Source organism: Xenopus laevis, chromosome 3S, assembly GCF_017654675.1.
Source record: "Xenopus laevis strain J_2021 chromosome 3S, Xenopus_laevis_v10.1, whole genome shotgun sequence".
NCBI lineage: Eukaryota > Metazoa > Chordata > Amphibia > Anura > Pipidae > Xenopus > Xenopus laevis.
In genome coordinates, this window is record NC_054376.1 from 79,167,594 (window position 1) to 79,455,951 (window position 288,358).

Below are 288,358 nucleotides of genomic sequence, written 5' to 3' on the forward strand. Positions count from 1 at the left end.
TTATCTTTATTAATAGTGGTATACTTAAATATATAACAGAAGTGCCCTGCCTGTCTTGAGAGTAGGCCTTTTAATAGCAGAAATCAATATAAGCCAGCGACCATCTGGACATATTTTGTACAATTTTTAGAAGGTGTTATTAATGTGTTGCCTTTTATAAAATTAGCACTTGATTGGGTTAATAAGTTTTGGAACCTCATAGGACTCTTCTTGGCTGTCACTTCCTCCTTAAAGGAATTGTTCAGTGTAAAAATAAAAACTGGGTAAATAGATAGGCAGTGAAAAATAAAAAGTGTTTCTAATATAGTTAGTTAGCCAAAAATGTAATGTATAAAGGCTGGAGTGATTTGATGTATAACAGGTCAGTCACAACTCTACTTCCTGCTTTTCAGCTCTCTTGGTTTACACTGACTGGTTACCCTGGCTACCAGGCAGTAACCAATCAGAGACTTGAAGGGGGGCCACATGGGTCATATCTGTTGCTTTTGAATCTGAGTTGAATGCTGAGGATCAATTACAAACTCACTGAACAGAAATGTACCATGTGGCCCCCCTTCAAGTCGCTGACTAACTCAGAATTATAGAGCTGAAAAGCAGGAAGTTGGATTCTGGCTGATTTATTAGACATCTGTTCACTCCAGCCTTTATATATTACATTTTTGGCTATCTAACTATATTAGAAACATTTTTTATTTTGCACAGCCTATCTATTTACACAGTTTTTATTTTCATACTGAACTGTTCCTTTAAGAAGAGTTCAAAAATGGTTACACTGGAACCAAATGTAGATCCAATATAAATTTTTCATTTTATCTATATACCATATAAATCTGAGAACAAGGAGAAAATAGATGCAAGTCATAAGAATTCACACAATCTCCTATTCTGCTTTTTGCTTGGTTGAGTCTACGCTTTTTATCCGTTCTTTGCTCTTTTTTCAATATTTAGAAACAGTCTGAATCTATTTCACAGTTGTTGGAAATGTGAATTCTGACCTGCACTACAAAACAATACAGATGGAGGAAACATTTTTACAAGCATCCAGGACAAAAAAAAAACAGTCATTCCTCATGCATATTCAAATGACGCACAAAAAAAGAGACTCAAAGTGGAAATCTTTCATTTTCAAATGTCATTAAGCTAATATAGCTGTCATCTTTGCTCAAAGTGATTTTCCTCCTTTAATGAACACAAACAAAAAGAAAACCATGCCCTCACCAAAAGTAAATAGATCGGCCAATCGTTGTAAGTGTTGAAAAGCACTTATCTATTATCAACGTTGAATACATTTTAGGATTTATGATGTTGCAAACGTACAATTCATTATTGCAGTTGTTACCGAAACAACAACAGAAAAATAATGAATCTGTATTCCTGTACGGCGGCTATCTCCATGGTAATGTGTAAATAAATACTGTTCCATTCCCAAAACAGTTTTGTTTGTTTTTGTTTAGCTACTGTAAACATTTTTCATCCTTTGTGAGTGCGCTGAAAGGGTCTTTTCATGAAAACCAGTGTTTGGTGGAAACAGCTTCAATTATCTTAGATCTCTGCTCCGAAGGATGTTTGCATGCATTACAGATGTCATTTAAATAAGTACAAATAGGTTTGCTGTGCATGTATTTTATACACATTACTTTATGCAAAGTTCAATGTTCCCTCTGGGGAAAAAATGTTATCAAAATGCTTCCATTTCTGTAATGCTTTTTTTTCCTTCTCCCTAATACTCTCAGCGAGGGTGTTATGGTTTAGTTTTTCCATATAAAAATGTTGCATCTGAGAAAAAGCATCAATGGGGAACATTCATTGTGCTTATGTACTTAGTCACAGAGTTGTGGGTGCAATGGGAGATCATTGTTCCTGGTTTTTTTTTATTTATTTTTTTACAATTATGCAAATCAACTGCTATTTGAAAAATCTCAGAGGTTTAAATGTATTCTTCCTTTTTTTCCTTTTGAGCGGATTGTGGGGCTTGTGTTGCATTTAATACAAAATCCTTCTGGTATGAAGTTTATAGAGCAGACACCCTTACAATGTTCCTTTGTGAGTAATCAGGGGATTCTGATCTGCCATCTTCTTCTGGTGTAGTCATTGGTGGTGTCAGGATGCTTATTACTGCTGTAGTCACATACGGCTGCTCACAGTTTAACTTAACATTTCCTTCCACTTTTGCATTCAAGCTGGATCGACTGGTACAACAAGATAAGAGCATACAAACGTTAGACCCTACTGCTCTGGATACTGCTAGACATTTAGTTTAATATTGTGCCAATAAATAAATCTATTAAACATCCTTTCCTTCATATATATGTAATGGGTATTGTAATAATATCCTATTATATATATTGTAATAATAAAATACTAACTATATATATAGAGAGACCTTATTTGTGTCCTTTAACTGTGTAGCAGATAGGAGGGTATACCTTTTATGCAACATTTAAATCCATATTAGCTTTTTACCCATGACTTGGATGTGGATATTTTCTTCTTCAGCTACCACAGAATTATAGAACATATACAAGATAAGGTGTAAAAACAAAGTCATTGCTTAAGGTTCAGTATTACCCTATGTTAAAGGAGCTACATGCTGCTGCGTGTACAAGTCATTGGCATAGGCTTGTGCTGAAATGGCAGGGGGATTTGAAACACAGCATCTAAGATACCTTAAAGGAGAATGTAAGGCTTCGTACACTTGGGCGTGCCAAATGTTAGGCACCCCAAGTGATTGTATTGATTTAACTAAAACCCTGGGCCAGTGCTCCTATCAACAGTTATACCAATGAGCACCACGGAGCGATCCTCTTCCATCTTCCTTTTTCCTTTGTGCGACTGCGCATGCGCAGTAGAACGAAAAGCCAAACTTTAACTTAAAATTCGTCTATTTCTGTCAACTGTGCATGCGTTTGACCCGGGAAATGTGAAGAAAGAAGACGCCTGGAAGAGGGTCGCTCCATGGTGCTCACTGGTATAATTCTGGGCTGGTGCAGTATTCTGCTGATTGGAGCACCAGCCCGGGGTTTCAGATAAGTCAATACAATCACTTGGGGGTGCCTAACATTTGTGTACAAAGCCTTTCCTTCTCCTTTAAATTATGCCAGTGTGCATGATATAGGAGTCTCATTTTTTTTGCATGTCATGCATGATTCATTGTTCTGCAATGACAAAACAAGAGTATACACTTAACCCTACATCATAACAAAATTAGAGCATAGCCGGACACAAACATGAAAATTGCTGCACAATTCATTATATCTGAACAGAATACCTGTTGGACAAAGGTGCCCTTTCCATACATTGGATCTGTATAGCACTTAGTTCCTGAAGGCTGCAAGTTGGAGCATTAGCATTTGGAATCCGTACATTTTTCTTATTTCTTCGAGAGCAGCAAAAACTGTTGTTTTGTGATGAGAGTGAGGGCCTGTGTTTTGCTGGTTTATTAATTGTAGAGACCTCCATACAGTTGTCTTCAAAGGTTTGCTCGTCAACAAACTCATGGTTCTAGGCCACAAAAGTGAAAAAATTGTGTTACATTTTATAATTCCTTTATAATAGCGCTGAAATGGAGAGACATCTAAATGTACAGTGAGGAAACACAATTTCCATGTTTCTATAATATCCTTAAACAGGGGTGTCTAAAGCTTTTTAGACCGAGAAGGGCGAAAAACTTGGTGTATCAAGGAAACATGACCAAAGGTAAATGCTTAGGTTAGAAATGACATATCTATTCTTCTGTGGTAGACCCCAGTTGCTTTCATCTTTAAAATCAGAAATATAAAACCCTGGGTTCCATGCCTGTGGGGGATGCGTATTCTGCTATGTTAAGCATATCGTACCCTCCCACCGACAGTAAGATTTTATATTTATTTGTTTGATGTTCTTGGTTTTCATATGGTTACGATCACTTGTGTATTAAAACATACATAATGACGCATATGTGTGTAAGAAAATAGCTGTGCATGGTGTATAAATATGAAAATGTACTTTTTTCCATATATTTGATGGATATGCAGAATTAAAAACTTAAAATGTTTGCCAAGGGTTTCATAAAGTCCTTTTGCTTATTAGCTGTACCATGCAACTGTTAAATCAAAAGCTGTCAACACTATTTTTTTTACAAAGCTTTTCCACAGTTAAAGGAGAAGGACAGCATATGCAAACTGAGTTGTCCCTGTTCAATGCTAGCTGTTACAGTTTTAATCTTTTTTTCTTGGCTATTTTGTTGCCATATTGTTTTATTTTTTCTCTTAGATATTCACCTCTATATTTCATCACTTCCAGCACTACATGAAGTCAAAATAAAGGACTAACATTTATGGACTTTAATGGATCTTATATTATGCTCTTTTTTATGGGAATTTTTGATAAAAATATTTTCACAAAATTTTTGTACTAAACAGTTTTTTACTGCAATAATTTTTAACATTGTCCTTTTTAACTGTATTTTTCACTACGAACCTTTTAGCATTGTATTGTTAATTGGTACTTGGATGCATATTTTTTCACCTTAACATTGCATTTTAAATGGCATTTTGATACGAAAAAATCTTTTTCAATGCAAAAAAATTTTTTCACTGCAAAGCTTGTTGAATATGCTAATTTGTTAATTGAACACCCTTTAAATTATGTCTGCACATGTCCACACTATGCTTGACAAAGGGGCGTGACCCCGAAACGTTGCACTACTGCATAATAAAATTGCAAGGGCTTGCCCTGCTACTGCAACTCCTGTGTGCCAGTGAAATTCTTCTTACCCTGTTCAATGTCCTAGTATGTTAGTTGTCCATTAATCCATTCCAATTTCTGCACACAACACACCATCTATTATTTTAAGCTCCAAACTGTTAAAACCCAGGTGTTATCATTATCTGTATTGGTTAAGCCATGATTGGTTGCACACCTGTACAGCTAATATGAGGCATTTTGCATCATTTATTTTTTATTTATTTAGGTGGGATTGGAAGAGAGATGCACAGGGTAGGGGCTAGACAAATAAGGAAGAACCTTTAATTGTGCTGTGAGCTGCTTTTCCCTTATTCAAAGAGATTGTGTATGGCTGAAATATGATATTGCCACAGGAACAGGCCTAAGTTGATGCTAATCATAATAACATAAATATATCTACTTTCATATATATATATATATATATATATATATATATATATATATATATATATATATATATATATATACACACACAACATAACCTTAAATTAACCGGTGTCTTTACAGTAGTTATTTAACATAGGCCTGTACATGTGTGTTCTTCTCTGAAGACTTGGTACTTTGGAGCCTATTGATGAGAAACCTTATAAGGGGACTCTTTCGTTGTTATGATTTGTAGCTCTACTATCCCATTTCCTAATACATTTCATAAACAATTTTCCTATGAACAGATACATTTTCTGGACAATAACCCTTCTTCAGATTATGTACCTGGCAGGTAGCAAATGCCCAATGAAAATGTAGCTATACTGCTATCTGCAAGGCAGAACAAGGAGGACCTCAGGGCAAATGATCTAAAACTGCAGAATAAGTGATTAGTTCCAAACAACACGGCACCATTTAATAAACACGCATATGCTAATACTGCATATAATGTATTATACTGCAGTGTACTTTTAAACATGTCTCCCTTTGGGGGTGCCTTCTTCCAATAGCCCTGCTCCTGTCCTGTTTTGACATCCCCAATACAGTGGCTATACTGTACCTGCTTCTTACATGTAGTGATGGGCGAATTTGCGCTTCGCCGGAAAATTTGCGAATTTCGCGTGAAATTCGCGAAACGGCGCTTTTTACGCCAGCGCCCGTTTTTTCGAAAAAAACATTTTGACGCCGGCGAATTTTTTCCACGATTATTCGCTGGCGGCGAAGCGCGCAAATTCGCCGCGAATTCGCGCCTGCCGAATAAATTCTCCCATCACTAATTACATGCTTTTCTTCACTTGAGTCTTTCCCTTCTGCTTCTTACCTGTGGAACTCTTTCATAACCAGTGGGATAACTAGATGTTACTGGGCCCTGGATTTCCCCAAAATTCCAGACAATTACTTGTTTTACCAAAACATATTGAAGTTGCTAATTAAGTCCTCCCCTGTTACACCCCTGCTTCTAACCAAGATATTTTGACCCTCCCTGACAGTAAGATAAGAGCCCACTTATACTTCTGTCTGGGACATTTTTAATATGAAAATCATAGTTTGAGAAATATAATAGATTTTCTCTCTCTTGCCACTGGCATTCTGCCATGCTCCATGCCTATTTCTCCCTTGCTTTTTATGTCCCAATTCATTCACCACTCAATATCCGTTAAACACAAAAGGTATAAAAGGGGTTGGAGTGGTAGTTTATTGACAACTGTAGAGCAGCAAGCAGAATAGACTCTGTGAATTTACATAAATACTTCTGAAATCAAAATAATCTGGGCATGAGGACAAATGTTTTTACATATTAAAACTACAACTACAATATATTTAGCCAGTTTAACATAATATTGTGTGTAGCTGTGCAGGGTTTATAGCATGCTTTTAGGTTTTAGGTGGCCATAACATTTTAAAAGGTACATTACTTGGGGGTGGGCATAAGCACTGAGGATAAACTAAAAGCAAGTACATTTACTGCTAAGTACATAGGCAATTTCAAATGTGCATGGATTTTTTTTCAAGTGTAAAATTATTTTGATTTTGTGTTTTATTCAAAGCCACGCAACAGATGGATATTCACTGTGTTTCTGACTAAAGGCAATATACAAGACTTGTACAGATTACTATCCATCTTTATGCTATTTTTTCATTCATTCAAAGGTGTACATAAATAAATGTATTCCTTTTGCATAGCTCCTATGAAAATATCAAAAAGTGAATAGATAATTATATTCATTTTGCATAGCTTCTAACCTACTACCTTCTCTTGGCCAAAGCCTTTCAGCCTGGCGATTCCCTTTAATGGGCCTGTCCTATCAGCAAAAGTGCCATGATTCAAAAGAAGCGCATTGACACTGCTGCAAGTAGTTGGGAGCACTAATGGGCACAAGGATACCTTTGTAAATTGCACCATTGCATGTTTAATTTTATTTTAGCACCTTGCACTTATGCTTGTAATCCTAACAGGGCTAAGTGAGTGTGGGTGCACCTCTTTGCACCACCAATGACAACACAGACCAAAAAAACACCTCCCACCAACTACAATATGCAGTACCTCATACTCATACCACATACTCTGATTCACAGTTTCACTATAAAAAAAGTTTACTATATGTACTTCATACTGGTGGTGGAACTGTTTTTTCATGAGATGATTGCTAGACAAATGCAAGATTTAAAACTAGACATAGATGTGGAGGGAAGAATGACAAACACGGTGGAAGACACGCCAGAAAAATAACATGGCAATAATAGGGGAAAATTGGGCTTCATAGGTAGATGGGATTACCCCAAATTATAGGAATGATTAGAAATTTAAAGATAAAAATGCAGGATTGACATATGCAAGTGGGCCAGTACTACATGTCCAACCACTAATGCAAGAAACTTCACTGGCAGATTGTGTAAGTTTGGGTAAAGCTGGCCAGACAGGGGTCCATAAGATGCCAAGTCAAAGTCAGCATCTTATCAGCCCATGTATGGGATGCTCAGTACTGCCTGTGTGACCTATATGTGGCTGGAAATTGGGTACTTTATCAGCCAGGTTTGAAAATCTCTTCAGCCAAGGACTGCATTGGTGCAATGATGCACTGTTTTACTTTTTCCCCAGGGCAGGTACATTTTTTCCTAAAAGGAGAACCAGCTGCTTTTTCATCCTCAACTAAGTATGTACAGCTGATATATGGACACAAGTTAAACAGAGGTAGTCATCGGGAGTCATGATAAAGGGGAAAAATAGAGTTCCACATAGGGAGTCAAAAGAAAAAAAAGAGAATTGCATAAGGGTAGGCAGCATGAAGAAAATAAGAATTGCACAAGGAGGAGAGAGCAGGGAATGGAGAATGATACACAGGCAAACATAAGTAAGAGATAAACTAGCTAAAAAGGGGATAGAGGGATTAGCGTAAGAATTGCACTTTGCTGGCACTTGGGGCACTTTGGTAATTTAAGGGACAGTAAAAGTACCAAGAGAATCTCATATGGGGAGAATTGCACACAGTAATTAAGTAGATGATAATGTACAAATGTAACTCTTTTGACACAATCACTGATAATTTGTTTGGAGAAAAAATAGAAGCAGCATTTAATGAAAAAACACCTTGCCAACTGGTAAACATGGGGTGGATCCATTATGCTTTGGGGCTGTGTAGGTGACACAGGAAGATTTTACATGTAGATAGAAGATGGATTCTGCCTAATTCTGGATGCCCCTGCAAAGCAGCCTGCCAAGAAGCTGAAGCAGAAAAGGGCATGGCTCCTACAAAGAGACAATGATCCTAAACATACAACTAAAAGTTACTTGAAGAGAACAAGCTGACAGTTTTGGAATGGACATTCCATGGCCAGCCCCTTATTTAAATATTATTGAACATCTGTGTGATGATGTAAACATGTACGATGGTCAAGGAGATCTCGGAATCAGAAGCAAACTGCAAGGAGGAGTGGGCAAAAATTCCTATAACAAGAGCTGGAAGACTTTTCTATTGTTACAAAAGGCATTAACAATCTGTGATCTGTGATGAGCAGGTTGTTACTAAATAACGATTTAATAGGGTGTCCAAACTTTTAAACATGCCACAATTACTGTTTTCTTTGTTCCTATGTTTTAAATTGAATGTAACTGTGCTAATATGTTTTGAACAACACACTATTTCCAGCAGTAGATGTTTCCTTCTTTTTTTAACCAAATATGTAATTTGGACAGGGGTATCTTTTCCTTTCACCTGTAAACTACAGTACATGTAACAGGTCCAAGATTGGCACATGCGTAGAATAAAAAGCTTATCCAAGACATTTAAATATTAATGGAACTTTTTCAGATGTAAAGTTTTTGTGCCAACTGATATAGCCCAGCAGTCCTTGGGTTAAACTGATATACTAAAGCATTACAGGAAACAATAATCAATCAGGCACAGGAGAGCAACACTTGAGAATTGCTTTCTAGGGAAAATATATTCAATAGAACTACTCAATCTGCATCTCTATAGCTCATGTCATACTTTTGATTATAATATTCATTCCTCATTGTATGATCATGGCAACTGGTTACAAACTAATTTCCTCAATTACAAAGCAGCTCTGGAAAATACAGCTAAACTACTTTGAAAATTAGTTTATAATCCCATTTCCAGCTCAAACCAGGGAAGCAGGCGAATGTTCTTTGAAAATATTAACATTATTATTGAGAGCGTAATTTTTAAAGAATGCTGTGTTGTGGTGACTGCTGTTCCAGGGTTAAGTGTAATTGTGAGAGAGAACAGAATGTCACACTGACATTAGAATCCTTTATAACAAAAACTGACACATTGTGCATTTCATGTCAAGGCAAAGATATGAATCAAGTTTCAGAAGTATTTTGAGAAATGTATCACTCTTCACATAAGTCATATAAAGCAAATAAAGACACAGAGTATTAACAAGAGAATATATATATATATATATATATATATATATATATATATATATATATATATATATATATAGACCAGTAAATCATTTTAACTTATGCTCTTAAAAGAGAACTTAACCGAAAAATAAATATGGCTAAAATGCCATATTTTATATACTGAACTTATTGCACCAGCCTAAAGTTTCAGCCTCTCTATAGCAGCAATGATCCAGGACTTCAAACTTGTCACAGGGGGTCACCATCTTGGAAAGTATCTGCAACACTCACATGCTCAGTGGGCTCTGAACAGCTGTCGAGAAGCTTAGGGGTTGTCGCAAATTATCAAGCAGAAAATGAGATTGGCCTGTAATATAAAATGATGCTACAAGACTGATTATTAAATTCTGATGCTAGTTGCACTGGTTTCTGTGCTGCCATGTAGTAATTATCTATATTAATTACTAATCAGCCTTAAATTGTGACATTTATATTCTATGTGTATTGTATATTGTGAGTGGGTCCCTAAGCTTAGTAAGTGACAGCAGCACAGAGCATGTGCAGTGAATCAACAGAAAAGAAGATGAGGAGCTACTGGGGCATTTTAGAGGCACAGATCTTTACTGCTAAAGGGCTGTGGTTGCCTTGGGCTCATACATAAACCCAAAACATAATGTACAACATTTCTACCTACTTCTTTAGTTAAGCATTTATTTAGACAGGGGAACTATTTATCTTGCAGATTTTTGCTAATTAATAGTATTAGATAAACAAGCAATATACAATATTTTAATATTTTTGTGCTGATAAACATGGGTAGCAAATGTTACTTATACAGGTATGGGATACATTATCCTGAAATGTGTTATCCAGAAAGCTCAGAATTAAGGAAAGGCTACCACTTTATCCGAATTTTTTTTTTAAATTATCCTTTTTTTTCTGCAGTAATAATACAGTACTTTGTACTTGATCCAAACTAAAATATAATTACTCCTTATTGGAAGCAGAACCAGCCTATTGGGGTTCTTTAATGTTTACATGATTTTCTAATACACTTAAAGGGCACCTATCACAGCCAAAATCAAACACATATTAACAATCTGACCAGTACAAGCTAAACACGTTTAATCAAACTACATATATAGTTTTTTGAAAAAACTGCAGGTTTTAAAAAAATCTCTTACTTTGTCAAATGGGTTCTTTCACTGAGGAAGGCCATACTGTGACTATAACAGAGACTATAATATGCAAATTTCAGGAGCATGCTCAGATTGTAGCACTGCTTTGAGTATTCTACCCAGAATGCCTTGTTTAAGTAAACTCCTCCACTAGAAGTATCAGGAGATTTCCCTATCTTGTCCCCTGCTGGTGATGTCATTATGCAAATGAAGGGCACACACTAACTTCCAGCAGGTGGCAGCACTACTGAACAGCAGCTAACACACAGGTTTGGCTACTTTGAAAATAGCTTAGAAGGGTTGATAAGCAACAAGGAATTTCAACTGAGCATGTGCGAGATTTCAGAGCTGCAGTTGGCTGGGAAGATATAGGTAGGAGGAGCCAGTAAAATCCAAGATGGCTGCCTCAGCTAGAACTGCAGGGGAAATAGGGGATATCTTGCAGAAGGAATAGTGAGCTGATCATTTACATTATACAAACAATTCTAACTGTTTTAAAAATCGGATTTCTTGAACTTTCACATAGTGTATTTACTTAGTAAATGATTTTGCCCATGATTAGTGCCCTTTAAGGTATAACAATCCAAATTACTGAAAGATCTGTTATGTGGAAAGCCCCAGGTCCCAAGCATTCTGGATAACAGGTCCCATACCTGTACCTCTCTGTATGCATATGCACAATGAAAAATAACAATAGCATGAATATAATTAAGTAGTAACTTTGTATACACTATACATAAATGCTTTCTATTGTAATGAGCTTGAATAAAGAACAGGTTTCATCTGAACCCATTAAACCCAAACACCTCTTTTGTTTGTTATTTCAGCAGCAAAGAAGTAACAGTATACAGCAACAACAAACAGATAAAAACAGAGATCTGCAAACTGTGCATTGGTTCCCATTGTCCAACACCAACCAAAGTATCTACTGGGATAGTATAATGATAAATAAAGCAGCAGCCGGATCACTGGTTGCAGATCCCTATACTAGAAATGTCAGATAGGCCAACATTTTTATAGACATCTGCGGTAGCCAATGCACAGCGGGAAAATAACACATTTAAAGCAAACCGGACTTAAAGGGTATTATAGTAAAGTAAATTTTGAGCACAATAAGTTTCACACAACATAAGAAGGAACTGTGTTTATAAATAGTGCTATATAAATAAAAAAAAAACATGGAAACACACAATATTGCAACAGTCACACATATAACTTCTGATTTTTTAGATGCTGAACACTCTGCACTGTTTGGAGCAGCAACGATTATATGGGAATGTGTGTGTGTTTATTTTGTTTTATGCTGGTAAATGTGTGCATGTAAAGTGTAACAAATCCACTCTAAAGTTACAAGTTGTAATCTAACAAGTGGCAAACATGTTTTTTATTCCCTACTGTGGGGACAGATAGTACACAAAAAATGTAACAATGAAATTGCTACAGTGGAGAGTCAAAGGTTTAGGGGGAGATTCTGTTTAATTTTATACTATGTGTGTATCATCTAGCCAAAGAAGTAACACAGTAACACCAATGGAAGTACATTAATGTGGTTTACCACTTCCTCTTATTTGAAAGAGTTTGTTGCATGTCAACACTACTGATATTATTGAATGCCATTCATGGCAAATTATGCGTTTCATTTTCAGTGATATGTGTTCCATGGCACATTGATCCAAAAGGTTTAAAATATACTCTTTCAAGACAAGAACAACTTGATTGATTTGTTGCTGCTCTTTTAAAGATTTGTTCCATTTCTTCTGGTAACGGGAAAGGCACAAACAGTGCAGAGTTGTACTTAGCAAAGGCGAAGTCACATCTTGAAAAAACAGAAGCAAAACTGATATGGTACCTTCGTGATTGATGTACAGCTTATTGGTAAGATGGAATCATCCAAAACATGAGATAAACCCTACATGGCAATGTGATGACAGAAAACATAAGGGAAATATAGATTAGATGACAGAGACAGTGATTAAATCAAAGACCAGACAGAGTCGTTTCCTAACATTTGATAGTGAAAGTATCACTGAAAAACCACACATGGGAAATGTATAACAGACTGCATTGAATTATAAGTTAAGCATCCATAAGTAGTTAAACACTGCAGCCCCAGGCAAACTGTAAAGCCCCCATTAAAATGCTTTTCTTTTTAATAGCACGATAGTGTCCCATGTAAGAAATACATTGGGACAATGATTTATTAAGTGTTAACACTAGCATTTTACAAAACAAAGATACACACACTATGCCCTCTTATTAAAGTGGAAAAATGATTCCATGTACTTTGGTATTTGTTCATACAACTAAAAGGTCATTTACATTTATAGGTACCCTTCAATCAGTAACAGGCACAATATTTCAGTTGCTACAACATGCTGTACAGTACCTGTCCTCTCTTTTGCTTTAAGGCACGAGTGATTCATTGCAGCACATTTTGGGCATAGGTGATTCATACACCTACATTGTGTTTGAGCTTTTTATGGCACTACGGCCCTACGTTACGATTTGACATGGAAAGCTGCACATTAGTTTGTCACAGACCAGAGTGATCCCATTATTGCGGCCAAGTGCCTAGTGTTAGTCACAGTCGTAGGTAATCTCAATTGATAAATGAAGGGCATGCTGTCCTTAATGAAACCTCATTAAGTAGATTTCAGTTTTTCATCGCTTCATAAAACTTTGACAGAATGAATTAGAAATGTTTTTGGTGCATGCATATTATAAATAACTTCCAGAATAGAAACTCTGCTGCTTAGAAATATGGAACGAAAATGATGATTCTGTGAAACAAAGAAGCAGTAAAAAGAAAGACTTTAGATGGAGAGATAAAACTGACAAACGTTTCCACGGTCACTACGGATCAGTACAATGTAAAACTCCCCTAATACAAGACAAATAGAAATGAAATTTTATGGCACCTTTCATGAAATGAAATTGTCTCAGCTTCCTTACCGTGGTTCTTTCCAGACAGTGTAGCAAGTGGTGATGCTGGGTTGCAAATGTAGAGCCAGATTTCCTAACAAGTGGTTGTTCCTCTTCACTGGAACCCTACGGATCAAACAAATACATTATTGCTATCTAGAATTTCGATGTACAACATATTAGCCGAATGAAACAAATGACATTAGGGCAGATCTGCATGAACAGTACTTTTTCATTTCAAAGTAACAAAATCCCACGCTGCCAGTCATCACAGGGAATTCAAATCTTTATTTATCAGGTGGGGCAGCTGTAATAATAGAAACCATATTTTACTAGTTTTAAGGTAGGCAGCTTGAATATATTCTTTAAGGATATTCAGTAACTAATGATCTTGTCACTAAAATAATGGGAAATGTCTTTGGCAGACACTGGTGGTGATTGTTCAGGTACAATGAATCATTCCCAAGGCATGGAGGATGATGGGAATTGAAGTTTTGCACAAGTAGCAAAGGTTTACAGTTCCTGGGATAGAAAATTCTCTTTATAAACACTCAGGGTCATTTATGAACACTGGACAAATTTAGACCTGTGCAGTAACACTTGGTAAGCGATTAGATGGTTTCTTACAGTGTTCAATCTGCAGCTGGGTGAATAGGGAAATGTCCCTATGGCTTCAAATTCCTACACTTCCTTATCCCCCTAGTTGCTTGGCTGATGCCCATGTATCTAGTTACTTAATTTACATATTTCTGTTATTGGCCTGCTGGCCTATAACCACTTCCTGCCACACGTTAACATAGGGGTTTATTTATCAAAGTATGATTTTATCTCATCATTTTCTACTACAAACTCCAATCAAATCCACTCAGGTTATTATGCTTATTTATTATTAAATTTTCCCAAAAATTTGCTCAGATTTTCATGATTTTTTTTTGATTTTTCATCCGAAAACTTCGATTTCTTATGCTTTTTTCCCAAAAAGTCCGAAATCTTCGGGGTATTGCACAAAGCACAGCGCACAACAAAAAATAATTGGGACTTCTCCCATTGATTTATATGCAACCTCGACAGGTCTGAGATGCGGATTTTCTGATTCAGACTTTTCCATTCTCTGGGTATAATAAATTTTGAAAAATTTGTGATTTTTTAAAAATCCAATTTTATACTAAAAAATCAAACATTTTTGCTTGTAGAGTTTAGTAAATAACCTCCATAGTGTCTGTTTAGGAGTGAATCTTTTTCTTTGGCCTTTGGTTACTGACCCAACTGCATCTGTTCCATTGAGCCTGGGATCAACATGGCCCAGTAAAGCTGTTCTGCCCTAGAGGAAACTGTACCTCTAGTACTCTCTAGAAGAGCAAGATAGAGAGGTTAAATAGAATGAGCAGCCTGAGCTCCTACAAGGATTGCAGTAGGGAGTAGCTCTCCCCTAGGCTCTGAGTCTTCCTAAAGTGAAGGGACCACAGCTGGAAAGGGAATCAGGCTTAGATTATTCTCCCTGATCATTCCATTCCAGACCACAATGGGGCATCCCAACCTAGAGGTGCACCTTAAACTTCCCTAGATGCATCCAAATAAAGTTTTGCCTGAACTGACCTGGCATATTTAACATCTGCTAATACCTTGCTTCGGTGGATCTATGAGTTTGTCTTGGACAAATACATTTTGATCTGTTTTGTTGCTGCAAGAACCTCCTGTCCTTATTTTATTTTTATGCACAGTGACCTATGTGAGTTGTAGATCAAGTGTAACCCTTGCTCTACTGATTAGCTGGACATTAACCTCATAGGTCTAATATAGCCTAAAATAGCTATACAGTTGCTATAGTTTACTGTCCAGGTGCAGGTTTGCCAAGTGTTTAAAAATAGCCCCACTGTTAACTGGGTAAAGATGCAGACACTAATGCAGCAAAATGCCCTGTATACCATAAGTTTTAATACATTAGAAAATTGGATTTTTTTTATTACCTGAAATGTCTCATTTAGCAAACCGTTGCGTTTACTCTGTAAATAAGCATTAGCACTTCCACTCTTTGCAATGCGAATCCTGGCAAGCCTTGTTTTCTGTGAAATAATAACAAAATATTTTAAGGTAAATAAATAACGCAAATGAATCGAACAGAATTGGTCACCATATGGATTTGCTAATTGTCATCACGGAAGAAAAAAAATCTCTCATGTTCTCCAATTACAACAATACTGCTGATGAAATGTGAAATTCTCACCTTTCTGGCATTTTCTGTAACAAAACTGATTTGGGATTTTTTTTCAAGTATTGTTTTGGAAGCTCAACCCGTCTTTTTCTTGGCTTAACCTATTTTTATTCATTAAAAATCAAAGCTCCATTGCTACCAGTCTGGCATCTGTTAGCAAGAAAAGCAAATTGCTCAGTTTAGAAACGACTCCCTAGTTGATAGTGCAGCTGATGCATTAGTTTAGCACTTGAGGTGCTACTTAAAAGTGAATAATAATTCTAATAATTCTTTGTGATTATTGATACAGCATATCCCCCCCCCCCCAAGCACTGGTGCTCTGCTGATCTTCTGTGACCTCAACAAATTAAAATATTAATATATGTATGACCCGAAAAGCCAATGCAATGAATTATGCCTGACGTTTATTAGAGATTACATTTTCTGCTAAACCATATAAAGTCTATTAATTAAAATGAACAAAAAACATTTCGTTTATTTCTATAATATCTGGCAAGGATCTATATAATATCTGGCAAGTATAATTATGAAACAGTTAAAGATTGTTTCCACATTTTGCATTGAATGAAGATCAATGTTACATATTAACCTTTTGCGCTTTGCGTTTGTCTGCCCGCTGATTCTGATGGTAAATCCTACTGAAATTGGAGACAATTACTGGGACTGGCAAGGCAATGACCAACACACCACTCAGGGAACAAATGGAGCCAAATATCTTCCCTACAATAGTCTTTGGAACCATATCACCATACCTGTAAAAAAAAAAAAGACAGAAAAATAAAATTTTTACAAATTTGAATTATTTGAATAAAATGGAGTTTAAGGGAGAAGGTCTTTGTAATTTGGAGCTTTCAAGATAACTAGCTTCCTCACCCTATCCCACCTTGTCCCTATGATGGAAAAGTGCTGTTTGCTGGTTTAGGAAGAAAAACACAATCGCACACAGACACACAGACACCAACATGCGCATTATTTGGATCCAGTTAAGATAACAGTAAGGTTGAAACTATGGGAGGAAACCACAGCACACAAAGAAAATGATACATTTATTGACAGTGGTTTAGCAATAAAATATGAATCTGGCACTTTCTAAAGAATGCAATGATTTCTATACCCAGTTTAGTAATTTTATACATGTGGACTGTCCACCAGATGGCATGATGTCCTTTTGCTCTGTAAATGCTCATTGAACTACAAGTTATGTGCAGATTATCATTATGTATTAATGGTTACATTTGCTTTTAGAGATATTGGTTTGATTATAAATAATTTAATGTACAGTATAAAATAAGTTATGTTCAATGGTAAGTTGTAACTAAGTATATTCCAATTTCAGCGATTCATTTTTTAACGTTTCACAATGATGAACATCTTGGAATGCAAATCGAACTTTATTGAAGATATATATATATATATATATATATATATATATATATATATATATATATATATATATATATATAGTACTGTACATGTGCATTTACTGCTATATGTGCACCACACACACATATATATATATTTATTTATTTATTTTTCTCTAAATGCTGCTTTGCATAAAATGTCATTCAGAAGATTATTACTATATATATATATATATGTATATATATATATATATATATACACACATATAGTAATAATCTTCTGAATGACATTTTATGCAAAGCAGCCTTTAGAGAATGTACAACAAACACTGCTGTCAGGAGATCAAAATCACAATAGCAATTTATTAAAGGAAAAAGTCCAAAGAAGAACAGGCTGAAAAGGCTCTCTTTTTTGCACCTCACCCTATTGTTATTACAAGGCCTAGGCAAAGTTTTGAGTTAGCGCTTAGATCTGCTATGGTGCTTGTGTTACAGGTAATGTCTCATGTGCAAACCCAATATCCAGAAAGCTCGCAATTACTGCAAAGTCACAAATCCATTTAAATCAAATAGTCCTAATTTTTGAAAGTTATTTTTTCTTTTTTTTCTGCCTAATAATAACACTGTATCTAAAAGGGTAGTTCACTTTAAAATTATTTTTTAGTAAGATGTAAACAGTTTAAGGCAATTTTAATTTTTTGTGGTTTTTCAGTTATTTAGCTTTTTGTTCAGTTTAGTATTTTAGCAGCTATCTTGTTGCTAGGGCCTTATTTATCCAAGCATTGAGGATAATAGATCCCATACCTGTACTGCAAGTTGACTAGTCTGCAAATTTTAGGAGGGCTGCATAGGATTATTTTAAATATCCATTATTTATACACAGCCGACATAGTCAGCAGTACTTTACCAGTATGTCATTGCAATAAAAATTAACTTAATTCTAGTCTTTAGTGTCTCTTTAATAAATTGTGTTTGTTTTTATCTGTGACAGGGGAACAAATTATTTCAAATAGGAACAGATCAAGGAAAATTGTTGGAATGTGCTTAATGAGAATGCTAAACAATGTTGACTTAATCCCTGTGCTTTAATACCTTCATAAAACTATACTATACTTTACGGTGCAATTAAAAAGCCTCTTTTTCCCCAGCTGTACTTATTTTTTACAAGGAAGACAGAGACAGCTAGAAAAAGGGGTACAACAATTAGATTAAAATGATCACAATCCATACTGAGCCAAGAATCTATTTTCATTATTTAGATTACACACATTAGCACTTAGATTTTCCAAGGTGACACTGCAGAGGCCTTCAAATCCACACCAATTAGAACACGTACGAATTCAATACATGCAAAAATGTTCTCTGTCTGCTTTTAACTCATAGGGAATAAAAGGCAATAAAAGAGTATCTGACAGACTCATTATGATAGCAATAAGGCAAATTAGATATTATTTGCAGATATTTAATATTTCACCCCTGCAAGTGGAATGTGCAATCGTTTATTTTGCATGTTAATCACCACAATTTTATTTCGCTAATTTTGTCAACAAATGAATTTTGCCAAAGGATATGTGAAATAATTGTACATCTGGAAATTTACTGCAATTACCATGCATATGAAAGCTGCTAAACCCTACCACAGCACTGTGCAATGTGCACATAAAAATATACTTAAAGCATAATACATAGAATGGCAAATAGCTGGCGGCAGTATGTTCCATATTTCAGACTTCGTAAAATGTCAGCTTCTGTTCTTGTATGTTAACGAATGAATTTTTATGTGTATTTTCATTTAAAATGTGCAGTACACATATTGGGACAGGATTCATGGAATATATTTTTTCTTTTTATTACTGAACTATATTTCATATAGCATTTCTGCAAAGTGTAACAATAAATATGAATGGTTTTTACACTGTCAGACCAGTTTCATACCACAACTAGACAAAAAGGAACACCAAGAGCCCCAATAGTGTAATATGTTTTTACAAGGAGTAATGGTAGAGTAAACAAGTTAATACTCACAAACCAGGGTTACCGATAGGCAACCACTGTATAGGCAGGTGGGGAGATTATCCTGACCCCACTCAGGAATAAAACGTCGCTCTCTGTAGAAGAAGAAAACGGGGATGATACCCCTCCACTCGGGGTGGACTCAATATGGTAGTAAGACAAAACAGAGGCGCCAAAAAGGATAAAAATAGCTAAAAGCTAGCAGACACCAACGAAAGTGGTAATTTTCAATAATAGTTTATTCACAAAACAGTATTGCAACGCGTTTCGCAGGCATTTCCTGCTTCATCAGGCAATATGGAACGGGAACAAAAACAACAGTGTCTTTGTATAAACACGCCAGGCGCCTCTATCTTCATACCACAACTAGGAGCATTTATATCAAATACCTCAAAATACAAATACAATTAAAACAATTGCAATTTAGGGTAAGTACGTAGACAATAGACACGTACTGGCACATAGTGATGCCCCGCTCTCACATACTTTTTTAGGGCTGAAGGTGTCAACAGACGTACTGAAGTGCCAGTACAGTAAACTACATGCCATTACGAGTCTATTGCTAACACCTTCAGCACACAGGCAGCAGTATAGACCAAGTGGCAGATCATTTCACTAATGTGCCCAAATATTACTGCTACGAGATTCCTTGTTTAAATTAGTTAAATAATGTTAATGGTTCAAAGAATGTCAGGCTGAATGGTTGGCCCCCATACATTTTCACCTCACCAAATCTGGCCCACATTGCAAAAAGTTTGGACACCCCTGATCTACAACACTTATGTGGACTTTGAATAATACTATATAAAGTATGTATAACTTTATTTATAAAGCTCTATTAGGATATTACCTTGGACAGACAATAATCCTACATTTTAAAGGGCAGGGTTATATACAGATATGGGATGCAGTAAGCTCCAAATTACAGGAGGCCCATCTGCAGTAGAGTTCATTTTAACCAAATGATTTTAATTTTTAAATATTCGATTTTTTTTTCTCTTTAACAATATGATATCACCTTGTACTTGATGGTTACTAAACAACACTAATCTATATTGGTGGCAAAACAATACTATTGTGTTTATTTCACACCTCACAAATTTGAATTTTGATAAATAGGCCTCCCCATAATATTCTGTAAGTTGTGTATGGCATTGTACAAAGAAATTGTCCAATGCCTGATGTGTTGAAGCAAGAAACAGTTGTATTGTGTGCAAGATTTCTGCAAAACACCCACTTTCAGCTGAGATAGTCACCCACCAACTTTACCTACCTTCTCTTGTATGACATATTATCACATTTAGACCTTACAGCCTCATAACTATTATGCACACAGCGAGTATCAGAGAGTCTACTGGATTCCAACAGATGAGATTAACTGAGATGAGAACAGATGCAAGTGACTCTACAAGCATTCTTGAAGGAGGTGTGCCCTATGTATGAAGAAAACAATTTAAAAATACACCTGTAGGATACTATGTATGCAGATACAAATGGACATGATTATTTATATTTAAATATTTGTAAATTTGATACAAAGGATTTGGGCCTATCATTATTAACTAATAATGTTGGTGTTTAATATTAAGAAAAGACAGCCATTTTGCAGAGTTTAGCATTCATACAATCAGGCAGTATAAAAGAAACTGGTGTTAAAACTCTATATGGTATGAAGGTTTTTTTTTTTAGGAATTGTCGAAATTGTGTGTTTGCATGCCCCCTATTTTATATTTAATTTTGTGTCAAAATGAAAAAAAGGGCTCATGGCATTGATATCAGTGAAAAAGTAGAATAGAAGGAAAATCCCTTGGTCTTCATGAAAACGATTATGCATAATATGACTCGTTTCTCCAATGCTTTGTAAAAAAGGCATTTGGACAATAAATGGATTTTGTTGCTGAAGTAGAAAAAGCCTTAAACCAGCTTCATCTGCTAATGAGTCCGTCCTTTCAACAGCACAGCAAAATATTAGCAACAAGAGATTTATTTTTCTAGGCAGTTAAACAAAACGTAAATTATTCACAAAATAAAGATAAACATTGCAAGGAATTCTTTCCAGGCCATTGTCTGCTTTGCATTAAAAGTTAAAAATTAATAATTCCATGCTCTCAGATAGAAAAAAACTATTTTACAATATATTTGGAATTGATATTTAATGAATATAAACAAAATATCGATATTGAGGGGCAGATTTATCAGAGGACAAGGTGAATTTTCGAATTAAAAAAATTCAAATTTCAAGCTATTTTTATGTACCTCGACTAGGAAATTGTCCAAATTTAGAATATCAAAATTAATCATGTACTGTCTCTTTAAAAATTCAACTTCGACCATTCGCCATCTAAAACCTGTCGAGTTTTAGCCTATGGGGGACCTACGCTATTACTTCGATTCGTATAATTCAAATTCGGGCAAATTCTGAACTATTCGATCGAAAAAAGCTTCAACTTAATTTCGGAAGTTTTTCAAATTCGAAATTCGACCCTTGATATGTCAAGTCAAAACTAGTAAATTACAAGTCTACTTTATCAGTTTATGTATAACGGCATTCATTTGCTTATTAAACAATAAATAATATCATATGGAGACCATTTTAGCATTTGGAATTAGAAAAATTTCATAATGCTTATGTACATATGGAACAGTATGTATTTACAAACTGTGTTCCTTTGGAAGAATTAAAGAAACATTAAATAATTTTACTTTGATGTATTTTTTTTAAAGCAACAAACTATTGTTATGTATGGGGTATCCCCTGAAGATGTTCTTAATGTAACAGAATTATTTCTGTGGTAGAGTACGCAAAGTGAAGTCTGAACCAATGGAAATCTTGTGCTTAAATATTTGAGCAAACTGGATCTCATTAAAAAAATTGGTTGTCCATGAAGTACGTATTAAAATCTATGTAGCCAGTATCTGGTGCATTAGGGAATTATGTTACCCTGAATCCCAATGCTGTCATCTTTTGATTATAAAAGAAACATGTAAACTATGTTGTACAGTATATTATGCACTGTTTGTCTACTGCTTTTCAATTCATTGTTCATGCTCTATGTCCTACTACTCATATCAATTATGTTCCATTTGCCTCTGCAATTCAACAGTGCATCCTATGTTCTCATATCACATTAAGCTACTACAAACTTGCTTTGTATATATTTTCCAGCTGCACTGATTTCTTCCATTTATTTATCACATGCAATTTCAGCTTAATATCCTTCACTCTCTTTCCCAGAATACCACTGACTGCTTTTTATATTTCAATGGATTTTTCTTGCCAAGGTTTGGTGTAGTAATTTCATGTTCATATTATGACAAATTATAAAAGCACTTGGTTTTCAGATGTAGGACCTTGCTTGATATGTTGCATTCAGTGTTATAGAAGCAATAAAAATAGAGGCGTATGGATGTATGAAGAAACCTTTATGTCCTACAGCCACCAAAACTGCTGGTTTAAGTTCTAACAGCTAATGTCATGCATTTTCTATTATTATCTATTATTATTATGAAGCATTTAATATTCTTTAATATCATCCTTTTAAATTATTGGCAATACATGAATATTATACATTATTGTGTGGTATTTTTGGTGTTCATGCAATATTCTGTAATAGTTAATTATACATAGGGTACTCAACAATGCATTTCCTTTTGTTTTTTTATATTCTTCTATCTATCTATCTATCTATCTATCTATCTATCTATCTATCTATCTATCTATCTATCTATCTATCTATCTAGATATATAGATATATAGATATATATATATATTGATATAGATATATAGATATATGATATGTCATTGATGCCCATATCCTGGTAAAATTATTTAAACTTTGTTTGCTTTTTGACTTACAATTCATCTTTGCTGACCTATAATATTAATTGAGTAGGCCTTTTAAAATAATTTTATTTGACTGGTATTCTAATTCTATTCACACTAATTCAGGTATAGAATCTATTATCCAGAATGCTTTGGACCTGGTGTTTTCTAAAAAAGAGTATCTATCCATTATTTGGATCACCATACCTTAAGTCTACTAAAAATAATTTAAATATTAAATCAGATTGCCACCAATATGGATTCATGCAGCTTAGTAAGGATTAAAGGTATTTAGGATAAGGTATTATTTTATTATTACTGGAAAACGGGAAATCTTTACAATTATTTGCTTAAAATGGAGTCTATGGCAGATGGACTTCCCATAATTTCAAGCTTTTGGATAATGGATTTTGTGATAATGGATCCCATACCTATACAGGCTAAATTAGTAAAATGTAAACTTATAATAGCTAAATGAATAATTAGAATTTGGTTAGCAACAAGGCATATAAATAAATGCATAGGATGGTACACAAGTAATCAGGTAAATAACAATAATTTTGTACAGTATCGTTGTCGTTTAACACTATACTAGACTTTTCATGTTTTTAGCAGATTGTAATAGCATAGACCTCTTACCATTGAAATAGAATCACATTAATATTTTTTACTGATATCACTTCCAGTTATTATACTTTGATGGCTTGGCTTCTGGTTGTGGATATTGGTGTATGTCTGCCAGTTGTTGGGTTCTTTATCTGTTTTCTAACCTAACAGCATACTGTATAACATAAATTAACTCCAGATATTAGCATATAACCCTTTTAATACATATTTAATTATGTTTGAGAAGCCTCTAAACTGCATAGAATATCATCTAGACATGCATACACAACTTAAGGATGACACATTTTTTATAGGCGACATGTTGTACTGTGTATATTCAATCATTTATATTCTATTACTTTTTTCTATTTAAAATAACTATATTTCTATTAAAAAAGCAAAATAAAGATATCTTTTGGATGCACATATACTATATTTCAGTGTATAGAATTGACTGTTCTACAGTTTAGTCTGTCCTTCGACTCTAAACAAGGTTAATAGAATATTAATATTGTAACTACATATATCAGTAGTTGCACATTTATTGCACCATATATTTTTACTTGGAATTTTTCAAATACTGCTCCTTTCATACAATTAGGGGGTTATTTACTACAATTATTTTCTTAAAACCACTTCAATCAAACACCCCTCCACCGTTTTATCATATTTATCAATAAATTAACTTAACAAAAATCTGGTTCAGGAAAAGATTTATTAAAATAAATCCGATTCGTACATTTTTTTGGATTATCACCCAAAAACAACATTTTGATTTGACTCAAGTTCAGTTCTTTAAGAAACTTACAAAGTCACTTGGATTTTGTTGGTTTTTATGAAAATATATAAGCACTGCGTATCTTGACAGCGCTATATAAATAAATGATGATGATGATGATGATGATAATTATACGAATAAACACGCAAAGGCTTGCCCCTGCTTGCATTTGCCACTTGTGCCAGTGAACTTTCTGCATTATTGACTCGAAGGGTGCCGATCCTTCCATCATTGAGCACTGGGCTCTCAATCATTTGAAGGCCAGGGTGTGCGAGTTTACAGCAGAACTATAACAAGGACTAAGCCTTACACAATATCTGTCATACAGTCATAACCTATTCAATATTTATGATGTATGACACACAGGTCACAAATAAACATAATGACAGAGTGGCTGAGGCTAAAAAAGCCAAATCTATCAAGTCTGTAACTGTTTCTTATGTTAGCCTTTATTTTGTTCCTACGGTTGACACACCTGGCTTGTATTGTTTGGGGATCTATGTTTTTATGTAAATATTGTTTAAAATAATCAAATTAAATCATATTTGGTGTGTGAGTGTATCTTTATGCCGTACCATAGGCACCTAAGTAAATATTACAGAGTAGCCTTCTTTGACAGGATAAATGTCCTGGAGGAATCACTCAGTCCTAGTGCAGAAGTGAAGTTGCTTAGTATGTGAATCGATAAGTGAATACTGACAGATCCACTTATGTTGCTGACTGATCACCGGCATTGCTCTGAGAATACTCTGAAAACAAGCAATGTTTGAAAGACCAGAGGACAAGTGAGGGAATCTTTTTCCTACATTGGGTTGACAACATAAATAACACAGTGTTTTACAATCACAGCAGACAGGCAGATGCCATTTTGAAGATGCTGTTATTAAGGCAGGCTCTGCGTATCCCAAAATCTTGTTTATGTGCAAGCTTGGGGCACCTGATACCCATGTCTATGCACTGGATACACAATTAGATGGTTAGGAGGGCGAGGGAATGTGGGGAGTGCAGTGACATCTTGTAAGTGCTGAATGGAAAGTGAAAGTAATTGCCTGCCCCGCCCTAGTCAGGGATTTTTTTGCAACTAAGGTACATAACATGCATAAATTTATAATTTGGCAGTAAGTGCAATGGGCATTCTGGGGAAAAACAATGCATAATGGACCTACAGAGATTAAGGGCAGATTTATGAAGGGTTGAATTGTAAATTTCAATTTTAGATTTTTTTTTGGGTCAAAACTGTCAAATTCGACTAGGGAATTATCCAAAATCAATTTAGATTTTCGAGATTTATCATACTATAGCCCTTAAAGAATTCAAATTTGACTATTCGCAACCTAAAACCTGCCAAATTGCGGTATAAGTCAATGGGAGGGTCCAGTGAGCAATTTGGAGATGTTTGCAGCCTTCCTGACATTCAAGTTTTTTTCTGAGAAAAAAACTCAGATAAAGTTTGATCGAATTTGATTCAAATTCGATTTGAGTTTTTGATTCTGTAAAATTCATCTGAGTTTAAGATATACGATTTTTATAATAAATAATCGAATATTCGAGTAAAATCAAATTCATGTGAGCTAAAAAAAACTCACATGAATCCAAGATTTGAATATTGATAAATGTTCCTCTAAATAATAGATCAAAACAGTGACAGAGATCATTTTTTAAAAGAAAAGACGAAATTAACCTTTAAACTACTGTTGTTTACGAGGTGTCCATGCAACACATTTTATAGCCTGCCCAAGGGAGTACAGACTTTTTAATGACATCATCCATTTACTGTTATTCAGCCCTTGAACACACGTCACATTGTATAATTATTGCAGTTAAAAAGATAGACAACATGCCTTTGGGCAAGCATGAGACATACAGTCTGTTAATGACTGCTGTTTTTTTTTTTGTCCTGGATATTTTGAGCAGTCTGCATTTTGTATGTCACAAAGTTAATGATGCTTTTAGAATAATTAGTTATCCTTGAATGTTTATGTTCAGCTGATTACATGGAGTTAAAGGGCTGGTAAACCGAAATATAAACATAATTCATAATTTCATTTTAAGTAACTCTCTAATATGCATTAATAAAAAAAAATCAATGATTGTTACGATATTTATAAATCAAATTGCTACTGGATAAAGTATCTATCTGCCCCAGATTTTTGTTTCTTCTTATGGAAACATATCAAGAACCATATAGCAAACTCAGCTATAAGCTGGAAATTGAGAACATCACATACTGTATACACCACAAAAAATGTGGATCAGATGCTTTCTATGAAATAAATTTATAATTTGGACTAACAATTAGGGTCCAGTATACAAATAATCAATCATTTTTTATGGAGTGGTCATGATAGTTATCTCATGCTCTAAAAAACAAACAGATTAAATTATTTCCTTTCCTTGCTAGAACGATTTGTTCTAATGCGGATGTAAGGCCAACCTCTATGGTTCTGATTGCTGCATGTTCCATCCAATGATACACATGTCAGCACACACTCCAATGAATTGAGATGTGTTAGAAATCATCACTGCCGTTAGAACCTCATAGAGCAAAATTGTGTTCAACTGCCCAAAGCACTTGTACTTTGATAAACACTGTATGTCCGTTTATTAATAACTTTTCTAACTGCCAGCAGAAGTCATGTATAATTGTACTAATATTCAATTTGCTAGGAAACCATTTGGTTTCCTCAGAGCAAATTCTATTCATTCTACCCCTTATATTCTGTTTAATCATGAGAGACTAGATAAGTCACATGCAACTGAAAAACAGAGAAAAAGATGTTGATGACAGGTAACGCTGCATAACAAGAAATGTGAACTAATGAGAATAGTGGAAAATTATCAAAATATGGGTTAATGAACTTCCATACCATTTCATAACATCAAAATTGAGATATTTGGTACAATTCTATAAATAATTGCACTGTATAGGATCTATTATCCAAAATGCTTAAGACCTGGAGTTTTCCAGATGAGGGATCGTTCCATAATTTGGGTCACCATACCTTATGTCTGATTAAAGTAATTTAAACAATAAGACTTGCCTTGCCACCAATATGGATTTATGCAGCTTAGTTAGGATCAAGTATAAGGTACTGATTTATTATTTACATCACCCTCTGTTATGTCCCCAGGAGCTGTAAGGGTTATTCTAGGTTGTCAGTTAATTAAACAAAATTATACAAAAAGAAAATTAGCTAGATATGCATTTAACAAGTCAAAAAATATGTATCAGTAAAAATACTGCTTTTAATTCTCCAATGGGAACTTGTAGCTATCAGCATAATACATAGCGCACAAGTGTGTGCTCAGCAAAATGTTCACTTCAAGTACATTTATTCCCAAAGAAATCTTTTTGATATTTTGATAAGCCCCCAGAGTTGATAAGCAGGAATCTGCCAAAAATTCTGTATTCAAAAAAACTATAGAAAGTTCTAAGTGTTAGTTATAATAATGTTAAGCGTACTTCTATTTGGGTGAAATTTGTATTATGTGTAAAATAAATATTAAAAAATAGAAATAAATACACATTATATTTGATAATATAGATTTCAAAGAATAATTGAAAACAAATTATGTAGATCAGAGGTATTTGTTTATTAAGGGGCAGATTTATTATTAAATTTGACTATGATCATATTTATGAATAAGGTCGAACTGGGTGAATTCAATCGAAAAGGATTTATTCTTATTCAAATCAAGTTTTTTGCCGCACCGCTTATAGAGGGGTATTTGAGTTTACAGTTGCCCCACATTTAAAATTAACTTCCTTTTTGCCATTTTTTTTACACAGGAAGTCCTCCAGCAGCCATTTTAGTTGCATTTTTGCTCTGTTTCATCACTATTATTTGGATAGCAGGAATCAAAGGGGCATATTGCTCTGGTGCTGTTGCTGCTCCTCCTCCTCTAACTGTTGCTGCCTTTCCTCCCCAGCGATAATTGCTATGGCAAACAAAGGTGGAAGATTATAATTTCTTTGCCAAGCCATTTTAACTCCAAACAATCACTTTCAAACTAAAATATCATCAGGTGAGGGGCTTTATTGGTATCCCAGTGTTTCCCAGCATTCCATGCAGCCTTTAACCATAAGGATAGATAGCCTAAATTGAGATTTTGAATTTTTAAAATTTGATTATTCAAATTATCGTAGTCTCTCTGGGAACTCGGCAGGTCAAAACAGGCAAAATAAAAGGATTGCTAAAAAGATTTTATATACATTTGAAAAATCTCGAATTTGAATTAAAACGTTGAGTTTCGGTTTACATATTCGAATTCTATTAATTGCATTGGCGAGTTCTATTTAAAAAAAATTCAAAAATACAAATGACAACTCGAACATCTTGAAAAAAACTCTTTTGAACTTTTATAAATCTACCCTAAATGTTGGTTTGGAATGTGGAATGAAAAAAAAACAAAACTGTAATAGACATAAAATGTATATCTTGAATTAAAATATATCTCTAGCAAAAGCACATATCAACTGAACTGAGAATCCAACAGGTGTTACACTTTATATGGTATTTACAAGTTATGTCCATAGTTATTGTGTTCTTAGAACAGGGCATTTCCATGGCAAAATGAGATTGGTATTTGAAAACTAAAGGCAATAGGTTCACACTGGAACCTTTGTCAATGGGCAGTGACATTTGCCACAGTGTCCTGTCTAGACCAACAGTAGGTCATTTGGGTCTGATGCTTTTTATCTGTAATAATACGAGAGTACCATGCGTAAAATATTAATTAAGATAGCAAGTTTGATGGCTAACATCTCTGCTAGATGTTTTAAACCTTTAAATGTTTTAGTAGCATTGAGACATACAGAAGTGCTCTACATTATAGAATGGTTCTCTTATCTAGAACCTTCTCTTATCTTTGACAACAATATTTACATTATAAGGTAACCTAACATATATTAGTATATGAGAAACAAGTGTTACACAGGCATTGTGTATAACACATAGCAAATTTTGAACTATAGATTTACAATATCCTCTCTGTTAGCGGTGAAGAGTGGATGTCAGAGCTGTACATGTATAGAAAGCCAGTCCTAATGCCAGGGCCAGAACTAGTTGTAGGCAAAAGAGGCATGTACCTAGGTTGCAACAACTGGGGGCTTATAACTTTTCTGTCTGCCAGCCCTAAGTTACAGTTCTGTCCCTAGTTTATGCTCCCCCCCTTGCGCTCATTTTCTAGTGCAGATTTAGGGAAGTCAGATAAATTTATTGAGCGATGTTGGTGGGCATGGTCGACTAGTTGGGGGAGGCCTGGTTTTCTGGGTCCGGCCTGTCTTGGTCCTGACAATAACTAATGGAGGATTGTATTAAAGTTAATGGATACATATACATAATGTGAAAAATTATTATTTGTGTGAACAATGTAACCTTTGTGACTGGTGTACGGTGTATGGAATAAAACTTCTTACTGAAGAACCCCTTATTTTTGCCTAAAAATAGGTCACCTTTAAGCAGGCCTTCAACATGTGATATGTGCAATTTACATTTTCAGTGTAGTATCTTATCTAATAAAGAATATTTAATTACAATCAGCATTTTTTTTACTTTATGGCTTTCTTACATTTCTTTCTAAGATTCTCACTCCTGGAATTAAATGTTTGCAAATATTTTATTATGCTATTACATGGCAGGACTGCAACTGAAATTTAGCTGCAGCATAACTGTTTAATAGTGAAGGTAAATAGAAGGTGCATGACATAACAGTGAAGATAAGCTGATGCAGAGCAAAAACCTTAGTTCTGTATGTTGCCTAGCAACCTGCAAAGTCCTTGTCTGCAGTATATTTAGATGTAATGTAGTTTAAACCCTTTCTGCACTGGACAATAATGTTCAAGTCTGGCATTTCCATCAAGGTATACCTAAGGGAGAACTAGTAGTGTGCGGGCATTTTCTGATGGGAATATCTAAATCCTCTATTTAACTAGGGTTGTGCTAAAACCCAATCCAAGCTGTTACTTTAAATGAGAGTGAACAGACTCTTATATTAGCAGTGACATCATAAATTTCCTGCAGAAAAGGGGGGGGGATCCTAATCCAAGCTGTTTTTTTATGAATCCGCTCAACGTGGCTAGGTTACGCATGTGCAATATACAATTCACTCTTGGGATATATAACCATTAACTATGCTTCATGCATAATTCACACATGGGACACATCCGCTCAGCAATTCCCTTCACTGGAATGGCAACTACTTAACACAGTAGCAGGTCGGATCAACACTTAGAACTAGATTTGCGGCAGGCTTGATGCTCCAGAATGTGGAAGCATGATGAATAATGATTTAGGGAAATTGGAGGAACGGACAAGCGTTTTGGATCATAAATTTTATGCTCTCAGCAGCTAGAGGAAAAGAACCCAGCAGTCATAAGTTTAGATGACTTAAATGTAGGAAGGCAATTTAGCAAGCAGTCGGAAAGGAAAATACAGTACAAAGTTGCACAGGAAGAGATATTAGCTTACTAGCAGAAAAGGCTGAGAACCTGACAGGCATTTTTTAGTGTGAGAAGTATATGGGAAAAACCAAAAAGACAAATGGAGTCTACAACAAGAATCCAAAATCCAGTACAGGTATAGAATCTATTATCCAAAATGTTTTGGACCTGGGAATTTCCCAATATTTGGTCCCCTCTAAAAATCATGTAAACATAAATAAACAATAGAATTGTTTTACCATCAATATTGTTTAATACAGCTTAGTTAAGATCAAATACAAGGTACGGATTTATTATTGCAGAGAAAAAGGAAATCATTTTAAAAAGTAGAATAATTTGAATACAATGGAGTCAGCATTTATGATAGTCTTTTCAATATTTGCATCTTTCCAGATAAAAGGCTTCTGGATAAGGGATCCCATATCATATAAGGCATGTAAAAAGATAGGATATGCATGACAGATGCGAAAGGAGAGGTAAAAGAGCAGCACAAAGGAACGAAAGGTACACAAGCAGGTGCAGAGTTTAAAAAAGTATGGTGGTTAAGAGGAACCACTAAAATGCTCAAGATGGGTGGAAAAAGATAAGCAAATAAATATACATAGCAATTTGGTATTTTAGGGTAACAGAATGTCTGAAATTGCCATTCTGAAGCAATGAGATTATGTACACAGAGAAAGGGAGCTCACACTCAACCTTTAATAGCTTACTGTTTATGAGCAAAGTATACCCATGAAATTATTGTTGGCATTAAGGATTGTGTGTCTTCTCCAATGTTTTCTCCGTGGCATGATCAATTTATATTTACACCATCAAGTTTACACCTCCTCTTTTATAACCAGTAATTACTACTATAAAATTCTACAGTACTGTAATATTTTAGGTTGAAGATAATAATATACCTTTCCATGAAAAATGAAGTCTAATTTGATTAATTTTATAGATATTTCATGTAACCTTATTATTTCAATTTACTGGTTTTGTCTGTGTATGCTATAGCAGTCATTATCCTCACAGTTATGTCAAACTACTAGCTCAGGATATCTCAGACGGTTATCTCTGCAGCCTTTACTAAGCTGCCTTCCTAGTGCATTACTATGTGAAAGATATCCTGAACTTCTTCTGAGATAATGGGCTGCATCTATACATGGTCAGAAACAAACATCAGCTTGCTGTACAGTACACATTGCTAACCTCAGTTTTAATCTGATGGGATGCCCCATGCTTTTTAGAAAGCAGGTCTCTAGTCTTTAGATTTTGTTTTTGATATTATGTAGATTAAAATAGGAAGATAGAAATAAAATGCAAGACATTTGTCTTGTTAAAAAGCATTATTATTATAGAGTAACTCTTACTAATGAGGCCACAAATTACAAGTTTATGTTAGAGAAGTCATTTTAAAAGATATTTAAGGTTTTTGTTTAAGACACATAATGCTGTGGATAATAAGATTAGATTCTCCAGGATCAATCAGTGACCAGGTTCAGTATTATTTATATACTTCATTTTTTGTGCTTTACATCATTCACATCAGTTCCAGCTCCAGTGGAGCTTGCAATCTATTGTCTCTATACATTAACATACACAAGGATCAAGTTTATTATGAGCTAGAGATAACTTTCCTGCATGTTTTTGAAGTGTGCATGGAAAACAGGGTAAAGCCATGCAGACACAGGGAGCTCCATCTGATAGCGGAGCACATTGTCGGAGGTAGCATCTGAAACTCAGTTCATGTTAATAAATATCCCTACATGACATAACATTGGGATTCTCCTGTCTCATATGCTCTCCTCTACAAAAACTTGTTCTACATTGTATAATCAATGTTATTCTCTGTCTGAGTAAAATCATGTATAAAAGATGAAAAAATGTGCTGGGGAGACCGCAGTTTTTGCACCCAGGCCCATGGTCCCCTAGTTACACCACTTACACCTTTTGCCTTCAGTCTAAGGTTTTTGCTTAAAGAAAAAACAAAGAGAATTGTTTTCCTCCAGGTGAAAAAAAAAACAGATCTAAAGAAAACTTTAAAGTAATTATATCATGAGATATTTAGGGGCAGATTTATCAATAGTCAAATTTTGAAGTAATGGGAGTTCTTTTGAACTTCAAATTCGAATAAATAGAAATTCGAATAAAAAAAAAACAACCGAAATCTATTTTAAAAATCTAAGTTTTTTTTGCGGGTGAATCGAAAAGATCGAATTCGATTCAAAGTATTTAAAAAAAAATGTTGATTTTTCAAAGTCCACCAATTGACACCAATTGAGTCTAAAACAGCAATTTCAATGGCGAATGGTCGAAGTTAAAGTTTTAAAGAGACAGTACATGATAAATTTCAAATTTTCTACTTTTTTTAAAATTCGAATCGAATTTGGACTATTCCCTAGTGGAAGTACATAAAAATAGCTAGAAATTTGATTTTTATTTCGAATTTTCAATTAGACCTTTGATAAATCTGCCCCTAAGCAATTCAGATAGAATACAGTAGTGAAGAAAAGGTATTAGGGCTTCTTAACCAATGGCACAGTGCTTAGGTCTTATACAGTACATGTTCAACATGCATCTGTACTTGGCACTGCATAAAGAATTTGGCACAGTGTATGGGCCCTCTGGTGATCACTAGGTTTATTCTGAAAACAATACAAGCGATGGGTGTCTGGCCAAGGGGCTAAGTTTGATTGCATGTGTATAAAAGGAAACTGTGAATAATATAATTCACCCAAAATGGATCAATAGCTTTCTGCAAAATGCTGACTCCAGCTGGGACAAGCCAGTTAGAGGAATGAAATCTGTCAAGGTATTACAGTATGAAACACATGAGAAATGAAACGAATACAGCAATCACAGTAGGTAGTCAAAATATTTTGCAGTTCATTTATGACAGCTTTGCATTGATAAGGAAATCAGTAATACTTATGGTAGACACTCCTAAACAGTCTCAAATGCCAGTTAGGATTGGTTCATTAATCAGACAAATCTTGTTTGGATGATTTTATAATTGGCCAAATCCAAAAATGATATATTCTGTCCATCTTTTAGATTGTAAGCTTGTTTGGGCAGGGCCCTCTTGTATTGATTATTGGTTATTTTTGTATGTACATCTGGGTAAGGTCAATGTATGTACACATTTATTGTACAGCACTGTGGAATATGTTAGTGCTTTAAATATACATATAACAATAAAACAATAATCCCTAGTACTTCTTGAAGTAAGTATGAAGTCGAGGTGCACAATCCAAGCCCAACAGCCATGCGGGTGGATACACAATAAAGTAAAAATGCCTCCAGTAAAGATGCTAGCTTTTTTTTTTGTTAATTTTCTTAGGAACAGTTGTTCCAATAAAAAGTAAAAAAGAAAGTACATATAAAATAAATTGGTTATGTTTTAGAGCTCTTTAACGGTCTGCTATTTCTGCATGCTTTATTTAAAATTAAAGCAGATCTCTAAGTTGGTTTACTAGTCCCAATACTATAGATAAGCCTATTTTGTCTTGTTTTTTGTTTTTGATTCCCCTGCCTTTCTCTTCAATTTACTTTGCCTCAATCTAAAAGCAATCTTACCCTCCAACCAACCAATCCTGATATTTATATACCTTTGTATGCACCACAATACCATTTGCTAATACTACTCATTTTCTGTTTTAGTAAAGGTAGTTGCTACCCATTTTTATTGTCGTGATTCTCCTTGAAAAGATCTAGCAGATGAATGCATCCCATGTGGTGCTGCTTATACTGTACCCATGGAATAAAAAATAGGTTTAGTTGCTAAACCACTAACAACTGAGCTAAAACTACACTTTTCTTTGGTGAATGGAACAAAAAGAGATGTCTTATTTTAACGATGTTGTGTAGCTGTAAAAAAGAGACAGGAACTCATACAAAGACTATAGTTATGTTCTTACATCCTATTATTATGTTGCTTAAAAAAAAGAGGAAAAAGGCTCCATGAAATGAGAATTATACAGTACCTCTATAAATGCCTTAAAAACAGATAATAGATTTCAAAGTGCATTTATATTTAACCACTCTAGAAACATGAATTTCTTTCTTTAAGTGTATACTGAGTGTCAGCTCCCAGGTTATTTAAAAGCCATGTACTTCAAACTGGATTGAATCTATTAATAATCTTCAGCAACCATTTTTTTCTTATTTTTTTATATTTCAAAACTCCTTAACAGGGGAAATGGATTAAAAGACATGACATTAGACTAAGAGCAGCTGTGGTTTGTTGCCATTGAATAGTGATGCATTTCTCATTCATCACATGAACAACTGTCAAGTGTACAACTGCAAGGATCCCAGTGAAAGAGCTGGCAAGGGAAAAGGCACAATAGCTATTCATTTCTAGTTCTTCAGCACACTAACTGCATTTGGTACTCTAAATTTACAGTGGTACATATGAAATAAATACACAGTAAATATAATATTTATTATGAATTGTATTATTAAATATTTCTGCTTTTATCCTATCAAGAATACTGTACTGTTTTGTTTATACCTCATTCATGGCTTTCAAGCACATTAATAACTCAATGAATGCATTTGCTATAAATTGGCACTAATATCACACATGCCTAGTCTATATAAAATCTTGCAAACACCTTAAATTTTGCATTTAGTCCTGGGACAAAAGTTTCACTGGATTCTGTCGGAACAGAAACTAGTACTAACTTACAGAACTGCTCTCATTGCCATGAAAAAATATGAGACGGTTTCCCAGAGAGTAAATTGTTTTATTACATTATTTCCAGTTCCACTAACAGGTTTCCTGCTGTTTAGAAATGATAATGCCCTGTACATAACTAAATGAAGTATAGTTTGTTAGGAATCATATTTAATCATATTTAAATTATTTTTAAACCTTTACTTTAAAAATAAATTAAGCAGTGTAGTAAAAATACTTATACAACTAGCACACACTGTTGACGTCAATATCCTCTAAGTATTCTGATAACAAAATGTGCATTATATATTTATAAGATGTGAAAATTAAGTAAATAGCTGTTACAGACTTGAACCCCTAAATTAAAAGTGGACTTGTTTTTCCAGGCAAGCTTAGATATCAATTATAAGCCTGAAGCATTATTTGGGCAGTAGCACGGCATGGAGTTAACTTGTGGCCAGTGGGTATTTTAGCAAGGAACTGTGCCAGCACTCCTTCACATGATTCTCCTTCACAGTCCCACCACGCAGATTGATGGAGGCTTCATCTTTGCCTTGCACAGGTTCTGAGGTTCTAATCAGGCAGTTGGGGAGTGTAGTCAGGGCAATATGAATAGAACTTACTGGTTGCTGGTTAATTGTAAGTGAGCTCCAACGTGAAACAGGGGGTAAAAGGGGACTGCAATGGAATTGAGCACTGATGCAAAACGGCAGCATTATCATGAGAATATCCAGGAACTGGTTGGTGCATCATACAGTGCTGTTTCGCACATGGGGAACACTATGAGGCCCAACCACAATAGAATTTGACAGAGATGCCCATGTGGCCCACCAGGACTTGTCCTAGTTCCTGGTAGGCCAGTCTCACCCTGACATAAGCCATTACTCTTGTCACTTCCTTCTCACTGTGATCACTGGTACTTGCACATATATAGTACAGTACTCTGTCAGTCACATACACAATCTAAAGCAATAAGTGATTGGTACAGGACTGTATACAGGGCAGATTAATTGGAATTGACCATTTACCAGAAGAACCATGGCAAAATATACACCTGGTTAGTATTTTAAGCCTCTTTATTTCACAAAAATCCGGGAAAACATTTATTAAAATCAGGGAAATTGAATTGCATTATAAATCAGTGGAACCAATCCAGGATTTGGCCTTTTTCAATAGGATTTGGAATCAAAGTGCCTGGCCAAACTGAATCCAAATCATTAAAAGCATGTGACTTTTTTTCACACAAACAAGTGTAGGGACCCATAAGTGTAATGGCCTTTATGTCTTCATCCCCTTGCCATTGCCTCCTTTCCACTGTTGCTGGGTTAAACCCCATGTAACATATTATACATTATTTGCATACCCATTCCGATGGTTCTAGGTTGTGACCGCTTCCTGCAGTGCTGTAACAAAGTGCTTTGCAAGGTGGGTCACTTCCTCTTTGGCCTGCAGCAGTTGATCTGGGCAGTCGTTCCACTGAGCCTGGAGTCAATAAGGCCCCGGAAGTGTCAGGATACAGGGACCCCGTGAATGAGGTGAGTTAGTGTGCAGTGTAGCTCCTGTTATAGCACTCTATAGAGAGAGTGAGGCAGTGAGGCTAGTGAGAAAGAGCAGCTCAAGCTCCAACTAGGAGTATAGCAGGGAGTAGCTCTCCCCCAGGCTTTGCTTTGCCTGTAGTGAAGGGACCACAGTAGTAACGAGGGAATTAGGCTATGGTGTAACCCTGTTCCAAGTCTACTGTGAGGATCCAAGCCACATGAGGTACTGAAATCCTGGAAGGTGAACTCTCAACTCCTTTGGGCTATGCCTAGTGTGGTGTTTCAATATGCTGTCTCTGCTACTTCTGTGAATGTACTTGGAGATGTACTGTGGCTACCTCATGTGTGAGTATTACAATCCCTGTGGCGCTCTGTTTCAAATAAATCCTGTTCTACTGTTTTGCAAAGAACCCCTGGCGTCCAACTCTATTTCTGTGTATTTTTGGCAGTAGTGAGTTGTAGTTCAACACAATCAGCACGTGTGTTTCCATTTTTCAAAAGCCCATCCTGATGAAAGAGTGTCGTGTGTAGCCTATGCTCTATCACATTAGTTAGTATTTGTCTAAATACAGCCAAATAGGTGCTACACAAGGATGTAAGGAATTTTTTAAGTGCGTGGTTCTCTTTAACTCCTCGGATTTGGTTCAGTATTTGGTCAAATCTTTCACAAAAGATTCAGTGCATCCCTAATTTTAAATGTACCTGTGAATTCATACATATTTATACAGTTTATACATTGATTATTTGATTTGCAACACGGTCTTATTAATACATTAATTTAGTTTTTTTTGTTTTGATTCAAACAAACCAAAAAATATAGAAATATGTGTTTAAACTATCTGCCCATGCAAAATAAACCAAAGAACCTGAAACAGTGTAAAATATGTTTCATATTAAGCTTTCCTTTGCTTGCATGCAAAAGAAGCTAAATATTTTTTACATGGCTTTCCTCACAGAATACATTTAATTATATCAGTCACTGTAAAACATGAAAAACTCATGAGCAGATTTATAAACTGTTGGAAATGTTTAATGAGTGGTAACTACTCAGTAAAAAAAAAATCACAAAGCCCTCATTAAAATGCATTTTTTTTCATTTCTTGGGACATAATTTTTCGGGGCATTAAGGCTCAGCATTTAAAGCTGTCAAATACATTCTGACTAATTGACACATTCAACAGAAAAGTGTTAAAATAAAATTCCAACTTCTAGAAATCCTTTAGGATTCCTCAGTTTGAATTTCAGTGAATCTGCCTTACAGACTTCATAAATATAATATTAAGCAGAATTTTTGCTTTATGCTAAGCAAACCACTGTACAAATGTCATGGATCTAGAAGTAGTTTGAAAAATAATTTGAAAGCATAAATGTGACAGGCACAGCTGAACTAGTGTTCTTTGTCCCCTTTACACCAAAGTTGTTTGAGTTACTGTAGTGTATAAATAAAGAAAATGTCTTCATTCTTACTTGATATTCTTGACAGGGTTTGTTATCCAGATACCCATTATTCAGAAAGCCATCTTCTTTAGAGCTCATTGTAATCATAAAATTCACATTTTTGCATTGTATTTGATCACAAGTAAGATATAATTAATCCTTTTAGAGGCCGGCGTCCGTTTTTTTGGCGAAAATTTGCTAATTTAAATTCGCAAATTTATTCGCCGGCGGCGATTCGCGCCTGCCAAATAAATTCGCCCATCGCTAGTCCAGAGCATTCTAGATAACAGGTTCCATACCCATACTAGCAAGGCCATCAGAAAGCACATTATTACCTACATGTCCATACAGTTTACAGTAAATGGAATTACATCACAAATATCACAAAGGACTATTCATAGTGTTTGTAACCTATTTTTGGCCTACTTGGCCTTCTCCAACAGGTTAGGGAATAAAAAGACTGCTTGTCCATCACTAACACATAACATAGTGCTAACCAATAGTTTGTTTAAATTAATACTGCAATAGCTTGCAATAGCTTACAATCAAAATGGGTGGCCTGACTGACATTGTCCCTTGTGGCATTATCTTTATTTATTTGGGTCTCACAAGAATCTTGACCTGCATAAGGAACCCCTTTGGCATAAAATTCCTGTATTTGTTTTTAAGAGAAATGCTGCACATTTTAGATAATTAGAAACATGTTTTTTGTACAATTACCAGCACATTTTCTGCCTAATCCCCCCCCCAAAAAATGTCTGTTCTGCAATAAGTTAGAAAAAAAAGCAAAGCTTAACGAGTATTTGTGATGTACTTTGAGATGTTCTTTTTCTTTTAGTAGTGCAGCAGGACATGGCCCCTGGAAATTAGGGAATAAAACAGGTTGTTTTATAACAGGATTCCTGCTGCTACTGCCTCTATTGAACCCTGTGGGAGATGAGGCTTTGTGATGAGTGCTCTGTGTGTAGACATTAATGGTTCTGTGCTACAGCACCAGAGTTATTTCTTTTTGTTTACTCAAGCTGGTAATAAGAGATAAAATCTAAAGCTGTTGAATGGCTGACTTAAATAGTCTTTCTTCTCTGTTCTACAATATTCACTCACAGCTTTATCATAGTCTAAATCATAACAGTTTCTATCATTCAAACATTAGAATTATGTAAAAAAAAGATTTATCAAGAACTGTTTTTGTTGGTGTGTGGCAGAACTAAAAGTAAAAAGCACAAAAAAAACCTTCACAAAACACAATGTTTTTTGTACTTAATACCATCCCTTCAGGTATTTGCACCTACCACCCATAGATCTGACTCCAAAGCAGTTACCTATAGCAGCCAATCACTTTCACCCAGCTGCAGGTTTTACACTGAAAACAAGTTACTTCCCAGGTGCAAATTTGCCCAGTGTTTTTAAATGACCCCTTGTGTGTCTCAATTCCTTATCCTTTTAGATTGTAAGCTCTTTTGGTCCTCTTGACCTCTTGTATTGTTTATTGGTCACTATGTAATTCTGTTCATTGTATAAACCTATTTATTGTACAACACTGCATAATATGTTGACACTTTATAAATAAACGTTATTAATAATAATAATAATAATAATATTGATTAAAATAAAAGGGTTGTACACGTTTATGCATGTTTGCACAGGGGATACACAGTGGTGGATCAAGAGCTTCTCCTAGCATGCCTCTGCTTTGCATTTCATTAAAAGGCATGGTAACACCAAGTAGTTTTAAACAAAGAATGAATAGAAAACATAAATCATAATAATAATTTAATATACATGTAATGATCACAAATAATATGCAAATTGGTAATTGTGTAGTGTGTTCATGGTGGTTAGTTCCTAAAATCAGGCAAATTAAACATATTAAACAGAGTTCCCTTATTTTTTATCTTGGAAGCAGCACCAAAACAGAGCTAATTCCTGTATATTGATGTCTTTTCTATATTCGAAATGCAAAGGCACAATTTTTTATAATGCTACTATAGCATTATGTCAGTCAATAGAGGAGAGTCCATGCAAAACAACTGAGGCATACACAAATGCTTTTCCAACCTGGTTATCATCTGTGCCCTCTGTCTAAAACAGTGCCCGGTAGCAAAAAGAGATATGATTGATAAATATCACTATGGTGCATCTCTCTCAAAATGACCTGGGCATATGTTCTATCAAAGTGTTTGGTGCTCATTCAACACAATTTCAATATAAACACTTTACTGGGCTTATGACATGTGAAATGAAATAGCATGGATGTACATAAACTTCTGTTGCTGTTCCTGGGTATAGAACATGTATTTAACTCTAAATCCTTAATTAATTGGTGTAGTATAGGATTTAAGTATGTGTGTAGCCAGAATCAGCTTGCTAAGAAGTTTCCTATTCACTAGATAACACAGCCCAGCAGCCAAGCACAATGTCAGCCATAAATAACTGCAAGCTCATCCAAAACAAAAAAGCAGGGCAAGTAAACTAAAGAATAATGTCTTGGGCCAAGAAAATCTTGGGACTGTTGTGTGCAGTACTCCAGTGTGACTGTGTGTGTGTGACTAATGCCTCAATTAAGCACGTGTCATGTGCATATCCTTTAACTGCTTTTTCTGTCTTATCTGATTTTAATAATAAATCTATGAATCCAAGGATATTGAAAATTATACCACAAATTACTGAAGGTGCCTGTGTATTTTTTTTTAGTTGAGGTTAAACATACCAAACGTTTTTGTGTTAAGGCAGGCCAGATTTGTAAGTGATATTTGCATTACTCCATTTTGCATACATTTAAATATAATTATGTCTAAACTGAAGCAATTTGATAATGTTTCCCTAAATGCTTGAACTGTTAAAGTGTTAAAGCCTCGAGAACAGGAGTTCAAAAATGATGTTCTTAATTGCCATGAAAGTTAACAATTACAGAAACTTTAGTTAAATTGACCATAAATTGAGCCATGCAGCATATTTTTTATATATGGACTAAATAAAGATTTTGGTTTTTTAACAAACAAGTCCGGTGTGTGGAAACTCACTATCTCCTCCTCTAAATTGATCTTATGTTCATTAAGTTCAGGGAATTGTTGGTATAGAAATTCAATGTGAGAGGTGTTATAATTACATTGGATTAGGTTTATGGTATTGTTCCCCTGTTTCTCTTACCTTTAAACCCTTGTGCTATAAAACCCTAGTCAAAAAGTGTAGTATTTCCCTTTTTTGTGCCAATGTGTGTCCAACATGTGGCAAATTCCATGTGTCAAAGTCTTCTAACACTCTGGGGCACATTAACTAAGGGTTGAATATCAAGGGTTAATAAACACTCGAATTCGACCCTCGAAGCAAATACTAAGATCGATCGATCTAAATAAAAATCATTTGATCGAACAATGAAATCCTTCAAATCGAACGATTCAAAGGATTTTTCTTCGATCAAAAAAACCTTAGAAAACTGATGGGGAAGGTCCCCATAGGCTAACATTGTACCTCGGTAGGTTTAAAAATGCCGAAGTATGTAGTCAACGTTTTTTTTAAAGAGACAGTACTCTGACTCGAATGGTCGAATAGTCAAACGATTTTTAGTTTGAGTCGAAGTCGTAGTCGAAAGGTCGTAGTAGCTTTGAATCTTTCACTCGAGCTTAGTAAATGTGCCCCTGTGTGTTGTCTACCTATTTGTGAGTTGCTGCAATATTTTTAAAAGATCCTTTCATTTCTCAGTGGGCTGGGTACATGCTGATAAACTCAAAATGTCATAAGTAATAACCAAGTATAGGTATTGCCATCATCCATTGAATGAAATAATTCCTTTGGTCAACTTTGAGGAAATCTGTTGGTTGACATATTGGGGGAGCGGAGTTGCCGGTGCGTCAGAGTTTTGCAGGAGCAACTGGGATGGTTAGTATATGGAGGTGGAATAATTATCATACCATGCAATACTCTTCCTATACCCAGGTCTCAGTGGCCCTCTTGAGAACTTGTTAAGAAGGAAAGCAATTGGGAGGTTGGTGGATCCAGGATAAAGGAAAGTTAAAGATAGATTTGGTGTGAATGTCTATATGGTCTCTAATTTACTACTGAACATCTAATTTAGAGGATAATTGTGGCATGTGAACACTTTTCTGTCGCAGATATTTGTGGCTAAAACAGCAAAGGTTTACTATTATGTTATATCTATCAAATTGTTGTCTGTCAAAAGGAAGGCCTAACTTAATGTTGGACCTCAGAGTAGGAGTTTGAACTGGAAATTCTGACAACCACTGCTATAGTATAGCAAAACAAACACAATTTAAATGTGTATGCTACTCTGTCTGTTGTTATGCAGCTTAATTAATAGGAAACATTAATAATGATAATGTTTTCCATTGCAAGAATAAATATGTGTTCTCTAGAAATGCTGCGGGACAATGCTTCATTGGTTTGTTTCTGCTAGCATTGAGCAACCTCCGGGTAGAGACACACAAATAGACACAAATACTTTAGTTGAAAAACATAGACTCAAAAACACACACACTATGTCATAGCTTTGATATACAGTAACATTCTAATGTCTGATTTTCCACTTTTGTTCCAGGGAAATGATTTCCAATTCTGGAGGAGATTTCTGTTCACTCTCATAAAATTATATAAGGACATAAATGTGTGAGTAACGATGCATTTCCTGTTTCTTAACATGAACTAAAATGAAGCTTTGCAAGGTTCTATATTTTAGAAATGAAACATTCTCTTATTTCCTCTCACCTCAACAATTTTATTTTATTTTTTGTCTTAAATTACTTACTGGTACAGCATGCTGGCAATTTCATGCCACTGTTTGATTCCATACTGAATGTGGTTGCACAGATGCACATACTGTTATATGAAATTCATTTACTTTTAAAAATGTAGATTTACGGTATAATAAAACATATAAGATAGAAATCCTATTTTAAAAAGTCTTTATAAGGGTAATGACACAAGAGAATACTTTTCACCTGTAAAATCCAGATTACTGCACTGCCTTATTCAAAGAAAAATGTGGTAGAAGTTAAATGGATTGTGGCATACTATGTATTGACTTGGGTGTTTATATACTGTAAGTGGGGTTTCAAAGTATCAATTGAAATGACACTAGCACAACAATCAAAACCACAGCCATCTGGTATAAGTATATATATATAAATATATATTTTAAAAACATAATTTTATTTAAGCTAATTAAAAAGCAAGTCTATTTTTTATTTTTTAATTAACAAATAAAATTATGTTTTTAAAATAACCTATGGATAGATTCTCAGTGTGCACTCATTTATCTTGGACTTATATTGCTTACACTCTTTTGGAGTAGCACCTGATTAGCTTGCTGAATACAGTGGAGTGCGGATATCCAAGGACTTTTCTATATATATATATATATATATATATATATATATATATATATATATATATATATATATATATATATATATATATATATATATATATATATATATATATATATATATATATATATATATATATATAGTAAATGAACATATGGACAGCACCACCTTCTTAAACTGCCCCTGTGCACGGAGAAGCAGTGCATATGTAGAGAAAGAAGAAAAAAAGACCCCTTGTGCTGGTATTCATGGCTCATGTGTATTATAAAGATATTTTGCAGTATTCTAGATAATGTCTTTTTGAAATAGATTCCTTACTTCTGTAGTTAGAAAATAATGTTCTCCCTAAATGATCATCTCCATGTTTCAGGACCATTTAAATGGCTAGTGCTGCAGGCCAAATGCTTTTATACAGGTCATGGAATATAACTCTGGGGTGACATTTAGGGGCCGATTCACTAAGGGTCGAATTTCGAAGTTAAAAATACTTCGAAATTCGACCCTCGGATTGAAATCCTTCGACTTCGAATATCGAAGTCGAAGGATTTAGCGCTAATCCTGCGATCGATCGATCGAAGGATTTTCCGTTCGATCGAACGATTAAATCCTTCGAATCGAACGATTCGAAGGATTTTAATCCAACGATCGAAGGAAATCCTTCGATCAAAAAATCACAGGCAAGCCTATGGGGACCTTCCCCATAGGCTAACATTGACTTCGGTAGCTTTTAGCTGCCGAAGTAGGGGGTCGAAGTTTTTTTTAAAGGGGAAGTACTTCGACTATCGAATGGTCGAATAGTCGAACGATTTTTCGTTCGATTCGTTCGATTTCGTTCGAATTCGAACGAATTTAACCAATTCGATGGTCGAAGTACCCAAAAAATACTTCGAAATTCGAAGTATTTTTCATTCGAATCCTTCACTCGAGCTTAGTGAATCAGCCCCTAAATATGCTCATTTTTTTTTTTTATAATACATAAGTTTGTGAGTCATGTGACACAAGTAACATCACTAGACAAGTGCCCCATACATTTATAAAGCTGTGGTTACAACAACAACAAAGGAAAAAGTTGACACTGGCATCTTAAAGTTAATAAAGGCAGAATATAAATTTTGGATGAGTGTAATTGTTTCTGTATCTTTAAAGACTCCCTTTGATGTGTGTACCTGGGCACATTAGAGTATTATTCATATTAAGGAGAGGGCAGACCAGTTTCAGCAGCCTCTAAATGTAATAATTATTAATAAAAGGTTTAGTGGAGCTTGAAAAGATATGACAAATCATACAAAAAATATTTATAGTTATGAGCAAGCGGCTACTGACAAAGATATTATCATTAATTCTTACTAATCAAAATAATTGCTGGTGGAGTTATTGACCTTCACCAAAGACAACACAGTGAAGTCCTAGGTGATATCCTGCAGCTATGCTTAATTATTTATTGCAGGTTGCACTTATTTTGAAATTATTCCTAAAGGTATGTTCTGAATGTGCATTAGAGCATTATTCCTGTTATCATACTGTTCCTGGGCATGGTACATATTGCTTGCTAGGTGATAAGTCAATCGTTTAAATGATGGTTCATGAGATGAGACTTCAATATAGCGCCATAGTGCCTCAAAAAACTTTTACTGTGTTAGTGAATAAAAAGAAAAAACATCTAATTTTCGACAAAACCCAGGGGGTATTTATTATAACTTGAATTTTTTTCATTATTTTAAAAATAAAAATTTGACCCAACTCCCAACCATGATTTGACTTAATTTACAAAAAAAAATCTGAATGAAAATTGTATGTGCTGGAAAAGTCACAACCAAATCATGCAACAATTTAAATAGCACAGCTTTTCGAAATTGTCGCCCCCGAAAACCACTAGTTTTTTTTTTATTTTATCCAATTGTAAAAGGGACATGTGCTAATGACTTTTACATGATTTTGACAGGTTTTAGCTGTAGTATTTTTTCGGATTTGGATTTTTAGCATCTTTGGAGCATAATAAATCTAAAAAAAAAATGATTTTTCTTCCCTCTAAAATTCAGAATTTCCCCCTTGAAAACTCAACCAGAAAATGTTGAGGCTTAATATATATGGGCCCCAATAGTTTCATTTGATATTACTGAATGGCAAACAATGTAAATATTAGAAAGCAACCTTTCAAGACAAATTAGGAGTATGCTATTGACCCCCTAATGTAAGTGAAGAGGAGGAGCTAAGCTCCTGATGCAAATAGAAAAGGCTGCTAGTGTGTGGTAAAAATAATGATAATGGGTGATTTTAATTAACCAGATTGACTGGAGCAACAATACTGCCAGGACAGTTAATGGGAACATGTTTATAAACTTGTTACATGACAATTGTATGGCACAGGTTGTTGAGCCAACCAGAAACAATGCTATACTACATCTAGTGATCTCTAATTACCTAGAACGTATAGCAAATGTGCAAATGATTGAATACCTGGGTAATAGTGACCATAATGTGATCACATTTAGTGTTTGGTGTTAAAAAACAAATACACACTAGGGCAACAAATTCTGAATTTGAGAAAATCTAATTTTAGCTTCTTAAGGGCTGCACTTCAAAGCATAGATTGGGGCATAATGTTTCTGCTAAAAACACAGAACAGAATTGGCTGTCATTTTAAGTGGTATTAAATAATTACTGTTTTCAATTTATTCCCTTAAGAAGTACATGTAGAAGCACTAAGGACCACTCTAGGGTAAAGAAGTCAGTAGGAAAGAAGCGAAAGACTCTGGATATGGTTCATAAAGCTTTGCTAAAATGTAAACAGGGCTCCAGGGCCAGATGGAATCCACCCTTAGGTACTAAGGGAGCTTCGTTCCTTTTTAGATTGGCCTTGATTTCTGATTTTTTCAGACTCTCTTTCATCTGCTACGGTACCTATGGATTGGAGGAAAGCTGACATAATACCTATATTTATAAAATAGATTATGATCTCAGCCTTGCAATTATAGGCCAGTAAGTTTGACATCAGGGTTGGCATCCAGCCAGGGTGACCAGATTTTTCCTAATTTTGCAGGTGAGCCTCTACCAAGTCAATTTAATAAGCGGGAGTGTTTTATTAATTAACTCCTTCCACAAGGTAACCATGAGGGGATAGGGGCTTATCTACTTCATTATCACTAGTTTCTTACCGTAGTATAAAGTGGCACTCAGACTTCTAGTTTTATTTAGTGGTACCATCTCATCCACCACTCCCAGTAGGCACAATATTGGGGACTTAATTCCGGGCTTACTCAGGTTCTGATTCAGATATCCCACAACCTCACTCCAGTATTTTGAAATAACTTCACATTCCCAAATCATGTGTAAAAACCTGCATTGGGTAGTTTATATCTATGACATTGCCCTTCTTCTTATCTGCCCATCTGTTTTAATCTCTGAGGGGTAATATATAGCTGGTGGCATACCTTAAACTGTATCATCTTGTCTCTGGTGGAGATCAGAAACCCATAGATGCTGTCAGTGGCCTCTTCCCACTTCTTGGGTCTAATTCAGGGATGCATTGGGCCCATTTTGAATAAGCTTGAGCAAATGGCTTGGGTCCTGGATCTAACAAGGCTCTGTATAGGTCTGAGAGGAGTTTCTTTGGGTTAGGGTTCCAAAGTCTGATTTTTATCTTTGTGTTATCCCATACAATAGAGAGGGAGCCAAACTGGGCCCTAACTTCCTTGGATTAGGTCTGACATATGTCTAATTCCCACCATTGCCCAGTATTGGGGGTCTGGTAAACCATTTAGGTGTGGGAGATTGGAATTTTTCCAAAATGGAACCTTGGGGGATACCTGTGTGGGGGCTTGGTCCTTATTTTATTGAGTCTAGCAGAAGTTTTGATCGGGAGTGCCATAACCTCTGGGATGTATGGCAAATCATTGATACACCAATACGGAGCATTCCTGAGTGCTTTGGGTGGATGGCTTTTTAGCAAGTGAGGGATTACAGGGTTATGGAAGATATCTCATAGCACAAGTTGATCCAGGGACTGATCCAATTGCCATTTTGGAACCAGGAAGGATTTTTCCCCCTCTGAGGCAAACGGGTTATTTTGCCTTCCTCTGGATCAACTAGTAGTTAGGCAGGTAATATAAATATAAATATATATATATATATATATATATATATATATATATATATATATATATATATATATATATTGAAAAGGTTGAACTTGATGTAGCTGGATAAGAGTCGTGTATTTAGTGTGCAAATTTTCGCACTGCGGATGTCTATAAGACCTTTTTAAACATGGCAAAAATGTCAAATTGCGAATATTTATGTGCGCACTCTGTGTTTGAGTTATGACATGACTTTGGTGGAGGAAAAAATGTTTGCAAAACAGTTTTGCAAATTGCAAATTACTGTCAATGCTATTTTAATGCACAACAACCTCGCAAAGTGGGCTCACCCGTCTCATTTGCAAAAATGTGTATTAGCAAAAAGCTGAAAGATGGACACATCAAAAAACATGTGCAATACAACTTTATAAATGACCCCCAATATTTCAAGCCCCCACAGGTCCATTGCCAAAGTATGTTAATGCAAACAGAATCACAGCACGAACAGAGAATTTAACCCTCCCCCATACTAAATTAAAGTACTGGCAAAAGTGTTTCCATATAACAAGATCTAGCATCTTGTCAGTGGCACCTCAATAAGCACATACATATTAACAAAATATAAGGTGACCGTGGGTTAAATAAAAGGTAGTGTAAAGTGCACAGAACCAAAGCACAGCTAGTATAAAAGCTTCTGTCACCACACAATTTCCTCATATTATACACTCATATTATACACTCATTCCCCCTTGACCATATTTCAGGATCACACCTATTGGCCATTCCAAATGTTCACAGGGTAGTGGTGCAGGGTGGTGATGCAGCCAGCGGCCATTATGCTGCCCCTCCAATTTTTGCTGCCCTAGGGCTGAGCCTTTGTCACCTGCCCACAAATCTGAGCCTGACAGTTTTTTGAGACATCTGGGCATGTTATACATAAAGCAGAAATAAAGACAGAAACAACACCATACAGATTTGGCCAATCAGAAAAGGAACTTAAATAAGTGCCCCTCTGCTGTTCAAAGTGAAGGTGGCTTACTGTTATTGGAACTTCATGTGCAATCTTACTATTCACCACATGCCATATATATATATATATATATATATATATATATATATATATATATATATATATACATATATATATATATATATATATATGCAGTTTTTCAAAAGAAAGATAACTATAACTGTACATACTGACATTTGTGGCCCTAAGCATTCTATAAAACATGGTGGCACATACATTTTATGTAAGATCACTGCCGAAATGGCCATGAGCACTCCATTAACCCCAGACCTGTAAGATCACTATGTTAGTATAGATAGTCCCAGCCAGCTCCCACTCCTACACACCCAGTCAGAGTCACACAGACAGTCCTGTCATACAATTATTTTGTCATTATTCAGTCCCAGAGACCCTCTACAATTATTTGCACCCTGATAATTTTTCTTTTTTTTTTGCCAAATTCAGCTGTAGCCTTGGTTGGTCTGCAGCCTGCCTGGCTGCTCTCTTCCATCACTCCCTCCAGAGCCAGTCAGACAGCTCCACTACCACCACAGATCCATTACAATTATTTTGCACCCAGTGACCTGGATAAGAAGAGAATTAATTGTTTTCCTAATAGCAGGCACAAGCTGTGGAAAGGCCACAGGTAAAGCACAGACAGAAAGAGCACATTGCCCAAATAGGCGCTGCTAGATAAGCAGTAGTTTGTGCATGAATGATATGCTCCTACTAGTGCTCAGGCCTTTTATTTCCTCCATTTGTGATGTCACATGGTCACACTGGTGTGCTGCGTCATCATGTGTGCGCCATGGGCATCATCAGTGGGGGTAGACGGATCAGGTGGCACGAGCAGGATGCGGTGTGGTGGCCTGTGTGATAACATGGGGGATTCAGGACAGGTCACTAAAACTAAGGAGACCTAGGAGGTGTCTAGGGTACCTAGTGGGTAATTCTGCCCTGCAAAACAGCAAGAGAAGAAAGCAGTAGGACAACTTTGCAAAGTGCAACAAGCATTTCATAATGACAAAATTACACAATGAATTCCCCGTATTGTGTTATCATTTACACCAATGAGAGGACGGAATAAATTTTTAGCACCTAGAGCTTAGTTTTAGTAAAACATATACTTTTATGAGCATTTCCACATCCACCACCGAACAAAACTGTTTTGCATTATAAACAACACTGTAACTGCTTGTTAAAAAGCATAGTAACATAGTAAGTTAGGTTGAAAAAACACACTTGTCCATCAAGTTCAACCTTTTAAAGCATAACAAACTATACCATTTTCACTTGAGATATGGATTATATGACCTGTATAAAAGCAGCCTTCTGCCTTTATTTGGTCATGGAACAACCTGGTGTCTTCCAATATTCTTATATTTTGCAATACATGGGGTACATTACACCCTCTATACATCCAAAACTATTATGCACACATTGAGTTTAGATAACTTTGAACTTTTTATTCTGCCTCGAATATTTTATATTGTACTGCATGTGTGGATATATTGAATATGGCAAAAAGTGTCAGTCCTTCAATGGCTTCAGGGCACCTGCTAAGTATAACACATATAAATAAAAATAGATAAGTAAAAATGTTGTATCTGTAAGTTACATGCTCTGCCCCTGAGAGTTTGTAAGCAAAACCATGGCATGACAGTAAATAATATATCCATTTGCTCTATAATTTTATGCAATTAAACTTTACACACATAAAGAAAGTTTTCATAAACAGATCTGGGCACTTTCAGAAGCTTCTCTGAGTCTGTACCAACCTCATCTGCTTTTTACTAAAACACAGAGTGCCATGCAATGTCAGCAGTGATGGATTGTAAAAGCATGCCATAAAAAGCAGTGCACTGAATTGAGGACTGAAACCAGGAATAAATAATCTATATAGCACGTGTACCTCCAGAGTTGGTTATGATGTGTGTTTTCTTGGTTTCAGAAGTACTATGAACGTCTGAGAATCTAGCTTTATATCTTGCTTTCAATAAAAGGTAAAAACGGCCTTACTGATAAACCATAGATAGTACATGAGTGTTAAATCACTTTGAACTAAACAATAAAGGTGATGGAAGGCTGCACACCCCATGTTAGACACCAGAAAGAGAATCGAATGCATCAATAAAGTGTGTACAAAATAAAAAAGAAAATATCTGTGACAACAATTGAAATTTAGCTGGGAAAAATATTTCCAGAAAAGGTTTCTTGTTTTTTGGCTGTTTTATTTAGATCATCATTTATTGTGTGTTTGTAAGTTATGTCAAACATTGGTAATATATAACTAAATATGATTTCTTTGCATTAACAGGCAACTGCTTTCACTGTTACCAGTTTAGTTAGATATTGATTTGTTCTTGCACATAGCTACTTATTTTTTTTTTCATCTACGGCAGATTTCGCACATATTTAAAGAGAATAACAACCCTAATGAACATGCAGCAACATCTTTAAACAACTTAAAAGTGCCTTCAATGTTTATGAACCTAAATGTAAAAAGAGTATTTCTGTGTTTTTCAAATGGTAGAAACCTGTCTGTATATACTGTCATCTGGAAAAAGAGAAAAAAAAATAAATCTGTAAAAGAGCTTTTGAGACCAGTACAAAAAGATAGAATACCAAAGTGAGCCTGAGCAGTATCAGTCTATCACTGCCAGCATTTCCTGAGAATTATTTTCATTAAAGTCATAAAAGGAAATTAAGCCATTTTGATTATGATTATGAGTACTGTGGCAATTTCAATACCATAGGCCACTTTTATTTTTGGGGAAAAAGTGTGTGTCCCTTGCCTTGAATGGCTTATGACTAAGCACCGGAGTATGAAGTATGTAAGGCAGATTATCGGGTCTATATGTATATTACAGTTTTAATACGAATGTTTGAATATAATTTATATTTTTATGGAATGTTTTTGATTATGGGACACTCTTTTTTTTTGCTGTTTGGTAAGCCCTTGGTACTGCTATAGCCCATTAACTTTGGCCTTTTTTGACTGGTAACATGTATCCAATTTAGACGACTTCATGTAGTATTGACTCTTTTATTAATACTCCAGAGTACAAGTGAAAGATAGTTGTGTCTGTTTCTATGGCTGTGGACCTTATCTAGGGTGCTTCTGCCATGAGGCATGGTGAGAATCTTACCTCAGATGGCAGAGCCCTACAAGTTACCAGGGGTGGCAAAAAACGCTCCTGGTAACTTTAAGAACTGGATTTCAAATTATTATACTGGAAATGTGTCTCCTAGAGCATATGATGCAATTGTGCTCTCTGCATTAGCGATGTTCCTTTGCTGTAAGTGCAAGCGAGGGGATAACATCACAACAGGTAGCTTTGGGGCCAGAATCACCCCTGCACCTTATGCTTGATTATAAATCCATGCAAGGTGAATAGCGGTGTTGACAACAAAAAAAGCCATAGGTGATCATTAAAGGACAAGACAACCCCCATATAGATAGTGCCTACTTTTACTGAATTCAGAAGCATTCACAATTCAACTCAGTAATGCAAGCTTTTCCTGTAGCACTTTGATCCACCTGAAAATTTCAGAGGGTAGTCACTTTCCCATTAGTCTTCATGTTAGACCAAGACATTGTTTCTGCACACAAACACCAATTCCCACCCCACATTAAACTACAGACAAGCCACTACAGACAAGCCTCTCCAGTGTGACAACTGCAGGATCCATTAGGAGAATGCTGTAGGCATAATGAGGGATGCTGAACACACTTTTTAGTGAGGACTGCATTTCCAAGGGGTTGCCTTGTCCTTTAAGTATAGGGGTGTCTTTAATGACCCAGGGTGCTCTTAGACTGAATGATGTGATGGCTACAATGCATTCCAGGAGGCACCTACTGTATGTGTCACCTACCATCTTTGAATGCATCACTGCCAATGCATTAAGAGTAAGGTACATCTCTTTATGATCAATTCTAGGAGCACAAAGAGCTGTGCCTTAGGCCCAAGAAGCTGGGCCATGTGCAAAGTGCATCCATTTTTTGTACTTTACACATTGTCAAAGTTTCATAAATGAGCCCTTGTGTTTTCTTCAAGTACTTGCTTTAAATAAATCCACTTTGATTGTAAGCTATACAAGAAAGAAAGCTAATTCTTCCTATTGCCTTTTTTCAGTGACCCCTTAATATTTGTTACTAGGCATTTTTATTTACTGTACTACCTATATTACCTATGTACTACGATTGTATTTTAAAAATGTACAGTTTTGTGTATACAGTAGTTAATAAATAAATAAATAAAGATAAATACAAATAAGCTATTTTGGAGCAATGGAAGCAGCCATGCATGGTCCTTTGAGGCTGTAGTGCTGTGTTTGTATAATGGATATGAAAAACAATCATTGTATTCTGAATATCTTAAGTGGTGATAAACATGAGTCAAATAGCATTCATTGCTCTCTATACACCTATAAGATGAAAAAATTTAGAATAGAAATGTTGCTGTCAGTGCTTTACTGAATTTTAAGATCTGGGGAAATATGTTACATGCTTTCAGTTTTGTGTGTAACTGGCCCTGAAATTCCTCCAATGTCTGGATCAGAAATAATATAAAGCCAATAAATATTAATCATTTGCAATGTTGATCAATAGAAACACATAAAAAAAGATAAACGACCAGTGTGAACCAGGTGAGCCAAGAATTTGCTCATGTGTTTGGTCAGAGTTGATATTTGAATGATGTTAATATGGTGTTCACTAAATACATCAATGGCTCATAAACATGGGCCCCATTCAAATACATTTTTTCTTAATAGGCACACTTCCGCACATGTGAATTATCAAGTAAAAAGATAATTGTAAAATATCTATTCTTTGGATTTATTCACAATTGTTGTAGTGTAGTGTTGCTACCTACACAATGTGCACCTAAAAACACACAGACAACAGACAATATGGACTAAAGGAAAGCAGGAAACCAGGCCCTTGGGGTTAAAAGTCCTTAGAAATCTGACAACCATATTTGTACTTACCCAAGATTAGCAAATTTGCACCCATTAGCTTGTCCAACCACCAATGTCATGAGCATGTTAGTACTTCACCTAATAAGTTCAATCTGCCCCATTAGGACATCTGTTGACAAATATACCACTATATCAATATAGTTCTTTGTGAATAGACAGATACCCACTAAAGTTTACATACAAATGCCAGCTGTACAGAGACTTGATAATGTCTTAAAGGACAACTAAAGCTTAACTTAAGAAGTACTGTAGGCTAGAAATGCTGCACATAATATTTTGGGCTTTTCTACAAGCCCAAGGCAACCAAAACTTTTTGAACAGGGAAGATCTGTGTCTCTGAAGATACCCTGTAGCTCCTCATCTTCTTTTCTACTGATTCACTGCACATGCTCTGTGCTACTGTCACTTACTGAATTTAGGGACCAACTTAAAATTTAAAGTACACATAGGGGGTTATTTACTAAACTCTGAATGCATAACTCACGTAAAATGTGTGATTTAAAATCTGACTTTTAAAAAAATCACAAATTTTTCATAATTTATTAAACCCAGAGGATGGAAAAATCTGAATCTGAAAATCCTGCATCTCAGACCTGTCGAGGTTGCATATAAGTCAATGGGAGAAGTCCCAATGATTTTTTGATGTGCGCTGGGTTTTTGGCAATACCCCAAATTTTTCTGAGTTTTCGGGCAAAATTCTGAGTTTTCGGGTGAAAAATCCAAAAATATTGTGAAAATCGGATGAAAGATCCGAAAAAATCGTGAAAATCTGATTTTTCGCGATTTTTTGGGATTTTTTCACGCAAACAACATTTACGGGAACGTTTATTAAGAAATAAGCCCAAAAAACCCGTGCAGATTTGGTCTGAGTTTTTTTCAGAAAATACTGAGATAAATTCGGAATTTGATAAATAACCCCCATAGAATATAAATGTTACAATATAAGGCTGATTAGTAATTAATACAGATAATTACTAAATGGCAGCTCAGAAACCAGTGTAATTAGCATCATAATTTAATAATCAGCCCTGTAGCATCAGCTTATATTACAGGTCAACCTCATTTTCTACTTGGTAATTTGTGTAAAAATATGGGAAAAAACACAATACAGTATGGGATTTGTTATCCAGAATGTTCGAGACCTGGGGTTTTCCAAATAACGGATCTTTCTGTAATTTGGAACTTCATACCTACCAGAAAATCATGTTAACATTAAATAAACCAAATAGGCTGAGTTCCAATAAGGGTTCATTATATCTTAGTTTGGATCAAGTACAATGTACTGTTTTATTATCACAGAGAAAAAGGATATACATTTTTAAAAATCTGGATTATTTGGTTAAAATGGAGTCTATGGGGGGCGTGGGTCATGCGTGGCTGAGCAGACGTGTTGGCGGATAGCTCCCGGTCTGCACTTTGATTTCTAGCTTTTAGCAGCCAACCAACCGTGCACATGATGGGCAAAAGCACCAAGAAACAACCACCGACTACCCCAGCTAACATTCCACAAGGCCAAGGCGATCTGACGAGATTTTTAGACAAGAAGTCTAAGAAGGCGAGTACGTCGGACGATTCCAAGATGGCGGACGCCATGCGGCGTAGCCCCAGCCCGGCAGGCTCCACGGCTTCGGGCTACAGTACGGCCTCCTTGCCGCAGGACCTCCGATCGCTCTTTGCGAACTTGCCGACTAAGGCGGATCTCAATGCGGTTGCACAAACGATTCAGGAGGCGCATAAGGCTGATATTGCGGACCTCCGAAAAGATTTGCAGGCCATTGGTGACTCTCAGGCCCAACTTGAGGGGCGGCTGGAGAAGGCTGAAACCGCCTGCAACACAGTTATAGACCGGGTTAATGATCACCACAGATACTTATACCTCATTAAGAAGCACATGGAAGATCTTGATAACAGAGGTAGGAGAAATAATCTGCGAATACGGGGAATACCAGAATCGGTCCCACAAGCCGAACTGCGCACCACGGTATGTGCCATATTTAATACTATATTGGGGAAAGCCATTACTGAGCCCCTTGAATTGGACAGAGTCCATAGGACGCTGGGCCCCCAACGCATGAGAGCTGAGCAACCGAGGGACACTGTCTGCTGTGTACACCACTTTCTTGTCAAAGAGGACATTGTCCGCAAAGTGCGCAACCAGCAAACTATCCGTTATGATACTTATGATGTCGCTATATTTCCAGATTTGGCATGGCTGACGTTACAACAACGGCGTGCGCTGAAACCTCTCACTACGGCACTACGTGAGAAGGAAATAGCTTACCGCTGGAGCTTTCCCTTTGCCTTAATCGCATCCAAAAACAATAGACAGTTTTCTCTGAAGGAACCGGCTGAACTCGAATCTTTTTGCAAAGCTTTGGATTTGCCTGACATTAAGCTCACTGACTGGTCCGATCTGGCTTACAATGGGGATCTCTTGGATCAGCTACGTACAGATCACTGGGTCCCGGCTCATCAGAGGCCCTCCTGTGGCCCTAGAAGCCAAACAGCCACTCCTCGATCGACCTCTGAGTGAAGACCCACTTTTGGGCTGCAGATGCTGCAGTGTTGGACGGTAAACATATTGGTGGACGTTAAGTTTTCCGGATGGCATTTGCTTTATTCGGATCATTTCTCAGGATAGATTGGATGACGCTGCTAGTTAGACTTTCCATTAAGATGCTACAAGATTTGCTGCGCCTGACCATTCAGTTTCGTTGCTACACTTGACAATTCATTGTTTCTATTTTTCTTGTTGGCCCTAGGGGTCTGTTAAGTTATGTTCCCTTCTCTCCATTTCCCTCTCCCCCCCCCCTTTTTTTTTTTTTTTTTTCTCCCCTGGTGTGTAGGTGTGACGCAGGCTACGGGACTGAACTCACAAGTGCTCGGGGCGGCTGACCCGGCAGGCTCCAATTATTACGGTGGCACTGTTGTTTGGACTTTTCTTATTGTTTTGGATTATGCTGGTTATATTATGTATGGCATGTTTGGGCTATTTTCAGATTTTCTACAGTATTTGCTCCTAGTCTCCCAGTTTTGCGCATATCCTGTGCATGTTAGCATTTTCCTGCCTTTGACGATGTGGGGGGCCTCCTTAGGGGGTTGATTTTATTTTGGTTCTCCCTCATTCGTGATCGCCCCTTCCCCCCCCCCTTTTTTTTTTTTTTCCCACATACTTAACGGCCTATTTTATTTTACTGGCTGCTAAATGTTCTGCTCTGTTATTTTGTGTGTAGACCGGGATCCTGTCTTCCGTTGAGGCTACTCATTACCCTCACCCCCTATCTGAGGGGACCCGGTGGGATACAACCGTGGGGTTACGACCTCCCGGGAATTGGTTCTTGTTCTTTGACATTGTATTTGATTATGTCTTACTCTTTCTTATTCTATCTCTGCTTTTCTATCTCTTCTAGCACCTGTATTGTTGATCTCGAACCTTGCTTGGGTCGCCTGCTAGACGGAGGAGGCCGGCTCTCATCTCCACTACATCGTTATGGCTAAGGTGACGGTAGGTACTTTAAATGTTAAAGGTTTAAATATCCCTTTCAAGCGACATAGGCTGAATCAGGAAATGAAACGTTTGGGTGTTCAAATTATGCTTATACAGGAGACGCATTTTAAACTAGGTAGTATCCCGACATTACGATTCAAAGGGTTCTCCACGATCCATACTAGCAAGCCGTTCCACTCTAAACGGCGGGGTACGGCGGTGCTCATTGCAGATACCCTGGGCTTCTCCACTATCGATGTGAGAACCGACTCCTTGGGGCGATATAACTTGGTCAAGGGGACTATAAACAATTCCATGTTCACTATTGCCTCGGTGTATTTACCGCCGACTGAGCAGTTGGGTGCGCTAAAGGATTTTTTGCAAGATCTTGGTGACTTTGGTGACGGGACTTATATAGTGGGGGGTGACCTTAATACGGCTATTGACCCGAGACTGGATACCTCTTCCGGTTCCTCGAACCTTTCTCGTAAGACTCTTACTGCCATCAAGGATCTTTTGCGCACCAATATCTTAATTGACACGTGGAGATTGTTGAATCCAGCCACTAGAGACTATTCCTTCTTTTCGCACCCACATAATGTATACAGTCGATTGGACTATATTTTTGTTAAACATAGTGATATTGGGTTGCTGGAGACGGCCAAAATTGATGTGATCACCTGGTCGGATCATGCACCGGTCACATGCATACTTAGTGTTCCCTCTCTCACCAGATCACAGCCGACTTGGAGACTTAATGATTCCATCATTAGAGACCCGGTTTTCAAACTAGAATTAGTCACTCTTTTAAAAAAATTTTTTGCAGAAAATAAAACTGCGGAGATGGACCCATGGATGATTTGGCTTGCACATAAATGTGTCTTGAGAGGTGAACTTATTAAATTGGGAGCCAGAAAGAAAAGAGAAAAAATGGGTGCCATGAATAAATTGTTAGCTAAACTCCATAGTTTAGAGAGACAACATAAACAAACTGGGAGACCCTCTTATTTAGCGGAACTAACGCAGAATAGACAACAATTACGGGATCTATATACCTCTTACACTGAAAAAGCGATCGATTTCAATAGAAAGTTATTTTTTGAGCACGGGAACAAATGTGGGAGATTATTGGCGTCAGCCTTGCGGCAACGACAGACGCATAATCATATTTTGGCGCTTAAAGATAACAAGGGGCTTACAACGCATCGAACCTCTGAGATAGCCGAAATTTTCCGAGGGTACTATTCTAAATTATACCAACTTCCTAACTCTGATTTACAGCATTCCCAAACCACTCACAAATTGGATAGTATACGGGCATACCTAGCGGAGGCTGGTTTAAATAAAATCACGGATGAACATGTCCAGGCTTTGGACTTACCTCTTACTTCGGGAGAATTGCTGCGGGTTATCAAGGATGCTAAGACGGGGAAGGCGCCGGGCCCCGACGGGTTCACGGTTGCATATTATAAAGAGTTTGGTTCTCTCTTAATGCCACATTTGCTAGATGCGGTGAACTCAATCTCGTCCGAGAAACCCATACCCGGAGAAGCTTTAGAAGCTCATATTGCCCTTATACATAAGAAAGGTAAGGACCCCCAGGACCCGGGGAGTTACCGCCCCATCTCCCTTCTCAATGTGGATCTGAAATTATACTCTAAAGTTCTAGCTCAACGCCTCCAGAAATTGCTTCCGTCCCTCATTAATGAGGAACAAGTAGGCTTTGTTCAGGGTCGTGAGGCTAGAGATAATACTAATAAATTATTTTCCCTTATGCATTTTAGTCAGAAACAAGAGATCCCATTTATGATTCTCTCTACAGACGCCGAAAAAGCGTTTGATCGTGTGGACTGGTCCTTTCTGACTGAATCCCTACAGTCGGTTGGGATAGGTCCCCGAATGCTGTCATGGATTATGACACTATACACATCCCCATACGCTAGACTCAAAGTAAATGGCACCCTTTCCAACCCCTTTTTAATTCGTAATGGGACCCGTCAGGGATGTCCTCTTTCGCCCCTTTTGTTTGCTTTGTCGATTGAGGGATTCTTGAATCATATCAGGGCGAACCCCAATATCTCAGGGATAGTAGTGAAGGACACCACCCATAAAATTGCTGCGTATGCAGATGATCTTTTATTCTTTCTCCGCAATCCCCGTATATCTTTACCCAATTTATTGAGAGAATTTGACCGGTTTACTAAACTTAGCAATTTTAAAATAAACTTGACCAAATCAGAGGCGTTAAACATCTCTTTGCCCAAACAAGAATACTACGATCTTATGTCTAATTTCCCCTTTAAATACACCCAAACACATATTACTTACCTGGGGTTAGCCATATTCTCTTCTATTGCTCATACTGTGAAAACGAACTATGAGACTTTGTTAGAAAAGGTGAGATTGGATTTGAAAGCATGGGACAAGCCCCCTCTGTCCTGGTTTGGTAGGATAAATGTGACTAAAATGAACATATTGCCGAGATTTCTATACTTGTTTCAGACCATCCCTTACCCACCCCCCAAACACATTCTAAGGATATTGAAAAGTCTGATTATCAGCTATATCTGGAATCATAAAAATCCCAGGGTAGCTGCCTCTAAATTATCGGCTCTGAAGCGGAACGGAGGCGTTGGACTTCCAGATTGGGATGCTTATTTGAGGGCTGCACAAGTTAATAGGTGTTTTGATTGGGCTTTCCATCACACTAGTAAACTTTGGGTGGGTATAGAACAAGAATCTTCACTGACTCCACTGATGGCTCTACCTTGGTTGACGTCGACTGAGAGACGCATAACTGACAGAACTGACTATAAGCTACTTTATACCCTTCGAGTTTGGGATAGATTAGTTATGACAGGAAAGTGGACGCGTACACCCTCTAGATACACACCTATCTTCGGCAACCCTGCTTTCCCCCCGGGATTGAATCCGCGCCCATACGTCGGATGGACCTTGAGGAGACATATGGGGATTCAATCTTTTCTTTTCGGCAATACAGTCCCACAATGGGAGGTTCTGTTTCCTGATGTCCCCCCGACTCCTCTGGATGTATTCCGGCTGGAGCAGGTGAGACATTTTATATTTTCCCGACGCTTGCATTTACTGACTACTGAACCTCCTACGCAAGTAGAACTTCTTTGGGAATCTAAAGAGGCTCCTACTAGAACGATCTCCTATCTGTATCAATGCATTCTAAGTATCACAGAAACACCGAAGGGTATCTTTAAGCATAAATGGGAGGCTGAGTTGGGGGTTCGCCTGGAGGAGAGGGATTGGGATAAGATTGTTTGTTTAGCGCACTCAACTTCGACTTGCTGTAAAATTCAGGAACTCAATTATAAATTGTTGAGTCAATGGTATAGGACTCCGGCTAAATTGGCCAAGATATATCGCACACTCTCTCCTTCATGTTGGAGATGCGCTGGAGGAGATGGGACTCTGTCTCACATCTTCTGGGGATGCCCGGGTTTGACGAATTATTGGTCTCAGATTAGAGAGGTCGTTAAGGAACTCACAGATGTGGACGTTCCTAATGAACCCTTGGGGATACTTCTCCACCACACCTCCACTCCAATTAAGGCTTATCGCAAATCTCTGGTACCAATCTTGTTGGATATGGCTAAACTTCTTGTTCCCATGAACTGGAAACAACGAGCTCCCCCCAGGATACGGGATTGGTTACGGAAGATTTCTGAGATTGAAAGGTTCGAAGGGTATAAGGCATCCTCCACACAAGATATTGAGAAATACACTCAGAAATGGTTTTATTGGGTACAGTTTAAACATTCAGCTAAATACGAGCTGCTGCTGCAGACTTAGGTTGCCTTGACTTTGGTGTTGTATTTGGAAAGGGGATGTGTTTCCTGATTTGGCCTGTCGCTCCCTGGGTAGTGATAGCACTGGATCTTTTATCCAGCCTGCTTTTTCGAACATTAGCATACACACTGTAGGCTCTGCATGTGGATGTTGTCCGGTGGGAGCTGGCCTCTTCCGTTTGGTGGATCCCTATCTACTTCTCCTTATAACTGGGTAGGTGCATCATTGCTTTTGCTTACTTTATGTAGACATGACAGTTTATGTGAATAATAACATGCTAGTATTTAATTTCTAGATTCGAAGACTCCTATCTAGTTATGCCGCGCCCTGTGCGAGAGATATTCAGATTCGCTAGAAGATTTCCTTTTCTTTCTATCTTTCCCCCTTTTTCTTTTCTTTTTTCTCTTCCTTTTCTTGCCCTTCTTCTCTCCCCTATACGACAATTGTTTCATGTTGCTATCAGCGGTTCTTATTATACTCAGGGACGTCAGGTCGCTCCCTCGATATCATTGTGATTCTATGTGATGTTTGACTAAATGGATGCCTTCTCCTGTTTTTTTTTTGGCTTCCCTGTGTGTATTACCCCCTTTTCTTCTTTCTGTACCCTATTGAAAATTTTCAATAAATCAGAATTTAAAAAAAAAAAAATGGAGTCTATGGGAGACGGGCATTCCATTATTCGGCACTTTCTTGATAACGGGTTTCTAGATAACAGATCCCATACCTGTACTAATAACACAAAACCTCTGCAACACCACCTCTATAAAATGTGTGGCGTCTGGCATTGTAGTACAGATGAATATAATCTGTAGAAAAGCTAAAAATAAAAAAAAGAACAAAACAGAAAGTTACCTTGCTGAAACTTCCAGCCATATGTTACAATCTTATATTGATGTGTTTTGTGTCACTATAAAAGTTCACTCCTTGTTTTAATTTCTTTTTAAATTGCATTTCTTTGAGACTTATGTGAGTAAAATGTCATTTTTAAGTAGAAGGAAGAGGTTATAATTTTCTAAAACATTAATATGGTCATAAAAACCTAACTTGCCGTTCCATCATATATTACAAAGAATATGCTGATGGCAAGAACGTTTTGCGTGTTAACATACCACAAGATTAAAACATCATTTAAGAGCTGCAATATTGAGTTTGAAAAGCCGGCAATTTTTTTTTTTTTTAATTCTTGCAAGTTGTTCTGAAGTCATCATAACTCACACTTGTATGGTTTTTAACTTTAATGAAACAATTTTCAACTAGACTGGGATTAAAATAAATTCTATTTTGTAGAAACTTATAGAACAGCCCCTGCAAGAGCTATAAAAATGAAATGACTCCCATCTTTTTAATGTATGAATTCTTATACTGTGCAAATCAATACATCAATCAGATTCACACCATCATCTAGGTGCAGCCTCAGTTCTCTAAAGCTGGTTTATTTCTGTGATTTTATCTTTGAAAATTCCATTATTAAAAGTGCTTTATTTTAAAGGAACACTGCCATTAAATGTACTGGAGCCATTCTCATGCACTGGACAAATGTACTAAAAATATTTTGTTTTCATGTACACAGCTTGTTCACAAAAACAGAATTCTGCAGAACCTGATCTATATATATGCTTCAATATCTCATAAATTTTACTCCACATACTTCTATAACGTTTACATCTGATAAAGTATGAGATGTTTTTTTCACTGAATTGCCACTGAATCTGAATCTTTATATGACAGTAGTGGGGACATTGATTATTACATTACAAAAATGCATAAAGGCATAATACCTTAAACATTAAAGACACTAGAGTGATTAAGGCTAGATATGCTAAACATATGGATCATTAACTTACAACAGAAAAGCTGCTGGAGACATTATTTACGAAAATTAATTTTTTACCTGTAAAAAGCTCAACCTAACTCCCATCCATGAATTTGGACTATTTCAAATATTTCAGGTCAAAATAATCGGAATGAAAAAACTCAAATTTTTGAAGCTTGCAAACAAAGTAAATCATACAACTATATTGAATTGCCATTAGGAAAACTTAATTCTTTCTCTAAAAATTTTAGTTTTTTCCCTAAAAAAACTTGACTTGAAAAAAATTTTAATTTTCATAAATAACCCGCTATAAGTAACAATACAAAGCTAATTAGCAATTAATTCAGATTCATATTAAATGGCAGCCCATAAAAATACATGCAGATATGTAAATGTTTGCCTTAATATTAATATAACAGTACTCATTTTTAGTATGCACTATTTATTTCTTCCCTAATTAACATTCACATTGATACAGGGCATTAATAGATTATGAAATTGAATGAGTCTGCATACATTATGTGTGCACGCTCAATACAAGATAATTGGGAGTTTAATTTTAATATGGGTGACAAATTGCTCTCACTACAGAACAAAACTACTATATACATATAAGGTCAAAGTTAATTATTTTAAATTGTGTTAAGTAGTCATGTAGCATGAACTAAAGTAAATTGTTATTAAAAATGCATCACAGATAATTAGCAAACTTAAAATTCATAGATGCATGGGGCCATTTGTAAAATGAATATTAAAACAATAACATTATTGTTCCAGAGTAAGCATGCTAATTATCCTCCTAATATGCTGCTGCTAAGTACTCAGACTCTCCCCTTCCTATCCCAGGATCAGGTTTGTACCTCGGGTTCATTTCTAACGAATACACTATCTGTGTGCATCATATACTCTTCCTAAGTTTGCATTGATCTGGTTTCCTCTTTATATTTAACTGGCAGGGACAGAAATTTGAGTGAAAAGACTGCAGTGTCATGCAATCTTCATTTTAAAATATTTTCTTACAAAAGTTGCTGTGAGAAATGTATAGCTAATTCTCCTAGTGTACAATTACTCAGCTAATTTCATATGCATTATCCAAGTTTCTATTTTGATAGCATAATACATAGCACGGGTTTTCTTGAGCACCTAGTACTGAACAATATCTGTGAAAGCTGAAAATCCTTAGCATCAAGAAGTGAAGATATGAATTCACTGAATTGTTTTTCAGTGCATAATCACTTCATTTTATATATATTTTATATATGTATACCATGAACATAATACAATATTAACAAACTGTTGGGGTAAGATGTAGTTTAATTCAGAAACTGATGATTGTAATTGTAGAGGCCTGTTTATTAAAAGTCAAATTTAAGTGGTTTTAGAGGTTTTTGAAAGTATGATTAAACTCTATTCCTCTAAAGCTATGAATGCCATGGAATATATTAAAAGATCTGAAAAAATATGAATGGAAGCAAATGCTGAACAACGCACTAAAAAATACAAAAAACCCAAAGCCAAATCATTTAGGTTTAATATAAAGACATTGGGATGGGAATTGTCTTGGGGCTGGGACCTGCAAGGTGCTGGGCTGACCATAAGATTCTCTGATACTCTGAAAAATGAGTACTAGTACCCTATTTAGGTACTATGGGCTAACTCAGTTTAAGGAACAGTAACACCAACAAATTGAAGTATTTTATAGGAATGACAATATAATGTACTGTTGCCCTGCACTGGTAAAACAGGGGGGTTGGCTTCAGAAACACAACTATAGTTTATTTACAAAAGAAAAACGGCAGCTCAATCCCCTAAAGTCAATAATGCACAAATTGTGGCTCACCCGGTACAAAGTAGGACCCAGGTGTACAAACCCCGGGTCTATCGTATTCGGGTGTAGCCTTAACCAGTGTGTGGCATACAATACATTTTCACAGCAATCACATGAAATAGCTTCATCACAGATGATGTCAGGTGGCCCGGGTGCAGCACCCGAACCCGTAGCTGGGGGAGTAATATCAACAATTTGCAAAGAAGCATGCACTCCAGGAGCCAGCCGATGTCATTAAAAGCCTTTATTCAAAAACAACTAAAACAAACAATCCTTGCGCGTTTCTTTTTTAAAGAGACAGTACTTCGACTATCGAATGGTCGAATAGTCGAACGATTTTTACTTCAAATCGTTCCAGTCGTAGTCAAAGGTCAATTTGATGGTCGAAGTAGCCCAAAAAATCATTCGAAATTCCAACTTTTTTTTATTCTATTCCTTCACTTGAACTAAGTAAATGTGCCCCATGATGTCTTAGCTGAAGTGAAACAATCACTATCTTTTTTGTTAAACAATTAAATGCTGAAAAATTAACAGTAAAATTGTAAACAAAATTGTAAAAGAACAGAGAATGAAAATTTGAAATTAAATAGAATCATTCTAAATTAACAGTACAATATTGTTTCATAACATTTACACATCAACTGTTAATTTAGAATGATTTTATTTAATTTTAAATTAAAAGTTGAAAAGTTCCTGGGTGTACTTTATTATTATTCTGTTTTGATTCTGTACTTTGACCACTGCCTTAATCCTGACCACGATCCTCTGCCGCCTGCCTTATGAACTTCTGCCTGACTTTGCCTCGTGATTAACCCTTTGGCTACTGTAAACTGAACTCTTGGTCTAGTGCCTCCTCCTTGGTCCGGACTTACCGTTACTGGAGCCGCAAGGCCACTGACAACTCTGCAGTTAGCTTTGCTTTGGGTGGTGTGCCCAATCCATGGCTCTAACCTTTTTATACTATTGTATTAGGGAAAAATGGCTATATTCCTTATTCCCATCACTATCAAGTAATAACTACAGATATTACTATTGAGTTAGGTCCTACCTACTATTGAAAATTAACATAATATGTTTTAAATAAACAAATTAATATCATGTAAACAATGGATGTGTATTTCCTGGAAGAATGAAAACAGTTTTAGAGCTGACCTTCAGACATTTTAATTAGAATGAGCCAACTTATGATTTTGGCAAGCGTTATACACAAGAAGTTTAAATTCCAACCAGCAAAAAAAAATTATATTCCATTGATAGACGGCAGATGTTAATGATAAATGTCAGATAAAGATGAGATGTTGCAATGCAGTGAATTACAACCTTCAGAACAGTTGTGGGAAGGGGGGGAGAAGACAGTTAATGAAATTATAAGTCCCAATGAATTCCTTCTTACTGTATATTCAAACATGAAAAACAGGCTGCAGCTGTGGAAAGAGTGGTGTTGTTTAGACAGAGCTCAGAAGTTGTTGCCGATTACAATTGGGGAGGTATCTATTAAGGGTACAAAGAAAACAACATTAGTTAGTGTTTGTGGAGAACATCATTTTTGCCTTTTCTTTTGATTAGGAAATATGTACTGTATGGTTTTTGGTGTTTCTTGCACTAATTTGAAGTTGAAATCACAATCCACTTCAGGTTCAGCACAGTGAAAATTAATGATCAATTGACAGAGAAGTACTCTGTATAAACAAAACCCCTCTCTTCCCCAAGCTGAATGCTGTGTTAGACATCATGAGCAGCTTATTATATACTGGAATTCTCAGGGATAGTCCATGTCCAAAATGGTAGACTTATTATTTTGTTATGTAAGGTGGTGTTCCATTTACCATTGAATGAAACATTCAATCCACACTCATATGTCAGCTAGAGTTAGAAATGCATTGCAATAAAGTTTAGATTGCCATCTTATTTTAGCAGTTGGGCAAGGAATACTGTTTAATGCAATAAAGGTCAAAATAACACTACTGAAAATGATTATAGGGCATGGAGGCTAAGAAGTTAGCACTGCTGTATTTCAGATTGATCATGGTATTAATTCCAATTAGTGATGAGCAAATCTGTCCAGTAAAATTAGTGAAACACATTGAAGTCAATAGACGCCAACATTTTTCTGAATTGGACAATTTTTTTATGCTAGCGACAATTTTCTCTCACTCCAAACGCATTAAAATTAATGGGCATTTTTTTCTGCTGCAGTTTCAAGGAAAAATTTGATGATGGTGAAGTGCCGAATTTTTCTTCAAATCCATGCCTGGCAAAAAAAATTGCTCATCACTAATTCCAAACAGGTGCTTTCTGAAAGGAGTTTGTGTGCTCTTCTCCCCGCTTGTATTTGTTTCCTTTTAGGCTGCAAAAATATTCAGGTGTTTTGGCTCCTAATGAAATTCAGTCTAGTTTGTTTGGGAACTTTGATTTTAAGCAACACTAGGGCAGGGGCTCATGTGGATGATAAGAAAACTATACAAAGTGCCATGTAAAGTGTATGTTATTGCTATATATATATATATAGGATAAGTATTATCATGAACCAATATCGCAATGTATATTAAAATAAATGAGGGAAACAAATGAGGCCAACTGTGTAACCAAGTAGAAAATCCTAAAGACTCTATTCGGTTTAAGTTTCTACAACTACTGAGGTGACAACCGGAGTGAATTTCTTAAAAGGAAACCTTAAAGGGATCCTGTCATCGGGAAAACGTTTTTTTCAAAACGCATCAGTTAATAGTGCTACTCCAGCAGAATTCTGCACTGAAATCCACTTTGTAAGTGGAAATAATAAATTTCACTGGATGCAAACTAGGAGACTTTTGGTAATTGAACTTAGATGCAAAATCCCTATAATTGCATTATTATCCGTATTAATATTTGACAGTGGCCAAATGAAAGTTTACTGTAAGTATCTTGAATGAAGTATGCATCTTAATTGTTCCATCTTAATTGTAAAGAGTCATAGGAGACAAAAGTTTTTTAATGACACAAGCTTTAATTAATTAGTGCTTCAATATAGAACACGAACAGCACCTTCTTGATATAATAAAAAGGCCTTTATTCAAACATGGCACAGACCAATCGTAGCAACGTTTCGAGCCGTCTCTGGCTCTTTATCAAGCTAGATAAATTAATTAGTGCAGCAAAATTGCTTCTGATAATTGCAAAATAATAAATGCATGTCAAATGAAAATCAATTATTGAATTTCAGATTCTAAATTTATTTGAGCAAATAATTCATATTTTGCACCAACATTTCAAGAAACAGATTTTATGCTTGTAGTCTTCTGTCTTTTTTTTTGCACCTACTTCTAAGAATATCTTTTTTATATAACTACTTCAGCAGATGCATTTTCTTCACTCAGTATAGTTTCATGGTTTATCAAGTTATTTGTTGTTATAGTTTATGACAAATTGATTGGTTTAATATATCTTTGGACAGTTCTACATAAATGAACGCTGTTTGTAGAAAAAAAACTAGAATTTTTTGATATTTATTAAAACCATGATGGTGTTAAAAGTCAGAATAAAAAACCTGCTGAGTTCATGTAGAAGTCAACGACAGACATTTTGAGGGTATCCTGATCTGCTCTGGGTTTTTTTCAATAATCCAAAAATTTCAGATTGTAGTTTTCGCCAAGAAATCCGAAAAAATCATACAATTATAATTCTTCACGCACAAGAAATTTTTGTGAAAATTTAATGATAAATAGGGGGAGAAAGTCAGTGTGGATTTGGTCGGAGTGGCTTTTAGAAAATAGTGAGAAAACTTTGAATTTTGATAAATAACCCCCACAGTCTACAAAAATCCTTTAAATTTGAATTAAACCTAGTAAGATTGCTTTGCTTCCAATTAGGATTATTTTTATCTTAGTTGTGATCAAGTACAAGATACTGTTTTATTGTTACAGGTAAAAAGGAAAATGCTTTTAAAAATGGAAATTATTTGATTAAAATGGAGCCTGTGGGAGATGGACTTCCCATAATTCAGAGCTTACTGGATAATAGGTTTCTGGATAACGGATCCTATACATTTACTATATGAATAAGTGCAGTGTTAGCAAAACAAATATAAAAAATCCAGCAAATAATGTGCTTCGGTCCATCATTGGTATCCATTTCTGTTCAGCAGAGTCAGAAGTAGTAGAGTGGAGTTCAATCCCTGAACACTAAGGGGGTTATTTACTAAAATATGAATTTTTCTGATTAATTAATAAAAAAAATCAGACCAAACTGGAATCCATGATTTACCCATATTTATCATTTAAAAAAACCATGAAAAATCGTATTGATAAAAAAACGCCACTTTTTTGGACTGCCAGCTGAAAAACACAATTTTTTCACATTGTTGCATGAAATCCGCAACTTTTTCGGATTTGACACCCAAACACTCTGAATTTCTCATGAAATCGTCCGAAAAGCCCAAAATATTCAGATTATTGTACAAAACCCAGCGCAGTCAATAATATCTTTAAATTGCAAATACTGTAGGTCCTCTGCCATTGACTTCTATAGAACCTCGACAAGTTGAAGACTTTTCGGATTCTGACTTTTTGCACCCTCATGGTATAATAAATCTCGAAAAATTCAAGTTGTTTTTCACTAAAAATTCTGATTTTATTGTAAAAAAAAACTTTTTATATCTATATATAAAGATTTATAGCAGTCTGAATGTTAAACCTCCATATTATTCACCTATAATATTGTTTGAGCAAAGTTGAGCCCAAGAAATGTAGAACAAAAAAGGGTAATCCTCCAAAAAAACAGTCATTCCCTCATAGACCATTCATAGGCAAGTTCTTTTAATCGTTATTTCGGATAAAAATGGACAATTAAGGGAAATTATATTGCCACTTAGGAAAACTGAAAAATAATACATTATTATTGAAAGTCTGTTTTTTATATCTTGGGAAACAGGGTAGACATTTACTTTTTTACCTCGGTATATGGGATAAGATATATAAGAATAATACAATTGTGGATTTGCAAATCAAGTGATTTAGTAATACAAGGCCTGTGACCTTCATCTCCCAGATGCCAGTGTTAAAAAATAGGAATCCAGCACTTCAAAAATTAGAAATATTAAGACCTAAACTGTTATTGACTCAATTGCAAAAATAATACATGTGACCCATACAGGCAGCCTTACCAGAACTTCATCATAGGCAATGATGTAATGTGTCCACAATCAGCAAGTAGACAGCACCACACATGAAGCATTTTCTTTAAAAGGCCTTTATTAAAAAGGGCTTTTTTGGACAGATATATACATCAGCCTTTCCTCAAGCTAGGGGAAAGGATGATGTTAACCTGAAACGTCGCTGCTATATATCTGTCCAAAAAGCCCTTTTTAATAAAGGCCTTTTAAAGAAAATACTTCATGTGTGGTGCTGTCTACTTGCTGATTGTGTGTACAGAACAGGTGGAAGTGGCCACCATAGACTTGCACCTTCTTCTACTGAATATCGTGGGTGAGTGCTGACTTCAAATTTTTTACTAAATGACATAATGTGTCAGCAAATGTGAAATATAAGGCTATTAGTCACCAAGAAGTTGCATTGCCACAGAAAAGCCACAAGGTCACAGGTTGAGTGCTTTTATATAGCTCATGGAACTCTGAGGTGACCACTTTTAAAAATCAGTAACTCATATAATTTATTTTACAGGTGTTGTTTATGACTTGTGTATGCTAATAATTGAATTTTTCATTCAAATCATGATTGCTAACAATAATCCTCATATTACAACATACAGGGCATGCTGTGCCATATGATTTACTCTTTGATTTCTGAAATGATGATTGAATGCAGGTTGTTATTTTGTGTTACGGTGCTAATAAGATTATCAGTAAAGGCAAAGGAAGTTCAGGGGGAGTGCTGTGCTCTGTACATGAGAGGATAATGTTCAATTCAGAAAGTGACCTAAGGGTGACCTCCGATGTGCAGGCATAGTGCATCAATCATCCCACATGGCTAGAGTGCACTGAAGGCAGAAAGGGAACACACAGCTCTGCTCTAACACATGATATATTAAATACAAACACAGGCAACACACTAACAATGCTTTTTTATGACACATTACTATTTTGTTGTTAAGATTGTTACACAGATAATTGACTTCTGAATCTATTTAGAGTAAACAGCTATAATTCTCTTTTTAATATTATAATACATTTATATACTGCACCAATGTTGGACTGGGGGTGTCCGCTCCCATGGGAACTGTCACCTCAGGCCCCCTGGGTGCCTTAAACTGTCATTAAACTTGCTGCAAGCCTACACCCCTCGACCCTTCCAGTGCGCTGTGTACCTCAACTTGACAAACTTCTTTGTGACGGATCTGACCCACATCGTCACTTGTGTCACTGCACACAGGGCAATATGAAATGTGCGACTGCAGTAGGTAAAAGATGTTGGGTCAAAGAAGCACAATAATAACCTGTTCCTATTTTAGAAACTATCATCATAGGTTTTTGTTATTTTTTTTAGAATACGGCTATCTGTGTGCATGTTAGTATTAATAACAGTTGCCCTTTAAGCAAAAGTGTATCCCTAGCCTCTACATTATTTGTTATGTTATTTAGCCATCTATATGGAAGTGGGAGGGAGCTGGAATATGTGATATAGATACTGCATCTACAGTATATACCCAGTTGGAGTAAGACCATTTTGTCTTTAGGTGTGTAAGAATGTGAATTTTAAAATTGAAATAGTTAATTTTTTTAAAAAAGTTATGTTGAGGTACTTTCTATTTTATATCATTAGATGTATAATTTTCTATAGGCAAGATTTTAGAAGTAATGATACGGTTCAACCACCAGATGGAACAAATGAGTTAATAAAAACTCTGAAAAGAATTGTTGGGGTGTCCAGGGCTGCCACCTGGGACTTGAGACACCTGTCAGATGTGCATCATTGGAAAGTAAGATTTGCACTGGAAGTCAGCTTACATAGACAGAATTATGCCTACTTAGGACAGGTGTTGCTATGCAATACCACAATAAAACAGTGTGAGCTAGGGAGGACAGCTAGAACAAGCAGCTCTAACCCCACCAAGGAGTTAGTGGGAGTAGCTTCTGGCTGGTGACCCTTCCAGTTACAGAAGAAGTAAATTGGACAGTGTAGTATTAGTCATTAAGGTGCTTTAATAAGAAACCGGCTGTCATCACAGAGTGCCTGGCAAGTCTGGTGTCATGGCATCAGCCCTGTAGAATATAGAGATATGTTTTATTCACAGGGGGTTGAAGGCAAGAATGTGGAGATAAAAGACCAGAACCTGTGAGAAGCGTATGAGAAATTCTGAAACCTAGCTGTATTAAAATTGTTCCTGGAACTGATGAAAAGCTTAAAAGAAACTGCAAAAAAATAACTGTGGAAAATTGCTACTGTATGAACGCTGGCTTCCGGCTAGGAATAAAGTTATTGCTTAATCCTAACTACTAGAACCCAGTGATTATTTCTATTGATTTCGTGGAAAAGTACAAAAGTATTTTAACAGCATGGGACTGGTAATGGGAGAGTTCCCAAGTCAGCAAAATTTAAGTTAAAGTTAAATGGCTTCTATGAAATGTAAAGATTGTTTATACTATTACATTAAGTCAAAATGCATCCTAAATACACCACTGTGCAATGGGCAGATCCCTAGACATTATCATGACTAAACACATAATAATCATATGTGATTTTGCAATAATAGTGTAACTGATCATTTCCTCATTATCTAATTACAACAGTGCCTTTTTAGTCCCATCCTGAGCTATAAAAAAAACACAATTGGCAAATTACTAATGCAGTCTTTTGGTTTTCTTATAGAGGACATTTGTAGTATTATCCGAAATTAAAAAGCTAATGATGTTTGCAGGCTATTAGGAAATTACTACCATTCTTACAGTAGATCTTCTAAGCTTGCCGAAGTGGAGATGTTCCAGTTGAACAGAAATAGACAATTAAAAAGGAAAAACCATTCGCTTAGCAGTACAAACTTCGGATATACAGAATTAAAATGCTGCTGGAATTTTTCATTAAAAAGACACTGCATTTTGCTGCATCATCGTCATACAATAGAGATGAGAGTTAAATCTTAGTACTTATTTTTCTGATATCACAAGTATTCAAGAGAAAAAAAGAAAATTTCTGAAGGTTTACAAAATACATGGTACATGGGTGTTTGTGATCCCATCAATTCTCAAGTAGATACACAGCCAACAAAATACCAATCTCTGCAAACAGCTGCTTCATATTCAATTAAAGGGCATGCTTTATCTATTGTAGACAATGAATCTCAGGCTCAGGAACACTGACATCTGTGTTACCAAGTGATATTTGCCTGCCAGGATTGGGCTACATGTTGCCATAGTTAGCCAGAACCTTTTCTGCAGAGAGGGTTATTGCAATTTTTCCACTAGATAAGATAAATTTAATTTCTTAACATTACTAAAGCAGCTCTAAGTAACCTGCCACTTACTCCCCCAGATACAAGGTTCTCACATAACATTATAGCAGGATCAGCCCTAATCTGCCCTAGGCTGCATGGTCTCCATTATAGGGAAACATAAACAAAGACATAACAATCTTTTGATGTCATGTGGTTTACACTGGGCACTACAGCACAATAAGTCTCTGAATTAATTTCAAAGACACATTCAAAGAAGTAACTAGGTGGGACAAAATCATCATAGACAACTAACTAGATAAAGTTTACATACTCTAATTAATTTGAATATTAATTGCAGGAAACTGAATTTCCTGGAGTTTTTTATTAATAATAATAATAATAATAATATTTATATGATAATGGTAAAGGTGTAAATGGCAGAGAAAAACAAGACACTCTTTAAAACATTTAGAACCTGATGGACTGATGCACAATAAACTCTGAAACACATAGCACAAATGTTTACCTGGCAATTAATGTCTCTGGTGAACCAATGGCCAACTTAGAATCAATGACATAAATTTCCCTGTAGCTGCTAAAAAAGAATTATTTAGCACAAATGCACGAATGTTTTCCTACTGAGTCCATTATTTCCACAAAGAGATTGTGAGTGTCAATTAAAGATGAATGACTTTAACAAGAAACTGCATAAATATTTTTTTACAGTTTAATTATTTAGTAGCATGTTCTGGTTTATGTATATCTCTGCTTCATTTCCTTCAGTATCTGACATCAAATCTCTAAAACATACTGTACAAATGAATTAGGAAACAAACCAGCAGCTTTTGAAAATCTACAGTACATATTTAGGAGCCTGATCTAAATCACTAAGACCAAATCATCATGGAAAAAATTGTGCATGTAACAGTATCTGCATTGCATATTTGGATAGAAGGACATGGTTCAACTGCATTATATTTAGAGGGCAAGATCCTGACTGTGCAATGTAGCATTGTTAGATTTAATTACATATCTGTCAGCCTATCTACCCACCCATAACATTGTTGAGCTACACCTTTTATCTAACAAATATCAAGAAGAAAAATGTATTTTTGAATTTCCAGTCCTCCATAGTGATGGGCGAATTTGCGGCGTTTCACTTCACCATGCGAAATTCGCGAAACGGCAAAAAAAACGCAAAACGGTGCCGGCGTCTCGTTTTTGACGCCGGCACCCATTTTTGACACCGGCGCCCATTTTTGACGCCAGCGCCCATTTTTGACGCCGGCGTCCCTGAAAATTTTTTTTGACGCTGGCAAATTTTTTTTGGCGAATTTTCTCGGGTGTTTCGCAAATTTATTCGCTGGCTGCGAATCACGCAAATTCGCCGCAAATTCGCGCCTGGCGAATAAATTCGCCCATCACTAGTCCTCCATACAAAATAATAAGTCAGGGCCCATGCAGAGAATTCTTGTCTGGACAATAGCTGACTACATAAACGCCAAGAATGGGACCATAATTGATTGACATATGTTAATTTGAAACTTTCTACATGCATTAAATTTCTTCCTCAGATATTTTGTCATGCTCTAGTAAAATATACTGATGCAGTGCAAGGGATCTGGTGAGAATTTAGTGCATCTTTAGTGCATGTTTTCTTGATAGCCCAAAAAATTTTCATTGCCTGTTTCTTATGGACGTCAGCTTGGCATAAATCATCACTAAGGGAGGAACTCCATGATACAGCTGTGTTTTCATCCGTCAGTCAGGTAAATGTAGTTCTTAACTGCGATTTCTCCTTCATTTCCTGTTATCTTCAGAATATCTGACACATCGCATGCATTCCGACGCATGGCGATGTGTCTTCACCAGCCACATCGTGGAGTTCCTCCCTTAAGGGAAAGTAAAGTCTAAAATAGAATGAGGTTAGAAATGCTGTATTTTGCATATTAAACATAAACATGAACAACAAACTTTCTCCAACTCTGCAGAACCAGTGGCTGCAGCAAAATAATTCTCCAAATAGAATCCAAGTTTATCTGTTTAAATCTGGCTCCATGATCTTTGTACCTGCAGCTGGAGTTGGAAACAGTAAAGGGGATGTAAAGGCAAAAATCAAATCCAATACAAATCTCTACACAGTCGCCGACTGCTCTAAATGGAAACAAACATAGCTGTTTGAGTTCTGCATGGCTGGGAAGTCAGGATTGGGGCTCCCCCTGCTGTTCATAAGAATGATTGTATCCCTGCAAAGCAGTTAGGGACAGTCTGACAATTCCTATCCACAGCAGTAAATGAAGGGAGAAGGAAGACGTATATTGGAGATTTCATTAAAGAAAGTAAAAATTGGATTTTATTTTTTTGCCTTTACATCCCCTTTAAATTGAATGCAATAAAATAAGTGTTTCATGTATTTGTAAATAAAATGTGTTTATATCTTGCGTGTGCTTTGGTCAGTATCTCTAAAACCATTTATATGACATAGCTCCTTTGTAACAATGGAGGCAGTTATGCAGGGTCATCGGCCCACATTACATGATCAGTAACAGATAAGCTATTTAGGAGGTAAAGCATGCGCAAGTTCTAGTAACCAAAAGTAAATAATCAGCAGGTTTGAAAGTAAACACCTAATTGGTTTGCTATGGGTTACCAGACTGGGTACAAAAATATATCATTGATTGCTAGATATGTCTCAAACATATGGCTTTCATACAAAAGTCTATCAGTCACAAATTCTGAAGCACACACACATGTTTTAATCATTTCAATAAAGCATTTGAAAATTGTTTGCAAGGATATGATTAGAAGCATAGGATATCTGTCAGGCATGCCAGAATTATCTGGGTGCCAAAAATTCTACAATGTGGTGTTAAATATTAGCTTGGTTTGAACCAGAACAGCTTCTTAATGCTGCTTGTTTCTAATTAAGAATTTGACAACCCAGTACACAACAGGGAATAACTAAGTGTACTTGGAGAAAGAACAACCAACTTCTAATAGAAGCTGAAACAGTGCTCTTAATAATGAGCATTATTTTAAAAGAAGATCAATTCTTTGACCTCCATAGGGATCTTTTATTTCAGGAAAGTTTCTTTTTGCTTACTTTAAATAAAAACACCATGCATTATTGATTAAAGACACAGAATTCATTCTATATATGTCAGATTAGACCAGGAATTGACTAACTTGGAATGATAGAAGTTGTAGCCTAGTTTTCAAGTCAATATCTTTTCTAAAACTTTATTTTTATTGTGTTGGAAATATTTGTGCACTGTACGTACAACCTATAAGCATGTATACACACTTACACACAGACAGAGTATACTTCATCTGTACTTCTTGTTGTCTTAATCTATACTTCTTGTTGTCTTCAAAACAATGTTTATAGCTTTATTTATATGCATTAAAATATATGCTAGATTTCTAAGTTCACCATAGTTAACTTTTCCTTGGTAAAATGTAGTTGCAGAATTGCATTAATTGGTAGGGCACCTGTTGGAGATAAATGTAAAATCATTATTATATAAATCTAAATACAATGTAAATGGCATATAAATGAATTCAACTTGAGTTGTAAATTAGGTTGCTGCAGGGATTTAATAGTCAAAGCAATTAACATTCGAACGTTAGTACCTATAATAACATATGTATTTTCTAGGATTACTTGTTTATTATAATCTATGAAGGAGCTCTGCAAAAAATGACTTGGCTGATGCCCATTGTGAAGTTTTATATGCAGGTGCAAGTAGAAATGCAAAATGTTTATAAACTGTTATCAATTAATAATGTTTTGCCTGTATTGAAATGGGACACATTGTGTGGGAAACATATCTTTACGGGGCCTGTACTGCAGTCTAGGATGAATTGCTTGCCTTAGGCTTATTTGTGATTAGCTGCAACACTTTAATTTGAGTTCTAACATGATTTAAAATCAAATGTGATTAATAAATTTATTAATGTATCAATTCCTAGTAAAAAAATGCTAACATATAAAGCAAAGAAGTGCATCAAAGGGCCAGAGATCTACTGATTTATGTGAATAAAAGTGCTGCTTGTATTCTGAACCACTGTAGGGACCCCCAATAGGGGGCAGGGAGGGTTACATAGTTACATAGTTACACAGTTAAATTGGGTTGAAAAAAGACAAAGTCCATCAAGTTCAACCCCTCCAAATGAAAACCCAGCATCCATACATACACCCCTCTCTACTTTTAATTAAATTCTATATACCCATACCTATACTAACTATAGAGCTTAGTATCACAATAGCCTTTGATATTATGTCTGTCCATAAAATCATCCAAGCCATTCTTAAAGGCATTAACTGAATCAGCAATCACAACATCACCCGGCAGTGCATTCCACAACCTCACTGTCCTGACTGTGAAGAACCCTCTACGTTGCTTCAAATGAAAGTTGCACATAGTCATCCAAAATGGACTCCCTCTAGCCTGTTTGTGATTAAATTACTTAAACTGGGGATTGCTACTGAAAGAGCCTTTTTCATTACTAATAATTTCCATGCCAATCTCCCCATGTGCCACCAGCCTTAGGTCTAAACAACACAGGAAGATTTTGAATCAGATTTGTTTCTCAGATTTTATCATGGGGGGCGTGGCGTCATGCGTGGCTGAGCAGACGTGGTTGGCGGATAGCTCCCGGTCTGCACTTCGATTTCTAGCTTTTAGCAGCCAACCAACCGTGCACATGATGGGCAAAAGCACCAAGAAACAACCACCGACTACCCCAGCTAACATTTCACAAGGCCAAGGCGATCTGACGAGATTTTTAGACAAGAAGTCTAAGAAGCGAGTACGTCGGACGATTCCAAGATGGCGGACGCCATGCGGCGTAGCCCCAGCCCGGCAGGCTCCACGGCTTCGGGCTACAGTACGGCCTCCTTGCCGCAGGACCTCCGATCGCTCTTTGCGAACTTGCCGACTAAGGCGGATCTCAATGCGGTTGCACAAACGATTCAGGAGGCGCATAAGGCTGATATTGCGGACCTCCGAAAAGACTTGCAGGCCATTGGTGACTCTCAGGCCCAACTTGAGGGGCGGCTGGAGAAGGCCGAAACCGCCTGCAACACAGTTATAGACCGGGTTAATGATCACCACAGATACTTATACCTCATTAAGAAGCACATGGAAGATCTTGATAACAGAGGTAGGAGAAATAATCTGCGAATACGGGAATACCAGAATCGGTCCCACAAGCCGAACTGCGCACCACGGTGTGTGCCATATTTAATACTATATTGGGGAAAGCCGTTACTGAGCCCCTTGAATTGGACAGAGTCCATAGGACGCTGGGCCCCAACGCGTGAGAGCTGAGCAAACCGAGGGACACTGTCTGCTGTGTACACCACTTTCTTGTCAAAGAGGACATTGTCCGCAAAGTGCGCAACCAGCAAACTATCCGTTATGATACTTATGATGTTGCTATATTTCCAGATTTGGCATGGCTGACGTTACAACAACGGCGTGCGCTGAAACCTCTCACCACGGCACTACGTGAGAAGGAAATAGCTTACCGCTGGAGCTTTCCCTTTGCCTTAATCGCATCCAAAAACAATAGACAGTTTTCTCTGAAGGAACCGGCTGAACTCGAATCTTTTTGCAAAGCTTTGGATTTGCCTGACATTAAGCTCACTGACTGGTCCGATCTGGCTTACAATGGGGATCTCTTGGATCAGCTACGTACAGATCACTGGGTCCCGGCTCATCAGAGGCCCTCCTGTGGCCCTAGAAGCCAAACAGCCACCCCTCGATCGACCTCTGAGTGAAGACCCACTTTTGGGGCTGCAGATGCTGCAGTGATGGACGGTAAACGTATTGGTGGACGTTAAGTTTTCCGGATGGCATTTGCTTTATTCGGATCATTTCTCAGGATATATTGGACGACGCTGCTAGTTAGACTTTCCATTAAGATGCTACAAGATTTGCGGCGCCTGACCATTCAGTTTCGTTGCTACACTTGACAATTCATTGTTTCTATTTTTCTTGTTGGCCCTAGGGGTCTGTTAAGTTATGTTCCCTTCTCTCCATTTCCCTCTCCCCCCCCCCTTTTTTTTTTTTTTTTTTTTTTTTTTTTTTCTCCCCTGGTGTGTAGGTGTGACGCAGGCTATGGGACTGAACTCACAAGTGCTCGAGGCGGCTGACCCGGCAGGCTCCAATTATTACTTATAAGTTTGGCATTGTTGTTTGGACTTTTCTTATTGTTTTGGATTATGCTGGTTATATTATGTATGGCATGTCTGGGCTATTTTCAGATTTTCTACGGTATTTGCTCCTAGTCTCCCATTTTTTGCACATATCCTGAGCATGTTAGCATTTTCCTGCCTTTGACGATGTGGGGGGCCTCCTTAGGGGGTTGATTTTATTTTGGTTCTCCCTCATTCATGATCGCCCTTCCCCCTCCCCCCCCTTTTTTTTTTTTTTTTTTTTTTTCTCCCACATACTTAACGGCCTATTTTTTTTACTGGCTGCTACATGTTCCGCTCTGTTATTTTTGTGTGTAGACCGGGAGCCTGTCTTCCGTTGAGGCTACTCATTACCCTCACCCCCTATCTGAGGGGACCCGGTGGGATACGACCGTGGGTTACGACCTCCCGGGAATTGGTTCTTGTTCTTTGACATTGTATTTGATTATGTCTTACTCTTTCTTATTCTATCTCTGCTTTTCTATCTCTTCTAGCACCTGTATTGTTGATCTCGAACCTTGCTTGGGTCGCCTGCTGGACGGAGGAGGCCGGCTCTCATCTCCACTACATCGTTATGGCTAAGGTGACGGTAGGTACTTTAAATGTTAAAGGTTTAAATATCCCTTTCAAGCGACATAGGCTGAATCAGGAAATGAAACGTTTGGGTGTTCAAATTATGCTTATACAGGAGACGCATTTTAAACTAGGTAGTATCCCGAAATTACGATTCAAAGGGTTCTCCACGATCCATACTAGCAAGCCGTTCCACTCTAAACGGCGGGGTACGGCGGTGCTCATTGCAGATACCCTGGGCTTCTCCACTATAGATGTGAGAACCGACTCCTTGGGGCGATATAACTTGGTCAAGGGGACTATAAACAATTCCATGTTCACTATTGCCTCGGTGTATTTACCGCCGACTGAGCAGTTGGGTGCGCTAAAGGATTTTTTACAAGATCTTGGTGACTTTGGTGACGGGACTTATATAGTGGGGGTGACCTTAATACGGCTATTGACCCGAGACTGGATACCTCTTCCGGTTCCTCGAACCTTTCTCGTAAGACTCTTTCTGCCATCAAGGATCTTTTGCGCACCAATATCTTAATTGACACGTGGAGATTGTTGAATCCAGCCGCTAGAGACTATTCCTTCTTTTCGCACCCACATAATGTATACAGTCGATTGGACTATATTTTTGTCAAACATAGTGATATTGGGTTGCTGGAGACGGCCAAAATTGATGTGATCACCTGGTCGGATCATGCACCGGTCACATGCATACTTAGAGTTCCCTCTCTCACCAGATCACAGCCGACTTGGAGACTTAATGATTCCATCATTAGAGACCCGGTTTTCAAACTAGAATTAGTCACTCTTTAAAAAATTTTTTTGCAGAAAATAAAACTGCGGAGATGGACCCATGGATGATTTGGCTTGCACATAAATGTGTCTTGAGAGGTGAACTTATTAAATTGGGAGCCAGAAAGAAAAGAGAAAAAATGGGTGCCATGAATAAATTGTTAGCTAAACTCCATAGTTTAGAGAGACAACATAAACAAACTGGGAGACCCTCTTATTTAGCGGAACTAACGCAGAATAGACAACAATTACGGATCTATATACCTCTTACACTGAAAAAGCGATCGATTTCAATAGAAAGTTATTTTTGAGCACGGGAACAAAATGTGGGAGATTATTGGCGTCAGCCTTGCGGCAACGACAGACGCATAATCATATTTTGGCGCTTAAAGATAACAAGGGGCTTACAACGCATCGAACCTCTGAGATAGCCGAAATTTTCCGAGGGTACTATTCTAATTATACCAACTTCCTAACTCTGATTTACAGCATTCCCAAACCACTCACAAATTGGATAGTATACGGGCATACCTAGCGGAGCTGGTTTAAATAAAATCACGACGATGAACATGTCCAGGCTTTGGACTTACCTCTTACTTCGGGAGAATTGCTGCGGGTTATCAAGGATGCTAAGACGGGGAAGGCGCGGGCCCCGACGGGTTCACGGTTGCATATTATAAAGAGTTTGGTTCTCTCTTAATGCCACATTTGCTAGATGCGGTGTGAACTCAATCTCGTCCGAGAAACCCATACCCGGAGAAGCTTTAGAAGCTCATATTGCCCTTATACATAAGAAAGGTAAGGACCCCCAGGACCCGGGGAGTTACCGCCCCATCTCCCTTCTCAATGTGGATCTGAAATTATACTCTAAAGTTTCTAGCTCAACGCCGCCTCAGAAATTGCTTCCGTCCCTCATTAATGTGAGAACAAGTAGGCTTTGTTCAGGGTCGTGAGGCTAGAGAAATACTAATAAATTATTTTCCCTTATGCATTTTAGTCAGAAACAAGAGATCCCATTTATGATTCTCTCTACAGACGCCGAAAAAGCGTTTGATCGTGTGGACTGGTCCTTTCTGACTGAATCCCTACAGTCGGTTGGGATAGGTCCCCGAATGCTGTCATGGATTATGACACTATACACATCCCCATACGCTAGACTCAAAGTAAATGGCACCCTTTCCAACCCCTTTTTAATTCGTAATGGGACCCGTCAGGGATGTCCTCTTTCGCCCCTTTTGTTTGCTTTGTCGATTGAGGGATTCTTGAATCATATCAGGGCGAACCCCAATATCTCAGGGATAGTAGTGAAGGACACCACCCATAAAATTGCTGCGTATGCAGATGATCTTTTATTCTTTCTCCGCAATCCCCGTATATCTTTACCCAATTTATTGAGAGAATTTGACCGGTTTACTAAACTTAGCAATTTTAAAATAAACTTGACCAAATCAGAGGCGTTAAACATCTCTTTGCCCAAACAAGAATACTACGATCTTATGTCTAATTTCCCTTTAAATACACCCAAACACATATTACTTACCTGGGGTTAGCCATATTCTCTTCTATTGCTCATACTGTGAAAACGAACTATGAGACTTTGTTAGAAAAGGTGAGATTGGATTTGAAAGCATGGGACAAGCCCCCTCTGTCCTGGTTTGGTAGGATAAATGTGACTAAAATGAACATATTGCCGAGATTTCTATACTTGTTTCAGACCATCCCTTACCCACCCCCCAAACACATTCTAAGGATATTGAAAAGTCTGATTATCAGCTATATCTGGAATCATAAAAATCCCAGGGTAGCTGCCTCTAAATTATCGGCTCTGAAGCGGAACGGAGGCGTTGGACTTCCAGATTGGATGCTTATTTGAGGGCTGCACAAGTTAATAGGTGTTTTGATTGGGCTTTCCATCACACTAGTAAACTTTGGGTGGGTATAGAACAAGAATCTTCACTGACTCCACTGATGGCTCTACCTTGGTTGACGTCGACTGAGAGACGCATAACTGACAGAACTGACTATAAGCTACTTTATACCCTTCGAGTTTTGGATAGATTAGTTATGACAGGAAAGTGGACGCGTACACCCTCTAGATACACACCTATCTTCGGCAACCCTGCTTTCCCCCCGGGATTGAATCCGCGCCCATACGTCGGATGGACCTTGAGGAGACATATGGGGATTCAATCTTTTCTTTTCGGCAATACAGTCCCACAATGGGAGGTTCTGTTTCCTGATGTCCCCCCGACTCCTCTGGATGTATTCCGGCTGGAGCAGGTGAGACATTTTATATTTCCCGACGCTTGCATTTACTGACTACTGAACCTCCTACGCAAGTAGAACTTCTTTGGGAATCTAAAGAGGCTCCTACTAGAACGATCTCCTATCTGTATCAATGCATTCTAAGTATCACAGAAACACCGAAGGGTATCTTTAAGCATAAATGGGAGGCTGAGTTGGGGGTTCGCCTGGAGGAGAGGGATTGGGATAAGATTGTTTGTTTAGCGCACTCAACTTCGACTTGCTGTAAAATTCAGGAACTCAATTATAAATTGTTGAGTCAATGGTATAGGACTCCGGCTAAATTGGCCAAGATATATCGCACACTCTCTCCTTCATGTTGGAGATGCGCTGGAGGAGATGGGACTCTGTCTCACATCTTCTGGGGATGCCCGGGTTTGACGAATTATTGGTCTCAGATTAGAGAGGTCGTTAAGGAACTCACAGATGTGGACGTTCCTAATGAACCCTTGGGGATACTTCTCCACCACACCTCCACTCCAATTAAGGCTTATCGCAAATCTCTGGTACCAATCTTGTTGGATATGGCTAAACTTCTTGTTCCCATGAACTGGAAACAACGAGCTCCCCCCAGGATACGGGATTGGTTACGGAAGATTTCTGAGATTGAAAGGTTCGAAGGGTATAAGGCATCCTCCACACAAGATATTGAGAAATACACTCAGAAATGGTTTTATTGGGTACAGTTTAAACATTCAGCTAAATACGAGCTGCTGCTGCAGACTTAGGTTGCCTTGACTTTGGTGTTGTATTTGGAAAGGGGATGTGTTTCCTGATTTGGCCTGTCGCTCCCTGGGTAGTGATAGCACTGGATCTTTTATCCAGCCTGCTTTTTCGAACATTAGCATACACACTGTAGGCTCTGCATGTGGATGTTGTCCGGTGGGAGCTGGCCTCTTCCGTTTGGTGGATCCCTATCTACTTCTCCTTATAACTGGGTAGGTGCATCATTGCTTTTGCTTACTTTATGTAGACATGACAGTTTATGTGAATAATAACATGCTAGTATTTAATTTCTAGATTCGAAGACTCCTATCTAGTTATGCCGCGCCCTGTGCGAGAGATATTCAGATTCGCTAGAAGATTTCCTTTTCTTTCTATCTTTCCCCCTTTTTCTTTTCTTTTTTCTCTTCCTTTTCTTGCCCTTCTTCTCTCCCCTATACGACAATTGTTTCATGTTGCTATCAGCGGTTCTTATTATACTCAGGGACGTCAGGTCGCTCCCTCGATATCATTGTGATTCTATGTGATGTTTGACTAAATGGATGCCTTCTCCTGTTTTTTTTTTTGGCTTCCCTGTGTGTATTACCCCCTTTTCTTCTTTCTGTACCCTATTGAAAATTTTCAATAAATCAGAATTTAAAAAAAAAAAAATGGAGTCTATGGGAGACGGGCATTCCATTATTCGGCACTTTCTTGATAACGGGTTTCTAGATAACAGATCCCATACCTGTACTAATAACACAAAACCTCTGCAACACCACCTCTATAAAATGTGTGGCGTCTGGCATTGTAGTACAGATGAATATAATCTGTAGAAAAGCTAAAAATAAAAAAAAGAACAAAACAGAAAGTTACCTTGCTGAAACTTCCAGCCATATGTTACAATCTTATATTGATGTGTTTTGTGTCACTATAAAAGTTCACTCCTTGTTTTAATTTCTTTTTAAATTGCATTTCTTTGAGACTTATGTGAGTAAAATGTCATTTTTAAGTAGAAGGAAGAGGTTATAATTTTCTAAAACATTAATATGGTCATAAAAACCTAACTTGCCGTTCCATCATATATTACAAAGAATATGCTGATGGCAAGAACGTTTTGCGTGTTAACATACCACAAGATTAAAACATCATTTAAGAGCTGCAATATTGAGTTTGAAAAGCCGGCAATTTTTTTTTTTTTTAATTCTTGCAAGTTGTTCTGAAGTCATCATAACTCACACTTGTATGGTTTTTAACTTTAATGAAACAATTTTCAACTAGACTGGGATTAAAATAAATTCTATTTTGTAGAAACTTATAGAACAGCCCCTGCAAGAGCTATAAAAATGAAATGACTCCCATCTTTTTAATGTATGAATTCTTATACTGTGCAAATCAATACATCAATCAGATTCACACCATCATCTAGGTGCAGCCTCAGTTCTCTAAAGCTGGTTTATTTCCTGTGATGTTTATCTTTGAAAATTCCATTATTAAAAGTGCTTTATTTTAAAGGAACACTGCCATTAAAATGTACTGGAGCCTATTCTCATGCACTGGACAAATGTACTAAAAATATTTTGTTTTCATGTACACAGCTTGTTCACAAAAACAGAATTCTGCAGAACCTGATCTATATATATGCTTCAATATCTCATAAATTTTACTCCACATACTTCTATTAACGGTTTACATCTGATAAAGTATGAGATGTTTTTTTCCACTGAATTGCCACTCGAATCTGAATCTTTATATGACAGTAGTGGGGACATTGATTATTACATTACAAAATGCATAAAGGCATAATACCTTAAACATTAAAGACACTAGAGTGATTAAGGCTAGATATGCTAACATATGGATCATTAACTTACAACAGAAAAGCTGCTGGAGACATTATTTACGAAAATTAATTTTTACCTGTAAAAAGCTCAACCTAACTCCCATCCATTGAATTTTGGACTATTTCAAATATTTCAGGTCAAAATAATCGGAATGAAAAACTCAAATTTTTGAAGCTTGCAAACAAAGTAAATCATACAACTATATTGAAGTTGCCATTAGGAAAACTTAATTCTTTCTCTAAAAATTTTAGTTTTTCCCTAAAAAAACTTGACTTGAAAAAAATTTTAATTTTCATAAATAACCCGCTATAAGTAACAATACAAAGCTAATTAGCAATTAATTCAGATTCATATTAAATGGCAGCCCATAAAAATACATGCAGATATGTAAATGTTTGCCTTAATATTATTATAACAGTACTCATTTTTAGTAATGCACTATTTATTTCTTCCCTAATTAACATTCACATTGATACAGGGCATTAATAGATTATGAAATTGAATGAGTCTGCATACATTATGTGTGCACGCTCAATACAAGATAATTGGGAGTTTAATTTTAATATGGGTGACAAATTGCTCTCACTACAGAACAAAACTACTATATACATATAAGGTCAAAGTTAATTATTTTAAATTGTGTTAAGTAGTCATGTAGCATGAACTAAAGTAAATTGTTATTAAAAATGCATCACAGATAATTAGCAAACTTAAAATTCATAGATGCATGGGGCCATTTGTAAAATGAATATTAAAACAATAACATTATTGTTTCCAGAGTAAGCATGCTAATTATCCTCCTAATATGCTGCTGCTAAGTACTCAGACTCTCCCCTTCCTATCCCAGGATCAGGTTTGTAACCTCGGGTTCAATTTCTAACTGAATACACTATCTGTGTGGCATCATATACTCTTCCTAAGTTTGCATTGATCTGGTTTCCTCTTTATATTTAACTGGCAGGGACAGAAATTTGAGTGAAAGACTGGCAGTGTCATGCAATCTTCATTTTAAAATATTTCTTACAAAAGTTGCTGTGAGAAATGTATAGCTAATTCTCCTAGTGTACAATTACTCAGCTAATTTCATATGCATTATCCAAGTTTCCTATTTTGATAGCATAATACATAGCACGGGTTTTCTTGAGCACCTAGTACTGAAACAATATCTGGTGAAAGCTGAAAATCCTTAGCATCAAGAAGTGAAGATATGAATTCACTGAATTGTTTTTCAGTGCATAATCACTTCATTTTATATATATTTATATATGTATACCATGAACATAATACAATATTAACAAACTGTTGGGGTAAGATGTAGTTTAATTCAGAAACTGATGATTGTAATTGTAGAGGCCTGTTTATTAAAAGTCAAATTTAAGTGGTTTTAGAGGTTTTGAAAGTATGATTAAACTCTATTCCTCTAAAGCTTATGAATGCCATGGAATATATTAAAAGATCTGAAAAAATATGAATGGAAGCAAATGCTGAACAACGCACTAAAAAATACAAAAAACCCAAAGCCAAATCATTTAGGTTTAATATAAAGACATTGGGATGGGAATTGTCTTGGGGCTGGGACCTGCAAGGTGCTGGGCTGACCATAAGATTTCTCTGATACTCTGAAAAATGAGTACTAGTACCCTATTTAGGTACTATGGGCTAACTCAGTTTAAGGAACAGTAACACCAACAAATTGAAGTATTTTATAGGAATGACAATATAATGTACTGTTGCCCTGCACTGGTAAAACAGGGGGGTTGGCTTCAGAAACACAACTATAGTTTATTTACAAAAGAAAAACGGCAGCTCAATCCCCTAAAGTCAATAATGCACAAATTGTGGCTCACCCGGTACAAAGTAGGACCCAGGTGTACAAACCCCGGGTCTATCGTATTCGGGTGTAGCCTTAACCAGTGTGTGGCATACAATACATTTTCACAGCAATCACATGAATAGCTTCATCACAGATGATGTCAGGTGGCCCGGGTGCAGCACCCGAACCCGTAGCTGGGGGAGTAATATCAACAATTTGCAAAGAAGCATGCACTCCAGGAGCCAGCCGATGTCATTAAAAGCCTTTATTCAAAAACAACTAAAACAAACAATCCTTGCGCGTTTCTTTTTTAAAGAGACAGTACTTCGACTATCGAATGGTCGAATAGTCGAACGATTTTTACTTCAAATCGTTCCAGTCGTAGTCAAAGGTCAATTTGATGGTCGAAGTAGCCCAAAAAATCATTCGAAATTCCAACTTTTTTTATTCTATTCCTTCACTTGAACTAAGTAATGTGCCCCATGATGTCTTAGCTGAAGTGAAACAATCACTATCTTTTTTTGTTAAACAATTAAATGCTGAAAAATTAACAGTAAAATTGTAAACAAAATTGTAAAAAGAACAGAGAATGAAAATTTGAAATTAAATAGAATCATTCTAAATTAACAGTACAATATGTTTCATAACATTTACACATCAACTGTTAATTTAGAATGATTTTATTTAATTTTAAATTAAAAGTTGAAAAGTTCCTGGGTGTACTTTATTATTATTCTGTTTTGATTCTGTACTTTGACCACTGCCTTAATCCTGACCACGATCCTCTGCCGCCTGCCTTATGAACTTCTGCCTGACTTTGCCTCGTGATTAACCCTTTGGCTACTGTAAACTGAACTCTTGGTCTAGTGCCTCCTCCTTGGTCCGGACTTACCGTTACTGGAGCCGCAAGGCCACTGACAACTCTGCAGTTAGCTTTGCTTTGGGTGGTGTGCCCAATCCATGGCTCTAACCTTTTTATACTATTGTATTAGGGAAAAATGGCTATATTCCTTATTCCCATCACTATCAAGTAATAACTACAGATATTACTATTGAGTTAGGTCCTACCTACTATTGAAAATTAACATAATATGTTTTAAATAAACAAATTAATATCATGTAAACAATGGATGTGTATTTCCTGGAAGAATGAAAACAGTTTTAGAGCTGACCTTCAGACATTTTAATTAGAATGAGCCAACTTATGATTTTGGCAAGCGTTATACACAAGAAGTTTAAATTCCAACCAGCAAAAAAAAATTATATTCCATTGATAGACGGCAGATGTTAATGATAAATGTCAGATAAAGATGAGATGTTGCAATGCAGTGAATTACAACCTTCAGAACAGTTGTGGGAAGGGGGGGAGAAGACAGTTAATGAAATTATAAGTCCCAATGAATTCCTTCTTACTGTATATTCAAACATGAAAAACAGGCTGCAGCTGTGGAAAGAGTGGTGTTGTTTAGACAGAGCTCAGAAGTTGTTGCCGATTACAATTGGGGAGGTATCTATTAAGGGTACAAAGAAAACAACATTAGTTAGTGTTTGTGGAGAACATCATTTTTGCCTTTTCTTTTGATTAGGAAATATGTACTGTATGGTTTTTGGTGTTTCTTGCACTAATTTGAAGTTGAAATCACAATCCACTTCAGGTTCAGCACAGTGAAAATTAATGATCAATTGACAGAGAAGTACTCTGTATAAACAAAACCCCTCTCTTCCCCAAGCTGAATGCTGTGTTAGACATCATGAGCAGCTTATTATATACTGGAATTCTCAGGGATAGTCCATGTCCAAAATGGTAGACTTATTATTTTGTTATGTAAGGTGGTGTTCCATTTACCATTGAATGAAACATTCAATCCACACTCATATGTCAGCTAGAGTTAGAAATGCATTGCAATAAAGTTTAGATTGCCATCTTATTTTAGCAGTTGGGCAAGGAATACTGTTTAATGCAATAAAGGTCAAAATAACACTACTGAAAATGATTATAGGGCATGGAGGCTAAGAAGTTAGCACTGCTGTATTTCAGATTGATCATGGTATTAATTCCAATTAGTGATGAGCAAATCTGTCCAGTAAAATTAGTGAAACACATTGAAGTCAATAGACGCCAACATTTTTCTGAATTGGACAATTTTTTTATGCTAGCGACAATTTTCTCTCACTCCAAACGCATTAAAATTAATGGGCATTTTTTTCTGCTGCAGTTTCAAGGAAAAATTTGATGATGGTGAAGTGCCGAATTTTTCTTCAAATCCATGCCTGGCAAAAAAAATTGCTCATCACTAATTCCAAACAGGTGCTTTCTGAAAGGAGTTTGTGTGCTCTTCTCCCCGCTTGTATTTGTTTCCTTTTAGGCTGCAAAAATATTCAGGTGTTTTGGCTCCTAATGAAATTCAGTCTAGTTTGTTTGGGAACTTTGATTTTAAGCAACACTAGGGCAGGGGCTCATGTGGATGATAAGAAAACTATACAAAGTGCCATGTAAAGTGTATGTTATTGCTATATATAATATATATAGGATAAGTATTATCATGAACCAATATCGCAATGTATATTAAAATAAATGAGGGAAACAAATGAGGCCAACTGTGTAACCAAGTAGAAAATCCTAAAGACTCTATTCGGTTTAAGTTTCTACAACTACTGAGGTGACAACCGGAGTGAATTTCTTAAAAGGAAACCTTAAAGGGATCCTGTCATCGGGAAAACGTTTTTTTCAAAACGCATCAGTTAATAGTGCTACTCCAGCAGAATTCTGCACTGAAATCCACTTTGTAAGTGGAAATAATAAATTTCACTGGATGCAAACTAGGAGACTTTTGGTAATTGAACTTAGATGCAAAATCCCTATAATTGCATTATTATCCGTATTAATATTTGACAGTGGCCAAATGAAAGTTTACTGTAAGTATCTTGAATGAAGTATGCATCTTAATTGTTCCATCTTAATTGTAAAGAGTCATAGGAGACAAAAGTTTTTTAATGACACAAGCTTTAATTAATTAGTGCTTCAATATAGAACACGAACAGCACCTTCTTGATATAATAAAAAGGCCTTTATTCAAACATGGCACAGACCAATCGTAGCAACGTTTCGAGCCGTCTCTGGCTCTTTATCAAGCTAGATAAATTAATTAGTGCAGCAAAATTGCTTCTGATAATTGCAAAATAATAAATGCATGTCAAATGAAAATCAATTATTGAATTTCAGATTCTAAATTTATTTGAGCAAATAATTCATATTTTGCACCAACATTTCAAGAAACAGATTTTATGCTTGTAGTCTTCTGTCTTTTTTTTGCACCTACTTCTAAGAATATCTTTTTTTATATAACTACTTCAGCAGATGCATTTTCTTCACTCAGTATAGTTTCATGGTTTATCAAGTTATTTGTTGTTATAGTTTATGACAAATTGATTGGTTTAATATATCTTTGGACAGTTCTACATAAATGAACGCTGTTTGTAGAAAAAAACTAGAATTTTTTGATATTTATTAAAACCATGATGGTGTTAAAAGTCAGAATAAAAACCTGCTGAGTTCATGTAGAAGTCAACGACAGACATTTTGAGGGTATCCTGATCTGCTCTGGGTTTTTTTCAATAATCCAAAAATTTCAGATTGTAGTTTTCGCCAAGAAATCCGAAAAAATCATACAATTATAATTCTTCACGCACAAGAAATTTTTGTGAAAATTTAATGATAAATAGGGGGAGAAAGTCAGTGTGGATTTGGTCGGAGTGGCTTTTAGAAAATAGTGAGAAAACTTTGAATTTTGATAAATAACCCCCACAGTCTACAAAAAATCCTTTAAATTTGAATTAAACCTAGTAAGATTGCTTTGCTTCCAATTAGGATTATTTTTATCTTAGTTGTGATCAAGTACAAGATACTGTTTTATTGTTACAGGTAAAAAGGAAAATGCTTTTAAAAATGGAAATTATTTGATTAAAATGGAGCCTGTGGGAGATGGACTTCCCATAATTCAGAGCTTACTGGATAATAGGTTTCTGGATAACGGATCCTATACATTTACTATATGAATAAGTGCAGTGTTAGCAAAACAAATATAAAAAATCCAGCAAATAATGTGCTTCGGTCCATCATTGGTATCCATTTCTGTTCAGCAGAGTCAGAAGTAGTAGAGTGGAGTTCAATCCCTGAACACTAAGGGGGTTATTTACTAAAATATGAATTTTTCTGATTAATTAATAAAAAAAATCAGACCAAACTGGAATCCATGATTTACCCATATTTATCATTTAAAAAAACCATGAAAAATCGTATTGATAAAAAAACGCCACTTTTTTGGACTGCCAGCTGAAAAACACAATTTTTTCACATTGTTGCATGAAATCCGCAACTTTTTCGGATTTGACACCCAAACACTCTGAATTTCTCATGAAATCGTCCGAAAAGCCCAAAATATTCAGATTATTGTACAAAACCCAGCGCAGTCAATAATATCTTTAAATTGCAAATACTGTAGGTCCTCTGCCATTGACTTCTATAGAACCTCGACAAGTTGAAGACTTTTCGGATTCTGACTTTTTGCACCCTCATGGTATAATAAATCTCGAAAAATTCAAGTTGTTTTTCACTAAAAATTCTGATTTTATTGTAAAAAAAACTTTTTATATCTATATATAAAGATTTATAGCAGTCTGAATGTTAAACCTCCATATTATTCACCTATAATATTGTTTGAGCAAAGTTGAGCCCAAGAAATGTAGAACAAAAAAGGGTAATCCTCCAAAAAACAGTCATTCCCTCATAGACCATTCATAGGCAAGTTCTTTTAATCGTTATTTCGGATAAAAATGGACAATTAAGGGAAATTATATTGCCACTTAGAAAACTGAAAAATAATACATTATTATTGAAAGTCTGTTTTTTATATCTTGGGAAACAGGGTAGACATTTACTTTTTTACCTCGGTATATGGGATAAGATATATAAGAATAATACAATTGTGGATTTGCAAATCAAGTGATTTAGTAATACAAGGCCTGTGACCTTCATCTCCCAGATGCCAGTGTTAAAAAATAGGAATCCAGCACTTCAAAAATTAGAAATATTAAGACCTAAACTGTTATTGACTCAATTGCAAAAATAATACATGTGACCCATACAGGCAGCCTTACCAGAACTTCATCATAGGCAATGATGTAATGTGTCCACAATCAGCAAGTAGACAGCACCACACATGAAGCATTTTCTTTAAAAGGCCTTTATTAAAAAGGGCTTTTTTGGACAGATATATACATCAGCCTTTCCTCAAGCTAGGGGAAAGGATGATGTTAACCTGAAACGTCGCTGCTATATATCTGTCCAAAAAAGCCCTTTTTAATAAAGGCCTTTTAAAGAAAATACTTCATGTGTGGTGCTGTCTACTTGCTGATTGTGTGTACAGAACAGGTGGAAGTGGCCACCATAGACTTGCACCTTCTTCTACTGAATATCGTGGGTGAGTGCTGACTTCAAATTTTTTACTAAATGACATAATGTGTCAGCAAATGTGAAATATAAGGCTATTAGTCACCAAGAAGTTGCATTGCCACAGAAAAGCCACAAGGTCACAGGTTGAGTGCTTTTATATAGCTCATGGAACTCTGAGGTGACCACTTTTAAAAATCAGTAACTCATATAATTTATTTTACAGGTGTTGTTTATGACTTGTGTATGCTAATAATTGAATTTTTCATTCAAATCATGATTGCTAACAATAATCCTCATATTACAACATACAGGGCATGCTGTGCCATATGATTTACTCTTTGATTTCTGAAATGATGATTGAATGCAGGTTGTTATTTTGTGTTACGGTGCTAATAAGATTATCAGTAAAGGCAAAGGAAGTTCAGGGGGAGTGCTGTGCTCTGTACATGAGAGGATAATGTTCAATTCAGAAAGTGACCTAAGGGTGACCTCCGATGTGCAGGCATAGTGCATCAATCATCCCACATGGCTAGAGTGCACTGAAGGCAGAAAGGGAACACACAGCTCTGCTCTAACACATGATATATTAAATACAAACACAGGCAACACACTAACAATGCTTTTTTATGACACATTACTATTTTGTTGTTAAGATTGTTACACAGATAATTGACTTCTGAATCTATTTAGAGTAAACAGCTATAATTCTCTTTTTAATATTATAATACATTTATATACTGCACCAATGTTGGACTGGGGTGTCCGCTCCCATGGGAACTGTCACCTCAGGCCCCCCTGGGTGCCTTAAACTGTCATTAAACTTGCTGCAAGCCTACACCCCTCGACCCTTCCAGTGCGCTGTGTACCTCAACTTGACAAACTTCTTTGTGACGGATCTGACCCACATCGTCACTTGTGTCACTGCACACAGGGCAATATGAAATGTGCGACTGCAGTAGGTAAAAGATGTTGGGTCAAAGAAGCACAATAATAACCTGTTCCTATTTTAGAAACTATCATCATAGGTTTTTGTTATTTTTTTAGAATACGGCTATCTGTGTGCATGTTAGTATTAATAACAGTTGCCCTTTAAGCAAAAGTGTATCCCTAGCCTCTACATTATTTGTTATGTTATTTAGCCATCTATATGGAAGTGGGAGGGAGCTGAAATATGTGATATAGATACTGCATCTACAGTATATACCCAGTTGGAGTAAGACCATTTTGTCTTTAGGTGTGTAAGAATGTGAATTTTAAAATTGAAATAGTTAATTTTTTTAAAAAAAGTTATGTTGAGGTACTTTCTATTTTATATCATTAGATGTATAATTTTCTATAGGCAAGATTTTAGAAGTAATGATACGGTTCAACCACCAGATGGAACAAATGAGTTAATAAAAACTCTGAAAAGAATTGTTGGGGTGTCCAGGGCTGCCACCTGGGACTTGAGACACCTGTCAGATGTGCATCATTGGAAAGTAAGATTTGCACTGGAAGTCAGCTTACATAGACAGAATTATGCCTACTTAGGACAGGTGTTGCTATGCAATACCACAATAAAACAGTGTGAGCTAGGGAGGACAGCTAGAACAAGCAGCTCTAACCCCACCAAGGAGTTAGTGGGAGTAGCTTCTGGCTGGTGACCCTTCCAGTTACAGAAGAAGTAAATTGGACAGTGTAGTATTAGTCATTAAGGTGCTTTAATAAGAAACCGGCTGTCATCACAGAGTGCCTGGCAAGTCTGGTGTCATGGCATCAGCCCTGTAGAATATAGAGATATGTTTTATTCACAGGGGGTTGAAGGCAAGAATGTGGAGATAAAAGACCAGAACCTGTGAGAAGCGTATGAGAAATTCTGAAACCTAGCTGTATTAAAATTGTTCCTGGAACTGATGAAAAGCTTAAAAGAAACTGCAAAAAAATAACTGTGGAAAATTGCTACTGTATGAACGCTGGCTTCCGGCTAGGAATAAAGTTATTGCTTAATCCTAACTACTAGAACCCAGTGATTATTTCTATTGATTTCGTGGAAAAGTACAAAAGTATTTTAACAGCATGGGACTGGTAATGGGAGAGTTCCCAAGTCAGCAAAATTTAAGTTAAAGTTAAATGGCTTCTATGAAATGTAAAGATTGTTTATACTATTACATTAAGTCAAAATGCATCCTAAATACACCACTGTGCAATGGGCAGATCCCTAGACATTATCATGACTAAACACATAATAATCATATGTGATTTTGCAATAATAGTGTAACTGATCATTTCCTCATTATCTAATTACAACAGTGCCTTTTTAGTCCCATCCTGAGCTATAAAAAAAAACACAATTGGCAAATTACTAATGCAGTCTTTTGGTTTTCTTATAGAGGACATTTGTAGTATTATCCGAAATTAAAAAGCTAATGATGTTTGCAGGCTATTAGGAAATTACTACCATTCTTACAGTAGATCTTCTAAGCTTGCCGAAGTGGAGATGTTCCAGTTGAACAGAAATAGACAATTAAAAAGGAAAAACCATTCGCTTAGCAGTACAAACTTCGGATATACAGAATTAAAATGCTGCTGGAATTTTTCATTAAAAAGACACTGCATTTTGCTGCATCATCGTCATACAATAGAGATGAGAGTTAAATCTTAGTACTTATTTTTCTGATATCACAAGTATTCAAGAGAAAAAAAGAAAATTTCTGAAGGTTTACAAAATACATGGTACATGGGTGTTTGTGATCCCATCAATTCTCAAGTAGATACACAGCCAACAAAATACCAATCTCTGCAAACAGCTGCTTCATATTCAATTAAAGGGCATGCTTTATCTATTGTAGACAATGAATCTCAGGCTCAGGAACACTGACATCTGTGTTACCAAGTGATATTTGCCTGCCAGGATTGGGCTACATGTTGCCATAGTTAGCCAGAACCTTTTCTGCAGAGAGGGTTATTGCAATTTTTCCACTAGATAAGATAAATTTAATTTCTTAACATTACTAAAGCAGCTCTAAGTAACCTGCCACTTACTCCCACCAGATACAAGGTTCTCACATAACATTATAGCAGGATCAGCCCTAATCTGCCCTAGGCTGCATGGTCTCCATTATAGGGAAACATAAACAAAGACATAACAATCTTTTGATGTCATGTGGTTTACACTGGGCACTACAGCACAATAAGTCTCTGAATTAATTTCAAAGACACATTCAAAGAAGTAACTAGGTGGGACAAAATCATCATAGACAACTAACTAGATAAAGTTTACATACTCTAATTAATTTGAATATTAATTGCAGGAAACTGAATTTCCTGGAGTTTTTTATTAATAATAATAATAATAATAATATTTATAATGATAATGGTAAAGGTGTAAATGGCAGAGAAAAACAAGACACTCTTTAAAACATTTAGAACCTGATGGACTGATGCACAATAAACTCTGAAACACATAGCACAAATGTTTACCTGGCAATTAATGTCTCTGGTGAACCAATGGCCAACTTAGAATCAATGACATAAATTTCCCTGTAGCTGCTAAAAAAGAATTATTTAGCACAAATGCACGAATGTTTTCCTACTGAGTCCATTATTTCCACAAAGAGATTGTGAGTGTCAATTAAAGATGAATGACTTTAACAAGAAACTGCATAAATATTTTTTTACAGTTTAATTATTTAGTAGCATGTTCTGGTTTATGTATATCTCTGCTTCATTTCCTTCAGTATCTGACATCAAATCTCTAAAACATACTGTACAAATGAATTAGGAAACAAACCAGCAGCTTTTGAAAATCTACAGTACATATTTAGGAGCCTGATCTAAATCACTAAGACCAAATCATCATGGAAAAAATTGTGCATGTAACAGTATCTGCATTGCATATTTGGATAGAAGGACATGGTTCAACTGCATTATATTTAGAGGGCAAGATCCTGACTGTGCAATGTAGCATTGTTAGATTTAATTACATATCTGTCAGCCTATCTACCCACCCATAACATTGTTGAGCTACACCTTTTATCTAACAAATATCAAGAAGAAAAATGTATTTTTGAATTTCCAGTCCTCCATAGTGATGGGCGAATTTGCGGCGTTTCACTTCACCATGCGAAATTCGCGAAACGGCAAAAAAAACGCAAAACGGTGCCGGCGTCTCGTTTTTGACGCCGGCACCCATTTTTGACACCGGCGCCCATTTTTGACGCCAGCGCCCATTTTTGACGCCGGCGTCCCTGAAAATTTTTTTTGACGCTGGCAAATTTTTTTTGGCGAATTTTCTCGGGTGTTTCGCAAATTTATTCGCTGGCTGCGAATCACGCAAATTCGCCGCAAATTCGCGCCTGGCGAATAAATTCGCCCATCACTAGTCCTCCATACAAAATAATAAGTCAGGGCCCATGCAGAGAATTCTTGTCTGGACAATAGCTGACTACATAAACGCCAAGAATGGGACCATAATTGATTGACATATGTTAATTTGAAACTTTCTACATGCATTAAATTTCTTCCTCAGATATTTTGTCATGCTCTAGTAAAATATACTGATGCAGTGCAAGGGGATCTGGTGAGAATTTAGTGCATCTTTAGTGCATGTTTTCTTGATAGCCCAAAAAATTTTCATTGCCTGTTTCTTATGGACGTCAGCTTGGCATAAATCATCACTAAGGGAGGAACTCCATGATACAGCTGTGTTTTCATCCGTCAGTCAGGTAAATGTAGTTCTTAACTGCGATTTCTCCTTCATTTCCTGTTATCTTCAGAATATCTGACACATCGCATGCATTCCGACGCATGGCGATGTGTCTTCACCAGCCACATCGTGGAGTTCCTCCCTTAAGGGGAAAGTAAAGTCTAAAATAGAATGAGGTTAGAAATGCTGTATTTTGCATATTAAACATAAACATGAACAACAAACTTTCTCCAACTCTGCAGAACCAGTGGCTGCAGCAAAATAATTCTCCAAATAGAATCCAAGTTTATCTGTTTAAATCTGGCTCCATGATCTTTGTACCTGCAGCTGGAGTTGGAAACAGTAAAGGGGATGTAAAGGCAAAAATCAAATCCAATACAAATCTCTACACAGTCGCCGACTGCTCTAAATGGAAACAAACATAGCTGTTTGAGTTCTGCATGGCTGGGAAGTCAGGATTGGGGCTCCCCCTGCTGTTCATAAGAATGATTGTATCCCTGCAAAGCAGTTAGGGACAGTCTGACAATTCCTATCCACAGCAGTAAATGAAGGGAGAAGGAAGACGTATATTGGAGATTTCATTAAAGAAAGTAAAAATTGGATTTTATTTTTTTGCCTTTACATCCCCTTTAAATTGAATGCAATAAAATAAGTGTTTCATGTATTTGTAAATAAAATGTGTTTATATCTTGCGTGTGCTTTGGTCAGTATCTCTAAAACCATTTATATGACATAGCTCCTTTGTAACAATGGAGGCAGTTATGCAGGGTCATCGGGCCCACATTACATGATCAGTAACAGATAAGCTATTTAGGAGGTAAAGCATGCGCAAGTTCTAGTAACCAAAAGTAAATAATCAGCAGGTTTGAAAGTAAACACCTAATTGGTTTGCTATGGGTTACCAGACTGGGTACAAAAATATATCATTGATTGCTAGATATGTCTCAAACATATGGCTTTCATACAAAAGTCTATCAGTCACAAATTCTGAAGCACACACACATGTTTTAATCATTTCAATAAAGCATTTGAAAATTGTTTGCAAGGATATGATTAGAAGCATAGGATATCTGTCAGGCATGCCAGAATTATCTGGGTGCCAAAAATTCTACAATGTGGTGTTAAATATTAGCTTGGTTTGAACCAGAACAGCTTCTTAATGCTGCTTGTTTCTAATTAAGAATTTGACAAACCCAGTACACAACAGGGAATAACTAAGTGTACTTGGAGAAAGAACAACCAACTTCTAATAGAAGCTGAACAGTGCTCTTAATAATGAGCATTATTTTAAAAGAAGATCAATTCTTTGACCTCCATAGGGATCTTTTATTTCAGGAAAGTTTCTTTTTGCTTACTTTAAATAAAAACACCATGCATTATTGATTAAAGACACAGAATTCATTCTATATATGTCAGATTAGACCAGGAATTGACTAACTTGGAATGATAGAAGTTGTAGCCTAGTTTTCAAGTCAATATCTTTTCTAAACTTTATTTTTATTGTGTTGGAAATATTTGTGCACTGTACGTACAACCTATAAGCATGTATACACACTTACACACAGACAGAGTATACTTCATCTGTACTTCTTGTTGTCTTAATCTATACTTCTTGTTGTCTTCAAAACAATGTTTATAGCTTTATTTATATGCATTAAAATATATTGCTAGATTTCTAAGTTCACCATAGTTAACTTTTCCTTGGTAAAATGTAGTTGCAGAATTGCATTAATTGGTAGGGCACCTGTTGGAGATAAATGTAAAATCATTATTATATAAATCTAAATACAATGTAAATGGCATATAAATGAATTCAACTTGAGTTGTAAATTAGGTTGCTGCAGGGATTTAATAGTCAAAGCAATTAAACATTCGAACGTTAGTACCTATAATAACATATGTATTTTCTAGGATTACTTGTTTATTATAATCTATGAAGGAGCTCTGCAAAAAATGACTTGGCTGATGCCCATTGTGAAGTTTTATATGCAGGTGCAAGTAGAAATGCAAAATGTTTATAAACTGTTATCAATTAATAATGTTTTGCCTGTATTGAAATGGGACACATTGTGTGGGAAACATATCTTTACGGGGCCTGTACTGCAGTCTAGGATGAATTGCTTGCCTTAGGCTTATTTGTGATTAGCTGCAACACTTTAATTTGAGTTCTAACATGATTTAAAATCAAATGTGATTAATAAATTTATTAATGTATCAATTCCTAGTAAAAAAATGCTAACATATAAAGCAAAGAAGTGCATCAAAGGGCCCAGAGATCTACTGATTTATGTGAATAAAGTGCTGCTTGTATTCTGAACCACTGTAGGGACCCCCAATAGGGGGCAGGGAGGGTTACATAGTTACATAGTTACACAGTTAAATTGGGTTGAAAAAAGACAAAGTCCATCAAGTTCAACCCCTCCAAATGAAAACCCAGCATCCATACATACACCCCTCTCTACTTTTAATTAAATTCTATATACCCATACCTATACTAACTATAGAGCTTAGTATCACAATAGCCTTTGATATTATGTCTGTCCATAAAATCATCCAAGCCATTCTTAAAGGCATTAACTGAATCAGCAATCACAACATCACCCGGCAGTGCATTCCACAACCTCACTGTCCTGACTGTGAAGAACCCTCTACGTTGCTTCAAATGAAAGTTGCACATAGTCATCCAAATGGACTCCCTCTAGCCTGTTTGTGATTAAATTACTTAAACTGGGGATTGCTACTGAAAGAGCCTTTTTCATTACTAATAATTTCCATGCCAATCTCCCCATGTGCCACCAGCCTTAGGTCTAAACAACACAGGAGATTTTGATCAGATTTGTTTCTCAGATTTTATCAGATTTTGCCACAACAGCACAAGATTATGGTAGATCCTGCAAAATCAGATTCCCTTAGTTACAATGTAATGTCGAATGGTGGGCTTGAAGCATCTACATCCCACACTCCATGTATTTCAATGAGAAAAAAAAAGTTGATCAGACACCATCAGATTTTATCTTGTCAGATGAAAACGCAGCATGCAGTGTTCACAAAATCTTCCATGTAGAAAATATAGTACAGAACACATAATATTTTTTTATTTTTCACATATTTTGACCCATGTGACTGCATTCAACTTGTAGGGTGTGTTCTGTCAATCCAAAACCACCCTACAAAATCTCCTGTGTAGTGTAGCCTAAGGGGGTTATTTATCAAAGTCCGAATTTATCTCAATATTTTTTGAAAAAAAACTCAGACCAAATCAGCACGGGTTTTTTGGGCTTATTTATTAAAACACTTTCCCTAAAATTTTGTTTGCAGAAAAAAATCCGAAACAATCATGAAAAATCCGATTTTCACAATTTTTTCAAGATTTTTCATCCTATTTTCACGTTTTTTTTGGATTTTTCACTCAAAAACTCCGAATTTTGATGGATACTTTAGGGTATTGCCAAACACCCAGCGCATATCAAAAAATCATTGGGACTTCTCCCACTGACTTATATGTAACCTCGACAGGTCTGAGTTGCCAGATTTTCTGATTCTGACTTTTCCATCCTCAAGGTTTAATGAATTCAGAAAAATTCGTGATTTTTTAAAAGTCCGATTTTATATAAAAAATCACGAATTTTCTGACTTTAGTAAATAACCCCCTAAATGTATGCAAAGCACTTAGATGTTATGGTGTTAGTTATCAGTAAAGAATATACTAGCAACAGAATAATCTGAAACATCAAATGTCTTGAAGATTAATCAATAAAAAAGAGAAATTATATTTGTTTATTTTCCATAAACTGCATGAAACTGCCTGAAAACAGGAAAATAAATTGGAGCACCCCTAATTTTTGAACCATCTGTCTGTCTGAAGGAGTTTAATCATTTAGTTACTAAAAATCATTCGATCGAAGGATTAAATCCTTCGAATCGTTCAATTCGAAGGATTTTAATCCATCGATCAAATGGTTTTTTTTCGACCTAAAAATTGTTAGAAAGCCTATGGGGACCTTCCCAATAGGCAACATTGCACCTCGGTAGGTTTTAGGTGGTGAAGTAGGGGGGTCGAGGTTTTTTTTAAAGAGACAGTACTTCAACTATCGAATGGTAGCATAGTCGAACGATTTTTAGTATGAATCGTTCATTTCAAAGTCATAGTCAAAGGTCGAAGTAGCCAATTCGATGGTCAAAGTACCCAAAAAAACATTCAAAATTCAAAGTTTTTTTATTCTATTCCTTCACTCGAGCAAAGTAAATGGGCCCCTCAATGTCCAAATTATTTTCTTGAGGTGTATTTCTCCTTTAATCCTTCCACTTCTATTGGTGACATGCATGATTTGTCCACTCAGTTACCACCACCGTTTGGCCAAATTGCCTACTTACAAACTGGAGGTACAGTATATTGCCCGTAGTGTTAACAGATCTCTCCCTTTTAAGATTTGTTTTGATGTAAGGACAGTAGTTATGTTCGACTGTGTTGCTAGAACTGTTTAGTAAGAGAATGCAACAGGATGGTAGCTTGTTGTTAATTAATATAATACTGTGCTGGTACTATATTTCTTAAAGGGAACAAATGTTGTGTGCCACTAGATCATGTTAGAGGTAGCAGTAATGTTAGTATTAAACCAGGCAGATAAGCACACTTGTGAGTATAGCCTATCAATGCAACAAATGTTCACTGTAGATGTTTAACGTTCTTAAACATTCAATGCTATAGAAGAATTGTGCTGCTAAAACCAGTGATTCATTGACAAATGCTTCCAGTGAGATCAAAAAAATTAAGGGGCAGATTTAGTAAGGGTTGAATAGTAAATTTGAAATCGAATTTTCAATTTTTGTTGGTGTCAAAATTCACACATTCAAATTTAATCCCCCAATTTGAATGTGAGATTTATCACACACATCGACCATAGAAACAGTTCTAAATCGAATATTCGCCAATTCAATTCAATCAAAAAATCTTTGAAGCAGGCACGCAGAAAGGCAAACTTCCACCTGGCAAATGTTTTCAAAGTGTAAAAGTAGTTTTATTGTATCCATAGGCTAAGGATACAATAAACTACTTTTTCACTGAACATGTTTGCCTGGTGGAAATTTGCCTTTCTGAGTGCCTGCTGCAAAGATTTTTCAGTTGTCCGCTTCCTATGCTGAGGGCTCGGGGCGGTGCACCTGGACCACTTTCTAAATGTGGCGAGTTATTAGAAGAGCCATGTGCTCAGACAGCAGAGATTAGCTTGATACTACTTCATGGAGGAGATAGTGATTTCAGCCACAAAGATGTCGGGACAGGAGGCCTTTGAGGCTGGGGTGCGGTAGCCCCATGTCTGGGAGCTAGACCAGGAGGGTCTGAAGCTCCCTGATTCCAGAATCTGGACTTGGAATGCTCGCGCGATATACAGTGCTGGGAGCTACAGTTCATAAAGTGAAGCAAGCTACAAAGTGCTTGGATAAAGGATGTCATCACTGTGGATGCCTGCTCCAGCTCTGTGTGAGCCCCTGGGTGAGTCTGCCTGGGGAAGGTAGAGGGAAAGAGAGGATCCAGTATGTCTTCCTTTTGTGACCCTTTTTGTCTGCCTGCCACGTGGGAGCAGCACTTTGTCCAGTTGGGAAAAGTACCTGGGGCAGGTAACGCAACCTGGGAACAATGTACTCTTTGGGGAATGGGAATTAAGACTCTTGTTACGGGACTTTGCCTGGCATGGAGGGCCAGGATCTTGGACTGTACATATTCCCAGGGGAATGTAAATGTGTTTTACTTTGCCTTTAATGTTACATAAAGTTATTTGTTATACAGTACTTTGTGTAGTTCAATGTTTTCCTAATGATGCTGCCCGCAGGTATATTCCCGGATCCCATTAGGTGGAGGCACTGCCAGAGAGGAGTTTCCCAGCAAAAGGGACTCAGGAACTGCATTGGTAAGAACTATGTGATGTACAACCTTGGCACCAGGGGGGTGGCCAAAGGGGTTACACTACAATTATTTAAGTATTTATAAATAATAAGTATTGATATACAAAATAAAGTATTGCTTTTATTTTAGGGAATTTATAACCAGGATGGTGGTAATCATAAGGTTCTATGTCATTCAGTTATGGCTTACTTTCTAATTCTGAAAAGCATTCAAACACTGACATGCTCGAGGGGGACACAGTTAATGCATAATTTATGTGTATGTGGAATTCTTGATGCAAAAATCTATTTTATCACAGCTCAAACTTAAAAGAAATCAATATCTCAGCAATAATACAAGATTTCAGGCAATATCTTATCAGATGCTGTAAAACATATCTAATACATGAAATATTAATATTCGACATCCAATCTGATATGTAAAGGCTAGAATTTCATAAGGTGACACCTATGGTAGGGTAAATCTTAGCAATAGCAAGGGTCCCCCAAACCATCAGGAACCTAAGAAGTCAGAAGATGTATGCCCATAGTCCATGAATTCTAATTATTTACTGTAATAAAAATACATTTGGGGAAGTTTAACTATATTTGATGCACATTCCTAGAAAAAAACCCTTATGACCTTTTTTCATTATTTTGTACTTAAAATTAAAATTGTTCTGATAAAAATGTTCAGTCTACTGAATACTAAAGATAAATTAGAGAACTCTATACTTAAAAAGCAGAAACTCTTTCCTCAGTAAGTTTCACCACGAAAGTCTACTAGAAATTTCTTATGGCCATTTCATTTATTTATTTAATTACAAGATTAAGTGCAATTTGAAGTAAAATTAAATACTATATAACACAGTCAAAAGTAACTAGACTTTTGCATGGTTTTATATGTTAAATTATTGTAAAACATACAGTTAGTGATGGGTGAATTTATTCGCCAGGCGCGAATTCGCGGCGAATTTGCGCGAATTTGACGGCGTCAAAAAAAATTTTTCCCGAAAAAACGGACGCCGGCACCAAAAACGGGCGCTGGCGTTGAAAAAATGGGTGCCGGCGTCAAAAACGAGACGCCGGCGCCGTTTCGCGAATTTTTCGCCATTTCGCGAATTTCGCGCGAAATTCGAGAATTTTACGGCGAACCGAAACGGCGCAAATTCGCCCATCACTACATACAGTGAATTAAATAGAGTCTATTCCAGGAAAAGTAAAACAAATAATATCATGGTGTAATGCCACTTATTTGCAGAAGGCTTTATCTAGCCTACAATCAGTTCATAGCATGACTATGTCGATATGCTGAAGTACATTATAGTAATATATTAAGTATAGAAAAGCTTAGAACATAATGTATTATTTAATTATGTATTTAATGTAGACCACTTTCTAGTGGTAAAATCAGCTGGTGAATGTATTTACACACCTACTCATTAAGTTAAAATTAGAATCCACGAATATGTATCTTAGTACCACATCCCAGTATATATAAAAAGTCCTTACAATGACACAGATGATAAAGAATTTATTTTTCTAAGAATCAGTAGTTTCTTAAAGAACACAATTTTCAGTGGGTTAATGTTTTATAATCACTTATCCGTGCTTAAAATTATTGTTAGAAATCCCCTATTCTTAATTGCAGTTGTATAAAAAGTACTTTAGTATGGCACAATGCCTGGAAACTCTTTCAGTACATTACACACAAGATGATCCAGCCTCTGGATCTTCTCCAGGACAAAGCCTGTGATGTATAATTAAAAACATTCAATCAACAATTAACTCCAATCAAAGAATAACATGATAAAGAAGGACGATACATCTAGTTATCTATCAAACAAAATATAGGAATGCATATTTTATAGGGAATTATATACTCTTTATAGAAAAATATAAGGATGTTAGAAGTCATAGAGGAGTATTATTGCCAATAAAAAGCACAAGACCGAAAGCTAAATGTATTTCTAGAGGTTACAGAACTATGTGAGTTATACGCATATACATTAATTTTTACATGTGACACGAATTCTCATTAACAGCCAGTTAAAAATTATAGCGTTACAATACACCATAATGAGCATACATGTATACAGTATATGTGTGGTTTTTTTTACAACTCTACCAAAACACGTACAGTATATACTCAGACTTGTATATAAAAATGTCATTACTAAAATAAGAACACCAACATGTTGCTGTTTCCTTCGCTGCTTGTGGCAACAGCTTGTAGTTTACAAAATATTCAGTTGACATTGAATATTTATGGCAGATGGGGTTTAAAACAAAACATTCCATACCAGTACTAAAATGTAAGCACTATTAATTTTTTTAAGATATAGCAGAAAATGTAATCTTTATTTAGTTTCAAGATGCTTGTAATACAATTCCTATCACAGTGTCACTTGCTCAAAATGATACATTTTCATTACAAAACAAACATAAATTGTTCAGTTCAGGAAATATGTAACAGTTTCTCTAGAAAGGATTGCATAATTGATTTACAATGGGTTATTTGAAATAATTAGGCCAGGAATCAAGCAAATAGTGAAATAGCAAACAAGAGAACAATTATAAATTGCATTAGAGATAAGCCAATTTTTAAATTTTTAAAAGTTGCTTTAGTTTTAATCTGACTGGATATTAACACAGAATGTGAGAAGCTCAAGCTGTAGGGTACTAATTTACTAGTCGTATAAATATATATTAAAGTATAAAGCCAATACAAAATCAATCATATCTACCCCTTAGCAGCACTGCAGAAAAGCTTTGCCATGAAACGCCACAACTCTCTTTTAGAGATGCGAGTTTAAAATAAAAAATAAGAATACAAGTCTCATATAATACTTCTTAGTCCTTGCCATTAGGGTGACAATCTTTGGCTGATTTATTACTGTCCTATCCTCTACTTGCAAGAGAACAACGAACAAGTAAACAACACATATTACAGAAAAATTAATTGTTATTGTGTTTTGAAGATAAAAAATAATGTTCTTTATATGCCAACCGCTTTGTCACAAACAATCAAGTTAATGTTCTGTTATTTTCTAAATTAAAAACAAAAGAAGGAAACCCACGCATCTGTATTTTTGTAACTCGCTTCACATTACAATTGCAAGAAATACCCTGCTCATTATAATTATATACATTAGAGCAGCATAATACTTGTTTGCCCACAAGTCCTGTTAGGATTGCCTTGGTCTTGTGTCTTATGAGAAATTAAAAATATGGGACACTGTGGCTTCTAGTTATTTTGAAAAGGAGCACACTACAGTTTTAGTAGTAATTATTATAATAAATCAATGAAGCAAATACAAGACAGGTCTCAAGTTGGGCATACATGGAAAGATCCACTTGGCGTGATTGTAGAATGAGTGAAAGTTTCCCAGATAGGCCTACATTCAAGGTGGCCAATATCAGGCTGATCTACTTCGCAAGAGGCATTCAAACCATTGGGCACAGTGGGGAAATATTAGCCTATTTACATGTTATAGAGCTGAAGGAGAGGGTGGTAGATGCTTACTGTACTTCCATTGCTTTTTAAAAAAAGGATTTTTTAACATTAAAATTTTGGGGGGGGATTTTTCAAATCTGAATATGCAGATTAGGGTTCAGTATTCCAAACAACCCCAAAATTATGGATTTCATAAATCCATCAATAAAAGCATAAATAATTCAAGGAAAGGATTACACTGCACAGCTTTGCATATCTGTGTAATGAATTCATCCCTTGGTGATGGCTCACAGTGTTTTGGCGCCCACGGGAAATCTCCTTGCCTGGTCGATCAATCATGCAATCACACAAAGTTGCTTTCCAGGGCAACCTTGGTAAATGCCAGAGATACTGTAATCTGTCCTAGACTTTTTTCATTTATTTGCATTTTACATCAATGACTTTTATAAAATGCAAAACACTACAACAGCTCCATGTGCCATTGACCCATGAATGATTCCCACTTCAGCTGACTGAATAATGATGCATTTATTATCTTCTCATCAGTAACTTTAAAAAGTGTTTTATATTGTATTTTAAGGGGCACATTTAAATCCTTCAACTTCGAATATCAAAATCGAAGGATTTACCGCAATTCGTTCGATTGAACGATCAAAGGAAAAATGGATCCTTCGAATTGAACGATTCGAAGGATTTTAATCCATCGATTGAACGATTTTCCTTCAATCAGAAATTGCTAGGAAAGCCTATAGGGACCTTTCCCATAGGCTAACATTGGTGCTCGGTAGGTTTTAGGTGGCGAAGTAGGTGGTCGAAGTTTTTTTTAAAGAGACAGTACTTCGACTATCGAATGGTCAAATAGTCGAACAATTTTTAGTTCGAATCGTTCGTCATAGTTGTAGTCGAAGGTCGAAGTAGACAATTTGATGGTCGATGTAGCCAAAAAAATACTTCTAAATTTGAAGTATTTTTCATTCTATTCCTTCACTCAAGCTAAGTAAATGTGCCCCTAAATGTAAAATAATACCATCCAGTCTGTTTGGACGAAAAACATTTGGTCTTGGGTGAAAAAATGTATAATTCCATTTGCAAGTATTAGAAATATCAAATGGCATCCCCCTCAGACTTCATGTGTGATGTGATTATTTGCATGGTGGGTTGATCAACTGACCTACATTCAGTTTAGTAAAGCCTGTATATGGGAATAGCCAAATTGCCTGGATGATTAGATCACAAAGGAATTTGCCTGTATGTAAGCGACTTTGAAATATGTACATGTAGAAGTTGAACTTGATTTATACCAAGAAGTACCTGCATAATATGAATCATATAAAGCACCATGTAACCAAAATAAATCATTAACATTAAAATTTCTAACACCTAAAAGGGGTTGATTACATCTGCAACTGTGGTGAGCTAAGTTGTTTTCCCCACAATGCATATTTTTTTCCTAGAATTCCAGTGCCATTGCAAGGGAGGGCAGCACTGTGCCAAATGCTATTGCATCTGATTTAACAAAATTAACACAATTGTATGTGTGGATTGTATGGAAGATCAGACACAACTATGTGGAAGTACATCTGGCATAATTTCCATTGTCTGACTTCTGTGCCCAATTGTTTACAAGTGCATTGTGCCTATTGATGATGGGAGCAAAGGGTACCCATGTACTTTCTAATGGTTTCTAACCATTCATTAATTTAAAATAGTTTGAGGTTTTATTTCTCTTTTTGAGAGGGAAAAAACTTCTGTCCATAAAATCCATGTTGCTATCATTCAAAACAGAGAATAAAGCAAATTTAGAAATTAAAGTGTATGTTATACACAAAAAATTATTATGATTTGTGTTAAAACAAGGACTCTGTGCTATTTCTATAATAGCGAACACTCCCTTGTGCCAATTAAGGTGTCAGAATAAAAGATTTATTGCAATTTTATCTACAAGCTAACAATGGGAAAACAACTCAGCCCATTCAATATAATCTCTGCTGTTTAATGATGCAGGTGCTTAACTCTTCAAGTGATGCCACGTTTCTAGCAAGGAAATGTTACAGCATTTGCATGCATTAATTTTATAATATTTTCCAGAAAGCAGCTTTTATGACAGAAATTATTCAAAGATAAAACCAATGTTAACCACATGCTAACAGATTTTGACAATTTAAGTGTATACATACCATTAAGTATTTCTCCCTTGCTACTCCTAGCTCTTCACAACCAGAAAACCTCTCTTCCCATATTAATGAAACCACATCTCAGTGTAGCAATTTTCTATAGATATATTATATGTTTTCACTTGGGTTTGAGCAGACAATAAAGATAAACTTACAGATGAACATGGCAGAAAGTTAGGCTTGTTCCAGGATTCAGACATATATTACACCATAGATAAGCATTAAGATGAATCACGGCACATTTTCTCATTGTCACAAACACCCAAAGGATTATGTCACAGATGGAGATTTGCTGCCTGTTTTCCCAAGAAAAGTCATGGCAGCAAATGCCTTGCACTGCTTTCATAGTCCATCATTTAAAGCACATTCTATAGGCAACCAATTCCCAATTGTCTAGATATCAGATAGATGCAATTCCCCTCTGGCTAGATATGACAGAGTTGCAAGCACTAGGGGGCACATTTACAAAGCTCGAGTGAAGGATTCGAATTAAAAAAACTTCGAATTTCGAAGTGTTTTTTGGGCTACTTCGACCATCGAATTGGCTACTTCGACCTTCGACTACGACTTCGACTTCGAATCGAACGATTCGAACTAAAAATCGTTCGACTATTCGACCATTCGATAGTCGAAGTACTGTCTCTTTAAGAAAAAAATCGACCCCCTACTTCGGCAGCTAAAGGCTACCGAAGTCAATGTTAGCCTATGGGGAAGGTCCCCATAGGCTTGCCTGAGATTTTTTGATCGAAGGATATTCCTTCGATCGTTGTATTAAAATCCTTCGAATCGTTCGATTCGAAGGATTTAATCGTTCGATCGAACGAATAATCCTTCGATCGTTCGATCGCAGGATTTGCGCTAAATCGTTCGACTTCGATATTCGAAGTCGAACGATTTTAGTTCCTAGTCGAATATCGAGGGTTAATTAACCCTCGATATTCGACCCTTCATACATCTGCCCCTAGGTGTATCCAATTATTTTTCACTTTCAGTCAGTTCTTGGAGATGTTTTGCAGGGACTTGCCTCGGGAAAAGTTGATGCAACAAATATGCAACCTAAACCATACACCTCATGCTCAGTACATACTTTCTTGCATTTAGATTATATCTGACCATCTCACACTGATACATTTTCCTCAAGAACAGTTCCCCCAAATTCAGAAATTTTACAAAAACGTTTTCTTAAATTTCTTGTTTCTCAAAAAAAAGGATTCTTACACATGGGGATTTCTAAATTGGAACCCCTTGCTGTGCATTTTGTGTTTGTGTGTTATTGGGACTGTAATAATGCGAGTGCTTGTAAATGCTGAGCAAATATAAAATGTCCATGTCCAGTGCCGAACTCAGATAAAATGTCTAGTTATATCTGTGTTCAGCGTTTAAATTCAATCCCGTGGGTACAGGGCCAATTAAGGAGACATGGGTCAGTTAACTCTGGAATTTTGACCACATGGGAGCACAGGTACAAACACCTATCTGGAGGAGCAGTAAGATTTGATTGATGCTCTCTATACTGATCACTTTGTCATGAGAGCCCAATATAGCACTTAGATTATGCACTGTGTAAATTATATCTTAATCAGATCTTCTCATAATTTTAAGTATTAAACATATTCTCCCTGCCACAACACAACAGTTGTCTAGAAAAGAGTAGCTGTCATAATATCAATACTACTAGGATTACAAAAGCATACAAATCCATTACTGCTGAATCCTAATACCATATGCATATGTATGTATATATGCACACACACTATATTTAAAATAAAAAAAATATATATATTTTTATAAATAACACTGGGCAGATCTGCAGCTTGGCATGGCAACAAATCAACTGTTTGCTTTGATTGCTTTCCTGGAAATTTCTGACCAAAGCTAAGCAACCTAGTTGCTATGGGTGACTTACCCAGTGTTATAAATGAGCACATGTTTAATCTAAACTAGGAATTGTGCATTATTTCTAGTACAGGTATGGAACCTGTTATCCAGAATGCTCGGGATCTGGGGTTTACTGGATAATGGATCTTTCCATAATTTGGATCTTTATACCGTAAGTCTACTAGAAATTCATATAAACATTAAATAAACCCAATAGGCTGGTCTTGCTTTCAATAAGGATTAATTCTATATTAGTTTATACCAAGTACAACATACTGTTTTATTTTTACAGAGAAAAAGGAAATCATTTTTAAAAATGTAGATTATTTGGATAAAATGGAGTCTATGGGAGAAAGCCATTCTGTAATTTGTAGCTTTCTGGATAACAGGTTTCCAGATAACGGATCCCATACCTGTAATATATATATAACATATATCATATTCTTAAATATTATTGGCACCAATTTTCATGGAGCAAAACAGAAACTGAAAAGAATGTAAAAAAGATATTCCAAAACAAGAAAATAGAAGCATAGTAAATGTTAAAATGTAAAATACATGGGGAAAATGTGAAAAAAAAGTTCAAGTTATCTAATTATTCAGTGCCATAAGGATCTAAAAATGTTTTATTTCACTAAAAATCACTAGCTCACTCAGCAGTTCATACTGTGTGTTCTCTGTCACTCGTTTGATGATGGCAGTGATGTAATCAATATGGCAGACCCACTCAACAAGTAAAAGAGCATATGCTTACATGAAAGATGGCTATCTTGATGATGTACTGACATAATCTGCTCCTTTACCTGTCACTGAGCTGGAGTGGAAAGATTTATTGCAAGTAGTGTGACATTGGAAGGGTCATTTAAGTTCAGCAAGCTATATCTTGAGACTTTAAGCTGAACACAGACCAGTTAGCTAGCATTTCTAATCACCTCGCTCAGCTCTGTTACACACAGATCTGGATTATGGGAAAATGTGGAAACGGTCTGCATTAGCCCTGAAGCAATAAATAATGTAATTTTATTGTTTAAAAATGGACCAAAACAGCTAACTACAAATGAATAACTAAAAACTGCAGATGCCCATTTATATATAATCCACAATCATAATCGTTTGTGTTTATGGACAATACAAGCTCAGTTATTTTAGATAATATGAGAATAATAATAATATTGAACAAAATGAGGTTTTCTATATTCCAAGAAATTTTCAATTATCATTTACCATTCCTTCAGTTTCCATATATTAGTTTTCCTTATTTGCTGTATAACATGAACATTCATATTGTGAAAATGAAACTTATGTGCAATCCAGTTGTATTTGTACTAGAATGTTTTGTTAGTCTGTGTGGCTGATACCACAGTATCTTCCACCTGGCTGCAGCCTTGAATTTCTCCTTATATGTTATTTCTAGCAAACCCATTTGTAAGTATTAATTATTTTGTCAGCTTAGTCTGGAACAATTATATTTCACCCCATATTTTTTCACATGTTATCCTGCTTCTTCCAAGATGTAAAATTATAATTATTATGTTAAATTATGCCTGATTTGGTTTATTATTAATGTCATTTAATAGTATAATAATGAATAATATATTTTCAAACTTATAACTGTTTTACCCCTAGGATAAAAACAATGTTTTGGAATCACTATTCTGCACAACAATAGTTATTAAAGTATTCACCAAAAGTGACACTGGCTGTATTAATTCAAAGTGTCAATAAAGCAAAAAAAAAAAAAAAGCAGTCTAAGTTATATAATATTTTATTCTAGGCATTTCCACAGGAATTCACAGATATGTTTATTATATCCTTGCACTTATATATTGTAAAGCTATTTGCAAAAATTACAGGTTATGCATTTTCAAGATGTAAGCTACAGCTTTAAACAGTGAGAGTGATTCCTGACCATTCTTTCATGTACATTTGCTCCAGGCTGTTCAGGTTAATCAGATGACATTTGTGAACCTTAATTTTGCAACTAGCGCCACAAAAGTCACAGTTGGATTGAGGCTATGACTGGGCCATTGCAGGATATTCACCTTTCCTTCTTACTTTGGCCTTGACATCATTGGGATTGTTGTTCTGCTGAAAAATGAATTTTCTCCCAAGGCTTCAGTTTTTAACAGACAGAGACCGATTCTTTTGCAGCATTTATTTTTATTTTTATTTTTATCCATTCTCCCTGCTGATGAAAAGCAGCAACACAGTGCCATCTCACTATCCTAATCAACAGTTAATTTGCTGGGAAATACCAGCCAAAATCACTGCTGCACAGTTTATAACAATGGTGCAAATGTGTGCGGGTTGTTTCAGGAACTTTGTTGCCTCAGTTGTAGCCTACAAATGTGCCTTGATTATGAAAATAACATATTCTGTTAAAATTCTATTACACTTGTATCTCATTTCTGTCTCTCTTCAGCAATATACATGTAAAAGTGAAAGTATTCCATGCTATGTCTTGTGTTTTTTGGACTACATTTTTAGACTACACAGATCAAAATTTTACTTTACTTTATTTTATAGAATTATGTAAAAAAAATAATGGTGTTGCACCAAAAGGACACATTTAATCTCTCAATCTCTCGTTTTTTAAAATGTACTTTACCAATGGCCATGTTTTATTTTATGCAGCACAATAACACCATTCTTCCGCTGATTAGGTTCCAGTTGAATATCCTCCCATCGATGTACACTCTATAATTTATTTTGTTTCGGTTATACTCAACAGATGACTGTATGCCAGATTCACCCCAAAATAAATATTCAGAAATATACCCTTACTGCTCTGTAGTAAATCTAAAATAGCTTTCAATCAATACTGATTGCATGAGAAGTGCCCAGAGTGAATTTAGACTATAACTACTCTATGATGATTTTGCTGCAGGCACATATCAGTCCACATCATTAACAATCTTATTATTTTATCACAGCATTAATTTTGATAGTTTGACATTTTAAAGATAGAGATCAACACCATCTGCCTTATTTCCAATTTTAAACTTGAAAAACAACAAGAATTTAGCAAGTATAGCTTTCATGAACCATGATTTAGTAATACACAGAAAACCATTTATTAATTTGCATGACTGAAACTGGTTCAAAAAGTTATTAAACAATAATATTTGTGCATCTAGAATTTAAAACATTGATGACAGAAAAAAAATGACTGTCTTTTGGAATCTATCAAATTTCAAAAGATTGCCAAGCATTTTGAATACATTACCCCTTCCCTAAAAAGTTAAACATTTAGCATTGCACCCTTGTGATAAAGTGAGGGAGGGTGAAATACTTGGCCAGGGTCAAAGAAAAAGTATACCATTACTCTGCTCTGCTAGCTAAGATACTAAGGTAATTTCCAGTTTGTTTTATCTTATATTGCAATCTAAAAACCTATTTGATATTAAGAAAGACTAATTTAAACCGGTTTCCGTTTTTCCAACCATTCCCACAAGAATTATAAAGACCACAACAGTCCATCAAATTGTACTTTGATGGATAACACCAACCAGTTTTATTTATCATGTGTTGAAGAAATGGAACTGAACCTGCTTAAATGACCATTTAATGAATTGTACCCTATCAATAAGCACCTCTGTCCCTTATCACATGGCTACAGACACACAAATCTCTCGGTGCCTTCCTTTCATGTATCTGTTACAAAGCATCCTAAAGTCTACTTTCATACATACAGTAAATAGGCAAACATAAAATTGCCCCAGACAAAGCTATTTCCCCAGGTTACTTTTCTTTTTTTCTAAAACTTTTTTTTTATATTCAGTTTGCATAGAAAACCAAAAAAATTTACAAACATTTGGTTCTATAGAGATTATATCAGCAGCATTGAATGAATATACAATAGCAGTATTGTTGTAATTTATTTTTGAACAAATAAATGTCCTGGCCTATACCCATTATGTGAGTTTTGGTGTCCTTGGCATCAAGGAAGTTAGTGCCATAGGTAAATGTAGGTAGCTGCCCTTAGTCATAACTTGTCAAATTTTGGGGGGCAACCCCTTGTAGTGTATGTAAGTTGTATCCAGAGAAGTAAGGCTCCAAGTAGATTTATCCAGGTGGCCAGTGTAAATCAGGATTGTACCAATCAATACAACTTCCTGGCATAAAACAAAATAGTACCATAGAATATTATCAAGCAGGGATACTTTATCCGGAATATAGGCCAAAGAATTGCATTGTAAAGCACAGCCACAGGAGGTGAAGATAGTTTGTCTCTGGGACATTGCATGTGGGGCAGAGTCTTGTCTACCCAAGCAGTGAAGGCATAGAGGGCTTAAATTCAGCCTATGTATGATTATGAGCTGATTGCCTATGTTCATTTTCTAATTTAAAATGTGAATTCTGCGGCCATTGTTATCAAACCTATTTGTACTGACATGGTTCACATCACTCTCGGCACCTTTGCTTATTTAACTTTATACTTTTTGTTCTAAGCAGAAGATCTGTGATAGAATATAACAGGGGTTAAAACTGATTAATAATGCATCCATTGCACAATGCAAGAAAGGAAATAGAATCCAGCAACAAACAAGATTAGTATTTCACTGTTTGCTTTGTATCTTGAGGCATTTGCTGACTGCTTTGCATACAACTTTTGAAGCAAAACTAATGTGAGGATTTTGAGCATTCAGTGAAAAATCTACCTTGCATAGAATAATACTCTAAGCAAAGGTTATAGAGGAGTAATGTACTAAAAGCAAAGTTTGTAAAAGGACAAATAATCTATAACCACTACCATAATGTATGTGAATGCTATAGGGACATTAGTCTTTAAGCTTCTCTTGGGCAGGGAATGATGTATAATGACTGTTGAGTGTTTTGGAATATTTCAGAAATATATAGAGAATATAAATATACAATATGGACCTGGTACAAATGCAGTGTGTCAACATTCCATAGCAGGAAACAGGTCAACCCTTTGAAATAACATGAATGAACTTATACTCTGTTGAAATTCCAATTATGATTTCCATAGTATTTCAAGCAATTATGCCCCAAAAATAAAGACTAACTATATTTTAGTCATGCTCAATTACAAGCTGCTGTTTTATAATGTATTATTACACACAATTTTTAAAACTGTGAATTATTAATAGAGTCTATGGGGCACATTTACTTAGCTCGAGTGAAGGATTAGAATGAAAAATACTTTGAATTCTGAAGGTTTTTTTTGGCTACTTCGACCATCGAATTGGCTACTTCCAAAAATATGTGACTAAAGATAAACAAAATCTCCAAAAGATGGGGTGGAACTTCGTTAAGGCAGAACTATAGTACATTTTTGAATTACAGAGCTTATGTCTTCTGTCCATGTTTCAACTGCACCTGGGTCTGGTGGAACTCTTGGAGGAAACAGCTGGTTCTGCTGTTACACCAAAATCCTGACATTTTGGTTTTCCTTAATTGGTTTAAAAAATATATTTGATATAATTAAAAAATCATGCTCATTCATTTGCCACAGCTGGTAAATTGGTAATATGTCTTTCTAGCTATACGATGAAAGAAACAACACATTTCAGAAGTGATACTCAGTAAAATATTGCCTCAGAAATATAAACTACTAAGTTATTCTAGTTTATGAAAATTATTAATAATACTGCATGAAACAGTCAGGAGTCAGAAAATAGCTGGAAGGAAAAATCATGAACAGGTGTTTGAAGTCTGTTAAATGAATACCACATATGTATCTTCTTGCCAATAGAAATTTATAATTGGAAATTCTGTTCTATTTCCATAATCCTATTTTCTCACCTTCTTTTATGGATCAGTTTTTTTTGCAGACGTGCCAGGAGTAAAACAGAAAGAAAAGCTAATGATGCACTTATAACTAGTGATATTAAAAGGACAGAGACTGAATTACGTTTTTTTTTTTAAATTAATTCTTTCGTAAACTAGTATGTATTACATTTTGTAACTATATGATAAAAAGCAAAATAAAATACTATTTTAGTAACTATCAGAAATACATTGTGGATTCCAGTTTCTCCTGAGATAATAGGATTAAATTATATACATTTCATTACATAATCATTGGTAATAGGCCATAAGGGTGGAAAACATTAGTATACCAACAAAATGGGAAAGTTTGTGTGTAAATTCGGTCTGGGAAAGGGTATTAAAATATATTTGCTGGCAATATTTTTCAAAACTTGAAGAACTTCTCATGTCCTCAGAGAAGTATTTGGTTTGTCAAACCAAGCACAATATTAGGTATGGTGATGTACAGTAAAAAAAAATGTGAAATTGTAGTAGAATACAAATGCTGTTCTCTAAATAAACCTTTAATGGGCACCTGTTGGGCAAAAATATTATCCCCAAACAAATGTGTGGGTTAATAGAGCCTGCACTCCGGTAGGGGATAACAGTAGTTTTTCTTTTTAAAAATTGCCCCCCGCCAGTGCCAGGACACTCACAGCAGGAGGGAAACCCCGGAACTAGCGGCCATGTCAGTCAGAGTGCACGCATAAATGCACTTCTGACATCATGTGTATACGCATAATGAGCAACTTGCTCATTATGCACATGTGTGTGCCCCAACATGGCCATTTGTACTGGGAACTCCCTCTTGGTGTGGGTGGCCTAGTGCTGGCGGGTGGCAATTTATTAAAAAAACTACCCCAAACCAGATTTCAGCTCTGTTAGCCCGCACCTTTGGTTGGGAATAATATTTTAGCCAAATAGTTGCAATTTAAGAGCCCTGACTTGCTGTATAGCTGTATATTTCACAAGTTGAATGTTAATGAGCATTAAAGAAGAACTACAGCCTTTAGGCAGCTAACTTTGAAATACAAGTCTACATCAGTTACAGCCTATGCGTTTTGAGTTTTGAATTCAAACCAAAAATGTTTTTTTTTTACTTCCAATTTTCACTTCGTCCCTTGATAAATCTGCCCCTTAGTGTACTTTTTATACATGCCTATAGATAATCAACTTGGAGGTAGACTACACTGCTTTGGGTGCAGACATGCAATATAAATCCAAATGAATCAGCCAATAGTCTTGTGGTAGGCGGCGTTTATAGTTTTTTTTTTTTTTTAAAACATGCTGGTATATATTTAATTTATTAATATTATGAAACAGACAATAGGGGTGCAAAATGCAAAAACTGTGTGCAAAATCCCCCCTTTTTTGTACTTTCCTTTCTGCTACTGTGGAATTGCTGCTGCTGTTTCTGAGCCCTGTTTTGGAGCTCAGGGGAATGTGGCAATTTTGAGATTTCAAGGACATTGATTCTTAAGATACAGAATTTTTTTTTTTACAATAGGACTATGAAATTGTGGAACTCTCTTTCCAAGGCTGTTATCATAACAGATGCATTAGATAGTTTCAAGAAAAAGTTGGTGCCATTTTAGAAAGTGAGACAGTAGCAAGTCACTGAAATGAATTCTAGCACAAAATTGATCCAGGTACTGGTCTGATTGCTCTGTTAGTGATGTTATATCACTTTGATGATACAGTATGTATCTTATTTCAACCTCATCTAACATATCTAACATGCTACTTTGTTACTGTGTTTTACACATATATTACATAATATATACACATGCTGTGAATGTATAGTTAATAAACTATGTTCACTTAATAGAAGTAATAATTATAAAAAAAATTGAAATTCCACAGAATTACTAATTTTGCAGAAGTCACAACCACAACAGATAGTAGAAACTTTCTACTTGTCCTGTGCAGGTGTTGTTAACCTTCCTTTTTGGATTAAATTACGAATTTGATGTATTATTTATTATATATTTTGCTTTAATTCTCATTTTAATCCATTATTTAATTAGATATTATAATATATCAGATCTCTTATCATTTTTACAGGTAGAGAGTATATGGATTTTGATTCCATAACCAGCATGTATATACTCTACAGTATATACATTTTAATGCAATACACCTTCTTGTATAATTTGCCAAACAGAAAGCTGCAAAATTAAATATTCAATTTTTTTTGGCCATTCACTCCATCACATCAGCAGAAATACTAATGATGAATGCAGAGTAAAGAGCTTTTATCACCTCTTATACTAAAGTGATATCTCATCAGTCTAATGATAGGTACAGTTATGTTAATCAAAAGCACATACTTTGCAGAATTCTGTCATGTCAAGCCTTCTTTGTTTCCAGTAATACAACACTTCAGCAATCCATGCATATCAAGGATTATAATAAATGCTTCACCCCAAATAGGAGGGAGATTTATGAAGTACCTTTAGAAGTAATTCTAATATCTACTTACAGATTATTGTAAAATGTTAATATATCTATTTTTATAAAAACTAATGTTGAAATTATAATTATTTAAAAGGCCTCCATCCTAAAGCAGTTTTTTCTTAATTAAAGATACAATTATCCTGAGCAACTTTCCAAAATACATTTATTAAAAGGTTTTTAGTGATTCCTATTGAAAGCAATGTTTGCTTATACTTTTCTGTTTTCTGGCTCTGAGTCATAAAGGGACAATACACCCCATTATTCAACACAAGCTCAATAAACAGGGCTTGTGCTGAAGATACTTTTTGTCTATTTATTAATCATGACAAATTAAAGGTTTTTGCTATAAGAGCAAAGAGGAGAATTGAAGCTCTTCCATGTTAGTGCTTGGTCCTTGGGAGAAAAAAATCCCAGTTTGTACAAAATAATTATTAAACAGCCATTATAGTGATAATCTTACTATATTAATGTAGCACCAACCATTTGTGTTAGACCTGAGCCTCATATAAAACTACCCACAGAAATTGACAAATCTAAAGACTGACCAGATGGCTGAACGAATCAGTACGTGTATGACTTGGCAAAACATTTTCACAGACATTGATGGTCAGCCGGAGTGTTGCCGCACTAACACTCAAACCACAAAACAAATGGTAAACAAAGAATTTCTACACTTTGTACAAGTTTTACCTGTGCTAAAGGAAGATTAATGGCAAAAACGAAAATAATTTATTGGGATTCATGTTGAGCACAATTTTTTGACATGTACTCTGTGAAGCAGATTTTTTTTTCATTGCTGTCTTTTCTTTTCAATTTAATGAGATCATGTATTTTCATGACAAGGGTCAGAAAGCTTAAGAAAATACAGCAAAGATATTTTAAATACAAATATGCTTTACAGAAATATTTTTTTAAAGCTGCTTTAAAAGAAAGGCCTAATCTGTGAGGAGTGCCAATTCATTATAACCACTCACCTTAGACCTCAAACTGGCACTTCTCTTCACTGAAAAACAAACGGACATGGGGTACTGTTCCAGTCAATTCTGCAACACCATCTTGCTTATTGTTCTGATGCCCATGCAGCTGTCCTGTGCGTTTTGCATAGGCTGCTGAGCACAAGTTTGGTTTTTATCTTCTAAGTTCCAAATTTACACTACGGCACATGTCCGCAGGGCAGCTGCAAAGGATAATTGTGACAAGAGCCAAGATGGCAGCATAAATCTCACTAGAATAGTACCCAAGTGCATTTTCAGTGAACAGGAGCACCAGTGTTCTGAGATTAATAATTATAATCACTGAGGGATGCCTTAGAAAGTATCAACCTCTTTCCTTTTCCTGTTAAACAAATGTTCCATCTATGAATCAAGGTCAGTGAAGTCATGAATCTAAGGAAAAGACTCTGATATTTATAACATTTTTACAAAGAGTTGCTTAAGTCTAGTAACCATATAGAAACCAGCTACACTTAAGTAAAGCATTTTAGCATAAATTCTGTTGTACGTGCGCACTTTGACAAATAATGCACTCTTAGCATTTTATAACTTCCTAAAGTAATATTAGGCCATATAGAGTACCTTCGTTATCTGGTGTAACAGACCCTTCAATGACTCCAGAAACAGAATGCTAGTGAAAACAATGCTTTATGAACAATAGAATCTATAGAAAATGCTTGCCAATATTACTGACCCACAACATATTTTTTTCCGGTACAAGCTAGAAAAATGTCAGAATAAGAAATGCTAATAATTAAAAAAAAAAAGCATACAAAATAAATAATATCTACTTGTGCTGAATAGGACACATTGTGTAAGTTAATTCTGTATGTTAATGTGAACTTTTAAAAATATTATTTTTATGCTGCTTAATGGGGCTTTTAGCACAGTAGCCCTTTGTGAGGGTTGCTGTGTCAGGAGCCCTGGGGTTAATTAAATATGCAGTGAGAAGCCACGTTGCATATTTTAGTATTGGGTTCTTGTTAAATCAATGACAGGACCCAACAGATAATGGGACAGGGGTTTAGAGAGTTGTAGAAAAAGGAAAATCTTCTTTTATAAGGCTGTCAGTTAATCTCTAAAATCCACAGAGACTGAGCAAGCATTATGCAGAATGACTTCTCCCTGTAGATGCCACCAGCATATTCAATTAATGAATGTACTCTGAACCTGCCCCCTAACAACACTATGTTTTTTTCTTTCTTGTGTAGAATTCACAAACCTGCCTTTGCTGAATAACAAATCAGAAAGATGAAGGTTCATGTACATCATGTGCTCCATGTGCCGTGATCAGATTTTTATTAAAATTAAAGCAAGGGTACAGTCATACTAAATAATATCTTGTGGTTTGCAGAATGTCAGTATATTATGTTCCTTTACTGACTGTAGGCAGGTTGGAGGAACAACTACTTATTGCCCTCCTTTTTTCTTTATAATCAGTATTTACATATTTAAATGATAAGTGAAGCTCTTTGAATTTTGGCAATTTATATTTAATGATTAGAGCTATTTAGAGAGTTTATGAGGTGAGAAACACAATAATCACCAGGAACTGATTTATGTCCTGAACATAAACACAGTGCATGCTTAGCTGTAGTCAACAGCCATTCACACTGTCAGTAATTTGACATTACAATGGGCTGCATTTTCTGTTAGCCGTTTCTTCTACGTTGTGCTGCTGGCAGAAAATACTGTATGAAATTTTCAAAAATAAGAAAGGAATGATTCTTTAAATGACAAATAAATGTATATATATTTTTTACGCAAGTCCAACTGAAATTAGCTTATGGCAAAAAAAGGGCCATTTCTTCCCATTAAGTCATACCCTTCACTTTTGCAAGGCAGGACCCTTTAACTATAACTAAATTAATCCAAAACCTACAGTCTATTAATTAAAATCACTATTGCATCTCAACTGTACATGACAGCATTAAGAAAGACGGATGAGATTTTATTTTGCCATTTTCATTAAGCTTATGCCAATTCCAAAACAATACAAAGTTTCAGCCAAAACAGCTACATGATAAAATCAGAAAAATCCCAAGAACATCTCTATTTGACAGCATTAATAGCATGTTTGTTCTCCTCAGCAATGTAATATAGTTTTATAATACACGGTTATGTGGTTTGCTAATGTGTTATTAAATGATCAGCAAATACTCTCAAGTTTGCATTAAATAAATATTTATTCATGAAGGAATCAAACAACACCATTTAGGGGCCCATTCACTAAGTTCGAGTGAAGGAATAGAGGAAAAATAGTTTGAATTTCGAATGTTTTTTTTGGCTACTTCGACCATCGAATTGGCTACTTCAACCTTCGACTAAGACCTTCGACTTTGAATCGAACGATTCGAACTAAAAATCGTTCGAATATTCGACCATTCGATAATCGAAGTACTGTCTCTTTAAAAATTTCTTCGACCCCCTAGTTCGCCACCTAAAACCTACCGAGGGAAATGTTAGCCTATGGGGAAGGTCCCCATAGGCTTGCTAACAATTTTCTGATCGAAGGATAATCCTTCGATCAATGGATTAAAATCCTTCGATCGTTCGATTATTCCTTCGATCGGTTGATCGAATGAATTGCGCAAAATCCTTCGACTTCGCTATTCGTAAACCCTTGATACATCTGCTCCTAACTGTCAGTTCTCACAAACATGTTTCTACTGCAATATGCAGGCATTTTCTGAGAATTGTACCAAAAAGAGCAATAGTTCCATCATTACATAACTGAAATTACCCAATATTACAAGAATCACTAGTAACACAGTTTCACATTGCTTTATGGGTCATTACACTGTACTCTGTATCACAAAGCCTATATATAACACACACAAAATAAACTAAAAAAACACTGAACTCAATATTATTATGTGTATCACATTCTAATACGGAACTGGCAGTTCTTTCTCTCTAAAGCCAGAATCCTATAAGCCTGATATATTCAAGTTTTTTTTCTTAATAAATATAATAATAAATGTGTGAGTTTTATTGAAAAAAATCATGGCACAATTCAAATTCAAAGCCCCTTAGGGGGCTGAAATGTGAATTTTTGCCACAATTTAAATTTTTTAGCACACAAACAAATTTTAATTATATTTTCAAAAGCATGAATGTCTGATATTTATTAAGCAAAACAACTAAAAGCTGGCAAGGTCATGTAGAAGTCAATGGGATTTTTTACAAGCAAAATTGGAAGTTTTTGCGTTTGCAAGTTTGCAAACTCACAAATTTGAGTTTTTTTAAGTCTATAAACTTGAAAAATTAAAGTTATTCGCGTTTTTAAGCCTATAAAATTCACGTTTTTTTTAATTATTGTATTTGATCAAGTTTTTTACATTTTGATGTTTTCATAAATAAGCAAACATTCAACTTTTTTTTAAGTTTATGCAAAGTACAAAAAAAACTCACAAACCTCAAGATTAGAATTTTGATAAAAAAGCATCATTACAGAATGATGCTCTGCTCCTTATTTTGGGTTGCCATACATGAGAATGAGAAAAGTACCTGGTGGTCTAGCTGGCGTGCAACGGGTGCCACAGCGGGGTCCTCTTCACTGCGAATGACATGCACTTGCAACAATTCTGGGTTTGATGCATCACAGGTTAACGTGAAATTCAAATAGTCAAAGGTGCCGTGTACCTTTTCACATTGCTCAAAGTAAAGGTCTTTTTCTGAGTTCCTGGGTGTGCTTCCAAGTTCTACTATTCAGTTTTTGATCCTTGCCTGTCCCTGACTTTGCATTCCTGCTGCATAAACTGACCCCTGCCTGTGTTTGTCTATTCTTAGGATACTGATTTGGTGCTGTGCTTCTGATCTGTGTTTGACCTTGGCCTGTGACCCCAACTTTGCTTCTGCTATCTGATTGGTACTGCTGACTGCTCCCCCGTCCCTTTCATACACGTTCGGTTCCCGTGCTCACCCACAACTCTCTCCCTGGTTCTCCCACAATAAAACCTTGTGGCATCTGAGTAGCTGAGGGCTCCACCTAAAGCCAAAGCCTATAGTCAGAAGAGTGGGCCGAGACTGGAATCTTGGAGTTAGTTCTGGATTTGGGATACCTTACGTTACAGTGAGCTTTATATGCCACTTTAATTGATACAATATGTTTACTTTAGTACTCTCATTAAACTGCATAAAAATGTAAGCAAAAAAAAAATCACAGGCCATTGCAGCAGAAACTAGAGATCCAGTTAGGTATACAGTCAAAGCATTGAGCAATTTTACTGAATTCCTCTGACAGGGCATTTCTATAGCTGTCAAACTATGTTTAATCTGCATTTCTGAGCTGCCATTATTCATTCATCCACAGTTATTCAGCATCTAGGAAGCTCTGTAAATAATTTGATGCAATTAAATAATAGCCAGTTTGCAGGGAGCTCTCTGACAGGCAGCATGATAGCTACAAACAACACTAGTCTTCTGTTGGACACATTCAGTAGATTACATCAGGGTCTAACTCGGACAAAATCCCCAACCACATAGGCACTAGCATTACTCTTTTTTTGTACTACTCTGAGGGGCAAATATAGCAAAATTTGACATTGCATTATTTCTATCTTGAATTTAGTTTTAATAAGTCAAATTTTCAAAATGTATTAAAAGTTAAAAAAATTAAAATTGTAATCAATGTATCAAAAGCAACAACAAAGTCAATGCTCATTTAGATTTTTAAAATAGAAGTGATTTTGCAGTCTGATTGAAAATGAACCGAACAATGTGATATTCCTTTGCAGTAAAATGTTTCTGGTGATATCGCAATTAAACTATTCAAGTTCTCAATACTCATGAATACATCATACCATTCCTTTTTCCCTACCTTCATTTACTTGCACAGTATTTCCTCCTTTTTATACTTTTTCTTGGTCAATTCGCACTCATTTAGGCTAATGCCACATAATGTTTATTCACTGCTGGTTGAAAAAATAATAATATGGTTTGCTTAAAGGGATCCTATCATGGGAAAACATGTTTTTTTCAAAACGCATCAGTTAATAGTGCTGCTCCAGCAGAATTATGCACTGAAATCCATTTCTCAAAAGAGCAAACAGGTCTTTTTATATTCAATTTTGAAATCTGACATGGGACTAGACATATTGTCAGTTTCCCAGCTGCCCCAGTAATGTGACTTGTGCCTGCACTTTAGGATGGAACTACTTTCTGGCAGGCTGTTATTTCTCCTACTTAATGTAACTGAATCAGTCTCAGTGGGACTTAGATTTTACTATTGAGTGCTGTTCTTAGATCTTCAAGGGAGCTGTTATCTTGTGTTAGGGAGCTGCTATCTCATTACCTACCAATTGTTCTGTTGTTAGGCTGCTGGGGGGGTGATATCACTCCAACTTACAGTAAAGCAGTAAAAGAGTGACTGAAGTTTATCAGAGCACAAGTCACATGAATGGGGGCAGCTGGGAAACTGACAATATGTTTATACCCATGTCGATTTCAAAATTGAATATAAAAAAGTCTGTTTGCTCTTTTGAAAAATGGATTCCAGCACTATTGTCTGATGTATAACATGTCCCATGACAGTATACCTTTAAGTGTTCATTTTCTGGCTGAAATCTTCCCATTCTGCGCAGTAACAGGTGGATGTCATTCAATTCAACTGCTGCTCTGACTGCTGGGTTCAGCCCATATTTGCATTTTGTCTCTTTAGGTGGAGACTGTGTCCACCCTGTTGCATTGGTTTGTATCCTTGCTATTCTCTTTTTGTGCCATTCTCTTTTTCCCCATCATTTGCTAAATATTCCATCATACCCTGCACTGCCCTATTTAACGCTTGCCCCCTCATCAGCATTCAATATTTACAACAAATTGACATTATTAAATGATGTAATTACTGAATTATTAGTGGATTTAGGAGTTTTATACACATATGTCCTAGTTTTATACAAAAGTGTGATGTAAAACTAAAACAATTTTTAACTTGTACTGTACAAAGCAATTACAAATAATTTTCTAAAGAACAGTTTCTTAAATATATTTCTGTTCCTATAAGCCATAATTTATCAAGAAAAAAAAAATATATAAGGATACCTGACATTAAAGGTATTAACTGATATGTATAAAAATGACATACATGAAATCATTTTTTTATGAAACCACTCAGTGAAATAGAACTGTGGCATTGAAGTCAAAACATAGTTTAAGCCAGGTTCTGGTTGATGCTACAATTAGTCAAACATATGTTACTGCTATACTTATCTGTCTTTTAAATTGGAGCTTCAGAAACACTACAGATGTCTAATACATGCGGCATATTTAAAAGGGAAAAAGAAGGCATTTGAAGGTTTAACTGACTTCCATTACACTCTTCTTCTAATAGACATAAAAACTGTTTAACAAGAAAATCATATTTTATATATTTTTTTGAAAGAAAATGTATTTTCCACTCATTGGCCCATAGACATAACATACATAGAAACGCCTACAGGTGGAGTATAAAGTACAGGTATGGAATCCATTATCCAAAATCTCCAATTTTTAAAAAAGATTTTTTCCAAATTATGGAAAGCTTGGTTATCTGTAAAACCCCAGGTCCAGAGCATTCTGGATAACAGGTCCAAAACCTTTATTACTAAAAAAGAAATTGCACGTTTAAAGCATTTTAATAGAATCACCTGCCTTGTTGGTCTATTTAAATAAATGAATGTGCTCAAATTTCCAGATAATATCAGACTCCTTTACTAAGTACATAAATAAGCAAAAACATTTTCCTATTAAACGCCATGCACAAAACACTTGTGTTTGCATGTGCCTCATACCAGTAAACCCGTTGTGGATATTTTTTGCATGAGAACATGCTTTAAGTTAGTGCCATCTACAGATCGACAGAACAAGACTTCTCTTGTCAAAAGTTTAATGAGGTTATGAACAATGCAGTTACAACAAGGTCATGGATGGAGCACAGAGGCTGAATGGAAGTGTGGTGTTTATGCAAATGGCCTGTAGATGTCACTGTGCTCATACTTATACTGTGCATACTTCCTGGTAGCTTAAAAGTGAGAGTGAAAGCTGACTGTTGTGTAATGCCTGCATGACTCTGCTAAAAAGCACTGTTATACTCTACTCATACTCGGCTACCCAAAACATAACAGGAAGCACAATTACAAATAAATTAAAAGGAAAATTGATCTATCGTCAGATGTGTAAAATTGATTGAAAAAGTGGATCTGACTTATGTCAGTATTTGTGGTTTTGTATAAAGGAAAAGAGGGAAAGTATCCACTTTCTAACAAAATCAGAGCTATTAACTCCCTTTTATTACAATTGGTCTAACAAATAATTTATCAAATACTTTTTTGGCACACTAGCACTTTAGTATTGGAAATGGAATTGATCATCTACCTTTTAATATTCACAAACGTAACATGAACTGGTAATGAATTAGAATTTACAAATGATTATATATAGCAATTAATTGAAAATTAATTTGAGTTTTTAGCTACACCGTATTTAAGCACAAAATCACTTTAAAAATATAAATCAATTTTTTAAAAGCCTCAAAAGAGGCTAATTAATTAGTTTATGTAAATTAAGCACTTGCACTTTGTAGGATTATTAACTGAGTGGGGAAATAAATACAGAAGGAGCTACTGGATTGAAGGGTTAAGTCCAATACAGAAAGACATAGGGGACAAGCATTATCCCCTTTTTTAGTCACCCAAATAGATACTGGGAGTCGGCAGGAATCTAAGATCTGCCCTGGGTGGTACTATTGATTGAAATGGAAACTTTCCCTCTTTTCCTTTATAATTACAAATAAAGTCAGCAACATACTGTATGCAGAACACGAGATTTGTAGGGAAATTAAAGACTTTAAAATCTAAAACCAGAGTCTTTGAAAAGTCTTCGTAAAGAATGGCAATGGGGACTAGCATCATTCTTATTGGACTGAACAAAAGGCAAAGGTATAACAAAGAGTAATGTCTCTAATGGTGTTAATTATTAATCTCCGAATTTTTCTAAAGGGGAAAATACAATTTTATCCAATGCTGTTAAAAGTCCGATAAAAAAAGTACTCCAACTCACACCTGCCGAGAACATGTAAAAGTCAATGGCAGATGTCCTGTTAACAATTGGAAGATTTTCTGAGTTGTGCTGGGTTTCCAAAAAAAACGTAGCTTTCTGGCAATTTCGCATAAAAATCTTAGCGTTTGGGTGTAAAATCTGAAAAAAAATCATAGGATTGTGATTTTGTTTGTGCTTTTTATCCGCACAAGAAAAAATTATGTTCAAATTAATTGTTTGTATTAACAAGTAACAGTTATAGTGGAAGTAGAGAATAGGTAAAGTATTATTAAAAGATGCACTGAAGCAATTAAATAAATGTGGGATAAAAGCTTTGAGAGCAAAGTGCCAAAAGACCAGTAAAATAACAAAAGGACAGGTACACAGTTTTCCATGAAAAGATGGACAAAATACTTTATTTGCAATTTTCATTAGTGAGCTTTGCTTATTAATGTAACTTAGAGCTTAGCCATACAAAATTTAATGTTACAAATGAGATTTGTATGTCCACAAATTGTTTTCCTTGCTAGCTTCAGATTAATCAATAGCACTTGTTATTCTAATCTCCCAGGACTATTGGGTTATAAAGTGTTTCCATGGCTACATAAATTGTGCTGTTTTCAATCCATTTAGTGGTCACTGGGAGTCTGACCAGAGCACAGTTCTTATCACTGCCATTAGCCATATAAAAACGCAAAGTATATGTTATGAATTTCTGTGTTGGGATTACCTTGCACATCTCTGATGTGACTTTTATAGTCTATCTACTTTTATACAGTGTTTTATTAAGAATCAATGCTCTTTTTTAAGAAATAATTCAGTATTAACTAAAATATAGTATAGGTACGGACCTGTTATTAAATGTTCAGGGAATTGTGATTACAAATGTTTAATACAGGTATGATACAGTTGTTGTAGTTGTATTAGAGACCATTTCCTTTTTTACATTGGGTTTGTATGGCTGAGAAAAGGGAAAATTACATCATACTTACAGTGATTTTCCTTTCCTGGCCATCCTCCATGTCAGCTACGCGTGGGTAAGCTCCTCCCCTTGACCCCAGACAGAAGAAACTCCCCTCCCAAAGATGTTAAAGCCTCCCCACTCCCCTACACAGGTGTCAAGTAACATGCTGCCAGGTTAAACTACAGTAAGGGTGGGAATAAACTTGCTGACACGGAGGATGGCCGGAAAGGAAAATCACGATAAGTATGATGTAATTTTCCCTTTTCCCTGACCATCTCCATGTCAGCTACGCGTGGGATGTGCCCAAGCTTAACTTATTGGGGGGGTATTCTAATTAATAATAAAATGGATCTCTGAAGGCTTATAAACAGATGAAGATTGCAGATGAGGATCCTGCAAAAATAATAATGGAGGTTAAGGCACAAGATCTGCATATAAGAAATTTTAAAACCAGATGGCAATGAGTACTCATTGCCTCCCTGATAATATATAAGAATTGTACAAACTAAAAACCCTTAAAGGAGATGTATGCTGGCAAGTGTTCTTAAAATCAACACCACAGGGTGATTGTGAATGCTCAACTAGATTGAGAAAAAACTGAAATTTTTGCAAGCATACAGGTATCGAATTCCATAAGGAAATCTGAAATTTATTCTATAGTGAGAAACATTTGACTCCCATAACCTGACTCCTTGACAATCTTACACAGAGTAAGCCCACGTGAGACATTTGCTGAATGGGACCTATGGGACCCAGGCCTTAACCATACTACGCACAGAGTAAGATCTCCAAATTAAGAAGCCAAGTGTAACGTTCACAACGAGGAACCGTTGTGACCGAGGATAGCCACTCCAAGGGGAGTGGATATGGTGGACGCCCAGGGGTGTAGCCATAGGTAATTGTAGGCAAAGACATGATGGTGATGAAATTATAGTAGGTTTATTGCAGTCGGAACACAGAAACACAAAAGGCAGGAACAAGCAAAATGGCTGATCGAGGAATCCACATGGTGAGGGAAAAATGGGGAACACAGGAACAAAGGTACTCACTCAGGAAACAAGGTAACAAGGTTTTCAGGAACAAGACAAACAAGGTTTTCAAGGTTCAGGTTCAGATTCAGGTTCAGGTTCAGATTCAGATTCAGATTCAGATTCAGATTCAGATTCAAAATAGCAGGTCAGGAACAAACAGGATACAATCAATGACTCAGCACTGAGCAAAGCTCAGGGCGGGGTTTATAAAGGGAAGGTGATTAGGAAATGGGAAACACATGAGGGTAAACGAGGTGGGTGGAAAACACTGTGAACAGGCATATAACAGAAAACAATACACTCAATAGTTCAGAATCAGCCCTGAGAGCCCCCAGTGGCTCATCAGGTAAGTGCTGCAAATAAGCAGAACAGCACTATCAGAGTTCAAGTCCCGGGCTGATCCTGACATTACCCCCCCCTTGAGGATCGACCTCCGGGCGATCCAGGATCAAATGGTCCCCCATCCATTTTAGTCCAAACCCTGGGGAAATGGGCCGAAGCCTCGCCAGAAACGAGAACAGGAGCTTCTTGAGGATTGGAAAACAAAACAAAGAAATTGCTGGGGTCAGGAGCCAGAACAGGAACATTGGCAGAATTAGGAGCCAGGATATCACAGCCAGAGTCGGAAACCAGGACATGAAGACAGACAAGATCAATACAGGCACCCATTACAGGTGGCGGCCCAGGAGCTTGGACACCCATCACGGGTGGCAGACCAGGAATACAGGCACCCATCACGTGTGGCGGATCAGGAGTTTGGACACCCATCACGGGTGGCAGACCAGGAATACAGGCACCCATCACGGGTGGCGGATCAGGAGTTTGGACACCCATCACGGGTGGCAGACCAGGAATACAGGCACCCATCACGGGTGGCGGATCAGGAGTTTGGACACCCATCACGGATGGCAGACCAGGAATACAGGCACCCATCACGGGTGGCGGATCAGGAGTTTGGACACCCATCACAGGTGGCGGACCAAGAGCACGGGCACCCATCACAGGTGGCGGACCAAGAGCACGGGCACCCATCACAGGTGGCGGACCAGGAATACAGGCACCCATCACAGGTGGCGGACCAAGAGCACAGGCACCCATCACAGGTGGCGGACCAGGAGCACAGGCACCCATCACAGGTGGCGGACCAGGAGCACAGGCACCCATCACAGGTGGCGGACCAGGAGCACAGGCACCCATCACAGGTGGCGGACCAGGAGCACAGGCACCCATCACAGGTGGCGGACCAGGAGCACAGGCACCCATCACAGGTGGCGGACCAGGAGCACAGGCACCCGTTAGAAATAGGAAGAGGCAAGCCAGGACAGCAATACCAACACCTACAGCAATAGACCTGATAGAGACAGGATTAACCGCCCTACCAGGTCCAGTAGCAGGGAAAGTGGCACTATCCAGGGCAGGCAGGTCCTCAGGCCCGGAGGCCAGGGCAAACAGGTCCTCAGGCCGGAGGCCAGGGCAAACAGGTCCTCAGGCCCGGAGGCCAGGGCAAACAGGTCCTCAGGCCCGGAGGCCAGGGCAAACAGGTCCTCAGGCCCGGAGGCCAGGGCAAACAGGTCCTCAGGCCCGGAGGCCAGGGCAAACAGGTCCTCAGGCCCGGAGGCCAGGGCAAACAGGTCCTCAGGCCCGGAGGCCAGGGCAAACAGGTCCTCAGGCCCGGAGGCCAGGGCAAACAGGTCCTCAGGCCCGGAGGCCAGGGCAAACAGGTCCTCAGGCCCGGAGGCCAGGGCAAACCGTACAGAAACTGGCTCGGGAAGAAGCAGTCGTCTGTGAGCTGGCACGGGAACGGAGTCTGGCTGGGCTGCAGGCACGGAGACTGGAACCGTCTGGGCTGCAGGCACGGAGACTGGAACCGTCTGGGCTGCAGGCACGGAGACTGGAACCGTCTGGGCTGCAGGCACGGAGACTGGAACCGTCTGGGCTGCAGGCACGGAGACTGGAACCGTCTGGGCTGCAGGCACGGAGACTGGAACCGTCTGGGCTGCAGGCACGGAGACTGGAACCGTCTGGGCTGCAGGCACGGAGACTGGAACCGTCTGGGCTGCAGGCACGGAGACTGGAACCGTCTGGGCTGCAGGCACGGAGACTGGAACCGTCTGGGCTGCAGGCACGGAGACTGGAACCGTCTGGGCTGCAGGCACGGAGACTGGAACCGTCTGGGCTGCAGGCAGCTTTCGGGGAGCAGGCACAGGCAGCTTTCGGGGAGCCGGCACAGGCAGCTTTCGGGGAGCCGGCACAGGAGCAAGGACTGGCTGGGAAGCCGGCACAGGAGCAAGGACTGGCTGGGAAGCCGGCACAGGAGCAAGGACTGGCTGGGAAGCCGGCACAGGAGCAAGGACTGGCTGGGAAGCCGGCACAGGAGCAAGGACTGGCTGGGAAGCCGGCACAGGAGCAAGGACTGGCTGGGAAGCCGGCACAGGAGCAAGGACTGGCTGGGAAGCCGGCACAGGAGAGAGGACTGACTGGAGAGCCGGCACAGGAGAGAGGACTGACTGGAGAGCCGGCACCAAAGCTGGAGACTGGAGAGCCGGCACCAAAGCTGGAGACTGGAGAGCCGGCACCAAAGCTGGAGACTGGAGAGCCGGCACCAAAGCTGGAGACTGGAGAGCCGGCACCAAAGCTGGAGACTGGAGAGCCGGCACCAAAGCTGGAGACTGAAGAGCCGGCACCAAAGCTGGAGACTGGAGAGCCGGCACCAAAGCTGGAGACTGGAGAGCCGGCACCAAAGCTGGAGACTGGAGAGCCGGCACCAAAGCTGGAGACTGGAGAGCCGGGCACCAAAGCTGGAGACTGGAGAGCCGGCACCAAAGCTGGAGACTGGAGAGCCGGCACCAAAGCTGGAGACTGGAGAGCCGGCACAGGAGCAGGTGGCTGGAGAGCCGGCACAGGAGCAGGTGACTGAAGAGCCGGCACAGGAGCAGGTGACTGAAGAGCCGGCACAGGAGCAGGTGACTGAAGAGCCGGCACAGGAGCAGGTGACTGAAGAGCCGGCACAGGAGCAGGTGACTGAAGAGCCGGCACACGAGCAGGTGACTGAAGAGCCGGCATACGAGCAGGTGACTGAAGAGCCGGCACACGAGCTGGAGACTGGAGAGGGTGCTGGGAAACTGTAGAAAAACTAATAAACTGGGGTTCAGGTCTGAGAGAAAAAGAGGGTGACCTGGGTTTGGCAGCTGCCACAGGAGCAGAAGGTTGTGGAGGAGACAAGGGCCCAAAAACTGGAAGTGGCCGATCTGACACAGGCCAGATAGCGGTTTGTAGTTCATCTTCATCCGAGTCTAGATCCTCCCAGTCCTCATCGAAGGCTGAATCCTCCCACTCATCATCGGAGACAAAATCCTGCCAGACATCATCAGTGAAATGGATGGCGTCTTCTGCCTTACCCTCTCCATCCCAAGGGAGTTGCAGTTTAACAACAGAGTCAGAAGGCATGGAGGGCTTTCCCAAAGGCTTCCTGTAGTTGGGCTGAGTCATTCTGTAACGTTCACAACGAGGAACCGTTGTGACCGAGGATAGCCACTCCAAGGGGAGTGGATATGGTGGACGCCCAGGGGTGTAGCCATAGGTAATTGTAGGCAAAGACATGATGGTGATGAAATTATAGTAGGTTTATTGTAGTCGGAACACAGAAACACAAAAGGCAGGAACAAGCAAAATGGCTGATCGAGGAATCCACATGGTGAGGGAAAAATGGGGAACACAGGAACAAAGGTACTCACTCAGGAAACAAGGTAACAAGGTTTTCAGGAACAAGACAAACAAGGTTTTCAAGGTTCAGGTTCAGGTTCAGGTTCAGATTCAGATTCAGATTCAGATTCAGATTCAGATTCAGATTCAGATTCAGATTCAGATTCAGATTCAGATTCAGATTCAAAATAGCAGGTCAGGAACAAACAGGATACAATCAATGACTCAGCACTGAGCAAAGCTCAGGGCGGGGTTTATAAAGGGAAGGTGATTAGGAAATGGGAAACACATGAGGGTAAACGAGGTGGGTGGAAAACACTGTGAACAGGCATATAACAGAAAACAATACACTCAATAGTTCAAGAATCAGCCCTGAGAGCCCCCAGTGGCTCATCAGGTAAGTGCTGCAAATAAGCAGAACAGCACTATCAGAGTTCAAGTCCCGGGCTGATCCTGACACCAAGGTTATATATATATATATATGTTCAAATACAAGAGGTCCTCTGCACTCAACCCATTATCAATATATTTAAGACAGAGACATTTTGTGCATACTGCTACTGAAAAATGCCTTACCCTTTAAACAACAGGGATTGTTTGTCCATATATTGCAATATATTTAAGCTGGCCAACTACGTCAAAGTCATCCCATATCTGGCCAGTCCTACGCTTAATTGTCATCTGATTCATTAAGAATTTAATTGCTTAATTATACATTTTACAAAGGGACTAGGTTTTACCTGCAACTTACTAATAAAAGGGCAGCCAAGTTTGGGAGTTTCACTTTGAAAGCAGCTAGTAAGTTGCAGGTAAAACTTAGGACTGCTTAACTTGTTATATCTTTTGGTATAATACTATACAATCTACATCACAATAATTCCTAGTACTGGTAGTAGTCACTGTAACTGCATTCACAGAATGCCCATACTGAATAGAACTATCTCCTATAAAGGTGGTGCTTAGACTACTGAAAACACCAGTATGATACAACTGATAAACACAGCATGACCCTAACAGCTGTTGGGCAACTACATAGACTGTGTAACAGGTCTATTTAACTTATGGAACTCCTGAAACAGTAGCTAATGTCCTATGCAGTTGAGTAGCAACAGCCTAAAGAGATACTGAGACCAGAATTTACCATTTTGCATCTATCATAGCATTGGCTTTGTTTTCTACTTATGATTTTTCCATAAGTATTTGAAAAAAGTATACTTTTACATTACCTGTCTAATGCCCCATGTTCCTGTATGTGGAGGCTGCCATATTTGTGCAACAGAAGTCCATTAGCACTAGAAACTCTGACAGGCTGAGATGGAACAGTCAGGTTGACAAAACAGTCAGGTTTAGGAACTTCAACTTGAAGATTAGAACAACCCAGCTGCAGCCTGCATTGTCATGTTACTTCTACCCAACAATCAACTGCAGAATATTTCCTTCTGAAATTCAGAATACGACTGCATAATATTCCAAATAGCCCTATGGCATCATGGTTAGATGCAGTAATGCTGGTATTGAGAAACTACTGATATGCATTACCAAAATAATGGTTAAATGTAGCAATAACCCATGCCTTATAAACTGCATAAACTTTATCTGAATTAGATTAATGGAATAGTTACAGTATGATGAAGTAGCAGCTGCTCCCTTGCGTCTACTATTATACTTAAACAGTGGAAAATCCTGTAAGGTTCCATATTCACCTATTACCTGGTTATAAACAAGTATTGCCATAATGAGCAGCTGTCTTGATGTGGACTAGAGTAAAGGCTCTAGAACATAGAAAACCATTATTCCCTTTAACAATACACAAAGCCTTATTGCATACATCTTATCTAAACTGCTGATTAATAATCATTTCCGTGGAAATAATAACATAATAAATTTCCATACAGACAGATGACTTGGCCTGAAGCCCACAACTTGGCCAATTTATTGGTCTATAACCCTTAATATAATAGTAATGCACATAATCACTAAGGGAATAAGATGGTTGGAAGGCTAATACTGCAATATACAGTATTGTTATAAAAAAAGGCTATCATCTAAGGGCAGGTAATAACCCTATGCAGTTGCCCGCACAAACATAAAATGTTTAGATAATTCATAACCCTGACAATCCATATACTACATTGATTCCAATATTAATGATGATCCATGGCCTGCTGCAGTAATATTATAATAAGATTGTTCACTGACTTTAGGCAAAGACCAAACCGCTCCGGTGTTATACCCATTTTGCCAGACTATGGCCCTTAATGTACAAGGCGGGTAGAGATATACACAGTATGCAATTACCGGGTGGCATCTAATTGCAAAAATGGACCTATAATTATGAACACTGTATAGAATCACTAAGGGGCAGATTTATCAAAGGTCGAATTTTGAATGTATGTGAATTTTTTTTACTCTAATAAGTTTGAATGTATGCAAAACTCAAATGTTATCTTATTTAAGAAAAAAAAACTAAAATTCTAATTAATGTTACTGACGCAAAAACACAGAACGAATTAGAATTGAATTCGAATGAAACTCTGTTGAGTTTTTCTCTGAAAAAAACTCAAATGTTAGGACGGCAATTAACATCTTCAAATGGGTCAACAAACCTCTGACATTGACTTTTAAATGAATTCAGGAGGTTTTAGTTGGTGAATATTTACTCTAATAAATTTGAATTTGAAAACCCCAATGTTATCTTATTTAAGAAAAAAACGTCTAAACTTTGAATTAATATTACTGACTGAAAACTCAAATTGAATTTGAATGAAGCTCTGTTTGAGTTTTTCTCCAAAAAAACCTCAAATGTTAGGAAGGCATTTAACATCTTCAAATGCATCAACAAACCTCTGACGTTGACTTGTAAATAAATTTGGCAGGTTTAAGATGGCGAATATTTGAATTAGAACCGTTTCCATGGTCAAGGTGTGATAAATCTCACATAAATTCGAGTTGGTGCTTTTAAATTTGAATTTGTGAGTTTAGACACCAAGAAAATTTGAATTTACCATTCAAACCTTAATAAATATACCCCTAAATATCTTTTATGTATAGAAATGTGTTGATCAGATCAGGAAACAAAGAAAAAAGAATTCTAAGCAGTTGGAAATAACATGCTCATCACTTCACATCTAAAGTGCATTAGAGTAATTTTTTCTGAATTCCTTATAAACCTGGGATTTTATTGCAGCAACTGCAGGAGTCTGGAGACTATAAGAAGAGTGGGACAGAAAAAATAAAAATAGGAGTAGTGAGGCATGACAGAGCTGGCCTGGTGTCAGATTCTGCTACTGCTTAGATTGAACAACAATAGGGTATTCCAACTAAAAACCACATGAACTCTCTTGTTCTTAATGTTCTGTTGTTCTGTAAATGCATGCCACCACAGGGTGCATACTGTAAGGGACATATTTACTTAGGGTCGAATATCGAGGGTTAATTAACCCTCGATATTCGACCATGGAAGTAAAATCCTTCGACTTCGAATAACGAAGGATTTACCGCATTTCCTTCGTTCGTATGATCGAACAAATTAAATCCTTTGAATCGAACGATTTGAAGGATTTTAATCCATCAATCGAATGATTTTCCTTTCGATCAAAAAAAGCACAAATTAGCATCTTTTTTTTGTAAATCATGAACAAGTTGCTCCACACTTTTGCGCTCCCCATTTGTGTTTAAAATGTTTCACCTCTGACATGGTGTTAATAATGACATTAGCATTCTATTTGCTTAGTTGGCTACCAACTGGCTAAAGGAACCCTGGAGTTACCAGCATGTCCAGACTGCAATCCGTGCAACTTTGCTCACTGCAAGTTGTAAAGAAACATGTACCGACCCAAATACCTTTCGAAAGAGCATTACTTTGTGCTCAGTTTTGCATTAATTGTACTGTTTTCCATTTGCGTTTACTTTGTCTAATATGCCTCCATATGTAAATGTATTTCAAGAAGTCAAGAGTGAGTTTATTGTCATTTCATCCATATACATTTGTACAGTACACAGTGAAACGAAACAACGTTCCTCTAGGACCATGGTGCTACACATAACATAGATGTACCGAAAAACAGACAAAAAGTGCAAGTGCAAAAATATGCAACTCCTGCAAGACAGGACAGCATAGTTCAGGGACAGGACAATACAGTGCATACTCAGCAGATGTAATATGTTAAGTAAATAATGCTAAACGTCAGACATGATGGGTGTATGACGTTTAGCATTATTTACTTAACGTATTACATCTGCTGAGTGTACACTGTATTGTCCTGTCCCTGCACTATGCTGTCCTGTCTTGCAGGAGTTGCATATTTTTGCACTTGCACTTTTTGTCTGTTGTCCGGTACATCAGATCAGGAACAAAGAAAACAGAATTCTAAGCAGTTGGACACGGAAACCTTTTTTTCATGTGTATATTAACAAGCTGTGGAAATAAATGGGTATTTTTAGTTTACGCTTTAAGAATCTAGCTATATCTAGTGATATACATTTGTTATATGAAAATAATTGGTTTCATTTTTGTTCTATTCTTCTAGGAACATACATTAGATGTTAATATTAAGGTTGAATTGTATCAACTGACATTAAATTGTATGCTAACTTTTTGTCTAATATTATTTCTATGACCATCCTGGGTATAATGGAAATTACATGCTAATCACTTCACATCTAAAATGCATTAGAGTCATTTTTTCTGAATTCCTTAGTAAACCTGGGATTTTATTGCAGCAACTACTGGCGTCTGGAGACTATAAGAAAAGTGGGACAGAAAGAATAAAAATAGTAGTGAATTCTGAATTTAGTATGGTAAAGTAAGTGTATGGTGAATTTTTAGGGGCTGATTTAAGAATTTACATTGTTTCCATTCTAAAAACACTCAAGGGTTCCTAAACTCTCCTCATTCGAATACATCGGCTTCCTGCTGTTGGTGTTTTATTTCCCCGACGACAAAATAAAAAGCTCAGCAGGTTTTGGGTGTGAAGCTTTTAATTTTTTATTGAAAACCTGCTAGGGAAAAAAAACCCTCCACTTGGCAGGAAGCTGAGGTATTTGAATGAACAAACCATGCAGAAGTTAGGAAATATCCTGTTTTCAGTAACTAAATTGAACCCAAAGGCTTGAGTATTCTTAAATCGGTCCCTTAGAGTAATGGCATAAATTACAAATGTGTACACTGTATTCCTCCTTCTCTCTTTATTTACATAAAGTATCTACTGGGAACTGTTAATATGACAGGGAAGGTGCTAGTGTACCTCTCATGTATTAAAACATCATACACCAAAAATTTTTAGGAACAAATAAATGCTTATTTTTTTATAGGAAAGGAAATACATGGAAATACTGAACTCTCATCCAACAAAATTTGCTGATCTGAAAAGCAATGATAATACTATACTGTCAGTATGTGTTTTGGAAGTAACATCATTTATAAATGATTTTAAAAGAACTGTCAAAAATATTAATAGTTTACTTGTAACTGTCTTATGCCAATGGACTGGAAGAAAGCCAAAGTAGTACTCACAAGAACCCTGGAGACAAATCTGATAATTATAGACTTGTAAGCCACTCTGTTTAATAAACTCATGCACAGAAACAAACCTTCACAAATCGGAAAAGGTTTGAGTAAAGGAATTCAAACAATTAATTGATTTTAATGTGACTGCTAAATCAGCAGTTGTGTTTCAGTCCCATTTTTAATCTGTGATGTCATTTTGTTTAATGACCTCTAGATATTGTAGGTTATAGTTTGTGTATGTATTAGTTTCAGCAAATTAGTACAGTAGTATTCCTAAATAAAAAGTAATTAATTGTCCTACTTCTTTTTGCTTTAGTAACATTAAGGGACCCATTTATTAACAATCAAACTTAGTTTTTTTCATGAATCTCAAAAAAATTTTGATTTTCTGATATTTCTTAAAAGTTATATTTCTTAAAAATTTGAGATTTATTAAGTTAAAACAACAAAAACCCTTAAGGCCAAACTTTGCCAAGTAAAAGTTGTTGAGGTGCTAAAAGAGAAGAGCTGCTCATATTGGACCATTTATAATCCAATCAGAATGTTAGAGGTTTTCAGATTTTTTTTAGTATGAATTTTCTGAAAAACTCAAATTTTTAGAGGTTTTAGAGGTATTCATGTATTTTTCAGATTGTTGAGCACTTTTTTTTTCATTAGTACTTTTTAGAATTGGAACTTTTAGGGGCAGATTTACTAAGGGTCGAAGTGAATTAGAGGGAATTTTAGAAGTAAAAAAATTTGAAATTCGAAGTAATTTTTTGGATACTACGACCATCGAATAGCATACTACTACTTTGAATTTACTTAGACTTCGATTCAAAGTAAAAATCGTTCGACTATTCGACCATTCGATAATCGAAGTACTGTCTCTTTTAAAAAACGTTGACTTCAATACTCAAGTTTTTGCCATTCGAAGGAAAATCATACGAATCGTACGATTCAAAGTATGATCGTAGTACGATCGGAATACGATCGCACGATGCCACTAAAATCTCCAATTATTAACTATATAATTAAATCAAACAGATTTATCTTAAAGCAATTCAATCCATTTTCTGTAATATATTAACAAGTTTTATAAAGCTTCATTTTATTTTAGATTTTCTTTTACCTAGGAGTATTTTATTGAGAACTCTGTGTATTCAGGTTAATGATAGCTTGTTCTCAAATACTTTTTTACTCTTTACTCTAAACAATTTCAGGCTGGTTTATCAATATTTGAGTTTGGAAGGGAAAATATCTGAGTATGCAAAAAACAAAGGAGATTATCGTGCTGTGTAAAAAGTTGAACAAAACATTACCTGTGATGTTGTTCATATGAAATCAGACCTCTGCTTTTGTTTTTTAACTGTTGAAATTAGTGATGTGCAGGCTGTCCCGAAACACGCGGAATCCGCAGGTTTACTCGCGGGGTCAGCCCAGGTGCGGATTGGGAGGGGGCGGGTTAGAGAAATTCTCGACCCGCACATCACTAGTTGAAGTCAAATTGCTGATTGGTTGGTTAGGGCAACATATGGGGTGCTTCGCCAATGATGCGAGTTGAGGCTGTCGCCTCAGGCGGCAGCGCCCCACTAGGTAACAGGGGCAGCAAAAATGCTGCTCCTGGTACTTTAAGAGCGAATTTCCGGGGGAGGGGGGGCAGCAGCAACTGTTGCTGCCTCAGGCGGCGGAGGGGCCAGGATCACCCCTGGGCAACATCACCAGTAATGTTTTACTGGTGATGTTGCCCATACACTTAGCCATTCACTTTTTACACAGCATGATTAATAGGCCCCAAAATGCAAGCTATATTTTTACTTTTTCTTGAACGCTAGCTTATTTAAGAAACAACTAAAACCGAACAGTTGAGTTAACAAATAAAGAGAACATTTCCATTGACTTCTATACAACCTTTCCAGCCTTTCTTTGCCAAGTTTTTTCTGGACGATACTCCCTTTTTTAAAAAAAAAAAAAAAATCTAAAAATAAATAAAAACTATTTAAGGCTTCGGAAAATACTTGTGGAGCAGATTTTTTTTAATTTTTTTATAAATCTGCTCGTGTTGTGAATGTAAGAGGACTTCTCCAACAATGTGCCTCTTAAGGATTTAGCCCAACTTTATTTATTTACAGCACAATGTATCTCTGGTTTGAATCATTGATTCAGTATAATCTTCTAATCTTGTGGAATACATACTGTATGTAGCTCCTGCAGACTGTCTTCTTGTCATTGTTTATGTCAGGCAAAGTACTTTACATAACTTGGTTGTTCAGATAGATCCTAAGCACCATTATTTTCTTAACTGCTCACAATGATTACAATATAAAAATCTTCTTGCAGGTAGTGCCCAGGTGGGAATCAAACTCAGAACCCTAGCATTACAAGGCAACAATAATAATAATAATAATAATAGTATTAGCTTGAAGTCACAAAGACTCAAGTTTTGTAATGCAACATTTAAAAGCGTGTAACTGAAGACACACAGTAATTGTGACATGAGAAATAATCATCATGTTAACAGAATATAATGTAAACCTGTAACACTGAAATTCTATACCAAATATTTGAAACTATCAAAAGCACTATGCCGTCTATTCTGCATGTCTTGTTGTAACCCACTCTGTATGTTTCTTGTACTGGCAAACATATCATTAATACAACTGTTCAATTAGAAAAAGTTGTAGTTTGGCTAACAAAATAATCTTGATGTAAAAAAAACATGTTCGCTGTGCTTACAAAAACAAACTTTATTTCTTATAATACCTGAGAACTATACAGTTAACAGAAACATTTAATTTTAGCAGAATCTGGGGATACTTGTGGACTTGTGGATACGGACATGCTCCTAAATCCTATTTGTTACACTTGATTCATCTGTATGTAACTGGTGCAATTTAATATGACAAATGAGATACTCAGATACCCAGGGGAAGATACGAGCTAGTATCTTAAGCAGTTGACAAGTACGCCCTGTTTTCTCTATCTTCTCTATTCCTGGGTTGGCCCCCTCCCCTGCTAGTTAAGTGCCTATTGTAAGTAAAATTAACAAAATTAAATAGAAAGTGTGAAGTTACTGTATTAATAAATCAAATACATTATATATTCCTTATAGATGCAGTATTAACCCTGCCAAAAATCATTAAAACCTCATTCATTAAAAATACTTGCATCAAAATGAGCTCCTTGAACTTCCATATAATTGCATTCAGCACTACTGACTAATAAAGAAACAGTACCTTGTACTTGATCCAAACTAAGATATAATTAATCCTTACTAGAGGCAAAACAATCCTATTGAGTTAATTTAGGGGCAGATATAATTAATCCTTATTAGAGGCAAAACAATCCTGTTGAGTTTAGGGCAGATTTACTAAATTTAAAACCACCAACTCGAATTTGAATGTGAGATTTGTCATACCTCCACCGTGGAAAAAGTTCTAATTCGATACTTTGCCACCTAAAACCTGACAAATTCATGTAGAAGTCAATGGCAGAGGTCCGTTGAACCATTTGAAGATGTTAATAGCCTTCCTGACATTTGAAGGGGGTTTTTTGGAGGAAAATTCAATCCGAATTCGATTCTGATTTTCAGCTTGTTTCGATTCCTTTGAATATTAGACGTTCGAGTTTTTTCTAAAATAACCTCTGATTTAAGTTGTGAGTAGATTTGAATTTATTAGAGTTAAAAAAATCACATAACTTCGAAATGCGACCTTTGATAAAAAACCCCTTAATGTTTTAAAATAATTAGTTTTAAGTAGACATTGTATGAATATCCAAATTATAGAAATATGCATATTATAACTAGATATGTGTGTGTGTGTGTGTGTAGTTATATCTAGCAAATAAAAAACTGATTTACACATTCATAAGAAAACGGATTATGATAACAGTATGTGCAGAAAATGTGTTAAATAGAAAACTATATATTCAAAGGAATACAGTTTAGTTCTGACAGCTGGGTGCATTTTTTGTTTAAATAATGTAACGGACTCATTAAATCCATTCTAAGAGAATCAAGTGGAAAGTGTATACAGATTTTTTCGAATGCACTTTTATCAACATTCTAAAATAATTATTGATGTAAATTCCAAAAATAGCAGACTACAGTATGGTTTCAAGGTATAACTTATAATGATATATATATTTTGGAAGAAAGATATTCATGATTGCAAACAAGTACTATAAAATGCACCTTATAAAACAATTTACATTGCATTTGAAGTGTCTACACAATACCGGCATGGAATCCGTTATCCAGAAACCCATTATCCATTATCCAGAAAGCTCCAAATTACAGAAAGGCTGTTTCTCATAGACTCCATTTTATCCAAATAATCCAAATTCTTAAAAATTCTTTTTCTCTGTTGTAATAAAAAAGTACCTTGTACTTGATCCAAACTAAAATATAATTAATCCTTATTGGTAGCAAAACCAACCTAGTAGGTTTATTTGATGTTCATGAGTTTCTAGTAGACTTAAGATATGAAGACAACAGAAAAATCTGTTATCCTGAAAACCCTAGGTCCCAAGCATTCTGCATAACAGGTCCCATACCTGTATACAGGGAATCATGTAACTCCTGCTGAAGAATAACTATTTATTATCTAACAGTTTCATGACCAATAAAAGGAATAATGTTGACAGGGTTTAAAATGTGACTATTTTTATCCACAGAAGATAGGTTATTCCATTTGGTCTGAGTCCTCCTTTAAGTTATACAAAGATCACAAAAACATCTAGAGAATAATGTATGCCTATTATATAATATAATAATAGAGGATTATATATGCACAATGTTAAAGCCTAAGTCATGGAACTCCAAGATTACTTTTAGGGGGTTATTTACTAAACGTCCATTTTTTTCTGGTTGTTATTTTAAAGGGGAAAACACCAATTTTTTTGTAGAAAAAACAACATTTTTTCGAGATTGATTAAACCCAGAGGCTGCCAAAAGTCAGAATAAAAAAATACTCCATTTCAAACCTGCCGAGTTCCTGTAGAAGTCAATGGCAGATGCCCTTTTAACTGGAAGATATCATGATCTGATCTTGGGTTTTGTACAATAATCCAAATAATTTGTGGTTTTCGTGCATCAGATCAAAAACAATTGTATGATTCTATTTTTTTTTTCCTGCACCAGATTTTTTTGCGCAGGAGCAGTTAGGGGAGGGAAGGACACAGTGGAATAAATTGCTACAGTATGTGCGCTGGGCCACCAAAGATTTTTTATGCAGGGGGCCTGGCTACCGCTAGTTACGCTACTGAGTTTCAGTGAGTCATGTGACAGTACTTACATCTCTGAATATACTTCACTAAGCACTGTTTACATCACTAAGATCTGTCTACAAGGACATCATTTACAGGATATTCCTGACTCTTGTGTATTATTTAGTGAATTAGTGATTAGTGATTTAGTGATTATTAGTGAATAAAGCACCCCCTACCGAGGAGTCCCATGGCCATTTTATACAGATCATGGCACTCCTAAATGATTTTTAATATCCTCATATCTTTTTAACAGGGGGTACTTTAAGGGAGTTATTTACTAAACTCAGAACGCAAAAATCACGAAAAATTTGTGATTTTTTCTTTATATATAATACGAATTTTTCAGAATTTATTAAACCCCGAGGATGGAAAAGTCTAAATCTGAAAATCTGGCATCTCAGACCAGTCGAGGTTGCATATAAGTCAATGGGAGAAGTCACAATAATTTTTTTGATGTGAGCTGGGTTTCATGCAATACCCCGGGGTTTTCGGGTGAAAATCACGAAAAAAATTGTGAAAATCAGATGAAAAAATCCAAAAAAATGGTGAAAATCTGATTTTTTTCCAGCAAAGCAAATTTTCAGGAATACGTTATAATAAATAAGCGTAAAAATACTTTGATAAATAACCCCCTAAGTTTCAGTGGGGGAAATGTAATAAAATTCAAAAAGAAAACAAATTTGCGCACAAATAAGAATAAACATGTGCATGTCACAATGTAATATTCTTCATTAGACTTTTATTGCATGAATCTTAATTGCGTATTGCGAACTTTTAAGACGTGATTGGAGGTGGCGTAAACTTTTGGAGCAAACATAACAACTTTTTCAGTTTTATTACATACACTGCTCACTATAAATTCGCAATAGCTATCCTACTAACACGTGAAGGGCAAAGGGTTCACAAAATGTACGCAAAGGCCAAACTGTTTGCAATGCGAATATTTATTCATATTGTGAACACATTGCAGAGGATTTTTCTGTTAGCGACCTATATTACATTCCCCTATGTGAGTCATGTGACAGAAATTGCATCACTAAGCAGCGATTATGACTGGTGACATTCATTTATAAGGTTATAATATACAGGATATTCATGTCTATTGTGTATTATTAGGTTATTCTGTGCAGAGGATTTTACATTACTGTATATAATACTTATTTTGTTAACATGCATTATATATTCCACTATATCTATAGAATGTTTCACTGTGCAATATTGGTATTAAGAAGTTAATGATAGTATATCTATGTGGTATTATCACTTACTGTATCACTGAATTATATATCATGTTTTTCATAAATGACAGCAGATAATTAAAAAAAACTACAATGTAAATCATTTGGTACATTATTAATGTATTATCAGATAAAGACTCCCATGTGGCATAAAGACATGCTTCCCATGCACAATGTTCAAACATTCGCTGCTGATGCCTATGGTTCCAGAAAGCATACAGGCCAAATTGCCTAGGCTCATTTTCTTCTTCATTTAAGAAAATACAAACAATAGACTACAAGGAAAGCTGATGATACATAATATAATTTGCCAATTGCAAAAGAAGGGTGTTAGTAACACAAAATGCATTTAGAGGGTCAGATTTTATTATAAGTTGTTTAATTTATAAATATTTAATTTATGAATCAGTTTGTCCAAATTGTTTTAGATGATCAGTAACCAACAAATTATTTGGTAATGGATTTCACAAGTTTTCAGGTAATTTCTAGCACAAGCCCAAATTTTTTTTCAAAACTGTTTCTGGTGCACAAGATGTAGAATAAGATTAGTCTTTATTGGGGATTTAGCATAGCTTCCATTTTACCTTTTGGGAAGAACTATTGATTTTTAAATCATCTCCATAAGACTTTCTGTATCTTTCTGTATTTCTGCATTGCTTTTAGAAACAAGCCCCCTCGTATGCCCTAGTTTTAGACTAAAGGAACATTGTGAGGATACATCTGGGCTCTTTTCAGATGCAAATAAATGCAGATTTAACCATTGGTGTATTTTCAAAAGTTGATTAAAATAAAAACATAAATGAACAGGCTCCCTATTATTGTTTCTGTGATATAAATATTTTTTAAAACTCAGTGTGCTTGACTGCAGAAACAATAACAATGCTTAACAAGCTTGAATAGAATTGTATTAAAACAATGAGTGGAACTAAAGCGAATAAATGCTCAAATTATTTTTTGCACCTGTAATATCAATACAGAGAATAAAGAAACAGCAAATCATAACTTCACTGTAGTTTTCTTCCTGTAAAGATGGATTGTGTAAATCTGAAAGGGGTAATTTACTAACCACCAAAACATTAAAGCACTAAGGACCCCACAATCGCACCCCATAGTGCTCATAATTGAATGACATGCAAATTATGGAGTGCTAGGGAGGAGGAGAGGGTAAGCCTATGTGCCTAACCCTACCCAACCCCAATCAATACTGCACTGATGAGCAGAGGAAGCACTATATTCATGAAGAAAATGCAGATCCTTGAACTTCAAGGTGTGAATAAGATGGCAACTTGCAAATATTAATAAATGACTCCACAGATGTATATATGAAGCCTTCCATAGATTACTAATATTGGGATGTCCAGTCTATGTCGTAAAATAGACAATGTATATATTTTTATTGTTGGCATACACATATCATATTTATATAGAATATGAATGGAGACCATCACCTGATCCCAATTAAATCTGTCCAGAATAATATATGGTCTTCAAAAATGCCCACAGTGTGAATTAGAGGTCATTCTCCAAAAAGAAAGTGTCAGGTGCCAATCCTATTTAACAGACCATTTGCAATCTCTTCCAGGAATGCAATTTGACCATCCGCTTTTTTAGTTCACAGGCCATACCAGTATTTAGCCCGTGGTATCTTTTACTAGTAATGAAGTAGGCCACTTATACATGTAACACCTACCCTCATCTCACATTCCAAATACCAGCAGAAACAATGAACAGGAAAAAAGGTCAGTGGTGGTTTCACAACACATTAATGAATGGAGGGTAAATGTTTTGTATTATATGTCAAACAAGCAGTCAAGGGCTACAAAGATCCATCCATTTATGTCCAGACTTTAAGAGAAATACACATACTTTCTCACACCCAAAAACTTACTTAACAACAGACCAATCAAACTAACCAGCAACCCAATTCATAGATAATAAATTCAGAAATAAAATGTACCCCTTTCTCATTTTTACAGAGCAGAATTCAGATTCTCAAACATCAATAATGTGTGAAGGGCATTTGTCAACACAAAGGGGCAGATTTATCAAGGGTCGAATTTGAAAAACTTTAAAATTTGAATTCAAAAAGACCAACCGAAGTTAAATACGTTTTTTTTTGCCCGAATAGGTCCATTTTTGATCTAATTCGAATCATACGAATAGAAGTAATAGCGCATTCGTAGCGTACAATTCAAAGTATTTCCCCAAAAAACCATTTGAATTTTCAAAGTCCACCAATTGACTCAAAATAGATTCTACAAGGTCCCCCATAGGCTAAAACCACAATTCAGCAGGTTTTAAATGGCGAACCGTTGAATTCGAATTTTTAAAGAGACAGTGATAGATTTCGATATTCAAATTTTTTAATTTTTTCCGAGTTCAATTCAAATTTGGACTATTCCCTAGTCAAAGTACACAAAAATTAGCTTCAAATTCAAATTTTTTTTTAAATTAAATTTTCACTTTGACCTTTGATAAATCTGCCCCAAAATGTAAAATCTCTGGCTATGTATTCATACACATCTACTACACATGTGATGTCTTACAAGCAGAAAGAAGAATTTACAGTATATTATGGGATATTCTTGCACTCAAATACTTAGTGGAGTATTTTTAATAATAGTACCTTGTTTATTTTCTGTTCCAAATGCCACAAGTGTCCTTGTTGCTGATATTCCAGCTAAAGGCTTGGTAACGGAGCCAAGACAATGAATACTTCTTATCAAGGATTGAGGCAGGATAGATCAGATTTATTGGAAGAAAAGGATAGAGGGAATACAGTTACCACAGCTGATACACTAATATTCATACTATCGTATCAGCAGGTGAAAATGATTATTAACAAATATTTTCCAGTTTTTATATGGTGATGAGAATCTTCGTGAGAGCTTATAGCAAGGTTATAAATTTGTTACACACCGTGCGGGCACTTCAGACTGAAGGTGAGGGGAGAACGTGGCAGCATTCCAAAGGTACTTATAAATGTGGATCTACTAGATGTGTAACTTGTGAAAGAATTTTATAAGCCATAGCACAGGGATGTCATTTAAAATGAAAAGCTACATAAATTGTAACACCAAATTTCTGGTGTATTTGCTTACCTATTTGAAGTGTGATATACAATACGTGGGCTGCACCTCAATGAGTGCAATGGGGGCAATAGTTCAAAGCTCAAAATTCAAGGAGTTGAAAGAATTGAACCCTTAAACAGAGGTGGAGATCTGATGGCTAAGCTTCTCCATAGAGAGGTGTTTTGGATTTTCACTTTGGGTACTGGCCAGCAGGACTGAATTTGAGATTCGATTTGGCTTGTTGTGTTTAGAACTTCTACATATTAATATCCCCAATAATAATAATACGGTTGACTGTGGTTCAGTCTGTTTCTCTATAGAATTTTTGCTTAACATTGTCCTAGTTTTGTCTTTAATTTTGTATATAAAACGAAAGGTTTATTCCGCATTGAAATGAATGGACTTCAGATTTATCAAGGGTCGAATTTCGAATTGTAAAATACTTTGCAATTCGACCATTGAATTAAAATACTTACAATTTGAATATTGAATTTGAACTTTTTTCATCGAATTTGGCTATTCTGTGGTCGAAGTAAATCGAACGATCGAACGATTAAATCCTTCGAATCGAACGATTAAATCCTTCGAATCAAACTATTCTAACGATTTAATCGTACGATCGAAGATTTTTACTTTGACTTCAAAAACTGCTCTAGAAGGTCCCCATAGGCTAACATAGTACTTCAGCAGGTTTAATTTGGTGAAGTATTGAAGTCGAAGTTTTTTTAAAGAGACAGTACTTCGATTATCGAATAGTCTAACAATTTTTACTTCAAATCGAAGTAAGTTTGAAGTCAAAGTATCCTATTCGATTGTCGAAGTATCCAAAAAATTACTTTGAATTTAGAATTTTTTTACTTCAAAAATTCCCTCGAATTCACTTCGACCCTTGATAAATCTGCCCCATGGTGTTGTAGACGATATTGCCCATTGAAGTATATGTAAATGAATTACTTGGTTTAGCCCATTTAAAGTTTATGCATATGAATTATTTCAGTTCAGTGAGGACACATGGTTTGTTTGCAATTGAGTTTTAATTGTATTAATTTAATTAATGATGTCATTTCCAGTAAATAGATTTAAAAAGCAGTTTGACACATTTGAGTACCATGCCTATGACTAAGTATCATGGACGTTTGATAAGTTTAACTTGCTGAAATAAAGTTTATAATTTTTACATACGAGTGGATCACAGAGTGCTTGCCAATTTTGTCTTCAAGATTAAAATAATACAATGAAACCCGTTTAGTCAATGTGTATTTTATTGGTGCATTCAATGAAGACCAAATAACAAAGCTGTGCACACTAGTAGGGTAGATTTATCAAAGGTCGATGTGAATTTTCAAATGAAAAAATTAGAATTTCGAGCTATTTTTTTGTTTTTGTGTACTTCGACTAGGAAATAGTCCAAACCTGCTGAATTGCTGTTTTAGCCTATGGGGGACCTCCTAGAACCTACATGGAGTCAATTGGTGGAAAAGTCAAAGTTTTTTTTAGGAAAAACTTTGATTCGAATTTGACTGAATGCGCTATTACTTAGATTTGGACGATTCGAATTCAAAAATGTACCTATTTGACCAAAAAAAAACTTTGACCTAATTTCGGTTGGCCTTTTGAATTCAAATTTCGAAGTTTTTTCAATTCGAAATTCGACCCTTGATAAATATGCCCCCAAGTCCATGTATAACATAATCAAATTAGATATAAAGATGAACAGTCTTTAACTTCCTGACGCAGTGAAAACTGTGGCAATGCAATTGCATAAATTGGTAATTGGTTATTGGTCTTTTCTGGTTAAATCTCTAATGATTCTAGACAATGGCACCTCAAAGGTCCAATAGCACTTTATATAAAAAAATCCAGATTAAGCATAACTGTTTTTTTCTGTTGTTTTTGAGATTTTATTATGTATTTATATAGCGCCAACATATTGAGTAGCACTGTAAAGTAAATGTGATTATACAACTAAATCACATGAATTATATGCATAGAACATAAAGGGGCCCATTTACTTAGTTCGGGTGAAGGAATAGAATAAAAAAACCATAGAATTTCCAATGGTTTTTGTGGCTACTTCGACCATCGAATTGGCTACTTAGACAGTCGAAGTACTGTCTCTTTTAAAAAAACTTCGACCCCCCTCTTCGCCACCTAAAACCTACCGAAGTCAATGTTAGCCTATGGGGAATGTCCCCATAGGCTTTGGAACAATTTTTAGGTCAAAGAAAAATCGTTCGATCGATGGATTAAAAGGGTTAATATTGAGGGTTAATTAACCCTCAATGTTCGACCATAAGTAAATTTGCCCCATAGAGCTACATACTTCACAATCAATACCAGTATGCAGAAAGAGCTTACACTCTAAAGGGAAGGGAGTAATTTACAAGGTGTGGGAGTGGGCAAGATAGAATTAAGTGGGTGAGAAATGTGGTACTGTATGTGGTGTTGCATTTGGTATTTAGTGAGGGTAGGCGTCTCGAAAGAAGTTCGTTTTAAAAGGTTTCTTGAAAGCAGAAAGGTTGGGATAAAGTCGGACAGACCGTGGGAGAGAGTTCCAGAGGAGGGGTGCAGCCCTTGCAAAGACTTGAATGCGAACATGTGAGGAGGTAATGAGAGTTGAGTAGCAGGTCAGTAGAGGAGCGTAGTAAGCGGTTGGGTGAGTAGGAGTTCAGAGATGTAGGGTGGGGCAGAGTTATAAAGTGCTTTGAATGTCAGGGTCATTAATTTGAATTTAATTCTGAGAGGTAGTTGAAGCCATTTCAGGGATTGACAGAGTGAGGTGCTGAGGTGTATGAGCCTTGCAGCAGTGTTCATTATGGACTGGAGAGGTGACAGTCTCTGGAGGGGAAGGCCAATTAAAAGAGAGTTACAGTAGTCTAGACGTGATATGATGAGAGAGTGAATAAGAATTTTGAAGGCATCTTAGGTGATAAATGATAGTATTTTGGATATGTTCCTTAAGTGGAAGTGACATGATTTAATAAGTGACTGGATATGAGGAGTTAATGACAGGGCAGAATCTAGGATAACCCCAAGCCACCAGGCTGGGGAGAGGGGGTGATAGTGGAATTGTTAGCTATGATGGATACTTCTGGGATGTTACTGGTGTTAGTTGAAGAATAGAGAACCATTTCATTATTAGAGAGGTTTAATTTAAGGAAGCGTTGCGACATCCAGGTAGAGATAGGGGACAGGCAGGAGGTGACGCGAGTTAGGAGTTCTGGGTTGAGATCAGGAGATGAGAGATAGATCTGAGTATCGTCAGCATAGAGGTGGTAGTGGAAACCATACAAGTTGATTAATTTGCCGAGGGAGGAAGTATAGAGGGAGAATAATAAAGGTCCCAGGACAGAGCCTTAAGGAACCCCAACAGAAAGTGGTAGGGGAGAAGATGCTACTCCGTTGTAAGAGACACTGAAGGAACAATTGATGATGTAAGAAGAGAACCAGGACAGGGCTGTGTCACAAAGGCCAAGCGAATGGAGGGACTGGAGTAGGAGATGGTGATCTACGGTGTCAAATGCAGCTGAGAGATCAAGCAGTATTAGTAGTGAGAAATGATTGTTGGCTTTAGCAGTTAAAAGGTCATTAGTTAGTCGGGTCAGGGCAGTTTCAGTGGAGTGTTGTGGCTTAAAACCAGATTGTAGGGGGTCCAGCAGGTTATTGTCAGAGAGGAATGAGGTTAGTCGGTTGTAGACTAGGCGCTCAAGTAGTTTAGAGATGAAAGGTAGCAGAGAAAAAATATGGAACGCTTCACAAATTTGCCTAAATGTATTAGGCATTTGCTTAGGATTTGACAGGAGGTATCGCACAACTATTGTAATGTCAGTAAATGATGCAAAGGTAAAATACAGACTTAATCTGATTTGCTGTACATTACATACTTTATTGTAGATTTATCATCTTTTCTTTACTGTAAGTGATGGTTTGTAATTTATTTTGTTAGGCAATAACACAGTTCTGTGTTAACAAGATGAAAAGTTTCAGAAATGAATCACTGGACAGATAAAGAAGTTCCATAAATAAAGCTGGGTTCTGAAAATCCCTCACATAAATAAGAGTCATCTATCATGAGGTTTGCCAGAATACATCTTTACTCATTTAAATCCTACACTGAAAAACATTATGGGTGTATCGGAACTCATTATTTAACAGATTTTCTTCTGACCACTTAAATTGTTTGACATTAAGGTTATTCATTAAATTATTTATTTATTAAAGTCCGATGGTGTTAAAATTCAGAATAAAAAAGTACTCCAACTCAGATCTGCCAAGTTCATGTAGAAGTCGATGGTAGATGTCTTGTTTATATCCTGAGCTGCGCTGGGTCTTGTTCAATAATAATTTTAAATCCGAAAAAGTCAGTTTTCTGCGACAAATCTGAAAAATTGTATGATTCAGATATTTTAACGATTTTTATAGATTTTTCCCCTGCACAAGAATTTTTCAGAAAAATGTATTGGTAAATAGGGGGGGGGGGAGTTGGACTAATTTTCTGAAGAATTTTTTGGGTTTTGATATAACCCCCTAAATAAACAAAATTAACATTGGCATTGTGGTAGATATACAAATGTGTGTGTATATATATATATATATATATATATATATATATATATATATATATATATATATATATATATATATATATATATATATATATATATATATATATATATAGTCCAAGCGAGCATGGAACGCACACCATAAGCAATGTCCAAATGCTGGGTGCCAGTCTGTACAATTATACAAATATCCCATAGGTGACAGCACTCCAAATAATAATCAGGATACACAGGTCATCAAGTCATAATCGAGGTTTATTGGTGGACCAACGTTTCGATTCCGTATTGGAATCTTCGTCAGGGTGAGAACAGTGCCCAAACACAAACAGCCAGTTTAAATACACAAAATGGCGCCAAAACCCTTGTTGCTAGGGTGCCTAGCAACCACCGTGAGGTAAAGAAAAGAGTGTAAAGTGAAACAGAAAGATAAGAATACGCAGAGCCCCATCAGGCCCCCTTACCGTATAGAGAGATCTGCCAGTTACTGCGCTTCATATCGGATACAAACCCTGGTGGCTAGTGGAGTAATTTGGAACCGCCACGTCCTGCAGGCTAACAGCGGTAAATCCGCAACCCGGAAGTTGCAGGCAGGGTCAGTGACAACAAGCGCTGTTTACCGTTGCCAGGTAACCAATGCGGTTCGCACATAGAGAGGCGCTGTAGTCAAGCAGGGAGACGTAGCCGGTAGGCGCGTCCCTGCGAAGTAACGCAGGCAGTCCCCATCAGTGTCCGTCAAAGCCCTGCTAGTCTCATGGATTGCGCCGAGGCTGGCTGTCAGTGGAAGCCCGTTCAGACACGGGCACCGTACACCAAAGGCGCACTGGTGCGTATCCCAGGCAACCACAGAGCCGGAGGCCAAATTAAATAGCATAATCAAAGCGCTGTGTCACATCATCCTGTCACCTCACTTATCAAGCCACCGGTGTAGGTCCTTCCTCCGTTGCCATAGCGGGTTTGTCCAAAATTGTGATAGCCTCATTGTTGAGGTATTCTGGGGTACGCCTGCTACCCATTCAGGCTATCATTGGGTACACCTGCTACCCATTTGGGCAATTTCTGGGTACACCTGCTACCCATTTAGGCATGATCTGGGTGTTTATACATTCCAGAGACGGATGGGGGGGCATCTATCGTAAGGCAAGATGCGTAAGAGAAAGATTTAAAAGCAAAGTTTGTGTTAAAAGCAGAAAGGTAGCCAGGAGGTTGGAAGTAAGTAAATGGGGTATTTCCAAGTGAAATATATTTGTCATGATAGTCGCAGAGGGAGACACATGTAACAGTTTATACAGGCTTACACAATAGACAATAGACAATATTAAGCAGTAGACAGTATTCACAGTTCTTGGTTAGCTGGAACACACTGAGGGAATTCCTCTGGATATGTTCCAGACAATATTACAAGAAGCATCCTAAGGGAAGTGTCTCATTGAGCCCACGAGGGGCTACAGTATCAAGTTTGTAAATCCATCTTGATTCGAGTCTCAATAGGGCTTGGTTCCGATTGCCACCACGAGCTAGAGGGGGTTGAAAGTCAATCGCCATACATCTAAAAGAGGGTAACGGATGGCCTTTTATTAAGAAATGTTTCGCCACAGGTTGCAGTGCCTTGCCCTCCTTCAGTGCTTTGCTAATAGATGATCGGTGGTTAGCAATTCGTTCCTTTAGGGAAGTACTAGTTTTCCCTACATAGTATAGGCCACATGGACATGTTATGATATAGACCACGAATGTTGACGTGCAGCTTAGTCTATATGTGATGTTGTATCTTTTACCTGTGTGCGGGTGAGGGAAATCCGCGCCAGTCAAAAGGCTCCTGCATGTAGTACAATCTGGACATTTGTAACAACCCGGTTTCTTGTGTGTGGTGAGCCAATTTGTGTCTGTGTTTGATTTCACAAAATCTGTTTGTACTAATAGATCTCTAAGACTCCTATCCCTCCTGTAGCCAAACATAGGTTTGGACGCCCGGTGGAGGGAGAGGGATTCATCCATGTTCAGCATAGGCCAATGTTTCCTCACACTTGTGGCCAGTCCCAGAGATGCTTTAGAGAATGTTGTAGTGAAAATCATCTGATTAGTCTGATCGTTGTGTCTTTTTTCTTTGGAGAGTAAGTCAGATTGTGTGTGTTCAAGTGCCCTCTCCAGTTGTTGGACGAGCATGTCAGCGCGATATCCCCTCTCAAGGAATCTCTCAAACATATCCTTAAGTTGTGTGATTGCAGTATTTCGTGAGCTGTTGTTCCTGATTACACGGAGGAACTGTGAGAAGGGAATGCCCCTGATAGTGGCCGGCGGATGATTGCTGGACGCATGCAGGATAGAGTTACGATCGGTACTTTTCCTAAATAATCTTGTGCCAATTTCTGAGTTTTCCAGGAATATATTCAAATCAAGGAAGTTTATATTGGATCTGTTGAAGTCCATGGTTAATTTGATGGGGTTATCCAAAGCATTCAGATGTTGATGGAAGGCTAGTAGAGCTTCCTCTGATTCAGTCCAAATAAAAAACAAGTCATCGATATAGCGAAAGTAAGTAAGTATCGATTTTCCTAATAGGGGGGTGATGTGGTTGGATTCAAATTCAAGCATGAATAAGTTGGCATAAGATGGTGCCAGCGCACTTCCCATCGCCGTTCCAGAGACCTGTAGGTAGTATAGTTTTTTCAAACCTGAAAAAATTCCTGGTCAGTGTCAGTTCCAGTAGTTGGAGCAAAAATTCAATAGGAGGGGTCTCTGGTGGTGAGGTCAGTAGAGCCTTCCTGCATGCCCAAATGCCCTGTCCGTGCGGAATCACCGTATATAAACTCCTGACATCCATAGTTACTAATATACAGTTCTGTTGGATGTTCGTTAGATCTCTGAGTCTCCTAATGACATGACTGGAATCCTGTGTATAGGAGGGCATACATTGTACAAAGGGCTGGAGGAAATGATCGATATAGGTGGCAACTGGTTGGTATAAGGAGCCTATAGCCGAAATGATGGGTCTTCCTGGAGGGGAGGAGAGAGATTTATGGACCTTGGGTAAAGTATAAATGATTGGAGTCTGTAGGGTAATCGGTGGTAAGGAACTGGTATGTGTTCTGGTCTAACCATCCCGCATTGTTTGCTAGACCCAGGACCATGTCTAATTCCTTTTTGAATTTCACAGTCGGGTCCCCCTGGAGAAGTTTGTAGGTGTTTGCATCCGTCAATTGTTCAAGTAGTTCTTGCCTGTAATATGTATAATCTAGTAAGACAATTGCTCCTCCCTTATCTGCGGGCCGTATGACCAAGTCTTTGTCATTTTTTAATGTTTTGATGGCTTCACGTTCCTTCGGGGTAAGGTTGTTGAAAGAGCGAGGGTCAGGTTTTAGATTTCTGACGTCTCTGTTCAGTATATTGCCAAAGGTAGTAATAGGAGCTGGCGTATTGCTAGGTTCAAAAGAGCTTCTATTCTTGAATATTGGTCTCGTGTGTGAGGGAGAGTCCTTGAAGTGTTCTTTTAACTTGAGCTTCCTCTGGAATTTATGAACGTCAATCAGCATATCCAGAGTATTTGGTGTGTTGCTTGGGACAAATGATAGGCCTTTGGATAGTAAGGTGGTTTCGCCTGGTGTCAGCAGGTGTTTGCTCAGATTGAATATCACATTCTCCTGTTCCTGGGGGGTTTTCCCTTTGGATTTCCGTCCCCCACGTCGGGTATGGCCCCTTCTCCTCCTTCTGCAGCTTTTGTTAGCCTTGATCTTGTCTTTACCCCTAAAAAAGACTTGGTAGAGGTTTTCTCTGTCCCAGTTTCAGAGTCAGTGGACTGGTCAGAGCTGTCGACCGTATGTAATGACCTCGGCAGGCGACGCCTCCTAAGAGGTGCTCTATAGTTGTCTGATCTTAGTCCTAATAGCCATCCATATACTCTTTTTGCCTTATAATCTTCAGAGACCTTTTTCAGCTTGTTTTGTTTGAAGTTAGTAAGGTCTTGTTGGTATTTATCGATAGCCACCTTCAACTTATCTAGCCAATCCGTCACGTTGTCTGTTTTCAATGATTCAAGATATTGTCCTTCAAGATTTGCAATTTCTGATTTGGTTGCTATCAGGTCTTTGCCCACCTGGTCAACTACGAGCAGGATCAGATCAAATGAACATCTGTTTAGTATGCCGCACCACTTGCTGCAGAATTCAGGGTTATTGCGACCAAGCGTAGGGATGTTGTTAATGCGAAATCCCCGTGGTATGAGTCTCTGTCTGTGGTAGTTTGATAAATAGATTCCGTGTAGTTTTAAATCTATTTCTTTTTTCTTTAGGTTAATAATTTCGTGGTATATATCAATATTAGATTTACTTACTGGCAAGTCCAATGGGGTTTCGGTGAACAGAATCCTATCCGCATCACGCGTAGTGAAGGTGAAATCCAGGCTTGTGTCAATATCAAATACTAGTTGAGATGAATCCTCTGCCATCACAGTGGTTGTCAGCTGCTGAAGGTGTGTGATGCGTAGGTATGTTCATCGGTTAAGGCCCCAACTCCTGGAGATCTTATAACCGTATTCTGCTGGCTTCTCAAATAAACCTGTATGCCAAACGTCTATTAGATCAAAGTAGTAGAATCCGGGAGGGATAATGAAACTCCCATGTAGCTAGAAGTCTGGGTGCGAGCCACAGGCAAATCCCTCACAGAGAGGGATTTACAAATAGTCCAAGCGAGCGTGGAACGCACACCATAAGCAATGTCCAAATGCTGGGTGCCAGTCTGTACAATTATACAAATATCCCATAGGTGACGGCACTCCAAATAATAATCAGGATACACAGGTCATCAAGTCATAATCGAGGTTTATTGGTGGACCAACGTTTCGATTCCGTATTGGAATCTTCGTCAGGGTGAGAACAGTGCCCAAACACAAACAGCCAGTTTAAATACACAAAATGGCGCCAAAACCCTTGTTGCTAGGGTGCCTAGCAACCACCGTGAGGTAAAGAAAAGAGTGTAAAGTGAAACAGAAAGATAAGAATACGCAGAGCCCCATCAGGCCCCCTTACCGTATAGAGAGATCTGCCAGTTACTGCGCTTCATATCGGATACAAACCCTGGTGGCTAGTGGAGTAATTTGGAACCGCCACGTCCTGCAGGCTAACAGCGGTGAGTCCGCAACCCGGAAGTTGCAGGCAGGGTCAGTGACAACAAGCGCTGTTTACCGTTGCCAGGTAACCAATGCGGTTCGCACATAGAGAGGCGCTGTAGTCAAGCAGGGAGACGTAGCCGGTAGGCGCGTCCCTGCGAAGTAACGCAGGCAGTCCCCATCAGTGTCCGTCAAAGCCCTGCTAGTCTCATGGATTGCGCCGAGGCTGGCTGTCAGTGGAAGCCCGTTCAGACACGGGCACCATACACCAAAGGCGCACTGGTGCGTATCCCAGGCAACCACAGAGCCGGAAGGCCAAATTAAATAGCATAATCAAAGCGCTGTGTCACATCATCCTGTCACCTCACTTATCAAGCCACCGGTGTAGGTCCTCCCTCCGTTGCCATAGCGGGTTTGTCCAAAATTGTGATAGCCTCATTGTTGAGGTATTCTGGGGTACGCCTGCTACCCATTCAGGCTATCATTGGGTACACCTGCTACCCATTTGGGCAATTTCTGGGTACACCTGCTACCCATTTAGGCATGATCTGGGTGTTTATACATTCCAGAGACGGATGGGGGGGCATCTATCGTAAGGCAAGATGCGTAAGAGAAAGATTTAAAAGCAAAGTTTGTGTTAAAAGCAGAAAGGTAGCCAGGAGGTTGGAAGTAAGTAAATGGGGTATTTCCAAGTGAAATATATTTGTCATGATAGTCGCAGAGGGAGACACATGTAACAGTTTATACAGGCTTACACAATAGACAATAGACAATATTAAGCAGTAGACAGTATTCACAGTTCTTGGTTAGCTGGAACACACTGAGGGAATTCCTCTGGATATGTTCCAGACAATATTACAAGAAGCATCCTAAGGGAAGTGTCTCATTGAGCCCACGAGGGGCTACAGTATCAAGTTTGTAAATCCATCTTGATTCGAGTCTCAATAGGGCTTGGTTCCGATTGCCACCACGAGCTAGAGGGGGTTGAAAGTCAATCGCCATACATCTAAAAGAGGGTAACGGATGGCCTTTTATTAAGAAATGTTTCGCCACAGGTTGCAGTGCCTTGCCCTCCTTCAGTGCTTTGCTAATAGATGATCGGTGGTTAGCAATTCGTTCCTTTAGGGAAGTACTAGTTTTCCCTACATAGTATAGGCCACATGGACATGTTATGATATAGACCACAAATGTTGACGTGCAGCTTAGTCTATATGTGATGTTGTATCTTTTACCTGTGTGCGGGTGAGGGAAATCCGCGCCAGTCAAAAGGCTCCTGCATGTAGTACAATCTGGACATTTGTAACAACCCGGTTTCTTGTGTGTGGTGAGCCAATTTGTGTCTGTGTTTGATTTCACAAAATCTGTTTGTACTAATAGATCTCTAAGACTCCTATCCCTCCTGTAGCCAAACATAGGTTTGGACGCCCGGTGGAGGGAGAGGGATTCATCCATGTTCAGCATAGGCCAATGTTTCCTCACACTTGTGGCCAGTCCCAGAGATGCTTTAGAGAATGTTGTAGTGAAAATCATCTGATTAGTCTGATCGTTGTGTCTTTTTTCTTTGGAGAGTAAGTCAGATTGTGTGTGTTCAAGTGCCCTCTCCAGTTGTTGGACGAGCATGTCAGCGCGATATCCCCTCTCAAGGAATCTCTCAAACATATCCTTAAGTTGTGTGATTGCAGTATTTCGTGAGCTGTTGTTCCTGATTACACGGAGGAACTGTGAGAAGGGAATGCCCCTGATAGTGGCCGGCGGATGATTGCTGGACGCATGCAGGATAGAGTTACGATCGGTACTTTTCCTAAATAATCTTGTGCCAATTTCTGAGTTTTCCAGGAATATATTCAAATCAAGGAAGTTTATATTGGATCTGTTGAAGTCCATGGTTAATTTGATGGGGTTATCCAAAGCATTCAGATGTTGATGGAAGGCTAGTAGAGCTTCCTCTGATTCAGTCCAAATAAAAAACAAGTCATCGATATAGCGAAAGTAAGTAAGTATCGATTTTCCTAATAGGGGGGTGATGTGGTTGGATTCAAATTCAAGCATGAATAAGTTGGCATAAGATGGTGCCAGCGCACTTCCCATCGCCGTTCCAGAGACCTGTAGGTAGTATAGTTTTTCAAACCTGAAAAAATTCCTGGTCAGTGTCAGTTCCAGTAGTTGGAGCAAAAATTCAATAGGAGGGGTCTCTGGTGGTGAGGTCAGTAGAGCCTTCCTGCATGCCCAAATGCCCTGTCCGTGCGGAATCACCGTATATAAACTCCTGACATCCATAGTTACTAATATACAGTTCTGTTGGATGTTCGTTAGATCTCTGAGTCTCCTAATGACATGACTGGAATCCTGTGTATAGGAGGGCATACATTGTACAAAGGGCTGGAGGAAATGATCGATATAGGTGGCAACTGGTTGGTATAAGGAGCCTATAGCCGAAATGATGGGTCTTCCTGGAGGGGAGGAGAGAGATTTATGGACCTTGGGTAAAGTATAAATGATTGGAGTCTTTGGGTAATCGGTGGTAAGGAACTGGTATGTGTTCTGGTCTAACCATCCCACATTGTTTGCTAGACCCAGGACCATGTCTAATTCCTTTTTGAATTTCACAGTCGGGTCCCCCTGGAGAAGTTTGTAGGTGTTTGCATCCGTCAATTGTTCAAGTAGTTCTTGCCTGTAATATGTATAATCTAGTAAGACAATTGCTCCTCCCTTATCTGCGGGCCGTATGACCAAGTCTTTGTCATTTTTTAATGTTTTGATGGCTTCACGTTCCTTCGGGGTAAGGTTGTTGAAAGAGCGAGGGTCAGGTTTTAGATTTCTGACGTCTCTGTTCAGTATATTGCCAAAGGTAGTAATAGGAGCAGGCGTATTGCTAGGTTCAAAAGAGCTTCTATTCTTGAATATTGGTCTCGTTTGTGAGGGAGAGTCCTTGAAGTGTTCTTTTAACTTGAGCTTCCTCTGGAATTTATGAACGTCAATCAGCATATCCAGAGTATTTGGTGTGTTGCTTGGGACAAATGATAGGCCTTTGGATAGTAAGGTGGTTTCGCCTGGTGTCAGCAGGTGTTTGCTCAGATTGAATATCACATTCTCCTGTTCCTGGGGGTTTTCCCTTTGGATTTCCGTCCCCCACGTCGGGTATGGCCCCTTCTCCTCCTTCTGCAGCTTTTGTTAGCCTTGATCTTGTCTTTACCCCTAAAAAAGACTTGGTAGAGGTTTTCTCTGTCCCAGTTTCAGAGTCAGTGGACTGGTCAGAGCTGTCGACCGTATGTAATGACCTCGGCAGGCGACGCCTCCTAAGAGGTGCTCTATAGTTGTCTGATCTTAGTCCTAATAGCCATCCATATACTCTTTTTGCCTTATAATCTTCAGAGACCTTTTTCAGCTTGTTTTGTTTGAAGTTAGTAAGGTCTTGTTGGTATTTATCGATAGCCACCTTCAACTTATCTAGCCAATCCGTCACGTTGTCTGTTTTCAATGATTCAAGATATTGTCCTTCAAGATTTGCAATTTCTGATTTGGTTGCTATCAGGTCTTTGCCCACCTGGTCAACTACGAGCAGGATCAGATCAAATGAACATCTGTTTAGTATGCCGCACCACTTGCTGCAGAATTCAGGGTTATTGCGACCAAGCGTAGGGATGTTGTTAATGCGAAATCCCCGTGGTATGAGTCTCTGTCTGTGGTAGTTTGATAAATAGATTCCGTGTAGTTTTAAATCTATTTCTTTTTTCTTTAGGTTAATAATTTCGTGGTATATATCAATATTAGATTTACTTACTGGCAAGTCCAATGGGGTTTCGGTGAACAGAATCCTATCCGCATCACGCGTAGTGAAGGTGAAATCAAGGCTTGTGTCAATATCAAATACTAGTTGAGATGAATCCTCTGCCATCACAGTGGTTGTCAGCTGCTGAAGGTGTGTGATGCGTAGGTATGTTCATCGGTTAAGGCCCCAACTCCTGGAGATCTTATAACCGTATTCTGCTGGCTTCTCAAATAAACCTGTATGCCAAACGTCTATTAGATCAAAGTAGTAGAATCCGGGAGGGATAATGAAACTCCCATGTAGCTAGAAGTCTGGGTGCGAGCCACAGGCAAATCCCTCACAGAGAGGGATTTACAAATAGTCCAAGCGAGCGTGGAACGCACACCATAAGCAATGTCCAAATGCTGGGTGCCAGTCTGTACAATTATACAAATATCCCATAGGTGACGGCACAGGAGAATGTGATATTCAATCTGAGCAAACACCTGCTGACACCAGGCGAAACCACCTTACTATCCAAAGGCCTATCATTTGTCCCAAGCAACACACCAAATACTCTGGATATGCTGATTGACGTTCATAAATTCCAGAGGAAGCTCAAGTTAAAAGAACACTTCAAGGACTCTCCCTCACACACGAGACCAATATTCAAGAATAGAAGCTCTTTTGAACCTAGCAATACGCCTGCTCCTATTACTACCTTTGGCAATATACTGAACAGAGACGTCAGAAATCTAAAACCTGACCCTCGCTCTTTCAACAACCTTACCCCGAAGGAACGTGAAGCCATCAAAACATTAAAAAATGACAAAGACTTGGTCATACGGCCCGCAGATAAGGGAGGAGCAATTGTCTTACTAGATTATACATATTACAGGCAAGAACTACTTGAACAATTGACGGATGCAAACACCTACAAACTTCTCCAGGGGGACCCGACTGTGAAATTCAAAAAGGAATTAGACATGGTCCTGGGTCTAGCAAACAATGCGGGATGGTTAGACCAGAACACATACCAGTTCCTTACCACCGATTACCCAAAGACTCCAATCATTTATACTTTACCCAAGGTCCATAAATCTCTCTCCTCCCCTCCAGGAAGACCCATCATTTCGGCTATAGGCTCCTTATACCAACCAGTTGCCACCTATATCGATCATTTCCTCCAGCCCTTTGTACAATGTATGCCCTCCTATACACAGGATTCCAGTCATGTCATTAGGAGACTCAGAGATCTAACGAACATCCAACAGAACTGTATATTAGTAACTATGGATGTCAGGAGTTTATATACGGTGATTCCGCACGGACAGGGCATTTGGGCATGCAGGAAGGCTCTACTGACCTCACCACCAGAGACCCCTCCTATTGAATTTTTGCTCCAACTACTGGAACTGACACTGACCAGGAATTTTTTCAGGTTTGAAAAACTATACTACCTACAGGTCTCTGGAACGGCGATGGGAAGTGCGCTGGCACCATCTTATGCCAACTTATTCATGCTTGAATTTGAATCCAACCACATCACCCCCCTATTAGGAAAATCGATACTTACTTACTTTCGCTATATCGATGACTTGTTTTTTATTTGGACTGAATCAGAGGAAGCTCTACTAGCCTTCCATCAACATCTGAATGCTTTGGATAACCCCATCAAATTAACCATGGACTTCAACAGATCCAATATAAACTTCCTTGATTTGAATATATTCCTGGAAAACTCAGAAATTGGCACAAGATTATTTAGGAAAAGTACCGATCGTAACTCTATCCTGCATGCGTCCAGCAATCATCCGCCGGCCACTATCAGGGGCATTCCCTTCTCACAGTTCCTCCGTGTAATCAGGAACAACAGCTCACGAAATACTGCAATCACACAACTTAAGGATATGTTTGAGAGATTCCTTGAGAGGGGTATATCGCGCTGACATGCTCGTCCAACAACTGGAGAGGGCACTTGAACACACACAATCTGACTTACTCTCCAAAGAAAAAAGACACAACGATCAGACTAATCAGATGATTTTCACTACAACATTCTCTAAAGCATCTCTGGGACTGGCCACAAGTGTGAGGAAACATTGGCCTATGCTGAACATGGATGAATCCCTCTCCCTCCACCGGGCGTCCAAACCTATGTTTGGCTACAGGAGGGATAGGAGTCTTAGAGATCTATTAGTACAAACAGAATTTGTGAAATCAAACACAGACACAAATTGGCTCACCACACACAAGAAACCGGGTTGTTACAAATGTCCAAATTGTACTACATGCAGGAGCCTTTTGACTGGCGCGGATTTCCCTCACCCGCACACAGGTAAAAGATACAACATCACATATAGACTAAGCTGCACGTCAACATTCGTGGTCTATATCATAACATGTCCATGTGGCCTATACTATGTAGGGAAAACTAGTACTTCCCTAAAGGAACGAATTGCTAACCACCGATCATCTATTAGCAAAGCACTGAAGGAGGGCAAGGCACTGCAACCTGTGGCGAAACATTTCTTAATAAAAGGCCATCCGTTACCCTCTTTTAGATGTATGGCGATTGACTTTCAACCCCCTCTAGCTCGTGGTGGCAATCGGAACCAAGCCCTATTGAGACTCGAATCAAGATGGATTTACAAACTTGATACTGTAGCCCCTCGTGGGCTCAATGAGACACTTCCCTTAGGATGCTTCTTGTAATATTGTCTGGAACATATCCAGAGGAATTCCCTCAGTGTGTTCCAGCTAACCAAGAACTGTGAATACTGTCTACTGCTTAATATTGTCTATTGTCTATTGTGTAAGCCTGTATAAACTGTTACATGTGTCTCCCTCTGCGACTATCATGACAAATATATTTCACTTGGAAATACCCCATTTACTTACTTCCAACCTCCTGGCTACCTTTCTGCTTTTAACACAAACTTTGCTTTTAAATCTTTCTCTTACGCACCTTGCCTTACGATAGATGCCCCCCCATCCGTCTCTGGAATGTATAAACACCCAGATCATGCCTAAATGGGTAGCAGGTGTACCCAGAAATTGCCCAAATGGGTAGCAGGTGTACCCAATGATAGCCTGAATGGGTAGCAGGCGTACCCCAGAATACCTCAACAATGAGGCTATGGCAACGGCAACGGAGGGAGGACCTACACCGGTGGCTTGATAAGTGAGGTGACAGGATGATGTGACACAGCGCTTTGATTATGCTATTTAATTTGGCCTCCGGCTCTGTGGTTGCCTGGGATACGCACCAGTGCGCCTTTGGTGTACGGTGCCCGTGTCTGAACGGGCTTCCACTGACAGCCAGCCTCGGCGCAATCCATGAGACTAGCAGGGCTTTGACGGACACTGATGGGGACTGCCTGCGTTACTTCGCAGGGACGCGCCTACCGGCTACGTCTCCCTGCTTGACTACAGCGCCTCTCTATGTGCGAACCGCATTGGTTACCTGGCAACGGTAAACAGCGCTTGTTGTCACTGACCCTGCCTGCAACTTCCGGGTTGCGGACTCACCGCTGTTAGCCTGCAGGACGTGGCGGTTCCAAATTACTCCACTAGCCACCAGGGTTTGTATCCGATATGAAGCGCAGTAACTGGCAGATCTCTCTATACGGTAAGGGGGCCTGATGGGGCTCTGCGTATTCTTATCTTTCTGTTTCACTTTACACTCTTTTCTTTACCTCACGGTGGTTGCTAGGCACCCTAGCAACAAGGGTTTTGGCGCCATTTTGTGTATTTAAACTGGCTGTTTGTGTTTGGGCACTGTTCTCACCCTGACGAAGATTCCAATACGGAATCGAAACGTTGGTCCACCAATAAACCTCGATTATGACTTGATGACCTGTGTATCCTGATTATTATTTGGAGTGCCGTCACCTATGGGATATTTGTATAATTGTACAGACTGGCACCCAGCATTTGGACATTGCTTATGGTGTGCGTTCCACGCTCGCTTGGACTATTTGTAAATCCCTCTCTGTGAGGGATTTGCCTGTGGCTCGCACCCAGACTTCTAGCTACATGGGAGTTTCATTATCCCTCCCGGATTCTACTACTTTGATCTAATAGACGTTTGGCATACAGGTTTATTTGAGAAGCCAGCAGAATACGGTTATAAGATCTCCAGGAGTTGGGGCCTTAACCGATGAACATACCTACGCATCACACACCTTCAGCAGCTGACAACCACTGTGATGGCAGAGGATTCATCTCAACTAGTATTTGATATTGACACAAGCCTGGATTTCACCTTCACTACGCGTGATGCGGATAGGATTCTGTTCACCGAAACCCCATTGGACTTGCCAGTAAGTAAATCTAATATTGATATATACCACGAAATTATTAACCTAAAGAAAAAAGAAATAGATTTAAAACTACACGGAATCTATTTATCAAACTACCACAGACAGAGACTCATACCACGGGGATTTCGCATTAACAACATCCCTACGCTTGGTCGCAATAACCCTGAATTCTGCAGCAAGTGGTGCGGCATACTAAACAGATGTTCATTTGATCTGATCCTGCTCGTAGTTGACCAGGTGGGCAAAGACCTGATAGCAACCAAATCAGAAATTGCAAATCTTGAAGGACAATATCTTGAATCATTGAAAACAGACAACGTGACGGATTGGCTAGATAAGTTGAAGGTGGCTATCGATAAATACCAACAAGACCTTACTAACTTCAAACAAAACAAGCTGAAAAAGGTCTCTGAAGATTATAAGGCAAAAAAGTATATGGATGGCTATTAGGACTAAGATCAGACAACTATAGAGCACCTCTTAGGAGGCGTCGCCTGCCGAGGTCATTACATACGGTCGACAGCTCTGACCAGTCCACTGACTCTGAAACTGGGACAGAGAAAACCTCTACCAAGTCTTTTTTAGGGGTAAAGACAAGATCAAGGCTAACAAAAGCTGCAGAAGGAGGAGAAGGGGCCATACCCGACGTGGGGGACGGAAATCCAAAGGGAAAACCCCCCAGGAACAGGAGAATGTGATATTCAATCTGAGCAAACACCTGCTGACACCAGGCGAAACCACCTTACTATCCAAAGGCCTATCATTTGTCCCAAGCAACACACCAAATACTCTGGATATGCTGATTGACGTTCATAAATTCCAGAGGAAGCTCAAGTTAAAAGAACACTTCAAGGACTCTCCCTCACACACGAGACCAATATTCAAGAATAGAAGCTCTTTTGAACCTAGCAATACGCCTGCTCCTATTACTACCTTTGGCAATATACTGAACAGAGACGTCAGAAATCTAAAACCTGACCCTCGCTCTTTCAACAACCTTACCCCGAAGGAACGTGAAGCCATCAAAACATTAAAAAATGACAAAGACTTGGTCATACGGCCCGCAGATAAGGGAGGAGCAATTGTTTTACTAGATTATACATATTACAGGCAAGAACTACTTGAACAATTGACGGATGCAAACACCTACAAACTTCTCCAGGGGGACCCGACTGTGAAATTCAAAAAGGAATTAGACATGGTCCTGGGTCTAGCAAACAATGCGGGATGGTTAGACCAGAACACATACCAGTTCCTTACCACCGATTACCCAAAGACTCCAATCATTTATACTTTACCCAAGGTCCATAAATCTCTCTCCTCCCCTCCAGGAAGACCCATCATTTCGGCTATAGGCTCCTTATACCAACCAGTTGCCACCTATATCGATCATTTCCTCCAGCCCTTTGTACAATGTATGCCCTCCTATACACAGGATTCCAGTCATGTCATTAGGAGACTCAGAGATCTAACGAACATCCAACAGAACTGTATATTAGTAACTATGGATGTCAGGAGTTTATATACGGTGATTCCGCACGGACAGGGCATTTGGGCATGCAGGAAGGCTCTACTGACCTCACCACCAGAGACCCCTCCTATTGAATTTTTGCTCCAACTACTGGAACTGACACTGACCAGGAATTTTTTCAGGTTTGAAAAACTATACTACCTACAGGTCTCTGGAACGGCGATGGGAAGTGCGCTGGCACCATCTTATGCCAACTTATTCATGCTTGAATTTGAATCCAACCACATCACCCCCCTATTAGGAAAATCGATACTTACTTACTTTCGCTATATCGATGACTTGTTTTTTATTTGGACTGAATCAGAGGAAGCTCTACTAGCCTTCCATCAACATCTGAATGCTTTGGATAACCCCATCAAATTAACCATGGACTTCAACAGATCCAATATAAACTTCCTTGATTTGAATATATTCCTGGAAAACTCAGAAATTGGCACAAGATTATTTAGGAAAAGTACCGATCGTAACTCTATCCTGCATGCGTCCAGCAATCATCCGCCGGCCACTATCAGGGGCATTCCCTTCTCACAGTTCCTCCGTGTAATCAGGAACAACAGCTCACGAAATACTGCAATCACACAACTTAAGGATATGTTTGAGAGATTCCTTGAGAGGGGATATCGCGCTGACATGCTCGTCCAACAACTGGAGAGGGCACTTGAACACACACAATCTGACTTACTCTCCAAAGAAAAAAGACACAACGATCAGACTAATCAGATGATTTTCACTACAACATTCTCTAAAGCATCTCTGGGACTGGCCACAAGTGTGAGGAAACATTGGCCTATGCTGAACATGGATGAATCCCTCTCCCTCCACCGGGCGTCCAAACCTATGTTTGGCTACAGGAGGGATAGGAGTCTTAGAGATCTATTAGTACAAACAGATTTTGTGAAATCAAACACAGACACAAATTGGCTCACCACACACAAGAAACCGGGTTGTTACAAATGTCCAGATTGTACTACATGCAGGAGCCTTTTGACTGGCGCGGATTTCCCTCACCCGCACACAGGTAAAAGATACAACATCACATATAGACTAAGCTGCACGTCAACATTTGTGGTCTATATCATAACATGTCCATGTGGCCTATACTATGTAGGGAAAACTAGTACTTCCCTAAAGGAACGAATTGCTAACCACCGATCATCTATTAGCAAAGCACTGAAGGAGGGCAAGGCACTGCAACCTGTGGCGAAACATTTCTTAATAAAAGGCCATCCGTTACCCTCTTTTAGATGTATGGCGATTGACTTTCAACCCCCTCTAGCTCGTGGTGGCAATCGGAACCAAGCCCTATTGAGACTCGAATCAAGATGGATTTACAAACTTGATACTGTAGCCCCTCGTGGGCTCAATGAGACACTTCCCTTAGGATGCTTCTTGTAATATTGTCTGGAACATATCCAGAGGAATTCCCTCAGTGTGTTCCAGCTAACCAAGAACTGTGAATACTGTCTACTGCTTAATATTGTCTATTGTCTATTGTGTAAGCCTGTATAAACTGTTACATGTGTCTCCCTCTGCGACTATCATGACAAATATATTTCACTTGGAAATACCCCATTTACTTACTTCCAACCTCCTGGCTACCTTTCTGCTTTTAACACAAACTTTGCTTTTAAATCTTTCTCTTACGCATCTTGCCTTACGATAGATGCCCCCCCATCCGTCTCTGGAATGTATAAACACCCAGATCATGCCTAAATGGGTAGCAGGTGTACCCAGAAATTGCCCAAATGGGTAGCAGGTGTACCCAATGATAGCCTGAATGGGTAGCAGGTGTACCCCAGAATACCTCAACAATGAGGCTATCACAATTTTGGACAAACCCGCTATGGCAACGGAGGGAGGACCTACACCGGTGGCTTGATAAGTGAGGTGACAGGATGATGTGACACAGCGCTTTGATTATGCTATTTAATTTGGCCTTCCGGCTCTGTGGTTGCCTGGGATACGCACCAGTGCGCCTTTGGTGTACGGTGCCCGTGTCTGAACGGGCTTCCACTGACAGCCAGCCTCGGCGCAATCCATGAGACTAGCAGGGCTTTGACGGACACTGATGGGGACTGCCTGCGTTACTTCGCAGGGACGCGCCTACCGGCTACGTCTCCCTGCTTGACTACAGCGCCTCTCTATGTGCGAACCGCATTGGTTACCTGGCAACGGTAAACAGCGCTTGTTGTCACTGACCCTGCCTGCAACTTCCGGGTTGCGGACTCACCGCTGTTAGCCTGCAGGACGTGGCGGTTCCAAATTACTCCACTAGCCACCAGGGTTTGTATCCGATATGAAGCGCAGTAACTGGCAGATCTCTCTATACGGTAAGGGGGCCTGATGGGGCTCTGCGTATTCTTATCTTTCTGTTTCACTTTACACTCTTTTCTTTACCTCACGGTGGTTGCTAGGCACCCTAGCAACAAGGGTTTTGGCGCCATTTTGTGTATTTAAACTGGCTGTTTGTGTTTGGGCACTGTTCTCACCCTGACGAAGATTCCAATACGGAATCGAAACGTTGGTCCACCAATAAACCTCGATTATGACTTGATGACCTGTGTATCCTGATTATTATTTGGAGTGCCGTCACCTATGGGATATTTGTATAATTGTACAGACTGGCACCCAGCATTTGGACATTGCTTATGGTGTGCGTTCCACGCTCGCTTGGACTATTTGTAAATCCCTCTCTGTGAGGGATTTGCCTGTGGCTCGCACCCAGACTTCTAGCTACATGGGAGTTTCATTATCCCTCCCGGATTCTACTACTTTGATCTAATAGACGTTTGGCATACAGGTTTATTTGAGAAGCCAGCAGAATACGGTTATAAGATCTCCAGGAGTTGGGGCCTTAACCGATGAACATACCTACGCATCACACACCTTCAGCAGCTGACAACCACTGTGATGGCAGAGGATTCATCTCAACTAGTATTTGATATTGACACAAGCCTGGATTTCACCTTCACTACGCGTGATGCGGATAGGATTCTGTTCACCGAAACCCCATTGGACTTGCCAGTAAGTAAATCTAATATTGATATATACCACGAAATTATTAACCTAAAGAAAAAAGAAATAGATTTAAAACTACACGGAATCTATTTATCAAACTACCACAGACAGAGACTCATACCACGGGGATTTCGCATTAACAACATCCCTACGCTTGGTCGCAATAACCCTGAATTCTGCAGCAAGTGGTGCGGCATACTAAACAGATGTTCATTTGATCTGATCCTGCTCGTAGTTGACCAGGTGGGCAAAGACCTGATAGCAACCAAATCAGAAATTGCAAATCTTGAAGGACAATATCTTGAATCATTGAAAACAGACAACGTGACGGATTGGCTAGATAAGTTGAAGGTGGCTATCGATAAATACCAACAAGACCTTACTAACTTCAAACAAAACAAGCTGAAAAAGGTCTCTGAAGATTATAAGGCAAAAAAAGTATATGGATGGCTATTAGGACTAAGATCAGACAACTATAGAGCACCTCTTAGGAGGCGTCGCCTGCCGAGGTCATTACATACGGTCGACAGCTCTGACCAGTCCACTGACTCTGAAACTGGGACAGAGAAAACCTCTACCAAGTCTTTTTTAGGGGTAAAGACAAGATCAAGGCTAACAAAAGCTGCAGAAGGAGGAGAAGGGGCCATACCCGACGTGGGGGACGGAAATCCAAAGGGAAAACCCCCCAGGAACAGGAGAATGTGATATTCAATCTGAGCAAACACCTGCTGACACCAGGCGAAACCACCTTACTATCCAAAGGCCTATCATTTGTCCCAAGCAACACACCAAATACTCTGGATATGCTGATTGACGTTCATAAATTCCAGAGGAAGCTCAAGTTAAAAGAACACTTCAAGGACTCTCCCTCACACACGAGACCAATATTCAAGAATAGAAGCTCTTTTGAACCTAGCAATACGCCTGCTCCTATTACTACCTTTGGCAATATACTGAACAGAGACGTCAGAAATCTAAAACCTGACCCTCGCTCTTTCAACAACCTTACCACGAAGGAACGTGAAGCCATCAAAACATTAAAAAATGACAAAGACTTGGTCATACGGCCCGCAGATAAGGGAGGAGCAATTGTCTTACTAGATTATACATATTACAGGCAAGAACTACTTGAACAATTGACGGATGCAAACACCTACAAACTTCTCCAGGGGGACCCGACTGTGAAATTCAAAAAGGAATTAGACATGGTCCTGGGTCTAGCAAACAATGCGGGATGGTTAGACCAGAACACATACCAGTTCCTTACCACCGATTACCCAAAGACTCCAATCATTTATACTTTACCCAAGGTCCATAAATCTCTCTCCTCCCCTCCAGGAAGACCCATCATTTCGGCTATAGGCTCCTTATACCAACCAGTTGCCACCTATATCGATCATTTCCTCAAGCCCTTTGTACAATGTATGCCCTCCTATACACAGGATTCCAGTCATGTCATTAGGAGACTCAGAGATCTAACGAACATCCAACAGAACTGTATATTAGTAACTATGGATGTCAGGAGTTTATATACGGTGATTCCGCACGGACAGGGCATTTGGGCATGCAGGAAGGCTCTACTGACCTCACCACCAGAGACCCCTCCTATTGAATTTTTGCTCCAACTACTGGAACTGACACTGACCAGGAATTTTTTCAGGTTTGAAAAACTATACTACCTACAGGTCTCTGGAACGGCGATGGGAAGTGCGCTGGCACCATCTTATGCCAACTTATTCATGCTTGAATTTGAATCCAACCACATCACCCCCCTATTAGGAAAATCGATACTTACTTACTTTCGCTATATCGATGACTTGTTTTTATTTGGACTGAATCAGAGGAAGCTCTACTAGCCTTCCATCAACATCTGAATGCTTTGGATAACCCCATCAAATTAACCATGGACTTCAACAGATCCAATATAAACTTCCTTGATTTGAATATATTCCTGGAAAACTCAGAAATTGGCACAAGATTATTTAGGAAAAGTACCGATCGTAACTCTATCCTGCATGCGTCCAGCAATCATCCGCCGGCCACTATCAGGGGCATTCCCTTCTCACAGTTCCTCCGTGTAATCAGGAACAACAGCTCACGAAATACTGCAATCACACAACTTAAGGATATGTTTGAGAGATTCCTTGAGAGGGGATATCGCGCTGACATGCTCGTCCAACAACTGGAGAGGGCACTTGAACACACACAATCTGACTTACTCTCCAAAGAAAAAAGACACAACGATCAGACTAATCAGATGATTTTCACTACAACATTCTCTAAAGCATCTCTGGGACTGGCCACAAGTGTGAGGAAACATTGGCCTATGCTGAACATGGATGAATCCCTCTCCCTCCACCGGGCGTCCAAACCTATGTTTGGCTACAGGAGGGATAGGAGTCTTAGAGATCTATTAGTACAAACAGATTTTGTGAAATCAAACACAGACACAAATTGGCTCACCACACACAAGAAACCGGGTTGTTACAAATGTCCAGATTGTACTACATGCAGGAGCCTTTGACTGGCGCGGATTTCCCTCACCCGCACACAGGTAAAAGATACAACATCACATATAGACTAAGCTGCACGTCAACATTTGTGGTCTATATCATAACATGTCCATGTGGCCTATACTATGTAGGGAAAACTAGTACTTCCCTAAAGGAACGAATTGCTAACCACCGATCATCTATTAGCAAAGCACTGAAGGAGGGCAAGGCACTGCAACCTGTGGCGAAACATTTCTTAATAAAAGGCCATCCGTTACCCTCTTTTAGATGTATGGCGATTGACTTTCAACCCCCTCTAGCTCGTGGTGGCAATCGGAACCAAGCCCTATTGAGACTCGAATCAAGATGGATTTACAAACTTGATACTGTAGCCCCTCGTGGGCTCAATGAGACACTTCCCTTAGGATGCTTCTTGTCTGGAACATATCCAGAGGAATTCCCTCAGTGTGTTCCAGCTAACCAAGAACTGTGAATACTGTCTACTGCTTAATATTGTCTATTGTCTATTGTGTAAGCCTGTATAAACTGTTACATGTGTCTCCCTCTGCGACTATCATGACAAATATATTTCACTTGGAAATACCCCATTTACTTACTTCCAACCTCCTGGCTACCTTTCTGCTTTTAACACAAACTTTGCTTTTAAATCTTTCTCTTACGCATCTTGCCTTACGATAGATGCCCCCCCATCCGTCTCTGGAATGTATAAACACCCAGATCATGCCTAAATGGGTAGCAGGTGTACCCAGAAATTGCCCAAATGGGTAGCAGGTGTACCCAATGATAGCCTGAATGGGTAGCAGGCGTACCCCAGAATACCTCAACAATGAGGCTATCACAATTTTGGACAAACCCGCTATGGCAACGGAGGGAGGACCTACACCGGTGGCTTGATAAGTGAGGTGACAGGATGATGTGACACAGCGCTTTGATTATGCTATTTAATTTGGCCTCCGGCTCTGTGGTTGCCTGGGATACGCACCAGTGCGCCTTTGGTGTACGGTGCCCGTGTCTGAACGGGCTTCCACTGACAGCCAGCCTCGGCGCAATCCATGAGACTAGCAGGGCTTTGACGGACACTGATGGGGACTGCCTGCGTTACTTCGCAGGGACGCGCCTACCGGCTACGACTCCCTGCTTGACTACAGCGCCTCTCTATGTGCGAACCGCATTGGTTTACCTGGCAACGGTAAACAGCGCTTGTTGTCACTGACCCTGCCTGCAACTTCCGGGTTGCGGACTCACCGCTGTAGCCTGCAGGACGTGGCGATTCCAAATTACTCCACTAGCCCACCAGGGTTTGTATCCGATATGAAGCGCAGTAACTGGCAGATCTCTCTATACGGTAAGGGGGCCTGATGGGGCTCTGCGTATTCTTATCTTTCTGTTTCACTTTACACTCTTTTCTTTACCTCACGGTGGTTGCTAGGCACCCTAGCAACAAGGGTTTTGGCGCCATTTTGTGTATTTCTTCAGTTCAATGCCATTTGGAGAGGAAGACTGAAATTATATTATTAAAAAATACATTTATATATTTTAAGATAAATTATTAAGCTAATATTTTACTATACAAAACAAGAACAATATCAAGGACTAAAGTTTTGCTGTGTATTCCAGAAAATTACATTATGATGAGCTGCAAGCTGCATTTAAATTGTTTTATGCTTTCTGAAAGTCCACGAAAGAAAGATAAAAAACCTAATTATGTTGTATTTCATATTCCATTTCATATTATCATGCAACAGATGGTAACGAAAAATCTTAGAACCTGACAGCATGGGATGGGAATACAATTCCTTTCAGTTTTGACTAAATTTCATTTGAATATTTAAAAGAGATATTTTGAAGAGATACATTTCTATGTGATATACATAAACATCGGGAAAAACAAGTGCTTTAAGTAAGTAAGAAACAAAAAACTGAAACAAATCAACATGAAACACAAAATACATATTTGAACTAGGTATTTCTTCGGAGCTACGCCAAAACTGTATACAACAGGATGTTCCAACTGGAGGCCAACGGGCCCTCCAACATATAATTAGTGGCCCCAGTCTAACCAAGTAATCCACTGACTGTATGACATCATCATTTTAACATACTCTCGCTCCCAATAATGTGGCATAGCGGATAACATGCAACTAGATGGCTTGATAGGGAACTAAATCCCATTTTGGTTTGTGTGATTGCAAGGCTGTGATTGGCTATCCTCCTCCATTCTGAGCCTATCACTTATTTGAAACACAAACAAGGATAGTATGGGAAGCTTCAATAATGTTTTTTTTAAAGTTAATGATCATTTCGCACCTAGAGTGAAACCTAAATCATACATAATTCATTACTGCCTACAAGATTGGGGGAATTTTCACTTATGCTATATATCTCCTTTAAGAATATTTAAGTTATTTAATTCTGTTTTTTTTTGGCAGTTATATAATTATTGCACTCCTTTATGCCATTTTGCAAGCAGGCAGCATATATACAGGTATGGGACCTGTTATCCAGAATGCTCGGGACCAGGGGTTTTCCGGGTAATGGATCTTTCCATAATTTAGATCTTTATACATTAAAATAAACCCAATAGTCTGTTTTTTGCCTCCAATAAGGATTAATTATATCTTAGTGTGGATCAAGGTACAAGGTACTGTTTTATTATTAAAGAGAAAGAGGAAATCATTTTTAAAAACTTGGATAACGGTTCCCATACCTGTACAGGATTTGCAGCTTGCTTATGATTCATACAGTATTTTATATTCTGTCTTATCCTTTGTTACACAAGTACTGACATATGAAATGATAATATTTCTTCAAATAAGTTTGATGTTCAGTATGAAAAATGTATAATTTTAACCAGCTGTGCTGCATTAAGTTATATAGGCTATCTTCTGATATTATTTCTATGCAAAGGTGTCAAAAGAAGGATCCACATATTATGTAAGTAAAATTCTGCAACCGCAAAAGAATACATTTGCTTAGCGCTCCAGGGTGGTCCATCCCTTTCAATTTGTCCTGTATTCCAGGAATTTCTGGCTGTTCTAAATAATAAATATATGTAAATATAAAAATGCTAAAATGTTAGAGGTTTGATGCAAGTATTCGTTCCGTTGTATCCCAAGTGTTCATTAAAAACATGTACCTCTTGTTCGTTGTTTTGAGGCATCATTTAGGCCTTGAAAAGTAACTGGCTTGTTTGCTCATTTTCTGCCCCGCTCTCCGCACACATTGGATATTTGCTTTACTTGTTTTCTTGTGAGTTTTACATCTAGAATCTTGGAATCTTATTATTGCAATGAAATAAATATATAAAGGTTACGAAATTAATAAAATATGGATGGGAACTATTATGTAATATTTTTGAATGGTGTTATGTATCTGAATCTGTAAGGCATGGTCATGATGTGTACTGCATTTCTCATTTACAAGAACTAGAATGCATTGCTTTCTTCCCTTGTAAGAATCTCATTGAACACACCAATTGATTTCATCCTCTACTTTATATTGGCTATGCTGGGAAATATCTGAGCGTTCTCTTTTATGATCATGGCTTTAAAGCCAATCTAGCCATCACATGCATTAGCTTTCTTTAAATGTGATCACATTTTTTTATTTAACCTTCACTATGCAAGTGCCGTTTTATCACAGCGTATGATGAGCACCATTTTGCTAATTTATGACTTCCTCTTCCATCCTTGTATTCCTGTGGTATATAAAGGCAAGGGACATTTCTACCTTTCAGTTTGTTGTGAACATTAATGAATAATTTCTGACTGGAACATTTTTTGTGCTTTAGCTTTTTTTAGTTTCTGATACTGATGGCTTTAAGCAGAGTTTTGCAGCATAGGTAATGGTGAAGCAATACAGTTGCTTTGTACCATGTGTGTCAGAGGAGAATTTTAATGCAAGAAAACAGAACATTTTAGGGTATCTGTACTACATACACACATAACTCAAGAGTTTTATTTGTTATCATTATTAATTCCAAGTGATTGAGGCTCATTTAATATGTGCAGTGTCTACATTAAAAGTATGGTTAGTAGTTAAAAATGAAAAAAATTAAAAATACCCCTTTAGTATTTAATATAAATTACTGTATGTTAAGATCAGTTTTAACATATCACATACATACAAGAAACCCTTATATAAAACACAATCTGTGCCCCATAACTGATGCATACTGTATGCATATGCTAAAAAGATTACCCTTCCAAAGTACATATGTACTAAACAGATTTAAACACATAATGAATACATACACAGGGATGGAATCTCATATCTGTAGATCCAATATGCAGAAAGCTCCGTATTATGGGAAAGCCATCTTCCATTGAGTCTATTTTTAGTAAATAATTGCATTTTTTTCTTAATTATTTTCTTGCACTCTGTAATAGTTAAAAATTTCCTTTTAACTAAGCCAGCAGAGATAGCAAAACAATCCTATTGCCATTATTTAATGTTTAAATGTTTTTTAGCAGAATTACAGTAAGGAACAAATACCAATATCAATAAGGTCTCTGATTTTCAGTCTACTGAACACATTGTGGTTTGATGGACATTAAATTAGTAAATTAGGCAGTAACTGAAGTAACAGTACAGTAAAATAAATCCTTTAACACTATTATATGAAGCATCACAAACATATGTGCACAAGGTTCCAAAGCTCCATACATACCCTTCCTATAAAGAACTATTCAATATCTCCCGCTCTCTGACCCGTGGAGACCTACCAGCTTATGAACCTTGAATAATGCTTCATATTCTCCAGCTGTCCACCCAGAATTAGAGGACATACTCAACCAAATCCAATGGTCTCACATAAAGAGCTATCATGTCTTAGAAGCAAGCATTTGGGTTGCCATAAAATGTCTGTAAAAACTGACTAGTAAACTATTCCCTTTAACAGTGTATATTCATAATCAATAGCTTTGCAAACATTTTAAATGCCACCCCTACAGGATATCTAACCTCCTTCTCTATGTTAAGCATGCTGTAAAACAAGAGGGCTTTACAGCTTTATATCCACCTCATTATTGTTTCCTTAATAGTCTACAGCTTTGTTCAAACATTGTACCAAACAGAACACATGTGTATACTGTAAATATAATACATGGAGAGCCCATGAAGACCTAGTTTATTACTCCTATATCTTAACCATGCAGTGAACTGCCATGTGTCTATTGGTAAAAGCAGAAGTGACCTTGCCAATAAATTATCTACAACCAAGTGTTTCATGGTAGACTGGAACCTCCATATAAAATGCGTATTGCCACTTATTTGGAACCAGCTCTCTCTCTTTGATTAACTGCTGCCAGCCCTTTTCTTCTAGCAATCGCCTTCTTTTATCTCCATTATAGCAACACCAATATAAACACTCAGGGGTGCTTATTTTATGTCATTTACATCAATGGGGCCCTTTCATACTTGAATATATTAGTGCAGAGGTTTTGTATTAATGCCAGTTCTATTATGCAGAAATGCAGCCATTCAGCTACTCTTGAAATAAAATTCCTATAACAGTCAAGCAAACACTGTAGAACAGTGATCCTCAACCTGTGGCTCATAAGAAACATGTTGCTCACCAACCCCTTGAATGTTGCTCCCAGTTGCCTCAAAGCAAGTGCTTATTTTTGAATTCTTGGCTTGGAGACAAGTTTTAGTTGTATAAAAATCAGGTGTACTGCCAAACAGACTGCCAGTCCACATAGGGGGTACCAAATGACCAATCGCAGCTTTTATTTTGGCATCCCCAGGAACTCTTTAGTGCTTGTGTTGCTCCCCAACTCTCACATTCCATTTGAATGTGGCTCATAGGTAAAAAAGGTTGGGGATTTCTGCTGTAGAAAACCAGTCACTGTTAAGCAGGTACATACAGCCACTAGTTCATATTTCCACTTCAGATTACAATGAGCACTTGCAGTAGTTCTCATGACAAGAGAGGGAACATCCTCCTTGCAGATCCAGATAAAGCTAATTAGTCAAACTACAGGTTTTTTTTTTCTATTTTTTCTAAGAGAGACATTATAGAAGTTTCCCTATATACTGTATGTTAAACATCACTTTAGCGTTTAATCATACACCCTCATTTCCAAAGAGATGCAGACTCCCACAACTTAATACTTTCATAAGAGAAAAACAAAATTCCAAGATGAAATATTGTTAAATGAGAAGGAAAGTCATTAAACAACATGGGTTAAAAATATCAGCCATTATAGCAATACTACCATAGTTCCCCAGTGCAGCTTTGCATCCACAGTTTGTCTAGTAAACAGCAAAGTGCCAGCAAAGAATCAAGTGTCTCTATTCACTTAGTGCAGCTTTCTTTTCTCCTGTAGCAGTGATTTCCTGGGGAAAACGTATGCATGCTGCATTTCAGAGCTGTTGTTTTTTTCTAATTTGCATACTGTGCTGTTATTCTTTAATCTAGAGGACAGCCTGCCAAATTCCAATCAAGTCATCCCTATCATTGCCAAGACAACTACACTGCTTATGTCAGTTACATTTATTACAGGCAAAGTGTTTAACTCCTTCTACAGGCAGCACTTTCTAATTACTTTCTAAACTCACCAAATGCTGAAGAGCAGCTGAAGGAAGTGACGATCATTAATCAAAGATGGTGACTGTGAGCCAGGGGGCATCCCTGTTTTTCAAAGGTGGATTACTCATGTCAGAACACACTTCTGGGGAAAAAAATCTTACCGGTTCAGTAAGCAAGAAGGAGATGTACCTGTAGGCGTGGTTATTTATTTTCACCTTTCTTTCTCCTTTAAAACATAATAAATTAAGGGGTCTTTTCCTTAAAGGTTGATATAAAATAACACTTACGTTATCACTTATAGTGTGAGGCACTATCTCAATTCATCAATGCAGTATCAAACAAGTTATTTTCATGAAACACTGCTTTTAGTGAAAAACCGATTTGTGAGATATGTTCTACTAAACATCATCTCCTAGTTTATCAAGCTAAAACCAGAAAAAACTTATTTGTGAAATTAACTCATGTTTATCACCTATTTTATATTCACAATATGATGCAGTTAGTATATAGAAATTGTATACAATAACCCTTTGTATTTGAAAATAGTTAATTCAGTGTTTTACTATAAATTATACCTATTGTCACTCAAAAAAAAAAACGACCTTTTCTGGTGATAACCTGTAACAGCACATATTAAAGCAAAATAATGCAATATTAATGCAGAAAATAACCTTATAATAGCCTAATAATAATCTTATTAAAGAGGCAGAAGCATACCTGCACACCCAGGTAATTTATCTTACACCTTTGATAAATATACCCCTAAAGGATCCTTACTGTATAACTTGAACTTACCAATAGACTGTATTTGTAGAGGGAAAAAAAGCAGTAGAAATACTTTATTGCATCCATAATACAAGTGAAATATTTACTTGCTTCTTTTGATGATGAAGCACACAGAGAACATAAATCACTCCTGTATGGTTGTCAATCTCATTCCCCTTATTAAATAAACTAAAGAAATCCTTGCTAGTGCCATATTTCATTATTATTTTAGTAGATAAAATCTTGTCCCTTTTCTTCCCCATTGTCCTGTGTTTGTAGTTTCATATCATAATACTTACAGTGTTAGAATTCATTTGTCTGGCTATCAATATACTGTGAGTGGCAGAAAAGGAGTGCAATGGAGCTAAAAAGCACTAACTAATCTGTAATGAGTTGTGTACAATGATTTATCTTGTGTATCAAGGTATTATTTTACACCTTGAAATGTCATTTATAGCTTATGAATTATACTCTTTTATATGGTATACAGTATATTGCAAATCATGTAGTTGGTGGACCATCATAGTGAATAGGGGAACTGGAAGGTTGGTTATTATTGTGAGGGTATGGCCACAAATCTTTTCAGACGCAGTTACTAGAACTAAGGTCCACTCAGTTCTGTACTTAAGATTATCATAACTGCTTTGCGATGTACTGTTCAAGGCTTATGCCAACAAGACTTGTACAGGTATGGGATTCATTATCTGGAAACCCATTATCCAGAAAGCTCTGAATTACAGAAAGGCCATCTCCTTAGACTCCATTTTATCCAAATAAACCAAATATTTAAAAAGGAATTCCTTTTTCTTTCTAATAATAAAACAGTACCATGTATTTGATCCAAACTAAGATGAAATTAAACCTTTTTGGAAGTGGGACCAGCCTATTGGGCTTACTTAATATTTACATGATTTTCTAGTAGACTCAAGGTATGAAGATCCAAATTACAGAAAGATCTTTATCCGGAAAAGCCCCAGGTCCTGAGCATTCTGGATAACAGGTCCCATACCTGCATCTGCAGAGACTCATACTTTCTTGTTTCCGATGGGGTAATAATCAGATGTGCTCCACTAAAAATAAAGAAACCTATTACTATCCAGCTACATGTAGATTTTATTGAATCTACTGTGTGCCTTAACCTAACATATAAAGAATATTATTCCATATATAATACTCATATTATACGACACTAAGGCATTATGCCCCAGGTCCTGAGCATTCTGGATAACAGGTCCCATACCTGCATCTGCAGAGACTCATACTTTCTTGTTTCCGATGGGGTAATAATCAGATGTGCTCCACTAAAAATAAAGAAACCTATTACTATCCAGCTACATGTAGATTTTATTGAATCTACTGTGTGCCTTAACCTAACATATAAAGAATATTATTCCATATATAATACTCATATTATACGACACTAAGGCATTATGGAGGCTGTAATTTGTAAAGCAATATCTAAATTTGGACTCAAACATTCACTCTTGTACTTTCAAACTATTGATGAGCAAATACTATATGCTTCTTCTACTCCTGCTCCCCTTCTCCATTTTTGACTTCACATATTTCTCCTTTTAAATTCGATAACATTAAGAACATTTTTGCCACCATGATGGCTGCATTGAGTTTGGAAAAGCTTAAGGAGATTTAAACAGCTATCAGAGTTATTTACAGTTTTCAGACTCTAAGGGGCAGATTTACATAGGGTCGAATATCGAGGGTTAATTAACCCTCGATATTCGACTGCCGAATGTAAATCCTTCGACTTTGAATATCGAAGTTGAAGGATTTACCGCAAATAGTTCGATCGAACGAAAAATCATTTGACCGAACGATTAAATCATTTGAATCGTTCGATTCGAAGGATTTTAATCCATCGCAACATGGCACCTCGGTAGGTTTTGGGTGGCGAAGTAGGGAGTTGAAGATTTTTTTAAAGAGACAGTACTTTGACTATCGAATGGTCGAATAGTCAACCGATTTTTATCACAAATCGTTCCATTCAAAGTCGAAGTCGTAGTCGAATGTCAAAGTAGCCAATTCGATGGTCGAAGTAGCCAAAAAAACATTCTAAATTCGAAGTTTTTTTATTCTATTCCTTCACTCGAGCTAAGTAAACGGGCCCCTAAATATATTCTAATATTTTAGAAACACAATGGAATATTACCTGGAGCCAAGGAAAATTCAAAAAATGGGAAAAGAAAGAAAAAGGTGAACAATGGGGAGTCAATGTGAAGGAGATAGAAGGAACACTGAATAGTGATGGGCGAATTTGCGGCGTTTCGCTTCGCCGAAAAATTCGCGAATTTCGTGCGGAATTCGCGAAACGGCGAAAAATTCGCGAAACGGCGCCGGGGTCTCGTTTTTGACGCCGGCGCCCGTTTTTGACCCGGCGCCCGTTTTTTTCTCGACGCCGGCGCCTGTTTTTGGCGCCGGCGCCCGTTTTTGGCGCCGGCGTCCGTTTTTTCTAAAAAAATTTATTCGCTGGCGGCGAAACGCGCAAATTCGCCACGAATTCGCGCCTGGCGAATAAATTCGCCCATCACTAACACTGAACAGAAAGGGGTTTGAAGGCAAGCATAAAAGGGAAATTTAAGCGAGAGAGCTGGGGCACAAGAATAAGCAACAAAGAAGAAAGCAAAAAGGAATGCAATGCAGAATAAGAAATTGTAAGCATTAAAAGGGGATATCGGAAAACATTGAAGCAAAAAGGAAAATTACTGCTCATAATAAAAATAATTAGCTGAGCTAATCCCTATTTCTAGCAATAAGTAGCAATGCAGAAAATTATTTTTACTAAATTGTTGATCCCCCCATGATGTTGCATGATGTTCATTTTAACAAAATGCTTGCTTATTTCCAGGTGCTTAAAGATTCGGTGGAGTGTTGGAATTAGCATGTTTGACACAAAGGGATTTGGGTATGTTAAAACACTTTAGGTAGGGATGCCTGGTGTAGCAAAATAAAAATATAATTAAATAGGTTTCTAAACTGGGCTTTTCTCTAAGAAATAATAACACTCAGTAGTCACACAACTGTCACTCTACGGTGTCAGCTCTTTTTGACTGACAACGGCCTGAATCATCAGTGGGTGGGTGATTTTGAGTGATTTGTCATGCCCACTGATTTGAAATCACTCAGGAAATAAACACTTTGTGTGCCATTGCCCTTAGGCTGGGTAGCAAATGAAGGCATCTTTTACTACAAGTTTTTATTTCTTGTCGAAAATTAATTTATCTTTCTGCAGAGCAGTTCAAATCAGATACTCCAGTAAAAATGGAACTCACTTTAAATCAGATACTCCACTAAAAGTATAGCAGATATAAGTCTGACTTACACTTTCTCTACTGATGCACTGAGATATGGTAGACCATCTGGTAATCTGTTAATTGATCTCACAAATCAAATACCCACAGACATATTTTGAGTTAGGCCTTGCTTGCCATTTTTGGTTCCAATTAAATTGGGAGGAAGAACTTTAATTGAAGCTCTTCTATGTGCTTATAGAATTCTTAAATCCATGGGTAGATGTAATAAATAAATTGGTGATTCAAGAAGGATTCCCAGAAGTTACATCTATTTTTCTATTTAAAAACTATTTCCTGACAATCGTAAACAATTTTCTGGCAGTCAGGACAGTGATGATACATTGATATGCATAGATGCATCTGAATCTTCAGTGGGTATGAGTACTCCACAAAGCTCTTTGCCAGGTCTGATTACTACTACCCACCAGAATAATACATTAGCCTCTAGAGGAGGAATTGGGTAAAAAAACATGGGGTTTTAATGAAATTTCCACCTCCAATAAATAATAAAAGAAAAAAACAACCTCTTTTATTTTACACCACATAATGCCAAGATCATTTAGTGCTGAGGTTGGTAGCTGTAACAGATGGTAGACTTTATTATTCTGCTTGAAATATTTCATTTATGCTATTTACAGCTATTATCTATGTTTTACATATTCCAAATAAGAAATCCTGTGATAATAATTTAGTGTCCTTCATCCTGACAGAACTAAAATTATTGAATGCACCAACTATGGATAATTATTCTCTTGCTCTCTGCTTTCCATTCCGACATATTGATAGTCTGCCATTGAGGTCTTCTGAATAATAGTCCCTTAGAGACCTCATTAACATTATGACATTGTCCAAATGTTGTTCTGTTAATCGATTCTTTCAAATGTGTATTCAAAACAGGTTGTTTTTGGCTCACCATGTTATTAAAAATGCTCATGTACAGTAAATTTTCACATAAAATGGTTTAATCCAAGCACCTGTTTAAATTCTGTTCCAGGCAAGTAAATAATACTTGCATTAGAATAGGTAGTCATTTTAACTATTACAGTGCTTCATCTGTGTCATTTTATAACACTATAGATTACATCATATCTTGTCCAAAAATAACACAAAATGCAATTTGTTGCAAGGCAAAGGAACTGGAGAGGGTCGACTGTAGTTTAACATATGCATTCAATTTTTGAAACTCTGTCTGTTCAAAAGGAATCATGCTATGAATTCCAATATACATGTCAGGTTATTATGCTGCATCAGCTTTTCTTTAACTTAGATTAAGGAATATATATGGAAATTGCTTTATTTTAATATGCATTAGCTGGCTGGATTTGTATGACTGATCAGAACAGTGAGAAAAATGCTCAAATAAGAGAACATTGCTCTAAAGGTGTTCAGTAATAGAGCAGAAGAAAATAGACATTCTATCTTGGAAATGATCTCTCTCTCCAACCTATTTATGGTAAGCTGTCTAAAAAAATATCTTTTTATTCCATGTGGGAAGAGATGGACTTTTCTAAATATTGTATCCCTGATGAGCAGTTTTAAGTTTACTTTATTAAAATAATGATTTTCTATATTTTCATCATCAACATCATTCTTGATGAGGAGGTTCAGCATTGGCCGGTTTGTTTAGGTGAATGAATATGTAACTTATTGTAATAGGGCTCTTAGGTAGGGATGTAGCGAACTGTTCGCCGGCGAACTAGTTCGCGCGAACTTCGACTGTTCGCGTCCGCCGCAAGTTCGCGAACGTCGCGCGACGTTCGCCAATAGGCGTTCGCGTCAAAATCGGTCGCCCATTCGACCATTCGATCGCTAAAATCGAACGATTTTCGTTCGATTCGAACGAAAATCGTTCGATCGAACGATTAAAATCCTTCGATCGTTCGAATCGAACGATTTTCGGATGATCGAAGTTCGCGAACAGTTCGCGAACAGTTCGCAAATTATGCCGGTGTTCGCGAACGGCGTTCGCGAACACATCGGCGGCGGTTCGCTACATCCCTACTCTTAGGTAATTGATTTACTGTATTAGCTTGTTTCTAAGAGATATATAGATAAAGTAGAACACAAAAGGCTGGTTAGGAATGGTGAAACACATTGTCAATATGTGCTAATGACACTTCTGGTTTGCAATTTATCACTGCTTCTATCAGTCTGGCCTTTGGATCCTTATTTTTCAGAAAACATTTACAGTACATCCAAAATGTCAAAACCCTGATTTGGGCAGCATCTGGGTTTGTCTCAAGGGACTTGAAAAGCCTTGAAAAGGATAGTTAAAAATAGAAAGCCTCACGCTACACTAACCACCTGAACCCCTTTGCAACAGTGTGGTTCTATAAGTTATTAGGAAGTTAGAGCCTAACAAGAAACCTAACAAGAAACTGAATATCTTTCGGTACTTCAATTGTTATATGTTAAATCACAACCTTAGATAATTTACTAACAGAAGCAACTGGTAATTGTTCTGGAGGGATAGAAACACACATGATTAAATATGTGTAAAGGTTCATTCACATCTGCAAGTGTAGTAAGCAAAGTGCAATTTGGAGTGCAATCATGGTGTTTTACACTATTTTGTTTTTTTTTCTCAGAAAAGCGCTTCGAAGGGGTATTAAGGGATAAGATACTGGATCTCATTGCAAATCATAATGCTATGAGTTTGTGCCAGCATGGTTTTATGCTTTATAGGTCTTGCCAGACATAATTTAATTTATTTTTATGGGAAGGAGAGCAGTAGGGATGTAGCGAACTGTTCGCCCGCGAACTAGTTCGCGCGAACTTCGACCGTTCGCGTCCGCCGAATGTTCGCGAACGTTTGGGAACGTTCGCAGTTTGAGTTCGCGTCCGACCATTCGACCATTCGAATTCCTTCGACCGCTAAAAATCGAACGATTTCCATTCGTTCGAACGATTGTAAGCATTCGATCCAATGAAAAGCATTCGATCGAATGGCTTCAATCGTTCGATTCGAATGAAAATCCTTCGATCGAACTATTAAAATCCTTCGATCGTTCGAATCGAACGATTTTAGCGGTGTTCGAAGTTCGCGAACTGTTCGCGAACGTTCGCATTTTTTGCCGGTGTTCGCGAACGGCGTTCGCGAACACCAAATCGGCAGTTCGCTACATCCCTAGTGAGCAGGGGCCTCGATTCTGGGAAAGCAGTGTATGTTGTCTACTTGGACTTTGCTAAAACATTTGATACTGTGCTGAACAGAAGTTTATTGGATAAATTGAGGAATTTTGGCCTGGAACATAGTATTTGTACCTGGATAGAGAACTGGCTTAAAGCTAGATTACAAAGAGTAGTGGTAAATGGAACATTTTATAATTGGACCAGTGTTGTTAGTGGAGTACCGAAGGGCTCTGTACTTGGTTCTTTGCTTTTCAACTTGGAGGTGGGCATTGACAGTACTGTTTCTATTGTGCCAATGATACAAAGTTGTGTAAAACTAAAGGTTCCATAAAGGATGCTGCCACTTTGCAGAGTGATTTGACTAAATTGTAAAACTGGGGAGCAAAAAAAAGTTTAATTTGAAGCAGTGTCAGCGGTTCTTCACAGTGAGGGCAGGGAGCTTGTGGAATGCACTGCCGGATAATGGTGTGATGGCTGATTGTGTTAATGCTTTTAAATGTGGCTTGAATGATTTCTTGGATAAGCATAATATCCAAGGCTATTGTGATACTAAAATCTATAATATATATATATATATATATATATATATATATATATATATATATATATATATATATATATATATTTATATATATATATATATATATATATATATATATATATATACATACAGTATATATGTATATATATAGTTAATGTGAGTATATGGAGGGGTCATTGTCAATGTGTGCATATATGAATGCTGGGTCTCATTTGAAAGGGTTGAACTTGATGGACTTTGGTCTTTTTTTCAATCAGATTTAACTATGTAACTATGCCAGCGTCAATGCGGTCACAATGGGGTGAAGAGCTTGACACAGTTTTACTGCACCTGGCGCACTTGCATTTGATTCACCGAAATTAACAAAACTGTGCATGCGCTTCCTCAAAAATCAGACACATTTGCATCAAAGTCCATCTAGCATCTAACTAAGTGAATGACATCTGCCCCCAATCTGTAGGCATTAGAGTGCAGCGCCTATTGAAGCTGGGTGCCTAAGAGAACACAGGGTTCCCCTGCACCAATATGTGAACAGCTGAAGACTGAGAAGTGTATATATCAACTATAAAAAAGTACAAAACAAGTATTCTTTATACTAATATTAATACATTAAGTAAAAAATAAAACAAAATAAAGTGCACTTGTAATGTACAGTTGCATTATTAGCCATTACATAAATATAAGTAAAATATACATACATATGCACTAGTAAGGTCTATCACCAGTGATGTAAAGCTATTGGTTTCCTCTACGGAAACTGTGGCAATCTAACAGCCGTGTGTACAATTGGCCTCACAAAGGGTGTAACAGTAGGGACAGGAAAACATAAGGCTGCCATGGGAACTGAAATATAGTGGTCCCAGTGGAGGACCTGACTTCATTTTAGAGTATGTGTGCCCAAAGTTATTTCATAGTCACTTTCAACTCAAAAGAAAAACAAATCCCTAAAATTTCATTTGCACGAATACTCTAAAATGAAGTCACATCCTCCACTGGGACCACTATAGCTCAGCCTCCATAGCAGCCTTATGTTTTCCTGTCCCTACTGTTACACCCTTGGTGAGGCCAATAGGACACAAGGCTGTTAGATTGCCACAGTTTCCCTAGAGGAAAACCAATAGCTTTACATCACTGGTAATAGAAAGCAATTGTTTTATAGCTCCCACAAGAACAACAGATCTTTGTTCTATTAGAATAAAAGGTAAAAGCAGAGATGTGAGTTGGAGCAAAGGCAACAGCTTAAAGTAGGGTATATTGATTTTTTTTTCATTACCCAATTACAACCTCAAATTTGTTGACTTCTCCCTTAATTTAGCAAACAGAAGAAAACACTTGGCTTAGAAATAGTGTAGTAGTAAGATGTTGCTACCTCATGCACAGTATACATCTTAACTGCATGCTTGTTACAGCAAGAGTTGAGAATGCCAACACTGACCAGTCCTACTAACCAATTGTATTCAATATACAGTAGTTGTTTATTTAGTCTAATATAATGTAATCAGCACCACTGAAACTAATTATTTTAGTCAACAAAAAACAATATTAATGGCTTCAATTCAGAGCTTCAGTTGGTTTTAGAATAATTAGATGTAGGCCACATTCAGGTCTGTATTTTCAACTATGACCAACCATCCATTCATATGTGTGAGCTTGCATAATCATTCTGAATTATTAATTCTGATGTGGTCCCATTAAAATTAATCTCATGAAACAAATTAGTTGATGGCCTTAGCCTGTACAGTATATACATTGTCTATGTGCTCTGCAAACATGAAGCATGATGAAAATATAACTTTTTAGTGGTCCTAATGTCTGCTTCATGGCTCAGCCTCTGGTCTAGTAAAGGCATAAATATCCCTACGTGTGGCAAGATAATAATTAAGCCATTTAATGAATAGGAAACTCAGTTTTAGGATTGTGAGTTTCTAGCTTATGTCAGGGAAGCCAAACACATCAACAAGACTTTCTTCTATTATTAGATATCCCTGCTGTTTCATTACAATCAATAACATAAAGTATGATGGAAAATTATAAAACCTATAATAGAGAAAGGAAATTCCCTTTTTTAAACATGTATCCTCTAATTACAAAGGACCAAGGCATGCTTTTTAAGCACACGTACAAGGAATACATATTGTAAAAAGTCATTACGGATCATTACATAATTAGCTCATAATTTAAGATAATTAATCACAGTTAATTAAATCCAAGAAAAACAGATATCTTAGACAACCTAGGCATTTTCTTCAAGGTTACATTCAATTTTGGTCATTGATGTTTTATGTAGATTACTTTTTTTTTGCACAATTATACAATCATTTTAACAAAGAGCAATACATAAAGCTATTGCAGCAAAATGCACAGACATCAAGCCAAAGTTTTTGATATACTTTTATTGAGGCATCAATTAGTACAGATGGTTCATATTCAAACATTTTTTGCTCTTTAGTATCGCCTGTAATAGATTTGGAAAGCTTACTCCTACAATACATTTTAGGAAAACTGCTATTATTTTTCTACAGGTTACTACAAAAATTTACACCAGATTTACCAATGGAGATAAATGATTGATTTTAGGATTGGAACGCCAAGAAGCTTTTGCAATTGTAAAATAGGAGAATAAATTGAACACATTTTGATGTAGAAGATATATTTTTTCCACGCATGTACAAATTGATCCGGCACAGAAAAAATATTATTACATTTTAAATGCCCGGTATTTTTTAACTAAAATGTTACTATTGGGTATTGATAACTCAGTAAACGAATGTGACAAAAAAATAACATTGTTAAAATTTATGTAAACATGGAAATGGATTATAAATATAAGGATATACATTCCTTACTACCAATAGGTATACTATGCTCCAGTTCCAGTAATCCATATCAACCAACAGATCGGCCCAAGGCAATACTTCTTGGCCTGATGCCCCACCAACCCACACCCCAGCCTGCTGCGGCCTACATGCAGTATAATAGTGGGGTGTTCCAGCACACAACAAAGCCAGAAATAAAAGTGCATCTATGCCCATACAGTTATACTGCTATACTGATGTGTATCAATGCCAAATATAATTTACTATAAATGAAAACTGTACAACATTATATTTATGCATCTATGTGGCTGGTGCATTCTAAATTCAAGACCTGCAAGAATAAGAAGCAATTTGGTATTGATTGTTTTGGTCCATAGTAGGTACTTTTATGTGCAGTACTGGTTTGTCCTTTTGCTTGTACATATTTTGTGGTAATCTATAATTTTTGCAGCAGATTAGACATAAATGTATTACTTTCATGGACAATTGTTACAAATGTATTTTTCTTTTCAGAGGTTACTGAACCTCTCTAAGGGCTCTCATGTCTTGAATGGACATTTTTCCTATGGATTGGACTATATTCTAATGAACAGATTTTCAACACAACTCATTATGTTAATTAATTACCTAAACATTGGTGGGGGAAAAGAAGGGTGTGTTTATAAAGACCTCACATTCTGTTTTGTGTTATACTTGAGAAAGGGCACAAAAGGCCTGAAACATGTTGTGTAAAGTAGTCTACAATAAAGCATTATCACAGCAGACATTCTGCTTTAAGAGTGCTTTCATCAATCTAATGAAAAAGAACTGCATATGCACCTAGCTGCTGTCTCTGTCCCCACACCCACTGTCACTCGTTTCAACTTTCGCAGTTGCCTGAGCAACACAACTCCTCCACCTTAGCTGTCACTTAGCTGCCTCCGCTGCATTAGCTATTGGACTTCCCAATCCTAGGCTGTTACTTTCTGTTTTCTTTCTTTACTATTCCACCATGTACATCACCCTTCTAGTGTGCTCTAGGCAGGTGCCAAACCTGTCTAACCCTAGCGCCGGCCTTTGCAACCAATCAGCATGTAGCATATGCATTTACTTGTCAGCTGTTTGAAAACATCTGGTTGGTTGCTATCCATTACAAACTCAAAGCATGCTCTGCATTTGTCAGGGGCACTTTCTAAGTTTAGAATTAGAGTAAGTGAGAACATTGCAATTTACCAAAAAAGAAAAAAAAATAACTTTTTGTGTAACTAAATTATACGTTGACTAATCATGCCAGGGCTGCCCTGACTTTCATTATATAATGATACCATGATCCATTTCTGATAGAACCACACACACACTTGGTCATTGTATTAACCAGCATTAATGTTGTTACTGAGAACAGTTATTGCAGGATGCCACAGCTTCATTCTGCCTTCTCCTTCTTTGTTTTTTATCACGATTTCTATTAAAATAACTAGTACTTCAAAGGGATTACACCCCTAGATATGTTATGTATGCTAATGTAGTTTGAAGAAATGATTACAACCTATATGATGTGCACTGTCCAAATTGCAATTTTAATCAAAACATATAACAGTAAACACATAATATGCAATATAAGTATTTATAGCCTAAAGTTAAAGTTTTATCTTTAACCTTCTAAAATGTAAATAATCTCATATCCTTTGAAAGCGACTCTCAACACCCTTTAATGCCACATTTATTAGATATTGTTTCTTTGTCCAATAGCATAAAAAAAACCTCTCTTCTTTTCTGGCAACATTTGCTTTCTTCAAGTGCAGTGTCTCTAGGCTAGATAGATGGAAAAGGCACTGTACATCAGCTCCAGATGTTCTCACATGAAATGCCTGCCATTCATGAGATAAAATATTTCTTTACAGCTATTGTACATAAATTAGTACCAAGACCTTTTACCATTTCATGTTTTCTAATGCAAGTCTGCTATTTAAAAAAAAAAAAAAGGAAGAATAATCTAGACAATGCATTTGAATAATAAAGATCTCACTTGTGTAAGAAATATCTGCTTTCTATCGGCAATTCGGATTGTGTATGGTTGTTTTCCTATTTAATCCTATAAGTGTCATTGACTGCAGACTCTGCAGCATTGGTTTAAAAGGACCACAGCATCAGCATTTAAGATTATGTATCTTTGATCTATGTAAGTGTTTACATGGAAACACGCCAATTAAAACTTACTGGTGGGATAATTGACTCCTTATGAAATAGACCCTAGTGGATAGTGATTTTGCAAGTTCCACTTGATAGGTAGTGATGTGCCTCATAGGACTGTTGAATGCCTCTGCTGATGCATCAAAGAGGTAAACTGTCCCACTACTATGGCAGGGAGGCATTTATTAAAGGAGAAGGAAAGTTAATGTGCTAAAGGTTAGACATCCCCCAGTAAATACTCTGGGCCGCTGATCCTGTTAGAAAAAAACTGCACCGGCCTATAGTACTTCTGTATAAGCACCATAAAGCAATCCTATTTTTCTACTTCTTCATTCATTGGTAGTCTGGGGTCAGTGCATGTGTAGTAGAGTGACAAAGACGGCCTGAAAGTTCGGCTTTTCACTGCTTTTCGCTTCATTTTACTGTGCATGCACATCAGCCATGAAGAATGAAGAAGAGAAGAAGAACACAATGTGGTGGGTGCTCAGAAGTACATGGACCAGTGCAATTTTCTGTTAACAGGAGCACTGGCCTGAGATCAGGTAAGCAATTATAATAGCTGTGGGTGCCTAGCATTTGGCCCCCAGTCATGATAACTCTCTTTCTCTTTTCAGAAGGATCGATGGGGAAAATAGTGTGAATTATATAATGAGCCAAAAACTTTAGAGTTCTTAGTAACTAATGTCTTAAGAAAGAAATGAAAACAGAGCAACAAATCAACTGTTGAAGCATGCCTATGTCAACTATAACATCTCTAGAAAAACTGTATAGGAACAGTGAGGACAATACCTAAAAGACCAGCCCAGGCATCATAGACCATTAGTTATTAGTTATTCCACTGCTCAATATACAGGTGTATTCATAATTATTAAGAAGTCTGTTATAGGGAAACACAAGATAAACAGATACAAAGTGGTTAGTGCTGAGATTTACAGATACCATGTTTTTTTACAATTTCCTTTTGTTGTCAATGTAATCAGAATGTTTCCTTATTTGTTGCTCCTTTAAGAAACATTTTAAATCGCATCTTTTGCACTCAATAAAATAGTTCCCTCCAGTTGAGACACTGGTTTTACCCTTTTAGGATTGGCAGTTGGTTGTTTGATCTCTACACAGATTAAAAAGCAGATTGGAAAGCTTGAATCTATGGCACAATCACTGTGGTCTTTATGCAGATGCTATGTATTTTATCTTGCATTCCACTAAAAGGGTTAATCAAGAAGCATTTATTGAACTAAGGATTTGTCTGAAGTTTGTACCCTTGTTTAACTTAAGCTGGCCATAGACGCAAAGATCCGATTGTACGAATCAACGTACAATCGGACTTTCCCATCTCCTGACCTGCCACTAACCATTCAGATCAAAGTCTTACCATTCCGATCAAATAAAGTAGTAAAAGAACAGATCAGCCAATGTTCTGCCCCTGACAGCAATCGTACGATAGTTATGGCTGACAAAGCTAGTGAGAGTCTCCCACTGAAAATCATACGATCGGCAATACATGCAGAGATATTATCGGCAGACGACAGAAATTTTCTAACCTCTCCGATCAAACAAACGACCTATTTCCGCCGGACGAAAAATGTCGGGACTCTCCATACACGGTACGAAAATCGTACGAATCCACGATTCGTGCGATTGGATCGTTGCGTCTACGGCCAGCTTTAGGAGTAAAAGACATACGGAAGGTTTATCTCTTAGAGGAAATATTTCTATTGATGCTGATATATCAATAAATCTACATACAGTAAATCAGCAAATGTGTATATATTTTCAGGATAATTCCACAAATCTATTTACACTTACACTTACACTTTACAGTATTTGACAAAAGTCAGTTTGTACTATTATTGATTTTAGCCATCCTTTGCATGGAATAGACTCATTCATTTTCTACCTTTTTGATTTAAGATTTCTTTCCCAATCATGAAATTTAATCCATTTTATAATGTCCTCATTTTACAGTAGTTTATAGTGCATGTTCTGATACAGAGATGTGTCATAGCTGAGCTATTTTTAGACCCAGTTATAAAAAAAAAACAAGCCATCAACATCTGAGAAAGATTATTTCTTGTACGGAGGGTTCCACGTTTTTGTTTTCATTTCAGAAATAAGAGGATGATAATATCGCAGAATTCTAATCTACATACCTTTTTAATTTTTCATTACAAAGGATATGCAACAATCACATTTGTTTTATAAAAGATCATTTCCATCCTCTTTCATGCTTGCAATAACCCATTTATTTGACATGCAAATTTAGATTGCTGTCAAACACTTTACTTTCCATGAATTTGAATTTGTATCTTGTTCCAAAGCAACAGGCAACAAAGTAAGTTACTATCATACAAAACTTATGCACAATGCAGAGTTTTAGATTTTACTTAACAGTTGAAACGATAATAAAAACATGACACTGATACCATGCTAACAAACAAATGAATGCAAGTTTAAAAATATAAACAATAAACTATGACATTATCCATGCAGAATTTGTTTGTGCATAGTTTTATGTATCAGGATTAGAAGATTGTTCTGACTACTGGTATTTGTACGTCTTTTTAATTAAAGGGTTTTCCTAGTCACATACCTGATAGCATCAATAATGTCCCCTTGGCAACTAGGCCATGGCTCTTATTGGATTACTTTTGGGAAAATGTAGCATGACAGGAGGGTTTATAGGAAGAAAATAAGAGGATAATGGCTGCAGGAATGTCAGAAAACTTTGAAATCTTATGCAAAGCTGAAATGCCAAGAGACATTCATACAATCATAGAAAGTAAAAAAGACAAGATAAAAAAAAGATAAACATTTGCGTCTACTTTAATATAAACTAAAGATAAATGCAGAACAGCTTACCTGAAAACGTGTATTTTTACCAGCAATGTTCACTAGGAAGAGGCATGTGTATAATCAAAGTTATGTTAAATATAAAAAAAATTAATTAAAGGGGTTGTTCAGTGTTAAATTAAAATTTAGTATGATGTAGTGAATGATATTCTGAGACACTTTGAATTTGGTTTTCATTTTTTATTATTTGTGGTTTTTGAGTTATTTAGCTTTTTATTCAACAGCTCTCCAGTTTGCAGTTTCGGCAATCTGGTTGTTAGGGTCCAAATTACCCTAGCAAACATTCTTTGATTTGACTGCAAAATGAATAGGAGAGGTCTGAATAGAAAAAGTAGCAATACCAATGCATATGTAGTTTTACTGGGCATTTGGTTTATAGAAGGGGTTAGTGACCCCCCCCATCTGAAACTGGAAAGAGTCAGAAGAAGAATGGAAATAATTACGAAACTATACAAAAGAAAAAATTAAGGCCAACTGAAACATTGCCTAAAATTGGCTATTTTATAACATAGTAAAAGTAAACGTAAAGGTGAACCACCCCTTTAAGCTTTAATATATGCAGGGGCCCATAGGGGGTTAATCTGCCCCTATGGCTTTAAGGCCCCTCCCTTTTCTTAGTATGATTACCCAAGAGGGGTAATGACAACTTCCTGCCACACTGCAATATAGTGTGTGTAAGGAGTGGCCTCTTCCTCTTTGGCCTCTGGATGGTGATCCAGCTGGGTGTGCCCAGGGAGCCTGGGTACAGCAAGGCCTAGAAAGGCATGTGTCCATGAATGAAGAATAGAAAGTGGCAGGTGAGCTCCCAGTACTAGTACACTCTAGCAGTTTAATATAGTCAGGGATGAAGTGGGATGCCTGCCAAGTCTATCCTAAGGGAGTGTCAGCATTTGTAAAGCTGCATGTGATTTGCCTGTGCCTTTTTCCTTTAATCACTTGTGATGTGAGTAAACCTGAGGTCATTGTCTCTGACTAATAAACAGTTCTTTGTTTGCATCATAAGAACCTCCTGGTTCCCAATCTTTTGTATGTTTGTATGCACAGTGTGAGTGTTGTAGTTGCATTACACCTTAGAGGGAAAGCTTCCACATAGCGAAGGCCCAGATCCTGAAGAGAGAGTCTAATGTAAGCCATGCTCTGCTCACTAGCTGGAAAAGTGACTGTGGTGTGGATAGCCCAGATTGGCGTTACATATATATTACTATATACTTTAAACTACAACATTGTAAGAATTGAAATATCATTTCCTCTTTACACTCTGCACTGAAAGAAGCAGTAAGTAGTACAATGTATTTATTTTGGGTAATGCATATTTGGGCAATATAGTACAGAGAAGCCAGTACTTGCCAACCTTTATGCTTAGAAGTAAATCTTTAATTCAGCTTAGATATACCATACTTTACAGCAATTTGTAAATGTATTTATGCATGTGTTTGGTGCACTGTCTTATCTCATGTCCTCAAGAGCATTGAACAAGACAGCAATGTCATGTGCCAGAGGTCTTCTGTCTGCAGATATTCCGTTTAATGTACTACCAATTTTGCTGTTTACAAGTAAAAAAATTGCCTACAAGAAGGTATAACTGTATCCTTTATATCCTGATAATCCTCATCTTGACCATATTGAGGGCAGTTTAAAGGAGTGGGTCACCTTCAAATTAACTTTTAGTATGATATAGAGTGTGATATTTGAGCCAATTTGCAATTGGTTTCATTTTTAATTATTTGTGAGTTTTGAGTTAATTAGCTTTTTATTCAGCAGGTCTCCAGCTCTCTAAATTACCCTAGTAACCAAACATTGATTTGAATAAGAGACTAGAATATGAATAGAAGAGAGCCTGAATAGAAAAGTAGCAATAACAATTAATCTGTAGCCTTACAGAGCATTTGTTTTTTTAGATGGAGTCAGTGACCCCCTTTTGAAAGCTGGAAAGAGTCAGAACAAAAAGGCAAATAATTCAATAACTATAAGTAAAAATGAAGGCCAATTGAAATGTTGCTTAGAATTAGGCATTCTGTAACATACTAAGGGGCATATTTATTAAAGGTTGAGTTATAGAGTTTTTTTTATCTCGAATGACCTTGAATGACCTCAAAACTCGAATAGTATCTTATTTAAGAAAAAACTTGTCTAAAACTAGAACGTCTAAAACACAAACGAATATAACTGACCCGAAAACTCAAATTCACCAGAACTCGTTCGAGGTTTTTTCTAAAAAATCTCAGTAAGGCTATTAACATCTTCAAATGGGTCACTGGACCTCTGCCATTGACTTTTACATAAACGCAGGTTTTCGGTGGCGTACTATCGAATTTCAGTTGTTCCCAGGGTCGAGTTATAATAAATCTCAAATTCAAGTTTAGATTATTCCCAACTCGAATTTGTGAGTTTTGACCAGACTTCTGATCTTATATAGACTAGAAATAGCTGTATCTGTAAAACTAGCCTAAACTTAAAAACTTCATATTACTTTTTATTTTAAATGAGTTAATGCTAATGAGCAATTGGTATTATAACCGTAAGCCTATATTTTCCATATTTTATAAATTTTTAATAAATCTACCCATATAGTATTAAGCAATTGTTACACAGCCTGCAAAGGTTTGTTAAGCCTATGGCACGTGTCACTTTTTGTCGCTTATTTTTTTTTTTTCAAAGGGTAAACCTGAAGAGTGTCTATGTTGATTTTATCCGGTGGCTCTCATAGACAGAAAATCTTCATATAAAACAGCGATTACAAGTCTTGAAACCCATGGAACAAATGGATGCACCTGTTACACTAGCACTTTAATACTTTTGGTGAAATCTTTTTTTATTTATTAATCTATATTATCTGTCTTTTGAAATTCAGAGTGTAAAAGCCTCAGAGAGGGATACTGAACAGGACATAGGGATAGAATGGATCGTATTATGTTGCAGCCTGAATTAAATCTGGTACTAATTGGTATATATTACATTGTGGATGCAAGTAGATTCATGCCGAGGCAACATGTACACATCCCAGTATCCCATCAAACATAGTCTATGTAGTGCCAGATGCTTTTAAATGCTAATGTACATGATTTGAGCTGTCAATACACAGGGAAATCTGCTGACAACCATGTGAGAAAAGATCTCTCAAATATCGAACTGGGCAATTCAGAAGGATTCCCGGGAGTTTGATATTTTCCCCAATTATCAACATTTTTCTGACTGACCTTTTGCAGACATTCAGGAAAGTGCTTGAATGAATTGACACATTTATCTTTGCAGATATTTGTGTCAATTCTGCAGAACATATTTGACTTTGAGAAGATGTGTGTTAGAGCTCTGCAGCATCATTAAGTTGTAACACTGCCCTGAACTATTCATTCCCACTGCAACTGCAAGTGAGGATTAAGTAATCAAACTGTGTTTTTTCTAGAAAGGATTATTCCAGCATGGTAAAGAAATTGTTGAATCAAAAAAGTATTGTCAGACACCATGGGGGGAAATGTACTTATGGTCGAATATCGAGGGTTAATTAACCCTCGATATTCGACTGCCGAATGGAAATCCTTCAACTTCGAATATCGAAGTCGAAGGATTTACCGCAATTCGGTAGGTTTTAGGTGGCGAACTAAGGGGTCGAAGTTTAAAGAAACAGTACTTCAACTATCGAATGGTCAAATAGTCTAATGATTTTTAGTTGGAATCGTTTGATTCAAAGTCGTGGTTGAAGGTCGAATTCAATGGTCGAAGTAGCCAAAAAAAACATTCGAAGTTTTTTTTATTCTATTCCTTCACTCGAACTAAGTAAATGGGCCCCTACGTATGATAAATACAACCTTTTCTGCTTCTTCTCCACATAGAAACCCTTGGTAGGTGTGGATTTTGTCCTCCAGTGTCGGACAGGTCGAGTCAAAGCCTTCCATAGGTTTTTTTTAGTTGTAGGGCAATATGAATAACTTCCGCTTGCAGTACCACTTCAAACTGGACTAAATATCTTCCAGGGTCTTCAAGAGGTTGCCACTGGCTATACAATGTGCAGCATTTATTTGCAGACAAAACCCCTTCATATCTAAACTGCAAAAATGCATTTCTTAAAAGCTCCAACACATTTATTTGTTTTAAAAAGGACCAACTCAACCTTAGGACACACCACATGCAACTATAGCTTGTTCCAATTAGAATTAAGGTTTCTTTATAACATTGTATAGAGCTTCAGTGTTCAAAAATAATCATCTAGATTTCTAGCTTTTTGCAGTGGGAAAAATACTTCATCCCACCAAGTACCAGTAAACAAACTAAAATCTTTTCTATTTTATAAACCGGCTCAATGAGGCTTGCAATTGGTTTCATGATACTATGGGTATTAAGACTTTATATTCCAGAGCTAACATTACATTAGTTGAAAAAGACAATAATGCGCTCATCCTTTTTTTTTTTAGTAAGAAAGCCTATTTTTTTTTTCCGATAAATCCCCTGTGTATTACTGTATCATCTTAGAGTTTCAGGGTGAGATAAATAATACAGCTTTCTTCTCACCAACTTAATTGTATATCTCTATTGACAATTCATCAATACTGATTCTTAGTTTAAAGATCATTGTGTATCACATAAAAGTGCAACTTAATTAAATCTCTATTTTAGAGAACTCTTTAAATGCCTCTGTTTTACATGAAGGTGAAATGACTGCCAACTCCAAAAGTTTCATACAGCTCTTTTTTACAGTGACATAACCCAATGAAACATTAATTAATTATACCGTATTTCAAAGGCCATATTCAATTTAGAAGAGTGCTCTTTTCAGGTATCAGGTGTGGAACACTAGGTGACACCTGGAAGCAGGTGCTTCCATGCAAAGACAAAACATGCCATTAAGTGAATTTAACAAACACCTGTAATTGTCTAAGGAAACAGGAAATGTTTATCATGATATTGTTTTAACATGGATCACATTGATGTACTATATCTAAGTTAGACAAACATTCGAAAAACAAATCTCACTTTATTTCTCTTTAAATTTGCTTGTTTTTCAACATCTCTATAAAATCTATTTCCTTCCAAATGATTTGTAATACACAAGTTCCAAAGTCCCTTCCTGACATTCTGCAACTGATAACTTCTTTGATTTAAATCTACTGCATGCATAAGTATGCAATTGTCTCCCTACTTGTCTCCCTTATATCACTTGTAAACTAGTATGATCATCATCTAAACTTTGACAACAACATTTTCTGTGAACATATATTGCAACTGCTTATAACTCCTACAGGTGCCCTATAGTTTCTGGGCCTCCAGCATTTGCAGTATCTGACTAAACATGTTGGTGCTGTGTGCTTGTGTTCATGGGGGGCTCCATATAAATTACTTGAAAATAATTTATAATGGTTGCCCTGTTGTCAATTACAGGGTATTAGGGTTTTTTATTGAGACACTAAATCTGCTATTTAGACAAGCCTCCAAGGCAGCTACTCTTTTGCGCTCATAGGGGCTGATTCATTAAGGGTCGAATATCGAGGGTTAATTAACCCTCGATATTCGACTAGGAATTGAAATCCTTTGACTTCGAATATCGAAGTCGAAGGATTTAGCTCAAATTCTGCAATCGTACGATCGAAGGATTATTCCTTCGATCGAACGATAAAATCCTTCGAATCGAACGATTCGAAGGATTTTAATCCAACGATCGAAGGAATATCCTTCGATCAAAAAAACTTAGGAAAGCCTATGGGGAAGGTCCCCATAGGCTAACATTGACTTCGGTAGCTTTTAGCTGCCGAACTAGGGGGTCGAAGTTTTTTTTAAAGAGACAGTACTTTGACTATCAAATGGTCGAATAGTCAAACGATTTTTAGTTCGAATCATTCGATTCGAAGTCGTAGTCGATGGTCGAAGTAGCCCAAAAAATACTTCGAAATTCGAAGTTTTTTTTACTTTGAATCCTTCACTCGAATTTAGTGAATCGGCCCCATAGTCTTGCAATGGCCCCAGCCTGTTGCCACAGTGTACTGTTCTTAAAATAAAGCCTAATTTATTTAGAGTGTGTTCTATATTCACTGTGGCAAACACAATATATGTCTTCAATGTTTTCATGCCACAACATTCTATTAATTCACATTTCAACAGAGTTCAAAACAATTTGTAAATGGATTTTAGAGTGACTTGTGCATTTTCCCATTTTCTCACTTCCATATCTGTGTTGTTTACTTCTGCTGTTATAATGCACACAAAATACAGGTAAAAAAAAATATCCAAGGGAAAAAACAACATATCACTCCACTACCCTTATCTCTGTTGGATAGCAACTTGAAGAAAATATTCCCTGCAATTTATTCTATTGAAAAAAGGTGTTACAAAAAGATCAGAGTAGCTTTGCCTTTTACATAGTTCCAGAGATGCCTGGAGTGAACTGCAGTATTATGGTTTGGCGCACTTTTTACATAATGTGTGAAAAAAAGAAATATAGACAAATTTTTTTTAAATTAGCAATAAAGAAAAACAAATGCATGAGTGAAAATTCATTATAAATCAAATTTATCCAATGTGTAGTCCTCATGGTATTTTAGGACTCCAACTATTCTAAGCCTTAATCTGCCTTTGGCTGTAGGGTGTCAGAAGTTAATGGGCGATGTAGTTCTGAACAGCTGGAGTGAACAGAAAGACATTCAGTGTTTTGTTCATTAACATATAATCAACATACAGATGGGTTCAGTGTTCAATGCTATGCATTATAATGGAGAATTTTGTGCAGAAGAATGTCCCAGGACAATGCATTTAATTTGGTTATTTTCATGTGTTGCTACCATCTGTACGCCATCTGTAATTCATATTACAACTAGAAAACCCACAAAACAGGAGTTAGATTTGATGTTTGTGCTCGGGAAGCATAAAGAATCCAGGGATAGACATAAGGTGCTATTATAACCATTACTATACATGTGTCTTTACAGCTTTAGAAGTTTGCCATCTGCAAAATACTGAGTACGGTACCAAACTATAGATGTTTATCAACTGACTCCCTCTCAACAAACTACTCAGGGTAATCTTCATATCCTCCTGTTATTAGCCATCTATGACCTCAAGAAGTCATTCTCACTGTGGTTAATTTTGGATAATTTATAGATATTTTTCATAACAATAATTTTCAATACTCTCTGTCCCCCCCACCCATATACACCTAAACACAAATTGTAAGCTATTTTTCTATAAGAATGAGCTAAAAATCCTACTTGATTTAAGTGACAGTCTGACTTCTCCCTGAATCAACATACTGTTCCTGTTTGAATTAATTATTATAACCTTGAATATCCTGCTTATTCAATAGAAAATAATCTAATCCACTGTTGAAAGCTTTAAGGGAATTTGCCAGCAAAATATCTCCTGGCAAAGAATTCCATAGTTTTACTGCTTTCTTTGAAAATATGTTGCTCCTAATCATAAAGAGTGACCATCATTCTTTGGATAAAACTCTTCCTACCTATACAGGGTACTTCTTATGAACCTATAAACTATCTTAATGATTGTGTCATACTGGTGCTCAAGTGCTTCTTCTATAGAGAGAGAGACAATTTTTGAAATATATTCTATCTAATTGATCTGTTCAATTCCCTCAGCTTTTGCAATTTGCTCTGTATTGTAATTAAATATTAACCTTTTAGACAAATGTCATCCAAAACTGTCCACTCAGGAATCAATAGGACCAACAATGGAAAATTGTAGGGAATAGTCTGATTTTCTCTGCTGAATACAGACCATATTTTACATTTAGTAACTTAATGTACTGCTGACTTCTACTATTTATTTACAATACTTGTATGTTACCCCTTAAATTAAATTCTGAATTTAAATCTATATGCTATCAGTTTAAAACTATAATATAAATTCTAATAACATAAACTCCCTCAGTATTTAACTAATATTCCTCTATAATTATCTTATGTCATGGGCAATAGAACAAGTATAATGTGTCTTCTGATTATTTTGAGAAGGAAAACTCCTTGACAAAATGCAATATTTTATTTTGCTGGGTTTCAACTGATTTTGTCTTATTTGGACACACAAAGGGGCCGATTCACTATGGGTCGAATATCGAGGGTTAATTAACCCTCGATATTCGACTAGGAATTAAAATCCTTCGACTCCGAATATCGAAGTCAAAGGATTTAGCGCAGATAGTTCGATCGAACGATCGAAGGATTATTCCTTCGATCGAACGATAAAATCCTTCGAATCGAACGATTCGAAGGATTTTAATCCAACGATCGAAGGAATATCCTTTGATCAAAAAAAGTTAGCCAAGCCTATGGGGACCTTCCCCATAGGCTAACATTGACTTTGGTAGCTTTTAGATGGCGAACTAGGGGGTCGAAGTTTTTTTTAAAGAGACAGTACTTTGACTATCGAATGGTCGAATGGTCGAATAGTCGAACGATTTTTACTTCAAATCCTTCGATTTCGAAGTCGCAGTCGTAGTCGAAGGTCGAAGTAGCCCATTCGATGGTCGAAGTAGTCCAAAAAATACTTCGAAATTCGAAGTTTTTTACCTTCAAATCCTTCACTTGAAGTTAGTGAATCGGCCCCATAGGCAAACGTCAGTTGGTGAAATACAGTAAAACCCCCTTTTACATATTTAGGGGACCAGGAAAAAATTATGTAAAATCCAGGAAAATGTAAAATCAGGGAAATGTGTGAAAGTAACTTTTTCTTCAAAAAAAGAAGAAGCACAGGAGTCAGTTTTACTTTACTAAGATACAATATTTACTATGTTAATAACAAAGGTTAAACAATGCAGCATTAATGTTACACTATTGGGGGCATGTGGGAAGCCTCTCTGTCAGTTAAATACACAACCTAAAGCGGACTGTATAAGTGGCAGACTAATTGGAATTGACCATTTAGAGGCAGAACCATGGCAAAATATACATTTGCTTAGTATTTTAAACCTCTTTATTTTACAAATAACATTCACAGAGAAAAAAATTAAGTTTTTGGGTACATCAGGACAATTTTGATGTAAAATCCGGGAAACAAATGAAAAATGTAAAACGCAGGAAAACTTAAAATCAGGGGACTCAAAATTTCACTGTATGTCCAAACAGGTCTAAATTACCTGTGTTCATAGCGCACAGGAAATGAGACCATCTACTTTACACAGTAGTTTGCAGTAGAGGGAATCAGCTTTAGCCTTATCACCAGGTGGACATTGGTTAGAGTGTCTTTAAAGGGATCCTGTCATCGGAAAACATGTTTTTTTCAAAACACATCAGTTAATAGTGCTACTCCAGCAAAATTCTGCACTGAAATCCATTTCTCAAAAGAGCAAACAATTTTGAAATCTGACATGGGGCTAGACATTTGTCAATTTCCCAGCTTCCCCCAGTCATGTGACTTGTGCCTGCACTTTAGGAGAGAAATGCTTTCTGGCAGGCTGCTTTTTTCCTTCTCAATGTAACTGAATGTGTCTCAGTGGGACATGGGTTTTTACTATTGAGTGTTGTTCTTAGATCTACCAGGCAGCTGTTATCTTGTGTTAGGGAGCTGCTATCTGGTTACCTTCCCATTGTTCTTTTGTTTGGCTGCTGGGGGGAAAAGGGGAGGGGGGTGATATCAGTCTAACTTGCAGTACAGCAGTAAAGAGTGATTGAAGTTTATCAGAGCACAAGTCACATGACTTGGGGCAGCTGGGAAATTGACAAAATGTCTAGCCCCATGTCAGATTTCAAAATTGAATATAAAAAAATCAGTTTGCTCTTTTGAGAAATGGAGTTCAGTGCAGAATTCTGCTGGAGCAGCACTATTAATTGATTCATTTTGAAAAAAAATGTTTTTCCCATGACAGTATCTCTTTAAGATATTTCAGCAGAAGTAGCCTTTGAGAGGTTGGAAAGCAGGTTGGGAAAAAAACAAGTAGAGTAATTTCCCAGCAAATAGCATGTATCACTTTACAATCCTAGAAAGCCTTCAATTGTCACTAGGATGTGTCACCCAGGCAAGTTTTCTATGGTAATTAACTGAAAGGTGACCCAAACTGTGAAAAACAGCCACCTGTTGGTGAAGAACAAGTATCCGCTAGGATGCTAACTCTGGAACTTACTGAGTTTTTTTCAGATGACCGTTTCACTGCACATATTCTCTCACACTGTTATGTTGCGTCTTTGGCTTCATAGTTAATATGCATTTCAATCAATAGCAATTGTTTTGATTTGCTGTCCCATATATGCAACTAATTTAAAATCTTAAAAGCATTGGTGTCCTTAATAAATGTACTTACTATTATAGTTATATATATTATTTATTAACTGTAACTCTTGGTTCCATGTTACATACCCATTAATATGTAACCATTAACTATGTAAAGTGCTGCATACCAACCATATAAATACACTTATATATATGCAAATCCATTAGTGCATCTCCAGGGAAAGTCAAAAAGAGAAATTATTGCTTCAAAACCTCTATGACTATTAGATATCAGGCAGAAACCTTTACAGTTATAAACTCTTTTACAAATCTTCATGAATTAGTAAGATACCTCTCACTACTGCAAATTACAGCATATGTTTATCTAATGCCTTCATTAAAGACATACATTTCATTTGTCACAGTTTGACTGCTTTTGAAACTCTCCTGCTCAAACTAAACTCTCATTATTGCTTAACTGGAAAATACTATTTTCTTAAGTCATTTGTTCAGGCAGTGGGATCGCTGTTTCCCTGGAGAAGGCTTTCTAGTGACCTTTTATAGAATGTACGTGACAATGAGATTGCATCTCAGATGTAATGAAACCAAGTCTGACCAGACCCATTTATGCCTCTATTTAATAGTAAATGGTTCTTCTTTGCCTTTTGTTGTTGTTTTTATACAATAAACACGTCTCCTCTTCCTGCCACAGCTTATCTCTTCTACTCCTGTTCTTTCCAGTTCAGTATAACTGCACGCTCTTGGACTTTCCACGTAGTTGATTTAACCCAATCTTAAATTAATTCTTCACATAAGAACACTTATAATAGGTTTCAGATTAACAGATCCAATACATATGGTATGGATTCCATGATCCGGAAACCCATAATCCAGACAGCTCCAAATTACAGAAAGGCTATCTCCTGTAGACTCCATTTTAAAAAAAAGTATTTCCTTTTTCTGTTTAATAATAATAAACAGCACCTTGTACTTAATCCATCCTTATTGGAACCAACACTTAGGGACAGATTTATTAAGGGTCAAAGTGAATTAGAGGGAATTTTCGAAGTAAAAAAATCCGAAATTCAAAGTAATTTTTTTGGATACTTCGACCATCGAATATGATACTATGACTTCGACTTCGATTCAAAGTAAAATCATTTGAATATTCGACCATTCGATAATTGAAGTAATGTCTCTTTAAAAAAACATTGACTTCAATACTTCACCAAATTAAACCTGCTGAAGTGCTATGTTAGCCTATGGGGACCTTCTAGAGCATTTTTCTAAGTTTTTGGAAGTCGAAGTAAAATCGTTTGATTGATCGCTTAAATCCTTCGAATAATTCGATTCAAAGGATTTAATCGTTCGATCGAACGATTTTACTTCGACCGCAGGATACCCAAATTCAATGAAAAAAGCTTTGACTTCGATATTTGAAGTCAAAGTATTTCAATTCGATGGTCGAATTTCGAAGTATTTTTAACTTCGAAATTAGCCCCTTGATAAATCTGCCTCTTAAGGTATGAAGATCAAAAATTACAAAAAGAATTGGTATCTGGAAAACCCCAGGTCCTGAGAATTCAGGATAACAGGTCCCATACCTGTATGAAGTATTGTCTAGAAAAATAGATTAATATAGATCTTATTTTATACAAATGAAAAAAAAACACTTTTGTTCAAATGAGTACAGCATGAAGCAACTCAACTGTAATTTTTATTTTTCCCTATAGCTAAGAGTTCTTTATGATTTCTTCTTATTTAATACCCTGTGCATTTTGTGGAAACATTTAATTATTGTGTATAATAAATATATTTTTTCTTTTAAATAATTTATTTATTTGTATGTCTGCCAAGAATATCAAATAAAATAAGTACACCACTTTTAAAGGATAGCCTTGCTATTGCACTGATGGCACAATCCAATTGACTTGAGTTAATGATTGTGACAACTCGACCCAGAAATTGCTTTGTCAAGCAAATTAAATTATACAAGGATATAAATAAAGAAATTACTGTGCATGAAGACTCCTTCAGGACACAGTTTTTCTATGTATCCACTTAAATGTTACATAAATTACTATAAATTCACCTTGCTGCTGCTTTTGCTTACAATCAGCCATTGTATTATATCTGTACAAGCAATCTCAAGTAGCAGGATAAGTAAGCTAATTTGCTGAAGGTTAACCTTTACTTTGAAAAGAAAATAAATCACCATTCTAGGATTCCTTAATTGCCCCATTTGTGTCAGGTACCTGTTTGCTTTTTTTTCTGTAATGCCATATTAAATACAAATTCTTTATGCATTTATTTTAGGGTCCTGGACTATTCCTGTGTACCCTATAATATTAGTTTCATCTAGCTTTGGTCATAGATGCAATGGAACTAATCACTTAAATCACTGCAAACACAGAAGTGACCGTGTACCTCCATCCATCATCATGTCTAAGCGCTAGTATCACAGGAAGGCCCCAAGTACCCCAGAAACAGTATTGATGATAGGGATCAGGAAAGTGGATGGAAAATCAATCTTAGTTTCATGACCTAGAACTGTGAATTAGTGACAGTGCTACTGTCAGTTGTGAATACTGGCTACACAAGTAAAATGCTGATATAGCTACTTTACCAAATTACGTAGATTGTGAATGCTGTCAGGCGAGAAGGTTCATTTAAAGGAAATCTTTCACTAGGAGCAAAAGTTTCAACACATAATTTGATTTATGCAATTAATAACACTTTGCTGTAGCTTATAAGAAATGTCACTTCAAGAAAGAAAACTGAAGAAGTGGCCTTTTGAGTTACAAATCCTGCATGAATTAACTTTGAATGAGTGTCTAAGTTTAAGCTCACCTCAGGATTTCTTTTTATTGTGACCTGCTGTGAACAATAGCAAAGTGAAAGTGATAACTTAACTCTCTTCTAGCATATATTTATGGAAGGATAAAAGGGACACACAGTGGAGTACTTTAAAGATTCTTTACAAACCACCTGGTAAATATGCCCTTTAGAGATGCACCTGCTTAAGTAACTTGGTTGCTGGCATGGTCTTACTGTACGTAGCCTACTCTGGATCATCTATCAGCTTGCCGTAAGGGTTAATTAGCATTGGACTTGATAAAATTGCTGAATAGCAATTCGTTTCATCTTTGTTTACTGGGATAATAAGACCAATAAGCAAAATAAATACTTATTGTAGCCATTAGTTCAATCCTTTGTGGCTGGTTTCTAAATAGGCCTCCATACCTTACCTTCCAATTTCACTGCCTCCATAGGGCACAATTATTTTATTGTTCTACTCAACATCAACAGTCCATATCTCGTGTTTCACTCTTCAGCACTCTAGTGTGTCAGCATTGCATTGTGCAGTAGTATGTCAGGACACAATGGAAGGTGAAACAATGGAGATAAATGACTATGGTTGTGAGTTTTAGATCACAATCTCAAAGGAGCAGTTTACTTAGGAGACATTAAATACTGTTAATTATTAGCATCTGAATTGTGCATAGAACCTGATCCCTTCACAGTAAGTGACTTGTAAGTGGAAGACTCTGTGATACCACTATTTATTAAATATATCAAGGGAACTATGAAGAACTCTACTTGTTTGATTTTTTTAAATATGTGCTAATCATCTGGAGTCAACCATTGGTGCTCTCATAATAGAAAAAATAATTTCGGTAGCAAGATGGATCTTTATTTATTATTGGCCTTAACATGTTATCAAGGTAAGGTGTATGTTTCTAATATGTGTTATTGGTAAATCACAAGGAGAATCATTTCTAGATATCTCTACACTCCCCAACTTAGATTTGGCCAGACTCTATCAAGAGCTTCAGTTACAGTGTAATTATCAAGCAGACACCAGCAAAAATAAAATCTATACTTCCAGGAATGCCATTATTATTATTATTATTTAAGACAGTTAATCATTGTTAGTGGTATGTGGTAATCATTGTCAATGGTAATAGTAATTTTCACTTGATACTGTTATTTGGAGTTCAGATAATTGACTGAAAGGAACTAACAAAATGCTTTCAGGATCCTTAAATTCAGCATGCATGGTTGTGCACGATCATGTGCATGTTCCAAAAAAATGGTGGTGGCTAAATTAGGGAGAAAAAAAATGTATTACCACTGGGAACATTTGAATCTGGGCAGTAACTTATGGTAACCCATAAAATGTTTGTGTTCCTTGTTCTACATGCAGCTGGCTGAAAATGCTAATCAATGATTACTAAGGGGCCGATTCACTAACTTCGAGTGAAGGATTAGAAGTAAAAAAACTTCGAAATTCTAAGTATTTTTTGGGCTACTTTGACCATCGAATGGGCTACTTCGACCTTCGACTACGACTTTGAATCGAAGGATTCGAACTAAAAATCGTTCGACTATTCGACCATTCGATAGTCGAAGTACTGTCTCTTTAAAAAAACTTCGACCCCCTAATTCGGCAGCTAAAAGCTACCGAAGTCAATGTTAGCCTATGGGGACCTTCCCCATAGGCTTTCCTAAGTTTTTTTGATCGAAGGATATTCCTTCGATCGTTGGATTAAAATCCTTCAAATCGTTCGATTCGAAGGATTTTATCGTTCGATCGAAGGAATAATCCTTTGATCGTACGATCGCAGAATTTGCGCTAAATCCTTCGACTTCGATATTCGAAGTCGAAGGATTTCAATTCCTAGTCGAATATCGAGGGTTAATTAACCCTCGATATTCGACCCTTAATGAATCAGCCCCAGTCTGTGTGTTACTACCCAGTGTTTAGAAATGAGCCCCATGGGATGGTGCTATCTGAATTATAAGAACAATGAGTTCCAAATAATAGACAGCTGGAAAGCTTTATGTTAAAGATTTCTCCTGATACTTGACCACACCAATCTGCTATTTTTTTTGCTAGACACACAAAATATTATTATATAAATGTAAAGAATGATCATAAAGCATAAACCATTTTTCTCAATGGTGATTCACCAGTCCCTACAAGTTTTAGCTTTCCTTTCACAACTCAGTAAACTTAATATCCTTGTGACATATTATTTATGAGTTCACAAAACATACTGCGATTTCCTATTATCTCTTCAATAAATAAGTGAAGCAGTGCATGCAACAAAGCTGCAATTCATTAATGAAACAGCCTACAACATGTTCACGGTGTGTATTCCTTGAAGCCTGCACAGCATTTATCTAGTGCAGTTTACAATCAGCGTTGAAGAGGGATTGAATTTTATTTTTATTACACTTTGATACCCCCACTCACAAAATGGTGTTTAAACACTTTACATAAAACACAACCATACATTATGGTTAGGTATATGCAAATGATGTGAAATTATAGACTTTAAGCCTTACAAAACACTTTGATGACACATAATTAAAAAAAAATGTGCTACACTTGAAATAAATGCTATGACTGTAAATCACTCAGGTTTTATTTTATAGTCTAAACCACAGCCTCTAATCTCCTATTTTCAGCTTTCGAACATTCAGTGCTTACTTGTTTATCTTCCTTACAGATAATTGTGCTTTAAGTTGGACAATACCATAGCAACACATAATGTACTTTAGCTTAAAAGAACGAGTCCTTGCCAAAAAAACAAATGAATAGCACAGTTAAAAATAAAAACTATAAGTAAAAAACATTTTTGTGTGTATTTTATATTTTTAATTACACACAAAATATTATATTGAGTACTATACATTGGCACTGACTTCTTAATATACTTAATTCTTACAGTGCCACACAGAACAAAATATTAATATTTCCTGCTGAAAAGAAAGTAATTTAAATGAAGAGATTAAAGGAGAAGGAAAGGTTAAAACTAAGTAAGCCTTATCAGAAAGGTCCATCTAAATATACCAGTAAAACCCCAAAGTAGTGCTGCTCTGAGTCCCCTGTCAAAAGAAACACAGCGTTTCTTTCCTTCTATTGTGTACACATGGGCTTCTGTATCAGACTTCCTGCCTTCAGCTTAAACCTCATTGCCCTGGGCAAGCGCATGCTCAGTTTGCTCCTCTCCCCCACCCCTCCCTTCTCTACTGTAATCTGAGCCCAGAGCAGGGAGAGACTCAGGCAGGAAGTGATGTCACACCATGTTAATACTGCAGCTCCTATCTTAAACAAACAGAGAGTTTATAGAGCTTTTTAGTTAGGTATGGTAAAACATTCTACAGAATAAATATAGCATTCTAGCTTGCACTATTGCAGCTAATCTATTGGCAATAAAATGCCTCCGTAGATTTCCTTCTCCTTTAACAAACTATTACTTTCATCAGAAATAATAGTTACATAAAGGGATAATATCAATAGTTTGTCATATGACACTGGTAGAATAATTTGAATTGTGTCTAGAATCACCCATGTGATGAGGCCCTGCCCGGCCCTATACTGCCAGTATCATTTTAAAGTGATATTGACACTAAGGGGCAGATTTATCAAGGGTCGAATTTCGAAAGTACAAAAAACGTCAAAATTCGACCATCGAATTAAAAAACTTTGAATTCGAATATCGAAATCGAAGTTTTTTCAGCAAATCTGGCAATCCTGCGGTCAAATAAAAATTGTTCGATCGAACGATAAAATTTAAGCGTACAATCAAAGGATTTTTATTCGATGTGTAGAGACTTAGAAAAATGTTGTAAATGGTCCCCAAAGGCTAAAATAGCACTTCGGCAGGTTTAAGTTGGCGAAGTATTGAAGTCAAAGTTTTTTTAAAGAGACAGTACTTCGATTATCGAATGGTCAAATATTCAAACGATTTTGACTTTGCATCGAAGTCGAGGTAAATTCAAAGTCGTAGTATCCTATTTGATGGTCGAAGTATCCAAAAAATTACTTTGAATTTTGAATTTTTTTACTTCGAAAATTCCTTTGAATTCACTTCGACCCTTAGTGAATCTGCCCCTAAAAATATGATCTTCAAAATATTGATAGACTTGTTTTCGTAAGTTATTGTTACCTGAAGTTCCTAAACCTGACTGTCCCCTCTCAGCCAGTGTTAAATTTTCTAATGCCTCCGGACTACAGCTGCAAAATTAAGGCAGCCCCCTCATAAAGAAACAGATGGGATCACACAGATTATGTGAAAGCATTGGGCTAATACTTTTATGACACAATGATAATGGCATGCAAAGACAGTGGTATGATAAATATAAAAAAATGTTTAATTTCTGGTGTCAGAATTTCTTGAAAATATATCTAGCTAATGCAGCATCCAAATGACAAAGTCCCACTCATTGCTTTCTGTGCCATATTTTTACAGTTTTATTGTATAATACATTATTAAATACAGGTATATGACTTAAACATGTTTTAATATTCAATGAAGCATAATACACATGAATTATGCATTTATAATATGTGTTCATATTTTCTGTTATTTCCATTGTGCAATTAAAACTCGCTTTCTCACTCTCTCTAAGGTAAGGTAAGATAAGGAAAGCCAACCTCAAGTACTTCATCTATTGTTGTACAGATATGGGACATGTTATCCAGAATACTTGAAACCTGAGGTTTTCAGATAAGGGTCCTTCCTGTAATTTTCATCAACTCATACAATGGATGGAGCAATGTAATAAAAGTCGCAAACAGAAAAACAGTTTGCACAAATAAGAATAAAATTCACATTTCAGAATGTCATATTCTTCCTTAAACTGTTATTACATAGCAAATTTATATTGAGCATTGCAAATTTTAATTGTGCACTTTGAAGAAGTGCTTGAAGGTGTTGTAATCTTTTGGAGCAAATATAACACTTTCCAGTAAGAAAATTTATCACATTCACTGCGCAAATATAAAATTCGCAAACCTTCGTCCACCATCTGAACTGGTTGCTAAACAGTTTTTGGGTTCGCAAAAGCTATATTAAATTTGTGCAAAAGAAAATTCGTTCATGCAAAGGCATAACTTTTTACATTGCAAATATTTTTTTTTCCCATACTTTGGAGCTTTCTGGATAAAATTCCTATCCCCCTTCTACAGTTTCCATAAACCTTTGACAACAGCCAAGGATTGCCAAGGTTGCTAAATAATTGTAAATCTTATTGAGCACTTTTTTGTGTAAAATTTAAATTTGTTATTTATAAATAAGATCCTTAATGCCCGTTATGAAATATTTGTGATATACTGTATATATATATATATATATATATATATATATATATATATATATATATATATATATATATATAATGTATACTTTGTAGCATTTCTCAAAAAAAAACAAGTTATGCCATTCATTTCTTACAGACATGCATTTTACATACCCCTAGCTAAAGAATGTGTTACCAACATCACTATTCCTACATTTCAGTCAGTCCCTCTCTTCCTGAGGCCTCTGTCTCTTTCTGAGGAACCCTGCAGAACTCAGGGCCTAGAAGCATAATGTAATCTTGAGATGTTCGGGAGATGGACAGTAAATTGTCACTTGTCCCCTAGGGCCAATGCCCCTAAAGTGAAAGTCTGTTCATGTGAAAGACATTATTGCCTGCATAGATCAGTATCAGAATATATAATGAGATATACCAGCAATACAATTGCTAACAAGTTTATAAAGCTTTAACTATAAGCCTTTACTTTTGTATACTCTGTTCTTTTAAGTAGATGTGTTACATGCAAGCCTGTTTTTTGTGTTTCTATTTCACAGTCTCTTCATGCATGATGAACTACTGGAAGCCAGGTCACTTTTTTTATACCTACATTTTTATTTACTTTTTTCTTTTTTGTTTAGTTATACTGTGAAGTACAACCCAGTGAACCAAATAAATGCCTCAGCAGCTAAATTGCTCATCTCTAATCATAACCTAGCAAATGAAATAAATGGGGCGCTACATTGCTAGAAGGGAAAGGTTCTTCATAAGTCTCTAGCTGATGGTCTGGAATTTTATATTCATTTTCTATTACAATTTTTTAAATCAGTCCAGGAGCAATTTAAAATTTATTAACTGTATAATGCTTTTGTTGTCAAATCACAGATGTTTTAACTAAATCACTAAGAAGCAGTCAGCAGTGTGATTTCTTCTGGAAAAGAAATCGCTAAACATTTTTCTAGGTTTGCAGAAATTTGATAATGAGTAATTAAAAATACTTTCCTTCTCTCTGCTAAGTGTTGTAGTATACCTACAGACTATACTCTTTGACATTGATAAATACTCGTATTTGACAAATACTACATATTTGTCTATGATAAAGGTACTGTGTGGTGAAACCAACATTTGAGAAATAACTAGGGACGCAACGAATCCAGGATTCGGTTCGGGATTTGGCCTTTTACAGCAGGATTCGGATTCGGCCGAATCCTTCTGCCCGGCCGAACTGAATCTGAATCCTAATTTGCATATGCAAATTAGGGGTGGGGAGGGAAATCGCGTGACTTTTCGTCACAAAACAAGGAAGTAAAATTATTTTTCCCTTCCCACCCCTAATTTGCATATGCAAATTAGGATTCGGTTCTGTATCCGGCCAGATCTTTCACAAAGGATTCGGGGGTTCGGCCAAATCCAAAATAGTGGATTCGGTGCATCCCTAGAAATAACAATTTTTTAAAAAAGCTATAATGTGTTTAAGCAGAAAGCTAGCAGCATTTAAAGTGAGCCTGTCATGCCTGAAACCATACATTGATGTTTGATACTTTTGTATTGGAGGCAAAATAATTATGTTCTGTTGTTTTCTTCCTGAATGAAGAACAACACAAAAAACATTTACATTTAACTGTTGATTCTTATACTTTATTTTTCCTTCGATCAAGGCTACACTATGATTACAACTAGTCAGAAGGCTGTGAATAGTGCCCCAAAGAAGGCTTCCACTGCCTGTCTTGCATTGTGAAGGCCTCTTCTACTCCCTTCTCACCCACCATGTTTCAATATCTTGAACTGATTATAGCTGAAGAAATCAAAACAGGCAGTCTGCAAGACTAAATATAAATTTTAAATGAATTAAAAGGCTGCAGTATATTTATGATTTAAACCATTGATTCTGGATGTGTTGTTGGCCACAGGAACATTTAGGAGTAATTGCCATGTCCTTTAATTGAAGGTTTAAGCCTCTCATTTATTGTTTTAAGGCAATGCTTAGACACAAGTCTGGCTTCTGTATTTAAAATACAGAATTGTTTGCTCAATAGAACTTAATCTATTTACTAACAACATATTTGACATAGGTGAAACACTAGATTTGTAATACTGGCTTTTGTTGGGGCAGATGGTTGGGGCAGATGGCGCAGATTCGGGGAGATTTAGTCGCCTGATGACTAATCACCTCTTCTGCGTGGTGATAATCTCCCGAACTGCCTTCCGTCTGCCTTCAGCCTGCTTGAATGAAGAATCGCCTGCGCTAATGCACTCGCGGCACTTTGATTTCCGAAGTTGCCTCATGAGAAAACTTCGGGCAACTTCGGAAATTGAAGCCCCCCGAGTGCATTAGCGCAGGCAATTCTTCATTCAAGCAGGCGAAAGGCAGACGGAAGGCAGTTCTGGGAGATTGTCGCCCAGCAGAAGAGGCGATTAGTCTCCAGGCGACTAAATCTCCCTGAGTCTGCCCCAACCCTAACAGATAGAAAAAGTGTCTAAGTAACAGTATTAATAATAAAGTAAACTTACCCTTACCCTAGAGCTTAGACTGTTGATGAAATGCATTCAGAAACGCAATAGGGACTCCAAGAGAATACTTTAGATTAGTATTGTAAGTGAAATAACTAATATACCATCAGCTGGGCCTTAAACATATCTTGCTGTACCTAGAATTTAGGCCTATGTGTAAGTCGTATGGTACACATCATGCAAACATGTAAGGCTGAACTAGCCCTGTATCAGAGAATTGGCAGTAGCTGAACAAACAAAAGCATCACATATATTAAGGTATATATACAAGGTATCTGAAAAGTTGTACTAGTTTGACCTCTGATTTCTGTGTAAACATGTCAGCTATAATGTTGAAGCTAAAGGCTTAAGCACTACCATTCCCCTGAGCAAGCCTTTGTTGTCCAAACACCACTTTTGAATAGCTGTTTTTTCCCTGGATCAAGTTGCCTCACACAGGGCTTTGCAGGATGGCTCAGTTATCCAAGCATTTATTAACAAACATATGTATGCATCTCTGAGCTCTATCAGTTCAGTCACATTCATTTGCATTCCCCATACACTCTATTTCAACTTAAAATTAAGCTGCATGGTATGTCAGTTTATATAGATAAAACTAGGGAGGAAAAACATGATCTTTTATATTTATGCTTAAAAATGTGGTACCAGAGTCACTTTAAGATCTTCCTTTTTCAGACACACCCTGGTTTCTTGAAAACGTATCTACTAGCATACGTGCAAATGTCTAGTGTTTGATTAGTAAAATGTAACCTGCAGAACAGTTTTCAATTTCAACTTGACAATATGTGGGGCATCAAAGAATTACTGTGGATCAAGGGTCAAGCCAGTTAAGTGTAGGTGCAACACTCTACAGGAACCCAGAAATTAACCACTGCAATTAATTAAAACAGATTGTGCAAGGACCATGTATAAGTAGCACCACTGTGAAGAGTGTTTAAGCATGCATGTTTTTATGATGTGAACTTGTGTTTGTAAACAAGCCCTTAAAGAAGAATAAAAGGCCTATTTACTTGGGGGTGCCAAAATTAAGGCCAAAATTCAGCTTCCTTCTTTTCTTTCTTCAAATTTCCAGGGGCAGACCCAAGTGCTTCTTTGTTAAAGTTCAGCTTTGCTACTATGTATGCGCACCCATGCAAAGAAAGAAGAAGAAGGAAGCAATCGCTCCATGGTGCCCCACGGTCCGGTGCAGTTTTCTGCTGATAGGAGCACTGGCCCAGGGTTTCAGGTAAGTATATACAGTACAATCACTTGGGGTCACTTTTGGCACCCCCAAGTAAATTCAGCCTTTCCCTCTACTTTAAGCCATTGGTCAAACAAAAGTGAAAACTATTTTGCAGCGAGATGTGAAAATATTGCAATACATATATAATGTCTGATGATGCTGATGAGGTGGATTTATTTGCAAGATAATGTCAAATACAATAATGCAGATTTTCTCTCTGCCACATTGAAAAGTCTCAATGACAAAATGGAGAAGTGTCGCAGAACACTTCTTATAATATTCAATGATAATGGCTGTCAGTATGGAAGCAGGAACAATAATTACCAGTAAATCTACTATACTCTGTCAATCCCCACTTAACAAACAACGCAGCCTGCTTCGATTCTTCATGAATGATTACTGTTGAGATGTTTCCCGAAAGCTGTGACTAAACATGTACTTTTCTCCAATTGAAAGTCTTTCTGATTATGGTGCACTGATGCTGTTTGCATTGTCATGCACCATAGGAAGTGAATGGAACATATCCATTTCATCTCTACAGCACAAGAACCAAAGTGCAGGATGAACACGTTTTCATGATAGTGAAGATCAACTAATAATACTTTGCAAAGAGATGCACATATAACATGTTATAATGCCCAAACTAGAATAAAATCCAACAAACATTACCACTGTTTCTGTACTTTTACACAATTCTGTTTGAACACAATTGTTGGCGAGTTGGGGGTTTGGTTAACAGAGACTTGATTTACAGATGCAAGAAATAAATAAATAAATACTGAGACTTTGGGGTATATTTATCAAAGAGTGAAGTTAGAGATCACCACAGTCCTCTAGAGTGAAATTTCACTACTCTCCATTCATTTCTATGGGATTTTTAAAAGAGTATTTATCAATGGGTGAAAGTGAAAGTTCATCCTTTGATAAATACACCTTTCAAAATCTCATAGAGATGAATGGAGGGTGATAGAATTTCCCTCTGTGGTGACCTTTAACTTCACTCTTTGACAAATAGACCCCTTTTTTCAGTTATTGTAAACCAAAAGAAAAATTTTACCACTACACAGATGTGTTGGCCTTACACAGTGATATATTTGAGTCATTTTTTCTTATACTGGGCAAATTTATAGATTAAGAGGCCCATAATAGGCAGTTTAGCAAACCATGCTGAACTGCAGTCAGCCTGTTTTAGACTTAGCCTAATTTTTCCTTCAGCTGGCAAGTGTGGTGGTACCATTTAGCATAGATGGAATGAAGTTTAAGCTTCATGCCACTATATATTTAAGGCAAAGAAAATTAATGTATTTTCTCATTTTGCAGACTTTAAACCTCTATGATAAACAGGTGCCCTAAATAAGACACAAAGACATGAAACCACTGAACTTCAATTATCTTACAGAACAGAAATAAGCATAGCAGAGTGAACTGAAGACACAAGTCAAAAGTATTTATATGAGAAACAATGAGAGAGATACAGTAGCTTGCCCATCCTTGTATCTCTTAAAAACAGCTTGCATGGGAGCAGGTTAGGCAAACTATAAATCTATTTACTATAAAACTGTAAATCTAGAGCAAAACACAGGGTTAAAAGTAGCATCTATAAAATAGGAATAATCTATAACAGTTCTAGTTAATAGAGAGTAAAAATGGCTTTTCACAATTTATTTAACCTTTATAAAGTTCCTTTGGCAAGTTCTTATGGCAGCACATAGTTCTGCTCTGGGTCATTACCCGCAACAACCTGTTAACCGCTTGTGGTCACTGCCTCTATTAGAAAGCAAGCAGGGCCTCAGGATAGATAGTATGTGAAAAACAGGGCATGGACATTAAGGAAGGAAACTCGCCATTTGGAGAACTGCAGAAAAAAGCAAAGCTACAAATGACAAAATAAACCCCATAAAAATAAATCAACCTTCAAAATGGATGATTTTTTTTCTTTGAAATAAGGAAAAGAACCAGATCACAAAATCTATAGAAAATTAGACAAAACAACAACATATACACAGAATTACACAAACCCAAAGAAATATAATCATATGTACATACACTATATAGGAAGATGCGCCTGATTATAAACTTACACATTAACTGCATTTCTACTAATAAATAGATCTGCCTTCAGAGTGCTTCTGATAGGGGCTGCAAGGGATTCTCCTTATTGCAGGCTCTTGTTAACTACTTAATATGTCGACCCTCACTGTGCAATTTTCGGAATGCATGAATGTGAACAGCTTAGTGACTAGCTGACCAGAGAAAACTAGAGAATTGCACTTAATCTAAGTACAGTCCTTTTTTTCTCTAACTAATTTTTCTAAAACCGTCAACTGTCACATCTTACAAAGGACAGGATAAAAAAAGAAAGGTTTAAAGATTTAGGTAATATGTTGTAAATGGGATATCAGAATATCTGCAGTTTGTAAGTGGACATTATACACTTACAATAGAAGGCAATTGCAGGGTCACTGATAACATGAATGCAACCTGTCTGCTTCTAATTACAGGACCAGCAGTATAAAAATATAAGAGGGATACATATACATTTCACAATACAATATAACTTGTATAAATATTTTCATCTGGAGCAATGGTGAAAAACAAAAAAAAGGCCCTGTAGGGCTTTTGGCTACGGCACATTGGCCATTTTGACCACCAAGGTGCTTTCAGTGTTAATCAAAACACCCTCCCTTAGTGCAGCTGCTTCTCATTTATACAATGCTTTGCTTATACCAAGCACTGGCGTTGGTAATTTAGGAAAAACTGTCATGCTCGCTTATGCTCTCCCCAACAGTGCTAACAACTGCCATAGGTGACATGTTTCCCATTTGTTTCCACTCTGCACAGGAGAAAGGCTACTTAAATTGCAACCGTTTTAGTACTTAAAGGGATACTGTCATGGGAAAAATTTTTTTTTTCAAAATGAATCAGTTAATAGTGCTGCTCCAGCAGAATTCTGCACTGCAATCCATCTCTCAAAAGAGCAAACAGATTTTTTTATATTCAATTTTGAAATCTGACATGGGGCTGGACATTTTGTCAATTTCCCAGCTGCCCCATGTCATGTGACTTGTGCCTGTACTTCAGGAGAGAAATGCTTTCTGGCAGGCTGCTGTTTTTCCTTCTCAATGTAACTGAATGTGTCTCAGTGGGACATGGGTTTTTACTATTGAGTGTTGTTCTTAGATCTACCAGGCAGCTGTTATCTTGTGTTAGGGAGCTGCTATCTGGTTACCTTCCCATTGTTCTTTTATTTGGCTGCTGGGGGAGAAGGGAGGGGGTGATAATCACTCCAACTTGCAGTACAGCAGTAAAGAGTGATTGAAATTTATCAGAGCACAAGTCACATGACATGGGGCAGCTGGGAAATTGACAAAATGTCTAGCCCCATGTCAGATTTCAAAATTGAATATAAAAAAATCTGTTTGTTCTTTTGAGAAATGGATTTCAGTGCAGAATTCTGCTGGAGCAGCACTATTAACTGATTCATTTTGAAAAAAATATTTTTTCCCATGACAGTATCCCTTTAAGTTGCATACACAGGAGTCATAAATCATGCTCTCCAGCCATCTCATGGAAGAAAACTTTTCTTATACAAACATGACTGCTCCAGGCAAGAAACATCTTGTTTTTAAGTTGCTCTAGACCTAAGCTAGACCTAATATTTGAACACGTTTAAAAATGTTAGTGTAATTGGCCCATTAATGGTGTTAGGACCACTCAGGATTCAACCCCCAGCCTGAATATTAAACTGGTGTTGCTTTTTGTTGTGGAGCCACAGGAGACTTTGGGAGTTCAGTTCCCCCTATTACCTATCCTTTCCCTGCTGGTTCCACTTTCTACCTCATTAAAGCACAGTATCAGTAACCTGCTATCATGAGTTTATTTAAGCTTGCCTTTTGCTGCTCCCTCTTCTCACTGCTGGATCACAGAACCACTTCTTTGTGCTTTAGCTCCATATTACCTGAATTGCTGCATCTTTGCTTCTGAGTTCCGGTACTAACCTAGCTTTTGTTTTGATCTTTGGCCTGGTGTGTGTTATTGCCTGCCACCTGCACTGACCCCTTGACAGTATCATAGACTGGTTGTTGCCTACCACCTGCCATAACCTATAGCCTGATTATACACTTGCTTATCAGGCGGCTACCTGCCCTGTCCAGTGGTCAGTTATATAGACTAAATTAAAGCTTATTGACTTTTTTATTGTTTACTTGGTATCCTTCCTCAGGCTGCCCGTTAAAATATTCCTTAAAACAGTCTTGGTTTTCATCAAGGTCAATATGCTTTCACTTTGTCAACCAGCAAAACACTGCCAGCTCTTCACAGGTAGTCCTACACTGGGGTCTCTTGACAAATGCTTTTTAACACACTCATACAAAGACACACCAAGACTTGAGCGCATTAGTCTTTGGACCCACAGTTAAGATGCAGTTTATTCTAATGGCTAGTATTTGGCAGCAGACAGATCCAAAAGGATATCAAATCAGAATGTTTCTACAGGTCAGATTGTGTCAAACACATACAAAGGTTTGGAATACTTTTGTTTGCATCCTATTAGTAAAAACCACATTTGATATACAGCGGCATATAAGCTTCTATTCTGTCCTTATCTTACAAAAGAAGAACAAGAAGGCAATACACCTTCACCTTGGATTATCTGTGTGTTCACGCCCTATTAGTTTTAGGTTTTTATGTGAGTATTGACCTCCATGTTCTGCATCACCAGCTCAATTCTATTTGCATCCCGAGCAGAGATAGCAACAGAAGGTTCAGACACTCTTACAGGGTTTGACCAAGCAGTTACAGGAAACTTTTCCAATGATCCTCCCTGCAGAATATGTAGCAATCAATGAAGCTCATTTTTGGCCCTGGAAAGGATTGCTAGAGATAACAATGCAATCAAGCCAAATTAAAAAAAATCTTTATATTACAAACATCTCCTGTGTTACAGAGTATAATTTTTTGCAAGTAAAGTTTAGGATTAACACTTAAATCATAAACTAATCTGTGGAGAAATATCTTGGAGCACAACCAGATATGCTGTTGTTATGAAAAAATAAAGGTCAATTCATGTGAAACAATTATTAGGCCTACATAAATATGTTGTAATAAACGGGCTGTGCAATGTATTCATGAATGAAATTAGCAGATAGTAAGTTACAAGTTAAATATATTTAATTGCTGTCAGTAGAGCTTGTTAAGTGTATGTATAGTACCTGGGTTTGTGTGAACCCCACCTTGTTGATCCCATTATGCATGAAAATGCTACAAATAAAGTCAACACTTTATTTCAGGATTGTGTTATCTGATGTGGGACTTACTTCTGTAAGTCAGCACAATAAAGTTTCCAACTAACAATTTGTATGGAATTGATTATCTGGAATGCTAATGACCTGGGGTTTTCTGGATACAGGGTTTTCCAAAATTTTGAGCACCAGAACTCAAATATTACTAAAATATTAAAAGACATAATAGTTTTGCCATCAATTTGGTTTATGATAGCTTGATTATCTTAATGATTGTCTTATTGTAAAAGACAGAAAACAATTTGTATGTTATTGATTATCTGGAATGCTCATGACCTGGGGTTTTCTGGATACAGGGTTTTCCAAAATTTTGAGCACCAGAACTCAAATATTATTAAAATATTAAAAGTCATAATAGTTTTGCCATCAATTTGGTGTTATGATAGCTTGGTTATCTTAATGACTGTCTTATTGTAAAAGACAGAAAGCAAATATTGAAAGAATTGCTTAGTAAAATGGCCCTTATTGGGAAATGTTGTCTTTTTACAATTTCTAGATAACTGGCTTCCAGATAATAGATTCTGTATCTGTACTAAACAGTGTAGAACAGCCACCAAAACCAGACACAAAAGAATTACTTTGAAGGTGAAAAAACACCCTCAACCCCACATAATCTAATCCAATCACATGACCCACGTTTATACACAAAAAGAACACTCCTACATTTAGACTCAGTGTTCCTCATGCACTGATACATTAGGAGGCATGCAGTCAACCTGAGCAAACTTGGTTTAACTCCCATACCTTGTGTATTACTTATAATATATTATGTCAGCTACCATTATTTGTTAGCACTTGTATGAAGCAGTTGGCATTGGTTTAGTTCAGTCACTTCATTGTGCTTTGCTAGATCATCTGTATAAGAAGAATATCAAAGAAAGGTACAACCAACGTCTCCTTCTCTACTGCTTGGCCCCTTGTGTCCTATGGTTCTGCCATACACACGCAAATCTTAAGCACATTGTTTGCAGTTATAAACTTAGGGACATATTTATAATGCTGTGTAAAAAAAACAGCAGAATAATACACCACAGGCTTCATGGCAAAAAATTAAATATTTTTTATACAAAAATGTAAAAATGACGTAAAATAACTGTGGCAAATCTGGCGTTCACAATGTGTAAAATTACACACACACCTTGATACATTTACCATTTCATTTTACACAGCATAATAAATATGCCGTTAAGTTTGAGCAGAGAGATGAAGCATCCCAATGTAACCCCATCTGTGTCTTAGGCTTGCACAGGCCAAGTCAGTAAGTAAAGATAATTGGTATTTTCATTTTTTAATTAATCCCATGCTCTTTCCAGTGAAGGTATGAAATACATCACTTTCATACAGACCACAGTAAAATGATTACATCAGAACATTGCAGTGGAAAGTTTAGAATATGTATTGTTAAAATGATTCATTCATATTCATTCAATCTGTACTATACAGACAGCAGTTACAACCCTATAGGGTTCCTATAGGGATGCCACCTCTCTAGATTTCATTGGAAAGGGATGACTTTATTCATAATGCATCAAACAGAGGACAGTAAATGTGCTTATATCACTTTCATGTGTGCAGAGCCACAAACACACACACTTTTCTTTTACTTGTTTCTTTATAAAATTTGGGTTACGGTTGGTTAATCATAACTCAGAATATTGTGCAAGAGGGAACAAGAAGTTACTGATTTTTCCTGAACTGTTTTTAGCATTATAAAAGGTGTCACCCCTACTATCCCTACCTTGTTTTTATTTTATTTAAAGTAGTTAGGCATTTGAGGGGACACTTTAATTTGTTTAAAAATTAGAAAACAGGACCTACAACTTTGCCTTCCAGATTGCCAAATTAATTTCAAAGCAATTTTTCCACAACAGTACTTACCCCAGTGTTGTCATGGTGACAATGGTGTACCAGAATGCAGCAGGGATACTGGTGAACTTGCTACTAAGTGATCCTTTTTCAGCGTAAAACATGACAGTAGCAAATATTATTATGGCCATTGTTAGTGAGAAGAGCAGGAATCCCAGCTCAGAGGCACAGCTTTTTAATGTGTAGCCTAGGATCCGGAGGCCTTGTGAGTGGCGGGAGAATTTAAAGATCCGGAATACTCGGAACACTCGCAATGTCACAAAGGCGCCACTTACATCTTCGTTGTTGGTCATTATAAGACCAATGTAATAGGGCATGATTGCCACCACATCAATTATGCTCATGACACTTTTTACAAACTGATAACGGCTAGGTGCAGCCACTAAGCGCAACAAATATTCCACAGTGAAGATCAAGACACATGCTGTATCCAAGCAGAAAAATGCCAAGGCATAGCGTTCACCACAAGGCAACTCACGTAACGAGCCAGGGCTGATGCCACACGGTACTGTCTCAACTACATTGGCGAAAACAGAGACAGCAATGAAGAAGCCAGTAACATAGTAAAAGACAAGGGCTAATGTACTTGTGTGAGGATTCTCAAAGGCTCGCCACAACTTCTCGCGTGTGCTCATTGAAGGCAATAGCCCTTCTGCTGGGTTGTCATTGTCAGCATCATCCAAAAGTCTCTCAGCATTTTCCCTGTGATGATCTTTGTACTCCTCATAGCAACAGTCCCCAATAATTTCCGGAATTATGCCAAAGAAGGCTAGCTCCTCGTCATATGCAGAAATGCACTCATGCCGTGGATAGTGTAGCCGACCTGTGCGGTAAAAGTTGAGAACATGACGGAAAATGTCAGGATCTCTATCAAAAAAATATTCCCCGCTGTCATGGTTAAAGAAGAAATCCTTTTCGGTGCTGCCCAGTAGAGTATCTGGGTATCGCTCCAGTGTGTTCCGCCAGGTTTGGAAACGAGTGCCACTCACATTTAGGACAATCAAAGAATCCCGAGTGCGCTTCTTCTCTCCAAAGGGAGGTGAAGGCATGGGGCCTGAAGCCACTGGCATCCAGCCAATGGCAGCTGCCCGGGCAAAGGGTAACCAGGTTGCCACTCCAGCTGCCATGTTTGCAAGTATTGCTCTTACTACTAATATTTCTTGTGGTAGAAAAAATATTTTTTGTGTCAAAAAGAAAGATAATCAAACTGGCAAATAGCAAAAATGTCTTTCTAGCGACTGCAGTTTATGTTTTAAATGTCCCAATTCCTTTGTGAACATGCAGGGTTGTAGGAGAAGCTATTGAGACACAACCATGTGTTGCTGGCTGACTTGTCCTTGTAAGAGAGAGGCTTCAGCACCATGGAGAGCTGCGCCGTGTCTGCTCGCTGGTTTCACTCATCTGTCTCCTCTTTCAGTTTTTTGTCTCCCAAGTGTGCCACTGGCAGCCACATTACAGCACATGCCTGCGCTCCTGGAACTACTGCAAATCCATCACACTCTTGCCTTTTCTACCCATTACACCAGTCCATTCCTTGCACATCGATCCCTGTCATTGCCTATTAACACATCTGCACGGCTCAGTTTCTTGAGATAATTCCATTCGCATTCATTTGGCTCGGGCTTCCTTTAACAGGCAGCCAACATGCTACACCTTAATATGGGGCTGCAGCTTTGAAGCATTAATGCTCTTCAGAGCAATGTTAAAGCAGTTAAAGTAACAGTCCCAGTGTGACTGCCACTAAACGGCAAAGAGACTGAGCAACAAGTAAAAAGCAGCCGCAACACTCCAGCCAAGTTCCAGGAAGAAGCCGCAGCGCAAAGCCTGAGCTCCGTTGTACAAACAAAGTCTCCACACACTGCCACATTCTGGCGCTGGACAGCCTTCTGGGCGTGGCTTCATGCTGTGCAGGCGCGGAGTCGGCCGCAAGGTCCTAAATCCATAACAGGTTGTTGCTGTTCAGGGTGCTGAAAAGAATCCTCGTATAACGCTCTGTAAATTCATAATTAACCTGCTGCGTCCTCTTCCCCGACAGCAACAGACTCGGGTTTGTGTTTCAGCGAGGCATTTTGTGTTCACCATGTATTGGCTCTTATGAAATCCATTCACATAGTCTGTCGTGTCTCCCCTTCAAGGTACAAAATGCTGAGCAGTCTTGAAACATTAGCGTTGCAGAACAAGGTTAATCTTATCCGTGCAACACTGTGGGAGCAAGCCTAATCTCTCATCTTGGTATGCAGTATAATGTCTATATACAAATATGGGGTTTTGTTTCCTAGGTGAGGAGATGGTGGGATAAAGGTTTATTTCTGTGCTACCAGTAGGAACTGCTTTGAAGAGTGTGATTCCATATGTACACTTACATTTTATTATTATGACACCATTTTAGCTACATGCTTTATTTGTGTAAGTTAAGAAAATGCTTAAAGGAAAACTTTACCCCTCAAACAATGTAGGTCTCAATAAAAAATATATTGCATGTGTAAAACCCTGCTTCATGTAAATAAACCATTTTCATAATAATATTCTTTTTTAGTAGTATGTGCCATTGGGTAATCCTAAATAGGAAACTGCCATTTTAAAAAATAAGGGCCGCCCCCTGGGATCGTATGATTTACGGTGCACAAAAACATACCAAACAAACTACACTGTTTAATTCACATGAGCCAGTTAATAGACTGAGTTGTGTCTTTTGCTTCCACACTTCTTCCTGTTACAGTTAGAGTTGAAGTATTTCTGGTCAGGTGATCTCTGAGGCAGCACACAGACCATCACAAAATGGTGGTTCGAGGCAAGAGATGTAAAAGGGCAAAATGTTTTTACATATATATATCAGTTTCATAAGATTCTTTAATATGCCACTTAATTTGAAATAAACTATCTGTTGCTCAAGTATTCATTTGGGGGCATAGTTTTCCTTTAATGTGTAAAAGGCATCACTTCATTATAACTGATTTTAAACTGCATTTCAAGTACTGTATTTCTTGCACACTTACACTTTCTGCCTAAAAAGCTATTTCCCTCTGCTCATATGGACTGTGCTTCAGCACCCAAGTGAAATGGAAATTTTTGGATGTTTGAAGGAGAACAAATAGTAAATACCTAACCTTTTTTTATAGATTCTTCACCCATAAACCACCACAGTCTAAATAGCAGATGTTAACTCTTCATCCTGTAACATGCAATTTTTAACGGCAGAAGGACAATTCCTAGTGCAGCCAATGTAGGGTTCCTTTCTTCCAGGAGTAGTAAGGTGCAAAGTCATATGGGCCTCCATCACATGGGAACACATGGTCCTCGCTTGTGACCTGTGCATCATTGCAGAAATGATCCAAATGAGACAGAGTATGGTAAGACTATGGCATGGAGTGTTGTGCTGATATTACCATCAGCTACCAGAAAGGAAAAATTATCAGACCTTAAAGTTGGTGGAAAATGCACTGATTAAATATATTGGATCTAGCAATGCTCCCTGGGTATTACTGATTGACTCTATTTTTTTATAATTAGCCCTAGAAGCAGGTCTATATCCTATGTATTTTGAGCAACTATCTACACCAGATCATCTGAGCACATTGTCCTGTAAAAAGCATGTTTCATAATGTCTTTTTGCACAAGCATTTATACTACAGTTTGACTTTGGTGATTATTCACTCAGTATCCATGTATATTAAAGGCCATACATTTTGTGCCCAGCACCAAACCTTAATATATTAAAAATATTATATATGGATAAGGTCTGTATGCATAGTGCCTATGATTAAGTACCAGTGGGTATGAAACGCTTAAGGCGGAACATCAATGGGTCTGTATGCCTACTTTTTTTAAATTTTGTATTTAATAAAAATATTGATTATATTTTAACTTTGAATAGAACTCTCTGGAGTATAATTTTTGAAACTCGATATTTGGGCCCTTGTGGACTGGGGGCTGTATTCCAAGAGACTTTGGCCCTTGAGACTGGATATATAGATTGCAGCTCTTGAGCGTTATTACTATTGGCTCTATGCAAATTCTATCTTCTAGAAGAGAAAACACAATTGTGTCTATATAATGCCCAATAAAACCATAGGAACTTGTTACATTTTTTGGGTCAGAGATATACAAGCTTCAGCCCCCTTGAGGCAGTTGAACCACCATTCCCAAAATGCTACCTGTAGCTGTAGTTTTAAAATATCTAGCACACTGCATGTAGTACAGGTTGCAAATCCCTTCTATAGATGCTACCTATGCTCATGTGATGTCTAGAATGTATTGGTATAATTTTTTTTTATATAGAGCTATATGTGTATGCAGTGCAACAATACAATCAAATAATATATAGAATAAATGAATAAAATTACATTTACATTACATTTAAGATTATGGGATAGCTAATAACAACCAATCAGATCTTTTGTTTTCTAACTATTGAAATCTAATTGCTGAAATGAGCAACATCACCAGCAATGTTTTACTCTACTTTTTACACAGCATGCTAAATATACCCCTAAATGTTAAAGGACAAGAGGGCGAGGACTCTGCCCTATAAAGCTCACAATCTAAGAGAGTAAAGACAATATCTATATAATTATTGGTTACTAAAATTATATTTAATGTGTTAATTAGCTTCACTATGGAAAATGACAGAAAAGTTTTAGTGGCCTGTGTTATACACCATAATTGGGGGCATTGCTGTGCAGTATTGGAATTAATGTTCTATAATGTACCATTAAATATTCATAATGTACAATAAATATACCCAAAAATTCACGTTAAGGAAGAGTTGCAGAACTAAATAAAGCAATTATGACAATGCTTTTATCTTGTTAGTCTGGGTCATGGAGCAAAAGAGCTGATACATATACAAGATAACAAAGCCAAGTTAAGGCAAGCAGAGCAACATTAATTAAAGTCTAGGCAGTGATCAGGTAAGCATCAGGAATAGCCAACAAATTTTTGATCAATACTTTGCAAAAGTCAGTAATGAAAAAATATAATCAGGGACAGGGCTGGTCACAGCCAAAGATCAAGCATAAATAAAGTAGGCATGAAACTGGCGTTAGCTACCGTGATTAGTTATAGGTTGCCCTTTGGAAATGCAGATCTGAACGGACATGACATGATACATAACAGTAGACGTAGTTTTACTGTGGAAGGTACTGAATTCAGTTTCTAGATATTAAAATCATTGCAATAAATTTAACTTATTCAGATGAAGTAGCGCATAGAGTTTGAGAAACATTTTCCTATGCAGACATAAAAGGAAAATATACTGTATCTCTTATAAAGTTTACCTTTAATTTATTCTCTATAACATTTCAGTTGCACATTGGCTAGATTATGGTACTCTGGAGGGATTTATGTGCATATATGTTTATTTAAATGACAGGGAGCAGCCATGATTATTCTGACACGGTAAGCCCATCAAAAAAAATGCTGATGAAACACAGCCCTCTACTGGTCAAATTTGTATGGAAGGATATTTGCCAAATTTCACAGTGAAATACCATTTGAACAAAGTCTATTTGTAGCATGATTATCTCATTGTTTTACTTTGCAAAACCCCAGGTGGGTATTTTAACCTTGACTGGTCTGCACAACACCCCTTTTAAGTAGAGATGTTTTTGAAAATTTGGGAAATTGAATAAACCTATGCTCACAATTGTGTAGTGTTGATCTGTTAAAATAAAAACACATAGAAACAAATATAACAATATAACAGAATTTGTGTTAGAGAATAGCGTGATATCTAAACCAATTAAACCCTATCATCTATATATTTTGTTTTGCATTTGCAGCATTGTTTCCATTAACACGTATTATATTACTGATTTTGTTTTATAATATATATCTATCTATATCTATCCTCTAAGGGAGGTGATGAAACAAAGTATCAGTCTGTGCTTATTGTACCATTCTGGCAATGAAAACGTTGTGGCCTGTACATTTAAGAAAACATATTTATCATATTCACACCAAATGAAATAAGACTTGGTCAAGATTTAAATTATAATTACTGCAGTTAACAATGTCCAGGAAAAAGATACTATTTATAAACACATTTCTATAACAGGGTGAACATTAAATTTATCTCCATCAGCAACTTGGATGGCTGCCTGCATTCTTCCCTTCAGCCTACTCGTTTTTGTCTATATACAGATTACTACTAAGATTTTTGTGATATATGATATGAAAAAGTATCTCTACCACCAACTCAGTGGTAAAAGTACTTTTTTCGATAATGTATGGAATCTTAAAGGAAATTCACTCCATAGTAAAAAAAGGAGGGGCTGCAACATCTAATTGTTAAAAAAAATGCACCAGAGTAATAGTTTTATTCATGTAGTTACATAAAGATGTCGGTAAAATTATGGCAAAAAACCTTGACGAAAAATTTTGCTCATCACTACAGTACAGTTAGGGAGAATAGCAGTTAGCAGGTGTAATACTGTATATGCAGTCTTCTGTTTTTGACTGAGATACCAAACTGGCTCTACAGATACACAATTGTCATTGCAATGGTCATTGTTTCTCTATATTGTGTTGCTAATCATTGCACATTGTTACAGAAAAATTGGGCACGTGTGATAATCTGTTTTTATACCTCTATAAAGAGTCTCCCTAAATGCAGCTGCTGTTCTGTCCAACCAACCAATCAATCAATAAAGTTACTGATACAATAAGTACCTCCTAATGCTTTTCTGTTCAGTTCTTAACTCATTAAATCAAATTGACTGATAGAGATGCATCAGGAGATGATTCCAACATCAGTAACCCCTCAGATGGTAACACTTAGTTGTACCATAGTGTACCATGAAAAAAGTGTGTATGAAGAAATAGTGTAAATGGGGGTAGGCTTCTCTATATAAATGCCTGAGAGAAAGTCTGATGGAACTTTGAAAAACATTCTAGAGCATCAGTGCAGATACATTTTGAATATGCCAATGAGTAGAGTTTATGAAAACATTATTCTCAAGTAGATCATTACTAGAGCATGATTAGAGTAATATGTTGACTACTTAGAGGTAATGTTGTAGATATAACAGGACAGAGTTGTCAACATATTTGAATGGCAGTTATAGAAGCATGCTGTATTGTAATGGAAGCTTATGTAGAAATTGATCGTGAAATGCATGGTTGAAGGAGCAGATTGTGAATTTTATGTTCCTTGTACTATAAAGGCACTCACTACAATCTGAAATGGTGACAGTCTTTGGAGGAAACAGTAAATTTACAAAGCATAGTATTCATACATGTCATGGTAAGAAAGAGAATTAGAATTGTTGTGACAATTTGCATAAGCGAAGCAATGGTTGTTCTTTCAGTTCTGCAGATGAAGGTGACCTACTTTAGGGGATGATTAAAAGTAAAGACAAATACAAAGATAATCCAAACATAATGGGAATCGGAGAGGATGTGATGCTTACGTATTTAGCTGTTATGATGGCTGAGAAGCACCACGAAATTTAAGTTAACATATAATCATCATCATCATGTATTTTATAATGAAGGCAAAGCTATACATACAAATAGAAATGTAAGTTTCTGTTAAGCGTCAGAAATGATGGCTCATTTACCAATGGCACTAGCACAAGTGCTGGTGCATACAGTGGCATTTCAGGAGCTGCTGACGCCTGAGGCAGCAGCTTCTAGTCCGCCCCCATCTCGCTTCGTGCTTTCAACTATTTCACTTGCTGCACTAGAATTTCCATGTCAAAAAACTGAAGTTACCAGAGGGGGCTTTTTGCCGCCCCTGGTACCTGCCTGCTCCATGCTGCCTGAAGCAAGGTTCTAACCATCAATAACAGGCACAAAATAATGTACCCACATAGGGAGCATTTGATTCCATAATATTGGCAGGTACAGGGCTCCCTAGCACCTTGTGGCCAATGCCTCACCTCAGCTTGTACATTCTGAATGATAGTAGTGATAGTAGTAGAAAGGAATTGGCATTCTAGGAGACATCTATGTACCTCCAACCTCTATGCAGCACTGCCAAAAGTTGGCAACGTTTTTTAGGACCAACAAAGGGACAAAGACCTTTGATAACATATAAACGTTTTCATACTTTAGGGTTAGAAATCTATTTTAACTTTGTCAACTCCCCAGATCATAATAGTGTTTCAAATAAGTAATTACAGTATCTATGTCCTAACAGCCAGGCCACCATAGTTCCAGTAATATCAAGTAAGCAAAAAAAAACATTCAAATCACATTTTACCAACACTGTACTTTACTGCCCACACCCCAGCTACCGATTTACATTTCAACATAAATTTCCCCTATCTCAGCTACATTTCTTGCCATCATAAGCCTTTCCTAACCTACTAGCCAAGAGTGCTGTTTTCTAAAAATATATACTTTGCGATCCATATCTGTGCACCTTTCTAAACTCCCAGAGATCATTGTGTATTGCAGAATACCATCACAATTTCTGGCAGCGGCGCATGGTTAAACCATCTGCTGAAATGTCCACAGAAATGCATAAAGCACTGATTATTGTGTTATGGCAAACCCATCCCCACTGTCTCTGGCAATGTTGAGGCTGCCACCTAAACTCCACTCATGGTAATAAAAGTATCCCTGTAGCTTTCAGCAAATTTGTTCAGACACCTTCACCTGTGTATCATGTTCACTCTCCAGTCAGGCCGCATCAGGAGACCCACAGACAATTTCAGCAAACGTAGGTATGGATGGAGCACATTACTCAGTCTTTGAGTTATGTGCTCCATCCATACCTATGTTTGCTGAATAAAGGTATCCCTGGAACTGTTGAATATAAAAGGCAGAGTTCATTTCTGTGTTTCTTATGGTGCAGAAAGAGAGAGAAAACTTGCCGTGTCCCCCGAGCATTACATATGGTACATTTTGTTTGATAAGTGCAACTTTTCGTGTCTGCTATGCAATTCATTGTGCTAAACACTTTTCACATTAATCAAAACATCTCTCTGTTACCTATGTTTTTGCTACCTAACGGCCCATTGAAAATAGAGGGAATGCTTACTTTTCACAATCCAATTGAACCCCAAAGCTCTGATTGAGTCAAATATTTTGTGATAACGTCTGGTTTGCCTTACTTTAAACAGGTGAAACAGTTTTTCACTAAAGTCTTTTCGCCCTCTGTTCTCACACATGCACCTTATCGCACAAGTTTTTTAAAGCCACTTACAGATACACCAATGTACATTTCATTAACAAAAGTACTTTCAAATGTTCTATTGTTTGAACATTGGTGGAACATGACTGTTAACCCTTCATATTTGCAAGTTAAACATGCTAAGCTTAGTTTCAATATTGTTTTTAAGGCCCAGATCTGAAAGTGTTAATGTAAATTTTTTCCAGGGCAAATAGGAAAACCCTTCACTCCTTGGCTTCTTGCCTGTACGATATGGAGCATTTTGGGGCACCTATATGGATCTGATGTGTCTGAAACGCTGAGCAGAGAAAACATTCAAGAAGAGCGAGGAGACTTTGCTTAAGATTGCAGGTTAGAAGGGCTGCTGCTTCTGCATCACACCACTCAGGGCTGGATCCACTTGTAGTTGCTGCAGCACTTCCACATGTGACCCCTGAACATCCCCCAAGGCTATATAGAGCCAGGATCTTGCTGTCTGGCTATGGAGAGGATGAAGTCATTGATCAATATTGACTTAATTTCCAGTGTCTCGTGGATCACTATGAGCTTATCAATGTTGATATTGATCCTATGGCACCTACAAAAAGGGCAGTTTCTGGCTTCATCAAGTTATTGGCAACCTGTCATTTTTCTGGCATCTGGCAGCTTTCAGTCATCAAAAGTTCATCGCCCGAAAACCACAAATTCTTTGGATTATTCTACAAAACCCAGCACAGATCATGATATTTTCCAATTGTAGGTGGGACAGCTGCCATTGACTGTTACATGACTTTGGCAGGTTTGAGATGGAGTATTTAGTATTTAAAAAATCTTGAATTCAATTTTTTTTCTAATAAAGAATGGTGGGGGTTCCCCCTTTAAAACTCTGACCAGAAAAAAAAATTAGTAAATAACCATTTTTTTTGTGTAGTACCTTTGTCTATATGATGTTTGTGAGATGTTTGTGTTAGCAAAGGGATAAAAGATTAATCTTTCAAAAGGTGTCCAATAGAAGCAATTAGTTGACACTCTAACCTTTGTTTGTTGAAGTCATAGCAAGTTGTTTTACAAGTAATTAGCAAGTTGTTTCTTTCTTCACTCCAGTTACCCCCACCAACAAAAATGAAAATTAAATTGTAGACTGAATTAAGAACAAAAGAACAATGTAAAGTGTCAAATTAAAGTGTCACATTTTTACAAGTTCACTGTATTGATTTGAGCATACTGTATATCCAATCTTTTTCAGGAAATGCTGGTTATGGGTGTCAACCCTGGCTGCTTACTCTGAGTACTTCTGCTGTTTGGACCATTTGGAGGTGTTCTGCAGTATTCTCATGGTTAAGTGTGAAATGAAATATCAAATTAGTAGCCTGCATTTTACATAATATTGCAGTTGACAATCAGCTATTGGGGGATCTACAATTACCTGAAGCTATTTCTGAAGGTGAAGATCCTCCTGCAGATGCAGGCAAATGTGGGAACCAGGTCCGGCAGCAAAGCATTTGTGGTCACTTCTCTTGTAAGTTCATTTAAAATGCTCTCACGCATGAGATTCTGATTAGCTGTTTAGCTTATGAATGTGCCTGCTACCTCATCTATGAACATACTAATTTTCATTTGATGCCGTTCATATATCACACTGTACACTCTTTCTTTTTTTAACAGGATCATTGAAATGTTGTTTAGCCCTGTTTATTTTTTAGACAAGTGTAATTTGCACTCTACATGCTTTTAAACCTTTCTTCTTGTCCTCATTACGTTAAATAGCTTTTTCTGTGAGGGTAATCTTTGCTGTTTACTGAAACATTATCAACATTGTCCTTCTGTAACGCCCTCTCCAATTCACATTAAACTTTCTCATACAACATGCTATAGTAAAATGTACCCTAGCATCCAAACATCTCAGTAAGATATCAATAGAGTAGGTGTTACAAGCAAAAGCTATATGTTTGATATTCAATTATAAAACAAGATTCTACATGTGTGTGAATGAATTTTTCCCTTAATCAACACATTTCTATAGAATTGGAAGTAAACCTTGACTACGTGTAAGTAAACCTTATTTTAACATCTAAAATAAGTTTGGAGTACATGAGTGAGTGAGTACTCTTTACCCTTCTGTATTAGTTGGAAGTGTTGGCTAATAAATGTTTGATCGTTTAAAATAAAAAATAAATCTTTGCCACCATTTTTATTGCTAAAAATACATATAATTCCTTAAAACACAAAATAATTAAAAATCCTTACCACAGGATGCTTTTTGAATGTTAAAATATGACTAAGTTTTTATGTAGAAATGTTCATATAATTTCTCTCTCTTCCCAGTATTTGGAGTTTTTAAATGGGGTTATATTGCAGTCTTACTATAACATTTTCACACTTAGCTTTCAATGTAGTAATACTATTCACATCAGAATAAATTTTAATGGTTAAGGTCAAGTATTCCTTTACAAAATCAATCATTAGAATATTTTATAACTGATTTACAGAGCACTTTTTTTTTACAGAGCACATGTTTACATTGTTTACAGCCTCATATTATATAACAAAAGTCAGATTATGTCCACTGAGCAATACTATGAAGGTTAATGGACACAGTAAACATAGCTGAATATATTCTCACTTATTTAAACATCTTCTTTTTATATATTTCCTGTTATTGCTTTTTCTGACACCTATAGGATACATTTTTCCTTAAAGCTGTGCAAAATGAAATCCTCCGCTGTTAAAATTGTTTAAAATGGTCCCAGAATGACTTTTGCTCCAGTTAAACCCATCTATGACAACTAACTTAGAAAAATATTACCATGACCACTAGATTAACTATATGTGACTTTAAGTCAGCTTCATGCAGAAAGCCTGACCTGACTAAGAATAAACCTTTTACTCCGTATAATCTGAAATGAGTATAATGGGACAGTGTAAGAATCTCCATAGCAACATAGTACTATATTTATGTGAATGAAGTCTTCAGGGGTGTTTAGGAGATGAGCCTATCATTATTTCTTACAGAGAGAGAGAGACATTAATTTGGTTTCTTATGATCCGAGTAGCATATCGCATAGAAATGTGTCTATATGAAACAAGGTTGTATTTTTATTATTATTTAAAAAGATCATTTTTGTCTGCAGTTGTAGTAAACAATATTATGTATTTTTCATTGGTCCTATGATTCAGACAAACAACTGGAGTCAACTAAAATTATCTACTCATACCAGTATCTATTACAGTACCGAGATACTTTACTGTATGCTGCAATACCGATGATAGTGTTTTAGCAGCAGATTTATCAAGGGTCGAATTTCGAATTAATGGGAGATTTTTTGAACTCCCATAATTTCTAAATTTGAATAAAAAAAAATCCAAGTTTTTTCTACGGGTGGATAGGCTGTATCTGATCAAATTTGATTCAAAGTATTTAAAAAAAAAACTTTTCAAGATTTTTCAAAGTCCACCGATTGACTCCTAAAAGGTTCTAGGAGGTTCCCCCATAGGCTAAAACAGTTTGGCAGGTTTTAGATGCCGAATGGTCAAAGTCGAAGTTTTGTAGAGACAGTACATGATAAATTTCGATAGTCGAATTTTCTAATTTTTTTCAAATTCAAATCGATTTGGACTATTCCCTAGTTGAAGTACACAATCATAGCTCGAAAATCAAATCTTTTTACTTCGAATTTTAATTTCGACCCTTGATAAATCGTCCCCTTAGGGGCAGATTTATCATGGGTCAAATTTCGAAGGAGTCTTTTTGAACTGCTATAACTGTTAAATTCGAACTTTGGGTAAAAAAGCTGTATTTGAATAGTTCGAATTGAAGTTTTAGCGCATTCAATTGAATACTAATCAAAGGATTTGCCCCAAAAATGTTTTTTTTTCAAAGTCCACTAAATGACTCCAAATAGGTTATAGGAGGTCCCCCATAGGCTAAAATAGCAATTTGTCAGGTTTTAGATGGCAAATGGTCAAAGTCGAAGTTTTAAAGAGACAGTACATGATAAATTTTGATATTCGAAACACATTTCACATTTGAATATAATTGTGGCCTATCTGAAGTACACAAAAGTACACAAAAATACCTAGAAATTTAAATTTTTTTACTTCAAATTTTCACTTTGACCCTTGATAAATCTGCCCTTTAATGTCTTGGCTAATAGAATTTTAGAAAGAACTCCTTCCAAACTAAAAAATATGTAACTGCTTTTCCATCTCTTCTGCTGGAAAAATCTAACTCATGTCTTTTTAAGACTGAATGGTAATTGGTCAGTTTACCAGCCCCTCCCTCACAGTGCTTAAAACTTTAGCATTGGAGTAGGTCAAAGGAGGGGGCTAAATTGCTAGTGCAATGTGCACTACAGCACTCTCTGCACTAGCTGAGCCAAATTTCCATTTTAAAAATATACTTTTTTCAGTTTACTAATTTTCTAGTCTGTCATATTTATCATTTTTTTTCTGTTAGGACGCGTAAATTGTTACAAATCCAGGAAGAATGTTGTTTTTCTGATTACTGAAAGGTAAATAAATAGTGTATTCAATACCAAAGCTGCAAACCGGGTCATGGATGAGAAAATGAAGGTCAAAGACACCAATTACAGGAACCTGTAACTCAAGCAAAAAGTAAAAATGAGAAGCAGGAGCATCAAGCAGTTTATCTCTGGATAGGAAAAAACAGACCAGCAGAGACAAACCCTTGCAGATGAGCTTGATTTCCATTAATGAACAGAATCTTCCACAAATGAGAAAGTGTTACAGTTGTTTGTTTCAAAGGAATTTATAATATATAATATTTGTACTGCACTATAATTCTTCTTTAAAATTGTATCACCTAAGTGTAGTGCTTGATAATATTACTTACACACCTACATTAATTGCATGTATCATTGTCCATGGGATGGATCTGTAAAGTCAACTGTTTATGTTCATGACAAAAATAAAATGCTTCAAATGTATTACCAAAAAAGACATTCTTGCGTGGACGTGGTGTCTTTTTTATTTCTTCCCCTTTTGAGATACCTGCTTTGCGTAATAATGTGACTTGCAGCTGCTGAAGCAAAAGGGTATTATCACTGACACTGTAGCATCTCTAAAGACATAAGAAAATCATAGCAAGTTAAGATTTTAAGTCCAACTCTCTTTTTTTATAGTTTAGTGAAAGTTTAGCATACAGAGCTTTTTAAACATTTACTAAAAAGCTTTCCATTAAACCAAAAGGGAGGTGTATCTTAAAAAGCAGTAACTTGTTCCCTCTTTCCAAGTCTCGTTTTTTAAATTCAACACAAGAAAACCTTAATAGTCATTTACTACTTTCATAGCAGGGTGCAGAGTGCTCAAATGCAGACCACCATGTTTTTTATACAAAAGGTTCCCTTTCCTGCAGGTAGAATAATTGCAGTAACAGTTAACTTTTAGTACATTATAGCAGGACTAATTTTAAGTAACTTTTCAATTAATTGGACCCTAGCAACCAGATTGCTGAAATTGGAAACTGAAAAAAGCTAAATAACTCAGCTAAAAGCTTAAAAAAACAAAAATAATGAAAACTAAAAAACAATTGCAAATATCACTCTCTACATCATACTAAGGGGCATATTTATTACGCTGTGTAAAATTAAATTCAATGAGAAAATGGTGTAAAAACTGTGTAAAATAAATAGCAAATTTTTCATGGTGTGTGTAATTTTACACCACGAGGACGCTAGTTTTTTTTTTTGCTTTCAGTCACTCAAACAATGTACGCTGTTTTTTACACAGCAAAGCCAATGTTTTTTTTACACAGCATGATAAATGAAAAAAAGTTAATTCAAAGGTGAACAACTCCTTTAAACAAAGGGAAGAAAGAGATTACTTTTTCTATCACAGCACACACCATGTTAAATACTTGAAGGGCCTAAGAATATTCTTACTATTATGTTTTATTTCTTTTTTATAAGAACTTTACACTACATTACTATTAGAAAATACTGGAACTAATTCAGGAGCACTACAGGCCTCAAATCAGAGCCCTTTGATCCCAATGGATGGAAAGGTTGCACCAGTCCTGTTTGGCAGATTGAAAGTCTGGTGCAAGACTTAGGACTCTGTCAACTACAAGGAAATCCTGTTCTCAATGCCTGTCATATGGTTGCCCAGGGCAATGTGTCACTTATGTAGATGGGATGGCTTCCTCTCATCCCTCTTAAATGCAGTACAGTATGCAGAGTGAGGCACAGCTTTTTGCCCTCCATATTACCCAAGGGCTTAACAAGTATGTTGAACTGGGAAGTTTGGTCTTCATAATAACTTTGTTCCTCAAACAACTTTCCTGCATATCCTAGCTAACTTTTTTACAATATTCCCTAGTTGAAAGAGTTTTCTTTGCTATTATTATACTTCCTGCATTACCTGTACAGGACCAGGAGTCATCAATTTCATATTGTCTTTAATAAATTGTGCTCCAAGCAACTACATCTAATCATAACTCTATTAGTTACTGATGTTGTGAAAATGTCAAGGTATGGTCTAAATGTTGTTTAATGTTTAACTAAAGATGAAAGCAATAGTATTAATAAACTATAATAGGGCATGGCTAAGAGCAAGGATGATGATTTCTAAATATAATTTTTTCTATTTGTGCATATACAGAGGGAGGAACGGTACTCCACTATGTGAGGAATGGGATACAGATTCCGTGTTCTTACAGTTTTTGTTTGTTGTGGGGGTATACCTGTAGTAGGTATATGGTTGGGTGAAAGGGTATCAGTTTTCTCCAATAAATGCATATTGAACATAATATAGGTTGTTGGGAGAAAAAAATGTTTACAATACCTGTCTACAAAGTTTGGATGTTGTTTAATATCCCAGCTGACAATTTAGTTTAAAACAGCCCTAGAGATCTGAATATATTTATTAGCATTCCTAAGTTCTAAGATCAGTACTTTTTTCCCAAGAGTTATAAAATTAAGTATCAACTTCTAGAGATAAAAATAACCTAATCTCTTCATCATAAAATTCAGCAGCTTAGTTTTGTAGCCGCAGAAATCTCATCACATACACTGTAACTTGTTTGGGCACATGAATATTTCAGTATTATGACGGAGAAATCATGGTTCCTCTTTGATGAGTAGATTGAAAAGGGATTACGTAGGTGACATATAATTTATGAGAGATGAATGGTGGTTTATTACTAGGAACTACAGTTGACTGGTGCAGCATTTAAACCATTTTCTTTACATTAGACAAAATTTTTCTGGGAAGGGAGTAACAATTTAAATGGTCCAAATTATTTGTTACAATAAGCTTGCCATATAGTGCAGCATGTAATCTAATCTAATAGACTAAAGAGCTATATGTCATCATGGTGAGCAAGACTAATTTTGTAAACAGTGACAAAGTGAAAGATAGACAGAACTATGTCCTTTTTCCCCACAATGCATCTTGCACCCCCATATATAGCTCCCCACTGTCAGCAACAAAAGTTTACTCCTCCAGGTTCAGGAACAAAGATTCCCACCTGACAGTGAATTGCTTGTAAGATAACATATATATCATATGTAATGGATGACACATGGGCAACCCATGGGCATTCACATGCATGTCCCTTACTAGTGCATCATTGTTGAAGAGTTAGAAGAATAGAAGAATAATCTGTGAACACAAGTTACTGAGGAAGTCTTGTACTAACTGCCTGCCTAAGGTATGTGTTAAGTACAGGGCACCATTGTGCAGGAGAATGCAGTACTCTACATTTTGTGCAGAATGCACTAACAATGAGCAGTCTGTACAAAGAATGAAATTACATGGTCTCAGTGTATAGGGCAGATGTATCAAGGGTCGAATATGGAGGGTTAATTAACCCTCCATATTCGACTGCCGAATTTAAAATCCTTTGACTTCGAATATCGAAGTCGAAGGATTTTGCGCAATTCCTTCGATCGAAGGAATAACCGTTTGATCGAACAATTAAATCCTTCGAATTGAATGATTCAAAGGATTTTAATCCATCGATCGAAGGATTATCCTTCGATCAGAAAAACCTTGGAAAGCCTATAGGCTAACATTGGCCTCGGTAGGTTTTAGGTGGCGAACTAGGGGGTCGAAGAAATTTTTAAAGAGACACTACTTCGATTATCGAATGGTCGAATATTCGAACGATTTTTAGTTCGAATCGTTCGTTTCAAAGTCGAAGGTCGTAGTCGAAGGTCAAAGTAGCCAATTCGATGGTCGAAGTAGCCAAAAAAACATTTGAAAATCAAATTTTTCTTCCTCTATTTTCCTCTATTCCTTCACTCGGGCTTAGTGAATGGGCCCCTTTATGTAAATTAGGGTTAATTTAGCCAGGTGATACATCGCAATCAGCAATTCGTTTCAAACGGTATACTAAAGTCAGAAAATGAAAACAAAGACCAAATATTAATTGCTATGGAGCAGTGTAGCACCTAAATTCACCTAAATTCATGAGCAACCCACTTGTAACCTACAGGGGGCAATACTGTGTCTATTATCACTCGTAGCATGGGTGGCATTAATAAATGAACCTTATAATCTTTAAAATAAGTGTTTAAAACAAAACCAGAGTGGTGTTGCTGTAACTGTGTGTTGAAATGAAACCTTAGAAGGCAGCTGAAAGGACTTACTCTTTCGTACAATAGAATCCCTGCCAGGAACAAAATCATAGGCATATGTCATCATGACACGTGAGACACCTTCAGACCAGTCATCTGACAAATAAGAGACTATGCCCGTCTTCTGGAGCATCACAGTTGCTTTGCATGGATTATGATGTAAAATGTAAACTTGTTCATTTTTTTGTTAGAGACAGTCAATGATTTTAGAATTAGTGGTCTTTTGGGTGGACTATGAGTCTTTTAATGTTTCAGTATACAGTTTGCCAATGGCTAGATTATTCAAGGCATGAGTCATCTACAGTATATACAAGTAAATCTATTTTTGTATGTAGATGACTCATGCCTTGAATAATCTAGCCATTAAAGTATTCATTAAAAATACATCTATGGTAATAATTTAAGTTGAAATGGAGTGATGTTATTAATGATATTATTTTACAAGGAATTTCAAAAGTTACTGAGAGGAGTTAACGTCAGAACCTGACGTATTTTTTGCCTTTTTGTTTTCTCAGTGGGTAGTAAGTTCTCAGGGCTGGATAAGAGTTTTTGCAAGATTTTGAGATTTACTGATATTAGAGTGGGCTGTTATAAATTACAGTACCCCTTTGCAAATTAAAGTCTGTTGTACTGTTTGGGTATATTTTTGGAGCCCATGAAGATGCCTCTTTAGGTTTTGAGGACTCATATAATGTGATTATAACTTTTGATGGTTATCATATTTATCATATTTAATAGCTATTCCAAGCTATTATATATATATATATATATATATATATATATATATATATATATATATATATATATATTATCGAATTGCAAACAGACATACAGGTTGTCTCTTTGAGATGAGTGAAAGAAAGGGTCACCACAGGGAGATACTTTATTCAGAACTAGTGATGAGCAAATTTTTGCACCAGACATGGATTCACGGTGGAATTCTGCAGTTTGCCATCTGCAATTTTTTTTTCGAAACAGTGTCAAAAATCCACTGTGACAAATTCAGTCACAGAGGCAAATAAGTCACTATAAGAAAAAATGCCCATTGACTTTAATGCATTCGGGAAGAAAAAAGTCGCCACAAGAAAAACACCCATTGACTTTAATGCATTTGGAGAAAGATACAGTTGTCGCACATAAAAAAATTGATGCCTATTGACTACAAAGCGTTTTTCAAAATTTTTGCCATTTCTCTCATTTTTCTGTGAAACAAAATGGGACAGATTAGCTCATCACTATTAAGAACTTTATTGTATATTCAAGATAGCAATGATAGATTGAGTATAAATTATTTTCATAGGCTGGGATGGTGCCACAAGCTGTCATGCTGTTGCATGCTGATGTTGGACTACCATTTAATTTTTTTGTCATAATGGCCATAATGGTATTCTGATGTCTTTAAAATACTGTATTTAAAATAAATGGTCTACTACCATTCTTCCTTCAGTCTTCCTTCCATGTCTAAGTAATATGGAACTGTAGTATTGCAGTGGGTTCAATTGTGTACATTTTTTAATGAAAATGTAGCAATTGTTTAATACTACGGCTCGCCACCATCTTCCAAATGGTTTGCACTTCTTTTTTTCCTTCAATTAGATTCATACATCATCTCATTCGACCTCATGTATACACTACTCTGTTGCTACTGTAGCAGCAAAGGGGGGATTGTAAATCTTGTCAGAACTGCATGGAGGTTGATAAGCTAGGGGTCTGGGGGTCCTGCTAATAATCAAAGCACTTGAACATGCCAGTGTTTCCACTAAAATTCAGAGTGTATGTTCTAATAATGATAGTGAATTATATTATCTGAGAGAGTAGAAAGAAATAAGAGGAAAATTAAATATTTACTGCCTCCACTGAAAAAAATACACAGCTTATGTTATAAAAAAGCAAATTATTTCAAATTACATATTTACATGAAATAAAAGAAAACACCATCAAATAATACCATTGTCACTTTTGAGTTTAGAATGCAGTTTATTTTTAATTTACCTTATATTTCTGTTCAGTTTCTGTTATTAATGATCTGATTGGCTTTGGTATTGACCATCATTTAACCCCCCCCCACACACACACACACGCAGAACCACTGCATGTTAAAGTACTGTAACTACAAACAGTGGAAAATGTTACAAGATTATGTGGTTGTGGTTCTTGTAAGACCAGTGATCTGATATGTATACTTTCGCTCATGCAGTGCATTATTAATGCAAGCTACATAACTTATATTATGACTTCTAAGGAATCATCTTATGGTGTTTCATGTGTTTTTGCTGCATCCTTGTTCTTGAAATTTTTCTTTGCTGAAAGAAAATTGATCTAAACCCATACAGAAAACCACTTAGCACTTAACCATTTTATAAATTTCCTATTTATAGTGCTTTTTGGCATTTTAGACCAATTTTTCTGCCTCACACATTTGGGTTTGGGTTTTTGTGGTTAAGCATTCATTCAATCTGCAATTTTACTTTTATACAAAATATAATATATGGGAAGACTTATTAAATACTATTTATAGTGGTAAGCAAAAGTGTATTATGTTTGTTACAAATGTATTTGTCAGTCAACTGAAGCACACTGGTATCACACTGCTTGTGTGATAAGAATTCATGATTATGATGCCTGGAACTTGGAAACCCGATCTACACTGCTGCTGCTTGTTCTACAGCTCTGTACAGTGATTGCAGCTTGATCTACACATCTTGCTTGAAGTCAGTTGCTGTGCTGCTGTGGAGGATTTTTCAGCCTGCATGTTTTAACTTTAAGCATGATTTATTTCTGTGAGTGCTGGGAGCAGCACCCAGGTCAGCCATAAATCCTCTACAACAGCAGCAACTGACTTCCGGCTTAAGAAGAAGTCTGATCAGGAGATGTAGAGCACGCACGTAGAATAAAGCTGAGGGCATGTCGCCATATAGCCCTATTTCTGAGACATGGCACAACTGGAAGAAGATATCCATTATGGCTATTTTATTCTACTGCGCATGTGTCTGCCCAGGAAACTGGAAAACCAAAGAAGAATGAAGAGGATTGCTTTGTGGTGCTTGCTGGAAGAACCCCTGGCCGGTGCAGATTTCTGCTGATAAGAGCACTGGCCCTGGGTGTCAGGCAAGTAAATATAATCACTTGGGGGTGCCTAACTTTTGGCATCTCCAATGTAAATTGCCCTTTTTTCTCCTTTATTGATGTTGGTTTATTTTATCTTTTTTTTAAGGAGTGAAAATGAAACCTACTACTTACCTTACATCAGTGTAAAGTGAGGTGAATGGTTAATGCAAATATTTTCTATATCTACAATCTACTGTACTACTGTACTTCTGAATGATAACAAAGTGCTTATTCAATCTTCAATTTAAAAATGACAATACTCTAACAGAGTATTAATTAGTCCCCATGGGCATAATATTAATTGAATGTGTTACTGAATTGAGAATATGTTTAAAAGTTTGTGGAAAATGAATTAATGTAAATGCCCATTAACAGGTCTGTATTTCATTTTAGAAAATGTATAGAAAATAAGGGATGCAGCATTACTGGTTTGTAAACTAATGTAACAGATAAATGACTGCATTATAATAGCAACTGTTATTAATATATATTATATGAATTAATATAATATTAATATAGACTTATGCCTGAATACATGTGGCAAATTTGATCATTTTAAAAGGGTTGTTTAAGTTCAGAATCTCTGCAAATATTGTGTTTATGATCTAGCACTCTGACAATTATCAGACAATTATCATATATGTTTGGGGCAGATGTTCATAAATAAGTCCCTACTACATATAAAGAGGCATAGTAATCGGCTAAGATCTGAAAGGTGTATTGTAAAATAACAGATAACTAAAGGACTTCCAACAGTACTCAACATATTACCAACAGCATTTGAATCACGCATGACCTTTTATTTTTAACACCTTACATAATGCCAACGCACGTGTATTTTTTTTCATATTCCGAGTTTTATAGTAGTTATTAATATGTATATTCCTTAATATAACATACGGTTAAATCGCTATGTTGGATGCTATAGCTATATATTGTGATAGTCAAACTGTAAGTAAAAATTAAAGGGTTTTTAGTAAACTTTTAGTATGTTATAAAATGGCCAATTTGAAGCCACTTTTCAATGGGTCTTTATTATTTATTTTTTATAGTTTTTGCATTATTTACCCTTTTCTTCCAACTCTTTCCAGCTTTTAAAATAGGGATCACTGACCCCATCTAAAAACCAAATGCTCTGTAAGGCTACAAATGTATTGTTATTGCTACTTTGTATTCACTCATCTTTCTATTCAGGCCTACAGATACGGCAAGATTTTACCTATGAATTTTTGATGTGCACTTGTTTTTGCTTTCCTTATACAGTACAAAGGGAAAAAATATTGTGACAGTTCTATAAATCATATTGTTATGCACAGCGAGATTCTTAATAACAGAAATTGAGAAATGCAGACTAGTTTTTACTTAGTCCTTAAGGTTTGCTTATGACAATTCATCATTTTTTTAAGTTTTGCTTACAGTGATTCATCATTATACCACACAATTAATACTGTGTATGCCAATATCAAGATGAATTTTATTGATCAGAGATGCTAAGTGGATTTGTAGGATCAAACTACTTTTCATTTAATTTGAAAGAAATGTGCATATATATTAGAATGCTGGGACTTGTGCATACATATCCTAGGTACCTAAGTAATTCATTAACAACATGCTGTGTGCATTCATCATTTGTACTGGTAGACATATAATATACACATTTATTTAAAATCCAGTAGGGCATAAAAAACAGCCTAACCATGTCTTGTAAATACTATTTCTACTGTTACAAAACAGAAAAAGTTTGGAAGCTGAAACTTCAAATTGCAAATCTGGCAACCCAGCTGGATGCTTACACATTAATGTGATTTACTTTAAGAAATAGAAGGCTGTGTATATCATTCAACTTACAGACAAAACAATAAGATCATATTGGAGTTGAGATGTGTCAGCCAGTGACTTTAGAGTGCTAATGTTGAGGCCTTACACACAATGAGCAATGAAAGTAAAGAAAACATATTGTTTCCTAAAATAGTAGCTGATTGTGGGATCTTTTGTTTGGTGTTGCTTTCTGTAAAAAGTCTGCAAAAATATTTTTACGTTTCTAATTTTTGCTCTTCAAATATATTTATCTTCAAAAACAACTGCTAGCTCCCAACACCACCCACTAATAAAATCTACAAACTGCAAAAAGCTCAGGCACAAGGGACATTTATTTTGTAAAAGGCAGCTAGTGCCACATTTATTGTAAAACAATGTCATTTTTATTCACTCGTAAAGGAAGTTGTGCAAAATATAAGTTAGAGCTCTTATAAACACTGACCTAACTGCAGAATGTTTCCCTCAGACGACAAAAATAGACAGACAATTTTATGTAATGTATGTTATAAAGTAGGTCAACCTTTTACACCTGTGAAAGTCATTACCTTCCTTTTCTATAATGCAAGCCTTTTTTACAGCTAAATGTATGGGACCTGTTATCTAGAAAGCTCAGGAACTGCGGTTTTTCGGATAACAGATTTTTCTGTAATTTGCATCTTCATACTAGAAAATCATGTAACCATTAAATAAACCCAATAGGCTGGTTTTGTTTCCAATAAGGATTAATTATATCATAGTTTGGATCAAGTACAAGCTACTGTTTTATTATTAAAAATTTGGATTATTTTATTATAATGGGGTCTATGGGAGACAGTCATTCCATAATTCGGAGCTTTCTGGATAATGGGTTTCCAGATAACGTGTCACATACCTGTACTGAAATGGAAAGAAATATATTAGTTATTTGTTCTGAAAGAAGTTACTATTAGAACTGTAACCATGCTTTAGGTGTTTCAATATACTGGCCTTTCTGCTACTACTGGTACAACTTGCTCACTAATGCTGTTGGGTCTTCTTAATTATAGTTCCAGTTTGAATCCAGTATACCCATGTACTATCAGTTTATTTGCTTACCTGTCATTGAAGGATTGGAGACTTTAATTTTTCAATAGCTCTTTCTATCAATGTAAAATGCAATTCTCATACAGTCACACATGGGGAATATTGAGTCATGCCTGTTTGGCAAAATGACAATGTAACGCATGACCTGGAGGCATCTGTTTACTGTTAACACAATCAGACCTGCAACGTAGCTGCACAAAGCAATATGGAGATTAACATTCATTTATAATGTAATCTAAATCAGATCAGCAGATATGAGGATTCTGTGCTCTGTGTGTAGCCTTAAATTTACAGTTTAAAGAAAATAATGCATATGCAAACCTTTGTCTTTCCATTTTGCTGTCACTATAATACGTAGCCACCAAAAGAGTTTCTACAGATCCCATTTCTTCTGAAACCAGTGAGACTCCATGGCTATAAAAGTAGCCACAATCTTTTAAAGCAAGCATGAAAATCAGTTTTAATTTTATATTACCGGAAAATATTGAATACATTTTTTGTTACAATTAGCTTATTATGTTCAAAACTGTGCAAAAGAAAACAGGTTTGTAGTGTAAACAAAAAGAAAAGGTTATAATGTCCTAAGGGATGCATTGTTTGCAGTTGGTACAACTCAAACACAATCCATTTGAAGGTCTTTTCACATCAATTCAGTGTTATGCAATTTAGCTTAGCTATTCTTTGTAACCACTGTTCTTGAGAAATTTCTATCTGAAAACATATGTTCCATTTTAGATCAACCTCAGCGACAAAAATTGTTTTATGTCTAAAAGGCCAGAGGAAAATAGGCAATCTTTCAGCTCTTTTTTCCTGAATGTTATTGTTACGCATTCCAGTGTACCTATGCGTTCAAAAAGATAGCTTGCCTTTGCTTAACAATGAATAATATACTGTGTCTGTGGCTTCAGCGACATATTTGTATTGTTAACGATATGATGTAATGAATGCATGTACATATTTCTTTTTCCAATGGTTATCTCTAATTACTTGTTTGAAATAAAAATGGGTTTTCAGTTTATCATCTTTCTTTATTTTATGCATGTTAATTACATATGGGCACCAAGATGAGATAATGCACATTACAATGTGGACATTCTTCCTGATCAGGGTTACACAGCAGTACACTTGAATAGTTCCAAAGCTAAGCAGGCTGTCTCAGTAATCTTTGACTCATGGCAGCCTTTAGAATAACTGTCCACTAAATCGTATAAATGCCAGTAAGCTTGCAGGAGAGCAGAGGGGATTACTACTGACAATCAAAATTTAGCACTTTTTCTATCATGCTGCATTAGATGCCCAAATGTAGAAAATTGTGAGCCAAAGTGAGGCGCAAAGATTATTGGATTCAATATAGGAGTCCCATGACCAAAACTGCTAATCTGTACTCTACCTTATTGCTGAAGGATAACAAGGCTTCTTTACAACCACAGTGCAGTGTGCAAAGGGCTCTTGCAGTGTCATTCCAGGCATGCAACAAGTTACATCCACTGCAATCATGCATTATATGGAAAAACAGATGCAAACGCCTTTCTTCATTTGTGCAGCAAGTATTATCAGAGTATGGTTGTGTCCAGTGGCGTAACCTGCTTCCTCTATAGCTGAGTGGTATGTGCTTTAAGAGAGATAAGGAAAAGAACAGACAACATATTTATACTAAATGGTGATAGCCACTAGCCCACTACATTTTTTTCTTTCTGTTTTTCTTTCAGAATTTTATTGGGTTTTCAAAATGAAACATGACAAGCAGGAAGCACCCAAATTGGTGTGTCGCAATAAAATAGCATTTGTACTGAAAATCTATAAACCTGAGCAGAAATAGCAAGTTAGAATACAGAAAGGAAAAACATTAGATAGGTTCATTATACACAAAAAAAGAAAAGAGTAGTGAGGCATATATTTCATAATTCTAGTGTAATCTTATAGTAAAATGAGCTTTACCGTTTTTCCGACTTATAGCTTTACCCCAAAATGTACTCCGGATGAGACCTTAATTCTCAGGGAGTAAGCCCTCACAATGGTAAGGAGTCAGGGTGTCATATAACTGTAACAATAAATAATTAAGTATTGCCCTTTTTTATATAAAATACACAGTAAATTGAAATTCATACACAGTGGTGTTGCATTATATATATACTTGATGCAAATAATTGGTTTTGGTTATTTTAATTTAAGCCTATATCTGATTGCATTATATATAGTTGAACCTAATCTGAGGTAATAGTAATACAATTGAGAGTTACCCTTTTTTATATAAAACACATGGTAAATTAAAAATTATAGAAAGTGGTGTTGCATTACAAACGCAAGCAAAAGTATGTGTCCATACTTTTTTCAGCTCTTTAAGCCCACTTTGATAAATTATGCACATGATACTTTGCAAATTGCCCTGCACTCATAAATGGGAATTCATATATAAAATAAAGCTGCAGAAAAAATCAACCCAACATATGTTGCCATTGCCTTTAAAGGGGTTGTTCACCTTTGAGATAACTTTTAGTATGATGTAGAGAGTGATATTCTGAGATAATTTGCAATTTGTTTTAATCTTTTATTATTGAAGATTTTTGAGTTATTTAGCTTTTTATTCATGCTTGACAAAGGGGCGTGACCCTGAAACGTTGCAGTCTGCACAATAAACGAGCAGGTAACACTGCAAATGAATGTCTGTGTGCCGATCCTTCTCTGTGTTCTAACATTATTATTCATGTGAAAAAGATTTTTTAAAAAGGCATATCAATATCATGTGACATACATATCCAAAATGTTGTACTTTACAAATGTATAAATAGCCAATAAAAAAAAAGTATATATACAGTATATATATTACATGAAGATATGCATTATCAATGGTAAAAAAGGGGTTTATTTCACAGGTGTAAGAGCTTACAATTGTGCTGGTTATACCCAGGCATTTTGAAATTCTAGCATTGGGCAAGTACCTACTGTCTCTCTCTCTCTCTCTCTCTCTCTCTCGATGTGTGTGTGTGTGTTCATTCATACACTTGTAGTGTGGAATGAATCATCCTTGGGCCATCACTTCCCTTCCATGCTGGCCCACAGATGATTCATTCCATACTACAATTATATATAATAATTCCCATAAGCTTTCTGTATATTGCCTTTCCAAATAATAGATTCCATACTCCTCTCTCGCTCTCTCAGATATATATACACACACACATATGTATATACATTTCAGGTCATTAAATATAACACATTACTGTGCAATTATTACCAGAAAATAGTAATGGTTGCAATTACTTTAAAAATCTATAGTACTTAATCAAGTATAGTAAAACTTCATTGTTATGAAATATGTGAAACTAATTATCTTTATGGCCATTTAAGATTGATTCAACATTTTTACTCAGCAATTTTTTATAATTGAAATATCTCCATAATAAAGTCTCTTAAACCCTAAATGTATTACAAAAATAAGTTGGTGCAGGTTCCATTTTTGATGTATTAACTAGTGAACTTGTAAAAATATATTGAAAATATTAAATGCTTCTTGCCTAATTGAATTTAGGTTAAAATAAAAAATACCTAACCCTTTTGCTGGATAAATTCTGTATTCACATTGATTCATACATAAATATACCTCAATTTATTACAAAGCAGAACAATGAACTGTTTAGTGCTCCTGTTTTTAAGTATATTAGAGGATATTACAGTACAAGGAAAGCTATTTTAATAAATCAGAATAAGATTCAGCTTGTCTTAAAAAAGACAACAATTCTGTAACATCATACCTGGAGTCGAACCAGTGACATGGTGTTTCTATACTGTCTGCATAACCTCTGCCCTGTGTGAGCAGTCAGCTAAGGGCATCGTTCACTCCTATTGCTATCCCTGTATTTCCAAATAGGCATGGCTTGTTTCACCTGTTGTTAATCTGGCCACATGTAAATGGTGGAAGCCATAAGGCTGCCTATAAAAGCCCTTGCTCTGCACTGACTCATTGCCAAATGTAGGTCTATGTTCCATAGTTCTTGGGCTTGATTTACATCTGATTTTCTGTTCCTGACTTGTTTTTTTTGACCTTGCTGTATCGCTGCCTGAACCTGCCTGTTTGACCACTCTTGTGGGTCCTGACTTTGTACCATGTTACTGGTTGGTTTTGACTCCAGCCTGTTTATCCTGACTACGCTCCTGATCAAGTAATGTCTAATTAGTACTGTCCCTGCCTGTTCCATGTCTGCACTCTCTGTTCCCTGTCCTTCCTGTATATGTCACCATTCCCTTGCCTCCCCAGAGCTCCCCCCTTGCACTTTAAGACCTGGCGGCATTCGAGTAGCAGAGGGCTCCTCCTCAAGCGAAAGGCAGTTGTTAAAGGCAGAATCGTGAGCTGAAACCGAGACCTTGGGGCTTGTTCTGGGTTTTGGGATACCATACGTGACATTGCGTTGGGCCAGACATGGATGCTGAAGGAGCAGCTGCTTTCCCTGCTAGCAAGAAAGCAACCCTGGTAAATCTCCTACAGCGTCTCAGGGAACAAGAATCCAAACAGGATCAAGTTGTTCAATGTCTCCAGCAATAGGCTGCAGGGCTGTATGTTATTGAGCAGCAACTGGCTACTCCCACTCCAATCGGGACCGGGACATTGGGGCTTGTTCTGGGTTTTGGGATATCATATGTGACAAATTCTTGAAAACAGTATTTATGCAATTGAAGCTGAGGCAAGCAAGAAAAAATATATATTTTGTTCAGAATATTTCTTGTCAATATAAATATAATCCATACTGTATGATATATACAGAGATGTTTTTTAACTAGCAGAATTGTTTTGAAAAGTTACATATGAGGTCACAGGCAGATGCACCAATTATCTTCATGAAGGTTGCAAACATAAACTTAATATCATTAAACTGGCACTTCAGCAAGGTCACACACCATATTCATTTTAGAATCCATTAACGGCAGAGGGTGGTGGATACATTATCTGAGATTATGATCCTCCACATTGTAAATTCTTTTCAGCAGTCTTTTATACCTTTATGAAACGATTTGTATATATCAAAGGAGCCATGATGCAGCTTAATTACTAGAAATAACAAAGAGAACAGCTGCCGTGTATCATTGGATGGTAATATACTCAATATGCATACAACTGATATATGAGAACCACAACTGTAATTTAACAGTATTTAACATGCCCACACTTAAATGAAAAATTAAGAGATTAAGCACCCAAGAACTCCTTATTTGTTGCTGACATGTACAACTACTGTTTGTTGGAGGGCTTATATTGTTAGTTAGATCAGTTTAATTAATTAATTAATTTATTGAATTTCTGCTCCCCACATCAAATCAGAAAACAAGTGCAAGTCCCGAAGCAACTGTCTCCATTAGGTGGAAGTCTTGTTGCAAAGGAAGATCCTGGAGGCAATATAATAAAGAGACTTATTGAGGTTCAGTTTACAATATATCTACCACCACGTGTCCTATTTATGTATTTGTATTGATAAAGAAGATATCCACACTTAATTAATGAATGTATGTACAGTGAGTATGAAATAAAACATTCCTGTCCCCTGAGATAGATTAGCTAGCTGATTTTTGACCTTGTTCATAGAGGAAGAATGCAGTCTGGAGTCTACTAGACATAGTAATAGTCTACTAGACATACATTGTATATAAAGGAGCAAATACAATAAAGACTGAACTAGATACTCTTACAATATAAATGTCAGGTTAGTTATAAGAATTAAGCCGCAGGGCTTCATAGATTCACTTTGTTTGAACAACAGTTACTTTATTGCTAATCAATACATCACAGAAGGCAAATATTGATAAAAAAAAGTTAACAAAAAAGTGTATGTTTTTTAAAAACATACGTATGCATGTTAAATGCTGCAATTCCCAACATGACCTTTGAAAATTAATATATTCAGTACCATTGGGCATTTCTGCTGGGTTCAAACATTCAAACTCATTATCCTATCAAAGTTCTGTACTAGAAAGATGCTAATAAAGTCAATAAAGTCAGAATTTATTGATCAAAATATAAAAATACTCAGGGAGAGTGATTTATGAAGCAGAATCAGAGAGCTTTGTAAATCAGCTTAGCATGAAATAAAGCTTCCATGACTGCAACTCCTCTTAATCATTGCCATGCAGTGCATGAGGTTTTATGGGAGACTGGGAGTGTGGTCACCATTAGAATTCCAGTTTGCCAAGATGCAGTTTGAGTTTAAGCAATAATTTTTGCTAATGCTTTCAGCTGCAGCAACCTCTAGGGGGCATCTAGAAGGTAGAACAATAGTCACCCTCAATAAGCCAAAGTATATTTTAATATGAATAAAAATGAATGATGTTTCTGTCTGCTGGTAGCTGTGATGGATAGAATCCCAAATTGTTGTCTTATATGCATGCACAGTTGTATTAATATACAGCTTCTTCATTAAAGTCACACAGTTCAATGTGTTCGTATTGTGTGTATGATGTGTCATGTATGTCGCTACACACTGGTGGCCCCTGGTAACAAATGCTGCTCTATCAGTATGTACTGTGTATGTATATGTATTGAACTGACATGTGTCTACAAATAAAAGAAGGGTAGTTTTAATTTGATGTACATGCATCCATAAAAACCTTATATAGTGCCTTAATTATAGGTATATACAGGTACGTTCAGCTCTTCATTCATGCCATGCTGCTTGTCTCTAGGCTTAAATATTATACTTTTTTACTTTGCTTTGATTCTTTGATGTCGTACAGTAAATTATTGATTTGATTGACAGTTCTTCCTTGTGATTTATGTTTTCACTCTTACATGTTCACTTTCCTTCTCTATACCTGATTCAAGTCAGCACAATGTCACAAGTGTTTGTAATGAATGATGTCAAATCCAGACAGTGGATTTCTGCACATCAAGAGCTATGATAAACAACTTGGTAGTGCCCTTTAGAATAAAAAAACTAAAGTCAAGGATAAGGACATGTATGCTAAAATAGCTTGCTTTCAGAATAACTATGCCCAAGGACACAAACTAGATACATGAACTAGGGAACTTTAGGGATCAACATTTAATCTCCAAATAACTTACAAGGCCTATTCTGAAAACTATGAAGCCATTTTATAACTGATACAGTTGTACTTATGGGAGCTGTTTATTGTACAATCATTTAAACTTTCTAAAACTTCCTTTTAAAATAAAACATTCTTATAATACTGGTATGGCTTTCAATGATAGTAATATATAAACCCATGATAAATATGTGATTGACCCAACCAAATAATGCAGAGTTCAATCATTGAACTGATCTGTGTTTCTTTTAATGCTAGCCACCTAAAAATATAGCAAAGCAGTAGTACAGTATGTCAGTGTTATGTCCGGTATCCCAAAACCCAGAACAAGGTTCTGATCACAGCTCAAGCTTCTCCCTATAACATCCGCCTTTCACATTGGAGAAGCCCTTTGCTACTCGGATGCCGCAAGGTGTTAAAGTCAGAGAACCAAGGCGAGAGTTTTTGGCAGGCAAGGAAACAGGAATGTGTGACAAGAGGAATGGGGAAGAGTGAACTTAGTCATGGAATAGACTGGGCCAAACCAGTGAGACAACAGTGTACAGATTCAGAAACCAGGAGTGTCATCAAGGAAACAGGCCGGGTTCAATAACCAAACAATCAGCACGTTACAGAGTCAGGTTCCAGAAATGTAGTCAGTAAACTGGCAAAGGTTGGTTCAGGGAGTGAAACAGCAATGATAAAGGACAGGCAAGGATCTAGTAATAGTAGATAAGACAAGCGCAGAGTAAATGAAAAAGCCCTATGTTGGGCAATGAAAAAACAGAGAAGGCGCCTTTAAATGCTTGAATTTCACACCAAGCCTCATGACGGGAGACGTGGTCTGCCAAATATAAATGAACTTGTCAAATTCAGAGGCAGCACATGCATTTAGAGGTGTGCAGAAGAGGAGGCTGTGGGTGAGCAGGGTTGTAGGTGTCCTTGCCTAGGTACCCTCACAGTCTTTAACTGCTTGGTATTTTAAAGCTTTAGAGCTAGATGAAACTCAAATAAGTAGAATCAATAAAGACTATAATAATACTATCATCAGTCATTTTCACTTGTAAGTATGAACTGATAGACCAAGCATTCATTCTAACTGCACATTTAAAACCCATCAAATCGAAAATAGGCTGCTCTTTTGACATCTCCAATACATTTATTTGTCATGAAGAAACAGGACATTTTTGTTTTTACAAATTTACTTAAGGTCGAATATCGAGGGTTAATTAACCCTCGATATTCGACTGCCGAATTTAAATCCTTCGATCGAACAAATAAATCCTTTGTATCGAAGGATTTTAATGCATCGATCGAACGATTTTTCTTCAACCAAAAAAAGCTAGCAAAGCCTATGGGGACCTTCGGTAGGTTTTAGGTGGCGAACTAGGGGTCGAAGTTTTTTTTTAAAGAGACAGTACTTTGGCTATCGAATGGTCGAATAGTCAAATGATTTTTAGTTCGAATCATTCGATTCAAAGTTGAAGTCGTAGTCGAAGGTCCAAGTAGCCCATTCGATGGTCCAAGTAGCCAAAAAAACATTCGAAATGCGAAGTTTTTTTTCCTCTAATCCTTCATTCGAGCTAAGTAAATGGGCCCCCTAGAGAGATTATATAAAATGCAGGAATTTAGTATATATATATATATATATATATATATATATATATATATATATATATATATATATATATATACTGTCGGTTCAGTGAACGCACTCCTTCCGGATTAGTTTCAATCGATGGTGGTGCGTTGGTCAAAGTGTAATACAATTCAGTAAGCAGGACCCGCACTCGTTCAAATTCAGTGAAATAAAAGTGTCTTTATTCACAGGTTCATTTTCCAACGTTTCGGTCCTCACTGGGACCTTTTTCAAGGATAAAAAAGGTCCCAGTGAGGACCGAAACGTTGGAAAATGAACCTGTGAATAAAGACACTTTTATTATATATATATATATATATATATATATGTGTATATATATTCCAGTCCATGAAAGCACTCACAGCAGATGCCTTCCAGCGTGTATCAAAAAGGTTGTTATGGTGCACCAATAAACAAGATTTTTGATACACGCTGGATGGCGTCTGCTGTGAGTGCTTTCATGGACTGGAATAATTATTGATTGGTAGGGATGTAGCGAACCGCTGAGTATGTGTTCGCGAACGCCGTTCGCGAACACCGGCAAAAAATGCGAACAGTTCGCAAACTTCGAACATCCGAAAATCGTTCGATTCGAACGATCGTAGGATTTTTAATAGTTCGATCGAATCGAACGAAAATCGTTCGATTTTAGCGATCGAATGATCGAATGGTCGAACGATTTTGACGCGAACGCATATTGGCGAACGTCGCGCGACGTTCGCGAACTTGCGGCGGACGCGAACAGCCGATGTTCGCGCGAACAAGTTCGCCGCAGAACAGTTCGCTACATCCCTATTGATTGGTTAGCACCCTGCAATTAATATGATGAATGGTGAGTGCTGATAACTTCTACATATACACACACACACACGCTGGGAAACTCTGGTGCTTAAAGCTGACAGTTCTGTGCTAATATGTTATTCTACCACCGACTGTATGAAGCAATGTGTCTTTAACTGTAACAAATAAATAGCTGATTTAGAAGTTTACAAGTCTGCAGTGAATAATTGCTGCATGAGTAGGCAGATCAAGTCATCCAGTGTCACTAACAGGCCACATCTTAAGATAACCCACGCTTAGTACAAATAAATCAATTAAATTTAATTGAGATGGCAATTAAGCATACTTTGTTTGGAAAGAGATTTCTGAAATCAAGCAGGCTCTAGCATTCTCCTTGCAAAACCTAAATTACTTAGGTTCATTTATTAGTGATTCTTTAAAATATATATATTTTTAAATATCGTTTTTATTTTGTAACTACTGTATACCTGTAAGCTCTAAACAGCCAGGCCCTCTTTGCCTCCTTTATCGATCACTATTTATGTACATATGTATGTATGTAAGTAATGTACGGTTGATCTATAAACCTATATTGTATAGTGTTGAATATACACTGGGCAAATACATTTATAAACACTGGGCAAATCTGCACCTGGGCAGTAACCCACGGCAACCAATCAGATGATTGCTTTCAGTGTTCAACCTGCAGCTGGCTGAAAAAACCTAATCAGTGATTGGTTGCTATGGGTTACTGCACAGGTGCACGTTTTTTGTTTGCATACAAACAGACTCAGGTGTTATCCTTGCCCTTTTGGTGCCCTGAGGTAGTTTTCACATTGACTCCTTCACTGATCCACACTTACCTTTCCAGCACTGGAGGATCCAAGTGGCCTCATCACTAGTGAAGATAGCCCAAGGACCCCCATCTGCCAGTGTCGGACTGGGATGCCAGGGGCCCACCAGAAAACCATAGGCTGAGGGCCCACTTTCCAAACTATTATACCTCCTCTCCTCACTCAACCTCTTTATTCTCCTAGTCTCTTTTCTCTACATACTATACTCTATTCTTCCATTATTAAGCCTCTTTGTTCCCATAAAGAAATAGGGAATGACCATGAAATAGGCCAAATGGTTGGAAGCAAGAGGCCCACTGACACCTGGTACCACCGGGAGTTTTCCTGGTATCCCTGTGGGCTAGTCCAACACTGCTCTCTGCACTAGAAGAGTTGAATTTTCAGTTTAATGAGGCTCCTAAAGTTACCAGGCTGTTCATTTCCTCTGGTCTCTTGTGGGGCACTGCCATCTGAAACAATGTTCTCGCCCTGCCTAATGGGATTAGCACCAATGAATAGACTTAAAGTGAGTCTCTAAAATTATAAAAGTTAGAAAATTAGAAGTACTAATCACTCTTGGTAATACACATTTAAAACCAGTGATTATTCAACATTTTCCACCTACAGTGAAACCTAAATTTTAAGTCCCCTGATTTTGAGTTTTCCTTTATTTTACATTTTTTATTTGTGGTCCCAGTAATTTATAATGCATTTCAATGGGTGTAATGTTTTCCAAGATTTTACTTAAAAATTTTGTCACAATGTTTCCAAAAACTGCTTTTTTCCTGTATGAATGTATGAATTTTAACCAGATGTATAGTTTGCCATGGTTCTGCCTGTAAATGGTCAATTTAAATTTGTTTGCCCCTTATACAGTCCTGCACCAATCACTTATTGCTTTAGGTTGTGTATGAGAGTCTAGCACAGTGATCCCCAACCAGTAGCTGGCGAGCAACATGTTGCTCTCCAATCCCTTGAATGTTGCTCTCTGTGTCCTCAGAGCAGATGCTTATTTTTGAATTCCAGGCTTGGAAGCAAGTTTTAATTGCATAAAAACTAAGTATAGTACCAAGTAGAGCCTCTTGTAGGCTTCCAGTCCACATAGGGGCAACCAAATGGCCAATCACAGCCCATATTTGGCACCCCATGGGACTATTTCATGCTTGTGTTGCTCTCCATCTCTTTTTACATTTGAATGTGGCTCACGGTTAAAAAAAGGTTGGGGACCCCTGGTCTAGCACATGCCCCCCATAGTGTAACATTAACACTGCAATGTTAAACCCTTGTTATTATAACACATACCCCCATTTGTAATAAAAGGCGCTACGTTTGCCCAGAAGCAGTAACCTATAGCGACCAATAAAATATTTGCTTTTAAACAGGTTCCTGCTGATTGGTTGCTATGGGTAACTGCTCCTGGGCAAACTTAGCGACTTTTATTACATAACCCCCTAAATATTGTATCTCAAATAAAACAGACTCCTGTGCTTATATCCTTTCAGTACTTGAAGAAAAAGTTACATTAACACATTTTCCTGATTTTCCATAATTTTTTTCCAGGTCCCCTGAAAAACATAAAATGGGGATTTTACTGTATTTTCCTGACAATAGCATGTCTTTAATAGCAACAAAATTATATTTCATTCAGCATTCCCTGGAAATGAAATACAAGCATATATTAAAAAATACATTTTAATGTAGCTGATCGATACTTCAGTAATACATGGGAAAGGTTGCAATAAATAAGTAATACGGTAAAGAAAATTATTTAATAAGAAGACAAATACAGAAGCAAGGGAAACAGTGCATATGACAAGGTATTTTTTAGCTATATATCTTGTCCTGGTGTCCCGTTAAAGTAGAACTTAACTTCAACAATGAATTAGGATAAAAATTTAATGTTTTGGACTTGGGCACAGGCCAAAACCATCATAGTTTTTTTTAGCAGTGAATCCTAAGATGCCCCAGGAGCTCCCTAACTTCTCACAGAATTCGCAGAACATCCTCTGGCTGCTGTCAGGTATCTGCGTTTAGGGACCAACTCACAATATGCAGAATATATATACAATATAAAATTCACAATAGATGGATGATTATTAATTAATTCTAATCCACATCACATTGAAGTATGGAAAAAGTCTGAATCAGATGTAAGTAATAACCAGCATCTTAGAATCAGCTTATATGGCATATGAAATCTAACTTCCTGCTAATGTTTGGATGATTTCCAACAGCCTCAAAGTGAGCTTTTCAAAAGCAGCACAGAGCACACTGAGCATGTACAGTGTCACTGACACTTAAAAGATCCAACATTGAGAGCTGCTGTGAGCAACCTTGAAGGTTTGGGATGAATAATTCCAGTAGAAGGTTTGAATAACCTCACTTGTAGCATTTCTAGTCATATACTTTGTTCTCAGTTTAGTGCTCTTTATTGTTAAAAATAGCTTTAAACGGTAGTATACCATGAAAATTGTGTGCAATGTTGTAATGTAGCACTTGAAACAAAAGGGACATTTTATGAAATAATGACAGTTACCCCTCAGAAATCCTTAAACATCACTTTAACAATTTTTTGTCCATTTTTGAAACTAATCATTACAGCACAGAACACAGCTCTCTGAATTCATGAATGCATTATGGTACAAGGATTTGAACTCTAACAGGTCATAATGCTCAGCAGCAGCTCTCCTATCCATAGAAAAGTATGATATTGAACTGCTCAAATTAATCAAACACATTCTGACAAATTGACACCGATATCAATATTTTTATAATTTATAAATGTATCATTTCATTAAAAACATTTCAGAGGAAATTGTTCCTGCCAAGAAGGTTTTGTTAAATCCAAAGAAGGACTGAACTGCTGGAATCATTCTGCACTGCTCAGTTAAATCTATAATAAACCTGCCCTCAATTTCCTATACCTCAATGATCTAGGGCAGGTCCATTTTAGCATGCAAGCAAAATCCTATTCTTTTATGTTTAAGGAATGAATTCTCTTTTTGCAGCCCTTGCTTTTTTTTCTGTGGCTCATAGTGTACTACTGGTGCAGAAAGATATACTGCATATACAGTAAGATCATTTATATGAAAAATAACTTTGCAGTACATTGACTTGAAGTTTAGTATACAATAATTTTTGTGATTTTAATTGAATTGCAAAATGAGACATGCTGCCGTCATATTTTTCAATATTTCACTAGTCAACCACAAAAACTTTCGCTGATATAATGGAACATTCTGAAGAAAAATGTGTTTTAATTACTGCTACTATTAATTGGCAGCTAGAAATCCTATCCCATACAGTAACCACATTCACTTTTTCCCTCCAAGTAGGGTAAGTGCATAAAAAAACGTAGAGGTAGGTCTGCACATACCATAAAAACATTAGTGACTCTGATTTTCAGAGCCTTTCTTGATAGGAAAACAGGCCCTGGCATTTCAAGTGCACAGAGTCCCTTCAACAGCCCCGTACAGGTCCAATAGTGGCTGTCTGTGGCATCTTGCAGCAGCCCCTCTGGCATTTGCCACAATATATGGATTGCCACTCCGGACCTGAATCCAAGTCTAAAGAAATAAAGGTATCCCCAAATATCAGTGGCATAACTATAAAGGAAGCAGACCCCATGGTAGCATTCTACAATTAAAAATATCAAAAAATAGTTTGTTGATAAAGCAGATAATTGGTTAAACATTTGTAAAATAAACAGGAATAACATAATTGTTATAAATGACACTTAGATAACACTAAGAAATGATTTCTGTTTGAAGAAATATTTGGTTATTTTATGTGGTTATTCATACAAAGCAAAATATTGTATTAATAGCATGACATATAATAATGTATTAATAGTGTAAAATCATTTCACAGTGTAAAGACACAAAAACTGTGCTTGAAGTGATGAAATCGGTGACCTGAAAGTAATTAAAAAGTAAAAAAAACACCTAAATGAAGGCAATGATGCAAGATTTATACAAATAGCCTAAGGAGGAAATGCAATGTGCATGACCCTATTTACAACAAAATGTGCCTACACATATAGACAGTAGAAATAGCAGAATGATGACAATGTTACAATCAGCATCAAAATGTATTAATACTATATCCATCATTTAAGAGAACTATTCAAATACCCTATTGGGTTATTGATGATTGCACTTCAATAGGTACAGAGTCAGTTCAATATACAAAACTTTATAAATACATAAATAAATTGTACGTTTTTAAGTAAGGGGAGTTGAAGTCTCAGTAAGGGGAGTTGAAGTCGTTTGAAGCAACATGCCTTTTATGTTAACTTTGAGTGTGCTATAGCCTTTTAAGATAATGAAATATCAAAGTTATTTTGTTGTAATGGTATATCTGCACCTTGCCCTGCAAAGAAATGATGGCCATTATGTTTTAGAATTCAGTACCAGACCCTAGTAGCTCCCCGATTTCTTTTATGTTTTTATTTTCTTTTATGTCTTTTATGTTTTGCTTTATGCTATGATTCATTGCACATGCTCTGTGCGGCTATCAGTTACTGAGCTTAGAGTCTGACTCACAATATACTGTATAAATAAAAAGTACATGTATATATAGAATATAAATATCACAAGGCTGACAAGTAGGGATGGGTACATTTTTTTGCCTTGTTTCACCGAGAAAATGACCCCCATAGACTTGTATGGCGTTGTGCATCAAAAAAAAAAAGACGTGCGTCAAAAATAATTGCAAAATTTTTTTGACGCCCATAGACTTTAATGGGCGTCGCGACATTCCGCCGCCGGCGAATTTTTGGCAAAATGAAACTGGTCAAATTCGCCCATCCCTACTGACAAGTACTTTATTCAGATTCTCATTACATGGTACAGGTATGGGATCCATTATCCGGAAACCAGTTATCTAGAAAGATCTGAATTACGGAAAGGCTGTCTCCCATAGGGGCAAATTCACTAGGAATCGAAGTTGCGCCAGGCGCAACTTCGCCGCGCTTCGCCAGGCGAATTTTCGCCAGCGCTCCGCAAATTCACTAAAATGCGAAGTTGCGCACAGGGGTAGCGTAGGTTTGCGAAGTTGCGCTAGCGTTAATTCGCTATATAAAGCGAAGTTGCGCTAGCGAACGCTAATTTGCATACGGCGTGAAATTCAAATTTCAATGGAGGAACACGTATCTGCACTACAAATGCCTAGAAAACCTTCAAATCTGCCAATAAAAAATTTTATTTTGCCCTACACATGTGCCCACTGTCTAGGTAAGTTGCCATGAGTCAGGAAAAGTAGGGGGGAGGAAGGGAAGCCCCAAAAAAATTTCGATCTTTTTCAGCCTATCAGCCATCATGTAGAAAACACGCCAGCGTTTTTTGGGACTTAGAAAAAATTTTGACTTTTTTGGAAACAATCCCTATCTACTCTATTGCGCTTCGCCAGGTCTGAGGTGGCGAAGGAAGTCTAGCGTAAAAGGTAGTGTTCGCTACACTGCGCAAGTTAGTGAATTTGCGTAGTTTGGTCGCTAGCGAAAATTCGCCTGGTGTAAGGTTGCGAAATAACACTAGCGAAACTACGCCAGCGTTCATTAGTGAATTTGCGCAGTAGCGAAAATGCCGAACGCTAGCGAAAAAACACTAGCGTTCGGCGCTTCGCGCCTCAGTGAATTTGCCCCATAGACTCTATTTTATCCGAATAATCAAATTTTTAAACATGATTTCCTTTTTCTCTGTAATAATAAAACAGAGCCTTGTACTTGATCCAAACTAAGATATACTTAATCCTTATTGGAAGATATGAAGATCCAAATTACAGAAAGATCTGTTATCCGGAAAAACCCCAGGTCCCGAGCATTCTGGATAATAGGTTCCATACCTGTACCTCCCTATTATAACTGTATAAACGAAAGATCACAATAAATCACATGGGACAAGAAAACCTTTAGGGGCAAATTTACTTAACTCCAAAGTTGCGCCAGCGTTGGCTTTGCTGCACTTCGGCGAATTTCGCTAGGCGTAGATTCGCCAGGCCTGTGCAAATTCATGAAGATCCGAATTTGCACACAAGTTACCGATCGTTTGCGAAGTTGCGCTAGTGATGTTATGATCAGCGGTTCAAAGTTATGCTAATGATGCCTATCGTAGTTACATCCCTTTGCCAGAGCACAACTTCGCCTGGTGTAAGGGTGTGAAGTAGCGCTAGAGTAGGTCCACTTCACTAGCGAATTTATGCCAGCACCCGTTAGTAAATTGGCGAAGTGGCAAAATGATGCCACGCTGGCGAATTTTCGCTAGCATTAGCCATTTCGCCCTTTAGTAAATTTGCCCCATAGAGCTCAAGTATGAAAAGGAAACAGTGTGCAAAGTGCAAAAAAATGGGTGCAATCTGCCACTTTGCTGGGTTTTGGGTTTTTTTTGCACTTTGAACCTTCATCTTTCTGGTAATACGCTGGGATTAAACCACCTAGCCAGTAAATCCTTAATGTTAATAATGTCTTTATGGATGCTTTTGTTACAAATGTGGCTTGTGATGTTGCTACATTGGAAATTAAGTATAGAAAAGGTGATTTTCATATAATAACCTACAATTTGAGTCCAAGTGAATATCAGGCTTTATAGGAATTTAAACAGAATGACACCTTGGTAATTAAAACAGTGGATTAGGGGAGATCAGTTATAATAATGGATAAAGTGTCCTATGTTAGAGAGATGATGCAACAATTGTCAGATACTGCCACCTATCAACCCATAAGTGGTTATCCACTTCCAAGTCCCAAGAACTTGGTCTCAGAGGCTCTTGAATTAAGGGTTATTGATTGTCAATTTGCCTATTTTCTGCAAAATAGTAATCTGGTTACTCCAGTCTTTTATGCTTTACCCAAAATCCATGAAAGGCTTGAGTCTCCACCTGGTCGACCCATTGTATCATGTACAGCTTCAGTACTGCCCCTTTGTCTATATTTGTTGACAGAATAATAAATATATAAATTCCACAGCATAGATCACACTTGAAAGACACAGGTGAAGTCTTAAATAAATTGGATAGTTTAGGGGCAGTTCTGGAGGATGTATTTTTGGTCATGCCAGGTGTGGAATCTGCTACATGTCCATAGCACATGATGGAAGTGTGGAGGCTGTCGGCTAAAGCTGGATTCGTGAACTTTGTGCTTCATTGCTTAAAATTGGTATTTCGAAATAGCTATTTCATATTTCAGAATGACATTTTTTTCAGATAAGGGGTACAAAAACAGGGTCCAATGTGGCCCAGTCCTATGCAAATATTTATATGAATAGCTTTGAAGAACACCATGTCTACTTTAATGAGCATTTTTAAAATACTGTTCACACGTATGAAATGCAGTGTGTCAGATGAGGGTATCTTAATTGATAGATTGGATTTGATGGTGGTCAAATTTAAGGATAGAGGGTATACATCGTCCCTTTTAAAAGAACAACACTCCCTAGTGGAGAAAACAGGCAGTGAGGAGAGCCAGGGCAGTGAACACAGGGCTAGTGGCAGACGACTTGCTTTTGTCTCAAGATATACTGTAATTCTCTAAGCCCACATGTTTCTAATATCTATAAGCATTGGGGTCTCCTGAAAGATGGGATATCCAATGTACAGAAATTTAGGCCTCCTGTGATGTCATATAAAAGGAATAAAACTGTGGGTTCCCCCTTAGTTAGATATTATTTAGTGGACAATAGAGTACAACAGGTGTTGAGACCAGTAAGGAATGCTTCCCCTGCTTAACATGTAAATGTCAATAAGGGGAGGTACTGTAATTTACCATTCTCATAAAGTATTCCCATTAGTATTAAGGGACGTTTTACTTTTTCCTCAACATTTGTAATTTCTGTGTTAAAGTACACAATGTAGGCTACATTATGTTGGGCAGACGTCACGGATGGTGAAAGAGAGGAGACGTGAGCACGAATCCTCCATAAAAACAAAAGAAAAAAAAAATCAAGCTGTGGCCTGTCACAAAGAGTCCACCAGTTGAAATATCAAGAAGTTTATGGATTCCTAAATTAACTGTTGGTAGGGATAGATTAAAAAAACTGTTCAGAAAAGAGGCTAGGTAGATGTATTTGTTGGGTACTCCATCACCATCTGGTTTGAATAGGGAATATGAGCTTTACAAAATCATTCGGTAATTTAGCGTTTTAATATTATTTTATCTTTATCAGATCAAATCAATATATAATTTATGGGCGTTCTTCACTGACATAGGAGGAAAGATTTACTATATGGTACATTTAATTTGATAAAATGTTTCAAGTAAATTTTTAAGATTTTGTTCCTTTATTGTATTGTGGGAATCTGCTTGTAATGCATAGGGGCTGCCAAGAGATGTGTGTAATAATATAAATTATGTTCACCTGCATGTACTTAGTAGGCTGTTGTGAGCCTGAAATGCTGCTTCGTGGTTGTCCAAGATGTAAGAAAGCCCTACATACAATAAAGGCATTTTTTAATTTAACTTTGTTTGATTCTGTCTACATGAATTCTGCAGTATGAACCTGCAGTTGCTCACATGGCTGTATTGAGAACATAGGTGCCCTCCCTCTAGCCCCTTACATGTCCCCTAACATCTTTCAAGCAGTAGAGGACACAAGGCATTTATTCTAATGATGTCTTATTCTGTCTGCTCTATGGCAGCCAGTAAGAAAAGATCTGTAAATGACCCCTATTATCATCCTTCTGAACAAATTGGCAGGTATGATAATGGTAAAATATATTTAATACTTTAATTTGAATTCATATAATTTCCTAACCTATGCAGTTGCATGCACGGTAGAGCATGGAGCATGTACTGCTTGGGATATATTTTTCCTCCAGTAATGAGAGAAGCAAATAGCTTCAGGCTTGTCCATGCATTTTTCACAGTTAAAGGCCCCAGGGATTGTTCTTTTATGAAGGCACATTATTTAACATAAGGTTCACATTCAACATAACAATAAGGCAAGCAGACCCATGGCAGGAACAATGTATAGTGTAGTTTAAGTATCAATTTCTGTATGTCTTCTGATAGATACTGCCAACTGTCCCTGCTAAAACTGCTTCATGGGGGACGTCAATCAATTGCCAGATGCAGTGACCCTAGGAGCCAAATGCACTTCAAGTGCTATTAAAGGGGACCTGTACCCTGACATAGAAAGTTGTATAATAAAAGTCCTTTTCAAATTAAACATGAACCCCAAAGGCAGGACAGACAATTACTTCCACTTTCCATTCTGCATTTCCTAGATGTCACTGCCCTCCTCACATTCCCCTCCATGTTAAACATCTTATTTTGTAGCCAGTGCATGGACATGTGCTTTAGGTGCCCCATTTTGGTGCATAAGCAAGATTTTGGCATTATCTAAGGTTTGCTTTAATGACACAAAATGGCTGCTGCCTGCTTGTGATTGTGATATCCAAAACTAAAAGAAACAAGATTGAAATCATTTAAATAGTGTAAGTGAAATGTATTTTGCTTGGCTAACATCATAACATAGGATTTGGATTTATATCTTAGGTTAGGGTGACAGATCCCTTAACACTACAAAATAACGGGACACTTATTTTGGAAAAGGAATGTTTAATCCACATAGAAAAAATTACTGTCAATACAGTATTCCAAATGGTAGAAGTAAAATTGGGGACACAGAACCATGATCAATCCAGTAAAAACTAACATCAAGTTTGGCTGAAGAGATCCTGATTTTTGATTGAAAATCGAACACTGAACTTGGGTGATTTAAATCATATTGTGGATGATTCAGCTAAAGGGTAAATTAGATAAAGCATTTTAGTGAAACAGTTTAAGATATGTTTTTTGGTTATTCTTGCGTAAAGCCTATTCAGATGGAGAATGCACAATGAAAAGAGCAATGCTGGACTGATAAAAAAAATGGGTTTGAACTGCTTCTCCTTGGAGTTAATGTTAAATGTGAAAGTGCAGCTGGCACAAGTGAACCGTGATATTACAGCAGTGGAATTACTGTACCAGAGCTGCAGAGCAGACACAGCAGAAAAACCTGAAATTATTAAGACCGGTTTGCAGACAATCATTGCCAGTACAAGAAAAAAAAGTAGACATTTGAAGATAGATATCTTGTTGTAACCCTGACAGCCTGGAAAAAGTAGATGAGAAACTCTGCTCATAGAGAGATCAGACCATGAAATAACAGCACAAGTTATACATCTAATTTACATTCAATTATACAACCCAAAGAACAGCAAGAGGCACACAAAACAATCCATTATAAATATGCGATTAAAAGATATGTCCTATCAGATATAGGCTATATATATATATATATATATATATATATATATATATATATATATATATATATATATATATATATATATATATATATATATATATGCACAAAACATAGACAAACATGATATATATCAGATGTATTAAACCCGAGTTTTCCATTTATTGCAATGAGGGGTTGGACATGCTAACAAAAACCAGAGAGAGGCCATTCTCCCTATTATATATACAAAGCATAAAAGCATAGAAATGCTGCTTACCACACACTTCAGATAAATAGACAAAGGTGTGGCTTATATAATATATACAGTATAACCCCTGCCCTTTTAAGAACAGGGCTGCAGCTAAAAATGTCATGCCAAATGAAGAGATAGATCTGTATTACTCCCCCCCGAAAATACCTTTGTTTTACTTAGTAAGGACTGCTGCAAGGACACTGCCCTTACAGTGAGCGTCAGCTTATACATACTTTGTACAAACCATGTAACCAGATATTGCTCTTAAAGTAAATGTGATAGTTTCCCCTTTAACCTGTGGAAGTTAAGCATTTAGTTCCCCTTTTTAAGTTATATGACGTTAGGTTTAATACATTACAGGGGTTTTTTGTCAAAATCCGAAAAGTTCTCACCATTTTCTGAAACTGGCTTTGACCAAATCCACACTGACTTTTCCCCAATAATTATCAATAACATTTTCCTAAAATTTCTTGTGCAGGAAAAAAAAACCCCATAAAATTGTGAAAAAATCCGAACTGTACAAATTTTTTGGATTTGTCGCCAAAATGCAGACCTTTTCAGATTTGTCACCGAAACCTGCAACTTTCTTGAATCTGTTGCCTGTAAACCACAAAATCTTTAAATTATTGAACAAAATCCAACACAGATCAGTATATCAACGGGACATCTGCCATTGACTTCTACATGAACTTGGCAGGTCTAAGTTGGAGTATTTATTCTGACTTTTAACACCATTGGGTTTCAATAAATCATGAAAAATGTACGTTTTTTTCCTACGAAAAAATTGTGGTTTTCCCCTTTAAAAGTCCGACCAGAAAAAAATCGGACTTTGATTGGGACAGGCAAATTAAAATAATTTAAATAGTGTAAGTGAAATTTATTATGCTTGGCTAATATCATAAAATAGGATTTGGAATTGGAATTATATCTTAGCGGGACAGGACCTCTTTAAATCTGTGCTATATATTTGTGTTTAACCTGTTTTTGTTGATACAGAACTTTACAAATAAGGACAAATGAAACATAATGGGGGAATGTAATAAAAGTCGGTAACGGAAAAAAAATGTGCAATGCGAAAATGTATGCCAACGAATTTTCCCTTGTGCAAATTTAATAAAGCTTTTTCAAACCTGAAAACTGTTTAGTGACCATTTCCGACAGTGGAAGAAGGTTTGTGAACGTTATCGTTTAAGACAGTGCGCAGTGAATGTAATAAAACTTCTTACTGAAAAAGTTGTTATGTTTGCTCCAAAAGATTACGACACCTTCAAGCACTTCTTAAAAGTGGGCAATGCGCAGTTAAAATTCGCAATACAATAACAGTTTAAGGAAGAGAATTAAATTGTGAAATGAGATTTTTTTATTCTTATTTGTGCACATTGTTTTGCTCTTGGCGACTTTTATTACATAATTACATGTTTTCATGTTTATTTGTTCCACTATCATGAGAGAACCATGCCTTAAAGTAACTTAAAAATGTTAAATAAATAAATGGTAGTTTTGCTATTAGAATTGATTGATCCTAGCTTTTTATCATCAAGCACAAGGTAATGTCTCATAACAGAGAAAAAAACAAATCTGTGACTATAAAGAATAGGAAAATATCAATAGCATAGAAAATGGAATGCTATAATACTGAGCTTTTTGAATAACAGATTATTTGCAAATGTTTGTGAAGGAATGTAAAATTTAAATACTAAAATATGTTTAATTAATTGGGTTATTTTTCCTGTCTCCTTTAAAATAATAATTTATATTATTCCTCTACTTTTTTTGTTTTTTAAAAATGCAACTAAAAGTGTCATTATACCATCTTGTTCAGTATGAGAAAAATGAATAGGGCTGAGGATGTGTAAATTTTACTCATGTCATATAAAATCTAGTGGGGAAATGTATTCATTAGCGCTATAAACGTTAACAACTATGTTATCGTCCTTTTTGATCAATTACAGACCTCGATTACTTCCTCGTAATGTTTACGAACAAATGGTTTTTGCAAACATGAGCAGTGTATGTAATAAAATTTCACAGTCGCAAAGCATCTTTGCACCAAAATATTAAGCGGAACTCCAAAGCAGTTGTTAACGCTAACCTTTGCTTAGAGATAATGAGCGCTGTAATATTCACAGTGAATGATTTTACATTTTGAGCAGTGCTAAACATTCGCAAAAGTGCCATTTTAAATAATGCTTGCCATTTTTAATTACAACCCCCTTTTGATTTTATGTTGTTTTTGAACTAAACAGGGCAAACAGAGAGACTGAAACACCTCCATGTCTGATCTTTGTTCGGGGGATAATTAGATTATCTTAGACTTTATATAACTGCCTTCCTTCACCTTTTGTGTTATCAGGAGTCCATCATACAGGAGGATTATCTGTGCACTGAATCTAATTATCTACCTTTCACAAGGAAACACGGAGATGCTTTATCTTCCTTTATTACCTGTTTTGCTAAAAAAAAAAATAGATTTTCACAATTAAAACAATAAGCAAAATGTCCTATTCATTGCACTTATGTTGAACAAGGGGAATACACCTTTAATGTGAAATTGAGAGGGTTATTTTAAATAATTTATAATATATAGTCTGTAAATCACCCTATTATGGATTAACCTTGCAAAAAGTTGTTTGTAGAGATCTGTTGAAATGTATTGCTATAAAAGACTTTTCCTTCAGTCTGGGAGTTAAATGAGAACATGCAACCTACCGTTTTCAAACGATAACTTGATGTTAATGACAAAGTATAAAGTCACATCCATGTATTACTAATTAGATAGTACAATAGTTCCTTGTCATACTGAAGCAGTTTACGCTTTCTCACAGTTCAGTGACAAAGCTGCTTAGCTTTGGTTACAAAATGTTATTTAATCTGTTGCTTATTTGATACTAATTTCAGAGGTGTCCATGTTTCTATTGCACAGTCTTTGGTGTCAAGTGAACATGCACAATATAGTTTGCTTGACTATAAACAGGATTATACAGCTATTTATAGAAAACCTTTCAAAACCAAAGCTAATTAAATATAGCTAAAAAAACAGGGTATCTCATTTTGCAGATGCTATATAATACATGGATATTGGGGGGCTTGTTATAATGGTCATAGAAATGCAAATATTAGATTTTAATAAAAAATAGCTTGAGTTTGAAACTCTATAGCATAATGTTCCCCTCCTTGATAAAAATAATGTTACTATAGTGACCCTTGACCCATAAACATATTCCTGAAATAGTGGGCAATTCTATGAATTTGCAGCTATACATACTTATATACAAGTATGGGCAGTGTTTTTAAAACTTTTCAATACAGACATTAAACATTTTTTATTGAGTTAAACAAGGGAAATTCAGGTTACTCTATGTGTAGTCTTTGCAAAGTAAATATAGTGAAACCTCAATTGTATAGCCCTGATTTAAAGTTTTTACTCATTTTACATAGTTTTTTTTTTTTTTTTGCCCCACCTATATTATATAGTTACTTACAGGACTCCTTCCTGGTAGTGTTCAGCCTCCTGGCACAACTTTGTCAGGGTCACAGGCTCCCTCTGCTTCATACAGTATCGGGCGGCACTCCCAGCTCCTCTGGGAGTTCCTAACACAGCTACCTGCTGTGCCCTAATGAGAGACAGACTCTCCCATTCCAATTAACTTTAAATAGCCTTTCCACAGGACAGCTTTCCTGTGGAAGGTGAACTCCAATCTCTGGACTGGATCTGCGGAATGGAGTCCCTGGCTACTAAAGTCTTTAAACAGAGCGCTGATTCTCTGTTTCATAACTCCCTTCCTGGAGCCTATCTCCATACCTGGGGAGAAATTAAAGGCTAGAGCAGTGATCCCCAACCAGTAGCTCGTGAGTAACATGTTGCTCCCCAACCCCTTGGATGTTGCTCCCAGTGGCTTCAAAGCAGGTGCTTATTTTTCAATTCCAGGCTTGGAGGAAACTTTTGGTTGCATAAAAAACAGTTGCATTGCCAAATAGAGCTTTCTGTAGGCTTCTAGTCCACATAGGGGCTACCAAATAGCCAATCACAGCCCTTCGTTGGCATCCTCAGGAACTATTTTCATGTTTATGTTGCTCCCCAACCCTTCTTACATTTGAATGTGGCTCACGGGTGAAAAAGGTTGGGGATCCCTGGGCTAGAGTGACCTTTTTCCAACTTTTCCTAGTTACTCTACCACAACTCCTTTACCCTATTTCCTTACACTGCTTACCTTTTCCTTGTTACTGTCTTTTCTGTTTAACTCTAATTCACACTTTTCCCTTTTTTCCATTCCTCATTGTACTAACTCTATTCCTCCTTTTGTCTGTTCACAGTTTGCTTATTTTATCACTTTTTTCTTTTGCCCCCACCCCTTCAGCCTTTTGTTCCCTAATAGTAATCATTGGGAGCCATTGGAGCTTTGGTTGTAAAAGCCAACTCCTTTTTGCAAATCGCACCCAATGCCCCTATTCATGCTGGTAGCTCCTGGAGTCAACCATAGTAAAAGACAGTATCTAATTTTTAGTGTAATTGCTTCTCATACAAGACCAAAACTCTTCATTGTGAGAAAAGAACAGTGACTTTTGCCCAAAACTAGAATTGTCTACATTCATTGTTGTAAATGACCCGTCACATCTCCAAGCATGTATAATCAGGACTGCAAGATAAAATTAGGAATGGCAGGACAGCTTTGACAGAAGACAAGAAGGCAGAATGATATGTACACAGGATAGGCTCGATTGGAAATGGAGGGTTACACTTTATGGATGCCAATGACAGTCCTGCAATGGCAATATACAGTAACTCCCTTTTTCATTTCTGTTAGGCACACGTAAAGGAAATTTTATAAAAATCTGCAGCCAATGTGTTACCGTATATGCTCCAGTAGTGTTGCAGTTGATGTTTTTACACACTTTGGAAATTTTGTGTTTCATTAGCTTTACTTCATAGTATTAAAAATCCATTATGTACCTAACAGTTACGTATATGATTAATGAGAATCAGAACAATCCTTGCAAAACAAGGTTAGGCAACAAATTAACTGTGACATGCATTTCTTAGTAGAGTAAGAGGTGATTTATAGTGTTTCTCCTCATCATGCACAACAATTCCTTTAATTATGTTTTGTGGCTATAATGCCGTGTATGTGTCATGTATATGAGCTCAAACAAAACTTATTATACAAAACACAGCATTACATCTGCCTATTCTGCAAAAATCATCTTAGCTGGTGTTTCAATTACCATTTCGCTGATGAAATCAAATCAGTGGTGTCTTAAAGGTGAAATGGTAAATTGCTGTCTTGCAGGTACACTGTTCATCTTTAGATTGAAAAGGCTATTTTAATGTGCAAGTCAGATAGGCGCTGATCCAAAGCTAATACATTATTAACATTAGCATTGTTGTAACGTAGTACTCTTGCCCTGTCTAGACTCTGGAAATGTGAGACTAAACAAAGGTAATCCCTCTCTCACCCAGTGCTTTGTGTAGGAAACAGCTAATTTTTCAGTCCATGCATGAATGATATCAGGCAATGCATCTATTTCAGATTAAAAATAAACTGGTGACATTGGGTGGAAAATGTATATCTGAATGACAGCGCTAATAATTTAAAGGCAAAGGTTGCAACAAAACCTCAGGTTACTGAATTGTACTGCCAAAAGCTGCAGGAATGCTTATTAGCATAACAGTGTGTTTATCTTTGAGCGGCATACTAAGCATGCTGTTTTAATTTATGCTTAAAGTACATTTTCCAGCGAGCAGACATTTTATCAAAGTAGTATAAATGAAACATTGGACATGTCCAATCGTGCTGCTTTAATTAATTGAAAATTCAGCAAACAAGTTGAATTATTGAACAAAAAGATTAATAGATGTTAGGCTAGCTATAAATTTTAGTTTGCGACTAAACTTTAAAAACAAATTGTGTGATTGAGAATTATTGGACTTTAATCATTTGCATTCCATTGTGATAATATTTCAAGGCACTGTAAATCTACTTTGCTATACGATGCTGAACAATATGCAGAGTGTCTTACTGGGATCATGCAGAAAAACCATTCTGGCAATACATCAGGGGCCATGTGATCCCTTGAATGAAATGTATCTGATGCATTTATAAATGTTTTTCTTGGACTTTGAACAACCAATTTACATACAGTTGTGTCCATTTAGAGAAAATATGTTATTAACGTCTGACTAATGATAAGGATGGGGACCACATAGTTTCATGTTTTCTGAACGGAAATGTTTTCATCAGAACAGACTGTTCTTTAAATTGTGATCTAGTGCTCCATGCTTTCTAGTCATCAGGCTGCTTTGTTTCTCTTCATTGGCTTTTCATTGTATTATCATTCTTCTTTGTTACCTGATTTGCTATTCAGTTCAAGTGCAGTCATCCATGACTGTATGTTTTGACACTTTGCACAGATGTTCTGCTTCCCTAGAAATGAATGGAGTTTACTCATATAAAGTATCCTGTTGGGTTTCAGCTGTACAAAGTAGAAAGAATTCTTGGAAAAAGGCCCAGGATAGGTCCTAAAATTTCCCTTTCATTAAATGAATAAGTTGAAACTGGTAGTGCCATAGAGTTTGCATGGCCATAATTCTAATGCCTATCCAGCCACAGCTTGCTCAATAATTCCTAACAGCCTGGCTGAGGGCTTGGTTGACTTACGCAAATATTCTTATTATCTATTGAAATAAAATGTGTAACACTTTCACACTTAATGAATACACTTTGCTTTTGATATACAAAGATCCCGGTGTTGCTGGTCTTTTTTTTAAGTATATATATATATATATATATATATATATATATATATATATATATATATATATATATATATATATATATATATATATATATATATATATATATAGTATGAAGAACCGGCACTCACGATACTGAGGTCGTCAATGCCTGGGTGCAGTCCTCGATAAGTAGAATCAGTGGAGATCAAATAAAGGACTAACTTTTTCACAATAAACCCTGGTGTGCAGCAGCATCTTTCTTGAGTATATATATATATATATATATATATAGTATGAAGAACCGGCACTCACGATACTGAGGTCGTCAATGCCTGGGTGCAGTCCTCGATAAGTAGAATCAGTGGAGATGTTAGAGATCGCACTCGCAGGTTTTAAGAGTAGTAAATAGATTTTTATTTGTGGACAATCGCTAATATTGTCCACAAATAAAAATCTATTTATTACTCTTAAGACCTGCGAGTGCGATCTCTAACATCTCCACTATATATATATATATATATATATATATATATATATATATATATATATATATATATATATATATATATATATATATATATATATATATATACACACACACACTCCTTGAACCTTCCTCACTCTTGATAAAGGTCTCAAATGGAGACCGAAACATTGGCCGCTTTTTAATGTATTAAATAAAATTATGGATTTTTAACTTTTCGGTAACAAATCCCGGTTTGTTGAAGTAGCCGCACTCACAGGACTTATGGCGTAAAAATAATTTTATTGAAGATGAAAATTGACATTTCGGCTGGAACACCAGCCTCTTTCTTTGACTGGTGACTCTAATAAAAGAGACACTTTTAGTTACAAAGTTTGTACAAAGTATGCATAAGCTGACGCGCCAGTCAAGGCAGTGGCTATGTGTCAGTCCTAACTAAGTGAAAAAAGTATTATCTTTGGGGGGAGAAAGACCATAACTGCTTTACTCTTTACTTAGCATGATCTCTTCCAAAGGTGACTAGGATCAACATGCAATCCTGAATCAAAAAAAAAAAAAAAAGTCCACCAAATGACTCCAAATTGGTTGTAGGAGGTCCCCCATAGGCTAAAACACCAATTTGGCACGTTTTAGATGGCGAATAGTGGAGTTCTAATTCTTAAAGAGACAGTACATGATACATTTAGAAATTCGAATTTTTTTTAAACTCAATTCAAATTTGGACTATTCCCTAGTCAAAATAAACTTGAAAATCGAATTCAAAAATTTAAATTTTCAATTTCACCCTTTCTGCCCCTAAAAGTAGTAGCTATTAAAATTTTTATTTTTTTAACCCATTTGAGGGGCATGCCACATTTGTTTTAGGTGGTCACTTTAAGCATTTGCACCAACATCACTAATAAAGTCATATATAAGACCTATATGAACCTGCCCTATTCAAATTGACCTAAGCACAAGTGTACTAATGAATTTTGCTAGGCAGAAGTGAACGTTAGCGAAAGTTTGCTATGAAATGCTCGCACTGACGATTTAACGCTAGCAAAGCTTCACTAGCACTCAGCTGCTGAGACGCAACTTCGAATTTTAGTGAATTAGTTTAGTGGTAAAGTTTGCGGAGTGTGGCAAAGCCTTTGCACCCGAAAATTTGCCCTTTATTGAATTTGCCCCAACTTATTTGAGCAATAAAACACAAAATAGTGACTACAAAGGATACAATTCCTTACTCACTAAAGGACCAAAATTCTGCTCTTTTTTGAAGCTTGATGTTAGAATATCCCTTTTCCACAGAATGCCACCTTCCTTCAGGCAATGCTCTTAAATATGCAAGAGAAGGGTCTGCATTCTTACAATGGGCAACACTACTGCAATTATTTCATGGTTTACTTCATGATATATCAGTAGAAGTATGGGGAGATCTTGAATTGAGTGGCTTGGCCCAATGTGTATAAAGTAGCTGTGACATAGAAGACAGACATAGAAGTATAGTAACAATGAAAAAAATAAATTCTCCACTACTATTTGTCAATACCGTGCACAGCAACTGTGGTGAAAGTAATCTTTTAAATGTATGATTTTAGGGTTTGCTAATTTGCCACAGAGTAGAAAGTAAATTATAACTGCACAATAATCAATATATTAAAGCAGTGTTCTATTCAATCTGCAAATAACATTAGTTTTGGTGTTAGTAAAGATCAGAAAAAGTAATATTTCTAGTCAACCTGAAGCCCATGATTTGGTTGTAAGCACATCATTTATTGAAATCCACATACTTGACTTGATTCGGCCTCTCTATTTATAAACGTCTGATTAATGCAATGTACTGTAATTACCTGTAATGAACAAACATGTAATGACTTTTATGTGCCTTTGTGTTTACTGTAATATATACCACTGTGCATTGCAGAGGAATGATTAAGCTTGAATTGACCTATCTGGTAGATGACATTTGAATATTTCAACAAATGAAGTATTTTACTGTATATTTAAGTGAATGTATTGCTTCTTTCCCACTCCAGCTCAGTTCAGAATGCAGTGTGATGGAATTCCATCAGTTGGAAGGAGGCCAGATAAATATACAAGCTACTTGTTTGCCTATGTTTCTGCACACACAGGAATAATGTATGAACACTGAATGTAAAAATAAATTAAACTTTCTGCCACAGGCATTTGTACAGGTATGACATCAATTATCTGGAATGCTCGAGACTTGCTCGGTTTTTCTGTAATGTGGAACACTGTACCTCAAAGCTACTAAAAACATGTATATCGTTTAACTATCAGTATGGATCTATAAAAGTAAGTAAGTTATCATCAAGTACAAAGTACTGACTAATTATTATATGGAAAAAGAAATTCTGTATACTGTGAGGAATAGCTTGTTTAAATAGTAATGGAAAATGCTAATTCAGAGCTTTCTATAGATTATAGGTTTCCAGATAATTGAGCTCATACCTGGGATATTCATTTCAGTTTCAATACATCAAGGCACACAGAAGAACAGGGCACTTTTTTATTAGACATATTTTCATCTGATTGATGTCAAACATGACTAGAGATTAAGGGACAGATTTATCAAAGGTTGAGGTGAATTTCTGAATCGGAAAAATTTGAATTTCAAGCTATTTTTGTGTACTTTGACTAGGGAATAGTCCAAATTCGATTCGAAGTGCAAAAAAAAATCAAAAATATAAATTTATCATGTACTGTCTCTTTAAAAATTTGACTTCGACTATTCGCCATCTAAAACCTGCCGAATTTCTGTTTTAGCCTATGGGGGACCTCCTAGAGCCTGTTTGGAATCAATTGGTGGAATTTAAGTTTTTTTGGGGAAAAAACGTTGAATCAACTTCAATCGAATGCACTATTCCTTCGATTCGAATGATTAGAATTTGGCCGAATACGGACCTATTCAATCGAAAATGGACCTATTCAACCCAAAAAAAAAAACATTGACTTAATTGCGGTTGGTGTTTTTGAATTCGAATTTTGAAGTTTTTACAATTAGAAATTCGACCCTTGATAAATATGACCCTAAGTGGTAAGGAGTGTGGACAGGCAGCATACATGGGCTGGTAGACAGTAGCTACAGGTACAGTATGTATATATTATTTGGGTTTCTTTTTTTAACAATACATCATACAGTGTGCAAAGTACAATTGACTTTTTTGCACTTTGGACACTGTGTGGTGCATTGTGTAACTTGTCAAAAGCCTCTGCCCTTCTTTTTGGAGCTCAGGAGAATCAGCCCACATCAGGTAAAGGTTGTCACATGATGCATACGTCATTAAAAACTCTACCAACTTTGAAAAGGTTATGCCATTTCACTGACATTGCATAGGCCCTTCTGTGCGTGCATTAAGTCCAGGAGCTAAGGCTTAGGTGGAACTGCTCAAATTGTTTAAATGTGGCTACTTTGATTTAATGGAAATTCTTGGTAAGAGGTTAAGCATTACTTTTTATTTAGTAGTCAGCATTTATGATCAGGGTTTCCTTGTCCTTTAAGACTAGTTTAACAATGGGGTAAGATTGTTCCTTTATATTTTGGGCATTACACAGCTTAGTAACTCATCACTACAGAAGTGTAAGTTTTGCAATTACCCCGTAAAAGGCAGCAATTACAGAGATTTCTTCTGTTCTAGAAGTTCCTTGTTGGGTACTGCTAATAGGACCAGTATGATACCTTTAAAGTACGGTGCTCCACTTTGGACCTTTCCTTGTATGATACTTTTAAAGGTAATCCAACATAAATCCAAACATATACATAGTTAATTTGGCTTGAAAAAGACCATCACATTGACTCCTCCATACACTCACATAAACTATATATACCCATATCTATAGTAATTGTAGATTTTAGTATCACAATAGCCTTGAAATCATCCAAGCCCCTTTTAAAGGCATTAACAGTAGTGATGGGCGAATTTATTCGCCAGGCGCGAATTCGTGGCGAATTTGTGCGTTTCGCCGCCAGCGAATAAATTCGCAAAACGCCCGTGAAAATTTGCGGCAAAAATTCGCCGGCTTTAAAAAAATTTTTCCGAAAAAACGGACGTCGGCGCCAAAAACGGGCGCCGGCGTCAAAAACGGGCGCCGGCGTCGAAAAAACGGGCGCCGGCATCAAAAACGGGCGCGCGAAATTCGCTAATTTCTCGGCGAAGCGAAACGGCGCAAATTCGCCCATCACTAATTAACAGAATCAGCCATAAAAACATCACCCGGTAGTGCGTTCCACAACCTCACTGTCCTGACTGTGAAGAACCACCTGCATTGCTTCAAATGCTTCTTTTCCTCTAAAGGGGTGGCCTCTGGTGTGGTGATCCATTTTAAGGGAAAAAAGATCTTCTGCTATCTGTCTATAATGCCCTCTAATGTACTTATAAAGAGTACATGTCCCCTCACAAACATCTTTTTTTCCAGAGAGAACAACCTCAACCTTGACAGTCTACCCTCATAATTTAAGTCTTCCATCCCACTAACCAGTTTAGTTACACGTCTCTGCACTTTCTCCAGGTCATTTATATCCTTCTTAAAGAGATACGGACACCATAAAGAGACACTGACACCAGAAATTAAACCTTTTTTTACATTTATCATAATATTGTCTTTGCATGCTATTTATAATTTTGCCATAAAAAGTATTTACAGATGATTTTACATTACCCATCTGATCCCCCATGTTCCTCTATGAGGGGGCTGCCATATTTGAGCTTCAGCAGTCCGTTAGCATTAGAAACTCTAACTGACATGTTGAGAAGGGACAGTCAGGTTGGCAAAACAGTCAAGTTTAGGAACTTAAAGTAACAATTACTTACAAAAGCAGCCCTATCAGTGAAAAATGATCAACATGAGCTATAGGTAACTTTTGATGTACAATAATATTTTGAAGAATAATTTTTTAGTGTCAGTATCACTTTAAGGACTGGAGCCCAAAACTGCACTGCATACTCAAGGTGAGGCCTTACAAGGGACCTGTAAAAAGGCAGAATTAGGTTGAGTTAATGCCCTTTTTTATGCAAGACAGAACTTTATTTGCTTTAGAGGCCACCGAATGACACTGCTTGGAATTAGACAACTTGTTATCTACAAAAACCCCTAGGTCCTTCTCAGTTAAGGAAACTCCCAACACACTGCCATTTAGTTTATAATGTGCATTTATATTATTACTGCCAAAGTGCATAGCCTTGCATTTATTAACTTTGAACCTCATTTTCCTGTTTGTAGCCCAGTTTTCCAATTTAGTCAGGTTACTCTGCAAAGTATCAGCCTCCTGCATTTAACCTATAGTTCTGCACAATTTCAAATGAACAGCAAAAGGACCTAGTACAGAGGCCTGCAGTACTCCACTGACAACATTGGTCCATTTAGAAAATGTTCCATTTACCACAACCCTCTGAAATCTATCATTTAGCCAGTTCTCTATACACATACAATTACTATATCCCAGGCCAATATTCCTTAACCAGTAACCTTCTGTATGCACTGTATCAAAAGCTTTAGCAAAGTCCAAGTAGATTACATCCACTGCAATCTTGCTCACCTCCAAATAAGTATTTTAGCTTAATCATTTTTATATTTACATAGCTTCTATGTGAAATATCTGGCTAAAAAGTGTATATTTCTATTTTACAGCACAGCTGAGCATGTTTTGTAAAGATTGGTAAGATTTATATTTCTCTAGGTACCTGCAATTATATTAGGCTTGGCTTAATTTGAAGACATGGAAACTAGCAGAAAGGAACAGTTGTTTGATATCAGTGGGAACTCAACCATTTATTGCTTCTGCCAAAAATGTAAATTGTTACTTTTCCCATTCATCTATTTCCGGCCAAAGCAGAACTGGCACTTCATAAAAACTGTGGTACACAATGTTGAACAGATGGACTACCACATTGTATGCCAACTGGAAGTTATATATTTTATTGTGTTGAAAAGTACAGCCAGTGGAATTGAAAGTTGTAATACTAAAAACATTTTAATTCAAATTGTTGTAATTTTGATATTATTCTATGTTGTAGAGACATCTTTATTTCAGCAGTAAAAGGACTAATATTTGGATAAACTAAATACGTTTTGCTTATATGGATACTGTATAATCAGATTAATATGGTCTGTTATAGCAGATTTTGGAACATTTTAAAGGTAAACTATACATTCAGAACAAATTATGACAAATTATTATCAAAGTCTCTTTTTGAAGTGCTATCTACATATATATATATATATATTTTGTATACAATTTTTTTCTCTGTGTAGCCTCCTCTGCTCAGATAAATAGCCTTGGCTATCTATCACTCCTAGAGTGACCTATTAATGTGAGCTAGCCTATCACTTCACTTGCTAGATATGACCTTGTTTAGGTTGCAAGTGCAAATCCCTCCTGCCTGCCTGCAAAATGGACCCTGAGCATGTGCTTAACTTATTTATTATAACAAGTGCCATCTAGTGGCTAACCTGTGAACTCCAGGGGTCATGCTCTGTATAACTTCTGGGTCAAACCTTAACAGCCAAAATCAAACACATATTAACAATCTAACCCAAACACATTTAATCAAACTACATGTATAGTTTTTTTTGAAAAAAACTGCAGGTTTTAAAAAATCCCTTACTTTGTCAAATGGGTTCTTTCACTGAGGGAGTCCACACTGAGACTTTTATACAAATGAAGGGCACACACCAACGTCCAGAAGGTGGCAGCACCGCTGAACAGCAGCTAACACAGAGGTTTGGCTGATTTAAAAATAGCTTAGAAGGGCTGCTAAGCAACCAAGGAATTTCAACTGAGCATGTGCGAGATTTCAGAGCTACCGTTGGCTGGAAAGATATAGGTAGGAGGAGCCAGTGAAATCCAAGATACCTGCCTCAGATATAACTGCAGTGGAGATAGGGGAGATCTTGCAGAAGGTATAGTGAGCTGATGCTTTACATTATACAAACAATTCTAACTGTTTTAAAAAAAACAGTTTTTAAAACAGAGCAATGAGATTTCTCCTAAAAGATCCAAAAAATGGCTTCTGCCGCTACATGTTGGGCTATAGCCCTCTACTGGTTGGCTCCTTCCCTTTTTATATCACATGTTGTTAACATCCAATCTATGCATTATTTATCAGCTCTCATGGAAGATAAACTTGATTTTCATACATCCATATGGTCAGAAGTTTCTTTCTGAGCAGACATAACTATGTTTATGTCCTTGATATGACTGTGTTTGGACTTGTGTCCTTGATGTGAATATGATCAGACTTTGTACAGATGCCATTTTTTATCTGTAACCTAATTTTTTTTTATGTACTTTATGATTTTCCTTTTATCTATGGATGTATACCATAAATGCCATAAATAAAGAGTTATAAAAAAAGTGGCTTCTGCCCACAGCAATGTGCCTACTATAGAAGACCATATTCAGCAACAATACTTGAAATGCCACATTAACTTTACCTTAAAGGAACAGTTCAGTGTGAAAATAAAAACAGGGTAAATAGATAGGCTGTGCAAAATAAAAAATGTTTCTAATATAGTTAATTAGCCAAAACTGTAGTGTATAAAGGCTGGAGTGAATGGATGTCTAACATAATAGCCAGAACACTACTTCCTGCTTTTCAGCTCTAACTCTGAGTTAGTCAGCGACTTTAAGGGGGGCCACATGGGTCAAATCTACTCAGTGAGTTTGCAATTGATCCTCAGCATTCAGCTCAGATTCAGAAGCAACAAATATGGCCCATGTGGCCCCCCTCAAGTCTCTGACTCAGGGTGCTTCTCTAAGCACTTTTGCAATTTACATTTTCTATTTTCAGTGGTTTCTGAGATATTTGTATTTTAATATGCCAAGATCCTGTATAATCCTGAATCAAGGAAGTACATAGACAGTGTATATAGATATGTAAAGTTAGTGACACTGTGAGCCTTTAAAAAGTTGTTGAGCCTAACTAGCAGTATAAAACTGTATAAAACAATGCTATCTCAGAAACCACTTAAAGGACATTTAAAGCCTACATTGTCCTACCGTGTATATAAGTTGGGCATATCATCCCTACCCAAGCCACATCATTTGTAATGCATATATCCCCTCCATTTGCCAGTGCCATCACACGTTCCCAAAACAAATAGCAGCTTTCACCAGGCGGCCATTTTCCATCTGACACATCATCAGTAACTGACATCTGCAAACAGGACATGTATGCTGTAAAGTGCAGGCAATGCAGAATGCAGCTTTACACAGACACAACAAACTTTGATAAAAAGTTCTGCTGGGGTTGAGCACTGTAATGTGGGGAGGGGGCTGAGGGGGTTAAAGGAGTAGAAGGATTTCTAAGTGATTAAGGGGATGCTGCCACCTTACTGTTAGCCTTTTAAAAACTAGAGTGGCAGATATCTAAAGATTTCAAAGAGGCTGTTCTCTGATTACATTTTTGTGGAGGGGTTTATATTTCCTTTAAAATAGAAAATGAATATATACTGCAAAAGTGGTTAGAAGACTGCTCTGAATAAATTTACAACCAATACTTTTTGGGGGGGACTAAATCCCCTTTAATGTGAAATAACCCTATAGACACTGAACAATCTCTGTGCCCAAATTTCCACAATATGCACCAGATGCAAAATTAGCGGCAAATAAATCCTGAAATGATGCTCGACTTCTGGGAAATATCACTGCATTATGTATTTTAAAAAAGCATGGTGATTTGTGCAAGAAAATTGCATTTTGCGCTGTGAGGTGCAATTTAAATGTGTTTTCTAGAATCAGTTCAATAGAGCTTAATTGTTGAATTTTAAATCTAACAAGGGAAATGTACTAACCTACATCTGAGTGAGTTTGGTTCATTATTTAACTTTCTTCATACTGTTTAAAATGTAAATCCTCTCTACTTTCTTTGCCTCTCCTTGTCCTGTTTGCCTCAAATCTGTTAATCTAATTCAAGCAGTTTGATATGTGAAAATTTCTGATCAAAATATATTTCCATTAACCCATTGATTCCCTAGATAATTAAGAAAGTATTTTACTGTGATACTTTTTTTTATATCTTACACTTTTTGTTGTAGTTTCTCTTCCACTAACATTTTGTGAAACATTTTAATTAAAATGCATTGGAATCAATGGGAAGTTGAAATTATATTTTATTTACTGCAATAGCATAAGGTCTTAGATTATTGAGAATATCTTTACCACTATGCCACAACAGTTCTTCATAGACAACTGCTCCAATGTTGCCAATTTCTTGGCAGCAAATTCTCCAATATCACATCATCTAGATATAATTTTTCCTAGTTGCGGAGGCCAGAAATTCTCCAGATCAGGCTCCAATCATATTGATTTATTTGAAAGGCAGGGGGTGACTACTAATCACATCTGTGTGTTTTTTTCTGGTGCAACAGACCACATGGCAAAAGACTAGTGCAAAAAAAGATTTGCCACTGGCCAAAACCACAATTTTTGCCACAATACTATACTACACAAAAAGTTTGTTCATCATTAGTTGTAAAGGAAAACATTCTAAAGTTTCTCCATCCTTGTTCCCAGTTCTTAGCCTGTCAACCCAGCACTCCATTAAATGCGTCAGTTAATGACCAGATGATCAAGTAACTGGACCCTTAATTTAATGAATTTAGTTCATGTGTGCTTCAAAAGCAGAACAAGCTCTTTGCCGCCGTGGGTGCAAACTGAACCCCCTGCTAGGGACGCCCGCCGTCTTGCCTGCGGGAATGCCTGTTTGATCCATGTGCTGGCGGCTCTTCCGGTTTGTGCGACGCTTTGGGTAAATCCCCAATCACTGTGTGACATCATCGCACAGTGGCAAGAATTTCAAAAGATTAAAGGGCATTGCCATCCTGCTGCCTGAACTGACCTATGCCTGTTTTTAACTATTCTTCTAATTATGATTCTGCTTTTATTGTAGTTTATAACATGCCTGCTTCTTTGAAGGACAAATGTCTTTATTTATGTAAGCCGCTTCACGTAGCTCATCCTCACAGATATAAATGATGACATTTGAGGGTGTCTATCCACCTTCTGACCTTTATTCAGTGTAATTGCTTTTGACATAGTTTCTCTTAAGCTGGATTTACACTACTGTTCCGATTTGTTTTTATTTTCTGATTAAAGAAAGTCTGCTGACAGCAAGATGAAAGAGATCATAGGAAAAAACAGGCACGTACTTGGAAAAGATTTCTGTTTTTTAACACATTCCATATAGAATGACAAGAGCTAAGCGATGAAGGAAAACAGGAAACGATAAGCAATAGTCAAGGTGTTATTTTTGTAAACCATACATGTGGTGTTAACTGCCATACAATATGACATAATTTATTTCTGCATTCAGGTTTATTGTAAGGTTTCTGCAGGTTAAAATAGCTACCATCTACTACTAATATATCACAACCAAGCTATCCTGATTAATGATGAGCAGAACTGACCCATTTGTTTCACTCAATAATTAGCAAAACCACAAAACCGCAAAATTTGGCCAAATGCTTTGGAGTCAATGGCAATTTATTTAGATTTTTTTCCCTGTTCAATAAAGACAACACATTTTTCTTTAGTGAAACTGAAAATGTATGGAGAAATTTTTATACAGGTATGATACCTGTCATCCAGGATGCTTAATGGATAAGGGATCTTTCACAAATCTGTATGAATTTAGCTGAGGAATCAACAAATAGCTCATACAGCATGGATACAAAAAAGATGGACAATTTGCTGACCCAGTGAGAACAATATTTTTCCTTACACTCTGCCTTTAGAGACAAAGCTATCGAGTTTTCCTAAAAAAGGTCAGAAAAACATGGCATGGGCATGGGATCTGCTCTACATAAGGGATAGTTAAAATGTAAATGTTCTCTAGTGTGCAGGGCCAGAACTATGGCTAGATAGAAGAGACACAAGCCTAGGGCACAATGCTGGGGGTCCACTAGGCAAGTACCACCTCTGTCTGCTTACCCCTAGTCCATACCCTTGTCCTCTCACCGCCAACTTAGCACTGGTCCTTGTCCCCTGATACATAGATTTCAGCTATGCACTCCCCAGCAACATCGTCACTGTGTATGAGTAGGGACCCATAGGCTTTCTATGTTCCTATGGCTTTAAGTCCTACCCTTTTCCTTATCCTTAGTTACTAGGCAAAAGCTTATCCATCTAAGTATTTACATCAGTGTTATTGGTCAAAGGGTGTAATGACCACTTCCTGCCACACTTCAATATAGTGTGTGGAAAGGGGTGGATCTTCCCCTTTGGCTGCTGGTGTCCTAACCATCTGGAGGTGCCCATTGAGCCTGGGTACAACAAGGCCCAGTAAAGCCACCGCCCTAAAGGGACAGCACCTTTAGAGATCCAAGTTGGGGACCAGGGAACCCCATGAATGAGGATTAGTTAGAGAAGGATAGTTTGTTCATAGACTCTCTAGGAGAGTGAGATAGAGAGATTATATTGCACAAGCAGTTGTGTGCTCCATCCAGGATCAGTAGCAGGAAGTAGCTTCCCAAAAGGCTTCCTTGTATGCCTTTAATGAAGGGAGTGGATAGGGTGTTACGCTAGATTTATTCTCCCTAACCACTCCACTGGGTGGGATCCGGACCACTTGGAGGTATATCTGCCTGACTACGTGTGGAAACACACGAAACGCTTAAGGTGTTACCTGTTGTGGAATAAAGATTTCTTGTTTGATCTTACACTGTGATGAGTTACTGGAGTGCGTGCCCAAGGTGGATTTGCTAAGTCTAATATA

The 288,358-nt window shown here is 36.9% G+C and overlaps 1 protein-coding gene across 1 annotated transcript; it reads right to left on the bottom strand.

Moving 5' to 3' along the window:
- Positions 1 to 719: 719 nt before the first annotated feature.
- Positions 720 to 226,903, bottom strand: LOC108712359 (potassium voltage-gated channel subfamily D member 2-like). Its single transcript, XM_041588532.1, has 6 exons — positions 225,025 to 226,903; positions 16,428 to 16,590; positions 15,594 to 15,689; positions 13,657 to 13,752; positions 3,269 to 3,501; positions 720 to 2,189 (listed from the first exon to the last, which is right to left on the bottom strand). Exons 1-6 carry the CDS (start codon positions 226,137 to 226,139, stop codon positions 2,012 to 2,014), a joined length of 1,881 nt encoding a protein of 626 aa, XP_041444466.1. The 5' UTR covers positions 226,140 to 226,903; the 3' UTR covers positions 720 to 2,011.
- Positions 226,904 to 288,358: the final 61,455 nt, after the last annotated feature.

Bases quoted from the DNA above. Each gene is read 5' to 3' on its own strand.
- LOC108712359 (XM_041588532.1), bottom strand. From the start codon at position 226,139: ATGGCAGCTGGAGTGGCAACCTGGTTACCCTTTGCCCGGGCAGCTGCC. The intron at 13,753-15,593 runs GTAATAAAAAAA...TTTGATCCGTAG, and splicing joins TGCTAAATGAGACATTTCAG to GGTTCCAGTGAAGAGGAACA. The intron at 3,502-13,656 runs GTAAGGAAGCTG...TTTGTGGCCTAG, and splicing joins ACTGTCTGGAAAGAACCACG to AACCATGAGTTTGTTGACGA.